This window comes from Myxocyprinus asiaticus, chromosome 35 (genome assembly GCF_019703515.2).
Source record: "Myxocyprinus asiaticus isolate MX2 ecotype Aquarium Trade chromosome 35, UBuf_Myxa_2, whole genome shotgun sequence".
NCBI classification, from domain to species: domain Eukaryota; kingdom Metazoa; phylum Chordata; class Actinopteri; order Cypriniformes; family Catostomidae; genus Myxocyprinus; species Myxocyprinus asiaticus.
Genome location: NC_059378.1, coordinates 31,505,824 through 31,725,121, shown reverse-complemented (window position 1 = coordinate 31,725,121; position 219,298 = coordinate 31,505,824). Strand labels below are relative to the sequence as shown.

The window sequence follows — 219,298 nt, the reverse complement described above, 5'->3', positions numbered from 1 at the left end:
ACAGTCGTAGAGAGCTGTTTCACATGTGTACAGCGTCACATCCGGCGTCACATCCAACATCACATCCAGCGTCACACTCCGGCGAATAGAGCTTAGGAGGAAAGACGGATTAAAAGTATCACTTAAAGTGGTAGCATTCGATGCTGTGAAATGAATGAGCTGCTGTGGCAGCTTCTGTTGAGACAAGATGATTTAGACAGAAGAGCTGTTCTGATGAAGGTGAATGCTTTGCAGCAGAGTTGCAATCCGATGATCAGAGTCACTTGCATGGGTCTGTTTGTGGACAATGGCTGGGGCCGAATGCTGGAAACTCTCAATGCTATGTAGAGTTAAGCAGCTATTTATATACTCTTACTCTGGCTGTGTGATTGGTCAGATTAAATTAACTTGCTTCTCCCGAACTTTGGTAATAAAACACCATTTTGTACATGTGTCAACTCAGTTTTGTAAAGCAATGTACCTTCTTGCAAAGATGAATTCATTCTGAGCAAACAAAAGTCAATTTTGCGCTTGAATAAAGTTTCTTTGAAAGTGAATTTGCACAGATTTCTGACATTTATGTAACTCCACTGTTTTGTGCGTGTGCAAGATCTAATTTGCTCTCTCCTACTATCCACTCTGTGTGCGCTCATAGCCTTGACCGCTTGCTTGTTCAACAAGTTTACAGCATTATAATGTGCAGAATTTCAGCCAATCAGAGATAAGGTGGTACATTTTGATTAGCTGCCTAGACCACAGATCATACTGCTAATCAGAACAGGAGGAAGAGGAGAAGGGGATAGTTTGTTTTCAAGAAAGGAAATGTGTAACACACTATGACCACACGAAAGCAGTTCTTTTGTTGGCTTAACTGTTTTTATTTAACCTTAATGAAATATATTTTTTAGTCTGTACACTACCAATAGGTGTAACGAATGAGGCTGGTATCCCTTCAGTCGACCACCAGAGGGAGCCCTCTCCCGAATACTGACACTATTCCGTTTCTTCTATGATGACTTCCTGTTTGTACTATATAAATAGCCACACTTCTCCATTGTGACTTTGCGAAGTATTGCCAGTTTCACTGCCTTACTAAGCGTTATTCTCATTGCTTGTTTATTGCCTACCTGTTATGACCATTGTGCCTGCTTTACAGATTTACCGATATTGGATTACTGTTTTGCTCTGTTTGCCTGGTTGGACTGATTACCCGTGTAATGACAGCATTGCCTGCTTCAATGATTATATCTCTGTCTTGTGTCTTGTATTTGTTTGCTGATTATAATAAACTTCCTGCATATGGATTCTACCGTCGCCTCCGTGTCGAGTCCCTTACAGAATACCTCGGCAATGAAACCAGCGGAAGTTTCTCTGCTCCATGCTGTGTTCGCTTCCCAGAGCGAACTTCTCAAAGGTTACCAGGAACAAATAAACTATGTAAGAGCTGCAAATGAGAACCTCACACACTATATCCATTCTCTTCCATCACCACAATCCACACCGTTAAGATTCGCTCTTCCTGATAAATTTGATGGCTCACCAGAGAAATGTAAGAGGTTTTTACGTCAATATAAAATATATTTCTCCAACCAACAAGAGTCATTCAGTTAGGAGTCCAAGAAATGTGCGTTTATGATGATATTACTTACCGGACAGGCGTTAGACTGGGCCTCAGCTGTTTGGGAGAGCGATAATCAGATTCAAACGTCTTTCGATTACTTCGCTTCCCAGATACACGAAGTGTTTGAATACCCAGTGGGGGGTAAAAATGTCTCTGTTCAGCTGCTTCATGTATGCCAGGGTTCACATTCTGTAGCTGACTTTGCCATGCACTTCAGGACATTAGCAGCCCAAAGTGGATGGATTGAGATTGCACTCAAGACTGTTCAGAGAGGGACTGAACTACAATCTGCAGGCCGAACTCGCATGTAAGGGTGAGGATGCAACACTTACTGAATTCATTTTGTTGGCAGTAAGGATTGATAATTTACTGCGTAATTCACCACGCTCAAGGATTAGCTCCAAGTCACAACCATCAGTCCAAAGTCAAGTCCAGGCATGCCCCGAAGCTCCTGAAACAATGCAGATCACCTATACCAGAGTTTCTGATGAAGAACGCGATCGTCATCATAAGGAGCGACTGTGTTATTACTGTTGTGAAAGGAATCATCAAAACTCCACATGCCCTCACAAAGGCAAGAAATATCAAGACTCCAGGACTATTGTGAGTACCATGAATATTTAATCTCCCACACAACACAGTTTCACTCCTCCCATTGAGCTTTCCTTTGGTGATACACTGAAATGTGTTTCTGCACTCGTCGACTCAGGGGCTGCCATGAATTTAATTCACCAAGGTCTAGTACAGGAACTCCATATCCCTACAGTACCTTGTATACCCACCATTGACATTACTGCTGTGAATAATGCACCTATAGGCACAGGCATCACTCACCAAACAGTTCCAGTGACATTATGGATTGGATTGTTTCATACAGAGATCACATCTCTTTATATCATCAACTCACCCAAGTATCCTCTCATCCTGGGTCATCCATGGCTGGCTATCCATGATCCCATCATCTCCTGGAACCAGGGTGAGTTAAAACAATGGTCAGATTATTGTCAGTCTAATTATCTTCATGTCACAGTCACCATGCCATGTTTGACTACCATTATTGAAAATCCTTAGAACCAAGCTCAAATCCAGGTCCCCAGGGAATATTTTGAATTCGCCGAGGTATTCAGCAAGGTCAAGGCAACCAAATTACCCCCTCATCGTCCTTGGGACTGTGCTGTTGAATTACTCCCCAACATGGCACCCCCTAGGAGCAAAACCTATCCATTGTCAAGACCTGAAACCATGGCCATGGAGACTTACGTTGAGGAGGCTTTAGCTTCAGGGTTCATTTGTCCTTCCACTTCACCAGCTGCAGCAGACTTCTTCATTGAGAAGATGGAGGGCTCCGTCCATGCATTGACTACTGAGGGTTGAACACAGTAACAATCAAGTACAGGTACCCACTCCCTCTTGTTCCATCTGCCCTAGAACAACTATGTGAAGCATGCATCTACACAAAACTGGATTTGAGAAGTGCATACAACCTGATTCGTATCAGAAAGGGAGACGAGTGGAAAACCGTATTTATCACCACTAGGGGGCACTATGAATACCAGGTGATGCCTTATGGCCTGGCCAACGCACCAGCTGTGTTCCAGTCATTCATCAATGAGATCTTCAGAGACCTCCTCAACAGATGTGTCATCGCCTACATTGACGACATACTCATATACTCCCAAGATAAAGCACAACACATCAAAGACGTTAAATTGGTCCTCTCCCGCCTGCTGAAACACCAACTCTACGTGAAAGCAGAGAAATGTGAGTTCCATGTTACCCATACAACGTTCTTAGGGTATATCATCAGCCATAGAGGTGTTGAGATGGATGACTCCAAGATAAGGCAGTTATGGAGTGGCCAAGACCCAACACTGTTAAGGAGCTACAACGTTTCCTGGGTTTTGCAACTTCTACAGGAGATTTATCCGCAACTACAGTCTCATATCTGCCCCCTTAACGTCTTTGCTCAAAGGAAAACCATCTAAGCTACCATGGAGTGACTCTGCTCAAAAAGCCTTCGACACCCTCAACACAAGTTTCACGACCGCCCCATTCTCAAGCACCCAGATCCTAGCCAACCATTCATTGTGGAAGTGGATGCCTCAGACTGCGCCATAGGGGTGGTTCTCTCTCAACGCCACGGTAACCCTTGAAAACTTTACCCTTGTGCTTTCTTTTCCCGTAAACTGAACTCAGCTGAAAGGAACTATGATGTTGGAAACAAAGAACTACTCTCCATGAAGGCTGCGCTAGAAGTGTGGCGCCACTGGCTTGAAGGTTCTGTCCATCCATTCCAAGTAATCACTGACCATAAGAACCTCGAATACATCAAGGGAGCAAAATGTCTGAATCCACGACAAGCCCGATGGTCACTCTTCTTCAAGGTTCCAATTCACAGTCACCTACCGCCCTGGCAGTAAGAACTGCAAAGCTGATGCTCTCTCCCGTCGTCATGATCCCCTTCACAACATACCTCAAAATGAATCTATACTCCCACCTTCTGTTATCATCGCACCCATAAGCTGGGACATCATGGAAGAGATCCAAAGAGCCCAACAAACAGACCCTGCACCACCTGAATGCTCTCCAACCAAACAGTATGTACCACGCACGCTACGCCAAAGAACAATCCAATGGATCCATACCTCCCTCAACACTGGACACCCTGGCATCCAGAAATGATAAGCTTGGTACGTAACTCATTTTGGTGGCCTTCAATCATTAATGATATCACTGCATACGTTAAAGCATGTCAAGTTTGTGCAAAGTCTAAAACCCCCAGAGAATTGCCAGCCAGCCTGCTACAGCCACTGCCTATCCCTCAGAGACCCTGGTCCCACCTGTCTGTTGACTTCATCACCGATCTGCCAAACTCCAATGGGTATACCACCATATTTGTTATCATTGATCGTTTCTCTAAGTCATCAAATCAAAATCAAATCACATTTATTGTCACACAGCCATATACACTAGTGCAATGGTGTGTGAAATTCTTGGGTGCAGTTCCGATCAATATAGCAGTCGTGACAGTGATGAGACATATACCAATTTACAATAACATCAAATTAACACAACACAATTTAAAGTCTAATATACACATAATTACACACAACAATATACAAATAATAACATACACTGTACAGTATACAATATGCACAATATAGATACACATTATTCAATAAAAATAATTAGTATATATTGTAGTATATATAGAATGTACAGTAGGCTGTATTGTACGGTATTGACATTCAGGCTGTCGGTTGATTGTAAGTTGTTAAGAGAGAATATATATAATAATAATATAATTTATGACAGTCCGGTGTGAGATATAAGAGTAGGAGAAATAAAGTGCAGTGCTGATGTATTTTGATCATGGGAGATCAAGAGTTCAAAAGTCTGATTGCTTGGGGGAAGAAGCTATCATGGAGTTGGCTGGTGTGGGTCCTGATGCTGCGATATCGCCTGCCTGATGGTAGCAGTGAGAACAGCCCATGGCTCGGGTGGCTGGAGTCTCTGATCCTCTGAGCTTTTTTCACAGACTAATCCCCATGAAAGGTCTACCCACTGCCATGGAAACCGCTAACATTCTGTTCCACCAAGTTTTCAGGATCTACCACACTGGTATCCCTTTAGCTGACCACCAGAGGGAGCCGTCTCCCGAATACTGACACTATACCATTTCTTCTATGGTGACTTCCTGTTTGTACTATATTTATAGCTATTTAGCCATGCTTCTCCATTGTGACTTTGCGAAGTATTGCCAGTTTCACTGCCTTACCAAGCGTTATTCTCATTGCCTGTTTATTGCCTACCTGTTATGACCATTGTGCCAGTTTTACGGATTTACCGATATTGAATTACTGTTTTGCTCTGTTTGCCTGGTTAGACTGATTACCTGTGTAATGACAACATTGCCTGCTTCAACGATTACTTGTCTGTCTTGTGTCTTGGATTTGTTTGCTGATTATAATAAACTTCCTGCATATGGATTCTACCTTTGCTTCCATGTTGAGTCCCTTACAATAGGCTTACTAGCTACTATTTGTCTAGCTCTCTTAGTTTGGTCTATATTAGTATTTAGTACTATTGGCTAGTATTTGGTTATCTAGGTTACCATGTTACACTTATGTAGCTACTAGTTTGGCCATGTTAGCTACCACTTTTATCTGAAATTATATTAATATAATCTCTCCCATGTGTAAAACTAAACTTGTAAAACGTAATAGTGTAGCTCTGGGGGAACTTCATTTGATTTCTGTCTATCCCAAAGGATATTCTGAGAGATCAGTTTATTACAATAAATGTGACCAGATTACAGTCTACCATAGATCTGCAACAACTGAATCTTCTTTTTGTTATTATTACATGAAATATTATTTTCTTTAACAAACATGTTATTTTGTCCACCTTCTTTAGTGTGTCCTCTGCCATTTTTTCGTCAGACTTGTGTATTATAAGTATTATGAATATTATAAATATTGCCTAAATTATCATTCTATTCTTGATAATAATTTCGAAACGGAAGAAAAAGGAAAAGAGGCTAATTATGTCTCCTGTCATAGTTTGGTGTAAATTAAATGCACAGTATATTGAACATCAATTGTTTGAGACTGCAAAAAGTAAAAAAAAAAAAAATAAATAAATAAATAGAAAGAACACCTTAGCATTGCATGGTCCCAGGCTCAGTAGCGGTTTTAACCATCAGGCAAACTACGCAATTGCCCCCGCCCCAGTAGGAAAGCTCTACAAAAAATGTGCAGACATGTGTGCATGTTGTTCTGGGTACACGCACGAATACTCTGTTGTCAGCGCTCTTGGAGCGGTTCATGTTAGAAGCCGCTGGTGTTGGGACAGCTGAGTTTTTTTAAGTAGGGTTTGGGTTTGTAATTTATGAAAAAATAGGCCGTCCGAAATTGTTTCGCACACTCGCTCTCACTCACAGATACGCGCAAATGGATGAGTCAGGGGCTGTTCACACCGAACGTGTTTTTGCCTGCGTCTGCTCTGTTTTGTCATTGTTTTCCTGTGTAAACGTGCTGGACGAACATCCATACCTGTTTCTTCAGTGTCTCACGGAGGACTGGCACATTTTTAGACACTGTGTCAAGTTAATAAGATTTCAAAAATGCATGCCGAGACACCTGCGTTCTGTATCAGTCGTTGAACTGTGTCTAGATTGTTTTTTTTTTTAAGTCACAAAGACTTAAAGTTCTGAACAAGTTCAGGTTGCAAAGAGGGGACTGTTACAATTATTCCAGATTGTTCTGCAACAAGCAAATTTCAGCGCTTGATAAACATCAATGTTTTTATTCCTTCTGCTGTAGTGTGCTGAGGGGCCGCCATGCTTTATATGTTTATTGTTAGTTATGAATGTTGCCTACAATGCTTACATAAAATACAGCCTCAGGGTCAGAATATTGTCATGACGGCAACGGGCTCTCCCTCACCGTCAGACACTCGCTCTCACTCACCTGCGTTTTAATAACTCATACATGCAGCTCATCTTCACCTCGTTTGGACACGCACTTAAGCCACACTCTCACCCTCAGTCATCGTCTAGCCTTATTGTAGGCATCATGGACTCTCCCTCGGCGCTGACAATGTGATTTTCAAAATCTCTGCAATTCGCCTACCTGTGCTTCGACGCCCTGTTCAGTTTCTCAAGATAAGTGACTTTGTATATACCGAGTGTATGGCATGCCGGCTTTACTAGTATTTGCCCAACTAGTGTGTTGATGAACTGCTAGCTCTTACAAGATTAACAACTAACATGAATTGTCTACGACAGACAAACACTTTTGGACATTGGTTCAGCAATTTCACACCGTAAACCGGACTTCACATTCCTCAATGCCGACCCGCTGTTTACAAACACGCAAGCGGAGCCCTTTGTCTGGGCAGCACGGCCGCGGAAACGCAAAAGGAAAAGGGGAAACAGAGCCGGCGTTCTCATCAGAGTAAGACGCCGTGCAAATCGACCCCCGCTACCCACTATTCTTCTGGCAAATGTTCAGTCTCTGGATAACAAGCTCTGTGAGCTGAAAGCGCGGGTCTCTTTCCAACGAGATACAAGGGACTGCTGCATTATCTGCCTTATGGAAACTTGGATGTCTGCGGAGATTCCAGACTCAGCCATTGAACCCAAGGGGATCTCCGTGCACCGAGCGGACAGAGCGAAAGACCTCTCAGGTAAAACTAGAGGAGGTGGTGTATGTTTTATGATCAACAAATCCTGGTGTGATCAGAGGAACGTTCATTCTATCAATTCTTTCTGCTCTCCTGATCTTGAATTTCTTATGCTTCTGTGTCGACCATTCTGGCTACCGAGGGAATTCACAGCAGTCATTATCACTGCTGTGTACATTCCCCCACAAGCCGACACAGACCGGGCACTCAAGGGACTGTATGGGAGTATAAGTGAGCAGGAAACCACGCACCCTGAGGCCGCGTTCATTGTGACCGGGGACTTTAATAAAGCCAGTTTAAAATCAGTCGCACCAAAATATCACCAGCACATTAGTTACAACACACGAGGGGACCGGGTTTTGGACCATTGCTACTCTCCCTTCCGGGATGGCTACAAATCCCTCCCCCGCCCACCATTTGGCAAATCGGACCACTCTTCCATTCTGCTTCTGCCCGCTTACAGGCAGAAATTGAAACAGGAAGCACCCACCCTCAGAACGATCCAGTGCTGGTCGGACCAATCAGACTCTACGCTACAGGACTGTTTTGATCACACGGACTGGGAGATGTTCCGGTCCGCCTCTGATGACGACATCGAGCTTTACGCTTATAGCGTAATGTGCTTCATCAGAACGTGCGTAGAGGACATGGTTCTGACCAGAACAGTATGGATCTATCCGAATCAGAAACCTTGGATTAATAGCGATGTTCGCGCGGCACTTAATGTGCGGACCTCCGCTTTTAATTCCGGGAATGCGGAGGAGCATAAACAAGCCAGTTATGCCCCCCAAAAAACTATCAGAACCGCAAAACGCCAGTACAGGAGCAAGATTGAAGGACAGTTTAACACCACCAACTCTAGAAGCATGTGGCAGGGAATTAACATCATCACGGACTTTAAAGGGAATAAAAACTCCGCCATGAACACCGCTGCCTCTCTCCCGGATGAGCTAAGTAATTTTTATGCTTGTTTTGAGGGAAATAACACCGCCCTCGTGGAGAGAGCTCTCGCGGCTGAAGCTACAGAGGTTAGTTCACTCTCCGTCTTTGTAGCGGATGTAACCTGATCTTTCCGACGGGTGAATATCCGCAAAGCCGCGGGCCCAGACGGCATTCCGGGTCGCGTCATCAGAGCGTGTGCGAACCAGCTGGCTGGTGTTTTTACGGACATTTTCAACCTTTCCCTCTCTTTGTCTGTAGTCCCCACATGCTTTAAAACATCCACCATTGTGCCTGTTCCAAAACAATCAAAAATAACTTGTTTAAATGACTGGCGTCCTGTTGCTCTGACCCCCATCATCAGCAAATGCTTTGAGAGACTAATCAGAGACTATATCTGCTCTGTGCTGCCTCCATCACTGGACCCATTGCAGTTTGCTTACCGCAACAACTGCTCCACTGATGATGCCATTGCATCTACAATACACACTGCTCTCTCCCACCTGGAAAAAAAGAACACTTATGTGAGAATGCTGTTTATAGACTACAGCTCAGCATTCAACACCATAGTGCCCTCCAAGCTAGATGAGAAACTCCGGGCTCTGGGCTTAAACAGCTTGCTGTGCAGCTGGATCCTGGACTTCCTGTCAAGCAGACGCCAGGTGGTTAGAATAGGCAGCAACATCTCCTCATCACTGACCCTCAACACTGGAGCCCCGCAGGGCTGTGTTCTCAGCCCACTACTGTATTCCTTGTACACACATGACTGTGTGGCAACACATAGCTCCAATGCCATCATTAAGTTTGCTGATGACACGACGGTGGTAGGTCTGATCACTGACAATGATGAAACAGCCTACAGAGAGGAGGTGCACACTCTGACACACTGGTGTCAGGAGCACAACCTCTCCCTCAACGTCAGTAAGACAAAGGAGCTTGTGGTGGACTTCAGGAGAAAAGACAGAGAACACAGTCCCATCACCATCAATGGAGCACCAGTGGAGAGAGTCAGCAGCTTCAAGTTCCTGGGTGTCCACATCACTGAGGAACTCACATGGTCCATCCACATTGAAGTCATTGTGAAGAAGGCTCATCAGCGCCTCTTCTTCCTGAGACGGCTGAGGAAGCTTGGAATGAACCGCCACATCCGCACATGGTTCTACACCTGCATTGTAGAGAGCATCCTGACTGGCTGCATCTCCGCCTGGTACGGCAATAGCACCGCCCACAACCGCAAAGCACTGCAAAGGGTGGTGCGAACTACCAGACACATCATCGGAGGTGAGCTTCCCTCCCTCCAGGAAATATATACAAGGCGGTGTGTGAAAAAAGCTCGGAGGATCATCAGAGACTCCAGCCACCCGAGCCATGGGCTGTTCTCACTGCTACCATCAGTTAGGCGGTATCGCAGCATCAGGACCCACACCAGCCGACTTCATGATAGCTTCTTCCCCCAAGCAATCAGACTTCTGAACTCTTGATCTCCCATGATCAAATACATCAGCACTGCACTTTATTACCCTTACTCTTATATCTCACACCGGACTGTCATAAATTATATTATTATTATATTATATTCTCTCTTAATAACTGACTATCAACCGACAGCTGAATGTCAATACAGTACAATACTGTACATTCTATATATACTATATATACTTTTTTATATATTTTATTTTTTATTTTTATTGAATAATGTGTATCTATATAGTGCATATTGTATACTGTACAGTGTATGTTATTATTTGTATATTGTTGAGTGTAATTATGTGTATATTAGATGTTTAAATTGTGTTGTGTTAATTTGATGTTATTGTAAATAACATGTCTCATCACTGTCACGACTGCTATGTTGATCGGAACTGCACCCAAGAATTTCACACACCATTGCACTTGTGTATACGGCTGTGTGACAATAAAGCGATTTGATTTTTTTTTTTATTTGAAGCCTGAGTGATTCCTACATATTGATATTTATGAATGACTCCTTGCCCGAGTGTTACATCCTGGTTACAATTCACCCCACTGTGTCTATACTGGATATGTGACCTTGTTTACATTGTGTGAACCTCTAGGCTTGTAATTTATACCAACCTTCCTGTTGAAAGAAGTCACCTTTATGCCAGCTTGAAGCTTAAGTTCTCTGTTTTCAGCAAGTGCCGTGTTTCGTGTTTCCTGTTATGGATCTGTGCCTACTATCATTGCCCTGTGTTTGACCTAAGTCTATTGTCAAAGACTTTATTCCTATCCTGTGATTTCCTGTATACACAACTTACCAGTTTCCTTTAAATAAACTCCCGCATTTGGGTTCATCACAACCCCCGCGTTGGTGTCGTTACAAATTAGCTCCAGGTGAAAGTAAACTAGAAGAAAAAAGTTTGTCAAGACAAACTTTGATGTTGGCTTGAGAAAGCCTAGCCTGAAAGTTTGAAGTAGTTGTAAAAGCTTGAAGGTTTTAAGTTTGAAGTAGTTACAAGTTTAAGTTGTAGTTTTCAAAGTTTAAATATTATAAGACCATTCAGTCTATCAGATAGATAGCTCATTTGGTTGCTAGGCAGTTACCAAGGTGATACTTAACTTGACTCCTTGCCATCCTGAGTGAAATAAGTCAACCCGGAAGTCTCTACAATGTTCTGGTGCAGAGATATGTGATTTGTTACTTGGTTGCTAGGATAAGCCCATGTGGTTGCTAGGCAGTTGCCAGTCTGATACCAAGAAGGCTGCTTGCTGTTCTGAGTCATACAAGCCAGCCTCTATGACATTCTGATCCTGAGATGCCCATCTAAGCAAATTTAAATGGAAGTCAGTGGGGTTTGGTTGCTAGGGTGTTCTAAATGGTTGCAAGGGCATGGCTAAGTAGTTTCCATGATGATACTTGAAGACTGATTGCTCACCCAATTCAAACAAGCCAACTCATGTCTGTAGAACATTCTGATCAGGAGATATCCATCTAAGCCATTTTGAATGGCAGTCAATGAGTTTTGGTTGCTAGGGTGCACTAAATGGTTGCTAGGTTGTATGCAGTTGCTAGGGTGTTAAAGTGATGGAGTGAAAGAATAAAAAGAGTGGAGTGATGGAAAGATAGAAAAGAGAGTGATGGAGTGATAGAAAGTATGGGTGGTGGAGTGATAGGAAGTAGATTGAATCCTCTAAAGGAGTTATTACAGGGAAAATTTTTCACACCCTGAATGGGAGTCAATTTAAAATCAGTCCTGTTCGGAAGTCCGATACAGGAATACCGGAAGTCCAATCAGTTAGAAAAGAGACAGCAATCAGATTCAGACCAGTCTGAAGGTCTGTGGCGAGTTTGGTGTTTGTAGCTTGAAAGCTCTAGGAGGAGATACTCTTGGAAATTTTTGGGTCCCAGAATAATAATAATAATAAGCTTAATAATAATAATAATAATAATAATAATAAGCTTATTATTATTATTATTATTATTATTATTATTATTATTATTATTATGTAGATCAGTATGTTGGCTTTGTCAAGCCAACATAATAATAAGTTTAAATAGAATATTACTATGTTGGCTTTCTCAAGCCAACATAATAAGACCGGAATATATTACTGTTGTATACAACAAATCCTCAAAGTTATAAAAATACTGTATCATATTATAATGGCCAACTGGACATCAATAAATAATTGTTGGGTTATAAAATTAATATAACAACTGAATTCCAAAATGTTACTAGGTGAAGTAGTAGGTTTTGCACACCCTGTTCAAAAAAATGTTTGTGTAAATGTTTGTAGGTAAATATTGCTTTTTATTACTGTATTGTGGAAAAACTGGAAAACATGCATTAATTATCTTTAACTAGATTTTTATTTCATTAAACATTTTGAATGTATTTGGCTATAATGGTTGATAGGATGAATTTAAAATTATGATTTAAAATACATTATTTAATTTAAGCAAATATTTTCAAAATGGGGCCCCAGCTTGGTCGGTTGCTTGGAGCCTCAGAAATCGTAAACCTGCCCAGGCTACTATATTTTGAAAAACTTACATTACAGTAAGTTAAGCCTTACAGAATTCCTGGTATATCTATAAACCATGGGGTAAATATCTTTTGTAATGATAAATGCATACAGTTAATAAAGTGTGCACTGAACTTGGAGCATTGTGCCTGTGGGCTCTTCTGCAATATTTACACTGAGATGTTCATGGTTGCTGTAGGTACCTCAACTGTCCAATCACAGAGCGCTTGTAAGCAGCTCCTAATAGCCAATCCTGATTTAGGAGGCGGGACTTGTCGGAATACCGGTGTAAAAGCAAGTGAGCAGTTTAGTTCCGAAGCGCACGCAGAGCGCTTACGAGGAGAGAGAGTGAGATCTTGCACATGCAAAAACTGTATTCATCTTTGCAAGAAGATACATTGCTTAACAAAACTGAGTTCAAGCGCGTGCAAAATAACTTTTTTTTGTGCACACTGTCATTTTGTGCGTAAAAAAAACTTTTTTTGCTCAATATCAGCTTGATTGCTAAAAATATCAACTTTTACAAGAAGTGTTTGATTTTATGTGAAGTGCATTTTTTTTCTTAGGAACTTAATGGATCCAATGAAAAACAAAAGAATGAGTGTCACGTCCATCAAGCTGTCCAATCTGTGTTCACCATTTTCGATGCTTGTTCTGAAACTGAAAGAGGAGCGAGTTAGATTTTACTCTCCCGTCGCTCCGCCTGCACGCGGTAAACTTTAACATACATTCTGTTCTGTTCAAACTGAACTGAGATAAAGGAGGAAACGTGTAAATTGTATTTTATAAAAACTGTACGTATTTACCGGGTGGCCTCTTTAGGGTGGAAGTACACATAGGTGGAGTCGACCTATTATTGGAGAAAACGCACGCCGCGTTTTCTCCAATAATATCAGTTTCAGAACCGCAGCGCCAGACCCGCAGCCACAGGACGGAAGTGTGGGGCGTAGTTATTGACAACGAGATAAGCATGGGAGAGCACAGTGAGTTGTTTGTAATGTTTTTGCCATTATGTGCTGAATAATTATCGTATATATTAAGTTAAGCTTTTATCTTCTAAATACTGAATCTGTGCGTGGCTTTATCATCTTATTGAAGCTTGAATTTGTTGTCATCCTTTATTGTACAGAAATTTCTTTCTGCGCACTGTTCGGTTACTTTTCTGATTACGTGTTGTAAATGGGCCTTGTGATGAAGTTTTGAAGATGTGTATTATTTATGAATATTAATAGTTTATTCCACTTCTGTTATATGCATTGTTTGTGAGTTAATGTTACCTTACCTTTGAGTCTTTTAATCGTATTTGTCAAAGTTGAGAATTGTGTGGTGCCTTTTATTTTTTTTATTTTTTTACTTTTTTATTTTTTTTATCTCTTGTAGAGACATACAACGATTCAGAGAGGAGATTCATTACTTCAGCTGCAACAGTGCAACAAGTGTTGCAGCAATTACCACTGCCCTTTTGCCAGCCTTTGGCGTGTTTAAGCCAGCCAAACTGGTAAAATTAAAAAGTCATCTTCAAAGCCACTTCAAGGCATTTGTCCATGGAGGTATGAATATCTTGAGTTATTTGTTTAAGATATGTAGTCACAATATATCATAGCATAATATTTTACCAGTGTAAAAATATTAATATTGCGTTCAAGCTTTGCCATTCAGAGTGTGCCGTTCAAGAGATTAAGAAGTTTGGTTAATGGTTAATTGCATGATGTTCTGATTTTACATGCTGTGACAGTTGTTACAAGAAAGACCCAAATACTGGTGACTGCTGTGATTTTTGCATGGATTCAGAGCTTCAAACTGTTTGTGCCACACAATGTAACTTTGCATATTAATAAATCTGTTTTTATTATTTGTGTATTTTTGTTGTAGTAAGATTATGCATGGATGCTACTGAAAAACAAGGTTGTTTATAAAGAAGTTAGCTAAAGTTGGGACAAGTGTCAAACCCTTACATTTAACCTCATGCTTCTACTTTTTTGTAGGATGTCCCCAAACAAATTGGTGGTGTGGACTGTGGAGTCTTCATGTTGATGGTGAGACTTTGTTTTGATATAAATAAACCAATGATTGGTGTGCTCTTTAGTAGTTAAAGAAGGAACAAGGAAGCAATTTTTTATTTGACATTTACAGAGAGAATTTTCTTGATTTTTGTTGTTTTTCAGTATGCTCTACATCTTGTTTTGGGAGCACCCTTTGATTTTACATCTGTAAGTAATTACAGTTCAAGTAATTGACCTTGATGATGTTGTAGCAGTTGATATTTCAAGATTTCTCTATAATTTTGTTTTCCAGTGTGACTTTCCAAACATACGAATATGGTGGACTCTTATTCTTCTGCAGAACTTTGGGGTTTTCTCTGAAAGGTAGATACTGGACATTGCCTTCAGCCCACCATTACATTTGCACCCCCTTCTGACCAATTCTAAATTAACCAAGAAATGTATGTTACAGAAGAGAAACCCTTTAAGAGGCCCTTCCAAGTGGAGAACAAGCTACGCTTAGCAGCAGCGAGGTATGCCTCAAATATAGACACACATATATATCAGTGTGTGTGTATATATATATATATATATATATATATATATATATATATATATATATATATATATATATATATAATCTTTGCAAATAATATTAACTAATTTATATTAAAAAATATTAAAATACATTTTTCTTTAACATTCTCTAATGAAGGAGCTCCCAGTAATCCGACACATGACAGAAGCTGTGAAATGTCTCCATTCCAACAGACATCTGCTCAGGTGCCCAGTGGAAGAGCCTCTTTTTCCTCACAATGGATGAAGAGGACAAGGAAAAGGCCCTCAACAATCTCCTGGAACAATCAATAGCTTCCAAAGAGCTCTTCACATTTCATTTTGTGTTCAGGGATGACATGGATTTATTGTCCAAAGAGTGAATTGTTCATTTGAAGAATTTTTATTTAATTATTTGTTGTATAAAGTTTGATTGTTTCTTTTAAAATTATGTTGCTGTTTATATATATATATATACAGGTGCATCTCAATAAATTAGAATGTCGTGGAAAAGTTAATTTATTTCAGTAATTCAACTCAAATTGTGAAACTGGTGTATTAAATAAATTCAATGCACACAGACTGAAGTAGTTTAAGTCTTTGGTTCTTTTAATTGTGATGATTTTGGCTCACATTTAACAAAAACCCACCAATTCACTATCTCAAAAAATTAGAATATGGTGACATGCCAATCAGCTAATCAACTTAAAACACCTGCAAAGGTTTCCTGAGCCTTCAAAATGGTCTCTCAGTTTGGTTCACTAGGCTACACAATCATGGGGAAGACTGCTGATCTGACAGTTGTCCAGAAGACAATCATTGACACCCTTCACAAGGAGGGTAAGCCACAAACATTCATTGCCAAAGAAGCTGGCTGTTCACAGAGTGCTGTATCCAAGCATGTTAACAGAAAGTTGAGTGGAAGGAAAAAGTGTGGAAGAAAAAGATGCACAACCAACCGAGAGAACCGCAGCCTTATGATTGTCAAGCAAAATCGATTCAAGAATTTGGGTGAACTTCACAAGGAATGGACTGAGGCTGGGGTCAAGGCATCAAGAGCCACCACACACAGACATGTCAAGGAATTTGGCTACAGTTGTCGTATTCCTCTTGTTAAGCCACTCCTGAACCACAGACAACGTCAGAGGCATCTTACCTGGGCTAAGGAGAAGAAAAACTGGACTGTTGCCCAGTGGTCCAAAGTCCTCTTTTCAGATGAGAGCAAGTTTTGTATTTCATTTGGAAACCAAGGTCCTAGAGTCTGGAGGAAGGGTGGAGAAGCTCATAGCCCAAGTTGCTTGAAGTCCAGTGTTAAGTTTCCACAGTCTGTGATGATTTGGGGTGCAATGTCATCTGCTGGTGTTGGTCCATTGTGTTTTTTGAAAACCAAAGTCACTGCACCCGTTTACCAAGAAATCTTGGAGCACTTCATGCTTCCTTCTGCTGACCAGCTTTTTAAAGATGCTGATTTCATTTTCCAGCAGGATTTGGCACCTGCCCACACTGCCAAAAGCACCAAAAGTTGGTTAAATGACCATGGTGTTGGTGTGCTTGACTGGCCAGCAAACTCACCAGACCTGAACCCCATAGAGAATCTATGGGGTATTGTCAAGAGGAAAATGAGAAACAAGAGACCAAAAAATGCAGATGAGCTGAAGGCCACTGTCAAAGAAACCTGGGCTTCCATACCACCTCAGCAGTGCCACAAACTGATCACCTCCATGCCACGCCGAATTGAGGCAGTAATTAAAGCAAAAGGAGCCCCTACCAAGTATTGAGTACATATACAGTAAATGAACATACTTTCCAGAAGGCCAACAATTCACTAAAAATGTTTTTTTTATTGGTCTTATGATGTATTCTAATTTTTTGAGATAGTGAATTGGTGGGTTTTTGTTAAATGTGAGCAAAATCATCACAATTAAAAGAACCAAAGACTTAAACTACTTCAGTCTGTGTGCACTGAATTTATTTAATACACAAGTTTCACAATTTGAGTTGAATTACTGAAATAAATGAACTTTTCCACGACATTCTAATTTATTGAGATGCACCTGTGTGTATATATATATATATATATATATATATATATATATATATATATATATATATATTTTATTTTTATTTTTTTTTTAGTTGTATTGTGGTTATATTTTTATTGAAATGTTTTAGTTTGATAAAGAAAAGTGCATGCTGCACATGTCCTTGGCTTTGGAATAAATGTTTATTGTGAATGTTGTGATTAAAGTATATTTCATATTAAATGCCCATAAGTTTCTTTAAGCATTATTTCTAACATCACGAACAGGAAATAATACTCACATAATACAATGAAACGGATAACATTATACAATAATATTACACAAGATTAATGTTTTAAAATGCTTATTGTTCTGTACCTTACTGTATCATTATAACTTATACATGTACGAACTGAAAAGTGGCCTTATTTAAAAGTATGACGCGTCACATGTAATAAAAGACAACTCACTTCCGTTCTGTGGCTGCGGTTCTGAAACTGCTGGTGCTGCGGGTCTGCAGCTGGATATATCTCCGTTTTCTGTTGAAGCCTTGTCTCCGTCAACGCAATTGTCCTTTAGACACATATTTTCATATTTATCTTGATTTATTATTTTACTTTGTTAAGAGATAAGGCTTTTAAAACACGTTGTAACCGTGAGCACCAGCCATTAAAAGCATTATCCTGCTAAAGGTTTGCAAAACTACATTGTGTTTAGTTAAGTATGCAATTATTTCAGTGATTCATAATTTAATGACAGATTTTTTTTTTTTTTTTTAATGTCTGTGAATGTTTGTTATCTGTTTGATTAAATGAATAAAATTTAGAAAAACTCTTGAGAATTCATTACTAACTGACAATTAACACCTCAGTTACTATTAATGGTTTATAATGTGTTTTCGCTTTATAATAATAGTCCAGATAACCTTTAACTCCCAAGGAAACAGATAATAACACCCATTAATAATGCGTTACAATTTCCCTCACTTGAGAATAATGGTAATAATTCTTTCATAACTGTCACAAAGCAACCCCTGGAGATCTGCTCTGGGTAGCGCGAGGGTTCGTTTGTGAGGGAGGGTTATGATGATGGCTCTACCCACAACAGCACTGTCGTGCAAGGTGTAATTTATTTACAGCACCGAAGATATATATATTTATATACAAAAGTCCACGAGTGATGATGTGAAGATATATATGTTAACTTCAAAACCCAAAAATACAAAGTGTCAAAGAAACAACATACTGGAAAATAAAGATGAATATATATATATATATATATATATATATATATATATATACACACACACACACACACACACACACACACACACACACACACAAAGGGTATCTTCAATATACTCGCTTCGGTAGATTGCTCACGGCACCACAATTGCACGTTCGCGTTTGACTTCGTTAACAAAGAAAAAAAATGTTTTTGTATCTGGCCTCCCCTTTTATAGGCCAGACTCTGCCCCTTCTATGGACGTTCCATTTCTTGGATAATTGAAATCATCAATATTCCATCAAACTTTACCTATATACAATAGACACAGGCTTAAACACAAATCCTCATATAAACATAATAAAACACAAAACAAAACAAAAACACAATAACACATATGACTGACACTGTGTCATCATAAGCGTGCGCCGCTCAATCAATCGGTTTCGCCGGCGCCACCAGTCAGTCCGACTACACCAAAACACTGGTGACACACGACAAACAAATCACAGAATACACGACACAAACGTGACAAAATGAGTGTGGTGTACTATGTATGATCGGGATATGACTGCAGCAGGGGATTGTAGTGTGTGAAACTGTCCATGGGTTATCGGGCTGCGTGTGCACCCGCTCCGCCGATAACCAAACCAATTTATAAATTAATTTCCACAAAGAACACACATGAGGCGCATGTTTCTCTTCAGGCGCATTTCTTGATCATGTTCACAATAAAAACATAATTTCTCACATTTTAGACAATGTTTTGATTAGTAATTAATTATTAGTTATTTTTTAATAAGCCATAGTTAGTTAATAGTTCTCAATGAGGCAAATCAAATTCAGTAATTACTGATTACCTAACAGTGAACTTCCTCAATCATCACTTTGCTATTACTTACTGATTAGTTAATTGTGTTTCCATATTAGTTAATAGTAGTAACTAAAGTGTTAATGTAGTACTACTTATTTGTCCAGCATTAATTCCTGCATATTTACCTATTAATGACAGACCATTATTAAAAAGTGTTACCTGATAAAGTTTACCCTCTTTAACTTAATGCTGTTGATCCGAATGTATGAAGCATGCTGTCTGCTGAAATAACGAAAAATAACCACAAAATTAACTGAAATGAGAGAGCATGTTTTACCTGTCAGTCAGATGTGCGTGGAAGTTGCGTTCGTTACTATAGCAACAGTAGGCTACAGGTGTGTGTTCTCTCAGAATTATCATTGATGGTAGAAAGAAAAAGGAACAAACAAAAGTAAGAATAATGAATAAATAAAATAAATTCATGTTTTGTTTTGTTTTTTAAATATTCTAATGGTAGTGTAAAAAAAAAAAAAAAAAAAAAAACCTTAGTCACAAAAGCACTATGTTTGATTCATGTAAAACTTCAATTAGGCCTCATAATGATAGCAAATTATGGCAATATAGAGTGATATATACAACAAATAAATCAATCCTTCCTAATGAGATTTCAATCACTAATGAAAACAATGAATCAGAGAAAAAGAACAAAGATGACAAGTATTTACTATTCAGTGAACAAGTTAATTTAGGAGTCGCTGAGAAAGTGCATGATAATATTTCCATCTTGGATAATCTATCCATGGAGGCATTGTTTGATTGCTTTTCATTAAATGTATTGGTAACACATTGAAATAAGGTGTATCCATTAACATTACACAATGAATTAACATGAAAAATGAACAATACTTTTACAGCATTTGTAATCTTGGTTTATGCTAATCTCTACACATACTAATATAGTTTAATATTTACAATTCGTAATGTAACATCATTAAGAACTAACTTGAACTAACAATGAACAATATGTATAAATTAACATTAACTAAGATGAACAAATGCATTTAAAAATATTCATTGTTATGTCTTTAAACCTAATTTGGAATGTTACATGTTTATGTGTTAATGTATACAACCTTAGCGTAAAGTGTATTGTTAAATCATTATCCCCAACATAAGCTGTGGTTTTAAAATTTGTTGTGGGTTTATTGGGTGGCCTGGATGAATTTGAGACTCCCGGCCTGAAATGATGTCCCAGTTCGGCCCTGATATCAACCATGGTAAATATACCTAATACATAGTTCTCTGAAAAAACATGGTAAAAATATGTAGTTCAGATGTGTCATAAAGTGTAATTGGGGAACATCTAACAATATTTATGTTTATATAATTTTAAAGGTTAATACAGCATCATGTTAGTGAAAGTTCAGTTCCAGAAAATTCATTAAGTTGCTGAATGTATTCACTTTCACAGATTTTATTACTGAAGGCAAGTGCTTGTGTTCTTAGCTTTTTATCTGAAAGCATATTCTTTTATTATTTAGTGTTATTGTTATCATGCCTTTTTTTGCTGCAGTGCAAAGCAGATTTGATTTACGCACTGGAGCAGACTTGACTTAAACATTTTGGCTAATTTCATGTTGCTTTCCACTGTCAAAAACAGTGTAGTACTCTCAGCTCCATTTGAAACATTTTACGTTTAAATCCCTTCCACAGTATTCTACAGATTTTCCATCAAAAACAGCACAGAAAATTTGGAAAAAAGTCAGCAGATTCTTTCTGGGCCTGTAAAAGACCCAAAACAGCAGAACAAGAGAATGAATTTGGGGCAACATCAGCATAGGAGGTGACACAAACTGCTAATTTACCTCTCATGTGTTTTGATAGTCTATTAGTAATTACTATTCCAAATTTGATGTGATGCAATGTTATCAAATAACTTTTGGGGGCTAGGAATAGTTCACCCTAAAATTTAAGTTGTCAGTATTTACTCACCCTCACGTAATTCTAAACTCATCTTTCTTCTTGACATCGCAAAAGATGCGATGTCAAGTTATAACTCAAAAAAGGATCCCCCATTGTGTTTCATTCAGCTGTGCTTGCAGTCTTGCTGTTGTGCTGTTTGGAAGGCATCCTGAACCATTTTTGCACCCATCTGTGCTATTTTTAATTGTTGGTTATTGTTTTGATGCATTTCCGGCGATGTGCGCTGCATTTTAAAAGCGGCAAAAAGCGTGTCTCATTCTGCTGCTGCCACTGACTGGGAGAAACATATGCCCCTCTTTGTGTAAACAAACCTGGAAAATGTGAGATGTGAAGACCAGCATCTCTGCTTTGGCCTGATGAAGCCTGTTGAAGCACCCAACATCACCGTATTCTGTATTTCATTTGAGTATTCCGAAGATTTCAGAATGAATTGCTTGTGAAACAGTCACAATATGATTCAAGCTTGGCAAAGGAACTGTTATTGAAGGATGGGGCAGTTAAAATTGGACTATTGGATGAAAAACTGTAAGTAACCAATTTCATTCATGAATATTTCACATGTCATGACTGTTTGATAGTTTATGCTGTGCTTGTGTGAACAGTTTGATACATTTAGATGAAATGTTTTGGGTGTATTTTATGTGTTAACCCTGAAATGTAGTTATAATGTTGTGTGGAGTTGATTCATTTTCTTCGGATTGCATTTCAAATATGCCTGTATTAGAAGGGCTGCATGATGTTAGCCAATCACAACAGTGGGCATTTACATTGAAGTCTTAAAGGGCCAGGTAGTTTAAAACTGAGCGTTTCAGACAGAAGGCCAGAGACGGGTGGAAAATTATTATGTATGAATAAATTATGACTGTTTGGTGCAAACATGTTTTTACTAACATTCTAAGTGGACCTCAGGGAAGATAATAAATTTATATAAAAAAAGAGTATGTCATGACCCTTTTAAGATTGTTGATTGCCATGTATAATTCTTATTGTTTATATAATTAAAAGGCTCAGACTTATTTCTAGCAAAATGTATCATTTGAGAAATGTAAGCCTGTGTTTTTTGGTATACATACTCCATCATTTATGTGTGTGCTTTCCCATACATGTACATTCATTTCGATAGGAGGACTCCAACCTGAAAGCAGAGAGAGCAATATGCCCTTGGAATTGTGACTTTGTTTCCATCATTGAAAGGCCCATTTTTCAAGAAGGGATTTGTATGACTGATTATCTTTTTACACAATTTGTATTTAAATTCATTTTAATGTTTTTATAAAAGACAATTGATGTCTGACACCGTGCAGAGTAACACATCTTGTCGTGCTGAAAAAAGAATGAGCCTAATTCTCCCCAAGGAGGTCCAAATGTCAAGAGAGTCACTTGCTCAGAGCAGCAGCTTGATGGAGATTCTGCCAGAGAGGCCATCTCACTTCTTGCCCATACAGCAAGTGAAGCAACTTTGTTTGAAAATATGAGGGAAACATTTATCCATCATCAGGAACTAGTTCACAATACAGATACAACAACAGATATTGGTGGATTGGTGAGTAATATTTAAACAAACAGGTGAATGTTGCTTATGCATCGGAAGTGTCTAAATCTTCTTATGTTATTTAAGGTCAGTCAAGACTTCATTCTTCTCTTCTATGTTAAAATGTCCTCCAAGCTCTTGGAGAGGTGGGACAGAAACTTTAAGCCAAGAAGCAAGATGCCTGAATCCAAGACCTGCTGTTCAACACCTCCTGATGTCAGCTGAAGAGAAAACCCCACAGAATGCCATTGATTCTAATAAGCTGAAATTGTCAAAGTTAATATTAAGTCAGACCAGACTCATGATTGTTGTAGTCTTGTCATTCCAGTCTAGAGCACAATATTTTCACTTCTGTCAAAGTAGAGATTGTGTCAGATGTTGTTTTTTGCTTTTAATTTTCTACAGCCTGGAACAGTGATTTGCCCACACTGCTGTTGCCGATTCACGTTCTACCAATTGCTGGACAAAAGTTGGCTTCAAAAGTAGCCTCTGATGCAACTGATAGACTTGTGGTGTTTCATAAAGTAATATGATTGTGCAATAAAGCTGATTTCTATTTTGTCACCCTCAATGTCCGAGCAAAAAACCTGCAACATCTCTTCAAATCTCTTTCATGGATTTTCATCCTTGCAATCAACAGTTTAAGCCTTGAAATTTAATCATAAAGTCAAATTTATAGAATTAATCTTTTATCTTAAGGAGAGAAAACATGTTTAATGATGTCTTGTAGTTTCATTTTGAAAATGGTGAGATATCGATTCACTGTGATTCAATCAAACAGTTCATAGTTTGCTTTGCAAGTCCATGAACAGTTCATAAATCAGTTCACAGTGCAGACAGAGTTCATGATTCATTGAGTCAATAATTCAACAAGCATTTCAAAAATCAGTTCAAGAGTTAATCAAGCAGACAAGCAGTTCATAAATCTGGGAGTCAGAGATTCAAACAAGCAATTCAAAAATCAGTGAGCCAAAGAATCAAACAAGCATTTCCAACCATCAGAAAATTAAGAAAAATCGACATGTTTGTCCCATCCAGTCAGTCATTCAGTCCAGTCAGCTGCTACCATCTGTTGTTTGGAACGCTTGTGAATTTTCCCTCCGATAGGTCAGCAAGCAGATTCCCTCAGACAACATCCGTGCTTTCAAAACTAGTGGAGTTGTTGAACCATTGTTTGTGCGACTGAATATCCAGAATATATTTAAATATCAAGCCATTTTATTTCTCCTTGCCCATCAAGGGACTCCACAGCAAAGCATACAGCACTTTCACAGGGTTTAAACTTCCTGCATCTTTTAAGAACAGAGCTTCCCTAGCCCTTCATTCCAGGGGTTTGTTACAGGTGCTACTAGGTGCAGCCATATTGGATATATATTGAAAAAACATCATGTAGTCGCGTGGCACCATGCGAGGGTCGGACGTGTGAATGGCGAGCTCTGCGCACTTTGCTAGTTTTGAATACTTTTTGTGTCATAAACCGGTGAGATTCTATACACCCTGTTCAGTAACTGTTCTATGAAGACAATATGTCAAAGAATTCAAAATCCTCGGGCTCTGGAGACATTAAAAGACACTTACGTGCTCAAGCTGATACCCCACACAGGGCAGCAGACCAGGGACTCAGTTTGAATGGTGCGGCAGGAGAGATTCAGCGTCAGCTGTCGAGCATGTCGGCAATGCTGGCGAAGGTTGTTGCTGATTTGGAGGATTTTGCTGTAATACGTCGATCGATCACGGCCATGGAGATGAAATTCTCTGAGTTGGTTACAAGAGTGGGGGATGTCGAGAAACGGATCGATTATCTGGAGTCATCGGAGAGGGAATTAGCTGCTAACCCGCTAGCAACCAAGTTAGACTTGGAGCGAGTTTGGGAAAAGTTGGAAGACTTCCGAATTCCGAAACAACATCCGAATTGTTGGCATTCCTGAGAACGAAGAAGGCTGAGATATTGTGAAAATTCTTGACGATCTCTTCCCGAGTCTGCTTGACATAACAGGCCATAAGATGGAAATTGAGCGAGCTCACAGAGTTCCGGCTCAGAGATCCACTGAGGGAGACAGACCCCGATCAATTCTGGCCAAATTTGTGAGATCATCCAATAAAAATCTTGTGTTACGCGAAGCGAGGAGTAAAGGAAGGCATTCTTGGACAAACCACAGCATTTTCTTGTTCCCAGACTTTGCGAATTCGACGAAAGAAGCATGATCGATTCAAGGAATGCAAGAACCTCTTACATCAACGGAAGGTTGCTTTTGCACTGATGTTCCCGGCCAAATTGAGAATAGATTCTAAGTATGGCCGCAAAATATTTACATGCCCACAGCAAGCGATGTCCTTCACAAAGTCAGTGGAATAAGTAAGTTACTGTGTGATACTGTCTATGCAGCCGAGTGGACCTGACTCACTGAACATTCACTTGACTGTCCGAGGAAACTGGGTGCCTTTTTTGTTTCCTTTTGTGCTGGTTCTGCCTAGCGGCTGGAGTTTGTTTTGTGAAGGAACACACCTTCGGAACAGTTATGTGGATGAATATACACATCTTTGTGTTTATCCCGCCTATTGGCAGGAGTTTGTTTTATAGATTATTTTCTGTTGTGTAATTCTGTCTCACAAAATTTGTACAGAAGCACCGGACTTGAGTGGGGCTTTCGTAGGTGTACATGGACTGTTTGAGTTTAGAGGGATGGACGCTGTTTGGCGCTGTCGTGCGTGGGGTTAATGCGCACATTTTTCTTTTTTCTGTTTGTTTGGTACGGGGGGAAGTTCGGGGTTTGATTGTTGCACTAATGTTGGAAGGTGGTCTTTATAATTTTATTTTTGACACACAATCTCTTTTTTCTAATTTGTCAAAATGTCAGATGTTAATATGAGTGGATTGTCTCTCTCTCCATGTAGAATGTGAATGGGTTGGGGCACCCCATAAAAAGAAGGAAGGTTATTTCTTTTCTTAAACATAAGAACATAATATTGTGTTTCTTCATGAAATGCATCTTTCCCCACAGGAAGCTGAAAATTTGGGAATATATGGGGTGGACATGTTTTCTTTAGTGCTGGCTCAAGTAAGAGCAGGGGAGTCATTACATTGATAAGTAAACAGCTACAATTCAAATGTCTCAAACAGATTAATGATAAATTAGGAAGAGTCATTATTGTTTTAGCAGAAATTCAGGGGCAAAGGTTGATTTTGGCTAATATTTACACACCTAACGTTGATTATCAGGGCTTTTTAATAGATCTTGAAGGGATGTTGCAAGCTGCTGGCACCCCTCATGATATAATATTGGGAGGAGACTTTAATCTTTTGATGGACTCAGTCCTTGATCATAGTGAAGCAAAAGTGTGCAAGCCCCCTAGAGCAACACTGACATTTCACAGGATGTGTAAAAAATCTTTTTTTTTCTTTTTTTTTGTCAATATATTTATTATTTTCATATAAACTGTTTACAGAATCAGTTCAGTATACAAGTAAACAATCTTATCAATGAATTCCAAAGTATCTTGTTCAAAAGTACATTCCAGATCTTTTTCCCATTTAAGTCTACTCCCCATACAAGTCAATGAAGTTGGTATACATATAAGACACAAAGCCTTTGGACCCTTTTTTCTCTCTTATAATATTGTCTATTGAGAGTGAGGAGAGAGGCCCTAAATGACCTCCTTGTAAAGTAGTAATATAATGTCTCACCTGTAAATATTTAACAGGAAGATAAAACTTTGTTCTCAATTGTTCAAATGTCATGAGTGTGTCCTCCTCATATAAATCTCCAAACACTTTTCATACCAACATTGTTTTATCCCATCTCAGGAAGAGCCGGATTGCAATGAAATGGAGTATTGTTATATACTGGTTGTAACTATTTAAATTGTTTCTTGATCTCAAACCCCAATTTGCAAGTGTGTCTAATGAATGAGTTATTAACCTTCTTCATAACTTCATAAGTCAGGGTAATGAATAAAGCCTTGTCTAGAGGTATTTCTCCTGCATGATATTTTTCAATTTGTATCCATGCAGGTGGAGATGTACTATTCATCTGCCAAAACCATACCGCTCTCATTTGTGCTGCCCAGAAATAAAGCAAAAAATCTGGGAGTTGTAATCCACCTTTTTTAAATGTCATGTGTAATGTCTTAAGTTTAACCCTCAGAGTTTTATTATTCCAAATACATTTTCTAATCGAGCTATTAAGATTATTAAAAAACTTTTGTGGGATAGAAATCGGAAGAGTTTGAAATAAGTATAAAAATTTAGGAAGAACGTCCATTTTTTTTGCAATTTATCCTGCCAATTAGTGATAACGGTAGTGAGTTCCATCTTTCCAGGTCTCTCATTACCTTTTTAAGTAATGGGGAATAATTCAAAGAATATGCTGCTTCCAACTTCGAAGGAATATTTAGTCCTAAATAAACTATCTTTTCTGAATTCCATGAAAAAGGGATGTTATTTAAGGGCATTTTCTCTGCAGCCACATTCAGTGGCATCATAACACTTTTATTTGTATTAATTTTATATCCAGATATTTCTCTAAAGTTTTCCAATAATTGAGATAAGGTAGGCAGAGATAATTCAGGGTTAGTTAGATATAACATAACATTCGCATACAATGATATTTTGTGTACATAGCCTCCTATCTCTAGCCCATAGATTGATTCGTGTGCCTGTATTGCAATGGCCAGGGGTTCCACCGCTAGTGCAAAAAGTAGTGGAGATAGATGACATCCCTGTCTGGTTCCCCTTGACAAATTAAAGTGCGATGATAAATCGGCGTTAGTATGGACGGTTGCTGACGGACCTCCATACAACATACGAATCATATCAATAAATTTAGGGCTGAAATTCATTTTTTGCAAAATAGCTATCAAATAAGGCCATTCTACTCGGTCGAAAGCTTTTTCTGCATCCAAAGAAAGAGCAATCACCAGAGAATCTTTTTGTTTTGCAGAGTAAATAATATTCATAAGCTTCCGTATGTTATCAAAGGAGGATCTATTTTTAATAAATCCAGTTTGATCCATATGAAATAAACTAGGCAAAACCTGCTCTAACCGTAACGTGATCATTTTAGTGAGAATTTTATAATCAGAATTAAGCAGTGAGATTGGTAAGTATGAGGTACATAGATTAGGGTCTTTGCCAGGTTTCAGCAAAACTGTAATTAAAGCCTGATTTAAAGTCTCTGGTAATTCTTTTTTATGAATTGCCTCCGTATACATCGAAAGCATCGGATTGGCTAATTTTGAAAAAAAAAAGTTTTATAAAAATCCATGGAGAAACTATCCAAACCAGGTGTTCTACCTCCAGCCAGTGCAACAACTGCAAATTGAATCTCTTCTTTCGAAATTTCTTTCTCAAGTTCTTCTCGGTCATTATCACATAAGACTGGGATATCCAATTTGCTTAAAAAGTTTTGGATTTCAGCTACATCTACTCCTTGAGATTTGTACAAGAATTTATAAAAATCTAAGAATTCTTGGTTAATTAATTTAGGGTGTTTAATCCATTTATTGTCTGATGAACATATTGTAGTTATAGTTTTACTAATTTCTTCTTTTCTTATTTGCCACGCTAATACTTTTCCAATCTTATCCCCATGCTCATAATACTTCTGTCGTGATCTGAGAAGTGCATTTTCTGCTTCTTTGGATGTCAAAATATTGTATTCCAATTTTTTGTATTGCAATTGTTGAAACAGCTGAGCATCTTTAGTCTTAAAATGTTCTCTTTCCATTGTTAAAATTTATTTTTCAAGTAATTGTAACCTTTGATATTGTTATTTCTTACTGGAAGAATAATTGATGATTTGGCCCCATAAGAATGCTTTCATAGCCTCCCAAATTATACCCGAAGAAGCTGAATTCCTGTTTGTAATCATAAAGTTAACTATATTATTATTTATGAAGCTCAACGCTTCAGAAGTGTTCAATAAATGGTTGCTAAATCACCAAAGCTTACAATTTGGCAATTTCGAAGAATGTTGCACTGAAATAAGTAAAGGGGCATGATCTGACAATATTCTTGGTAGATAGTCACATAATTCAATCAAATAGTCCTTCGCTTTTGAAACGAAAAATTTTTCAAATCTGGAGTAATTATTATGCCTATGTGAGTAGAAAGAATACTCTTTTTTTGTTTTATTCTTAAATCTCCATATATCGATTAAATTAAAACTTGAAAGTTCGTATTTCAAAGCTATGGCAGCTTCACTTAATACTGACACTTTGGTAGATGACCTGTCTAGTACTATGTCCATGACATTAAAGTCCCCTCCAATTATTAGTTCTGCAATAGGACATGCAAATTTGAAAAATAGACTATGAATAAAATCAGCACCCTCCATTTCAGGACGGTATATATTTACCAAGGTTATTCTTTGCATAGCAATTATTCCTCTTAAAATAATATATCTACCGAATTTGTCTTTATCAACAGATTCCATTTGAAAGGGTATATTTTTGTCAATAAGTATAACCACCCCTCTGGACTGTGATGTGAAGGAAGAAAAGAAAACCTGTCCAGGCCACTGCTTTTTAAGATTTTGATGTTCAGAATCAGTCAAATGTGTTTCTTGTAGCAAAGCGATTCCAATATTATGTTTTCTAAGGTATAGAATTACTTTTTTCCTTTTAAGTCTTTGATTTAACCCATTGACATTCCAAGTAACATACTTATAATTCAGTATACTTGACATTAACTATAGATTAGTCCTTATATTTGCATCTAGGGGCATCTTAAGAAATTATCTCTAAACAGCCCCAAATTAAATAACTAAAATGTGTTCTGTCCACCCCCCCACCACTCCCACCACTTCCTCAAACGAAGTGTGAAACTTTGAACCCCCATGACTGATTGTGCGCCGCAGCATGCAGTCGAACTTGACTTCCTCTTCCTTGTCCAACCTAACTTTAAGTACTGTCAAACCCATCAAATGTTTGACTTATATTATGTACTTTCAAGCAAATATATTATTTACTTTGAACAAACCTAGTTTCAATCCCGGAATTCACACATTTTAGTAAACAATTTAACAATCAAGGTAAGAAGCCGATCGAAGTCCAAAATATGATAAATAAAATCATGTGGATGATGTTGTTGAAGATAAGTCTCTGCTGATGCTTTGGAGTTAAAGGATCTTTGTCCCTCCGGCAGCTGAATCCTCAACGTCGCAGGATGAAGCATAGCATAAGTGATGTCGTTATTACGTAGAATTCTTTTGAGTGCGCTGAATTCTTGTCACTTTCTGAACAAGGTCGATGACATGTCACGAAATATCATGATAGCAGAGTTGCCATAGGTGAGCTTGCCCTTTTCTCTAGCTGCATTGAGGATCTTAAGTGTGTCTCCATACCGAAGAAAACGAATCAGAATAGCCAGTGGCTTGCCATTTTCCGCTGGTCGTCGTTGCAAAGTGCGATGGGCACTTTCAATTTCGTACATCTCATCCTCCTTCCCCAGAATCTTAGTTAGCCATTCCTTCAAAAAATCCACAGGGTTTCTACCTTCCACTCCCTCTGGGAAACCGACAAGACGTAAATTCTGACGTCGAGATTGATTTTCGAGTTCATCAATTTTGTCTTTCAACTGTTTAATTTCGTCGTCAATAGCCAACTTCACATCCGCGACATCTTTGTGAAGGCCCATTACTGCTTCTTCCATCTCTGTTTGCTTTGTTTCTACCACCACCATTCTCCAATTTATTGATTGTAGTTCATTACTCATTTTCTCCAAGGATTCTGCGAACTTACTCAGGCGTCCGTCGATTAACTCCTGAATTCTGAGAAATCCCTTTTCCATTTCTGCATGGAACCTTGGCAGAGGGTCCGATAATGGCAATCTCATATCTTGAGCATCTTCTTTCTTATTGTCTGTTTTCTTTGGATTCAGCATATTTATCAAAATGTTCGAAGTGCAACAGAGTTATTATTTTAAAGAAAGTACTTTCGTCATGTTAAACGACTTTAGGGAGGATCATTTAGATTAAATTATCCGGGAGCTCCGTGTACCACATCTCACTCTAGCACCGCCATAACCGGAAGTCAGGATGTGTAAAAATCTTGGTCTTACAGATATTTGGAGACTTTTGAACCCATCTGGTAGGGACTATAAATTTTTTTCATCAGTCCATAAGATTTATTCTAGAATAGATTTATATATATATATATATATATATATATATATATATATATATATAAGTCTCTCGTTTCATCTGTTGTGGGTTACTCAATTGGAAACATCTTAGTCTTAGATCACACCCTGGTGAGTTTAGAGGTGTTGCCACATATGGAGAAAAAGAAATCATATAATTGCTGCTTTAATGTATCCCTTTCACAAAATCCTGAATTCCAACAAATGTTAAAGGCTGAAATCAATGTTTATATGGAGACCAACTGGTCCTCAGTATCCTCTGAGGGCATGGCTTGGGAGGCACTTAAAGCGGTTTTTAGGGGTCAGATCATACAGTATGCCTCATTCATCAAAAAATCCAAAGCACGAGAACTCGTGGAGTTGGAAGGGAATATTAAAATTGCAGAGGCAGAGCTGAAGTGCCAAATGTAATCTGATGGCCTCAGAGAATTAACCCAATTGAAATACAGATATAATACTATTTTGTCACAGAAGGTGGAGTTTTGGCTATTCAGGGCAAGACAGTCATACTTTGAGTCGGGGGACAAAGCAGGGAAGCTTTTGGCTAGATATATAAAGCAGAGAGAGTCTTTTTCTACTATTCCATCAGTGAAATCTGCTGGTGGTGAAATATTTACCTCAGCCATTGATATTAATAATGCTTTTAAAGAATTCTATTTTGATTTTTATAGTTCCATATCTTCATCTACTGATGAAGATATTAGAGATTTTGTGGAACCATTAGAACTCCCTAAACTATTGACTGAGCAAAAAAAATTCTTTTGATTCTGAGATCACCTTGGAGGAGCTTGGCGAGGTAATTAAGGCCTTGCCTACAGGCAAGACTCCGGGGCCAGATTGCTTTGCTGCTGAATTTTTTAGATCTTATGCTACAGAACTGGCTCCACTTTTGTTAGAAGTTTATACGGAATCATTAATGAATGGAAGGCTTCCACCAACCATGACACAACCCAGGATCAGTCTGATACTTAAAAAGGACAAAGATCCAAGCGAGTGTAAGATTTACCGTCTAATTTCCCTGATCCAGCTAGAATACTGCCAAAAATTCTGGCTAACCGATTCATTAAAGTTATGACACCTCTTATACATATAGATCAGGTGGGGTTTATTCAGGGCTGCAGCTCTACTGATAACATTAGGCATTTCATCAATATACATATAGATATATCAATATCTTTTTAAGATTTTGGAAATATACGGGTTCAGGAATACTGTGGCTGTGTTCACATTCTCTTAGGTGAGGTGTTTGTTTAGGTAGACATATGAACCTTTATTTTTGCTCTCCTGTTTGGTAACAATAGAAGCACAGAAATTACACACTTCTTCTTTAAAATTATTTTAAACAAATAACTTTTAATTAGTAAACTAATTTACAATGACAGCACACTTATTATTTAGAAACACTGTTATCACTTGTTAGTTATCACTGACATACATTCGTTACTCTGTGTCTTGGTCTGGATCTCCGTCTTGGCCTGTTGTCTAAAATAAGACCACAGTCTCAAGTCTTTAATTAAAAAGATTTTCCTTAGTTCATTGTATTATGAAAACATACTATAACTTTCAGAACTCAAAAGCTTCCTCTCCATTCCAAAAAGAGCATTTATTGAAACTAAGCTGTAAAATGACAACTTTGAAGTCAGACAGATGGATACATTTGTACACACAAAGACCCACATTTACACATCAGTGATGCTTACTTGCTATTAAGAAGAATTATTATTACTTGCTACTCAGAACCACAGAAATCGAAACCAAACTATCAGCAAAATGTCCTGTCATGGCTGGTTAGTACAAGAACTCTGATTAACATGGAAGAGATACCTTTTATCTCTTATTGCATCTGGTTAGGACAAGTCATTGATTGAACTTGTTGGGGTTTACAGTTTATTGTTGACATTCATTATATGTCTTTGGTCATTTTTCACCCTAAAGTAGACTTTACTCTGAAATATGAAGGGGAGATAGAGGCTTGTTGTCACTCATTTTATTCCAACATGCAAATATGAAGCATAAAACAATTCATGAAACAACAAAAATGGAAAATGTAACACAAAAATATCTAACAATTGTTTGGCCAAGAAATACTGTGATTGATATATTGTATAAATTTATCACATTTAAAACACATGTGACAAGACCCGACCCAACATTTATGTAATATACCCATGTCCTGAGAACAGAGTTCAATCTTTCAGTTCAAATCTACCTTCATTACATACAGTAGTTGACTCTTGCCTGCATGTATATCACTGTGGTTTTGTTGTGTTAACTTCTTTACCCAACAGCTATAGCAAAAATATGCTGATATTGACATTTTAGTTTGGAGGACAAAAATTATTCTAATATTATTTTGAAATAGGTGTTTGCAACCAGCAAAACCACTGGACTTTTGACTCAAAACCATATATTTACTGAAATATGTGACAACTGCCCCATATATACAGCTTTTTTCAAATTAGTTCCTAATTGGGTTTACAGTATGGATGATGATTAGAAGCATTGAAATTGGATCTAAAAAAAATCAGGAACAGCACAATAACACAACACAACATGCATAAATCAGTTATGCATGCCATTCTTTAATGATGAAACATTTTAAAATAAAGTCATGATTTTATATCCTCATAAGTCTTGTCACTCCATTTATCCCATAGTGTGGATGAAGGTCTTGTGCACCTCTCTGTAAGCATTTCGCAGGAGAACATATGGAAAACACATTTCCAGCATGTCTTGACTCAAGAATGGTGACTCCTTAGATATCTAAAACACAAAGAGCATAAAACTGGCAAGATTTGTATGAAGCATGTTTCGTAGGGCTGTCAAGTGATCCAGAATTTTTATTTTTTGTGTGTAAATGGCTTACTTATATGTTATCTCTGCATATATAAAAGTGTTATATGAGTATTTTAACATAAAAAAAAAAAAAAAAAATGACATCAACTTTAATTCTAAAGCCTTTGCTGAAAAATAACATCAAAGTGCCCCAAACCACTCTAAAACCAGCTAAGAGACCAGCTTGACTATGCTGGGGGACCAGCTGAGACCAGCAAAACATCTGAGGATGGTTTAAGCTTTTTTTTTTTTTTTTGTCATTGAACAAGCCTGTCACTGGCCTGCAGCGATCCATATTGAACTAAGTTGTCAGCATCTCCGAGATAGACATAGGGACGGTTCCTATGTTCCGTCAGACTCGCATCTTAGGCCACAGCATTGCGTGCCGCAGTTGTTTTCAGGGTCACACATCATGAGCACATTTTTAAGACAGTGTCAGTGTTTTTTAGTTCTTTGTACAGCTGTCTTTGTACGTCCAAATAAACGTTAAATAGACAGCCCTAATTTTTATATTTTGAGACAGCCATAATACATCTTCTGAAATACATATAGACTCAGTTCTTTACCATGTGTAGAAGGAGATAAACTGAATCTCTGTTCTTAATTTCCACTCGCTCCACATTCTGACCAAGCTGCAGTAAGACAGAGGATGCCACCTACAAGAAGGAAGACATTTGATATTCAAGAAATGTTTGCTGTGAATTTAATTTCAATGTATGGTTAAAATATCTAGGGTGAGCACAGGTAAAGTGGGACACTTTCTGATAATTCGTCATTGCTGTTAATTTTAAAATATAATCCAAATGGCTACATTAATGTCATCCCATACTAGATTAATTTCTCTAATGACATATAATGATAGATTTTTTGCATTAAACACTGTGAAATCCAATGAAGCAATTGTGTATCACCAAATCTAGTTAAATAAAAATCTCTAGTTTAATGCAATTGACCCTTCGTTTAGCTCCACCTCCTTGGTCAGACAAATTTTACAGAACATCCCATAGAAATGAATTGGAGATTTCCATAAACAGCATGATATTCAGAAAAGTGTGCTTATAAAGTGGTAAAAATCTAATAGAATTGTTTTTTTGTTTTTTTACATGGGCTGGGATTAAGTGAGACATTGTAAAGTATGTTTTATCTGAAAAAAATTAAAATACAGAGTAAAGTGATAAGAAAAACTGTGAGGATTGGGAATCATAATCGAAGCATACTTAAGTCTGAGACTATCAAGAGTCTTGCTCTGTATATTGGACAATATTGCTTACGTCAAGTGCATTAATTGCTTGGCAGTGAAGCAGGTGTACATTTATACATTAATTGTGTGATTCCACTTGCAATGACCTTATTTGGGTTTCCTTTTGCTCTGTCACTGCCCCTCGGGTTAGGGGAGTTTGCGCACTCTACTTCTTCCCAGTCAGCAGGAGTTTTCTCAGCGAAAGGTCACAAAAATTTAAGTGGTGATTCAAAGTTTAATATTTTCTGTAACTGAGGAATTGCATCTATGATGATGTACATCATGATATACATATATGCATTCTGGTAATAATTTTTTTCACCTTTAATCGGTTTATTATAATTTGTCATTTGATATATCTTTATCCCTTCTCAGCATCGTGCATTGCTGCCATGCTCTGTGCATTTGCTGCAAAAGAGTCCTCAAATACATGTTTATTTGTTTGACCAGATTAATAAATGAGGACTTGATGGCAAGGATTTCTGAGTTTCAGAGAGTTTATTTCCAAAACAATGCAGATAACAGCAGGTTTAATTGCTCTTCATAAGAACTGTGAATGATTGTGTTTGAATGCATTCTAAGTATTGCGGAATCTATTGTATGCAAAAATATAAACTTCACCTAACTTAATTTAATCTAACTTACATTTTTTAAATTACAATATGATCTTAAAACAGGCACTTTTTATTCCATATGTTGCAAACTAATATATATATATATATATATATATATATATATATATATATATATATATATATACACACACACACATACACACACACATGTATGTCTAGGATGGGCAGGAACTTGCCAGTCAAAGTTGTTCAAAAAAAATTGTCGGAAAATGCTTACTTTTAAAAAATACCACTGGGTGTGGGGTAAGGTCTGGGTTAAGGTCTGGGCCACTCGAAAAGGTGGATTTTCTTCTTTTTTTTTAAGCCATTCTGTAGTGGATTTACTTTGATGTTTAGGGTCATTGTCATGGTGCATCACCCAAATACTGAGCTTCAGCTTGTGCACAGCCACCCTTCATCAGTCCACAACACGTTTTTCCAGTAGCATTGTGGAGAGTCAAGGTTGTCTTGGACAAACTTCAGGCGCACAGCAATGTTTTTGTTGGAAATGTCTTTCTTCGTAGTGTCCTGCCATGGAAACCATGCCTTTTTAATGTTTTCTATATAGTAGACTTATGAACAGAGATGTTAACCAGGTCCAATGATTCCTTCAAGTCTTTAGCTGTCACTCTAGGGTTCTTTTTTTTTTTTTACCTCACTGAGCACTCTGCGGTGTGCCCTTTGAGTTATCTTGGCTGGATGGCCACTTCTAGGAGAGTAGCCACAGTTCTAAATTGTCTCCATTTATAGACAATTAGTTTAACTGTGGAGAGATGAATATCTAAGCTCTTTGAGATAAATTTGCAACCCTTTCCAACTTTATGCAAAGCAAAAATTCTTGTTCTAAGATATCTTTTTGCGAGGCATGGTCATCATCAGCAGATGCTTCTTGTGAATAGCAAACTGAGTGCTTTTCATAAGTCAAAGTAGCTATGACCCACACCTCCAATCTCGCTTCATTAATTGGATGCCAGGTTTGCCAACTCCTGACTCTAATTAGCATTACTTGATGCCATCAGTCTAGAGGTTCACATACTTTTTCCAACCTACACTGTGAATCTTTGAATGATGTATTCAATATGTACAATAACAATACAATAATTTGTGTGTTACTAGTTAAAACAGATTGTGTTTTTTCATATTGTAACTTAGATGAAGATCAAACCAGGTTTAAAGACAAATTTATACATAAATACAGGTAATTCCAAATGGTTCACATATGTTTTCGTGCCACTGTATATTGGAATTAACACTGACCAAGATTAATAAATGCTGTGAAAGTATTGTTCCTTGTTAGTTAATGTTAACTTATGTTGTTAACAGTGTTAACAGATGGAACCTTACTGTAAAAGTGTTACCAATTCATGTTTTTTTTACACCAGATGCAATTAAGTTGTAAACCAAAATACAATTCTGTGCATTTTAGATTAATTTTATCATATTCAATAATTAAATATATTTTTTTTACACACATTGCTGTAGGCATAAAGTGTTGCTTTTTTTTTATAGTGGTTGTCCCCTGATACAAATGGATTACTTACATCTCAAATAGCATATGTGTTGTAAATAAATGGAGTGCGCCCTTTATTTTTCTAAAAAAGAAACTGAAAAGATTTCTTTTTCTCTGGTGGGGTTTACAACATTAGCTTCAAAGTGCCCAATTCATGATTCTTTTGTCTCACACATCTGAACTGGGGTAGGGTATATTTTTTAAGGTGTGAATCTTCCCATCCTCCAGCAGGATAACATTCATACAAGGAATGTTTATCTGATACAAATGCTTTGGCTTACATTAGCAATGGAATATGGAATCATGTAAATTTAACATACTGTATCTGTCTACATTTTCAGTATTACTGCCTATATAGTACATATTATTTGACCCAACAAATTATTATTATTATTTTTTTAATAAACCACTATTTTGGTTGCAATAAAACCAGTTGTTACACATGAAGCGCAGGTGTGCGGTGTGAATTCCAGACTTTATTTGGCTAAAAATCCGCCATACGCTTTCGTAGACATGTAATTAATATGGCATGCTATTCATCACGATTTGTAAAATTCATCCTCTGCTGCGCTACTGTTTTTATTTTATTTTATAATGCACTGCTTTGACTGCACTGATTGGAGTGTTTTTGAAGCTTCAGACATCAATCTGCACGAGCTCATAGATACTGTGACATCATATATCAGTTTCTGTGAGGATATGTGCATTCCTACTAGAACTTATTTAACACAGCAATGACAAACCATGGTTTACATCAAAACTCAGACAGCTTCGTCAGGCCAAAGAGGATGCTTACAGAAGTGGGCATAAAATCTTGTACAATCAGGCCAGATACACACCGACAAAAGAGATTAGAGCGGCTAAAAGAAGCTACTCTGAGAAGCTGAAAAATACGTTTTCAGCTAACGACCCTGCATCTGTGTGGAGAGGCTGAAAGATATTACTAACTACAAGACACCATCCCCCAACACTGTAGGGAATCAACAACTGGCTGACGACCTGAATGTGTTTCACTGTAGACTTGAAAAGCCCAGTCTCACTCCCCACACCCGCTCTGACCTTCACATCACACAAACATCAACACCTCCTGCAACTACCCTCCTCCCCCCTCCTGCTACTCAACCTGCACTTAAGATCTGTGAAGAGGATGTGTGCCATGTCTTCCGGAAACAAAAGACAAGGAAAGCACAGGGCCCAGATGGTGTTTCACCCACTTGTCTAAAATCCTGTGCTGGCCCCCATCTTCACACATATCTGGAGCAGTGTGAAGTTCCATGCTGCTTCAAACGCTACACCATCATCCCTGTCCCAAAGAAACCCCAAATAACAGGACTTAATGACTACAGACACGTCACTCTGATGTCTGTGGTCATGAAGTCATTTGAGAGACTGGTGTTGGCCCATCTGAAGGACATCACTGGACCCTTTCTGGATCCCCTCCAATTTGCATATTGATCAAACAGGTCTGTGGATGATGCAGTCAACATGGGATTGCATCATATCCTGCAACATCTGGACAGACCAGGGACATATGCATGGATCCTTTTAGTGGAATTCAGTTCGGTTTTCAACACCATCATCCCAGCTATTCTCTGGACTAAATTAAACCAACTCTCTGTTCCCACCTCTATCTGTCAGTGGAGCACCAGCTTTCTGACAGATAGGCAGTAGTTAGTGAAACTGGGGAAATTCACTTCCAGCTCCTGTACAATCAGCACTGGTGCCCCCCAGGGATGTGTGCTCTCCCCACTACACTTCTCCCTGTACACAAACAACTGCACTGCCAAGGACCCTTCTGTCAAGCTCCTGAGGTTTGCAGACGACACTACTCTCATCGGCCTTATCCAGGATGACGATCAATCTGCATACAGAAGGGAGGTTGAACAGCTGGCTGTCTGGTGCAGTCAAAACAATCTGGAGCTGAACACACTCAAAACAGTGAAGATGATAGTGGACTTTAGGAGGAACACCCCAACTTTGACCCCACTCACCATTCTGAACAGCACTGTGGCAGCAGTGGAGTCATTCAGGTTCCTGGGCTCTACCATCTCACAGGACCTGAAGTGGGAGACCCACATTGACTCCACTGTGAGAAAGGTCCAGCAGAGGTTGTACTTACTTTGCCATTTGAGGAAGTTCAACCTGCCACAGGCACTGCCGATATAGTTCTACTCAGCAGTCACTGAGTCTATCCTCTGCACTTCAATAACTTTCTGGTTTGGTTCAGCTAGAAGACTACAAAGGACAGTTTGGACTGCTGAGTGGATTATTGGTTTCCCCCTGCCCTCCCTTCAAGAACTGTACACTTCCAGAGTGAGAAAAAGGGCTGGAAAAATCACTCTGGACCCCACTCACCCAGCCCACTACCTTTTTGAACTGTTGCCTTCTTGCTGGGTGCTACAGAGCACTGAGCACCAGAACCATCAAGCACAAGAACAGTTTTATCCCCTCAGGCTATCCATCTCATGAACAGTTAAAACTGCCCCACTGAGCAATAATTATGTGCAATACACAGCTTAGTCTATTTATATTTATCCAACATATCCTACCTATCCTGACATTACTTGCACTATCTGTATAAAACAGATTTGTATTTGTACATATATATATATATATACACATACACACACACACACACACACACAGTTGAAGTCAGAAGTTTACATACACTTAGGTTAAAGTAATTAAAACTAATTTTTTAACCACTCCACAGATTTCATATTAGCAAACTATAGATTTGTCGTTTAGGACATCTACTTTGTGCATGACAAGTAATTTTTCCAACAATTGTTTACTGACAGATTGTTTCACTTTTAATTGACTATATCACAATTTCAGTGGGACAGAAGTTTACATACACTAAGTTAACTGTGCCTTCAAGCAGCTTGGAAAATTTCAGAAAATTATGTCAAGCCTAATTTAGCTTCTGATAGGCTAATTGGAGTCAACTGGAGGTGTACCTGTGGATGTATTTTAAGGCCTTTATCAAAAGAAATCAGCCAAGACCTCAGAAAAAAAAAATTGTCGACCTCCACAAGTCTGGTTCATCCTTGGGAGCAATTTCCAAATGCCTGAAGGTACCACGTTCATCTGTACAAACAATAGTATGCAAGTATAAACACCATGGGACCACGCAGCCATCACACCGCTCAGGAAGGAGACACATTCTGTCTCCTAGAGATGAACGTAGTTTGGTGCAAAAAGTGCAAATCAATCCCAGAACAACAGCAAAGGACCTTGTGAAGATGCTGGAGAAAATAGGTAGACAAGTATCTATATCCAGAGTATAATGAGTCCTATATCGACATAACCCTAAAGGCTGCTTAGCAAGGAAGAAGCCACTGCTCCAAAACCACCATAAAAAAAGCCAGACTACAGTTTGCAAGTGCACATGGGGACAAAGATCTTACTTTTTGGAGAAATGTCCTCTGGTCTGATGAAACTGAACTGTTTGGCCATAATGACCATTGTTATGTTTGAAGGAAAAAGGGTGAGGCTTGCAAGCTGAAGAACACCATCTCAACCGTGAAACATGGGGGTGGCAGCATCATGTTGGGGGGGTGCTTTGCTGCAGGAGGGACTGGTGCACTTCACAAAACAGATGGCATCATGAGGAAGGAAAATTATGTGAATATATTGAAGCAACATTTCAAGACATCAGCCAGGAAGTTATAGCTCGGTCGCAAATGGGTCTTCCAAATGGACAATTACCCCAAGCATACCTCCAAAGTTGTGGAAAAATGGCTTAAGGACAACAAAGTCAAGGTATAATTTGTGGGCAGAACTGAAAAAGCGTGAGCGAGCAAGGAGGCCTACAAACCTGACTCAGTTACACCAGTTCTGTCTGAAGGAATGGGCCAAAATTCCAGCAACTTAATGTTAGAAGCTTGTGGAAGGCTACCCAAAACATCTGACCCAAGTTAAACAATTTAAAGGCAATGATACCAAATACTAACAAAGTGAATGTAAACTTCTGACCCACTGGGAATGTGATGAAAGAAATAAAAGCTGAAATAAATCATTCTCTCTACTATTATTCTGACATTTCACATTCTTAAAATAAAGTAGTGATTCTAACTGACCTAAGACAGGAAATATTTTCTACGATTAAGTTTAAATGTATTTGGCTAAGATGTATGTAATCTTCTGACTTCAACTGTATATATATAGTCTTATTGTGTATTTCTATATACAGTATATACTTATATTTTCAATTCGCTTATCATTTTTATTCTATTTTTATTTTTAAATGTTTTATTATTATCTCTGTCTTGTTGTATTGTTTGTGCACTGGAAGCTTCTGTCACCAAGACAAATTCCTTGTATGTGTAAGCATCCTTGGCAATAAAGCTCATTCTGATTGAGCTTTTTGAAATTGTATTTTGATGTGTGTAAAGTTGTCTGTCTGTCAATTTGGGAAGGTACAAAATAAGTACACTTCAATTTTAACTGCTTTTTACAAAGAAACAGTGGGTTAATGCTTCACTTGATTTGGACAGAGCCTGATTTGTGAAAACTTTCACAATCACATTTGGTGGCATTTGATTGCGTTGTACTCCCCAACCCCCAACACCTTACGTAGGCATATAATATCATACAGGCTGTGTCAATGGATGTTCAACGTTTGGAGCTATTTGCATTATAAAATAAAAAGTCACAATGTCAAAAACGACCAATTGTGGAGTGGAGGATTATGTCATCTTAATTTACAAATTGTGAAGAATAACATGCAATATTATTTACATGTCTACAACAGCACACGGCAAATTTATAGCCAAAAGATGCCTTAATTTCACATTTCATTTCCAAGTTTTTTCAGCCTATACGCACAAAGTGAGGGAAAAGACATAATGCAGAAAAATGCACACATAAAAGAAAAAGGCTCTTTTTTGGTAACATATTCATCGTGTTTGTTTAGCTGGTAAACATCCAATTCATTTTTGTAAAAAATTACCAATTTCATATTTTTATTGTTGTTCTCTGTGATCCATCAGTATAATTCTATTTATTAAAGGTGCACTCAGCAACTTTTGTCTTTGTGTTATCTTGGACATATACTGACACCTAGAGCTTGGATGCAGCATAATTTTAATCAATGGTTTTCAGTTTCAGATGCCATTGCAAAAATGTTGTATTCGCAATCAGCCATGATTATTCGCCCCAAAATCAAAATAAATAAATAATTTCTTTGATGGAGAAAAAGTTTAACGTAAAAATATTATCTTTCTCCTTAGATAACGGTGTCATTGTTTTGGCAGTAGATAGTGCATAAGACAAGGAGTGATGCTTTTTTTTTTTCTTCCTAGTTGTTGTTTTGAGTAGCATAAAGCCACGTTTAAGATTGTCCTTTGAACTTAAACCGGAGCATAATAAAAAGAGTGCTATGAAATGTGCGTAATCATATGTCAGTAATGAGAACACGCATGCCAAGCATATTTAAATACGATGAATAACTGAATAATTAGTGTTTTATCGGCATGTGTGCAGTACTCTCACAATAAAACTGAATTTGGCTTGTCCACATTTAACTTGATTTGCCGCTGCCCGCTGCATTGCGGTTCGGTGAAAGGTTCACAGATCCCCAGGCCAAGCATAAGCCGAGCATCGGCTTCGGCATGAGAACAGCACTTAAAAATAAGTAGCCTATATCTGTCCGAGAAGAACTTTAGAGAATGTCATACATTTATAATAATAATCAGTAATATGAAGTCAACAATAGATCAGCAGCAGAGGTAACACTTTATTTTGATGGTCCCAAATAGATATTTAACTGACTATAAGTGACTTATCAATTGGCTTGCTATAGCTAGTAAACAGTGTTTCAACAAACATTCAGTAGACTTTCAATAGCCTGTATAACAGCAGCAAAATAACAGCTTATCGACTGACTTGCTATAGGTAGTAAACAGTGTTTCAACAAACATTCAGTAGACTTTCAGTAGCCTGTATATAGATCTCAATTAATGACCTACTTACATTATTGTACTGTACACTAAACACTGTTTACTAGCTATAGCAAGCCAGTTGATAAGTCACTTATAGTCAGTTAAATATCTGTTTGGGACCATCAAAAAGTGTTACTGCAGCAGATTTCAAAATGGGCAATGCTGCAGTTTTAATAATATTTAAGCATTATATACCTAATCTAATAACGTTTATGTCAATAAAAGTCAGTATAAATTGATATATATGATTTACAGCGATTTTGAACTATTGGCAAAATAAGTTTTAACCTGTTCTATATGCCTGTATAACTATGTCGGACATGTAACAGGTTGATGAATACACATCCTCACATGATTAACAATGTGGCATATAAAAATAAATACTACCATGAGACTTGCCAACGCAGAATTATTGGTCTACTACATAAATAGTCAATAATAATAGGCTATTTTACTTCATATCATATTCAAACTTAATTATAGCCGATTTAGATTGAAAAGTTCCTTACTGCATTCAAAATAAATGCAAAAGCATACCTTTAGAAACATTACATTATTTCCATTCGCATTTCCTTTGCTGTGCTGGTGGAGGTGGGGTCTGTCCCGTTAGATTGTTCATGTTGATCTTGTTCAAATGCTGTAAAATCATCGTTAGATCTTTATTTGCCTCGTATTTGTAACAGTGGTTATTTTTTGGAAATTCAAAACAGCCACATGTGATCGCAGCATTTTTAGGCCATTTTCATCTCAAATGGAGTGAGAAGGAGGCTCGAGGAAGGGGGCGGGGTCCGGCGGCCTGGAAGGAGGCTCTAGGTAGGGGGCAGGGTCCGGCAGCCAGGGACGAGGCTCAAGGAAGGGGGTGGGGTCTGGAGGCTGAGGAGGAGGTTCCAAGAAGGGTGCGGGGGAGGTGGCTGCAGGAAGGGAGCAGGGTCCGGCTGGTCTGGAGATGGTATGAGGTCAGGCATCCTCAGGACAGGGACGTGACTGGGTAGACCAGGAGTGGGGTCTGGACAGGCTGAGCAGCTGAACTATGGTGCAGGTAACCAACAGGGACCGGATGGGATGGACCTTGACCACTGAGCTAGGGTCAGACTTGACAATGGCAGCCAGAGAATGGACAAGGTCAGAAATGGCAGCAGCCGCTGAGGACAGGGTCAGGACGGGCGGCGGCCACTGGGAAGGGTATGAGGTCTGAGGCGGTTGCTGGGCAAGGGTCAGGATGAGTGGTGGCGGCTGCTGGAAACTGGACAGACAGGACGATGGCCTCCATGGCCATGAGTGCTTGCGGCGGCAGGGGAATGGTCTCCATTGCCATTGGCAGGGGTATGGCCTCTGTGGCAGTTGGCAGTGGCAGGGGAACGGCCTCAGCGGCCGTTGGCAGCGGAACGGCCTTTGTGGCAATTGGCAGTGGCAGGGGAATGGCCTCCGTGACCCTGAGTGCTGGCAGCAGGTGAGCTGCAGTGGCGTGGGACCCCTCCAGGGGAGATGCAGTGGCGTCAGGCTTAGGAACCCTTCTCCTCCTCCTATACTTGCGGGCAGTAGGAGACACTGCTGCGGACTCTGACCCCACCTGGCATTCAACAGCAGGTGCGGTCACCTCCTGGTGGACAGCGGCAAGGACGGGCACCTCCTGACAGCGGTCCTCCTTTTCTGTGACTCTTGGGGCGTGGAGAACCCAAGGGAAGGTGGGGCATGGACAAAGAGGAGGTGTTATCCGATGTGGAGGTCCTTCCCCTGAGCAAGACCTCCATCTCTCTTAGCCAGCAAACGTGGCTCACCACGCCCCAATAGGGCCACAAAAAAGTGGACTCATCCAGTCCGGCGAGAAACAAATGTTTCAGCTGTGTATCCCCTAAGCACAGCTCCTGGGTGGCCTTGAGGAGAGCCACCGCATACTTCCAAATGGGCCACCTGCTCTGTTGGCAGCTCAAAGACCCAACATCCAGAGCTGTGCCTTGGGAAACAGGTTCCTGCTGGACGGAAGCTGGGTAAAGGAACAGACCCATATATTTGGCTGAAGACTGCTGGGTTCAAGAACTGGCTGGATTTTTCTGTCAGGGATTTGTCAGGAAGAACCCAAATGCAGACTGCCAAAGTCTTCAAAAATCTTTTATTTAGACAAAAACACAAAAAAGGATGCAAAACTGAATGCAAAAAATCCTGGACAGAGGTCAGATGGGCTTTAAACCAAAAAATACCATGTGAAGGAAGCAACAGAACTAGAACCAAAAAACTAAACAAACTAGAGAAACAAAAAAAAGTGAGAAAACAAGAACTAACCAGACCAACAGGGAAACATGACCGAACAGGTGGGACAACATGAGGAAGAATCCAGCACAGGACAGAGCACACAAGGGAAATATAAAGAGGGAGAAATCAGGCAGGAAAACGAGAGGGGCAGGTGGAGCAAATTAACAGAAGATCAGAAACAGGCGGGAAAGAGGAACACATGGACTCAAAATAACAGAAAAGAAACGACAGTACATACGTGTCAGGATCCTGCCAGTAAATAAGAAACCAGACAGAAGGCAGGATCCTGACAATTAAATAGATAGATAGATATTATTTTATCTATCTATCTATCTATCTATCTATATATATATATATATATATATATATATTGGTATAGTCTGGAATAGATTTAGGGAGAGTATTCATCTTAATTATATCAATCTTTCCAGCCAAGGAGATGGGAAGCCTGGACCAGTTTTTAAGGGCTGTCTTTGTGTGGTCTAAGAGAGTAGCAAAGTTAAGTTTGAACAGCTCAGAAATATTTATCGACACCACATTTGATACGAGATATGAGAAACTGTCTGGTGCTAACTTAAATGGGTAAGCAGAAAAGGAGCAATGTGTTTCGGCTTGATTTTCCACTACACTGTCGAAAGCTTTTTCAGCATCTAGAGATATTATGACCTCTGGTATATGCTGATTTGTGTCAGGGGGGTATATAATATCAAACACTGTGCAAATGTTAAAAAAAGAAAAGCAATTCTTTATGAATCAGGTCTGGTCAGGCATAACGATAGAGGGTAAAATGTTCTCCAACCATCAGGCTAAGATTTTTGCCAATAGCTTACAATCCACATCAAGTAAAGACACAGGACAAAATTATCCACAGGTAAGAGGGTCTTTCCCCTTCTTAAGTAGAACTGAAATTGCTCCTTCATAAAATGTGTTTGGAAGCCGGCCAGTAAGGGATGATTCATCAAATACAGCTAGAAAAGAGGCATCAGCTTTTCCCTAAACACAAAATTCCACCATAAATTCATTGGGCCCTGGGGCTTTTGAGTTTTGCATACTTGAAAGAATCTTTTAAGTTAAGGGGACTCTCTAGTTCTACTTGGTTATCTACATGAATTTAGGGCATTGTAATGGAGTCAAAAAAGGAGCCAAGCTCAGTTGAATCGTGCCTAAATTCTGATGAATATAGGGAAGTTTAAAATTGTTTAAAAACTGTATTGATTTCAAATTCATCTTTTGTGACTACACCATCATTCTTACGGATGGATGTTATTAGATTAGAGAGTGAAGACTGTCTTATTTGTTGTGCAATAATTGTTCCGGCCTTGTCTGAATGTCCATATAATTAGAATGAGACTGAAGGAGAAGTCGCTCCATTTGTTCATTTGATATTAGGTCAGTCTCTGTTTGCAGAGTTCTCTCCTTGAATATTTCAGATTTATTTTGAATCGAGTTGTTTCATCTGACTGATTAGGTTGTTTAAGCACTGGTTTCTTGTTTTTCTCTCCCAAGAAAAAATTAAATTATTTCCCCCCTCCCACTTTTAAGGTAGCTTTACTAATATCTAGTGTCATTTAGTGACAGAAATAAATCAATGTTATTATTAATGGAATTCATAAAGGATAGACTAGAAAGAGCGGTTATATTAAAGAACCATGTTCTCAAAGTAAGTGTCTTAGGGAAAGCTTCAACACTACAAGGCTGTGATCTGAAAATATGAATCGTTCGTATTTACAGTCTACAGTCTAGAAGTCTAAAGTCGATTGTCTATTAAAAAGTAATCGATTCGAGAGTTTGTATGATGTACTAAAAAAAAAAAAAACAAGAAAATTGTTTGAAATTAGGATGCAAGAAACGCCAAGGGTCAGAGAACTAATATGACTGCAAAAATTTATTAATAGCCATAGCAGATTTAGTTATCTTATAGGGTGTTTTTGACGACCAGTCCAGAGTGGGATGTAACACACAATTAAAGTCTCCTCCTAGAATGAATTTGTGTGTATTCAGATTAGGTAGATTGATCAGGAAAGATTTTATAAATGACACATCGTCCCAGTTGGGAGCATAGATATTGGCTGGTGTTATAAGAACATTATATAATGAGCCAGACACAATAACAAATATCCTCCTTTTATTAGCTTGGACCCCACTCATAATAAATGGTGTACTCTTGCTAATGAGAATCGCTGCCACTTTAGATTTAAATAAAAATATGTGAGTGGTATAACTGCCCAACCCCATGATTTGCGTAATTTAAAATGGTCAGATAACACTGGATAATACTGGCCTTGTCGGAAAAGTAATGCAGACTGATGATCATTGCCCTGGGCCGGTCTCCGGTGCGGGGTTTCGGAACTGGAACGTAGCAAGCACGATCCCGCACTACTGATTGAAGATCCAGCAAATCATCACATAGCACCTCTGTGAAAAACTCTGACATGAAGTCAATCACATGAAGCCTGCCATTCTCTGCACCCTCAGGTGTATCAGTTATACTTAAATTTTGGTGACGACTCCAATTTTCCAGATCCTGTTTTTGCTTTCTAATCTGATCTTGCAGACTAGAAATTGTAGATTCCATTGCTTCTGAGTTGTGCTGAGAGCTGAGTGATGTTTCCATATCTGCCACAGTGATAGACAATGTAGCCTGATTGGCTTAAATGGAGCAGAATTTCCCCATGACTTCTTGTTGTAGGGTATCAATTCCGGTCTTAGTATCTGTCTGTCATCGATGATCAGTCCTATTTTAGAGCGAAAACTCACCATCTCCGTTTTGATGGTATCTGTCATCTGATTTCGAGAGGATGCCAATTCAGCTTCAACCAGCTGAAAAAGTGCACTGTCCTCCGGTGTCAGAGAAGTGTCCACACGGTTTCAAGTGGTACTAACATTAGTGGTGTCTTCCATGCTAGCTTGCTTCAGGCTGGGGCTATCAAGGCAAATCTGCTTTGCCATTGATTTCTTAGTGAATTCACTCATCATTTTCAAATGAATCAAAAGTCAAAGGAGGTAGAAAGTGTTAAAGATAAAACTATCCCACTTTTAATATGTTTTGAGCATGTCTTAAATTAAAATGAAATCATGTGAGAGCGTATTAAACTTGAGACTACTCCATTGTTTTGCTGTCTGGAAGTCCAGCTGAAGAATTTCTTACCTACTATTGCTGAAGTCAATCCCACAATGCAGTGTCTTGCTTCTTGCATGCATACAATGGACAAATATGCTGTTTACGTAGTCAGCTCACTAGGTGATGAGAAACAGCCAATTTAATCTGTTTTTGTCATCTGTACACTATAAAGGTGGCATAGACACTGAAGTGGTATATATATCACGAAAAGATGTATTTACACAGACTGTTTAATGCTGCTCGGAGGTGGCAAGAATGCATTTACACAGCAATTACAATTGCATAAATAATGTTATGAGATTAATATTTTAAATCTAATATTATGAATATAGAAATATGAAATATATTAAAATCTGAAATGATACTAAAGCAATATGACAAGCAAGAGCGCTGAATGTCTGTTTAATAAAGTTTGTTCATGGAGGAGGGAATGGAGGAAGAGGGAAGCGACGGATCCAACTCAAAAAGGTATTTTATTTTCACAATTAAAGAAAATGTCACACTCGACACTGCGGGCTGCACGGACACACTCTCCCTCTATGGGGTTTTGGGCAGCCTTTTATCTGCCCACCTCTCACTGTGAACATAGAAATCACAATTAGCAGCAATTAATCTCAGGTGAAAACCTTTAAAGCCCACCACAAAGTGCAGCTTTTACCTGCGTGAAAGCTTGTTGGCACGGCTCCTTCCACTGGACCAGGTCTGGAGCTCCTTTTTTAGTGAGATCAGTCAGCGGGCTGGTGACATCTGTATAATTAGGCACAAACCTTTGATAATAGCCAGCCAGCCCCAGGAACTGTCTCAACTCCTTTTTGGTCTTGGGTCTTGGACATGTCACAATCACTGCGGTTTTATCAATTTGGGGTCGCACTTGCCCATGACCCAAGTGGAACCCCAGATATTGTACCTCCACCCATCCAATTGCGCACTTCTTCGGGTTTGCTGTAAGCCCCGCTCACCACAGCGACCTCAGAACTGCCCTCAGATGCTGCATGTGCCGCTGCCAATCACTACTAAAGATAATGATATCATCCAAGTAGGCAGCGGCATACGCAGCATGCGGTCTGAGGATCCTGTCCATTAGACGAAGAAACATAGCCGGGGCCCCAAACAAACCGAACGAGTCACAAATTGGTATAACACAAACAGTATGGAGAAGGCCATTTTTTCATGGGACATTGGTGTCAAGGGGGTCTGCCAATATCCCTTTGTCAAATCCAGTGTTGAATAAAAGTGAGCTGCACCCAACCGATCGAGCAGTACGTCAATACGAGGCATTGGATAAGCATCAAATTTCGACCATTTCAGAACCACTGGGCTGGCCCAATCACTGTGTAATTATTCTATTACCACCATATCAAGCATGGCCTTTAATTCTTCCTGTACTACCTGTTTCTTGTGTTCGGATAAGCGATATGGACGACTATGTACCACTACCCCAGGGGTTGTCTCGATGTGGTGTTTTATGAGATTAGTGCGGCCGGGGAGAGGTGAGAATATGTCAGAGAAATTATTTTGCAACCTGGCAACCTCCGTACGTTGTGACGGTGAGAGGTGGTCTCCACAAGGGTGAAGTGATTGGCTTTTAGATTCACCTCCAGTCTGAACTCCTCCCTCTCCAGAACTACAGTCGCCAAGGAAACTGGTACCGCATCTCTCCATGGTTTTAGTAGGTTGAGATGGTAAATCTGACGTGCCCTGCCCCTATCCGTACACACCACCTCATAATCAACTTCCCCAACTCACCATGTGACTTCAAAGGGCCCTTGCCACTTTGCAAGTAATTTTGAGCTCGATATGGGCAGTAATTCAAGTATTTTATCTCCCTGTGCAAACTCCCATAGCCGAGCTCCCCTGTTATACAGCCGGCACTGACGTTCTTGCGCCTGAAGCAAATTCTCCTGTGATAGTTGCCCCAGCATGTGGAGTTTTGCTCTCAGGTCAAGAACGTATTGAATTTCATTTTTGCTTTGTGAAGGTACTCCTCCCAATTTTCCTTCATGACATCTAACATGCCATGGGGCTTATGCCCATATAACAATTAAAATGGGGAAAACCCTGTAAAGGCTTGCGGGACCTCTCGCACTGCAAATAACAGAGGTTCGAGCCACTTATCCCAGTTCCAAGCATCTTTGTGCACAAACTTATGAATCATATTCTTTAAGGTTTTATTAAATCGTTCGACCAAGCCGTCTGTTTGGGGATGGTACATGCTTGTCCGAATCTATTTAATACCCAATAATTCGTACAGCTCGTGTAGTGAACATGACATAAAAGTTGTGCCCTGATCAGTGAGGATTTCTTTCGGAATCCCCACTCGGGAGATAATTTTGAAGAGTGCCATTGCAACACTACGTGCTGAGATGTTGCGCAGCGGCACTGCTTCCGGATATCGCATTCCACTAGGACTAACACAAAGCGATGTCTGCGTGCAGTCCATTCTAATGAGGTGAGGACTAACCACCGCCTCAATATTATGCTTTTGTCCCCTGAATATTACGGTGACAGTCACTACAAGATAATCATGAATATCCCGTGCACACACCTCACCTTTACTTGATTATCTGAATCCAAGACCCGTTTTGAACCAAGCACTGATGGATGGAGGTTTGATTAAAACCAGAATCCACCAAGGCTTGGTATGTACCCCCCTCAATACTCACGGTATTTTGTACATCCCTGCTCGATCAGATGCGGTCTGTGGGGTGTCAGGGATCAAGGCCCCCACCTCCATTACCGGGCACTGCTCGCAGCCATGACCCGGCTCCCCGCAACTCCAGCCCAAGCCAAGCCCCAAGCCAAGCCCCAAGCCTTCACCTGGGATGAAGAGTGGAGAAAGACAGGGTTAGGTGGAGAAGTAGACCTAACCTAAGCCCGAGAGGCTGGTCTTGGGGGATTGTTTCCCCATTTCTGGGGAAATGGAACAGGACCGGGGGGGTTGGAGAGAACAAGGGAGGTGACATTAGTGGAAGAAAAGGCAGGGAGCGCCTGTGCCTGGATACGCTGCCAGATGGCCCTCCACCAGCTGGACCACTTCATCCAGCGATGCCGATCAGTGGCACTGGACCCACTTGGCCGTCCCCTTCGGCAACCGGAAGACGAACTGCTCCAGCACCACCAAGTTGATGACATCATCGGCGCTGTCCTCCTTGGCCAGCACTCACTGGCGACAGGCGTCGTGGAGCTGCTGGGTGAAGGCAAACGAGCGGCCAACCTCACTCAGCATTAAGGAGTGGAAATGCTGGCAATGTTCTTCTGGGCTATGGCTGACCCATTGCAAGATGGTCTTCTTAAGCACTGTGTAACCCAGGAGGTTGGCGACCGGAAGCTGTTGTGCCACGATCTGGGCAGTGGTAGCAGATGCACCACCCACTGGCCCTGTGGCCAGTTCATCGCTTCGGTGGTATGCTCGAAGAGCTCCAGATATGCTTCTGGGTCATCTTGGGGGCCCATGTTGGTAAGCAACACTTGGGGGTGCACTGTTGCCGAGGTTTCGGCGGCCGCCCCCTCCTGGGAAACCAAGCTCTGCAGCACCCGCCGATCTTCTTCCTGGGCCCGAAGGAGCACCTCAAAGCGCTGCTGCTGCTCTTCTGAGTTACAGTACATGAGGGCCTGGCATTGGCCTTGGTGGATGCTGGCGAGGGACCGGAAGACTTCTTCCAGTGGTGACGACTCCATGGCAGTGTATCCTCTTCCTCTAAATCCCGCGTTTCGGCACCAGTGTAATAAGGTTCATTCATGGAGGAGGGAAAGGAGGAAGCGGGAGGCAATGAATCCAACTCAAAAAGGTATTTTATTTTCACAATTAAAGAAAATGTCACACTCGACACTTGGGCAGCCTTTTATCTCCCCGCATCTCACTGTGAACATAGAAATAACAATAGCAGCAATTCATCTCAGATGAAAACCCTTACCGCTTCCTCTCTCCCCAGACGAACGCTCAGCCACGCCCTCGCCCCCACAGTCTGTATATCAGCACTGCTGTGATTAGGCTGTAGGCAAAAGGCTGCAGGTAATCACAGCCATGCTGATATACAGACAATACAGCATGATTACAAGTGTGATATTGCTTTTATACAACAGTTCAACCAACAAGTATATAAATAAGACAAAAACGCACTTGTGTGTTGAACTACTTTCCTATGCCACGGATCAGGATCTGCCATTGAGATCTGTCCGAAAGATGTGCCCAAGCCTCCGTTACTAATTTTAAAGCGTCATTTTAGAATAGTAACAACGGCTTGGGCTGTTTATAACAAGTTATTGCAGTTACAAGGATGTGTGTGTGTGTGCGTGTGTATGAGAGAGAAAGATATTGAGTGTGTGATTATCTGTGTCTGTCGTGACTCTTAAGCAGTGATGAAAAGTAATGCTGAAGCCTACTGTTGAAGTTTAACTCTATTCCTCAGATGTAGTGTGGTAGTGATCAAGGAGTGATGCTGCCTATCAGACATGCTATATCACGTTCAAGTGTTTTGTTGTTGGAGAGAAAACATGGAGAATGGCAGATTCATTCTTGTATATATCTTGGGGAACTTTTGACACCGAAACAGAAACTGTACTGCCCTCCGCCAAAGTTTACGTCTCCTCACAACTCGGAAACCTGTGTATCAGGTAGGCATCCTGGGCATGTGTGATAACACAATCGTCTCGACTCTCAGATGTGACTGGCAGCAATGCTGAACCTGTTGCTTTACCTGTATTTCTCAGATATAGTTTTGTAGTAATACGAGTGTTCATGGAGTGAGAGTCAATGCCAGATGACTTCAATGAAACTTATGCACTGACTGACAATGCAGTCTCTCAAAGTCAATGAACCTCGCACATAACACATACAAGACAGTCTTTTGTCGCCACCTGCTGGCTTAAATCTTTAATGTCACAGTGATGAATGCAAATTCCTACATCTATCTGCTCTTACACTTTATTATAAAAAAATAAATAAAACAACTGAACACAAGCTTAGCGATACAAACAGTGCAGCATCCCAGTTCTGATGGTCTGGGATATCGGCACACTTGGAATGCCTCTCTGCAAGTCAATCATCGAGGACCAGAACAAACTGTTTTATAATTATGAATAAGCAAATATAAATGATTAAATACAGTATATGTTCTATCATGACAATAAAACTGAAGCAGCATCAGAAATGCCTTTGATACTAGAAGCTGAGGTGGGTCAGAGCAGGCAAGATTTAGTCTGACTTTTATGCAGCATTGCATCTTTACACAGAATTTTGAGCAGGCTGTGAAAGACACCTTTATGTGAGTCGCTGTCTCTCACCTTCAGGAACTCTTGCAGATGAATCTGGATGTTTTTCCTCTGGACAGTGAGCATAGCTGCAGCAAGTTGGTTTACCGCAGTGGCCAAACAGTGGATGTTGTTTTGATGACCTATTGAATACAAGTCAAATTTAGTCCAGTTTCAAAATATTATTTCCACAAAAAAAAAAAAAAAGTTTTTAATTTAAGCTGAAGGTAGGTCCACTTGAAAAGCCAGAAAGCAGGAACACTTTAACCATATGTGTGTGTGTGTGTATATATATATATATATATATATATATATATATATATATATATATATATATATACACACACACACACACACACACACACATACTGTATATACAGTATATACTGTATATATCAGTAAGGCGAGTAGACCGTATGGTGTGCATTACCAATATCACGGAATGAGTAATGTTATATCATGGTAACAGTATACTGTATATCATCTAGAGAATTAGATACTTTACAAATTAAAGATACTTTCTCACCTGATTGTGTTTATTTGAAAGATAAAATTATTCATAACAAATTATAAGTCTGTTATCAGTGCAAAAACAGCTTCATATTGTGTTAAAATTTAGTTAAAAACAAAACATGGAAAACAAATATGCTATAAATCTGATCATATGAGCCATGTTTGAAGCCATGTAAAAATAGGCAACACATTTACACCTGTAGCAGATTGACTGCACATCATTTAAACTCTATAATAATGTGCCAAACTGCCTGAGCTGAGCGTCACAACGCTTAAAATCTAAATTGCTCCCGATATATTAAATAATGCTAGAAGTGCCCATCTGTGACACAGTTTGCTGAGTACAATATTGTGTTCTGTTTGGAGTCAGATTCATTGTGGTAAAAATGGTATATCAGAAATTTACCAACTGAAATTATTTTACTATTGCATTATACCGTCATTCCGCCCAGCCTTGGTCCTTATGCTGACTTTACATGCCATTGGAATTAGCCTTATTCCCACTTCTGAAGTTGTAATTACAAGTGTGTCACATTTCGAGTGCTTTGTTGTCAGGCGAAAATAGGAAACGTGGAGGACGCCATGTTAATTTTAGCACATTTCTTTGGGGACTCTAATTTTCACACCATTAATGTTAATGGAATTAAACATGTTGGTCATGATAATGGAATTTGGGTAAAATACATGCTATTTTCAATGCTACTGAAACATCAAGCAATAACAAGCTGCTCCTCCCAACTTGGAAACTCGGGTATCAAAATTAACTCAAAATTTCCCAATCATAATTATGATGCGTGAAGCCTCCACATGCGCTTATGTCTCCGTGGTAACGCGCTCAACAAGCTACGTGATAAGATGCGCGGACTGACTCTCTCAGACGCGGAGGCAACTGAGATTCGTCCTTCACCACCCGGACTGAGGCAAGTCACTACGCCACCACAAGGACTTAGAGCGCATTGGGAATTGGACATTCCAAATTGGGGAGAAAAGGGGATAAAACATTTTTTTAAAAAGTGCTAATGAAGGTTGCTCATATTCACAGTGTTTTTTTTCATTAACGAAAACTAAATGAAACATTTTCATTAACTAAAATAAAGTAAAAACTAACAAGGTAAACTAAAGTAACTAAAGTAAAATACTTTTTCATAACTCCAAAACTAACTAAAAATAAAAAAAATATTTTAGTTTTAGAAACATAGTATATTATAAAATGTGAAAATTTTCAATCCGCCTTCATTAGACATGAAAATGATACAAGATAACGCTAACACAAGACTGCTCTTAGAACTGTAACGACGTTAAGCATATTTGAATGATATCAGTAAATGCTTTAGATTTGGCAGCCCATAAAATACTAAAAATAAAAATAAAAACTAAAATGACACTAATAAAAAATCTAAATAATATTAAACTAAAACTAACAGTTAAAAAGTGCAAACTAATGAAAACATAACTAAATTGGAATGACCAATTGAAAATAAAATAGAAATAAAAACTAAATTTAAAATTTAAAACTATAATAATCTTACATGATCATGCATCTCACCTTTACACCTGCTGGAGGTTATTCTACAGGTCAGTCTACAAAAAAGGTGCCATTTGAGTCTAGGACTTAACCCCGAGTCCAGTCGAGTCCCTTTTCAAAAAAATATACATTGAAAGCTTTGACTTATGACAAACATTTTTGACTGACATATTAGAGTCCTTGACTTTCATCATGCATTTCAGTCTGCTGCGTAGAATCAAAGCAAGTAATGGCCCGTTCACAAATAAATCATTCTACTGAGTCGGTTCTTTTCAGCGAATTGGCCAAACAGGTTAGCAAAAAGGTCTAAATCGATTGGCTGTTCAGTCCGATTAGTTCGACCTGCTATCTCACTTTATAATTTGCAGCAGTTTCTCACTCATTAAAACAGCATCGGTATATTTTAGAAAACGGAAAACAAACAAATAACTGGATAAAGTGGATATTTACCTACAGTCAACAAAAGACTGTTTTTTTTTTTTTTTTTAGAGGTAACTTTGAGAAACTTCCAGTGGTGCTGTGTCTCGTTAATAAGATGCTGTTCACACCAAACACGTTGTTGCATCCATCCATTCTGTTTTTCAGTTGTTTTTCTATGTAAACTTGCTACATGGATGTCTTTGACTGTTGCACTACGTATCGCTGTGTTTTTGGCGTCTCATGCAGGAGCGCCACCGTTTTTTGTAAGTTCTTTTGTCAAGTTAAAAAGAACATCAACTGTTAAAAATGTGTCTCGAGACAACTGTTATACTTTTCATTGCACTGCGTTGGTCTGAACGGCCCCTCTTTTAGAAATGCTTTAGCCATTAGTTACATGAATGCTACACATACTGAAGAAATTGTAAAAACACTTCTCTCAATGTCATCAGAATTGAATGGTTTTTGTGCGTACCCCGAGATTGAATCTTGCAGGCAAAAGAAGGCAGAAATGCTTCCTTGACTTACAATTGATTAAATATAGTAGTGCAATTAAGGAAATTGTTAACAAATTGAATGTAAATGTTTATATTCACTTTCTGCATAAACATTGTCATATTTAATACATTATTGTTTGGTTGTTAGGCCCATTTTAGTTATAGTACAGTAATACTGCATTCTGTAAAGCAGAAATGTTTACTTGACTTGAATGGAATATAATAATATGCAGAAGCTGGTAGTTTGTATTTCCAAGTTAAGCCACATAGGCACTTTGAAGCTTTAATTTGATTTTTTCACTGGCAGTATGTAAACACTGATGTAATTGTAATACCAAATTGTTCACTTAACCTAGGATGTGCCATTTATTTAATTTGTATTCTCAACTGGTAATATTGTTTAACCAACAAAGCTTAAGAAAATAATAAATTAGGTTTGTTTGATATATGAGCCTAGAGCCAATAGTTCTTTAAACTATACATTTAATACATTCATAAAAAACTCTTGTCTTGGACTCAACTTTTACTGGTCTCTGTCTCGACTCGGACTCGGCCCTCTCCGGTCTTGGTCTTGACTCGGACTCGACCCTCTTCTGGTCTAGGTCTTGGCTCGAACTCAACCTACTCTGGTCTTGGACTGGACTTGGACTCAGATGAGCTGGTCTCGACTACAATACTGATAAATTGCAATGTTATCGTGAAATCCAGCCTTAGGCTTGAAACTATTCAAATTTATTTCTATTCAAAAACTGAGGATAAAGTATAAAAAGATCTGTTCAATTAACTATTCTACCATGACTACAAATGCTATTCCTTTAAGTTAATTTAATTTACAGTTATTTTAATACTGAGCAGCAAGTGTACAATGGATATAAAGTGGCAAGATAAGTTTATGAACCCTTTGGAATTACTGGTTTTCTGCAATAATTGGCCCTAAAATGTGATCTCATTTCATCAAAGTCACAAGTATAGAAAAACACAATGTCCTTAAGCTAACAACACACAAACAATAATAATCTTCCCCATCTATATTGAACACATCCCATTAAACATTCACAGTGCTGTGGAAAAAGTGAACCCTTAGATTTAATAAATGGTCGATCCTCCTTTGGCAGCAGTGACCTCAACCAAGCGTTTCCGGTAGCTGCGGATCAGACCTGCACAACGTTCAGAAGGAATTTTGGACCATTCTTCCTTACAGAACTGCTTCAGCTCAGCCATATTCTTAGTATGTCTGGTGTGAATGGCTCTCTTGAGGTCATTCCACAACATCTCTATTGGGTTATGATCTGGGCTCTGACTGGGCCATTTTAAAAGGTGGATTTTCATTTTTTGAAGCCATTCTGTAGTGGATTTACTTCGATGTTTAGGGTCATTGTCCTGCTACATCACTCAACTTCTACTGAGCTTCAGCAGGTGCACAGCCATTAACCTGTAGGATATCTTGATAAACTTTGGAATTTTTTGCTCGATGATGGCAAGCGGTCCAGGCCCTGAAGCAGCAAAGCAGCCCCAAATCATGATGCTCCCTGCACAGTACTATTTTTCATGTTGGTATGCAGCACCCTTTTTATGCCATACTTAGTGCTGCATGTTCCCCCCAAACAATTTAACCTTAGTTTCATCTGTCCACAAAACATTTTCCCAGTAGTGTTTTGGAGTGTCAAGGTGGTCTTTGACAGACAGACATTGTAAAAAGCCTATAAATGGTTCTTAAAGTGTTTTTGTTTTGTTCACCTCTTGCATATGACCAGAGAACATGAACTAGTAATATAATACCTGGCTAGGTAAATGTTAAGTTCAGCAAAGGACATATTCACTGCGGTTTCTTAATGGATTAGCTGATATTTTCTCTGCACTGCCCTCTGTTGTTTGGAGAAGAGTGCAACTGCAATGTTTGTCAAGTATTAATGCTTTGGGCCGTCGAGAGCTGCACATGCAAGATGTGCTATGGTACCAGGCGAAAGTATAGCCAAGGCTGTAGGATAGAGCAGAGCAGAGAAGTTTGGCTTCTACGCACCCAACACTGCACAAATGTATTTTCTCAGGCACTTCAGACTAAACAGATGTACAACTTAAGGAATTTCAGTAGCTATAGTTGCTAGGGTGTTCCATCTGGTTGCTAGGGTATAGCTAGGCACTTGGTAGCATGTTACAGAGAGATTACCAGCCAGAATCAAAATAACCTGATTCCACATCTCTACGGCATTCTGCTGCTGCGATATGAGTGATGCTATATGGTTGCTAGTGTGTTCCATCTGGTTGCTAGGACGTGGCTAGGTAATTGGTAGTGTGTTACGGAAAGGCCGCCGCACCGAGTCAAAAGAACCCACTTCCACGTCTCTGCGATATTCCGCTGCTGATATATGACTTTTGCTGCACAGTTGCTAGGGTATTTCATCTGGTTCCTAGGGCATAGCTAGGCACTTGGTAGCATTACGGAAAGGCTGCTGGCCCAAGTCAAAAGAACCCACTTTCATGTCTCTACGGCGTTCTGCTGCTGTGATATGAGTGCTATATGATTGCTAGGGTGTTCCATCTGGTTGCTAGTGTGTAGCTAGGTAGTTCGTAGGGTGTTACAGAATGGCTGGCAGCCATCCTGAGTCAAAAACCCCACTTCCACATCTCTGCTGATGAGATATGAGTGTTACTATATGGTTGCTAGGGTGTTTTATCTGCTTGAATCCTCTAAAGCAGTGTTTCCCAACCCTGTTCCTGGAGGCCCCCCGACACTACACATTTTGGATATCTACCTAATCAAACACACCTGATTCAACTCATCAGCTCGTTAGTGGAGACTCCAAGACCTGAACTGGATGTGTCAGAAAAGGGAGATATACAAAATATGCAGTGTTGGGGGGCCTCCAGGAACAGGGTTGGGAACCACTGCTGTAAAGGATTTATTACAGGAAAACATTTTCACACCTTTGAATGGAAGTCAATCGGAAATTGGGCCTGTTCGGATGTCCGCTACGGGAATTCCATAATTCCGATCATTTAGAAAATATATAGCAACCCGAGTCAGACCAGCCTGAAGGTATGTTCCGAGTTTGGAGTCTGTAGCTTGAAAGCTCTAGGAGTTACGAGTTTCTTTTTTTGGTCTCAGCATAATAATAATAACTAGATAAGTACATTTCCTGAAGAAAATGTGAGTGGAGCTTGCAGTGGCAAAACTTAGGCACCAAAGGCATCAGTACACTGCGCCAAGTAAAACGAGCCCACCCGCATGTCTGCAAGATGTTCAGGTGCAGAGATAGGGGTGTTGTTCTAGGGTTGCTAGGGTGATCTATCTGGTTGCTAGGCAGTTGCCAGAGTTATACTAACAAGGCTCCTTGATAGCCTGAGTCAAATGAGCCAACCCGGGAGACTCTATAATGTTCTGGTGCAGAGATATGTGTTTTGCTACTCTGTTTCTAGGGTGACCCCATCTGGTTGCTAGGCAGTTACCAGGGTGATACTAAATAAGGCTTCTTGCTGGCCTGAGTAAAATCAGACAAACCTGAAGTCTCTATAACATTCTGATTCGCAGATATCCTTCTTAACCATTTTGAATGGAAGTCTATGAGTTTGGGTAGCTATGGAGCACTAAATGGTTGCTAGGGTGTGGCTAAGTATTTTCCAGCATGATATGCAAGGCTACTTGCTATTCTGAGTAAAATAAGCCAAAGTTGAACTCTCTACGATGATCTGGTGCAAAGATATGGGCTTCGCAATTCATTTTCTAGGGTGACTTCATCTGGTTGCTAGGCAGTTGCCAGTGTGATACTAACAAGGCTACTTGCCAGCCTGAGTCAAATGAGCCATGCCAGAAGTCTCTACAATGTTCTGATGCAGAGATATGTGTTTTGCTACTTGGTTGCTAGGGTGACCCCATCTGGTTGATGGGCAGTTGCCAGTGTGATACTAACAAGGTTCCTTGCCAGCCTGAGTCAAATGAGCCAACCCGGAAGTCTCAACAATGTTCTAGTGCAGAGATGTGTTTTGCTGCTCAGTTACTAGGGTGACCCCATTTGGTTGCTAGGCAGTTGGCAGCATCATACTAACAAAGCTCCTTGCTAGCCTGAGTCAAATGAGCCAACCTGGAAGTCTCTACGATAATCTAGTGCAAAGATATGTTATTTGCAATACGGTTAACAGGGTAAACCCTTTTGGATGCTAGGCAATTGCCAGGGTGGTACTAAAAAGGCTTCTTGCTGGCCTGAGTGAAATGAGACAAACCATAAGTCTCTATGACATTCTGATTCGTAAATATCCTTCTTAACCATTTTGAATGGAATTCAATAGGGTTTTGGTTGCTAGGGTGCTCTAAATGGTTGCTAGGGCATAAGTAGTTTCCATGATGATACATGAAGACTGCTTGCTAAGGCAATTAAAAACAAGCAAACTCTCATGTCTCTAGGACATTATGATCCGAATATATCCCTCTCAGCCATTTTGAATGGTAGTCAATGGGCTGATTGCTAGGGCATGGCTAAGTAGTTTTCATGATGATACTTATAGACTGCTTGCTAAGCCAATTCAAACAAGCCAACTCTCGTGTCTCTAGGACATTGTGATCCGAAGATACCCCTCTCAGCCATTTTGAATGGAAGTCAATGGGCTGGTTGCTAGGGTGGTCTAAATGGTTGCTAGGGTGTGGCTTGGCAGTTGATACTTAAAGAGTGCTTTCTAGCTCAAGTAAAACGAGTCCACCCACATGTCTTTATGACTTTCTGATCCAGAGATATGATCTGACAAATTTCTTGTCAATGTTAAGTCAATATGATATTTTGGGGCAGTATTTTACCCCCCCTTAAAAAAGTCATAGCACACATCCTCAATAAGCGGTCCATTTGACACCTCAATTGTGGGTCTACAACAAATGGTGCGGTTAGTTGCCAAAGTTTTGTCCGAAAGAATAATAAGTATGAGATGATAATAATAGTTATGCCTAGTGGTTTGCAAGCACCATTAATAATAAGTTTAAATAGCTTTTTCAAGCCAACCTAACAACTCAATCGAAATATAGCGATAAACAACAGTCATTAACTAAATATTTCGCTTAAAAAAAAAAAGAAGGTAAAGTCCCTTTAAGGCTGCATGGGGCTCAATTGAACCAGTGAATAATTTATGTGAACTAGTTAAATGACATGAACCATCCCAAAGAACAAACTCACTAAAATTAATCGGCGTTCCCAACACTAAAAAACAAGGGAATCATTTATTTTAAACGGTTCATTTACATCAGGGGGTTTTAAAGTCTTAAACAGTAAGCCCCCAACACCTCTGACAAAATGTACAAGACTGTAAATCATTCAAATACAAAAATGTAATGGAAAACAGCAAATTAATGGTTCATTTTAGTGTTAAATGGTAACATACTGTCAGAAGAAGAGTTTTTACTTGTCAAATCTAAAACCTGTATATTATTATTAATAATATTATAGATGTTTAAAGTCTATTCTAACCAACCCTAGGTAATACAGTAGTGGCCAAAAATATTGGCACCTTTGGTAAATATGAGCAAAGAAGGCTTTGAAAAAAAATCTGCATTGTTTATCCTTTTGATCTTTTGTTCAAAACATTCCCAAAAATCTAACCTTTAATTGAAGTAAAACAATTGAAAGAGGGGAAATATCTCATTATTAAATATTTTTCTCCAAAACAAGTTGGCCACAATTATTGACACCCCTAGAAATTCTTATGAGTAAAATATATCTGAAGTATATTCCCAATCATATTCGAATTATTTATCAAAAGGTTGTTGAGCTTCACAAAATGGGAAGTGGCTATAAGAAAATAGCCAAAGCATTGAAAATACCCATTTCCACCATCAGGGCAATAATTAAGATGTTCTAATCAACTGGAGATGTTAAGAATTGGCCTGGAAAAGTACGTATGTCTATATTGTGTCCACGCACAGTGAGGAGGATGGTTCAAGTGGTCAAAGAATCTCCAAGGATCACAGCTGGAGAATTGCAGAAATTAGTTGGGTCTTAGGGTCAGAAAGTCTAAAAAAAAATAAAAAATAAATAATCAGACATCACCTACATTAGCACAAGTTGTTTAGGAGGGTTTCAAGAAAAAAGCCTCTGCTCTCATCCAACAACAAACTTCAGTTTGCCAGACACTACTGGAACTTCAAATGCGACCAGGTTCTATGGTCAGATGAAAAAAAAAAAAAAAAAAAAAAAAGAGCTTTTTGGCAGCAAACACCAGAGATGGGTTTGGCGTACACAGAGATGAAGTGCCCAATGCCCACGGTTAAATGTGGTGCTGCATCTTGAATGTTGTGGGGCTTTTTTCTGCCAGAGGTCCTGGACATCTTATTCGGATACATGGCATTATGGAAGCTTACAATGGGCCCTGGTTGGATCTTCCAGCAGGACAATGATCCAAAACAAACATCAAAATCAACACAAAAATGGTTCACTGACCACAAAATCAAGGTTCTGTCATGGCCATCCCAGTCCCCTGGCCTGAACCCCTTAGAAAATTTGTGGTATGAACTAAAGAGGAGAGTCCACCAACATAGACCTCTGAATTTGAAGGATCTGTGGAAATTCTGTATGGACGAATGGTCTCAGATCCCTTGCCAGGTGTTCTCCAACCTCATTAGGCATTATAAGACTCAGAACTGTTATCTTGGCAAAGGGAGGTTGCAAAAAGTATTGAATAAAAGGGTGCCAATAATTACAGCCAATGCGTTTTGGAGAAAAATATTTATTTAATAATGAGATATTTCCCCGTTTCAATTGTTTTACTTCAATTAAAGGTTAGATTTTTGTGAATGTTTGAATGAAAGATCAAAAGGCTAAAAAAATTTTTTTACAGCCTTCTTTGCATATATTTACCAAGTGTGCCAATATTTTTGGCCACTACTATACATTTAACAAATGTTATGAGAAGGATGTTTAGGCTACTTACTGTGCTCACTTCATGATGTACAATTCAATTTATTAACACTTAAACACGTTATACTGTATAGTAACTGATACAATGTTTAAAATCTTACAAAAATTTATTTTAAAAGAATCACCGTATCAAACTGAAAAAGGCAAATGTTTCATAAAACGACCCCTACATTCAATGATCAAATGTTCTTTGTACTGTAGAAAGTTTGTTTAATCAGATGTTTTTAGGACACATTTGCATTGCCCTTGTGCAAAAAAATGATATTTAAACAAGGAAGGACTCCTGTTCTTCTGCCCAATATTACCTCCATGTTCTCGGCTGTAGAAGGAGTTTGGATCCAGACATAGGGTGGGTAAAGACACAGCTATATAGACCAGTAGCAGGCAGGTGATTTTGAACTCCTCCTCGATGGATGAGTTGTCTGGCAAGGTGAGTAACATGTAATCAGTGTTGGGGAAGCTACTTTAAAACTGTAGCTTGTGGGTCAGAAAATGGAACCAAAACTCATGATCTACAGTAGTTCAACTACAGTCAAAGTACTCTTTTGACAAAATTAGATAGCTATACTACACGCTACTAAGAAAATGTAGCAAACTAAATTGTAGCTGTCAGAGAGCGATATCTTTTAAAACAGATTACATCATTTACAATTTAATGAGAGCAGTATTTGTCTGACTCAAAACCAATGAGGGTTTTTGAATGAATTAATCTCCATTAAGGGGACAGCATTACAATTGAACAGATCAATTTACACAGAATACTAATGCTAAAAAGAAAAAAAATATATACATATATATATACAGGTGCATCTCAATAAATTAGAATGTCGTGGAAAAGTTCATTTATTTCAGTAATTCAACTCAAATTGTGAAACTCGTGTATTAAATAAATTCAATGCACACAGACTGAAGTAGTTTAAGTCTTTGGTTCTTTTAATTGTGATGATTTTGGCTCACATTTAACAAAAACCCACCAATTCACTATCTCAAAAAATTAGAATACATCATAAGACCAATAAAAAAACCATTTTTAGTGAATTGTTGGCCTTCTGGAAAGTATGTTCATTTACTGTATATGTACTCAATACTTGGTAGGGGCTCCTTTTTGCTTTAATTACTGCCTCAATTCAGCGTGGCATGGAGGTGATCAGTTTGTGGCACTGCTGAGGTGGTATGGAAGCCCAGGTTTCTTTGACAGTGGCCTTCAGCTCATCTGCATTTTTTGGTCTCTTGTTTCTCATTTTCCTCTTGACAATACCCCATAGATTCTCTATGGGGTTCAGGTCTGGTGAGTTTGCTGGCCAGTCAAGCACACCTACACCATGGTCATTTAACCAACTTTTGGTGCTTTTGGCAGTGTGGGCAGGTGCCAAATCCTGCTGGAAAATGAAATCAGCATCTTTAAAAAGCTGGTCAGCAGAAGGAAGCATGAAGTGCTCCAAAATTTCTTGGTAAATGGGTGCAGTGACTTTGGTTTTCAAAAAACACAATGGACCAACACCAGCAGATGACATTGTACCTCAAATCATCACAGACTGTGGAAACTTAACACTGGACTTCAAGCAACTTGGGCTATGAGCTTCTCCACCCTTCCTCCAGACTCTAGGACCTTGGTTTCCAAATGAAATACAAAACTTGCTCTCATCTGAAAAGAGGACTTTGGACCACTGGGCAACAGTCCAGTTCTTCTTCTCCTTAGCCCAGGTAAGACGCCTCTGACGTTGTCTGTGGTTCAGGAGTGGCTTAACAAGAGGAATACGACAACTGTAGTGTCTGTGTGTGGTGGCTCTTGATGCCTTGACCCCAGCCTCAGTCCATTCCTTGTGAAGTTCACCCAAATTCTTGAATCGATTTTGCTGGACAATCATAAGGCTGCGGTTCTCTCGGTTGGTTGTGCATCTTTTTCTTCCACACTTTTTCCTTCCACTCAACTTTCTGTTAACATGCTTGGATACAGCACTCTGTGAACAGCCAGCTTCTTTGGCAATGAATGTTTGTGGCTTACCCTCCTTGTGAAGGGTGTCAGTGATTGTCTTCTGGACAACTGTCAGATCAGCGGTCTTCCCCATGAATGTGTAGCCTAGTGAACCAAACTGAGAGACCATTTTGAAGGCTCAGGAAACCTTTGCAGGTGTTTTGAGTTGATTAGCTGATTGGCATGTCACCATATTCTAATTTTTTGAGATAGTGAATTGGTGGGTTTTTGTTAAATGTGAGCCAAAATCATCACAATTAAAAGAACCAAAGACTTAAACTACTTCAGTCTGTGTGCATTGAATTTATTTAATACACGAGTTTCACAATTTGAGTTGAATTACTGAAATAAATGAACTTTTCCACGACATTCTAATTTATTGAGATGCACCTGTATATATATATATATATATATATATATATATATATATATATATATATATATATATATATATATATATATATATATAAAAAACTGAGCCAAAAACAGTGATAACCATCAATGTTTAATTAAATTCTTACTTAAATACTGCTATTAAATGCTGCACAGGGATTTCTGTGAATTGTTTCTTTTAGAACCAATCAATTTTCATTAAACGTCCAAGTGAACCGATTTACTCAAATAAATAAATCAACCAACACTACATATGAGAGAAGACACACAATGTGCCATAAAAAACAATTTAATATTTTCTCGCTACACTGCGTCTCGTTGAAAATTAGCTTGTTACTAGAAAAGCTACATAATTTTGAAAACAGTTGAACTACTGTCACGCTACTGAAAAAATGTAGCTTTGCTACTTTTAGTAACTTATTCCCAAGAACATATTATAGTGAGAAACAAGAAATAAATTAACATGAAACATTATTGTTTTAGACAATGGCAACATTTATCAGGTCCTCACCTGTCTGCATGTTAGCTATTGCTGAAACCAGCGCAGGGTCGATTTCACATGGCAAACCAGCTGCGGAGGCCATTTCATATACACTGAGAGTCACCTACATGATCAAAGATGAAAAGACAATAAAAAAAAAAGAGAAATATATTAGAAAAGTCTAAATATGTTTTAACACATATGAACATAACAGGCAGAGATTAAGTAACTCCTGTGAAAACAATTATGGCAGCAAAATTATTTGTGTATATTAGGTTGCTGCACAGCCAAATAGTAGACAAAGCAGCAGCCGCTGGTGAGGGTTCAGACAGGACGGTGGTCACTGGATGGTAGTCAGTGTGGGTACAGGTTGCTGGATATGGGTCAGTGTGGGTGCAGAATGTTGGACAGGGGTCAGACTGGATGACGGCCAATGGCGTGGAGACTGACTGGACAGGTTTGACGAAGGCCACAAGCGACTGGACAGGTTGAGTGGTGACCATAGAGGACTGGACGTGGTCAGACTGAGCTGTGGCCACTGGAGACTGGACAGACTGGGTGGTGGCCTCTGGTGAGGGATCAGAGCAAGTGACAGCCGCTGGCAACTGGACAGGCTAGTCGATGGCCACGGGGAACTGGACAGGCTCGTCGACGGCAACAGGTGAAGGGATATTAGTGGTCACCCAGAGAACAGCAGCGGGCTCGGACCCCTCTAGGGGCGGTGCAGCGGGCTCGGAAATAGGGACCCGTTTCCTCCTCCTCCTCTTGCCGATGGCAGGAACAGCAGCAGCGGGCTCCTCCACCTCTTGCCGGCCCGCAGCGGATTTGGGTGCAGCAGCCCGTCTTCTCTTCCTCCAAGCGGTAGGACGAGCAGCCACCCTGTCCACTGCCGGTGAGGGAGTATCGTTGTCCTCGGGCTGGGATGAAGGAAGTCCTCCGAGGCAAAGGCAGAGATAAACTCAACCCACTTCATGGCCAACTTGATGGTAGTGGCAAGACTTCACCCTTCACCCATCTCTGGGATACAAGATCGGAACGGGCTTATTCAGACCAGCTCTAAAGAATTGCATAAGGCTGGCCTGACTGTAACCCAGACCCGAGGACAGTACCAATAACTCCAATGCATTCCCCCTGACAGAGTCCTCCTGCTGAAGTTCAAAGAGCTTCCTGGACTGCTTAGCTCTATGCTGTGCAGGAGGATGTGAAAAAAAAAGAAAAACTAATTCCTGCTGGGTCCATGGCTGGTCAGATTCCTGCTAAATCCGTGACAGAACAATAAGGACCCAAATGCAGGCGTGAGTGAAAAATAAATGATTTGATTAAACAACAGAAAACTCACATGGGGGAGAGGAAACAAACAAACCAAACCATAAAAATATATAAACAGGAACTGACCGGAAACAGGAATACAACAGGAACAAACAAACCAACACATAAACTTACAAAACGTTCTGACAAATACAAGAGGGAAGATGGCACAATATAAAGAGGTAAAGCACACGAGGAACAGGTGAAGGCAGTTAACATGACAAGCACTAGACAAGAGGGTGAGGCCAGACACAGCCAGTTGCTCATACACATGACATACACACACCGATAGAAAACAGACAGGGGACACAGAGCAAACAGAGCAGGATCATGACACTGTTTTAGTCAATAAACATCTAAATGAAGATGTGCACAACACAAGATTAAGAAGCAGACTTTATTTGCGACATTATAAACATTTACACAGCAGGTTGATGTGGAAAATACAGTTTTTTTTAAATTATTATTCCAAAGAGCTTGACAACAAGTAAAACACAACAGTAGTTTAAGCTCAACCATTTTCCACAAAGTGTGCTCGCCTTCTGTGTGTCCTCAGTCATTCCGAGTTTGAGTCCACCTTTTCACAATCATACTACTCAAGCAATAATTATATAAAAATAGACTTAAAATATTTAAAAGGTGGATATAAATTGTCTTAAGTCTAATGTGATCTAACTTAAAGTGGATGTGGTGTCACTGCTTGATAGGAGCGGATGAGGAAAGGTCAGGCAGCACAGAGAAGTGTTTGCATTAAATAGGTTCAGGATCCAGCAGCTGCTACAGCCCCGAGGTCTGGTGGCTTTCTCCAGCGGCTCAGTACCTCAAGCACCAGTAGAAAGCAAGGTAAATGGCAGTCAAGACACATGCTCGGTAAGAGGAATGAAGAAAAGCATCTGGAAAATGAATGAAGAAAAGCAATTGCCAAATGCTTTTTTAAAATGCACTTTAAAAGCATGTAAATGGACCCACACACAACCGTGGACACACTCTTGATCTGCTCATTAGTAAGGGTCTAAATATTTCATCCACTGTTATTAAGGACATAGGACTATCTGACCATTTCTGTATTTTCTTTGATATATTCATTTCCTGCCACTGAAGTTAGATCTGTCTGTCAAAAAGAGGTACATAACTGCCAATGCCGGTGTGCTTATAGGCTATGACACCAAGTATAGAATCTGTTGACGTGGCAAGTGTAAAGCTCAGGAAAGTGGAACTAAGCACAGACTAGACAGACTTTCTTCTCAAACATTATAAACAGCAATTTAAACAACACCCGCACATTGTTTTTGCTACTGTAGTGAGACTAACTAACCCCCCAACACAAGTTCCCTGTGAAATGCTCTCTGACAGCAAATTCAACAAGTTTGCATCTTTTTTCATGAAGAAAAGTAATGATGTCAGGCAGGACAGGGTCAGGACAGGGACTGGGTCAGGCAGCGGAGACGCTGTAGGAGGAATCTCTGGGGGAGCGGGCGGAGCCGCTGCAGAAATAGTCTCTGGGGGCGGAGCCGCTGGGGAAATAGTCTCTGGAGGTGGAGCCGTGGGAGGCTCGAGACAAAGAGTCCTGGATGAATGGGAAACGACCTCCGTGGTCGCAAACATGGGAAGAGACTCGGGAACGACCTCTGTGGTCGTGGGCATGGGTGGAGACTCGGGAATGATCTCCGTGGTCGTGAACATGGGCAGATACTAACGACCTCCATGGTCTTCAATAGATCACTGGAGCAGTGTGAAGTTCCCTGCTGCTTCAAATGCTCCACCATCATTCCGGACCCCAACAAACCCAAAATCATAGGACTTAATGACTACAGAACTTTCGATCTCACATCTGTGGTCATGAAGTCATTTGAGAGACTGGTTTTAGCCTACTTGAAGGACATCACTGGACCCCCGCTAGACCCCCTTCAGTTTGCCTATCAAGCAGGTCTGTGGATGATGATGTCAACATGGGACTGCATGTGGTCAACAGCTTTCTGACAGATAGGCAGCAGTTAGTGAGACTGGGTTATATCACATCCGGGACCCTCACTATTAGCACTGGTGCTCCTCAGGGATGCATGCTCTCTCCACTGCTCTTCTCCCTGTACACAAATGACTGCACCCCTCTGTCAAGCTCCTGAAATTTGCAGACGACACCATGGTTATTGGCCTCATCCGCGACGAGTCTGCTTACAGATGGGAGGTTGAGCAGCTGGCTGTGTGGTGTGGTCACAACAACCTTGAGCTGAACACACTCAAAACAATGGAGATGATAGTGGAATTCTGAAGAAATTCCCCCCGCACTGGGTCAGGCAGCGGAGCCGCTGTAGGAGGAGTTTCTGGGGGAGCGGGCGGAGCCGCTGCAGAAATAGTCTCTGGGGGCGGAGCCACTGGGGAAATAGTCTCTGGAGGTGGAGCCGCTGGGGAAATAAGTCTCTGGAGGCGGAGCCGTGGGAAGCTCGAGACAAAGAGTCCTGGATGAATGGGAAACTACCTCCGTGGTTGCGAACATGGGAAGAGACTCGGGAACGACCTCTGTGGTTGTGGGCATGGGCGGAGACTCGGGAATGACCTCCGTGTTCGTGAACATGGGCAGAGACTTGGGAACGACCTCTGTGGTCGTGGGCATGGGCGGAGATTCGGGAACGACCTCCGTGGTTGTGAACATGGGCAGAGACTCAGGAACGACCTCCGTGGTCGTGGGCATGGGCGGAGATTTTGGAACGACCTCCGTGGTCGTTGGCAGAGACTTGGGAACGACCTCTGTGGTCGTGGGCATGGGCACAGACTCGGGAACGACCTCCATGGTTGTGAACATGGGCAGAGACTCAGGAATGACCTCTGGGGTCTTGGGTATGGGCGGAGACTCGGGAACGACCTCCGTGGTCGTGTACATGGGAAAAGACTTGGGAATAGCAACTTTTCTTCTCTTCCTCCTCCTCTGGATGGCCGAAGTTAGCAACGTTGGCTCTGGGACAGGCGAGGCTGGCAACGCTGGCTCTGGGACGGACGAGGCTGGCAACGCTGGCTCTGGGACGGACGAGGCTGGCAACGCTGGCTCTGGGACGGACGAAGCTGGCAACGCTGGCTCTGGGACGGACGAAGCTGGCAACTCGTTGGCTGTGGCAGGCGTGGGCACTGGCTTGTTGACCATGGCAGGCGTGGGCGCAGACAATTTTTGAGGTCGGGTCTTCATGGACCTACGCACCAACATCAGTGGCAGATCATACAACTTGGAGACAGGGGCCGTGGAAGGCTTCGAGACAGGGGCCGTGGAAGGCTTCGAGACAGGGGCCGTGGAAGGCTTCGAGACAGGGGCCGTGGAAGGCTTCGAGACAGGGGCCGTGGAAGGCTTCGAGACAGGGGCCGTGGAAGGCTTCGAGACAGGGGCCGTGGAAGGCTTCGAGACAGGGGCCGTGGAAGGCTTTGACAAGGGAGCCGAAGAGGAAGGTTTTGGCCCGGGGTTCCCGCCATAATCCACTCTGTAATGGGAACCGCAAAGTTCCAGAGCCTTCTCCACATATTCACAGAGCATCCAGTGAGGATCAGCCGGAGGCATCAGTTCCCTCAGTGCACTATTCAGACCGGCCCGGAAGAAAACCACCAGAGAGCGGTCTGGATAGTGCACTTCATTTGCCAGCTCTAAAAACTCATGGACATGATCCTCAACTGGACGATCCCCTTGTTGAAGGAGTAGAATTCTGACAGCCACTAGATCCATTCCTTGGTCAGTCTTTCTGTGAGGAGGCAGGCGAGGAATGCAGCTTTTAATGGAAACCAAAGATAAACAAAGTACTCAGAATAAAAACAAAACAAAACAAGGGAAACCAGGCACAGAACGTGACAACACATGTGAAGACTGACAAAGAAACCAGGGGAAACAAGGGCTTAAATACAAATGGGCAAACGAGGAACACCTGGGGAAAACAATCAGGTGAAAACCAATCATGAAAAGAAACTACAAAGGACTTCAAAATTAACAGGAAACAGGAACGGGGAACTAAACTAGAATTTCAAAATAAAAGTATAAGCAAAAACACGGAATACGTGACAGGCGCTGTGGATGGCTGCTTCGGTGTGGAGCTCTCTAGCATTTTTGTTACTTTTGTTTGTCATGTATTTTGTCATTCTTTCCCGATCAGTTTCACCAGGGATGAACTGCTGAATATTCGGCAGAGCATACCTGATAATTTTTTGCCGGTGTTAGATTATTATGACATTTTATTTGACATTTTAGTTGGAGGTGCAGCAATGTTCTACAAGTGCTCAAAGAGACGCAAGTGAGGGAAGCGTGCTGGCGCGCTTGTGAAGCTTCGTCAATGCGGCTTTAGGACTCCGCTGCCGAGTATTCATCTGGCGAATATCTGCTCCCTCGCCAACAAAGCAGACAAACTGCTTCTGCTCACTCAAACAAATAAGGACTTTTCTAACTCCGCTGCTCTGTGCTTCACGGAAACCTGGCTGAATGAAGCCATCCTGGACAGCGTGCTACATCTGCTGGGCTTCTGGCTGTTCAGGGCGGATCGCGTTGCGGAATCATCAGGGAAAATGAGAGGCGGTAGAACATGCTTTTACATCAACGGAAGTTGGTGTACAGATGTAACAGTGTTGAAGAAAATGTGCAATTTAGAAGCACGCTTCATCAACTGTAACCCTTTATACTCGTCATGGGGGTTTTCCTCGTATATTCTGGTGAGTGTGTACATCCCACCACAAGCATGCGTGAATGCAGCACTGCAACAGCTGGCTGATCACATCACAGACATGGAGCAACAACACCCGGACTCTCTTATCATTATTCTGGGAGATTTTAATAAAGCTAATCTCACCCATGAACTGCCAAAATACCAATAACACATCACATGCCCCACCAGAGAAAGAAATATACTGGACCACTGCTACACCACTGTAAAGGATGCATATCGCTCTGTCCCACATGCAGCTTTAGGACTCTCTGATCACTGTCAAATTCATTTTTTCCTGTCCTACAAGCAGAAACTAAAATCAGATAAGCCTGTAGTAAGGACACAGTTGTCGACTGGTCCCCAGCTGCTCATCTGCCCCCTGGTGGACGACAGCCGCTCCTCCATCCCCTGGCAGACGGCAGCGGTTCCTCCTCCTCCCAGCGGATGGCAGCGAGTACTCTGTCCCCTGGGAGATGGCAACGGCTCCTCCATTTCCTGGCAGACAGAAGTGGTTCCTCCGGCTCCTGGCAGATGGCAGTGATTAATCTTTCTCCTGCCAGACGGCAGCGGCTCCTCCGCTTCCCGGTGGACAGCAGTTGCGAGGACTCCACGACAGCGCATCATCCTTCCTGGGCTTCGGCACCAGTGTAACAATTCAAGGAATGCATGGTAAAGTAGGAAGCTGGGACTGGCTTGACAACACATAGACATTTATTGTACAAACACTATACACTTTTCAGTGTCACATCACACACTGCTTTTCAGCAGTCACTTCACACTAACACATCGAAAAACACACAGCTTCAGGCATCTCCTCCCCCTAAATTCTCTTGCCACCCCTCACTAGAACGTGAGACAGGTGTGGCACACAGATGGAACTTATTTACCACTTATCTTCCCGGCCTCACTCTGCCCAAACGGCACTCTGCCCCGCCCTGCTCGCCACAGGAGTGTTTTTGAAGCTGCAGCCACAGACCTGGATGAGCTCACAGATAATGTGACATCATATATCAGTTTCTGTGAGAATATGTGCATCCCTACTAGGACATTTTAATCATTCAATTACGATAAACCATGGTTTACTGGAAACTCAGACAGCTTTGTCATGCCAAAGAGGATGCTTACAGAAAAGGGGATAAAATATTGTACAACCAGGCCAGAAACACACTATCCAAGGGAATCAGAGTGGCTAAAAGCTGCCCTGAAAAGTTGAAAAAACTGTTTTCAGCCAATGATCCTGCATCTGTGTGGAAAGCCCTGAAAAGCATTACCAAGACACCCCCCCCCCCCCGTAGAGAATCAACATATGGCTGATGAACAATGTTTTACTGCAGGTTTTAAAAGCCCAGTCTCAAAGCCCTCCCAAGCTCTGATCTTCACTTCACACACACACCAACACCTTCTGGAACCCCCCTCCTCAACCTGCATTTATGGTCTGTGAGGAGGATGTGTGCTGGGTCTTGCGGAAACAAAAAACTAAGAAAGCTTCAGGCCCAGATGGTGTCTCACCTGCCTGTCTGAAAGTCTGCACTGACAACTGGCTCCATCTTCACACAGATCTTCAATAGATCACTGGAGCAGTGTGAAGTTCCCTGCTGCTTCAAATGTTCCACCATCATTCCAGTCCCCAACAAACCCAAAATCACAGGACTTAATGACTACAGAACTTTCAATCTCACATCTGTGGTCATGAAGTCATTTGAGAGACTGGTTTTGGCCTACCTGAAGGACATCACTGGACCCCCGCTATAAACCCCTTCAGTTTGCTTACCGAGCAAATAGGTCTGTGGATGATGATGTCAACATGGGACTGCATTATATCCTGCAACACCTTGACAGACCTGGGACTTATGCAAGGATCATGTTTGTGGACTTCAGTTCAACCTTCAATACCATCATGCCTGATTTTCTCTCAACCAAACTGACCCAGCTCTCTGTACAAACCACAATCGGTCGGTGGATCAACAGCTTTCTGACAGATAGGCAGCAGTTAGTGAGACTGGGGAAAATCACATCTGGGACCCTCACTATTAGCCCTGTACTCCTCAGGGATGCATGCTCTCTCCACTGCTCTTCTCCCTGTACACCAATGACTGCACTGCAAAGGACCCCTCTGTCAAGCTCCTGAAATTCGCAGAGGACACCATGGTTATTGGCCTCATCCGCGACGAGTCTGCATACAGACGGGAGGTTGAACATCTGGCTGTGTGGTGTGGTCACAACAACCTTGAGCTGAACACGCTCAAAACAATGGAGATGATAGTGGACTTCTGGAGAAATCCCCCCACACCACCACCATCCTGAACAGCACTGTGGCAGCAGTGGAGTCATTCAGGTTCCTGGGCTCTTCCATCTCTCAGGACCTGAAGTGGGACACCCACATAGACTCCACTGTGAAGAAAGGTTGTATTTCCTTCACCAGCTGAGGAAGTTCAACCTGCCACTGGAGCTACTGCTGTCATTGAGCCTGTCCATCTATAACTGTCTAGTTTGGTTCAGCCACAAAATCAGTCAGAAGTAAACTACACAGTCAGGACTGCTGAGAGGATTATTAGTGCCCCCCTGCCCACCCTCCAAGACCTGTACATCTCCAGAGTGAGGAAACGTGCAGGTAGAATCACTCTGGACCCCACACACCTTGCCTACTCCCTTTCTGAACTGTTGCCCTCTGGCTGGCGCTACAGTGCACTCAGCACCAGGACAACCAGGCACAAGAACAGATTTTACCCTCAGGCTATTTACCACATGAACAATTAAACTGCCTTGAAGACTTCCATAGTTCAATAATGTATAAATATGTCATGTACATATGTAAATTCACTCATATTTAATTCAATAACTGTACATACTCCTACTCTGCACATATACAGTCAGAAGTCAGAAGTTTACATACACTTAGGTTGAAGTCATTAAAACTCATTTTTAACCACTCCACAGGACATCTACTTTGTGCATGACATGAGTTATTTTTCCAACAACTGTTTACAGACAGATTGTTTCACTTTTAATTGACTATATCACAATTCCAGTGGGTCAGAAGTTCACATACACTAAGTTAACTGTGCCTTTAAGCAGCTTGGAAAATTCCAGAAAATTATGTCAAGCCACTAGACAATTAGCTTCTGATAGGAGGTGCACTGAATTGGAGGGGTACCTGTGGATGTATTTTGAGGCCTACCTTCAAACTCAGTGCCTCTTTGCTTGACATCATGGGAAAATCTAAAGAAATCAGCCAAGAAAATTTGTGGACCTCCACAAGTCTGGTTCATCCTTGGGAGCAATTTCCAAATGCCTGAAGGTACCACGTTCATCTGTACAAACAATAGTATGCAAGTATAAACACCATGGGACCACACAGCCATCATACCACTCAGGAAGGAGATGCATTCTGTCTCCAAGAGATGAACTTAGTTTGGTGAGGAAAGTGAAAATCAATCCCAGAACTAGAGCAAAGGACCTTGTGAAGATGCTGGAGGAAATAGGTAGACAAGTATCTATATCCACAGTAAAACGAGTCCTATATCGACATAACCTGAAAGGTTGCTCAGCAAGGAAGAAGCCACTGCTCCAAAACCGCCATAAAAAAGCCAGACATTTGCAAGTGCACAAGGGGACAAAGATCGTACTTTTTGGAAAAATTTCATCTAGTCTGATGAAAGAAAATTTTTACTGTTTGGCCATAATGACCATTGTTATGTTTGGAGGAAAAAGGGTGAAGCTTGCAAGCCAAAGAACACCCCAACCATGAAGCATGGTGGTGGTAGCATCATGTTGTGGGGGTGCTTTGCTGCAGGACAGACTGGTGGACTTCACAAAATAGATGGCATCATGAGGAAGGAAAATTATGTGGATATATTGAAGCAACATATCAAGACATCAGCCAGGAAGTTAAAGCTCGGTCACAAATTGGTCTTCCAAATGGACAATGACCCCAAGCATACCTCTAAAGTTGTGGAAAAATGGCTTAAGGACAACAAAGTCAATGTATTGGAGTGGCCATCACAAAGCCCTGACCTCAATCCGATAGAAAATTTGTGGGCAGAACTGAAAAAGCATGTGCGAGCAAGGAGGCCTACAATCCTGACTCAGTTACACCAGTTCTGTCTGGAGGAATGGGCCAAAATTCCAGCAACTTATTGTGAGAAGCTTGAGGAAGGCTACCCAAAATGTTTGACCCAAGTTAAACAATTTAAAGGCAATGCTACCAAATACTAACAAAGTGTATGTAAACTTCTGACCCACTGGGAATGTGATGAAAGAAATAAAAGCTGAAATAAATCACTCTCTATTATTATTCTGATATTTCACATTCTTAAAATAAAGTAGTGATCCTAACTGACCAAAGACAGGGAATGTTTTCTACGATTAAATGTCAGGAATTGTGAAAAACTAAGTTTAAATGTATTTGGCTAAGGTGTATGTAAACTTCTGTCTTTAACTGTATTACCACGTGCACATGTACATATGCCATTCAATGTAACATGTCCTATTTTTTTGTATGTCTATTTATACTTTTACCTGGTTTTATATTCTGTGTCTCACTGTAATATTCTGTGTGCACTTGCTTGTTTCTCCTATCACCAAAATAAAATTCCTTGTGTATGTGAGCACACTTGGCAATAAAACTCATTCTGATTCTGAAATAAACTTGCCTTGCCATGCCTAATTGGTTAGCATGCTAACCAATGCTTTCGTGTGTGAACTCTAAACTTGTCAAGTCTCTTTGGCATTGAGTGGCCCAGTGGTTAAAGCAATGGACTACGGCTCAACAGGTTATGAGATCGAGTCCAGAAAAAAATGGTTTTATAAATTGTACTTCTGTTGACCTCGGAGTCTTCATGTTGTGCTTATTACAATGCAGACTGTGAAAAAATAAATAAGCTGTAATAATATTTTCTTAGCAATCGTTATGTACTCTTCTAGTGTTGGGTTCGAGACCACCTTAGTTCAGTCCGAGTATTTAAACAATCGAGTCCAAATCAAGTCAGAGTCCAAAAGGGGCCGAGTCAGACTCAAGACCGAGTCCCTAACAGGCCGAATCAGAGTTGAGTCCGAATGAATCTGCTCATGAATCTGAATTCAAATTGTAACCGTAAACTCAACATCAATATTTTAAGCTTATTTTAACTTTCACAATTAAGAAAAGACAATTGTCAATATAAATGTAACAAAAACACCTCTATATTTTATGATTAGTTTCCAGCTGAACAAACTTCAAAGTGGTTTCAGAATGAAAGCATATGCTTTAGGTGTATGAAGACAAAACTGTTCTTCAACACACTTCTTATTGCGTACTGTTGACATTTCAGTTATTTGTTGCTTTTTTCCCTCCACTCAAACATAGATTAAAGAAAGTGAAAGCTGTTTTAGTCATTAAAACCAAAGTTATTGTTTCAAATTTTAATTTTGTTTTTTATTTGTACTTCATTTTCAATTTAGTTTTATCTAAAATGATCCCTATCTAAAGAAATAATATATACTGAGATTTATTTTTTGTCTCTATCTGCTGACTGGTTTGGGAAAATAATGAGTCAACACAGTAGTAATTAGCACTCGCTGAGAAGTTACATCTCACGACTTGACTACAAATGCTACATCCGAAAACACTGGTAAAGTCCGCTGCTAATATTAGGGCCATTTAACACAGACATGATTGTTAATTCATGGAAAAAGTTGGGCAGTTCTATGCACTGCTTGTACACCTTGTGCAGCAGCGAGTCCTCCAAACCCCTGGCGGACGGAACGGCTCCTCCCCTTCCTGGCGGATGGCAGCAGTTCCTCCGACTCCCGGCAGCTGGCAGCTGGCAGCGACTCCTCTGTCCCCCCTGCGGATGGCCGCGGCTCTTCCCTGGCGGACGGCAGCGGCGAGGACTCCACGACAGTGCATCCCTCCTCCTTCCTGGGTTTTGGCACCAGTGTAACGGGTTCACGATGGGAAAAGAGGCGGCGGGAACCGGCAGTACAGTCAACATAACTTTAATGACGTAACTGAACTTAAACCAACATAAAACAAACATAAACACACACACACAGCGGCCGCGTGTGTCTCTCTCTCTCTCTCGAACTGGCGCCTCCAGATCATCTTTATCCCCCTCCCGGCTGATTAGCCCAATTCAGGGCCAGACATATGTCCTTACGGCCCGGCCCCACTCTCCTCCTCATCACAAAGCTATTTGACAACAGATACTCACATACTTTATATTGTACAAGACAAAATGGTAACTGAAATTAAACAAGTGATCCGGTTCAAAAGTTTACATTCCCTTGGTTCTAAAAGGATTAGTTCACTCAAATTCTGTCATTGTTTACTCACCCCTGTGTTGTTATAACTCCATATGATTTTCTTTCTTTTCTTAACACAAAGGGAGAAATTGTGAACAAAATTGTGCTCAGTGATGTCACACAATGGCAGTTTATGGTGACCACTTCTTTAAGCTTCAAAAGGACACAAAAGTATAATTCAGAAGTCTAACAAATTATTGTATGCGACTCATGTCTTGTTCTGAAGGAATACAAAAAAGTTTGGTGAGAAACAAACTGAAATCTGATGTATTATTAAGTGAAACTCTTCACCAACCAATGATCTGTGCAGGTTCATGAGACAGACTGCACGCGAGCTTTAGAGCTACTGGCATGAGGGTAAACCCTTAAATATGGTGTGTTGCTTTCTCTATGATAAATTACTGTTTGTGTAATAATTGTTCATGAGTCCCTGCTTTGTCCTGAGCTGTGAAGCTGCCCAATTTTCTTAAGAAAAATACTGTCCATTCTTTGGTTTCCCAGCATCTTCTGCAAGTTTGAATTCTTCCCAACAGTGGCTAAATGATACAGACATCCAGCTTTTGACACTTAGGACAATTGATGGACACATTCACAACTATTACAAAATGTGCAAACATTCACTGATGCTCAAGACGACAACACAAGATCCAAGAACCAAGGGGATGCAAACTTTTGAATAGGATGATTTGTGTAAAGTACACTACATGTACTTGTATGTAGCTTTTGAAGTGTAGTACTACATAAAATATATAATATTTTATCTCTTATATTTGCATACATTCTGAAAGGGGTGTGAAAACGTATAGGCCTAAAACAAAAGGGGTATGCAAACTTCTGCAATATATAGTTTGTGAAAATGAATATTTTATTTTATATTTTGTTTTTATACAAAATGTTATATATATTGGGTGAGAATTAGTGCTTTCATTTGAACATGCCAATGTGCTAACATCACTTCAGTGGCTTCATGAACTCGGTCCTGTCATGAACACACATTGGAGAGCGACCGGAAGTAAACAATTATAGTGATAAGGACTTACATAGTGATCTGTTTCTCACCCAAAGCGATTGTATCGATTTAGAAGACATTAATTTAACCACTGGTGTCGTATGGATTACTTTTACTATGACTGTCTGTGCTTTTTGGAGCTTTAAAGTGCTGATCACCATTCACTTTTATTGTATGGACCTACAGAGCTGAGATAGTTTTCTAAAAATATTTGATTGTGTTCTGCAGATGAAAGTCACACATCTGAGATGGCATGAGGGTGAGTAAATGATGAGAAAATTTTAATTTTTGGGTGAACTATCCCTTTAACATTGTGCCTCAGATGTACTAGAGCTCTTTGCATTGTGCTTTACGAATACCAGCAGGGCTTGGACCCAATCATTGCTGCTTGCAGCTATATTTATTATTAGTATTATAATTATTAACCTTATTGATCTACTGACACACAAATCATGGCTAGTATTAAAAGTGATTGATTGCTCTTTGAAATCATTTGCTGGTGGAATCCCCAAAATGCAGTTTAGACTTTGTGGTGAGATTATACATGGTTCTCAGACATCTCAATGCAATGACCCTTTTCCTCAGCAAATTGCGCAAGCACTCCCACCTATGGCATGAAAATGTCGCTAAGAACTAAAGTTTTCACGAAAATTGGATGAGATGCATCACACATTTGTTGCGCGTTGTGCTGTGCCAAACGCAGTCACAAAAATAGAGCACTGTGTCCTGTAAGATAATTGTTGGTCTTCTGTTTGGTTTTGTACATGGCATTTGGTCTTATACTTTGATGTGATTTTATGGATTAAAATGTGTCTTCACAAACCCTTTAAAATACTTAATGTTATGAAAGAAAGTTTTTTTTTTCTCTCTCCGTCGCCCCTTACCTGAACTAAACCCTTCTCTGCTTGACCTTCACTGAGCCCCACCGATCACTGTGAGTATCATGTTTATTTTCAGTTATAAAACACTCTCCATTGACATTTTATTTCCACGTTTAAAATATTTTGAGTTAACATTTATTAAAATAAAGTGTATGTCTTCACTGACATGAAATGTGGATAGAAGAGTGGGATTGAAAAAAAAAATGTTTGGAACTCTAGTCATTTGCAGTTAAAGCAAACTTCAAACGCTACATCTCATGCCACTTCTTTGACTAAATACAGTGGTTTTCTATAGTTTTGTCTGGTTCCCTCTGATTTGGAGTGCAGTTAGTCAGACTGTGTATGCAGTCAGTGCTATTTACATTTAGTGCACATAGTCTCTCCTTAAACATATTAATCACATATACATAAGCTCCTTATCTCTCACACTGCCTGAACCAGGGCTTTTTCTTTTCAGTCACATTATTTAAAAGCAAACGACATGCACGGACACAAAGTTTATTGTTGTTTATTAGTGCATTTTGAATGTTTCCAGTAGCAGTAGCAAACTACTTTTCGCTAGAATAAGCTGTGATGCATTCAGATTCAGCCTGAAATAGTATAATTATAGTGCTATCTAGCAGTTTAGAGCAGCAAGTGGACAGCTAAATTGAGTACCATCTGTATCAAAGTTCATGTCCAATCTCTGGAATACATAAAACATAAAACACAGGAATGCATGATATTATGTTAAGAAAAGCAATAAGAATTCATTTCAACTTTTTAACTTATAATGTTACCTTTTACCAACTGTGTTTCTGACATTCACTGGACATTCAGTTATTTTTAATAGTCTAACAAATATGTATGTATAAGTCTAATATATTGTGTTTGATCGGCCGCTGATTATTTCCAGTGGTGCTGAAATGCTACTTTGATCATATTTGCTGCATCGTTACTCTCTTTTTACTTCATGTTTGCTGAAAACTGCGGTTGCAGTAAGCTTTTTAATCTTCATTTTAAAATAGTTATAATTAATCATTTTATTAAACTTCGCTAGGTATTATCCTTCACTAGTCAGTAGGTATCTGATCCTGAATTCTCTCTTGTTTAGGGCCCCTAGCTGCAAGAACATAAATTTGGCACCAATAGCATACAGCCCATTTATTCTACCTACCAACTTCTTATAATTAAGCTGTCTTCATTTATATTGCTTGTGCTTTACGCGCATGATTTCGCCAACCTACTTATGCCTCAGAATTAGTGTATGCTTGCATGAAAATACCAAACGTCCTTGGTCATGCCCACTGACTTTGTGTGCATGACATTACATAGCAAGTAGCACTCTTGGCATTGCAAATCATGCTTAAAACATCAAGCACCAAGCCCTTGTCGATCTGCAGCTGGAGAAGGAACAGTGTTTCCAACTCCTGCTCCAAGCCCAAGTGGAGGACCGACAGGCATTCTGGAGCCTGATCAGACATGAGGGGTTGCTGTTGCGGCCTCGGAGCCCACCTCCGAGGTGTGGGAATGGACGCCTGATCAGTGGGTGTCAATTTTGTTGCCACAACTCTCCGGGGAAGCGCAGCTTGCGGGTCAACAGCTTCCCCCAGCCAATCTCCTTGTCTATGCCAACCTATCATGCAGCGGGTCAGCCGGAGCCCCAAACAGAGCCGCCAGCATTTCTGCTCCCTGAAGCTGGGAAAACACGGCCGCCCGTTCGCGCAGCAGCTCCGGAACGCCTGCCGGAAGTGGTTGCTGGCAGGGGAATCCCGCGGTGCTCAGGAAATTGTGGACCAGGTGGTTCTGCAGCAGTTAATCTCCCAACTGCCCCATGGTATGTCCGAATGGGTCCAGTGCCACCATCCGGCATCGCTGGAGGAAGCGGTCCAGCTGGCCAAAAATTTCATGATAGTGTTTCTGGGAGGCAGTGAACCGAAGTCTCTCTCTCTCTGTTTTCTCTCTCCCCTATCCCCAAACCTGCCCCTGCCCATCCTCTTTCCATCCCATCCCTGCCCCCAGGAAACTGGGCAGTCCTCTGCCCAGGTTTCTTCCCCGGATAGGGGGTCTTCCCCCCTGCTTGTGTCTCCTGCTAACCCTGTCTCTCTCCGCTATCCCTCCCAGGTTGCCGAGCCCGGTCCCACAAGTATAGTAAGGGGGCCTGAGCATTTCCAGGACCGATGTCCAGTAATGGAGGTGGGCACTCTGGTCCGGATTCCCGACGCTTCACAGGCCGCCCCCGATCGAGCTGGGGCGTATCGGATACCGGTCAGTACCCAGGGGGATACATATCAAGCTTTGGTGGATTCTGCTCCCAAACCTCTATTCACCAATGCTTGGTACAAGACGGGGCATTAGGAACAAATAATTGGGTGAAGGTGCGGTGTGTGCATGGGGATATTTACATGTATCCGGTGGTTACCATAGAGATACTATTCAAGGGGAGAAAGCATAGAGTAGAGGCCGCGGTTAATTCCCATCTAGCACATCCACTGATTCTGGGGACAAACTGGCCTGATTCTAAGAATTTATTAAAGGGAAATATGTGGATGGGTCCTGTGAAATAATGTCTCGGTGTGTGACATGCGATGCTATGGCGGGAGAGGCGGTGCCAGGGCCGTCTATGTCTGCTCTGTGCCAAGACGACGCAAGGGAGGGAGGCCCCGCCCTGAGCTGTTTCTCATTACAGTGATGGTGGAGAGAGCTCTTAAAAGCAGCCAAACACACCAGAGAAGGGAGAACGAGTTGAGTGTGCAGAGTTGGCGTCTGTTTATCTATTGAGTGTCTGATCTATTTGAGTGTTATTGAGAACTTGCAGGTTTGAGTTCAGAATTGTGATGCACTATGAGAAAAAAAAATCTGTTGTGTTTTCTGCAAGTGAATAAATAAAGAGTGCTGTTGCATAAAACTAAAGTATGTCATCCACACAAATTACACAGAGAAAAAAAGTTAACCTAAAAAATTTGCTTCATGTGGTAACATCTAAATTAACTGGTTTGATTGATGTCAAAAATATAATTTAACATGTCTGACTAAACCTGACTACATAAGGTTATGCAAAGGGCTGGATTAACCATGTGGGCAATTGGGCACATGCCCAGGGGAACCATGTCCAAGGGGGCACCACGCGAAGGCAATTTTTTAATTGCCTTAGGTCCATTAAAATCCGGCAAGCTCACCATACAGTGCAGAGCATTGAATTTTTAATTTAATGGTTATTAAAGATCTTTAGGATCATTAATTGGGTCTAAATAATTGTCCAGACGTATAGACAGGTACATCAACAGCACTATTACGTGGTACCTGTTACATTTCTCAGAGCTGGTCAGGATAGGTCAATCACAATCGATTTTATTACCGGATGAAGATTTTAAAGAATTATTTTTATAGATACTGCTAGGGCAGATTTCAATCCACAGATATGAATCCATGCAATTATTGTGCAATTAAGTATTTAAAAAAATACTTATGCAATTAAACACAATTAAACATTTTTATTGACAGCACTACAAAAAAAGAAACTTCAAATATAAACTTAAATAACAGCATTTTAACTTGTCACATGGCTCCTGTGCTTTGAAATGACAGTATATTTTACTTATAGTCCCTTATTCCTACAGAGAGATACAAGCTATCTGAAGACATGTTAGTCCAATAGTGGTAATACATTACAAAACTGCTTTACCTTGATGTCAGTGTCAGGGTAGATAAAGTCCTTCAAGCATTTGATTGGTCTCATTAGAAATGGGCAGTGCTTGTCCATGATCTACAGAGGAAAATTATCAGTACAGTTATGTCCTGTGATCCCTCCGAAACTGGACTAAAACCCAACAGTATAATATAATATGTAGTAAAAAACTAAAATACGTGCACTGTGTATATACCATACTACTTTGTAAAATAACAATTACAGAAGGGGAAAGAGTGTTTTACTGCTTAAAAGTAACTAACAAATATTTATTGACATTTTTATCTCTGATGTTATATTTACATTGTTAGATACAATTTCTACATATAGATTTGTACAAAAAAATATTTGAAATGTGATGATTTTGTGTGTTGTCCATCATCATTAATGAATATAAGTAGAGCCATTCACCTTCTGCAGAGCATCTTGAACCATGTTCCTAAACGACAGAATCACACCAATAATGGTCATTCTCTTCAACACATTCTCACTGCCTGATGGAAAACATTTGACAAATCAACATTTCATTACATTCACAGTGAAACACACAGTGGAATAAGAAGAGTAGAATTCTGAATAAGAAAAACACATTCAAAAGTAGTCCTCTTAACAATTCCACTAAATATTCTTTTAGTACTTTTGAGGAAAAAATATTTGGAAATAATATAGGCAGGTGTAGAACAGACACATAAATGGGCAACATTTATTTATGCTGAATTTATTAATTAATATTATTAAAAAAGGTTGTATTGAAAAAAAGTACATTTTATTTGGTCAATTTCATTTGATTATTTTCATTAAAATGAATTTCATTTGAAGATATATGTGGGAAAAAGTGTAATCAATGTATCTATGTGCATCTATGAGGTCAGGCAGCTCCGGAGCAGGAGCGAACTCTGAAGGCTCCAACAAAGGGGAATTATATGGGGAAGACCACAAAAGTTTAGGGACAAGAGCGGAACCAAGCTATCAAGCTGGGCAGACAGGGGAGTGAGGCCTGGTGGGGAGCATACAGGGGAGTGAGGCTTTGCAGGGAAGACAGGGGAGTGAGGTCCAAGAGAACAGCCAGTGAAGAGAGGGACTGGTTGGCAGCAGCCACTGGGGACAGGGATTGATTGGTGTCTACAACTGAGGAAAAGACTGGGTTGGGTTAACCGTGGCTGCAGGGGAAAGGGCTGGAAAGGAGGTGGACTGGGACCTTAGAGGATGGAGGGGCCTCCAAGAAGGGAGCTGAAGCGAAGGCGGGTGCCTCCAAGGAAGCTGCAGTGAGGCCGGGCATGTCCAAGGAAACTGCAAATTATAGGATGACTGCCCCCAGAGAAGCAGCAGTGTCAAGGGCAGGGGCCTCCAAGCGAGCTGCAGCGAGGGTGGGAACCTCGAAGGTAGCTAAATTCTTGAGGGCGAACGCCTCCAGAGAAGCTGCAGCAACGACCTCCAGTTGAGTTGAGGTCCTTTCCCTTAGATTGACCTTCATCTCTCTGAGCCAGCATACGTGGTCCACAAATCCCCAATAGGGCCAATAAAAAAATAATCTCACCCAGGTCCTCCAAGCTAAACTGCTCGTCAAGTCCAGCAAGAAATTATACACTCACCGGCCACTTTATTAGGTACACCCGTACATCTACTTATTCATGCAATTATCTAATCAGCCAATCGTGTGGCAGCAGTGTAATGTATAAAATCAGGCAGATATGGGTCAGGAGCTTCAGTTAATTTTCACATCAACCATCACAATGGGGAAAAAATGTGATCTCAGTTATTTCGACCATGGCATGCTTGTTGGTGCCAGACGGGCTGGTTTGAATATTTCTGTAACTGCTGATCTCCTATTATTTTCACAAGCAACAGTTTCTAGAGTGTATAGAGAATGGTGCAAAAAACAAAAAACAACTAGTGAGCGGCAGTTCTGTTGACAAAAACGCCTTGTTAATGAGAAAGGTCAACAGAGAATGGCCAGACTGGTTTGAGCTGACAGAAAGGCTACAGTAACTCAGATAAACCCTCTGTACAACTGTAGCGAGCAGAACAGCATCTCAGAATGCACAACACATCAAACTTTGAGGCGGATGGGCTACAACAGCAGGAGACCATGTTGGGTTCTACTTCTATCAACCAAGAACAGAAAATTGAGGCTGCAGTGGGCCTACAATTTGTGTACCTCAGCAGAAATCCAGATTTGTCAGACCAGGTGATGTTTTTCCAATCGTCTACTGTCCAGTTATGGTGAGCCAGTGCCCACTGCAGCCTCAGTTTCCTGTTCTAAGCTGACAGTAGTGGTACCTGGAGGGGTCTTCTGCTGCTGTAGCCCATCCACCTCAATGTTCGAGATGTTGTATGTTCAGAAATGCTTTTCTGCATAGCACTTTTGTAACGCGTTTATTTGGGTTACTGTCACCTTCCTGTCGGCTTGCACCACTTTGGCCATTCTCCTCTGACCTCTGTCATTAACAAGCCGTTTTCGCCCACAGAACTGCCACTCGCTGGATGTCTTTTTGTTTTTCGCACCATTCACTTTACACAGAGCAGGGGTTGGGAACCTATGGCTCGCGAGCCACAAGTGGCTCTCGGGGTGTCTCACCATTCACCAACACATGATCATTTAAAACTTTCTAGAGATCATTTTCCAGCAGAATGTGTGGGTGTGATTGCAAAGCTTGAAGTCAGTGACACTGTTTTGATTTCCTTTCTCCCGAATTTGTCAGACAGCCTACTCCTGGTGAACAAGGTTTGAAATGAACACCTGCCAAATGCAGATTTTTCATGCAGAATATTTTGCTAATGTATCAGTCACTGTTGAGGGCGAACTGTAAGACTTCTCAGAGTGATATATTACAAGAAATTAGACACAAAGACACGCGTTTGACGAAACATGATTATATTTTGAAGAACAGATGAAAAAAAGCCACCAGTGTGTGTCTGATTTGATATGTGCGCGCAGTGAGCTCTGTTGTTCACGAGTGCAATGAAAGCGCTTCTCCTGGACACGCACATTCATAGAGTTCTGGGCCTCGTTTCTCAATAACTATTGATCTTAGCTGTTAAGAGCATTTTCTACGAGTGATTTTATGAGCGTTCTTTATTTTTTATGTGCACCCAGGGTGTGATATAGTACCCACCACCCGCAAAATGCGATGAGGCTCAATCCAGTTCGCGAGCTTCTCGTCCAAATGTATTTCATGCGCGAGTAATTTTGCTCATCTACCCGCAACAGGTGAGTGACCTGTAAGACGTCTCGGAGTGACACATGACAAGAAATGCTGTTAGTCAGAAAGACGCTCGCTTGAAGAAACACACTTTATTATATTTTTAAGAACAGACAATATGTCAGTGCTCATGTCTGATTCGCTGTTTGTTCAGAGGCATGCAACAGGTCACTGTCTCGTGGAACAAGCGCATGTAAAGAGTTATCACTCCATTTTCTCTGTTTTATTCAACTGAAAACTGTTTGGAAGAATAATGTAATCTATGAGAATGCTGCAAATGATCTCCGATCATCTCGTGAGGAACTGTGAGTTTTGCTTTATTTCCACAGAGCAGTTTGCTCTTACACATTGTGAAAGTAACTCTGCAGGTTCAGTAATATATACAGGTATCTTTGTATTAAAGAAACAAAGACGAAAGTGATTAAATCATAAAGTAATACAAGACATGTTCACCTTGAACCTAAAATTTAGTTCTATTTTATTTTCTTTAGGCAGCATTAACTGTATTACCAAAACACAATACAAACACAAATTCAATAAGAACACACATTTGGCAGCATATTTTTGGAACACAAGGGAATTTATTAGCCTTATTTATTATGATGATTATTATAATTATCTTTACATTTATAATTGTCTTTTGTTCTTAATCTGTAGGCTATTAGTAATTTTTCACCTGGTGTGGTTGATGGATGCTTGCATGATAGCAAGTTGGAGACTGTAAATGTTTGGATTTGGGAAGGTGGTTAAATAAGATTTTTTAATCACTTTGTTATTTTAATTGCTTTTTTAGTTTCGTTTAAAGTGCACTTTGAATTTCAAAATGTCTTTTGTTTAAGTTTTTCATGTTTCAATAAATTAATTTAATTTTTAAAGCAAAATCAATAAAGCAAAAATATTCACCGACCTTGGGGGTTGACCATATAATCGGATATCGCAATATTTTAAATGTGTTATCATTAAAATATTTTTTACATATTGCCCAGCCCAAAAGGGAAGTTACATTTTTCATGAACAATTGTAAAATGAAGTAATTTTCCGCACAAACACGTGTACTCAATTCCATATTGCAACATGTTACCTATTAATTTTTGCATATTTGTTTGTTTTTGAGTAGTCTATGGGCAATATAAACATTTTATTTTATTGAAAAACTTTGTTTTTGAAAATAGTAAATTAATCGTTTGTGGTATGGCTCTTTCAAAAAAATGCATCAACCAAAAATAAGAAAATTGGCTCCTTAGTGAAAAAAGGTTCCCGACCCCTGCTCTAGAGACTGTTGTGTGTGAAAATCCCAGGGGATCAGCAGTTAGAGAAATACACAAACCTGGCACTAACAATCATGCCACGATCTAAATCACTGAGATACAATTTTTTCCCCATTCTGATGGCTGATGTGAACATTAACTGAAGCTCCTGACCCATATATGCATGATTTTATACATTACACTGCTGCCACACGATTGACTGATTAGATAAATGCATAAATAATAGATGTACAGGTGTAACTAATAAAGTGGCCAGTGAGTGTATATTTCGTGAGGATCTCACCAAAGCACAGCCTCTGGGCCTCACTGAAGAGAGCCTGCGCGTACTCCCCAGTGGGTTGGCCGCCCTTGGAAATGTGACAAATGTGGTTAACGGTAATACAATAATTGAGAATTGTAAATCATTGAATAATGATTGTCAGTTAATCAAACAAATAATCATTACCTCTGTTATTCATCAAATAATGATTATCAATTATCCAAATTATAACCATTACCTTCAAGTTTTTCCCTTTAGATAATCATTCACTCACGTTTACCCATCAAGCCGTTGTTGCCCCGTCTCTATTATAATCAATGCCTGAATTATCACTTGTTGTATTATGACCTTGTGGATATGCAAATTAGATGGCCGTACTTCAGTGTGGCACATTCAATTTCATTGGTTGCTACATGAATGAGATGAGCGCTCGATTAGATTTCATTATTTTGCAAAGACAACAGATGTCACTGTTGCCTGGTCTTGTCAGTCTTGAACATATGTGAGAGCACGAATACCTCCCAAGTATTTGAATTCAGTGTGCTTAGAAAAAGGACATGTCTTCCAATCAGTGCTCGAATTGTGGGGGGGCTGGGGGGATCCAGGCCCCCCCCCCCCCCCGCCCCATAAGGCATTAGGGATCCCCCATAAGAAGTAAAAAATAGACTTGGGGGGTCCCCAACATACTTATATTTTAGTAAAAATAATAACGACAAATCTGTTTAAAATTCATGCAGTGGACACGGTAAATTTCGTGAATTAATTATTTACAATAGGCTAGTTGTCATGTCTCTTTAAAATGTAAACGCCCCGCCCCACATCTAAAGGCCGCTAAGCGCATGCCATCGTTGACATGACTGCTTGCTTGGCGCTGCTCCGGTGAAGCTAACTTTAGCTAAAAAACTGAGAATAATAAACCTCCACTCACAGTCAGGAAGAGAAAGCTTCTTACTGACTTTTTTTGAGGGGTAATTTTCTCTCTATATATATCTTTCTACTATATCTATCCACTCCATGTCGGGGCTTTTGTATTCTTTGCATAAATTGGAAACATTTAGGCTTACTCATTTTTCATTATTAATAGGCCTGGTTCTACGGTTGTGCTAGAGATCGTGATGAAGATGAGTGACAACTTTTTAGTTATTATAAAGGGAGCACTCGTTGTGTGCTTTCTATGCTATATATAATCCATTCAGAATTTGTATAAAACTGGTTTTTCATGCTGCTAATAGGAGGACCAACGGCCACGTACACGCATGCAAAGTTTCGGGAATTACATCCGCATATAAATGTGGGATTCACTCTTGAAATAGCAATGATTGACATATTGATAACCATAGCATTGTTTGTTCCTGAATAAAGCAGCCTTTTTGACTGAAATGGTTGAATAGTCTGCTGACTGACACACTCATAACAGTCCCTTGCCGCCACCTACTGACATAACAATGTAACTGCACTGAAATAGTTGAAAAATCCCCACCAACACTAACACACAGACTGACAGGCTGTCTCGTCACAATTTATATTTTTAATATCTAATAAACTAGTTTCATGTATTTAAACAAGTCTTTTGGAACAAACATTATTATCACAAAGTGTCACATCAATCATCCAGTTGTTTTTAGGGTAGTAAATACTACATTGGTAAATAATGCTAGAATTATTCTGTTGGATGTACACTACTGTTCAAAAGTTCAAAAGTCTCTTCTGCTCACCAAGACTGCATTGATTTGATCCAAAATACAGTAAAAACAGTTTTACAATTGTTAATTTTACAGTTTTATTTTACAATTTAAAATAATAATAATAATAATAATAATACAAAAGTAAAATGTAATTTATTCCTCTGATAAAAGCTGAATTTTCAGCATAACTACTGCAGTCTTCAGTGTCACATGATCCTTCAGATATCATTCTGATATGCTGATTTGATGCTCAAGAAACATTTCTGATTATTATCAATGCTGAAAACAGTTGTGTACAATTTGTTTTTCAGGATTCTTTGATGAATAGAAAGTTCAAAAGAACAACCTTTATCTGAAATAGAAATCTTTTGTAACATTATGGACTACCGTTCAAAAGTTTGGGATTAGTAAGAATTAATTTATTTATTTTATTGGGAAAGAAATGAAAGAAATTAATACTTTTATTCAGCAAGGATGCATTAAATTGATCAAAAGTGACAGTAAAGACATTTATAATGTTTGCCCAGTTGTCCTGCGCTCTTTGAATAAAGCTCCCGCACCTGGGTTCATACCTAATCTCCTCTCTATAGTATCATTACAGCCTGATAGTATTTTGCCATCTTTTGCTACTGTTTAAGTAATAAAAAAAGGTCCTTAAATAGGTCCTTTTGAAGTTACTGACTGCTCCTTTATCACTGCTTTCTGAGACATTATTAAATAATTATTCCTGTGCCACTGCTGAAACTGACAGTGATACCATCCAGTGAGTCTGGAAGGCATCTGATTATTTTCTACTGTTTTTGAGACATTTAAATGTATTTTGAAGTCACATGCTTTTACGGGTCTTCAAGTGCCTTATATGTAGCCCCCTGGTATATTTGCCATAGTTGCCCTTTTGGGTCTGCTGCTCTGTCACCCTCTAAATCCAGTATTACTTGGAGCAAGCCATTTAAAAGAAGAATAGTAGCTTATCTCTCTTTGTTATATAACATTGGACTGAAAATGTATTTTTTTTTTTATTCTTTATCAACACAAAAGCCTATTCTTTTATGTAAGCCTGTTTTTAATAAATAGTATATAGTTATGCATATTATGATCAAATAAATATATTGTATATTTTGTATAAATTGTATATTGTGAGACTACCCCCCCACCCCCACCCACCACCAAAAAAAAAAAAAAAAACATAAGACTTGATTCAATTCGAGCACTGCTTCAAACAGAATAGTGCAGCTGCTGCACCAAACGAGATGAAACGAACTCCTCCAAGTGTGTAGAAATGCATTATTAGATTTCTCGGGTGTTTGTTCAGTGTTTGCTCACATCATGTTCACATTTACAATCATGTTTACTGCATGTACCGTTATAGCATTCAACAGCCCGCAAACCAATGAAACTGAATGTGCCACACCGAAGTAAGCCCATCTAATTTGCATAGCCACAAGGTGATAATACAACGAGTGGTAATTCAGTGGTTGATTATAATAGAGATGGGACAACAGCTTGATGGTTAAACGTGAGTGAATAATTATCTAAAGGGAAAATCTTGAGGGTACTGGTTATTCTTTGGATATTGCGAGTAAATTTTATGTGCTCCTGTTCTCTCTTATCACTGTGTGATCTCTACATGTAAGCTAATCATCGTCAGATCATTTTCACAAGATAAACATCAACAGGTTCCTCAGAACAGATGGAAACCGCAGGTTGAATTCAGAGTTTCTAGAGGCGCTCTCTTCTTCTCACATAATAACAATTTAAACTAAATATTTCATGTCCAATTATGTATTTATTTGGTAAGTAGTCATGTAATAAGTGGGAAAATGTACTGTACAATCAAGACTGTTATTTTTGCAAATTAAACTCTTTTAGTTTAATACCCTCTGCTCTGCGCCTGCGTCCTGATCACGATGAGCAGATAACTGTATAATATCCCTTACTCAATTTTTTTTTTTTTAAGTATTTTATGCATGCATTTTCTTTTTGATATTATTGTTGTCTTGCTGTTTGTTTTGCTAAACAAGTATTTTTCTTTTGCACTGTCTTGTTTTGACATCCATTCTCAAGCTCTGAATTAATTTGCCTGTATTGCATGCACTGTCACATGCATTGCTCATGGCACAGTCAGGGCAGGGGGCTTGTGGTTTGCATGTGTGGTTAGTTTGCTTATGTTTTGCTTTGCTCAGTATTATTTTATGAAATTGCTGCATGTTTTGTCTTTCTTTTAGGTTTGTGCTTTTCTTGTAGTTTGCTATAACAAAACCTATACCTATTTTTAGACGCTATTTTACTTTTTTTCCTGTACAACTGGTCATGAAGATTGGCACACCATTTTGAATTAATTTGTTCCATAGCTGTCTATTATTGTGTTATGATCCATTTCAGATAAACTTTTCAGATCCATGTCGGCCAGACAGTCTCTTTCTGTCTTAGTGGGCTGCAAAATGGACCAGACTTCATGCCGTAGTCAATGGTCTAGCTACACGAGACTACAAGGTACCTGTCAGTTTCTTTTGAAGTTCACTCATTGCCTCAGGATTCTCAAAGTTAGCTCTCATTTGCACTAGGACATCCATGTTGTCAATTACAAGTTTCTGAAAAAACAAAACAAACAAAAAAACATTTTCAATCAATTATTTCTAAATGTGTTATTTAACATTGTCTGTACAGTATTTACTAAATTAGGCATTTTTATCCTATCTTACTACTATAACATCATGTCAAAAATAATTTCTTAATTTTAAAAGATGTCTTACCTTTAGTTCTCCAACTTGGGATATGATGTGCCACATGAGGTTCTCATTTAAAAACTTCAATCCATAAGGGCCAATCAGTTCAGCCAAAGAGCTCAACTCTACAGAAAAATATGCCACAGTCAAATCCCAAATTGATTTGGCCAAAATCATCTAAAATTCTAAATACAAAAAAGTGTTGGCTTGTAGGCAAACACACAAGGGGCCTGATGTATAAACACACAAAATGGGCATTGAAATGTGCATATGCACACATTAGGATTTAAAGAAAATAAACTTGGTGTATATACTGTATGTGTGCACAATCCACAAAATGAACTGAACTGACTGATTCCAAACTCCGTTTTTCATTCAATACACCACATTTAGAATAAAAAGTTAAGCTCTCAACTCATCCATTCATCATCCAGTTGATGTATTATTATATTCATTTTACATAAATAATTTAAAAAAGGCAATAAAATATAAGCTGTAAAAAGAAAATACTGGTAATTGATGCTGTTTTTGGAAGACTTTCCATGACATCATTACAGAGGGAGCATGCTTTTTAATGGCTGTGAGCATTCTTGGCTCGTAGTATTTAGTTTCCCAAAGGACGTGTGCTAGGAATTTTGTTCTATTAGCCAACAGACATCACGTGCTGAGATAAAAGCAGCATTCAGATTAAAATCTGTGATGCACACTTGACTAAAACAGCAGTGGCACCTCCAAAGGGGACCCCCATCCATCATGATAAAAATAACAGTTTATATTTAACATAAAATAATATATTTAATGTCTACATATGAATATTAGGTTGAGTTTGCCAGTTTTCCTTATTCAAGTTGAAGAAAGGGCAGTCCAGAGACCCAATGTTCACTTTGCAGGATCTCTCTCACAGTCATTCCTTAAGAGACATCACCAGCAGGGATAGAGGCAAAGTTGATGTGCCTCCACTGGCTAGGTTCTGAACATTCATGTATTTTTGCAATACGGTTTGTGAAAAATGTCTGAAAACTACAATGTTTGTTGTTGATGTATTGAAGCATGATTGTGCTGTCCGTCCAGAAGAAAGTCTTAGCGACAGGAATTTCTAAGCAGCACTTGATATCTTGGTACAGCTCTATAGCTACAACAGCTGTTACTAATTTCAGTCATGGTGTGCAAGTTGGCTTGATAGGTGCAAGTCTGGCCTTTGATATTACCAGCCTGCAGGTGTTGTTGTACTGACCAAGGAAATAGCACCATAGGCCTGTTCTGAAGCATCAGAGATGTGGTACAGCTGGATCGCTGACATGGTCTAAGATATCTTGGTATGGTCAGCATTGATAGCAAAAGGTAAATCAGCCAGCCATCTGTGCCACTGTGCTGCTATGTCTTCTGGTACCTCCTCATCCCAGTCAACCTTCAGATGTCACAACTTTTTTTAAATTACTTTGGCTTTGAGCATGAAGGGGCTAGCAAACCCTAAAGGATCACAGAAGGAACTGGTAGTGCTCAGCACTCCTCTCTTAGTTGCAGGTTTGTCAATTGCTTTTACATCGAATGTGAAGCAATCTCTTTCCACATCCCACAGGACACCCAGAGTTCATTCGTATCCTCTTGATTGAGGTTAACCTCATGCAATGACTTGGCCCAGCTTGTTTAGATTTCATCACCTCTTTAGAATTGCTAAGCCACTTGGTCAATCTGAAGCATCCACAGATGAGCAACTCAGAGTTCAGAAGCAAGTGCTATGGTGAATTCTTCTGTTGGCACAGACTTCAGACAATCATCCACATAGAAATTTAACTTCAATGTCTCCACAGCATCATCATAGAAGTTGACACAGTTATCTTCTGCCACACATTGCAAGGCAAAGCTGGCAGCAGTGGGTTAGACTCCAAACACCTACAAAGAGGTGAGCAGTCATGAGGTAATGTTTGGGTGGCTTGTGAGGGTCATTACGTTCCCACCAAAAGAACCAAAGCACACCTCTTTCTTGAGGTGGCATCCTTACTTGGTAAAACATGCCTTCAATGTTGGCATTTCGAGCAATGGGTTCTTGTCTGAACTTGATAAGAACTGCCAACAGCTTGTTGTTGGTAAGGTCTTTGCCTTCATGTATGCAGCCATTTAGTGAAGTACCTTGGTACCGTGCAGCACAGTCAAAGACAATTTGAATCTTGCCTGGCTTATGTGGATGCAACACCAGGTGATGTGGCAGGTACCATATGCATCCATCCTCTAAGTTAATGTCAAAAACTTCCTCTGCATAATCCTTTTGCAGGGAGTCACATGTGCCATCAATGTACCTTTGCCGCAGGATCAGGTCCTTCATTAGCCACTTTCCCAGCAGGTCCAGCCAATGTTTAGCCATTGCATAGTTGCTTGGTAGTTGAGGTGGCCGTTCCTTGAATGGGATAGGTAGTTTGTAGTGACCATCCACTTTGACTGTTTGTTTATTCCAGAAATCCACAATTTGCTTGTCAACTATTGACAGAGTATCATTATTGATGTGAAATGGATTGTCAAGCTTGGTTGAAGAGAGTTGCCAGCTTGTATGAAATTGGCTGAGATTGTGATTGAAGAGACTGTGATTGAAGTTGTGGAGTCATCAGCTACCAGTCCATGGACTATCCACCCTAGGCCATTTAGGATCACATAGGTTTAGTCTAACTCATCACACCTCATCTCACGAGGGGCGAGTATGTCAGGCTGGTCAAGTCAAATCACCAGGTGAACCTCATCAGCCAGATCGATATCAGGTAATCTAATTTCTTTTGTGATTTCTTGTAGGTGTGGCCTTTCATGAAACCGTTCAGGAAGAGTTTCTTGTGTTAAGCAAAGGTCCGGCGCTCTTTTACAGACAGGGCACTGAAGGATTGACACTGGTTAAGAAAGTGTTCATCAGTGCACTTTGGACACTTAAAGCTTGATTGCATCTTCGCTTTGGAAGGTGAAGTAGACTCATTAGTAGTTGACATTGTCGCAAAAGTCTGCCTCTTCTTACTGAAGCTAGACTAAGTAGTTGATTCGGAGCTTGCTGGAGAATTCCAACTGACCTGGCTGAGATGATTTCCAAAGATGGGAACTTCCCTCTTTGCAACTGCTGACTACGTTGTCCAACTTTGTTAAATGTCCAGACTTGATGATTTCATAGTTTATTGTCAGCCACTTTTTAATGTCTTTATGTAGCTTCTCCATAATTTGTAGCACATTATGTCCACCATTTAGCTCTTCCTCGCACTTCATGGCCTTTAAAATATCCCTGGAGCTGCAGAGAATGTCTGCAAAGCTTTGTAACTGCTTTTTGTCTTTGATGTCCTTGTACTTCCAGCACCTTGTAAACCCATGCTTGTGATATTGCATATAGGTTATGAAAACATCTCTTTGGAATAACCATTGCTTCAGCATAGCCCAGACTAGAGTCGGGATTGTGCAAGCAATGTGAAATGGCATCTCTAGCTTGGCCAACAATGTACTGATTCAGTCGCATGAGTTTCTCTTGATCTGGCACTGTCTCTTTATCGATCACAGAGGAGAAAATCCTCATGAACTGCCAATACTTCAAAGGGTCTCCATCGAACTTGATCATTTCAAAAGGTGGAAGGTGCATGGAGATGATGTGTGACTGATATTGATGCCTCGACAGCTCTAATACAGTAGCTGTCATATAGAGTCCTCATTCACTGCTGAGAGCTATGGCCGCAAGTTAAAACATGGGTTACATGAGATAGGTGCAGAAATGTCTTTAATAATAGTTGCCAACTCGCCTATCGACTGCTCTCCACCACCTTAGCTTCTTTGGGTTTCAGCAAGTTAAAGTTCATTAGCTCTTCCCTTTCAAACTCAGCATGATGAAGTTGGAGTTTAAACTCTTACCTTTCCTTCTTTCTGAGTTCGTAAAAACCTTTGACACTGGAGGCTTAACAGCTTCATCGAGCATTGGCTCTTCATCGGAGATTGAGCACTTCTGATGATTCCATGTTAGAATTCTCCATGGGCGGCTTCAAGTCCTCAATCTAGCTTAATGCTGTATGCTTCAGGCCTTGAACATCATGAAGGACTGATGTTTAGATGCCCTTGATATCATCAGTTTTCATCTTTTAATGCTTTGTGTTACCTCACGAAACCTAACCACTGCTTCATCAAGTGCAACAAGTTTCATTTCCATGATAACAATGATAACATTAAGCAGATAGGTGTTGTTTTGATTGTTTATTTCCCTAGTGTTGAACTCACCGTGTACACACGTCTTGTTGTTTGGGTGTGTATGTGCGTACATGCATGTGGTCAGACATGCTGGGGATAGTTCGTTCTAACTTACAGTGATCTTAAACATTGCAGCCAATCAGTGAGTCACATTTAAAACAAAATGGCTCACTTTCACTTCTGTATTGACTTGTAAATACGCAGATCACTTGACCTATACAAAACAATGCACCTTAGAGTGACAGCACCCAACCGTGTCTTAATAAAAGTGTTTTGTAATAAATGCAAATGCCCTGGCTTGTGACTTAAAGTTAGTAAATTGAGCTCATCTGCATATTACTCTTTGTTGTCAGGGTTATGTATCTAAATATTTGGTACTTATTGCATTTGGATGGACTAAAGTCAACACAGTTTTCAATATCTCATTAAGACTGGCCTTTTGACCTTCTACGCACACAGCTGCAAGTCGTGAGTCACGAGCGTTCTTCATGTGTGCAAATACGCATGAGTGCTGGAAAACATCTGCAAGCAAGCGTGAGTACCCAGCTGAGTCTGTATTTGGAATTACTGATACTGGCTCATCGAAAATGTTGCAACTTACACTTTTAAGATAATTTTAACTAATGTTGTATGTTATTTTACAATGAAGTAACGCTTGTTTCTCAACCCAGCATGCAAATTGGCCGCTATTAACCTTTTGGCATGTCCGATCAAACTGGAGGAATAACATTAGGCTGGGTTCCAACCGGTGTGATCTGCATTCGCGCTGCTGTTTATCAGCAGAGAGGGACTGAAGCAGTTGCTATAGTGAAACAGCTTCTCAAATTATCTTTTCAACATCACAATATCTTTTTTATGTTACAAACATACAAATAATCACAAAATAAAACTTCAAAGCCATTACCGTCTGCACTGACCGTTTTGAATTCTAATGTCAAACAAAGAATGAATAAACTACTTAGTCCACATTAGCTTTCTCCCATTCTGTCCATCACTCATTCTCAACACTTCCAGGGGCAACAAGTGGAAGGGCTAGGTTTTACAGAACCATCCATGCTTGATGAACTCAGAATCCCATGCAGCATTGCAGTATAAATACCACCATGTTGTTTATTTAGGACTATTTAAGTTTTAAACTGCAGGGTCAAACATGTTTTCTTATGAAATCTATATGATTAATCACAACAAATCATCTCTCTATTGCTATCAGTTATGCTTATCAAAGAAGGTCAACATAATGTTAAATTGTATTATCAATCATGTAAATTTAGGCCTATCACGTTGCATAAGCAGACTACGGAGGCTACCTATTGTTTTAATTGTGATTTTTTTTTCAACCTTCGGAAATAGTGATCTCCTAAAATACAACGGTAGCACATTATTTTAGGGATCAGAAATTAGACAGTTATTCATGACTAATAATTACACTTGTAAATGACTAGTGATGGATTGGTTTGGCATTATAAAGTATTTATTAAGCCTTTATTGGCTGAATTCTTATTCTTGCTTTCTTGCCCCTTTACATTTGCTTTTGTCATAATGAATTTATTAGCTAAAAACAAAACATATCAGTAGCTAGTATGCCACAAATTACATCCTTTATAGGTTCTCAGTACTCTGTGTGAATGTGAGGCTTATACTGTAAGTATAAAATACATGTAGAATGCATATAGCATTTCAACAAAGTAGGGAAGGTTAGGGTTAGGTTTAGGGGTTGGTGTAGGGTGCCTGTGGGACTCTAAATAAACACAATTAACTTGCTGCAGTGATGTCCCCTTACTGTATGGTAGTATTGATCAGGGGTGCAAATAGCATCTAACACTATTTGCACTTTATGCAAAGAAGATGCTTTTAGTTGCTTTTTACACTAAGCAACACTATACTTTTAAGCTGCATATTCACACAGTGTAATGAGAACCTATAAAAGATGTATTTTGCACCTTACTAGCTATTGGTATATTTTGTTTTTACCTAATAAGTTCATTGTTAGGAAAAACAAATGTAAACAGGCTATTAGGCAAGGATAAGAAATCAGTGAACAAAGGCCTAATAAATACCTTATAATTCTAAACAGGTCCGTTACTAGTCCATTACAAGTCCAATTATTAGACAACAATTACTGTCTAATTTCTGATCCCTAAAATAAAGTGTCACCAATACGACTATAAAGCATTAAATGTTTTTATTAAACTGTGAAACATGCAAGAAAAATACATTTAAGTAGCACATTATGGACTAATGATTGGTCTGAGGCTCTTGTTAATTTACAACTGTTTTCACATGCTACTAGATGACTATGCTTTTGGGAAACGTGCCATAAAGATTAAGTACTAGCAAATAACGCTCTACTTAGTGCTTTGGGAAACCCCGCTACTGTAAAAAGACTATCATTACCATTATATTTTAGTATCGACTTGGTACTTGTACTGATACTTTTGACATCTCTACCAGATGATAAAACATTGGGGCTTTACAAAAAACATTCAGGGCTTAAGCCCAGGAAGCCCAATCCTAGTGCTGCCAATGCTTCTTGTGTTAAATGTTATAAGGGTTCCCTTTCAAGTTGGTCAGTTCAATGCTGCGACAGTTGCTGATGCTATGGGAACTCCTCCCTGTAGTGACTATCTCTGAAGCTCGTATGGAATCACAGCAAGCATAGAAACCAGAGCACAGCGCCATATCATCAGAATTTTTTTCTTTAGGGTCACGATTACATCTTTTATGCTCTGCAAGCCTGACTCATCACTTTGTCACCTTGAACTGCAATGTTCCCATAGCATCAGCATCAGATGCAGCGACTCGTTCCCTCCTTTTAGGGAACCAAGGTTACAGTCGTAACCCATATATTTTTTTTCTCATTACTATACTAGTAAACATCTTACTGTATATATATCTGATAAATACATATATATGAATGCTGGTAGTTTAGAAATATGCAGTAAATTAATAAAAATGTGTTCTATAAAATATATTCATAATTGTCATCTTACCACAAATGTCAGAGTATTCCTCAGCACGAAAGCTCTGCTCGTTCTCAATATTCTGGTTTATAAAACACTGAATGGTGGGACAGTGGACTATGAGAGCACTGCTGGCCTGACGCAAGAGACCCTCCAGAAACCTGTCAGAATATAAGACCAGAAACCTATTTAAACCAAAGACCGGAAATACTGAATTTTTAAACCAGAGACCTGAAATATATTTAAACCAGAGACCAGAAACCCATTTAAAACAGAGAGCAGAAACCCTTATAAACCAGAGATAAACCTTATAAACATAGTTCTTACTCAGATTCAGCCACTGCTCTACATAAAAAAATTACTATGCATGTTTTGTTGCTACAGTATGCCATTTTCTCCATCAAAATCATATTTCCACTTTGACAACAATATTATGCATTTGTGGACCACTGTTCTATTAAAAACACTATAGTCAACACCATTTATTGCTACCTACATAGAATGTTCATTCCCTTATGAGGTTCCCCCTTGGTGAGGATGCTGCCTTAAACTCCATGCATACTGTATGGTTTTGGTCACGATTGTGCAGTTTGAGAAAATGTTGGCAAAATATTGCTTGGGATTGGGTCCCTATTTAATTTTATCAATGAACATGTCAAAACATGACATGATTGATTGCTTAGTCAATCAAACCAAATTTATGAAATGTATATTGTACACACTGACATAAAAGACCGTATATGTCATAGAGTCTGCCTTGGAATTTACCCAATATCTCAACGGGGTCATGTCATACAATCTGACAAGCAACAATCGTAAAGCATAGACAAAAAACATTACAGAAACAGTCCCTCTGCAACTGCCAACTTCTTATTACTTGCCCAGGGGCCGTATGTATAAAGCCACTTAGAGGAAAATTTTTGTCTTAAGTGTGTCGAAATTCTAAAAATTACGTAATTTGACTCTTACAGACTTAATACATGTGATTCATAAAGGTTCTTAAGTGTTAACACTTGGTCTCAGCTCCTAAATTGTTTAAGAGTGCTGGAGAGGTATCCTAACCTAGTTAGGAGTAGCACAATGTATTCCACTGAGACAACAAACTCAGCAAACAAAGATACAATGTGTTGGACTTGGAAAGTGGAATTTGGGCAAATGTGTTTTTGTAGTTGAGCGAAATGAAATCTATCAATATAATTTTTTAATTGCAGCACATTTTTTCATTTAATGAATACATTGAAACTCCTTGTTGTGAATTAAGCATTTGAAAAATGTGATGGGCTTCATGCCTAAGCTTTCAGAGGGTTGCAACAACTAATTAATAAAATCTAAATTTCACTCAAATTCTAAAAATCAGTGATGAAAATAATCAACAATGAATTCAATTATGATTAGTTGAATATCTTTGTGCTAGCACTGCAACCTCCATCAGTGACGCCACTTTACAGTAGAGAAAGCCTGTTTCTATGGGAAAAAAATTAATTTGAAAAATGGTACAGAGTTGCATCTCAAAAGAGCCCAACCCAAACACTATATAAAACTCTTAATAAGCTCATATTTTTGTGTGGGGTGTCAGATACTTTGACAGATTTCTGAGAGCTTGAAAGATGTTTAAGCCCAGCTCATAATTTATATTTTACTGATTTATTTTTATTTGTAAATATTATCAATTCAAAGTCATTCAAGTTTCAATTGCCATTTTGCAAGACAACTGTCCAAAACAGCAAGCAAGTTATAACTTCAAATAGGCCAAAAATAAATAAATACATGAATAAAATAAAAGTAGGCTTACTTCATGGAGTGAAGTAACCAAACGGAGTGCCACAATAAAATATTGTTATAACGTTGAACGTCAAATTCATCACTAAATTGAACTGTGTTTAATGGAAATCTTATATGTAACTGTAATGGAATTAACAGTTTGGTTTATTATCATTTCATTTCATGATTTATATTGTACTTCTAACCCTAACCCTAAATAACCCTAACCTAACCCTTCTTCTAATTATATTTATATTGCAAGATTTTGCCTTTTTTTTTTTTTTTTTTTTGTAGCCTTCAGTTTGCACATTGTTTGAGGACAACATTCGGCAAGATATGGAATAATGTTTTTAAATAAAGGAAATAAAATGTGGCTTTCTCGTTTGATCAATCAAAGAATGAATCAACAGAAAATAACCTATTATCAAAATATTGTTTTATGTGTTGTTTTAAATCATGAGTGATTTACTGATGTCATACATGACCAGGGGCCATGTGTATAGCCTTAAGTGCCTTAAATTCTAAGAATGATGCAATTTTACTCTTAGTTCTAGACTTAAGAATAAGTGAAATTCATAAAGGTTCATAAGTGTTTAGACTTGGTCTCAGCTCCTAAATTGTTAAGAGTGCTGGAGAGTCATCCTAAACTAGTTAGGAGTAGCACAATAACTGTGTTCAGTGGCGACAACACACTCTACAACAAAGAAAGAATGTGTTTGACTTATGACAGTGGAATTTGGGCAAATGTGTTTTGTAGTTGAGCAAAATGAAATCCATCAGTATCATTTTTTTAATGGCTTTTTTTTTTGTTTTCATTTATTGAATACATTGAAACTCATTGTTATGAATTAAACATTTGAAAACTTTCCATTTTGCAAAATAACGTCGGGAATGACAAAGCGAGTCATTATTACTTCAAATAGGCCAAAAAATAAAAATAAAATAAAAATAAAAAAGGCTTACTTCATGGAGTGTGCGCCAATGCCTCTCATCCTAGTGCTATGGTAAAATATTGTGTTTACCTGAAATCTTACATGTAGCTGTAATGGGATTACAACAATTTGTTTTATTATCATTTCATTCCATGATTTAAATAGTCCTTGTGGAGAAATTTTGTTTTTATAATGTGAAAAGCATATGTAATTTATATTGCAAGACTTTGCATTTTAATTTTTTCATTGTTTAAGGACAACATTTGGCAAGATATGGAACAATGTTTTAAAATACAAGAAATTAAATTTGGCTTTATCATTTGATTAATCAAATCATTAATCAACAGAAATAACCAATTTCAAAATATTGTTTTATAATGCGTTGTATTAATTCATGAATAAATGAATGGTGCCCTTACAGGCTCACTATTATCTGATTCAGTGTTTAAGGGTGGCCATTTTTGGGTCGACATCATTGTAGTCCTTGTTTCACAACACTTAAGTGTCACATTAGTCAGCACTTTAGAATCAGTCTTAGACTTTGCTGAAAGTTGCTTTTAGCATCTTTATAAAAAGCTCCTATTCTCACGCAAGTCCTACTCTTTGCTAAGAATTTCTCGACACTTAAGTCAAAGCTTAAGGCTATTCTTAAGAGCATTTCTGAGAAGTTTTATACACACGGCCCCAGATTTTTAAGTGTTAAACTGAGTACAAATTCCACATATTGTCTCAATCAATATGATGTCATAAAACTGCAAGCATAATAATGGTTCACTTGAAATTGCATGTCAGCTATATATTTTTAACAAAAAATATTCATCACATGGGAATCTAAAAATAAAATGTTATGCTTGTAGTGCTTGTGCCATTTTACTTTTAGCCAAAGCCACTTACAGTGCATTCAAGGTATACAATTAATCAATTTCAGAGTTCCTTAGGAATCAAACCCATAACCTTGGCGATGCTAGCCCCATTTGAGTCACAGGAACCACCCAAATAACAAGGTCATGAGGTCTTACCAGTTTGTATAGAGTGTTGTGATGGTCTGAGCTCCATATGAGTCCAGCGGTTGCGTCTGCTGCAGCAGCACACTCTTCACCAGCCGTGATACATCAATGTTGATGTAGCAGCCAAGACTGTGCAGAGTGGTGACATATGCTTGAATCCCAGCCAGTAGATCAGAGGGTCTGGCAATATCCTGATTGCTCTGGTTATAACTGGCCATTTGAACAATCACCCTGGAAATATTTATCCGTTAGGCTTAGGTAATGCTGACTGAACAAATTAGTGCTACAGGTAATGCTTAATGAGCGGGCCAATTTTTTTAAACATGAACATTTTAGTCATTAAAATTGACTTAATTGGTCTAAACTAAAGGAAGCCTCAAAAGACCTCACAAAAAGTTCATGGGCCTAATTCATGTATCCACGTTAGGTGCTGTGTGTTACAACCTTAAGCTGTGCCTTATCCAATTTTTTGTGAGCGTTAAAGTGTAATTTTGTGCCAGGGTAACACAACTGGACATGGGTGGGAATGCTTGTTCTATCAGCTTGTGTTATTTGGGTGTGTGTGCCTCACATCTGTGCCACTACATGTTGCATGTATGCATTTTTTTTTTTTTTTTTTTGTGTTCCGGTCGGAAGGTTATTTCCTATCAAAACCACAGGTAACCGGAAAATTTAAATGCTACTGAATGAAAGGTGAGTAGGTGGCTTTGCATCTGTTTGAATGCATTCGAACCGATAAGCGTTTACACTTTGAGCCCAATGTGGTCACATACCTGTATATATACTACTCTACCATTTATTTAAAAGTTTTGAGGTACTGCCCTTCAGCATTATTTTATCAAAATTCATCATTTCAGGCATAATTCATCATATTTCAGGAGCAATTAACCAATTATGATCAATTGCCCTTCAATTCAGTCTAACAGACTCAGTCGGCATACTCTGGTGAGCATGATCAATGGCCACTTAAAATATGAAACCGTATTTTGTATTATTTTCATTAAAAATACATTTTTGTCTTCATGACAATGGGATTATTTATTTGCATACACTATTGTGATAAACTCGCAGCATCACGAGTCTCTGTGTCAATGTGAAACTGTGCCTGTCACAAAAACTTGGTCACATTTTTATATTGTTATACTGTATATATTTTCGGATTCTGGAGATAAAAAAATGTGTATGCATCCTAGATAAACTTCAGAAGGTAATATTTCTTTGTGAGAAGATGTGAGTTGCGACAATTTTTAATTAGACGATTTGAAGGTCATTTGATTTACTCACATCTCTCACAACAGAGAGCAACATTCAAACTTTTATTCTTATAAATGTTAATTAAACCACGTATTATGCAGCAGTTCCTCAAAGTTACCCGCCAAATATCGACTCCAGTAACTTTGGTATGTATTTTCTTCCTCAATAAACCACATCCTTAACATCAACAGTGTAAGCTTAGACTGTTGAGCTGCGCCCCACAGTTTGAAAACTGCTGATTAAGAGAATTGATATGCCATTTATGCAGTGCACTTTGATCAGTTTCCAGGTCATGGGCTGAAGGACAGAGGAGCAAAGAAATGAAAAAGCATCATTTTGAGTATTGAGAAGCACCCCTAGACTTTAAAATGTATGGGCCGGGGGGCCTGGGTAGCTCAGCAAGTAAAGACGCTGACTAACACACCTGGAGTCGCAAGTTCGAATCCAGGGCGTGCTGAGTGACTCCAGTCAAGCTTCCTAAGCAACCAATTGGCCCGGTTGCTAGGGTGGGTAGAGTTACGTTGGGTTAACCTTCTCGTGGTCGCTATAATGTGGTTCTCGCTCTCGTGGGGAACGTGGTGAGCTGTACGTGGATACCACGGAGAATAGCGTGAGCCTCCACATGCGCTACGTCTCTGCGGTAACGCGCTCAACAAGCCACGTGATAAGATGCGCGGAGGCAACTGAGATTCGTCCCCTGCCACCTGGGTTGAGGCAAGTCACGACACCACCACTAGGACTTAGAGCGCATTGGGAATTGGGCATTCCAAATTGGGGAGAAAAGGGGAGAAAATAAAAAAAATGCATGGGCCACCACTGCCTGCAACTGACTAGCAAGGTTCATGGCTGTAAAGTAACTAAAGACTATTGGCTATTACAAAAAAGTGGAAGGTCACTTAAATATGTCCCTCCCATAAACTTCCTGTTTCAAAGGGACATAAAATCACAGGACATAAAACTGCACTTGACAAGGCATTTTATGTGGTCTTTAAGGCAGGATGTGAGAATGAGATGAATTTTCAACAAACTCCAACAATCTAGACCTATGCACAAACTGTATACTTTAATAGTAAATAGCTGAAAAGCGATCAATACTTGGTAAGTCTGATCTCCAGCTGTGAAAGCAGGAACTCTGATGGTATGATGATGTGTTTGAACACTGTGAAGTCAGTGCAACTACTGTAGGAGGCACACAGCTCTGTGAGTGTCTGGTGCATCTTATCCAGACTGAAAGAGAACAGAGACAAAACTACAGCTTAGTGCTGAACTAGAGAAAAACATAATTCTAACACCAGTGAATATTTCTCGCAAAAAGTTTAATTTTGAGTCAGCTTGTATATAGGCACAGACCTTAAAATACTGGCAACAAAAAAAGCTGTTGAACATTTCCATTTAATACGTTGACCCAGTAGAGGGGCATGGTGTCACAAAAGATGGCCAGGGCCGTCATTAGGGGGCAGTTTTTGTAGCATAAAAATAAGTTCATACAAATTACATATCCACTTCATATGCGAGAACCCAGATCAATAAACTCAAAACTACCCTGTACCATCTTGACTGTGATGAATTAAGCCAGGTTCAAGCATATGGTAAGACAGTTGTTTCCATGTGGGGCTTGATGTCACAATGGGAACCTGCCATTAATCACCCTATTTGTGGCTTTTCAGCTAAATTTTAACAGTTAAAATTATTAAACAGAAAACGATTAATAAAAATAACATTCAAAATTAACAAATTATTGTTTTGAAAACACATAATTAATACATTGTATAAATGTATAAAATGTAAAACATATGAGGCAACTGTGACAACCTGCCCCGACCTGACATTTATGAAATATACCCTTGTCCTGAGAACACAGTTCAACCTTTCAGTTACAATCTATTTTCATTAGGCTATATACTTGCCATGTAAAAATGGTTAACATGAAAACTGTTGCGTTAAGTTTAAATGGTTTTGTTGAACTTGGAATTATGTCAATGTTTTTGATCCAACTGACTTACAATGTATGGACAAAACACCTCATACATCATTCAAAATATCTTGGTTTGTGTTCCGCATAATAAATAGAAAGTCATAGAAGGTTGAAATGGCATGAGGGTGAGTAAATTATGAGAGAATTATATTTTTTGGGGTAAACGATTCCTCTAATAACTTTTAGCGACTTGACAAGGTTACATGCAATTTCTATGTTTTGCAGTATTTCTACACTATCTTCATGTTGAGAAGACAAACTTTTGTACATATTGGTGAAAGCTTTGCCTTTAGTTCAGTACTTTTAGTTCAGTACTTTTTTTAGACTGGGCAGTTCCCATCAAACAGCACTTCAGTTCTACTAAATAACAAGCTATATATGTGCTGGTTTGGAAAACAGGCGTTACTTCATCGTAAAATAACATGCAGTGTTAGTCAAGCTGATCTTAAGTGAGCTTAACATTATTTGGAAACCGAGCCCTGGTTGGATTGTTCTCATACTGGTGTTGTGACTTGTTACATACTTCGTGATGATGGCTCTGTCCTTCCTGTGGCTCTCTGTTCCTGGTTTGTCTTTGGGCACGTCTCCTTTCTTTGCTACGGGTTTCTTCAGCTTTTTATTGCGTGCTGTACTGATGGTCTCAGCACTGTGTTTGGCCAATAACTAAAATACAACAACACCACAATGCTGAGAAATGCTACACATTGTTTCTGATTTTTATCTCAATGAAGCAGCACACTGTAAAAAATCATTGGGTATTTGTTTTGTTTTTCAATAAATATCTAAACATATTTAAAACCAGATAAATTCACCTCATAAGTCATTTTTATTTGCAGCGCTTTTCACAACACACATCGTTTAAAGCGGCTTTACAGAAAATCATGCTGTAACAGAGTAAGGAAGCTGTAATATCTGTAATGTCTTAAAGTCATCATTGTGCGGTTTAAATGAATGTAGATTATGCCTTAAATTATTTGTTTTTAGGCCCCCAGTGAGCAAGCCAAAGGCAACTGTGGGAAGGAACACAAAAGTCCACAAGATGTTAGTTTATGGAGAAAAATAACCTAGGAAGAAACCAGGCTCACCTGAGGGGCCAGTTCCCCTCTGGCTAAACAGCATAAATATATTGCCAGTATTAGTTATCTATATGTAATACAAGTCATGGTTTAATATAGTAAACTGAGTAGATGTTGGTTCAGTAAGGGTTAAATACATTTCTGGTACCTTCTCATGTAGGTTACACTGTTCAGCACAGATCTCCAACACAACTGTACAAGCCTGACGAGCGATTTCCTCCAGGAATGTCACACACAGCTTCAAACTCTGCTTCTCCAGTTCGTCAGTCTATTAATGCACACGAACACACACAGGAAGTAGGCATAAGTTAATCAGCACTGAAACTTGTAACGATAATGGCAATGACAGGCAGATGATGATGATGAAGTGTTGAACCCAAGTGCAGTGTTTATTTACATCGATGTGAGATCCAGAAACCGTGAACAGAAAACAAACATGGACATGACTACCAAACAACATTACATAAACAAAACGTGGTGACTTGACGTGGCTACATGGCATGACATGGTAACATGGTACGGCAGGATCCTGACTTGGCCATATTAGGTGTGGATGCTGACTCGTTGGCCGTGGCAGGCGTGAGTGCTGGCTCGTGGAGCGGAGGCGGGCCTGGGCCATGGAGCGGAGGCGGGCCTGGACCTGGCGTGGCTGTGACATGGCATGGCGCCGATTCAGGATCCAGGGCAGAAGGTGGTGCAAACTCTATGACCATGACGTGGGACCCTGGCTCGGCGACCATGACGTGGGACGCTGGCTCGTGGAACGTGGCAGACTTTGTGGGAGTGCTGAGTCCCTCATCAGCCACTCCCACAGTGAAAGGTGAACCGCTCAGCAACAGGGCATAGTCCATGAACTGAGCCAGAGTCCATTGGATTTTGCCTCCAGGCATCATGGAGCTGACCGGCTCATTTAGCCCAAAACTGAAAAAGCTGACTTGACTTCCAAAAAACATTACATACACACAATACCTGACCCAAGTCAATGGCAAACATGAGGGCTTAAATACACAGACATGGGTAACAAGTAAACAAGACAACCAATCACAAGACTGAACTAATAATAAGACAATGAACCAATGAAAACAAGACACATGAACAGGATATCACATGACCAGGAACACATGAGGAAACAGGAAATCACATGACATTAAACCACATGACCTGAACAGGAACTAAACTTAAAAATAAAAGACATGAAAACAAGAACAAAACACATAAATGTGACAAAACTACAGAAACACATGCATTAGTTTTACGTTTTCCATTTATATTTCTATCCATGTTTTGAACCTACTTTTTAGACTGTTGGTCACAGTGCTAATATTGTTAATGAAACTGAATAAAAAACGTCAACAGTAATTCAACCTGTCTTCATTAAACATGAAAATGCCACAAGATAGCAATAACACTAGGTGTCCATGAGAAATTTAACATTGTTAAAACTTTAAATTATATCCGTTAATGCCATGGTACTCAACAGGAAGCCTGCTTGATTTTGTCATTAAATAAAATATAGTCAGTGTGTATGAATTTTTGTGTGAATTTCCAAGAGCAATTGCAGTATTTCTCAGCATATCAGGATTATAGGATTGCCTGAGGAGTAGATGTGTGTGCGGCTCACTCGCAATAACTTTTCTATATTTACTTTTCAAACCTCAATGTTCTTAGCTTTTTAGGTAGCATTTGTTTGACAAACCTTTGTGCTTCTAAAATTAGACGATATGTCCAAAAAGAAGGGCAAACAGGTTGAAAAGGATAGTGTAGGCACTTAACCACCTGGTGCTATCGTCACGCTAGCCGAAATTTGCACACTTCATGATGAACTCAGAGCATCTCTTGCAGCAGACTTTGAAGTATCTTTCAAAATTTTGGCAACTAAGCTGGACAACATTCAATCTGCAGCAGCAGATCATGATCAATACTTTGTGTCTCTCGAGTTTAACGCTACAGAGGTTGGTCAGCATCTTGAGCAACTTGAGGCCACATGTTCTGTGCTACAGAAGGATAACAAGTGGTTGGAGGTTAAAGTTTTAGACCTTGATGGTTGTAGCTGATGCCAGAGCGGTGTTGTCAGCCCTCAGGTTCTATCTTCAGTGGCTAAGTTGGATAGAGCTCACCGTAGCCTTGCACCCAAACCTGCCCTGGGGCAGAGACCATGGTCTGGCATTCTGCGATTTCATCGCTTCCAAGGGAAGGATTTGGTCTTCAGCAAATCTCACAGAAAGGGTGATCTAATGTACCAAAGCTAAAGGTTCTGTATCTACGAGGATTATAGCCCTGATGTTCTAAAGCTGCGTGTCAAGTATAAAGACGCTATGACTGAAATTTACAAACAGAGATTTAAGCCTGCTCTCCTCTACCCAGGTAGTCAATCAATAATGTTTATTTCTATAGCACATTTAAAAACAACACGTTGACCAAAGTGCTTTACACAGGAGAAATAAAAAATAAAGCATCATGCAAACACACACAATAACTACAAGAATAAATATAGTTCAGTTAGGTCAACTCTCGGAGATTTTTATTGATTATAATGACAGTGAAGTAAGCTTAGTCTTGGTGGACTTGATCTGCTTTACGCATGCTGCTGCTGCTTGACATGAGTCAATATGCTGCTGAGACAGAAAAGACATGCTGCTGCTACTGTACCAACACCACGATAAAGTCCCCGTAAAGCAGATCTAGACATGTGGTGCTGGGGAGGTTGAGGGATAACACTACACATACTGCGCTGCTGTAGCCATTTCCCGGTGTATTGGGCGAGGTGAGTAGCAGCTTTATATATTTTGACACAAGGGAAAAGCTTTGACTGGGTTCGTAGGACGATGTGCACCTGTAGAGTTTCCTAACTGAACTTGTCAATTCAGTTAGGACAACTCTCTGAGATAGATTAAAGATTTTTATTGATTATAATGACAGTGAAGTAAGCTTAGTCTCGGCAGACTAGATCTGCTTTACAAATGCTGCTGCTGCTGCCTGACATGAGTCAATATGCTGCTGCTGTTGGCACAAAAACATGATGCTGCTGAGACAGAAGAGACAAGCTGCTACTACTGTACCAACATCAAGATAAATTTCCCCAACAGTTATATTAAAGACAGATAATACGGCAAACAAGCAAGGTCTCACCTGTGCCCTCTCCCCCAAGCAGATCAGACTGACAGACGTGGGCTGCAGTGAGGTGGATTTCAGTCACGAGTAGCTCACCATGTATCCCTAAATGTGTTCTCAATGGGTTTATCTAGTGACCCTGAAAAACTGTGTATGAGTGACTATAACTAAATTACTAAGTTAACTATGAGCAACATGTGCCCTGTAGAGTTTCCTAAATGAACTTAATTGTCATTTCAGTTAAGACAACTCGATTTAGCTTAAAGATTTAAGCTGATGCAAGATAGTGGAGTAGGCTTGGTCTTGTCGACTGATCTGCTTAACGCCTGCTGCTGCTTGACATAGTCAATATACTGCTGCTGTGATTTATAAAACTGTCCTCCAGTGCATCTGCTGTGACTGTAATTTAAACTTAAATATTAAGGCATGCATTAAAAAGCTCATGCTGGGGATTAATAGTACAGGAAACTCACGAGTAAAGGGTAATTGACTTTACTTTAAATGACTTTACCTGTTTTGCCTGACTGCAAAGTATTGCTGCTGCATAAACCACTGACAGCTGGGATGCTGAAGCCAGAATAGACGCTGAGTGAAGTCTTTGTGAAGTCGCAGCGATCCGATGGGAAAGCCGGGCAGCAGCATGGTCACCCAGCAAACACAGAACGTTCCCGTAACGTTAACATTTGGTTCCTTTTTGTTTTTGGTTTTTTTTTTAAACCAATTCCTAACATTCTAGGAACGTTCTTTAGGTTCTATTTTTTGAATGTTCCCAGAACATTGCAGCGAGGTTTTTGTGTGACAATAATAAGAACCTACACAGAACGCTCCCTAATGGTTATTTTTAGGTTTTATTTTTATAACCATAAAGTCATCTTCCCAGAACGTTGCAGGAAGGTTTTTTTGTGACAACCTAAAAAGAACTTATACAGAACATTCTCTAATGGTTATTTTTAAGTTTTATTTTTTAACCATAAACTAACATTTTATTAAGCACGCGTTTTATTCGGGCATCTGCCAAATAGCTTTTTTGCGCCCTTGAATGGCACTGTGAGAAGAGGATGCAACTCAAAAGGTCGTTCCTTTTTGTCCCTCACGAAGGGCCATTCCACAAGACTGCTAGCGAAGGGTACATTCATACAGTAATGCCATGTTCCCTTCAGAGTGCCCAGATCAAGAGCTCTGTCCTTCAGAGTGAATAGGGCATAGGGAGGATCACTTTCGATTGGAAATCTCCCTTGCTCTATTTAAATCTGCTGAATTTAAAAATTAACAGTCATTCCGGTAGAGTAACTCACATTTGTCGATTCCTCAATAAATAATTGCGTCTAGATGTGAGATTCAATAAATGTTACTGATTTGATAAAGACTTAACTCATATAAACTAAAAGAACATGAAGAGTGTAACCGAGATGTTTTTTGAGTATTGACTACAAATGAAGAGAAGCAGGCATATCTGCTAAAATGTACACATCAGTGGTAAGAAATGACTCATATGTAAGCCCTTTAAGGTTAATTAAATGTTTATTCAATTTTTAATATCTGTCAATACATTTCTGATTTTAAAAACCCTCGACTGTGTTGAAGTCATTGGTTATTTGGAATAATTTACTTCAATATCTGCATATTAGCCTAATGTCCGGTGTTGAGGTAATGCAAAAATGCTCAGTTTTCAGTATGAAAATATCCGTTCTGGGATCCAAAAGCTAACTTTCCCAGAACATTCTGGGAACCAAGAATTGTTAGCTGGGCATTCGAAGAAGCTTATATTATATAATAGGATATACTGTACATTCCACTGTCTATCTATAATGACCTTAAGATTTCCTTAGTAAAACTCTCTCTTTGCAGGTTTGTGAATAGGTTTTAAGCAAAAACTCTTAGCTAGGAACTCTTGGTAAGATAAAAATCTTTGTGAATACGGGCCCTCAATTGTAAACCATAAAACAGGCTTTTGACACACTTGGGTACCTATTTGCACTTGTTTACTAACCAGGTTTCCTGTTTTGCTAGTTTCCTTTCCATTTTTTTTTTCTGGCAATAAAGCCAGCAAATGGTTAACTAACTCCTTATTCATAATGTATTGGCTGATTATTTAACCGAACAAATGTAAAAGAACTTCATTATTTACTTTGACCACAAGGCTAAAATTTTCTGTTAGTGTTTTTTTTTTTTCTTGCAGAACCGTCCAGAATGTGATTATCAAAAAGAAAACGTAGCTTTTACTAAAAGATCTATTATGTGCATAGTCTGTCTGACTTTTATTCGTTATTTTGCTGCCCTGCTGTCTTTTACTTTTGTTCCTCCTTCCTCCATTTTTTGTATTGACAATTGACAACTGACTAATGTCTCAAGGGCATGAAGTTAGATTCTATTACCGTATTTTTTTTTTACACATTTGTTCTGTCTTGAGATGTCTGAGGATGGCAGTAATTTAGGTTAAAAAAAGTTCATGAGGTTATGTAACCAAGTGATGTGAAAATTATAGGAGTTAGGAAACTTGCTGGTTCAAATGGTAAAGTGCCTCCTAGTGCTGGTATTTTTGTGGTTTTGGGGTGGGATTGTCTTTTCTTTTCTTTTTTGGCCTCTAACTATCCTCATGTCATTTTTGGATGCAAACTTTTTCAATGTCCTTTTTGTCCTTCTGTGTTACAAGCATGGGTGCCGGTTGTCGGGGGTTGTCACTTTGGAGCCCTGTCATATTCATAACCAGTGGCGAATTCTCAGGGCCAGCAAAGATGATCCAGAGAAATGGGATGCACCTGAGCTAAATTTCAAGTGTTATAGCAAAGGGTCTGAATACTTATGTCAATGTGATTTTTCAGTTTTTTATTTTTTTAATAAATTTGCAAAGTTATCAAAAATCTGGTTTTGCTTTCTCATTATGGGGTATGGAGTGTAGATTGATATGAAAAAAAAAGTATAATTTAAAGCATTTTAGCATAAGGCTGCAACATAACAAAATGTGAAAAAATGAAGGGGTCTGAATACTTTCTGAATGCATTGTAAACCAAACATACTACACAGGTCGAAGTCTGAGTTTGACTCCTGTGTGACAAAGTTTATGCTAGTATTTTGATGTTTGAAATAAATGACAGGTAACAAAATAACTCTGTATTTTCTTTATAACACAATCAGATTTGACTTTTGTTTGACTGAGCATTGTCATGTTTCACAGTATATTGCAGTGGCTAATTCTCAGGGCCAGCAAAGCCAATGACTGCTGGCCTAACATGTCAAATAAATAAATATTTTTCATCCTTTCATTCTCAATCACCTTTTTGCCTATGTATTTTTAATCGCTTTCCACTCTTAATTAATCTACAAACAAATAGAGAAAAATGAAAAGTTTATCCAGTCAGAATTTATTCCTTGATGCTTACAAGCGAAGCCTGACAACTGTTTCACAAATCACATGCCCAAAGCCGAGCTCGTTAGCAGAAGCAGCGCGTGAGATTGAGCTCCACCCCCTGAAGCATAAATGCTAGCACTGCAGCACTGTTTATCAGTTGGGTTGCTTGGAGACATCTCTAATGAAAGTCAAACCCCTGCTAAGCTAACGGGAGCGTTGCAGTTTTGTTTCTTAAACGTCATCTTCTGAATATCGGGGAATGGAATGCATTTATGGTCGGAGATATCAAGTATGAATATCCCACATCCAACTTGAATGGAACAAAGCATAACCATGTACCCTGACGAAATGAAATTTATTGCAAGCAACATTTAAATTGCAAATATTATTAGATAGATTTTTCCAGGTATTATAGACCTCCTTGGTAGATTCATATGAAAAATTATGATTTATGAATGTCTGTTCGGGAGATGTCGATTTCACAAAACAGTCATGCTGCAGTTAAAATTAGGCTTGCTTGAGCATTAAGTGTTGTTTCAAGTTCTGGCTTTCGTGCGTGGATGTGTTTTTAAAATGTCAATTGGTATTATTAGTTAGCTGTGACATCATGTATGATGCCCAAAGGCATAGGGTGTCTTATTCATTATGAAACTGTGTTTTCTTAAATGGCATGAATCACACTGAAGGCCTAGACTTTTAATGTACGGCCCGCCACTGTTCATAACACAACCCTTTATCTAAACAACGCAACAGCACCTAATGTGCACTTAGATTTATCAGCTGGAATGTTAAGGTGCTGAATTCACCTGTTAAGCGTAACAAAGTTCTCATGTGAGAGAACTTTGTGAAACCCATCTCAGGCCATCAGACAATCTTAAAATCCACAGAGGCTGGGTAGGCCAGCTTTAGCTCCACTTTTCCTTCTAAAGGCACGGGTATACTTAGTTTTTCCACTATCCGGATCGGATCGTGCCAGGTCGACTGTGTTGCCTTTTTTGACCGCGAGCGAATATTAATGTTTTGTGATATTCTATTAGTATAGTCAACGACTGGGTGCATGCACAGACAGTGCGCACAGATGACGACTGTGCATGCGTCGAAAAAATCTGGGCCGTGTGCGGACAGTCCACAGACAGTCCATGCAGACTGTGCTGATGACGAAATTTGCGTCATGCATACTGTGCGTGGAGCGATCAGCAACATGGAAAAACGAAGTATACTTAGTATACTGGCCTTAAGTCTCAGGGTGTATCTATTCTTATTCAAAAGCCAGTACCATTTTCTGTCTCTGAGGTCATCTCAGACTATAATGGGCACTATATTATTCTGACAGGCCAGATTAATGGAGTTCGAATGATCCTGCCCAATGTATACAGTCCTTTTTGGGATAATGAGGCTCTTTTTTTAAAAGCCACTACAATTTAGGAGTCGTGAAAGGCCTTTTGTAGAGGAGAAATCTCTTACACAGCCTATCATAGAAAAATCGCAACTGTGAGGAGCTCTGATTTATTAAGAACTTTGTCAGAGCTTCAGTCCAGCTGTGTAAGCTCACCAATCCGAGATCTCTTCAATAAGCTTCTTACAACCAAGGCCTATTTTGATCTGCTGGCAATGAATCAAGCACTTTAAGCATTACAAATGTCTCTTCATAATTATTATGAATTTCGGTCTTTTTTTTTGTTTTTGCACCAAACATACCTTTTCAAAAAATTGACAAAATGTTCAATCTTGGTTTTATTAGACTATAAAACATTTTGCCACATGGTCTGGGGTGATTGGATATATGTTTTGGCAAAATTTGTCAAGGTGGTCTTTGGCAAACTTCAGGCATGCAGCAATGATTTTGTTGGAAAGCAGCGGCTTCCTTCATGTTGTCCTGCCATGGACACTATGCCAGTTTAATGTTTTCCATACAATAGACTCATTAACAGTGATGTTTAGCAGTTCCAATGATTCCTTCAAGTCTTTAGCTGTCACTCTAGGGTTCTTTTTTTACCTCATTGTGTATTCTGCGGTGTGCCCTTTGAGTCATCTTGGATAGACAGCCACTTCTAGGGAAAGTTGCCACAGTACTAAATCGTCTCCATTACTAGGCCATTTGTCTAACAGATTTATATTTAAGCTCTTCGAGATGACTTTGTAACCCTTTCCAGCTTTATGCAAAGCAAAAAAAATTGATCATAGATCTTCTTTTTTTGTGAGGCATGGTCCACGTCAGCAGACGCTTCTTGTCAATAGCAAACTCAAAATGTTTGAATGCTTTTTATAAGTCAAAGTAGCTCTAACCCACACCTCCAATCTCACCCTCCAACAGAAGGCATGGCCCCCACAGAGCCCCCCACTGAACATCAAGTCAGTTTGGGATTACATGAATAGACTTAAGCAATTAAATAGATAGAAGATCTGTGGTGAATTCTCCAAGAAGCTTGGAACATCCTGTCTGCCAACAAACAAGAAAAACTGTGTCCAGGTGTACATAGGAAAATAGGTGCTGTTTTGAAGGCAAATGTATATTATGGATGTATGTTATCTGTGATGTTTGTGTGTATTTTTTTTTTTTAACATGAGGTTCCAAGAAGAATTTCTCAGTGATAGGACAAAATAAAGTATCATCTAATCTAATCTATTCAGTACAATTGTTACACTGCAGTCTGACTGCAATAGGTGTTATTCAGGACCAGCCACTATAATTCATATGTTCTGAACCTGCCCTTTCTTAATTTTGGGGCTCAGTCTTTGACTGTCTTTCAGCCATTACCTCCGCAAATGTCCCACCCTCACTCGTTGGTCTGTTTGGGGTTCAACCCATTGGCCACTCACTGCCCCCTTAGTTCACAGATTTTGTTGCATTTTTAACATTGCCCCTTGATTAGAAAATGTATGAGATTTTGATGCCACTTGATTTTAATAAATAGTAATACAAAATTATACAAAATTAATTAAAAAAAATTATTACAAAACGCATTATATTATTGGTTGCTTGATAACAGTGTAAGGCAATTTGTGTTCCATAACCTTTTAATACACCACACGCCACTGGTGTGGATGTACTTACCTCCTCTGGGCACAGCAGGTGTAGACACTCACTGAAGTGAGAACAGATGAGCGGAAATGCCATGAGGTGTCGCTGCATCGACACGTCCTCACTGCACTGAGAAAACAGCTTCTCAAACACACGTGCATGGAAACTGAAAGATCACAAACACACAAAGGCAGGAGAAATATTACATGCTGCTTTGAGAGTACATACCGCAGCATGGGTCTACACACACACAAATATTTATATTCGAACAAAATGCAAACTCAATCTAAGGATAAGTCAACTTGTAAGGATGTCTGTACAGATCCTCCTTACAGCTAGACCACAAGGGTTTTTTGTGTAATGATAAACACTCTGGAACGTAGGTACAATATTCCCTCAAAAAAAAGAAATTCACTGACATTGAAGTGCGTATGCTCTACACTACTTCTGGCTCTACTAATGAAGAAAAGCAGGAAGTTTAGCACTTGTTGCACAATGCACCAAAGTCAAATTAAGATGATCGAGTAGTGAGTAAAAAATTGTAATATATCACAGTTTTGAATCACTATACATTATACATAAAGAACTGCTATATTATCGTATTGTGACCCAGATATCAATAAAATATAAAATAGCCAGGTCCCTGCTGATTCCCACCCCTAGTGTATTCACAGATGCTTAAAACTGACAAAAAACAAATCACTGATTTCCTTATACACCATGCTGTCATCGGCTTTTATTAGGACCTGCTAAGGTAAAAAAAAAAAAAAAAGCATTTAATGACATGATAGTTGTTAGTTGCAGCCCTAAATCATAAATTTGCCACATATAGTACAGACTCACCACAGAATAGAGAGATCTGCTGTTTCATAGAGAAGTTCATTTACACTGTCCATCATTCTGGTGTGAAACTGTGTCATGTTCATGATCTTGGCAAGGTCAGGATAGTCCTTCAGTGCCAGAGGAGCTTTGCCAATACTGGTGTATGCCTGAAAAATAGTCATTAAAAATTGAATGTTTGTATGTAACTTTGAAGGAGTATAGGAACTGAATCTAATGTTGGCGTCTTACTAGCTGATTTTACTTTAATTCTTTCTTTTTTTTTTTTTTTTGCCTTTTGCCTTTTGGTTTATTGAACTTTGTTGAAACAGTACCTGCAGTCTTAACCAGTCCAGTCTAAATGGTTTGAAGTCAAATTCTTCTCTGCTGTCCACTGTTTTAAAAAAGATCACCAAAGAATAATTAGAAAGCCAAATAAATCAGTAAATAAAATCATCAATCATAAATTCAAACATAATTAAGGATCTAGATCTGTGTCTCTTAACTGATTTTGCTTCAGGACCCAGATTTTACATGGAGTTTCCAAACAAAGTTTGTGAGGAGCATTTTCATTTAATCTGTCCAATCACAACACTAGATTAAGCATATATAAACAACTGCTTACCACACTGCTGCAAAAATTCTTCTGGCATTTGGCCCCGCCCACTTACCCGCAATACCTCAATACTCCACTTGAAGCATTTGCCCTCATCAGATAAAGCTCCACCTTCTCAGTTAATTGTCATTTAACAGAAGCTGCCGCAGCAGCTCACTATTTTTAATCTTTTGTGGCTATGGCAACTGCCACTTAAATTGTTGTTTTCTGTAAAAGTATGTTCAAAACATTTTATCCCGACGCACTTTAGAGTTTCAACCTGGTCCTCCCACACAGGTTTTTCCTCTTTTAGCATTTGAGATTACCTCACTATGCAGCTCCTTTAATCACACAGCAAGCAGTCAGTGATTATTATATATTTTAAAGTGGGATTCTGAATTAATGGAGCTGAGATTATATTTTACGAGGCTTCAACATAGAAACTAAATGCTGTATGTTAAACAAGTAGTTCATCAATCAGGTGGTTGTAACCGAGCACACCTCACAGAGCTCCGAGTAAACATGCTTCATCTAGCACCGGATGATTTTGCCTGTTAATTGTCAAAGTTTTATATACTGTATATTTTGTTGCTCGCATTACCATTTCACAAGCTGTAAATCCCAGCATTCAAGTTCAAAATTAATTAATTAAAAAAAAATGAGGCAAGTATGAAACTCATCATATCATGTTTTCTCAGTTCAAATGTATTTTCTAAAACTTTTTACCATGCCCATCACAGCATACAAAGCATTCACTATTACTAATGACAGGTGCTGTTAACCACTATATGAGCTCTCATGCAGTCACGCATGCATATTTTTCCCCACAGTTCTGTCTCGGACAAGTAGTCAAGTTTATCTTTTGATCAACTGTCACCAACATGTTGACACTGCTGTTTTTTTTTTATATATATGACCAGTAAATACCATAATGGTACTATAGTTGGGCTCCCCTGCTTAGTCTTTGTTTTCTCAAGGCTCCTTCCTTTTCACAGACGCTATTAATATAGAAGACTGAACATCCTTTACTATGCTGTTTAAACAACTCCACTGCCCCAGCAGTGCTTTCACTCCCTGCTCCCGCAGAAGAAGCATCTTGACTATTTTGTCTGATATGCTTGCTGTTATATAGGGGACTAATGAGATTTTACAGTGTTTTTTGCACATTGCTTACGTTGTTGCACATTACAAACACAGAAAATTCTCAATAGGTGTCTGCAGGTGTTTTTACTGCTCTCCACAGGTGCATTTACAGGTATTTTTCCTACTTCTAGGATACTAGTATACTAGTTATTTTTTGCCCTTTGCCACACTTTTGCAAGTTATATTGTGCAGTTATATGTTTATGCCCCACACAGTTAACATTATTTAACAACATTACTATAGTTAGCATGAACTATTGAACCTAATGTTAGTTACAACATATACTACTACATTTTTAAAATCAAAAGTTGTATTAGTTAAAATTAGCTAATGCACTGTGAACTAACATTAACTAACAATGAACAATTGTTATTTTATTAACTAACATTACAATTAATAAAAGCTATAAAAATATATTGTTCATTGTTTGTTCATGATACCTAATGCATTAACTAATGTTAACGAATGGAACCTTTTTACAAACCTTTTTTCGCCCGGTAGAGTGAACGCGTGCGCGTCTTAGCTGCCGTTGATCTCCGGTTAATTTTCGATTTACCAGTTGATTTTTTTATCTATCAGCTATTTTTCAATCTAAGTGAACAATATTCAACTGTGAATAGTTGTATGGGACCTGGGAAATCGTCACGTTATTATTCCTGGACTCTTTGGCTTGCCAATTTATCTGTGTTAACCTGCTAGTTTACCTGCTAGCTGCTGTTTTTATCTAAGAGTCTCCGATCAAAAACTATGTGGATCCACAGGCTGCTCACATGGATTATGCTCACCTGGATTATGTTCTGTTACACATGTCGTCCAGTGGCATCATTGTGTCACTACTCGGCGGCAGAACTTTTCCAGCAACGAGACTGTTTCTTTCCACCACCTCTGACCTTGCATCTTCACCTAGATGTTTTCCGCCAAGCACGTCGGAAATACATACATCTTGGGTCTCGACGAAACTACAATATCAGCTACTCAGGTTCCGTGAAATCATTTTGGTCATCATATGCTACCGCGGTAAATTTAGTTTGACGTTCGACATTCGTTAGATATTCGGTTTCGCTTACCCGCGGTCCCTTCAGTCGACAATCTTACAAAGATGTCATTAGCACACTTGGTTTAAAGGGAGTACAACTATACTATATGGGCATAAGAATTGGATTTGGAACAGTAAACGCTTGGTGTGGCTGCAAAATTATGCCTGAAATGCTCCGATGCGCTTTGACTGCTTAGCAGATGTAAGGGACCGTCTGAAAACTCCACCCACTACGCTAAAACATAGGAGATGTCCACTCATTAGTTCAATTGACGTGCAAGTTATACATGGGAAAGAAAAAAAAACAAACAAACAGTAAAATACATTTTCACATTCAGAATGTTCTAATAACTTCCCAGAGGATACATGGACTTACTACAGGTGCGATTATTACAGTATGATCAATTACATAAGTACAGTAATCAATAAATTTAGAAAAATATTCACTAAAATTCACCAAAATGATATTTTCTCATTCTAAAAGTTGTAGTAACTTCTCAGAGGATAGATTGACTTACTAAAGGTGAGATTATTACAATATCATCAATTATATAAGTACAGTATTCAATTATTTTAGAAATAAATTAAACAAAATTCACCAAAATTATATTTTCTCATTCTAAAGGCTGTAGTAACTTCCTGGAGGATAGATGGACTTACTACAGGTGAGATTATTACAGTATCATCAATTACGTAAGTACAGTAATAAATTATTTTAGAAAAATATTCACTAAAATAAACCAAAATTATATTTTATCATTCTAAAGGCTGTAGTAACTTCCCAGAGAATAGATGGACTTACTACAGGTGCAATTATTACAGTATTATCAATTATATAAGTACAGTAATCAATTATTTTAGAAAAATATTCACAAAAATTCACCGAAATTATATTTGATCATTCTAAAGGTTATAGTAACTTCCCAGAGGATAGACGGACTTCATCCAGGTGCGATTATTACAGTATTTATAATATGAGTACAATCATGAATATATATAATTATATCCACCTCCACCCACATAATTATTGTGCTAGTGTCTTCTTTTCCCCTATGAATTTATACTCTGCCAGTTATTTAGCTTTTTGCTAGATTATCATGTGTTAGATCACCTGCTTTCTGTCTGTTCCTGCTACTTGTTCAGGGAGTTTTGTATGTTCCATGTGTGTCTCTAAATTAAGGCTTTTTTCATCTGGTTTTCTGCCTCCCTGTCTGTTGCGACCAATGCTACTTTACATTTTTCTTGCCCTGATTTAATGAAATTGTCCTCTGATTGTACTTTCACTATAAATTCAGTTCTGTTCTCCCTGCTCTACCCATGAATGGCTGGGCAGTGAGAGCCTAGAAAAGAAGCATGCAATGAAATTATTACTTCAAATGAAAGTAAAATTGATACACTTGATGCAAATGGTCCTGACTGAAACAACCATCGATTAAAACCATTGTATCCCTTAAAATCTCCAACGTAACTCAAAGCCAATTAATTAGCAACAACTTATTCAGTTATTTACTGAAATAAAATGAAAAACACTGCAAATTTACTTGCCTGTCACATTCTTTAAAGAAGATCCCAAATTAATTTAAAATAGTCTTACAGAAGGAATAATAAATATAGAATAATAGCAATACACTTTTTTGGTGGAAAATGTTTTATGAATTTGTTATACATTTTGTTAATGGAAATGTAGTGAATATACCTAAGTTTAGAAAACATAAGCATTAACATAACAACATGGGGATCATTATGAAAGAGTTTTTGAAAAAATAAATACCACAGATATCCTACTTATTTGTTACCGGGAATTATCACAGTAATATTATTGTCATTTTTTAATGTGTTTTAAACATTTTCCACCATGTTTATTAGTCCTGTCTCTTCATTGGTCTATGTTTATGAGTCTTGTTATCAGTTCTGTTTTATCATTGTTTCTTGTTTCATTGCCTTGTTATCATGTTCATTAGTTTAGTCTCGTCATTGTTTGTCTCTGTCATGTGGTTACCCATGTTCATTTATTTAAGCCCTCATGTTTGCCATTGTCTTTTGTCAAGTATTGTTTTGGTGTAATGTTGTCAAGTCATTTATGTTTGTTTCGTTTTGGATTTCACGTTGTTAATAAATACTGCACTTGGGTTCACTCGTCATCGTTTGTTCCTGTCTTCAGCCTGTCTCAACGTTACAATTACTTTTATATCAGGTCTTATCTCACTTCATATAAATTGAAATATCTGATGAAACATCCAGTTGGAGAAATACTCATACAAACACAGTTTCCTTGCATTAAGTTTTGCAGTCGAAACTTCAACTGGATGTTGCATTGAAAATGGAGAAGACTCCGATTACAAAAAGCTGGTGGATGACTTTGTCTTGTATTGTAGGAAACAACTGCAGCTGAATATCACAAACATAAAAAAGCTGGTGGTGGACTTTGAAAGAACCCCTGAGTCTGACTATCATTGAGGCACAGGATGCAACAGTACATCAGAACAGATGACTAAATATATGTAAAGGAAATTATCAGAAAGGACACCAGATTTGATATACATTTACTGAAGTCAGATGTTAAAGCATCCTCTCCACAACAGTGATTTTATGAGCACCGTGTTCAAGGAAGCAATATTGGAGATCTCTCTTGCCATCAGCAATCAGACTTTATTATGCCATCTCTCCTGTTAAGCCTATATAATAGGAAGCAGATACAGTATTAAAAGAAATGTTTAGAATTGTTTCTAAAATAATTGATTACTATATTTATATAATAGAACACACTGTAATAATCTCACCTGTTGTAAATCCGTATATCCTCTGAAAGGTTACTACAACATTTAAAATGAGAAAATATCATTTTGGTGAATTTTAGTGAATATTTTTCTAAAATAATTGATTACTGTACTTATATAATTGATCATACTGTAATAATCTCACCTGTAGTAAGTCCATCTATCCTCTAGGAAGTTACTACAGCCTTTAGAATGTTAAAATATCATTTTGGTGAATTTTAGTGATTTCTTTTTCTAAATAATTGATTACTGTACTTATATATTTGACCATACTGTAATAATCTCACATGTAGTAAGTTTGTCTATCCTCTGGGAAGTTACTACACCCTTTAGAATGTTAAAATTTAATTTTGGTCAATTTTAGTGATTGTTTTTTTTACTGAATATTTTTCTAAAATAATTGATTACTGTACTTATATAATTGATCATACTGTAATAATCTCACCTGTAGTAAGTCCACCTATCCTCTAGGAAGTTACAACACCCTTTAGTAGGTTAAAATATAATTTTGGTTATTTTTAGTGATTTTTTCTAAAATAATTGATTACTGTATTTATATAATTGATCATACTGTAATAATCTCACCTGTAGTAAGTCCATCTATCCCCTGGAAAGTTACTACACCCTTTAGAATGTTAAAATATCATTTTGGCGAATTTTAGTGATTTTTTTCCCTAAAATAATTCATTACTGTACATATATAATTGATCATACTGTAATAATCTCATCTGTAGTAAATCCATCTATCCTCTAGGAAGTTATTACAGCCTTTAGAATGTTAAAATATAATTTTGGTGAATTTTAGTCATTGTTTTCTAAATAATTGATTACTGTACTTATATAATTGATCATACTGTAATAATCTCACATGTAGTAAGTTTGTCTATCCTCTGGGAAGTTATTACACCCTTTAGAATGTTAAAATATCATTTTGGCGAATTTTAGTGATTGTTTTCTAAATAATTGATAACTGTACTTATGTAATTGATCATACTGTAATAATCTCACCTGCAGTAAGTGCATCAACCCTCTAGGAAGTTATTACACCCTTTAGAATGTTAAAATATCATTTTGGTGAATTTTAGTGATTTGTTTTTTCAAAAATAATTGATTACTGTACTTATGTAATTGATCATACTGTAATAATCTCACCTTTAGTAAATCCATCTATCCTCTAGGAAGTTACTACAGCCTTTAGAATGAGATCATATAATTTAGGTGAATTTTACTAAATATTTTTCTAAAATAATTGATTACTATACTCATATAATTGATGATACTGCAATAATCGCACCTGTAGTAAGTCCATCTATCCTCTAGGAAGTTACTACAGCCTTTAGAATGAGAAAATATCATTTTGGTGAATTTTGGTTAATTTATTTCTAAAATAATTGAATACTGTACTTATATAATTGATGATACTGTAATAATCTCACCTGTAGTTAGTCCATCTATCCTCTGGGAAGTTACTACAGCTTTTAGAATGAGAAAATATAATTTTGGTGAATTTTACTGAATATTTTTCTAAAATAATTCATTACTGTACTTATGTATTTGATGATAATGTAATAATCTCACCTGTAGTCTGTCTATCCTCTGGGAAGTTACTACAGCCTTTAGAATGTTAAAATATCATTTTGGTGAATTTTAGTGAATAGTTTTCTAAAATAATTGATTACTGTACTTATGTATTTGATGATAATGTAATAATCAAACTAACTTTACCGCGGTCATATAACCTGTCCTTCAAGGAAACATCGCCGGTCTGTTGTCTCCTAATGTAATAGCTTCTGGGAATGTGACGTCAGCAACGCAATGCATGTTGGGACTTTAGGACACGGAAGCTGTGGTGGATACTGTGTTGTATTGGAAACAGACGGTATAGTTTGTATTATACAGATAAAAATACGTAACAATGGTGAATGCTTGTTGTGTAATTAACTGCCATAATCGCACTCATGACCGGCATGGAACCCGTATTTCAAATGGAGTGCGATTGGTCTTCATTCGGTCCATTATTGTTTTTGTTTTTTTTCTGTTTATTATCACTGTGTACTAATATCTGATAACTGATGAGTGTGTCCTAAAACATGGCGGCAACTACCCAGAATGCACTATGATTTGTTTACTGTCTTTGGTGTTTTGCTGTAACACAAATCACTAATTATTAAGCAGATGCATGAAGACGCTGTGCCGTTATGGTTAAAAATGTAATTGCTGTGATTAGTGGTAATGTGACCAACATTAATCTGATTTAAATTGGGATCCTCACAGAATAGCGCTGAGATGAGTGACTGATGAGATATTGAGAGCTCCCGGAGAGGGCGCATGTTTGATTGACACCACGAGTGAGCATATTGAAGGGAGTGAAGCTTAAAGTGTTCATGATTGCTCAAACAGTCTCTATCGCTCAACACAACATCTGATTGTCACGACTCATGTTACATCACATACACTCAGATTTGTATATGCATGTTTATTTGTTCATATTCTCCCCTGGAGTGAGTCTCATCTCCTATCATTACATGCATCGCACATCCCCATACATCTGAATGTCTCGCATCAGAGAGTCAGGCCAGGGTAATGGAGACTTGGGTTTTGGGATGTGTTCCCAGGCTTTGGTTCCCGGATCTGCTGGATACTCCCCCATGGTAAATTCCCTTAGGGAGGGAACTGCTCTCGTAAGCTCGAGGCATGATCTGGCATCCCCAAACGGAGCTGTGGAAATTTCATGTTTTGCCCCTGAACGGGACTCGTCTGACACACTTGGGCTGTTGCAGCCAGTGCTCGACCCCATATTACAGGCCAGGGCCCCCTCAACGAGGGGTGATAATTTTGTTGCCACAAAAAGTGGCAACGTTTTGCTGACTGGTTTTCCTCCTGTGATGAGGACACAGCACCCTGGGTCACCCTGCAAGCTTTCTCTATTTCTCCCTTTGAGTTGGATGAGGCTAAAAGACTGCGCATGCAGACCGCCTTATGAGGGTATGACACGTGTACAATCACTGAGCACTTTATTAGGAACACCTATACACCTACTTGTTCATGCGATTATCTTATCAGCCAATCATGTGGCAGCAGTGAAATGCATAAAAGTATGCAGATACAGGTCAGGAGCTTCAGTTAAGGTTCACATCAACCATCAGAATGGCAAAAAAAATTTATCTCAGTGATTTTGACCGTGGCGCAATTGTTGGTGCCAGACGGGCTGGTTTGAGTATTTCTGTAACTGCTGATCTCCTGGGATTTGCACACACAACAGTCTCTAGAGTTTACTCAGAATGGTGCCAAAAACATCCAGTGAACAGCAGTTCTGCGAATGGAAACTCAGATAACCATTCAGTACACTTGTAGTGAGCAGAATAGCATCTCAAAGTGCACAACTCATCGAACCTTGAGGCGGATGCGCTACAACAGCAGAAGACCACGACATAGCGTTCCTAATAAAGTGCTCAGTGAGTGTACATTAACCGAACGAGTCAATTCAGGCTATCTGAACATCTTTTTATCTGCTTTGAACGCCATTTAAAGACCGGTCTAATGACCACGTCATCTTCTCTCTTCCACTATATCCGTGAAGAGTTGTTATTTTCATTGGTTCACTACTCTCTTGGCTAGTAGCACTATATTACGTTCCCCGTCTATGGCCGTTTTATCTCTTCCCTTACCACTCTATCTGAAGTAATTTTCTGAACAGTGTTTCACTACCCGGAATGGTTAGTGTCATTAACCTAGTTTCCATCCACTTTTCGTGCTATTTTATTATCGACAAAGTGAAAATGCATAAAACAAAGTTTGGGAAATTTGCCATCTTCTGCCTGTTTCCATTCAAATGGCCTTTTATCGATAAAAATGGTGTGCGTGATGACGTCATGCCTAAAAAAAACCTTAATAAACCTTAATAATCCAAAAATAAGTTTTGGTTTATTGTAAAAGAAATCTGCCTTAAGCAGTTTCCATAGAGAAATGTGTGTTTATTGCTAATTGTGTACCTTCTGCCTCCCAGATGTCCCTAAGCTTCCTCCAAAGTTTTGGTAAAATGGGGAGAGTATTCAATTCAATGAAATTAGACAGCTTACTATCATTTTAATTTCACAAATAAATGCAATCAGTAGAGGAGGAATTGCAATCAAAAGGGAACTTTTCCCCTTATGATAGGACTGTAATATTGGTCCTGATGTTGCACCTGTCGCAGGTTGCCACCGGTTCCGACCCAAAAGCGAATCATCATGGCCCTCTTCAAGCTGGCAACCTGCACCAAGTAGTGGGGGAAACTTTCGGTCTTAGTCTAAGGACCATCCATGGATGTGTATATGCTGTGTGCACAGCTATTAAAGATAAACTGATGTGGTGTAATATCAGGGTTTACATATGATACATTCCTGATATTCAATAGGCTATTTTGAACAATCATCTAATCTAAAGCATTGCCATCACAACTGCATCATGTCCCGCATATTTTTCAGCAACTTTTAATGACCAACTGAACTTGATTATCATCTAAAATTAATTTTAGCGTCATTATGCAATATACTTTTCTGAAGCTCAGCAAATGTGATCCGAGGTAAAGAGGGTTAGATTTAAAATATTTAAAAGTTTTAAATGTTCAAAAGCTCATTTTCTGAAAGTGAACTCTGCATTGGACAAATAGTACTGATAGTTTATAGTATTGAAAAAAGTGTAGAACATTCTGAGAATGTCATTCAGCCGACATTTTTCATCTACAGAACAGGGTAAGGCTAATTTAAGTTTGTGTAAAGAAAAGGCAAGTATATAGGCCTAACAATATTCTTTTTTCATTTGGTAATTAATTATTGACTGGTTATTTATTTAATTTAATACAGGGAATTTTGCTGGCATTTTTTCAAAAGTAAGCTAAACAATCATTTTATAGAATGGGCTATATGTTAGTGTTCCAAAAAAGCACACTGATGCTTTTCTTCTAGTATTGTGTATTTATTTTTAATTTAAAACATCTTTGTGCACAGAAATTATATGTTTGTTTTTGTATTTTGGGCTAATTCCATGACTGCTGTCTATTATTTTGAATGGTGTGGAAAAGCAGCTTTAATAGCCTAAATAAATGGATGGCTACCACGATTAAATTAATCACAGTGGCCATTAATTTGTTCTCCATGCACTTGTCGATGTGCATGATAAGAGATATTTGTGTTGGCACTCCTGAAAGTGTCATGTTTGCAGCATCGGATCTGTGCAGGTATGCCGTTAAGATCAATCCATAATCACATACAATAAATTGGCTTTCAAGGATATATACCTTGTCGTCATGATTAACACAGGCTAATGATTAGGGTAAATTCTGTCTTGTGACACTACATTTTTGCTTTAATGCCAATTTTCTCGACAAAAAGTGTTTCCAAACCAGTTTTTCGCGACATTTGAAGTATCGACATATAGTTTATGCGCTAGAGTTAAATGGAAAAATATTATGTCGACACTCATGAAATGTTAGCGATAATTTGTGTTTCCATCAGCTTTATTTTGCGCTAAAACGTTTTTCGCAAAAAAATCCTTGGATGGAAACTTTTTTCCTGTTTTAAAATATGATAGGGAGGTTATATCAGTGCTTTAGCAAACGGAATTTTCCCCCATTCATCCATTATGCTGGTCGTTAGCTGTGCAATTGTATGAGGCCTACGTTGCCGTATTGTGTGCTTCATAATGCGCCGCACATTCTCAGCCAATCTAGCATCCACACTCTGCTTACACAGCCATGTACTTGTAATCCGGGCAGTATGTGGTTTGATGTTGTCCTGCTGGAAATTGCAGGGACGTCCCTGGAAAAGATGGCATCTGGATGGCAGCATATGTTGCTCCAAAATTTTTACTTATCTTTCTGCAATAATGGTGCCCTCACAGATGTGCAAGTTACCCATGCCATGGGCACTGACATACCCCTATACCATGACAGACACTGGCTTTTGGACCTGACACTGATAACAGCTTGGATTGTCCTTTTCCTCTTTGGCCTGGAGAACACGGCGGCTGTTTTTTCCCAAAAACTTTTTGAAATTTGGACTCGTCAGACCACAAAACATGATTCAACTGTTCTACTTTCCATCTCAGATGAGACAGAGCCCAGAGAAGTTGGCGGCACTTATGGACAGTGTTGATGAATGGCTTCTGCTTTGCAGAGTAAAGCCTTAACTTGCATCTGTGGATGAAGTTAATGGTGTTAACTGACAAAGGTTCACCAAAGTATACCTGAGTCCATGTCATGATATCCATTACAGACGCATGACGATTTTAAGATGTTTGAGGGATCGGAGATCACGTGCATTAAGAAGTAGTGTTTGGCCTTGCCCTTTATGCACTAAGATTTGACAGGATTTCTTGATTCTTTTAACTATATTGTGCACTTTAGAAGGTGAAATGCCTAAAAATACTTACAATTTGTCTTTGAGGAACATTGTTCTTAAATCGCTGGATTATTTGCTGACGCATCTGTTTGCAAATTGGCGAGCCTAGACCCATCCTTGCTCTTGAAGGACTAGGTGTTTTTTTTTTTTTTTTTTTGGAGGCTCCTTATATACTATAACACAACTGCCTCACCTGTTTAACATCACCATTTTCACATCACCTTGTTATTTCAACTCATCAGATTGTTATTAGTCCTATATTGCCCCTGTCTCAACTTTTTTGTAATGTGTTGCAGGCATCAATTTCAGAAAAAAAAAAAATAATTATATCTTCAAAAGGCAGTGCTGTTGTGTAAAACATTACGTTTTTGTTTGAGTACAAGTCAAAGTACATTACAAATCACTCCGTTTTGTTTTTATTGGCATTTTGAATACTGCCTGAACATTTTTGGAATTGGGGTTGTAGTTGGTTATATGGTTTGTTGCACTTTATTATTTGCAAATTCGAGCTAAACCCCTCTGTCACAGGACAGAACATAGTCTAATAGACACAATTTCAGTTGTAATTGACAGAATGTGTAGTTACTGCATTTGGTCTTTGCAGGGCAGTACAGGTCATCTATAAAATGGAAAGAGCACTTACAGTGTTTGAGACTCATTGCAGACAGAGTTGAGACAAATGAAGACATCAGAACAGATTCTTCCTCTGGACAGACGAGCATACCCTGAAATTGAGGAAACACTCAAACTGCCTATATGCCTTCTGAAAAAATGTGAGAGAAAACTGTATAGAAAAAGAATCCATGATCGAGTACCTGAATGGTATCATTGAGCGCTAGAGCATCATACTGTGACAGGTACTGAAGATGATAACGCTGTATGACATAACTGTGTTGAGTCAAAAGCGCTCGCAGCTTCTCCATGTAGTACAGGAGCTCTGCAATCCTTCTGCACAACAAATACATGTAACATATGAACAAAATGTCCATTATTATGATGCTGCATTTCCCAAACCAATCTGGGGAATTTAATTTTTCAATTTGAATATTTGTAAGTTTACAAAATCACCAGTGCTTCTCTTTTCACGTATAGATTATGAGCATCACAGTGACAGTAAGTCATATTGCCACTCCTAATTCCTGCTAAATTTAATGCTAACTTGAATGATTATTTTTTTCCCTCTGTTTTTACAAACTAATGGACAAATAATGGACACAAAGCTTAATTTGTATTGAACCTAGATTATTCCTTTACAATTTAAGTGTGTAATTTCTGCACCAGTATCATCACTATATGGAACTGCAAAAATAGTGAGTGTTTCCAAATGAGTTTTCCCAAACACTCCACCCATATTTGATTGGTCAGACAAACAGATAGTCCCGCCCCAAACTCAAACCATTAGCTGAGCAAATATTGCCATGCAGGGCTCGTCATGATGCTCAAACAAACAATGATTTGTTTTGCTTATTGTGTGTGCAAGACACCACTGGAAATGAATAGCGATCGATCAAATGCTATGCAAAAAAAAAAAAGACTGACGGATATCAGAAACATGGTTATCAAATGTTAACTGCTCATAAATATATTACATTAATTTGCTTTTATAAACATATTGCGCATGGATCGGCACCTATGACAGTATGCAATACATTAGAAGACAGTAGTAATATAGACCATTTGTGTCTTGCGCTATTTTGTGTATTTCTTCTTGAATGTCTATGACACACTCTTTACACATGGAAAAGGTGGTGCTTGTCAGAACTAATTGGATGTAGGCTCCATTAAATCAGATTTAATAGAGTATTTACAGGTGCATCTCAATAAATTAGAATGTCGTGGAAAAGTTCATTTATTTCAGTAATTCAACTCAAATTGTGAAACTCGTGTATTAAATAAATTCAGTGCACACAGACTGAAGTAGTTTAAGTCTTTGGTTCTTTCAATTGTACATTGGACATACTTTCCAGAAGGCCAACAATTCACTAAAAATGTTTTTTTTATTGGTCTTATGATGTATTCTAATTTTTTGAGATAGTGAATTGGTGGGTTTTTGTTAAATGTGAGCCAAAATCATCACAATTAAAAGAACCAAAGACTTAAACTACTTCAGTCTGTGTGCATTGAATTTATTTAATACACGAGTTTCACAATTTGAGTTGAATTACTGAAATAAATGAACTTTTCTATGACATTTTAATTTATTGAGATGCACCTGTACAATATCATTGTCTATAATTGTATATAACTGTTAAATTTATAAATTATAGAGAACTAATTTATCATATTGATCTACTAAAAAACAACTCCATCACTAATTTTAACTGTAGTAGGGACTAATTTTATGTTCCATTGTAATTCTAGAGTTTGGACATGTACTTTGATAGCACCTGCTGAATGAAATCCTCAAAATGCAAATGCAAGGATTGAGTTTAGACATTGCACTGAGAAAAAAGAACGAGACTTGACGTTGTAAGCGTAATGCCAAATTTTCCTAAAAATAGCAACTTAAGGTCCCTGTTGTGTGTGTGTCTGTGCTCTTTTTCCATTGTTTTTCTATGTTAACATGTGCTAGACGAACATTTTTGATTGGTGAGCCACATACAGCTGTTTTTTTATTTATTTTTTTATTTTTATTTTACGCTGTCATGAAAATTGAATAAGATTAGCAGCACATAGCCCTGTGCCTTAAGTCAAGGTAACACTAAACTTTAACTATGCAAATTTACATTGGACCCTGAAATGAACTATGATGTTATGCTCTAAGGCTTTTCTTTTTATTACATAATAAATCACAAATAACAAATAATATTGCATTCATAATGTTAAAATATAGCATTTTCTCCACTTTCACGTAACAATAAAAAAATGCAACTTTGTTTTCTTTGTATTGAGCCCAGAGGTCAATTTGTGATGTTTCAATCTATTGGATACACGCTGTCATGATTCACTGTTGTTTTACCTTGTGTTTAGCCTCTGTCTTCTGTTTTCCCCGGACTACATTTCCCATAATTCACTGCCCTCATCACTGCCAGCTGTTTCCAATTGTTGTCACCTGTTTTCCATTACCTCGTAATTACCTTGTGTATATAATGCCCTGATTTCTACCCAGTCGTTGTCAGTTGTTATGTGTTTTGCTCCTGTGTTATGTACGTTTGTTTTAGTTCCCTCTTCCTAGTCTTTCCGTGTTCCAGTGTTTACCCTGTTTTTGGTATTTGATTTATTTGTTATTCAAGTTGCTGCATCTAGATCCCGCTCTCTTGACTTCCCTCAATCGTGACAGAACAACTGATCATATAAAATGGATCTAGCAGCTTACTTTATTCAATTGAGCCAGGTGGATTTACCCATCAAGGAATACTCCCAACTTTTCTGCACCATTGCCAGCTACACAGGATTTGCTGATTCCCACCTGAAATCCATTTATCGGATAGGACTCACAGCTCAGCGGTGGAGGGAATTGCCGGAGACAGGAGACGACACTTGGGAGGAATATGCGAAGTTAACTTTAGAAACTCTTGCTTCAGAGGATCCTCCTCTCCCTACCCTGATCCCGGCTTCCAAGCCTTCCACGCCTGAGTATGCTCCACGCCATAACACAGCTACACCGGAATCTGCACCACACCATGTCACAGCCAAGTCTGAGTCTGCTCCACGCCATGTCACAGCCACGCCTTAGTCTGCTCCACGCCATGTCACAGCCACGCCTGAGTCTGCACCACGCTACGTCACAGCCACGCCTGAGTCTGCTCCACGCTACGTCACAGCCACGCCTGAGTCTGCTCCACGCTACGTCACAGCCACGCCTGAGTCTGCTCCACGCTACGTCACAGCCACGCCTGAGTCTGCTCCACGCTACGTCACAGCCACGCCTGAGTCTGCTCCACGCTACGTCACAGCCACGCCTGAGTCTGCTCCACGCTACGTCACAGCCACTCCTGAGTCTGCTCCACGCTACGTCACAGCCACGCCTGAGTCTGCTCCACGCTACGTCACAGCCACGCCTGAGTCTGCTCCACGCTACGTCACAGCCACGCCTGAGTCTGCTCCACGCTACGTCACAGCCACGCCTGAGTCTGCTCCACGCTACGTCACAGCCACGCCTGAGTCTGCTCCACGCTACGTCACAGCCACGCCTGAGTCTGCTCCACGCTACGTCACAGCCACGCCTGAGTCTGCTCCACGCTACGTCACAGCCACGCCTGAGTCTGCTCCACGCTACGTCACAGCCACGCCTGAGTCTGCTCCACGCTACGTCACAGCCACGCCTGAGTCTGCTCCACGCTACGTCACAGCCACGCCTGAGTCTGCTCCACGCTACGTCACAGCCACGCCTGAGTCTGCTCCACGCTACGTCACAGCCACGCCTGAATCTGCTCCACGCCTTGTCACAGCCACGCCTGAATCTGCTCTACACCATGTCACAGCCATACCTGAGTCTGCTCCACGCTATGTTCCCGAGTCTCTGCCCGTGTTCATGACCACAGAGGTCGTTCCTGAGTCTCTGCCAGTGTTCACGACCACAGAGGTCGTTCCCGAGTCTCTGCCAGTGTTCACGACCACAGAGGTCATTCCCGAGTCTCTGCCAGTGTTCACGACCACAGAGGCCGTTCCCGAGTCTCTGCCAGTGTTCATGACCACAGAGGTTGTTCCCGAGTCTCTGCCCATGTTCACGACCATTGAGGTCGGTTCCCAGTCATCCAGGACTCTTAGCCTCGAGCCTTCCATGGCTTCGCCCCTCGAGCCTCCCACGGCTCCGCCTTCCATGGCTTCGCCCCTCTAGCTTCCCACGGCTCCGCCTTCCACGGCTTCGCCCCCGAGCCTCCCACGGCTCCGCCTTCCACGGCTTCACCCCTCGAGTCTCCCATGGCTCCGCCTTCCACGGCTTCATCCCTCGAGCCTCCCACGGCTCTGCCTTCCACGGTTCCACCCCTCAAGCCTCCCATGGCTCCGTCCTCAGAGTCTTCCACGGCTCCATCCTCAGAGTCTTCCATGGCTCCAGTCCCAAGTCTGCGGCCACCTCCCAGGCCTCTTGAACTAGTCCCTAGTCCGCGGCCGCCTCCCAGGCCTCCTGGCTGTCTGCCTGATCTGCTCTGGGCCTTCTGGCCATCAGGCTGATCTGCTCTGGTCTCCTTGGTCTCCTGGCCATCCGCCTGATCTGCTCTGGTCTCCTGGCCATCCGCCTGATCTGCTCTGGTCTCCTGGCCATCCGCCTGATCTGCTCTGGTCTCCTGGCCATCCGCCTGATCTGCTCTGGTCTCCTGGCCATCTGCCTGATCTGCTCTGGTCTCCTGGATCCCCTGGCCATCCGCCTGATCTGCTCTGGTCTCCTTGGTCTCCTGGCCATCTGCTCTGGTCTCCTGGGTCTCTTGGCCATCCGTCTAATCTGCTCTGGTCTCCTGACCGTCCGCATATTCTGCTCTGGTCTCCTTGGTCTCCAGGCCGTCCACTTGATCTGCTCTGGCCTCTTTGGTCTCCAGCTCCATCTTTGCCCTGCCTCCTTTCCAGCCTTCCTTGGGCATCAGGAGCTGGCCATTAGAGGGAGGTTCTGTCATGATTTACTGTTGTTTTGCCTTGTGTTTAGCCTCTGTCTTCTGTTTTCCATTACCTCGTGTATCCTTCTGTGTATAATGCCCTGATTTCTACCCAGTCATTGTCAGTTGTTATGTGTTTTGCTCCTGTGTTATGTACATTTGTTTTAGTTCTCTGTTCCTAGTATTTCCGTGTTCCAGTGTTTACCCTGTTTTTGGCATTTGATTTATTTGTTATTAAAGTTGCTGCATCTAGATCCCGCTCTCGTGACTTCCCTCAATCGTGACAGAACAACTGATCATATAAAATGGATCTAGCAGCTTACTTGATTCAATTGCCTTCTCGTCATATGAATTTTCAGGTCAGAATCAAACTTTGTAATACAACATTTCTATGCATGAGCTTGCATTTCTGGTCTCATCATGAAGTGTAGTGTGACTGCAGATTAACACGGGTATGAAAATAGAGCCCATAGAAATAGTTTAAACACCATAACCATTTTCACCACAAATGACAAAAAAGCAGGAATTGTTTTTCCTATTTTTTGTCAAATGCTGGGCTAGACTTTTACCAAGACATAGAAAAAGTTAAACAAAAGCCTAAAGATCTTACACTGTACATATACAGTAAATGGAAGTAGTCTAGTGTGACCGCAGTTTAACAGGTATAAAAATAGAGCCCATAGACTTCCATGTACATTAATTTTTCCTTTGTTCTTACAAACTGAGGGAAAAGTCAGCATTTTATTTTTATTTTATTTTTTTGGTAATTGGCAGCATTTTACAAATGTTAATGGCTATTGAACCCAGAATTTTCCAGGCCCCATTAAATCAACACTGAAGTTTTGAGGCTTTTGGTTCATGTCCATTAGCTTTGAGGTCATCAATATGCTAGTATACTAGTAAACATTGACAAAGTACACCTTAAACAGATATACACATTTAAAGTGTAAAGCATTTCTCTTCTAAGAAAATGTGGCAAAAATATTAATGACATTATCTAGCACTACAGAGATTTTTGCCAAACTAAATACTCTCTAGAATGAGAAAATACCAGTGCCCAGTTGCATAAAACACCTTTAGTTGTTCCCTTAAGTATAACACTTAAGCTGTGCCCCAAACGACACACTATACACTATGCACTTATAAAATATACTATGCACTCAGCCATGTAGTGTATGAATTTTCAAAGTGTAGTATCATCCCAAATGGAACACTTAACGTTTTTTTTACTACATAGAAGCAATCGGCATGTAACAGTTGACGGAAGTGACGTTTCAAATGCACGTGAAGTGTTGCTGCTAGCTTTAGCGCGTTAGCCAACCTCAGTTCAACACTTGTAAATTAAACAACTTACATAGTCACACAGCTTGGGGTGATGGTAAAGCATTCAACTAATTTGTAAGGTGCTGTATCCACTGAAGTTTCGCCAGTTGCTACATTCTCCATTATTTAATCTTACACTACAAAATGGCTTAGAATAATGCAGAAGTGTGCGGTTTGGGACGCACCTTTAAAGTGTGATTTTTCCCTTGAAAGTGTAGCATATAATCCCTTAAACTCTTCTCTTATCTAAGGGAAACCGTTAAGGGATTTACTACAGTAAGCCAGGTTTTACCATAATACTGTTCTACTGTTACCAAGGATATTGTCACGAACTCAAGGACTCCTCCTGCTCACCACCAGAGGTCCCTCTTGCCCGAGTTCTGAGGGCACCTCGAACTACACTTCCCAGCACGCCTGCCTGGACTGATTACATTTACACCTGTTCCCTATTTCATAGACTATTTAAGCGCTGTTCTAACAATAGTCATTGTGAAGTCTTGTTTTACTCCTGCTAACATTTCTGAGCGTTTACCACTGTTTATACTGCCTGCCTGTGTTCGACTTCTGCCTGTTACCCACCTTTTGATACACTTCTGCCTGCCTTGTTTACTCATTGTTTACCTGGACTCTTACTGTGATTGTTTGCTGCCTGCCCTGACCATTGCCTGTTTATTACTACGTCTCTTATCTGCCTACGCTGTTCCATTACTGGTGATTTACCCTGCCTGTCTGTTTATGAGTTGCACATTTACTATTAAACCACATATGGATCTTAACCTCTGTTCTCCGGAGTCTGGGTTACAGATATGACATGTCCCTACCAACTTTCAGAAGATCGGAAATGTCCCGACCAACATTTGGGCAATTTTACCACATAGAAAATATTTTAACTTTATACTTTGTTCAAGTTTCTCAGTGTCATTATTAATGTGTAAATTATTTTCCGACCGAGGGAAGCGTTATCACATGACAACTGTAGTTTTCTCAGCACCTTTCAAGCTGCACCAATCACAGTCATTTGTGATTACTAACTAATTCCTGGAGACAAACACGGGCAGATTTCCATTTGTATGAAGTACAGTCCTCGAAATTAATAGATCCAAACACTTTTTTGCATTCAAATATATCCAGTGTAAGTAAAAAAACGTTTGACCAATTAATGAAGGATTCTGCTTTTACGGCTGGTAAGCACCCTCCTGTGGAAGACACCTTTGAATTTGAATGACTGTGCCAGGTAAGGGGTGGATGGTGGTGCAAGATGTTTAGATGTTGTATAACTTTACAGAGAACTGATTGCCATCCCAAACTAAGAATATTAGTGGTGGTCAGTTATGCTGTAAGATATATAGCCTATATACTGTATATATTCATGATATATATTGCACATGAACTTGCGGCATGATTTTAATGCATCCATTTATACAGTTTATAAATATGCAGAGAGCAGAAACACACTTCTGCGTGTGTTCCTATTAGATCGCCCACCAGCTTGTTGCCGATTTCCCATATTGTGTGACGGTCAAATATGTACTCCTGCAATAGTTTTTATATCATCAAAAAATCTCCTTGACTCACTGTAATCTTCAATTGGTTCTACAAACTAAGCCATCTTGTTTTTTAGAAATCTTGTAACTCTTAATGTACACTTAAGGTGAAGTTTTCCCAACCTTAAGGTTTCCTTAGGAAAATAGCACTTAAAGGGCTTTATGCAACACTTAACGTGTTTTAAGGGTGTTCTTAAGTAAAGGAAAAAATACTTAAGGGAAACCATAAGGAATTATGAAGTTTTACTAATAAAATCCCTCCAGTAACACTCAACGGTTATTTTCTGCAACACCTAGGTTCAGGTTAAATTAAGGGAAACTTTTGGGTGATCTTAAGGGAAAATTACACTTTAAGCAACCGGGCACTGCCCCTAATATGACACTTACGAATCAGCATAATCCTCAGGTGTCTTGGTCTTTGGGATGTTCTCTGCATGACGCACGAGCCAGAGCACTTCATCACGTGAGAACGACAGCGCCATGAACACATATAACACCTTCAAGAGACACATATTATGATTCACAGGGAGTGTCACAGCTATGTCATTCCTGTTACGCAATAAATTTTTTGTCCCCATCATATATGTCTAAACATAATGGATAAAATATTAGACTCTCTCTCTCTCTTGCTCTATATTATATATATAGAATGATTCATTCACATAAAAGATTTGTTCAAAAAGGCTGATTTGTTCACAAACGAAACATCACTACATTTTTGTCATGTCCCCAGGTACTATGCACTAATTTAACATGAAAAACTGCATATTTATAAATAAATCTTGAAAGAGATCTTCATTTTTCCTTTCTCTATTTTTTTTTTTTATTTATTTTTTTTTTTTTAAAGAAAATATGTTTTCTTGGAAATATTATTTTCCTCTATGTATTCAATATCACTTTCCATTCTGTTAGTCTTTTAAAAGTAAAATTCCATAAACTAATAAAAGCCATTTAATTAATAGCATCATCCTCTAAGAAGTGTCAACTTTTATTGGTAAAACAACACCACAAACTTAAATAAGTATTAGCAGTGGATTTGAGGAATTTTGTGATGTTATGTGGTATTAGGTGGCTTCTCACACTTTAAACTCATTTTATTTTTATGTTACTGATTAAAAAAATCAAGTTATAATTGAAAACATTTAAGTGCCTGATTTTGATCAAAGTATATTTCTAAAAATCTACAATAAGCTTTTATAGCAATACTTTCCTAAATTACAAAACATACCTACAATTTTAAGTTACAGAGTTCAAAAGATACTGCATAACAGGGATAACTCTCATAAGAATATACAGTTAATGGCACAGGGTTATTGAGCAATATTTCCGCTCAATCATTTTACTGCCATTTAAAAATGTGAATAAATGGCAATGATAGAGTCATAGAAACCTTGGGTCCAAGCAGTGCAGGTTCATCCTCCAAAATTTTGGTAAGTTCTTTCAGGGCATTTCTTAGGAAACTACGCTTCTCTCTTCGCAATGCCCCACTGAAATAACAGTGACATGGGTGAACATTAGTGTGCAGTTGGTTCTAGGGGCACTGTAGAAAGGTTGATACACTTTAAATTGAATTTGACCTATCACTTTCATACTTAAGGCACTCACCAGTTAACAATGGCAAACTCTTTGCATTCTTTGATGTCAGCAATGCGCTTGCCGCATCTGTGAATATGAAAAAATAGTGTTACACTGTTTACATTGAAGTCTATTATCATAAATTATTACACATATTAATTTATTAAAGGTGTACTGGTTACAATTTATAATAAGGGTACATGAATAATCATGAATTAATACCTTAATTAATACTTTAGCATGAATTAATGATGAGGATGTATGACGTCAAGAAACTGACTAATCAAGAACAAATGAAGAGCTATCCTTACCTAAACTGGAGTCATATGGATTCAAGCATGAATAATGGCCACTTTTAAATATTTTGTAACTTTTGCTGTCAGCAGCTTTGCCACAAAAATCATTGGCTATTGCAGGATTATTCTGCCATTATTTACCTAGATCGTCCTTATCTAACATAGAAAAACACACTAATAATTGCAACCAGTAATTTCATCTCAACCCATTTTGCGTGATTCTCCGTCCCTTTCCTTCATACTCACCCTACCACTCAACTCACTCATCATCCAGTCCAAAGAAATAGGAAGAGTTTTAGGACTGCGAATGAAGACCCAATAACTGGAGACTGACAATTAACAGGTCTGTTTATTGAACTGCAGGTGGGTAAATGAACTGGAGCAGGGCTTGAACAGATGTGTAGGCAGCAGCCCAGTGGGGAAATGGTGGAATGGAGGATGATGGTGAAATGACTGGCATCATGAATCCACCCAAAAAGTCATGGACCAGACATAGATCAGGAGGAATGGAAGGCCAAAGGAAGGGGACTGGAGCAACAGAAGAGGTAAGTAGGTAAGAGAACCAATCCCAACAGTAGGGGTCCAGTCACTGGGCAGACGAGCACTGGAGATGATGACAGGTACAAAGAACCAGGCTGGGCAGATGTCTGGAGCAGAGAACAAAGAAGTCTGGGATGGAGACAAACACACAGGATAGACAGGACAGGACCAGCAAACAGATTGGCAGAAAACAAGGACCAACCAACCAAACCAGTGTAAAACAACTGGCAACTGTTTTAGTATATTCAAAAGCAAACGGCCACGACTGCACACAAGGAACAATCTGGCACAGGACTGAAGACATGAGAAGGTCATAAAGGGAGAAGGATGTCAAACAGGTGCTGCTGATGAAGTGTATGTCCGTGACTAATCAGCCCCTGCTGGGAAATCCCCCAGAACGATCACTCTAAATCCCTGACAGTACCCCTCCCCTCAGGAGCACCTCCAGGCAAGGGAGAAACAACAACCCCAATTCCAAAAAGTTGAAACAGTATGCAAAATGCGAATAAAACCAGAAAGCAGTGATATGTAAATTATATTAACCTTGTGCTACATTGAAAGCACTACAACGCCACGATTGTTTGATTATTTGATGTTTAAATTTGTTTTTTGTTTTAAATATGCACACATTTTAAATCACATGATTGCAACATGCTCCAAAAAAGTTGGAACAGTTGAGTGTTTACCACTGTGTAACATCAACATTTCTTCTAATAACACTTATTAAGCATTTGGGCACTGAAGACACAAGTTTGTTAAATTTAGCATTTATCCATCATGCATGTCTTCAGCTGCACAATTGTATGGTGCTGTATTTTGCACTTCATAATGCGCTACACATTCTCAATTGGAGACAGGTCAGGACTGCAGGTAGGCCAATCTAGCACCTGCATTCTCTGCTTACGCAGCTTTGTAATCCGGCCAGTATGTGGTTTGCCATTGTCCTACTGGAAATGCAGGGATGTCTGGGTGGCAGCATATATTGTTCCAAAATTTGTACATATCTTTCTGCATAAAGTTACCCATGCCATGGGCACTGATACACCCCCACACCATAAAAGACACTGACTTTTGGACCTGATATGGATAACAGCTTGGATGGTCCTTTTCCTCTTTGGCCCAGAGAAAATTATGGATTTGAAACGTGGACTTGTCGGACCACAAAACAAAATTATCTACTTCCCATTTCAGATGAGACCGAGCCCAGAGAAGTCTGCAGCGCTTCTGGATATTGTGTATGTATGGCTTCTGCTTTGCATAGTAAAGCATTAACTTGCATCTGTTGATGCAACGGCAAATGGTGTTGCCGTACAAAGGTTTACCGAAGTATGTCATGATATCCATTACAGACACATGACGGTTTTTAAGACAGTGACGTCTGAGGGATCGGAGATTACGTACATTCAGAAGTGATTTTCGTATCGAGATTTTACTGGATTGCTTGAAACTATTAACTATATTGTATACTGTAGAGGGTGAAATGACCAAAATCCTTCCAATTTGTTTTTGGGGAGCATTGTTCTTAAAGTGCTGGATTATTTGCTGACACTTCTGTTGGCTAATTGGCACAGCTCAACCCATCCTTGCTCTTGAAGGACTAGGCTTTTTTTGTAGGCTCCTTATATAATATAACATGATTGCCTTGCCTGTTTAACATCACCTGTTTCACATCAACTTGTTATTTCTACTTGCCAGATTGTTATTAGTCCTAAATGGGCCATGTTTCTACTTTTTTGGAATGTGTTGCAGGCATATATTTCAGAAAATATGTATATCTTCAAAAAGCAATGCTGTTGATTAGGTAAAACATGAAGTACCTTGTCTTTTGTAGTGATAATTACATGGCCACTCAATGTATGTATTATGAATGTCAGATTACCCCTCTTACCATTTATGAATCTGAGCACCAGCTAAAGAATTTCACCTTAACAGTATAAGAATGATTCAAATGGTCCATTCAATAAATAAGATATATGAAAATTGGAGGGAGTGGGTCATCTAATTTGAAGGACTTTTGAGATTCTACCTAACTTTTAGAGCCCCTACTGTTTTATCAACACAAGGAAGACACAGTTGAAATAAATTAATTTTATTTACAACAAAATAAACAAGAAAAACTAAATGGTACTAATATGCTAAAAGATACTATGAATGGATAAGAAAAACTGCACTGGATGGAAAGATACAAATGGTTGAGTTGGATCTAGCTATGGCAGAATGTAGTAAGGATGAACTGCTGTTCCACTGTAAACTAATAAGATGAAGACCTTATCTCTAATCAAACAAATAATTCAAGATTATTTGCTAGACATCTGATGTCAGTTACGCAATACCCAAAGAACATTAGAACCTCATAAACTGATAGTATACACTAATGTCAAGATCTCTGGAAAGAAGTTTGGATAGTGATATGTACAATCTGCTTGCTCGTTTAAGTGATGAGCTCGGTGATGGAGATGTCTTCCACTGGTTTTGCTGGGGTTCTTTGCAGTGGAGAAGGAGCTGGATTCTGTTTCAACAGCCTTGAACATGAAGAACTGGGGAATGCTGATCTCCTGGAGCACCGTGAGGATCCTTGCAATCTGGAACATGTAGACGTGGCACTGATTCCGGCACAGAATTTCCCCACAGAATATGGAAACTTGGATAAAAGTTTTTCTTGCGAGAGCTTTACCTTGTTGCTGGGTGTATCTGTTTTTTCTCCCTGGTATGGGGACACAGAACTCGGCGCTGCTGTTGTCTCTTGGAGTGAGACTTGGTTCTTGGTCGATATGTTGCTGTCTCTTACCTGACGGCCGGGGACTCAGAGCATTGGATCTATCTGTTGCTCCCTCTCCGAGAGGGAGACCAGAATGTTGGAGTGTTATTCTGTTAGTGGCTCTTTTCTCTTGGGAGCGGAGACTCAGAACCTTGATATTTCATGTTCTGTTAGTGTCTCTCCGGAAGGTCTCTGAAAGAACTTGATCTTGCTGTTTTGTCCCCTTCCTCTGTGGACTGGAGACACAGAACTTGGTCGAGTGTTATTCTGTTATTGTCTCCTTACTTGTGAACTGGAAACTTCAAATAAATGTGTGGCTGTTGAAAAGTACTTTTATAGCTGTGTCCTGATTGGCTGTTAAGATCATAGATGGCGCACACAGTGTGGAACTCGTTTGCAGAGTCTAAAATTCACAGTTAGAAAAGTGTCTTTAAGGTTTTACCTATGAATTGCTCACTTTCCAAATCACTTCCAAAATACTCTTGGCATTGTGCTGAACATTAAGTTTCCAAATATGGCGCTGAAAGGTGAACTAACCCCAATGCATTCATTTATAAATTAACAGCTATATTTGTGTGAACTTTTGTCACAAATTGATGTTGTTAAGCTTATAACATTCTCTGAATTGATATGGAGTGGATGTGATTCATTTTTGTGTGAATTATACTGTAGGAGTTAAACTCTGTATGGGAAGATTTGTTCTTTGTACACTCTTTGATTTGGCCACATGGCCAATGATGTAAGACTGCTCTGCAGGGCACTTTGTTTTCCAAAAAGGTTGACTGGAAATAGTCTTTTCAGTCTTATCTGATGGCAAAAGGCATTTGCTTATGTAAGGTCTGATCACATCAAGGTGAAGTTCCATCCCCTGTAGTGTGCCTTGGTAACACTTTATAATAATTCATTCATAAATCATTAAAAACATTATATAATGCTTAACAGATCTTAACATCTATAAACTATTTTTAAACATTTTACACAATGATGAACAGATCATTTGTTAATGTACATTTAAAAGCTTACAGATGTCATTAAACTTTTTTATTCACAACACACACTATTCATATTTACAAATTATTAATGTCCAGCTAATTAGTAACCAACATCTGTAAAAGCAACACATATACTGTGTAATTGTTAATGTATGCAAGCATGCTTTTACTATTTACACATCTTTGCAAATCATTTATTAATGTTTATAAAGGTTTACTAATGATTTTTTAGTATCATGATGGGCACTGGACTTTGAGCTACAGTAACAAAGTTTGTGTAAATGGGGGTTTGTTAAATTACGTTGTACTTGTTACAGATATTAGTTCTTGATACAGAAATTGATTCTTGATACAGACATTAATAACACATAACAACAATAATAACAAGACTTACTTTGGGAGCAAAACGTTTTCAAATTTTCAAGAGAGATAGAATTTTTTTTTCATTTGTCAAAGAAATGTAAAAAAAAAATAACCGTGTTACCTTAGTAATCAACTAAAAATATATAGGTCTCTACCTTGTGTAAAAGCAAATAAGAAGCATTTTACTCTTGTAAGAGTCTTGTTCCCCCTGGTCGACGGTTAAACGTTGACGGTCCACAGGTTGGACAGCAAGGGGGAACAACTACGGATTTCTTCCCAGTGTTCACATTAAACACTTATCATTGCGCTAGACTCCTCTTAATGTTTCCTTTTTTTCCTATGCTCTGGCGGTGGATCATTCACTTCTGTTCGATCAGAGTCAGTGAAATGGCTGCTTTTATCCATGAAGCAATATTTTCAAAATCAGAAAAAATATACCTATTCGATTATTACAAGTGATGGTTCACTGCTTGCGTGTCGTGAAATTTTGTCAAAAAACTAGCGCAATGGTCGAATTCCCGGTGAAGTACTACACTACCCACAATCCTCCTGAAGTAAGGTCCTTCATGGATCCACTAATCAGAGATCACAGAATGATCGCCCGCTCCAAGGCACCAAATTAAACTGCTGTTGATTCATTTTAAATGACAGTTTCTGTCAATAGGCGTTCATTCCTTAAACTTTTAGTGTAATACCGGTTTATTGCAAGACCTGCTGAACCTGCTCGAAAGATCCAGAAAACAACATGTATTTGTTAGTCATAATCTGTATTGGTAAATATTTTTCATGAAAAAAACATTGAAAGATTGATGTGTATATACACTGGCAGTCAAAAGTTTGGAATAACGTACAGATTTTGCTGTTTCGGAAGGACATTGGTACTTTAATTCACCAAAGTGGCATTCAACTGATCACAAAGTATAGTCAGGGCATTACTGATGTAAAAAAACAGCACTATCACTATTTGCAAAAAGTAATTTTTGATCAAATCTAGACAGGCCTCATTTCCAGCAGCTATCACTCCAACACCTTATTCTTGAGTAATCATGCTAAATTGCTAATTTGGTACTAGAAAATCACTTGCCATTACACCAAACATAGTTGAAAGCTATTTGGTTCATTGTTTGAGTTGCCACAGTATGCAATAGACTGGCATGTCTTAAGGTCAATATTAGGTCAAAAAGGGCGAAAAAGAAACAGCTTTCTCTAGAAACTCGTCAGTCAATCATTGTTTTGAGGAATGAAGGCTATACAATGCTTGAAACTGCCAAAGAAACTGAAGATTTCATACAAAGGTGTACACTACAGTCTTCAAAAACAAAGGGCAACTGGCTCTAACAAGGACAGAAAGAGATGTGGCAGGCCAGATGTACAACTGAACAAGAGGATAAGTACATCAGAGTCTCTAGTTTGAGAAATAGATGCCTCACATGTCCTCAGCTGACAGCTTCATTGAATTCTACCTGCTCAACACCAGTTTCATGTACAAGAGTAAAGAGATGGGGTGTAGGCCTTATGGGAAGAATTGCAAAGAAAAAGCCACTTTTGAAACAGAAACAGAAAAGGAAAAGGTTAGAGTGGGCAAAGAAACACAGACATTGGACAACAGATAACTGGAAAAGATCTTAACCCCATTGAGCATTTGTGGGATCAGCTAGACTGACAGCCACATCTGTGGCAAGTGCTACAGGAAGCGTGGGGTGAAATGTCACCTGAGTATCTGGACAAACTGACAGCTAGAATGCCAAGGATCTGCAAAGCTGTCATTGCTGCATGTGGAGGATTTTTTGATGAGAACTCTTTGAAGTAGCTTAAGAAGTTCTGAACATTTTCTTTCAAATTGTATTAGTAATTTTTCACATTATTAATGTCCTGACTATACATTGTGATCAGTTGAATACCACTTTGGTGAATAAAAGTACCAATTTCTTTCCATAAGTTCAAAATCTGTACATTATTCCAAACTTTTGGCCACCAGTGTATATATTATTATTATTGTTATTATTATTATTACTACTATTATTGTGATATGGCACAATTGAGTCCTGTTCTTTTTCTTTTCTTTTTTTAAATCACAAATCTGTTATTAAGGCAATAAACTGTTTTTCTATCAGTGTAGGCTGTTCCTGTTATTATGTGTTATTGTTGATGTCTGTATCAAGCATACAGCTAAATTGAACAAACACTCCTTACACAAACTTTGTTTCAGTAGTTCAAAGTTGAATGCCCATGAAGGTACTAAATAAACATTTAGAAACATTTACAATGTATGAATAGTTTCAACTTTAGATTGGGTACTACAAAAATATGAACAAATGATTAATACATGATTTGTAAAGATGTGTAAATAGTAAGAGCATACTCACATTAATTAACAAATGGTAAATGTGTGGCTTTTACAGATGTTGGTGTCACAGTCCTGTCACTCTGTCAGTCTGGGTTTTGGTCTGACAGGACTGTGGCATTATTGTCCCATGTCTGTCTTGGGTTTCGGTTGTATTCCCTACTGTGCGCTCTTCGGTCTGTCTTGTTTTTTGTCTGGAGTATGGTGTCTGAGTCCTGACTTTCTGTCTGGTTCGGTATGTCTGTTATTCACATGGGTTCATCGCGCTTATGTCATCTTGGCAGCATGCACTCGCGTCAATAGTTTATGTCTGTCTCTCACGAACACGGGTGCGCCTCGCGTTGTGCTCGCGTTGCGCTGCGCACCCGGGTTGCAACCTGTCTTCACGTTGTGATGAGGTTCGGTCACTTCGGTCTGAGATATCGGGTTTGTGTGTGGCCGGACTCTCGCACAGGTGTCCTGTCTTGTTCTAGTCGCCTGTTGCGTGCATCATGTGGCGTTTGCCTCGCAATGTACGCTCAGGTTTTGTTTAGTGTGAGAATGCGGGGCATCGCTTTGTTTGGTGTTGCTACGCATTCTCTCTTCTTGTTTGTTGGTTATATTGTCTTATTGTCTTGGTGATGTGCGCTCATGCCATTTGGGTGTTCTGTTGTCTTGTGAGAGCACGTGGCTTTGTTTTGTTTCTGTATCACCGCATGTCTCTCTGTCTTAAATCATACCTCCTTGTTTGCCCATTATTAATTTATTAGTCACACCATCCCTGTGTTGTTAACCCGTTTTATTTATCTCCTCATGTTTGCTGTCCAGTGCCAGTTCGTCTTGTTTCCAGTCTTGTTTGTTCCCCTACCTCAGTCCTGTTTGTCCGTCCTGTTTCGTCCCAGCTCGGTCCGGTCGGTCCTTTGACCCGTTCTCCTCTGCCCCAGCCTGGATTGTCTGTTTCCCTTACGGGGTAGTTTATGTTTGTTTTTCTCCCTTGTGGGAGTTTATGTTGGATTTAGTCTTTGTTTTTGTTTAAATAAACCCCCTTATTTTTTAACTCTGCTTTTGGGTCTTGCCTCTGCATTTTCTGACAGTTGGTTACTAATCAGCTGGACATTAATTAATAATTTGTAAACATGAAGTGTGTGAAGTGGTGAAAAATACTAATAATTTCTGAAAACATTTGTAAATGTAAAAATTCACATGAGCTTATTTATAAATAATTTATGAAAAAGTGTAAATACATTTGTAAGCATTCAAAGGTGCATTAACAAATGATCTGTTCATCATTTTGCAACATTTGTTAAAATCATTTATAGATGTTGGGGGCCTGGGTAGCTCAGCAAGTAATGATGCTGACTACAACACCTGGAGTCAGGGCATGCTGAGTGACTCCAGTCAGGCTTCCTAAGCAACCAATTGGCCCGGTTGCTAGGTTGGGTAGAGTCACGTTGGGTTAACCTCCACATGGTCGCTATAATGTAGTTCTCGCTCTCAGTGGGGTGCGTGGTGAATTGTGCGTGGATGCCACGGAGAATAGCGTGAGCCTCCACATGCGCTACGTCTCCGGGGTAATGCACTCAACAAGTCACGTGATAAGATGCACGGATTGACTGTCTCAGACGTGGAGGCAGCTGAGATTCATCCTCCACCACCTGGATTGAGGCGAGTCACTACGCCACCACGAGGGCTTAGCACCCATTGCGAAATTGGGGAGAAAAGGGGAGAAAAAAAATAAAAAAAATAATTTATAGATGTTTAAAAGTGCAAAGCCATATAGGAATAACATCTATACCAAAATATCAATAACAAAAAATTTGAATTTACATTACATAATGCTTAACAGATCATTAGTTAATGTTAGTTAAATTCATTAGTAAACATTAACAGGCACATTATCTCATATCCTAACTAAATATACGTTAACTAATGATCTGTTAAGCATTATAAAATGTTTGTAAATGAATTATTAATGAAAGTTATTATAAAGTTTTAACAAATGCCTTTGTCTTCTTGCTGTCCACTACACTTATACTGTTTTTGTTTGAATGCAAGTCAAAGTACATTTACAAATCACTCATTTTTGTTTCTAATGGCCTTTTGCATACTGTCCCAACTTTTTCACAATTGGGGTTGTATTTGTATGTGAAACATGGAAAAGGGGATGGATGCGTTTGAGAGATCTAGGAAGAACAAGGCGGACAGCGACAGGGCTGAGGACCTTGACAATGAGAAAAAGTTCCATATATTTAGAGGCCAGCTTGTGAGAAGTAGCCTTAAGAGGAATTACCTTGGTGGACAACCAAACGTTTTGACCCATGAAATATCTAGGAGGTTTAGAATGATAGCATTCAGCCCAGGCCTTAACGTACTCAACCCATGTCAGCCGCTGGGCTTAGGAGGAAGGGTTCTGGGAAGCCAGGTAGAGAAACACTCTTTCCAGGTCTTGGTTCGCCCGCTCAGTCTGGCTGTTAGATTGGGGGTGAAACCCTGAAGTGAGACTAACAGTTGCCCCCAGCTGTCTGCAAAACTCCCTCTAAAAGTGAGACACAAACTGAGGCCCCCTATCGGAGACCACATCCACTAGAAGATCGTGAATAGGGAAGGCGTGGTCAACGACAGCAGTAGCCATCTCTCTGGCTGAGGGAAGCTTGGGCAGAGGGATAAATGTGTGGCCTACGAGAATCTGTACACTACTGTTAAAACAGTGTTGCCCTGGGATGGGGGAAGCCCAAAATCTAAATCCAACGTGATATGGGACCAAGGTCTCGAAGGCATAGAGAATGGCAGGAGTAATCCAGCTGGGGGCTGGCTAGAAGTTTTAATCTGCACACAGACTGAGCAAGCCAACACAAATCAGCGAATGTCTCGTGTCATGGCTGACCACCACAACTATTGTCGAACCAGAGCGAGAGTAGTTTTGCTCCAAGGTGACAGGCGACATTAGAGGAATGACCCCCTCTGGAACCACACAGCCGGAAGCACCCTCCTGACCCGTGACTCAACTTCCCATAACACGGCACCCACCAATTTGCCAGTCGGGACAATAGTTTCCAGGGGAGTTAGGACAACTAGGCCCATCAAATAGTGCATCGGGCTTGACGTTCTTAGACCCTGGGCAATACGAGATGGTAAAATCCAATTCGCTCAAAGAAGAGCAGAGTGCCTGCTGCAAATTTTGCAGTTTAGCAGACAGAATATACTCAAGGTTCTTATGATTGATCCAGACTACAAAAAACTACCCGTACTCCCTCGGCTGAGATGATAAACCCCATAAACTGACCTGACTGCACATGGAAGGCACACTTCTATGCCTTGATGAAAAGCCAGTCTTCCAGAAACCGCTGCAGATGGGATAAATGTGTTTCTGGACAGATTGGGAAATCAAAATATCGACCAGGTACACAAATACAAAGTGAATAACCATATCTCGTAGCACATCATTGACAAGTGCCTAGAAAAAGACTGGGGCATTGGAAAGCCCAAAGTGCATGACCAAGTGTTCAAGGATCCCTGTGGGGATGTTAAATGCCATCTTCTACTCATCCCCCTCCCGAATACGCACCAGGTGGTAGGTGTTGCAAAGGTCCAACTTCATAAAGACATATGCCCCCTGCAGTAATTTAAAGCCCGAAGACTTCAGCGCTATGGGATATTGGTTCTCAATTGTGATGTCATTCAGCCCCCGATTGTCAATGCAGAGACAAAGCGACCCTTCCTTCTTCCCCACAAAAAAGAACTCCACACCAACTGGTAAGGAGGAAGGACAAATCAGGCTGGCAGCTAGAGACTCCCAAATGTACTTCTCCATAGCCTTTCTCTCTGGTGGGGAAAGGGAGTACAAACACCCCTCATACCTGGCAACAGGTCGATAGCGCAGTCATATGGACTGTGAGGAGGGAGAGATGCACCCCGGGACTTGCTGAAGACTGCCCTCAGGTCATGATATACCACATGAACCAGACAGATCGACCTGGTGATGGGTGATGAGGGTGGTCAGCTAGGACATGAGTCTGACGAAACAGTTGACAGAGATTCAACCGATTATCCATTCTGATGGCAAGAGCAACCTAATTGTCCAATCGCAGTGGGAGATCCAGGGAATAGATCTCATCTTTGATCTATTCAGTTAGACCATGCAAACACTGGTCCCATTGTGCACCCTTATTCCAGTCATGGAGTACTCTGAGACGGAACACTCCCCCTGCTGAATCTCTTTCAGTAAGCCTGCCCACTCTCGACCATGAATGGACGGTCAAACAGGAAAGTAGAGCAACAGGGATGTTGGACATCCCATACCGCAGTTGCCCAATCCTGGGCCCGACCAGTGAGTAGACTGATTACATAGGCAACCTTGATGTTTGAAGTAAGAAGACCAGAGAACACTGGGACAAGAAGGCTCGGCAGGTCTTAGGATCACTGGAGTAGGACGCAGAAGGATTCAGATGGGGCTAAGAAAACAATGGACTGGAACAGGCGGCAGTGGGGTCTGCAGTCATGGTGGGGAGGATGGACTCTGATGGACATCTGAGCTGTTGTTGCCAGGAGGAAAACTCCCCAATCTGTGATGACATGGACTTCAAGTCTTTTCTGGAAGAGGAGAGTTGCTCGTCATGCTGACCAAGAAGGGCTCCTTGCTGGGCAAGTGCAGTCCGGAATCCAGTGTCCTCTGCTGGGTCCATCTTGGCCAGATTGTTCTATCAGGACTGCGATTGAAGACCCAATAGCAGAAGAGTGACAAATTAACAGGTCTGTTTATTGAACAGTGGGAGGGTAAATCTAACTGGAGCAGGACTTTTATAGATGTGTAGGTGGCAGAAGTCTGGGAGCCAATGGCCTGGTGTGGAAATGGTGGAATGAAGGATGATGGAGAAATAACTGGAATCAGAAATTCACCCACAAAGCCACAGACCAGGAGGAATGGAGGGACACTGGTACGGGACTGGAGCAATAGAAGAGGTAAGCAGGTAAAAGAACCAATCCCTCCAGACAAACACTGGAGATGATGACAGGGACAAAGGCAAACACACCAACGGATAGCTCCGGGACCAGGGTGGGCAGGCGTCTGGGACAGAGACTGGCAGGACAGGACCAGCAAACAGACTGGCAGAAAACAAGGATCAACTGGCAACTTTTTTAGTATGCTCTGGAGCAAACAGCTATGACTGCACACAAGGAACAATATGGCACAGGACTGAAGACATGAGGAGGTTATATTGGGAGAGTAATTAACTGAATGCAGAACAGGTGCTGCTGATGAATTGTGTAGATGTGACAAATCAGCCCTTGCGTAGAAACCACGGTTCATAGCCAGAACATGGCACTAGTAAACAAACAGATTAGACATGAGGGAACACACAGACAAAGAAAGAGGCAAAACCAGAGTGATCAGCCCGGATGTTTGGTGTTGCTGGAATACTTTCATGGTGGTGAGTTTCATCAAAACTCAAAATCAAAACTCAAAATGACAATATTTATTTATTATTATTATTATTATTGTTAACATTAATAATTTATTTTGCCTATTTTTCCATGGACATTTGTGGATGAAAACATTCAATCATTTGTTGCGTGAACTTCATCCAAAGCAAGAGCAAACAGTTTGCTACATTTCAGCCCAGAACGAAAGGTTTTTTTCTGACGGGGCACTCATTAGCGGCGCACTCTAGGTGTTTGCTGTGGTCTTGTCTAGAAGGTCCTCATGTCTAGAATATTATTATATTTAACTAGAAATTGAGGACTAAAAATAAATCTTTACATGTATTTATTATTATTATTATTTTTTAGATGGGAAAATATGTATCTTATTTTCTTTAACATAATCTGTTAATGCATAAATTTAATATTTAATGTATTATTGAAATTCATTATTGAAAAGCATGGCTGATGCTCATAGGGTCATTCAACTTGACATGTTAAATATAAAATGCCTTGTGTCTTAATAGGACTTTTCCTGGGAAATATTAAAGAACAGATTCCGATTCCTGGTGTTTGTCAATCATTAATAATTCAAGTTCAATCAAAAACAATGGACGTATAACTGCTGCACTTGCAAGAATAAGGCCTGGAACTTCACAGCTTTAATAAGGATGCAAGGAAACAATGACTAGTACATTCTACAGTAAGTTTATCCTCATTTTCTACTGAAGAAAGTAAGTCATTTATGTTTGGAATGATTTGTGGCTGAGTAAACAATAGCAGAACTTTCATTTTTGGGTGAACTATTCCTTAACTGTTAACTTTTACAGTTGGAGGTTAGCAACTGCTTGATTCAAATGTAGATATTACAATTAAATGGTTTCTGGCTTTTACCAAGATTAGAAACATTAATTATGTTTTATTTCATGTTAATTTTATTAATGTTTTTTTTCAAAAATACTAACTTGTGAAGCATTTCTAAACACATCTGGATGGAAGATGGACACTTTCAGTATTGTTTTAAAGGTGATGTCATGACTTCAGAGGGGCACATCATTACTAACTCATTATAAACTACTTGAACACTTATCATGAACCAATGACTTGTTAATGCAGTCATGTCATGACTGTACTTGGTGTGGCACATCATTACTAACTCATTGTGAACTACTCAAACTATCATCAACTGGTGAATTGTCATGTCAATATTATGCATTAACTTTACATAGGCACAAATTTATACACTTAATATAAACTTCACATGTACTACAATTAGTATTCATCCCAATTAAAACGTTTAGCATCATTTGGTGGCTTGTCATGAAGTGATGGGAGCAGAGATGCAATCATGGCTTGCATCTGGATGAAGAGTGAACTGAGTGGTAGGGTGAGTATGAAGGGAAAGGGACAGAGAATCACGCAGAATGGGTTGAGATCAAATAATTGCTGGTAATTACTCGTGCGTTTTTCTACATTTGATAAGGACGATACATGTAAATAATAGTGGAATAATCCTGCGTCATCCAATGATGTTTGTGGCGAAACTGCAGATAGCAAAAGTTATAATGTTTTTTAAATTATTGCAATATTAAATTATGTACTTTTAAAATCAAAGGTTGAAGTACTTATCATTCTTTCTTATAAAGCCTGTTTGATTTAGTTTTCTCCCAAACATGCACTAACATATAATTAAGGTGGCCGTTATTCATGCATCAATCCATAGGACTCCAATCGTAGTTAAGATAAGCTCTTCTTTCTGTTCTCTTGATTATTCCATGCCTTAACTCATTACTAATTCAAGCTTTTAAGTATTAATTAAGGTATTTCATGATTATTCATGTTACCTTATTATAAAGTGTTACCGGTGTACTCAGTATTTTTTTATTTTTTTGCTGATGTTACACTGGCATACATACATGTGTACATACATACCAGTTTTTATACAGACTATTATTAATATGGACTATTCTCAGTCAGACATGATTAATTTATTCTGCGGGTTAAAGTGTCCAATAACATGGGTTTGAATGGATTTCAGTCTCTTCGTATGGATTTGACAGACAATAAACTACCTAAAGTACTACTGTGGCCCATGCCAGTCGAACACAAATTGATGGTCAAACATCTGCCTGCATCTCTTTTGTCTCTTAAAATGGAATTCACAGACAATAAACTATCGCCAATTAAAGCCTGCCAACCAGCTCAACAGCAAAAGACACTTCACCGACCACTGACTATATACCCCTACAGTCCATTTTTTGAAGAATTTAACATAAAGCCACAAAACTGCCTTCCCCAGCTGAGTCTGGTAACTCTTAAGGGGCCTCATTCATGAAACACTAGCAGAACGTTTTTGTGTAAATAGTTCGTAAAGCCGCACAAACCTAAATTTTTCATATTCATGAAAGTTTTCACATTTCAGAATGTTTGTTGGTACGAACAAACGTACACCTGCTTCTGACCACATGTAAATCATGTGCAAAAGGCATCCGAATGTTTTGTGCTCTTTTAGGTAAACTGCCATGACTACATTTTGATTGAAGTGAAATAAAATGAAACAATTAACTAATGAAAAAATGTACTAATAATTGATTGAGTGAAAGTAATCATAATAAATGGCATACATTAGTAAAAAAAAAAAAAAAAAAAAGCGGGTGTTATTTTGTTTTCTTTTTTTAAACATGTTCAATTAAATTCATGTGTCTTTGATGCTTGTATTTATTTCTTCAAATTATAGTTAATTATCTTGATATTAAATGGTAAATTTTTTACACTCAAGCTTCTTGTCAAACTGTTTATTCTTGACCTCCTGGTCAATTTAAGAAAGAACCTCAGAAGACAACAAGAACATGCAATGACAACAGTCCCTTTCACACACACAGTCTTTTCCAGAAAATCAACTGCAATCTTTGTTTAAAGATCATGTGTGGATACGACCCGTTGAAAAATACTGGTAAATCGGCTCTGGCAATTTTCCACAAAAGAAATCAAATTTAATTATCTGGTGAAAATCTTGACCGGTTGTTGCTCTCCTGTGCAGGTTCATGAAAGTGCATGAGAGCAGTAGTACACAGCCCTCGTGAGATGAGGCGATCATCACCGGAACACCATAGCGATATTCACAACAGAGAACAAAGCTGCACACAAACCAGTAAACCGAAGTTACAAAACATGTCTGAAGAGTTTGAAGTGGAAGAGGAGATGCATTTCTGTTCCCAGGTTTATTTATATGAACCGGAGTACTCGGAAATCGAACTTCACTGGTATGTGTGCAGCTGTGTTGTGTTCTCTATTGTGAATATCGCTGCGGTGTTACGGTTGTAGCAACAACAAAGCAAATTTTCACTTGAACACCCTATCTCGCTAACAGGGGCTGGGTGAACTGCTGCTCTCGTGCTCTCTCCTGGGTGTGTTCATGAAAGCAACGGCCAGTCAAGATTTTCACTTAATGAATTAGATTTTGGTTCGTTTTGCTCCAAACCTTATCATATGCTTTCAGAACAAGGCACGAGTCGCATGAAGCTTGAAGAGATGGTCACTATCCACAACAATGAGCAGGAGATTTTCCCAAATTTCTTCCTTTGTGTTCCAAAAAAGAAGGTAATAAGGGTACAGAACAACACAAGGGTGACTAAATAATGAATTAAATTTCATTTTTTGGTGAACTATCCTAGATTTTCTATAAAGCTATTCACTGGGGACATTAAGGCATGACCTTCTGTAAAGATGCTTTAAAATGATGTGTTTTGTGTAATGCGCTATACAAATACATTAACTTGACTTTGTTACCAAGATAAAATTAGTAGTATTCAGCTGATAATGTGATCTCATCATGTCTGTCCACATGAGGCAACCCACTCCGTGTAGAAGCTTTTATTCGGCTTTTGATATGACTAGAATCTCATGTGACTGTACATCATTTTAAACAGAGTTTTCAAATGTACAATTCATTTATTTGTGGAAAATTTTGTAATGAGGAAAAAATAAAATACTGAGAATCATTACTTTACTAAGAGACATTTCTGTCAGGTACACTGTATGTATTGTATAATGTGCATGTGTTACCCTTTGTGACCATCAAAGATGTCTTCTGAGACCTTGTGTATGTTCAACACCTCATCTCTGATGACCGTGATGTACAGACCATTACGAAGAGCCATCTTCCATAAATTCTGAGAGGCAGTGTTTGTATGTAGACTGCTATGGCACAACAGGAAGCCAACTGACAATCATAAGACAATAATTACATTACAAATATAGCGTATGTTGACATTTCTGTTCTCTAAACATTTATAACAAAATAACACACCCACATTAGCTCCTCACTTAAGGCAGGTAACAATGGAAACATCTTTTTGCATACATCAGCAAGACCTTAGCAACTATTTAAAGGCATTTTGACATGAGAGTGAGTAAATAATGAAAGAATTTTCATTTTTGCATGAACTATTCATTTAAATGAATTGAAATAAAATTATTGTCTCTTTGTGTGGCACATTTAAGCTCTTGTAATTGAACTTTGCAATCTAACAGATACTCCAGTGATGAAATTATAAATTGCATGAAGATTGTGTGCTGGTCAATCAGAGATACTCACAAAGAATCCAGCGTTCCATCACCTCCATAGACAGATACTCACAAGCCATCTATAAACAACATTCACAGCCAGTCCTTAACACAAACAGCCATTTACAGTACAGTATAACATCAAAATAAAGTAATTTTTTATGCAGCTGAGTCAGTTATTTTCATATAACTTTATCTTTCCCCCCTAGCTTAATCAGTATATCTATGTATCTATATAGGGAAGACTGGGGCTAGTTGTCACACAGGGGTGCATTTCCTAAAAGCATCGTTAGCCAACTATAATATACCTCACAAGTTCCATTGTTACCACTATAGTTAAAACATTTGGTGTTTTCTGAAACCATAGTTCCAACAAAAATTTGCAAACAGCATCGCAAAGTTGTGTGGTTCGAACTCTCCACCTGTGGTTAGATGCATAGTTTCTTGTTAGTTTATGGAGTCAACATCATTTGAGTTCACTAAGGCTTCTATATCTTTCATTCTAAATACTGTATATATCTTTAAGATTTAAAACCTCATTTACATCCACTTAAACTGCTTATTCCAGGGTTTTTGCAGAAACATCATGCACATCATGCATATATATCGTGTGTGTGTGTGTGTGTGTGTGTATATATATATATATATATATATATATATATATATATATATATATATATATATACTGTATAGATGTTTCATTCTGTAAGACTTAAAGGGGTCATGAAATGCTCTTTTTTATATAGTTTTATTATCTTCCCTATTGATCTTTTTTTTTGCATTTAAACAGTCATAATTTAGTAATAAATTATAATTTTCCACCCTGTTTTTAGCCCTCTGTCTGAAATGCTCGCATAAGCACCCCCTTAAAACTTCGATGTAAATGCCCACTATTATGATTGGACATCCAGCAGCCTCTCGAATAGAGCCATTTTTTAAACTCAATCAGAAGAGAATAAACCAGCTCAACAACATTATAGATCTAAATGTCAGGGTTTACACATAACACACATCGAACACATTGCATCTGGATATATCACATTGCATCTGGATATATTAAACTGTTCTTCCCTATCTGTCACTCACTTGACATTGTGTCAATGTAGTGACACTAGGGGTCACTCTTGGGAGCCCGAGACACCTCTGGTCTTTGATAAAAGGCCAATGAAAATTGGCGAGTGGTATTTGCATGCCACTCCCCCGGACATACGGGTATAAAAGGAGCTGGCGTGCAACCACTCATTCAGATTTTCTCTTCGGAGATGAACGGTCGATGTTTACTGAGCTGACTGTTCATTCACCTCTGCTGGATCTGACAGCGCATTTCAGCGGCTTCTCCCTCCTCTGCACTGGTACACTGCAGAGAACGCCCCTGGGCGCTTTGGCAGAAAAAAGAGAGTATATTTTTCTAAAAGCGTATATTTCTCTAAAAGAGCGGCACACACGAACGTCTTTTTAAAGACGCATCTTTTTAAAGATGCCTTTCCGTTTGTGTGTTATTCCTGGTTGCGGTCGTAACCTCTCAACTTCAGATAGCCACGATCGCTGTCTTTTGTGTGTGGTGCGACCCACGCAGCGACAGCGTTCGTGGATGGATCATGTACTCACTGCGAGAACATGACCATGGCAACGTTGCGGTCACGGCTTGCTTTCGTAAGGCTTGCAGCGGCTCCCCGCCTTGGTCCTTCTACCTACGGGTATGAGGCCAGCGCGGCTAGCACTGGGGGCGATTTGGGGACCCCAATGGGACCACCTCCGCTGGGTATTTCCCCACGGACCTCCCATTCCCCAGCATGCTCGTCTGCCCCGACTGTGCTTCCGGACGAGTCCGCCGGCTCGTCTCACGGCGAGTTCGACCTCTTGTTCGGAGCCCGCGAAGCTGATGAGCTCTTGAGCCCAGCATCGGAGAGCGGGCTTGTCCAGTCGGACGCAGAAGCCTCAGCTGAGCTCCCCCCCTCGGGGACGGTCACCCAGTCACAGGCTGATGCGGAAATGACGGACATGCTTTCCCGGGTTGCCGCGAGTGTCGTGCTAGAGTGGAACCCTCCGCTCTCTCCTGAACCCTCACGGCTCGATGATTGGTTCCTGGGCTTGCAGCGCCGCTCAAAGCAACCACGCCCTGCTCCAGTACCTTTCTTCCCGGAAGTGCATGAGGAGCTGACAAAATCATGGGAGGCACCTTTTACTGCCCGGTCCCAATCTTTCAGCTCCCCCGCCCTCACTACCCTCGATGGCGGGGCGGCCAGGGGCTATTCGGCGATTCTTCCGGTGGATAAGGCGCTCGCGGTGCACCTATACCCGCAGAGCACCGCCACCTGGGGCGGACGCCCAAAGCTCCCGTCCAAGGCCTGTAGGTTCACGTCGTCCCTGACAGCCAAAGCCTACAGTGCTGCTGGACAAGCCGCCTCTGCCCTGCACGCCATGGCTCTTCTGCAGGTCCACCATGCCAAGGCGCTAAAAGAACTGCACGAGGGTAGTTACGACCCAGATCTGATGCAGGAACTGTGCTCGGCGACCAACCTCGCTCTCCGGGCGACGAAGGTGACGGCGCGGTCTCTCGGGCGGGCGATGTCCACCTTAGTGGCCCAGGAGCGCCACCTTTGGCTCAACCTGGTCGAGATGGGTGAGGCCGACAAGGCACAGTTCCTTACTGCCCCTATCTCCCAGGTTGGCCTATTCGGCGACACCGTCGAGGACTTTGCCCAGCAGTTCTCGGCGGTGAAACAGCAGGCAGAGGCTATCTGGCATATCCTGCCCTGGCACGGCTCAAGATCCCACACAAGATCGTTGCCAAGGGTGTCCCTTTGGCCTGGCCCCGGCGTGGAGCCCACCGCAGGAAGCAGATGCCACCCGTCTCACGGCCGACCGCCAAGAACCCACGGAGACGGGTGGCATCTGCTTCCTGCGGTGGGCTCCACGCCGGGGCCGGGCCAAAGGGACGCCCTTGGCAATAAGCAGGCAGGGTGCGGGATCTTGAGTACCCCTGAGACGGGCGACCCAGCAACGACAAAACCCACCTTGGAGCTGGTAAACAGACCACTCCATTCCCCGGTGGAGGGCCGGGAGGAGAATCTTTTGGTGCCTTTTCATTTAATTTCGCAGCATGTCCAAGTGGCTGCGGTACCCAACAGTTCAGCAAAAGAGCGGTTTCCTCATTCCCTGGGTCATATAAACATTGTGCACGGCCGTCATCACGACCAAGGTCCACCTTTTTATCCTTGCAGGATTGGCGCTCCAGCTGCGGTCTGCCCGCCACTGTGTGCCCAGCTGTGGCACAGATCTACCCCCGATGTGACAGTCTCCACGGTTTGCGAGGACAGACCCCTTCCTCCCCCATCCCAGGCTGTTCCGGGGTGGTCACAAGGAGCCAGGTAAGTGCTTCGATGTCCCTAGACTCAGCACGGCCACGACATGGTGTGGCACCTCAAGCTCCGCCCCGCCGTGTGGCCCCACCTGCCTGCCGGTACCCCACCTGGCACATCAACTGCCTCGAGTTGCTGGCAATTCTGCTCACCCTGTGGAGGTTTCAGCCGTTGATCCAGGGTAAGCACGTGTTAGTTCGGACAGACAACACGGCAATGGTAGCATATGTCAACCGTCAAGATGGTCTGCGCTCCCGTTGTATGTCACAACTCACCCGCTGTCTCCTCCTCTGGAGTCAGCATCACCTCAAGTCACTGCGAGCCACTCACATCTTGGACGACCTCAATACTGGAGCAGACGCGCTGTCACAGCAGGTTACCCTCAGGGGAGAGTGGAGACTCCACCCTCAGGTGGTCCAGCTGATCTGGAGTCGATTCAGACAGGCACAGGTAGACCTGTTCGCCTCCCAAGAATCCTCCCACTGCCCGCTCTGGTACGCCCTGACCAAGGCACCTCTCGGTATAGACGCGCTGGCACACAGCTGGCCCCCTGGACTGCGCAAATATACGTTTCCCCCAGTAAGCCTACTTGCACAGACCCTGTGCAAGGTCAGGGAGGATGGGGAGCACCCTACTGGCCCACCCAGACGTGGTTCTCGGACCTCACGCTCCTTGCCACAGCCCCACCCCCCCGGCGAATTCCCCTGAGGATGGACCTAAGCGGTCTTCCACCCATGGTGGTAGACACGATCACTCAGGCTAGGGCCCCCTCTATGAGGCGTCTGTATGCCTTTAAGTGCCATCTGTTCGCTAAGTGGTGGTCTTCCCGTCCCAGAGATGCGCAGTCGGATCGGTGCTTTCCTTCCTGCAGGAGAGGTTGGAAGGGTGGCTGTCCCCTTCCACCTTGAAGGTGTACGTAGCCGCTATAGCAGCACACCACGACACAGTGGACAGTAAGTCCTTAGGGAAGCACGACCTGATCATCAGGTTCCTGAGAGGCGCTAGGAGGCTGAACCCCTCCAGACCACACCTCGTTCCCTCATGGGACCTCTCTGTAGTCCTTCAGGGTCTACGGAGAGTCCCCTTTGAGCCTTTGCAGTCAGCTGAGCTTAAGGAACTCTCCTTGAAGACTGCCCTCCTGACTGCGCTCACTTCCATCTCTGTCAGCGAAATGTGCCTGGAGTTAGGTCCGGGCTACTCTCACGCGATCCTGAGACCCCAGCCGGGCTATGTGCCCAAGTTTCCCGCGACCCCTTTTAGGGACCAGGTGGTGAACCTGTGAGCGCTTCCCCAGGAGGAGGCAGACCCAGCCTTGACGTTGCTGTGTCCGGTGCATGCTTTACGCATCTATTTGGATCGCACGCAGAGCTTTAGAATCTCTGAGCAGCTCTTCGTCTGCTTTGGCGGACAGCAGATAGGAAGTGCTGTCTCCAAGCAGAGGATCTCCCACTGGCTCATTGACACCATAACTATGGCATATCACGCCCAGGACGTGCCGCCCACGGTAGGGCTATGAGCCCATTCTACCAGGGGTGTAGAGGGCTCCTGGGCCCTGGCCCAGGTAAGTGATTTAACACACCTAGGTTTCTGTCAGAATACACTTATGTGGCCATGTAAACACATGCAACATTCTTATAGGTTTTTGAAGAGTACGCATGTTTGTATGTGCTCAAATGCCGGCGGGGGATCCCCGGAGTATGATGTAAGAAGGAAAAATGTACCGAGCTGCATGTATATGGGGTAAAGAGAATGCCGATTTCACAGTGTATAAAAACATGAATGCCATTTCCGTGTCTTAAGCAGCTTTCTTGAAATAAACGTCTTTCTGGTGTCCAGCTAAACGTGCTAGAATTTGACATACATTCAAATTTCGCAGATATTATTACTCTACTCACTGCGTAAAATAATTAACGACAGCTCTATATTGTTGAGCCAACATGGTTCGAACAACGGATATGCCACAGTAATGGATGGAGCATGTGCAAGGCTGGGGTAGGCTTGGTCTCCCCCTGGACACAGGCATGTTGTGTGTATTAAGGAATATAAGTATTGATGGAGAATTTCAATTGCAGCTTAGGGATGATGCTGCATGTAACTGCTGGTATAAGATAATTTTCCCCACCACAAGTCCAAACCTTACTAGCGAGAAGGTATAAGCGGACTCTAGATCAGTAGCTGCGGCTGAATTAATCTAACATTGCTTGAGTGGCTGCAGCCAATTGCTGCATGCATACGCAAGGAGAATGTCTTCATTTCTGAAATAATTATAAAAATTCTTAATAAATTTTAAATTAAGTAGTGTAATTCTTGGATTTAAACTTATTTATTTGATTATGGACGCATCGAAAACGAGTTTATACAAGTTTGTAACACTCCCTTTTAATTATACATCCATTCACATTTAAATTAATAAGAGTCCCAATAAAACTCGAAGCGAGACAGCACTGTATGACTTTGGTGAAAATTTCATCAGAAACATTCTTTGAACTTGTGAAGAAGACTCTCTTTACTAGATTTTACCTTATCTTTCAAAACTTTGATTCATCATTGCATAACATTGTTGGTGCGAACCGCATCATTCACCCTCCGTCTATGGACATAGTTACTACGGTTTTGGGAAACAGTCATGATTAGCTAGTGAATTTCTCCAATGTTGCATCATACTATGCTAGTTAAACAGTGAGTTATGGCATTGTACGGGAAACGCAACCCTGGATAGTTGTCACGAGGGGTTTATCTCAGTAACTATGAAATTTGAGTCTCCAATACATCCTCAGATCTTTTTTTTGGCATCTTGCCATCTATTCCTTGGCACTCTTCGAGAACCATTTGGTCTATCTTGATAACTTTTTATCGTGAGAGTCCATAGATGTCCTTAGATGAGTCACGACAAATTTCATGCAAATTGGACTTATGGCCTAAGAGGAGCTCGAAAATGTAGGTTTTCAAAGAAATTTTCAATTTCGGACTGGCAGTATGGCCGACCGTAGCAAAGGGGCAGTTCTGCAGACGGAAACGCCTTGTTGATGAGAGAGGTCAACAGTAAATGGCCAGACTGGTTCGAACTGACAAAGTCTCCAGTAACTGGCACTGCTTTGGCGGCACGATGGGGACCTACACAATATTAGGCAGGTGGTTTTAATGTTGTGGCTGATCAGTGTGCATATACATGTGAAAGTGTATGTTTTATTTTATATTACGTTTACAACTGTTTTAATCATATTTAAGCCTTTAAAAAATGTGGGGTGACAAATACATTTTAAAAAGTACAAATGTAATTTTCTTTAATGTCATGAACTTGTATGTGAAATAATACGAGCTGTCACTGTTTGAAATTTCATGTTATTTACACATTTTAACACAAATTATTAAGTAAAAATAAAGCAGAAGTACACGTAAGCTACAATATAATGCTTGTATCATGAAGTGCAGTGTGTCAGCTGTCTGAATGTGATCATCCAGGTCCAATTTACCTACGTTGTTCTCGGAAAAACTAACATTGAAAAGTGACAGATAAACTCCTCACTAGCATTTTCACATAGTAGAGGGGTGGTGTAGACTCACACCATTAACTCTTGGTGAAAAATACTTTCTGTGCTCCCACACGTGATCCATTTTGATCGACTCTTTTCAGTAACTTCAATGCAAACCAGAGAAATAGGCTCAATAGGCTCAACACCGAAACTATCCGCACACTGCCACGTTTGGGATGCTTCACCTCGCAACTCACGTTGCAGTGTGTTTACTGTAATCTTTTAACATGGGCACCGAAATGAAAACGTGCTGCTCATGTCTCGCTCATGCCTGCTCACGGAGTATACAGTATGTGAATCTGGCCTAATAGACCTTTTTCACGCAGTGTTACAGGCTAGTTCCGGTCTGCTCTGTTGAGTGTTTGTTGGGAATAGAAACTTCTGGTGTAAACTTTATCAATCGTAGTATCAATAGTCAGTGTCTGTTCACTGAAGTGTATTTTTTTTTTTTTTTCTGGGTAATAATGGTGGAAATGTTCCAAAGCTTTTGTGTAGCAAAGACACAAATTTACAGAAATACAGAAAATTACACCACAAAACACAATGAATGAACAGAATAATCAATATTAGCCTAATATTAACGTTGTTCTCCTGATATTTCTATTTTATTTCATCTCCATGTATGTATTCAGACCAACTTAAATCACTGTTTTAAATATCTTAAATGTCCAGTTATAGCTTCCAATTTGAGTGGAATGATTGGATAAGTGTTCACGGGTGATGAATACAACAAAATAAATTCCAGATATGTTTAAGTTTGGGGGCCCTCATCTGACATGAATGCAATATAAACAAGTTTAAAAAACAACAACAGAAAAGATGGAAACGTTTCCTTATGTTTGGTCATTAGTAATAAATCATAGTACTTCAAGTTGCTTCTCTCTTTATTGCATGTTAAATGCTCTTAAAATACAAACCAGCAATTGCATTAAATGTCAAAAACAAACGGGAAATAAACATGCTACAAAATGCATCATCAATTAAAACAAAATGTTAAAAGTAAAATTATCTTTAAAAACGTTATTTTCGGACTCAAGTTCGCTACCTTTATTCCTCAGAGAATAACTTGAACAATGTGCAGCTCCTCATTTTTCTTAATGGATTGTAACACTTTACCTGAGAAACGTCTTGCTAACCACATCAGATACTTTCACAGGTATGAACTTTCTTCCTTGAAACCACAAATGTGTGCTTTCATACAGTCGATTAACATAAAATCTTTGTTTCATCATTCCTGGGAAATCATTGGAATCCGAGGTAGGGTTGTTTAGATTAAGTATTTCTGAGGAATCGTTCAAGCAACAATCATTCCATCCTGTAGTTGCTGCTATTGATAAAGGCTATACTGGAAGTTTCTATACGCAACAAACGCTCAATGGTGTGGACTGGAAATAGCCTCCATGAACAAGGTCTGTAGCCCAGACTATGTGACCGTCTATGTGTCAACGTCATAGGACTTTGAGCGGAGAAAAAAGTCAGCTGTCGGTGCGGTCAGAATGCTTTGCGCAACAGGCCACCATGTTGCTACACCCCTGCATGTTACCAGTTAAGCCTGATTGGATTGGTCGAAACCAATCCTGTAACCCAATCCTGTGTTTGTTCAACTAGCTTCATGGTACAGGCCCCAGGACAGGATCCTGACTTGTTGGCCACAGCAATGGTTTAATATTTGTGTATGGTTCAAATGTTTTTGTTTTGCTGTTTACATTTTTTGAAAGCCAATAACAGGCTGCTTAATTGCAGGTTCCTTTAACACAACTTACCCCATATAGTGTAACAAAATGCCCCGTCACATAAGATCAGTTTTTGTTCACTGAAGTGTATCTTTTTTTTTTTTTCTGGGTAATAATGGTGGAAATGTTCCAAAGCTTTTGTGTAGCCAAGACACAAATTTACAGAAATACAGAAAATTTATTTTAAATACAGAAATACAGAAATTTACTTTCAAAAATAAACCTGCCCTGTGAAATATAATATAAAGAATATAATATAATAAGTATACTGAAATATTGTTATCATAGTGGTGTTTACAGTCAGATCTAGTGTGAACACAGATGCAGGAGCTGCAGTGGAGGCAGTACATACAGTTTCACAGCACGCAGGACTGAGCATGGCTGCAGGAGATGCCAAGAGTGACAGGAGTTGAGCACTGCGCCACTGTTCTGCTGTCAGGTTCCTCCGGGGATACACCAGGTGCAGTGAGAGCAGAGCTTCTGTCACAGACTGACCAACAGTAAAGAGACACAGACATTCAAATGAAGTGTAGCCCATTTGTGTTATAGGTCTTAAATTAATTATTAATGGCAATATTTTAGCTTTCATTTTTGTTCGCTTTCAGTGTTTAATAACATGTTATATTCCTCTTTAAAGACCCAGTGTTCCCACATATTTTCAGGGTCCCCACATATTTTGACCAGTCAATTTCCATAACTTTTCTAAGACCTTTCCAGTCATTTGTGATTACTGGATAAGGGTTTTAAAAAAATAACTTTGATTAAGAGCAATTTTTTAATGAATCATTTAGACTGATTTGTGAACCAGTTCATCCAATTAATTTAAAATAATCAACAAAAGAATAATTCTCTCTAACAAATCAGACATCACTTTTGTAGGTTTTACTGTACAAAAATTCTACACAACAATATCTAGTTAATTTAATTTTTTGGGCAGAGCATAAATAAATCTACATTTACTAAAGAAATTGGCATGACTTTTACAATTTGATTAATTTCCACACATGTAAAAAGCAAAATAATAATAATAATAATAATTAAAAGAGCTTTGTGGCTTCTAGTTTATGTACATTAGCTTTGAAGTCATCTGTTTGTTAGTGTAAAGGTCGACACAATTCACTTTTTTTCCAATTCACCAAAAGAAAATTGAGAACCACTGGTTTAACAGGTCTGCCGTTATGAAGATGAAACTTAATAACAAATTTCCTTATAAATCTTAATAAAGCTGTTTAAGTATGTGACATTTATGCTTTATTTAAACCACATATGTAATCACATTTAGAGAATTGATATATCCTTCATGATGGTGGACTTTGATCATGTCACAGACTGGAGGAGCCAAAGCACCCAAAATGTACAGGTGACGCACCTTGGTGTGAGGACCAAACTCCTCTGAGAGTTTCTTCCAGGGATGATCGTACTCTAAGAACATCTGTCCAAGTCGAGGGTATGCAGGATCACTGCACACACACACACACATACACACACACACACACACAAACACATGTTGGTGCGGCTATCCTTATGAGGACTCTCCATAGACATAATGATTTTTATACTATACAAGCTACAGATTCTTTCCCCTAAACCTAACCATCACAAAAAAACGTTCTGCATTTTTAAATTTTCAAAAAAACATCATTTAGTTTGTTTTTTAAGCGATTTGAATTATGGGGACACTAGAAATGTCCTCATAAACCACATTTATAGCATAATACCCTTGTAATTACCAGTTTGTAACCTAAAGAAATGTCCTCATAAACCACCCAAACCCGCCCACACACACATACACAATAAAATAAATTAAATAAATAAACATTTATGGTCTTATATTCTGCCTCCTTTAATCCTAGGATTCAGCTTTTTGCCTTTATGGTTTTATGGATCATTGAATCGGAACAGCAGAATATATATATATATATATATATATATATATATATATATATATACTACCAGTCAAAAGTTTTGAAACACTCATTCTTTATTATATTTTTTTTCACATTTCAGAATAATAGTAAAGTCATCAAAACTATGGAATAATATAAATGGAACTATGGGAATTATGTTGTGACTAAACAAAATCCAAAATAAATCAAATATATATATAAATATATTTTAGAATCTTCAAAGTAGTCACCCTTGCCTAGAATTTTCAGACATTTACTCTTGACATTTTCACAACCAACTTCTTGAGGTATCACCCTGGGATGCTTTTTAAACAGTATTGAAGGAGTTCCCATCTATGTTGGGCACTTATTGGCTGCTTTTCTTTATTATTTGGTCCAATTCATCAATTTCAAAAACGTTTTTTTTTTTTTAATTAAATTTTAGTTTTATAATGAAATAAATTAATATGGTGGCACAATTATATTTTTGTCTACAAAACTAATTTCAAACATTTAAGCATACACCTTCAGATCAAAAGATTTTTAAGATCGTGAGAAACATTTCAGTCAACTGTTTCAAAACTTTTGACCGGTAGTGTGTATATATATATATATATATATATATATATATATATATATATATATATATATATATATATATCCTTGTGTGACCCCATGTCCACATGCTTGGGCGTTGTATTTTGGCTTTGCTATACGCAACACATAATTTAAATGAATCAAAACTGACTGAATACTGTTCACATGACTCTAGACTATCATTTAAAGGGTTAACTTCTGCCGCACTGAGTCTACGTGACACAACAACATGCCATCGATTTCCTTGAAGTGCTCCTATGGACACAGCGCCAACAAAAGTGCCTCTGGAAAGAAATATCTTTATGTTTTGTCATTGAAACCTGTTTGGTTGTAAACAGTAGCATCTCTAGTTTCGTTTGATATGCCTCTTTCCACATGTCAGCACGCTGATAAACTTCATGTCTACATATGTGGACACTGGCACAGCATTTCCTCAAAAGTAGAAACAATATGTTAATTATTTTAAATAACTTTCAGCCGTAACACATCTGTGGATCATTTAGCTTCATTTTAATATACATTTTGTTATGTTTAAATTTGTTATCTTTGTGCAATATGATTCTATTCATTAACATTAATAAATGCATTCCTATATATTTACTGTGCATTTTCACATTGAAAATAAATGGGTTCTTCCAAAATCTGAAAAATTTTGCTTTCAGAGGCTTTATATGGAGTTAGGATGAAAATAAGGTGCATTTTGAACTGTTCTGAGACCAGCGCAGACAGCCAGCATGCTGGAGGTTAAGTCACTGACTAAATAGTGAGCAAGGGAGCATCCTATGGCTTTCTATGTAGCTAAGTGCATTCAATCCTTAAATACAACCAAAAGTTCAGTTTCAGGCTGCAGATGATGTTTGGACCACTCAACATGTTTGGCAGACATGGGACAATGGTAATCAGTACATAGATTTAGAACTGTATAATGCTACATTTTATTTTAACGTGGTTGGCAGTGATTGGATGATGCTGGACATTCCTATTACTCCCCAACCCTGTATATATATATATATATATATATATATATATATATATATATATATATATATATATATATATATATATACACACACACACACACACACACACAGGGTTGGGGAGTAAAGGAATACATGTAATGGGATTACATATTTAAAATACAAAATATAAGTAACTGTATTCCACTACAGTTACAATTTAAATAATTGGAAATTAGAATACAGTCACATTCAAAAAGTACTTTGATTACTGAAGAGATTACTTTGCATTTTATTGTCATTTGTGTCTGTAACATCTGAGCGGTCTCCTGCCCACCAGAGGGAGCCCTCACCTGAATTCTGAACCGTCACTTCCTGTTTCCTGCCACATCAGTTCCTGTAATGTCATTTCCTGTTTGCCTAGTATATAAGCCATGCATGCTCATTCCCATATTGCGAAGTATTGCCAGATCATCTGCCTTACCAAGTGTTTATATCATTGCCTTATTGCCTAGTGTTTTGACCTGTTTGTTTTGACTTCTCTTTTGGATCTCCCCTTTTGCCTGTTTGCCTGGTTGGACTGCTTTACCGTGTTTTTGACCTCACTGCCTGTTTTTCTGACACTGTGTTTGGATTTTGATGGACTGTTTGAATAAACATCCGCATATGGATTCTTCCTCGGCTTCCGCCTCCTCATCATTACAGTGTCATTTAATATTTAGTCCTTTCAGATGGAAAACATTTATACATATAAATGATGCGATCCAAAGAGTGTTTGAGCAGCGGTGAAACACTTTCTTATGATGTGTTACATTCATACGAGCAGACAGAGAAGTAAGTTTGAAGTAAGTCTGGAGCAGAAGAAATAGAAATAAACCTTGTGTAAATTGTCAGCTTTATACTAAGCTAAAATGCTATTTTTAGTTATTTTATGTGCACATGTTACCAGGCACGACCATATTTTTTTTATCAAGAATATTCATGTTAGATCATAATTTCTTTTTTTCTAGTAAGACCTTTGATTTTAGGGCACAAATCGTATTCTTGATCATAATTTGTGTATTGTTTTCCTGTAACAATATCTAAAAATCCTTAAAACAAGATCACATTGATTTATCTTGTTTTGCAACAACACTGCATAAGATTGTATTTTTAACATGTGTATTTTGTCTTACTGTACTGGCAGAGTTTTTTCAAAACAAGTGAAAAAATCTACCAGTGCTGAAGAAGTAATCCAAAGTATTTAGATTACGTTTCTGACCTTGAGTAATCTAACGATATACGTTACAAATTACATTTTACAGCATGTATTCGGTAATCTGTAGTGGAATACATTTCAAACGAAACCCTCCCAACCCTGTATATATATATATATATATATATATATATATATGTATGTGTGTGTATATGTATGTATATATATATATATATGTATGTATGTATGTATGTGTATATATATATATGTGTGTGTGTATATGTATATATGTGTGTGTGTATATGTGTATATATATATATATATATATATACAGGTGCATCTCAATAAATTAGAATGTCGTGGAAAAGTTCATTTATTTCAGTAATTCAACTCAAATTGTGAAACTCGTGTATTAAATAAATTCAATGCACACAGACTGAAGTAGTTTAAGTCTTTGGTTCTTTTAATTGTGATGATTTTGGCTCACATTTAACAAAAACCCACTAATTCACTATCTCAAAAAATTAGAATATGGTGACATGCCAATCAGCTAATCAACTCAAAACACCTGCAAAGGTTTCCTGAGCCTTCAAAATGGTCTCTCAGTTTGGCTCACTAGGCAACACAATCATGGGGAAGACTGCTGATCTGACAGTTGTCCAGAAGACAATCATTGACACCCTTCACAAGGAGGGTAAGCCACAAACATTCATTGCCAAAGAAGCTGGCTGTTCACAGAGTGCTGTATCCAAGCATGTTAACAGAAAGTTGAGTGGAAGGAAAAAGTGTGGAAGAAAAAGATGCACAACCAACCGAGAGAACCGCAGCCTTATGAGGATTGTCAAGCAAAATCGATTCAAGAATTTGGGTGAACTTCACAAGGAATGGACTGAGACTGGGGTCAAGGCATCAACCACACACAGACATGTCAAGGAATTTGGCTACAGTTGTCGTATTCCTCTTGTTAAGCCACTCCTGAACCACAGACAACATCAGAGGCGTCTTACCTGGGCTAAGGAGAAGAAAAACTGGACTGTTGCCCAGTGGTCCAAAGTCCTCTTTTCAGATGAGAGCAAGTTTTGCATTTCATTTGGACACCAAGGTCCTAGAGTCTGGATGAAGGGTGGAGAAGCTCATAGCCCAAGTTGCTTGAAGTCCAGTGTTAAGTTTCCACAGTCTGTGATGATTTGGGGTGCAATATCATCTGCTGGTGTTGGTCCATTGTGTTTTTTGAAAACCAAAGTCACTGCACCCGTTTACCAAGAAATTTTGGAGCACTTCATGCTTCCTTCTGCTGACCAGCTTTTTAAAGATGCTGATTTCATTTTCCAGCAGGATTTGGCACCTGCCCACACTGCCAAAAGCACCAAAAGTTGGTTAAATGACCATGGTGTTGGTGTGCTTGACTGGCCAGCAAACTCACCAGACCTGAACCCCATAGAGAATCTATGGGGTATTGTCAAGAGGAAAATGAGAAACAAGAGACCAAAAAATGCAGATGAGCTGAAGGCCACTGTCAAAGAAACCTGGGCTTCCATCCCACCTCAGCAGTGCCACAAACTGATCACCTCCATGCCACGCCGAATTGAGGCAGTAATTAAAGCAACAGGAGCCCCTACCAAGTATTGAGTACATATACAGTAAATGAACATACTTTCCAGAAGGCCAACAATTCACTAAAAATGTTTTTTTTTATTGGTCTTATGATGTATTCTAATTTTTTGAGATAGTGAATTGGTGGGTTTTTGTTAAATGTGAGCCAAAATCATCACAATTAAAAGAACCAAAGACTTAAACTACTTCAGTCTGTGTGCATTGAATGTATTTAATACACGAGTTTCACAATTTGAGTTGAATTACTGAAATGAATGAACTTTTCCACGACATTCTAATTTATTGAGATGCACCTGTATATATATATATACACATACATATATATATATATGTATGTGTGTATATGTATATATGTGTGTGTGTGTGTGTGTATGTATATGTATATATATATATAATGAATATGTACAGATTTTTCTGCAAGGAACAGTCTGTCAAAGTGTCTCATCTGTTTTTCTTTTAAATATCAATTTTGTATATCTATTGTATATATATTTTTAGAAGATTATGAGTAAATGTGTGACATTTGTAATTTTTATATTTATGGAAGTTGTTTCCATAAGTTGTTGAAATTTTGTTTTTCAAAATGTCATCACATTACCTGTTTCCTTTGGACAGTTCATATGCACAGTTATACATTCCCACAATAGCTTTCTTGTCATCAATACGAGACAGCATGTATATGACTGAGGCGTAAGTGATGATAAGATCCAGGTAGTTCTTGGTGAGGTCAAAATTCACAGCCTGAAAGAGTTCATGTACACAGATGAACAAACATAGAATACTCTTCTGCCTTCTTTTTAATTCCTATCTTGTCTTCAAGTGTAATACTTACAATGTTAAAGAAGCACTGGCATGCGTCTATTGTGTTGAGCAACTCATAAACATGATCCTGAAGACAAAAAAAAAGTATAACGATAAAAATGTTTTATCCCATTACTTCCCAATCTATTTTTTATATCCTATTTTTTTATTCTGTCACCCTCATCTTGTTCCAAACCTGTATGACTTTCTTTCTTCTGTGAAAGGAGATGTTTGGTAAAATGGCAGCTTCAGTCACCATTCACTTTCATTGTATGAAAAAAGGCATGGTGAATGTGAATGGTGACCGAGACTAACATGCTGCCTAAGATCTCCTTTTGTGTTCCACAGAAGAAAGAATGGATCTGTAAAAAACATAAAGGGATAGTTCACATACAATGAAAATTATGTCATCATTTACTCAACTTCATGTTTATTATTATTATTATTATTATTATTATTACAGCAGTTTAAAATACATACAGTGATAAAATGCAAAACCTCGTATTTGAGGTTATAGCTCCAGTAATATATATTATATATATATATATATATATATACTTCATTAAAATTACTCCTCACTGATGTCAGGGCATTTATTTTCAACAGTATCATATTTTAATATTTCATCAAAGATGGTCCCATATGCACAGGGGTATTTGGTGGGACTGTGAAAGTGACAAGTGTCCACAGGCTAAAGGATGTCTAAAGGTGCAGCGGTGGTGAATTTTGGTTAGTCTGAGATGGTTTTCATACTGGGCATGTTTGTTGCGGTCCAAATCAGAGTACAGTTGTTCCTGCCAGTGTGAAAGTCCCCTAAGACAAGTTAGAGCCCACACAAATGTGGGTAAATCAGTTCATTAAGACTGAGTGCCAGGAATATTCACAGGTGCATTATGACTTCAGTTCAAGAGCTCATATTTGTGATCTACTCATACTAGTCCAAGACAATATAAAGAGGAGGAGACAGACAGCTTGCTGAGAAATAAATGGGAGAAATCTGAATGCTTAATTTGGCACTGTAGGACAGGAAGTTCAAAAGAGCCAATCACATTTTAGGCATTACGACAGTCCTTACTCTAACATGCTCGGGAAAAAACAAACAAACAAAAATGCTTAAACCAGCCTAGGATGGTTTGATCGTCTCTCAGCCCAGGCAAGCTGGTGTGCCTCTTTTTAGCTGGTCACCGAACCTAACCAGCTGACAAGTACCAAATGATATGATGAGAAAATAGCTGCCCGGGGGCCTTACCAAGTTGGCCACCAATTTAACTGATTTGCTTTGAAAAGGACATTTGGTGACAGTAGTACATATTCTCACCCTGAACTCCATGACATCAATGAAGGACTCATAGTAACTGTGGAGACCATCCACAACAGCAGACTTCTGCTTCTGAATGCTACTCAGATGTTGCTGCAGAAATATTTTGAGATGCAATAAGTCAAAGAATTATTCAGCATTTGTGAACCAACACTAGCCCAATTTCAAACCGATAAGTAATGAATCTTTTGTATACTCACACTGTTTCCCCTGAAGTCAATGTTGGGAAATTTTCTGTTTATGTATTTTATGGCAGACTCCATGCTTTTGTCAGTAAGGTAGAATGGTCTTCGTTTTGAATCTGTACAAATCTGAAATAAGACAAAAGACTGCAAAATCACATAAAAAGTGTAGGGTAATACAGCTAGACCCATTAGAGAGAACAGTATGAATAATAAATACCAGGAGTCAAAATTGAGTTTCAATCATTTGAGAGAGAGTTTACTGAAGACAAAGTTCTCCACATTTCCAAAGGCAGAAGACAGAAACTGAAAATGAGCTGAGGATCTAACCTCGAACTAACTTAGATTACTGAAACAACAGTAATTAAAGGCATATGCAAATTAATTGACCTCATCTTTACAGGTTTACGGGCTTCTGACAGGTTAACAATATAGATATTTATGGAAACTATCCAAACCTGGTGAACTGTTGCTTTACATAAAAGCTGTTATTTAGAGACATAACGTTGATTATTCTGAATCACTAAGTCTCAGATGGTCAGCAGATAAGGATGAAGGGTAAATAATAGATTCAGAGTGCTCTTCTTTTCTGAGATACACTTGGAGCTCAGTTTTTCTGGCTAAGTCACATGACTTTCAAAACTCCAAACAAAACCACAGTAAAGATAGTTTGAAATTCAGACTTCGTGACATCACCCTCTGCTCCACAATCGGTTGTTAAACATTGTGACTCTTTATTTTACAGTATAATGCAAATATCTCCATATGTTGATCACCTAGAAGAATGAAAGCACTCTCATCTTGACCAGTCTGATTTATTAATTTTTTGTCTGTCAACCCTTGTGATGTATTTATATATATAAAAAGCGCTTCACTTTTAACGGCTATTTCCATTAAACATGCAGCCTGGTTTCATGAAAATCCACTTGTTTTAGATAGAGCCTGATTTGTGAAAACATCCACAATCACATTTGGTTGTGTTTGATTGCGTCTTACTGCTTTATCCCCATTGCCTTGTGTAATAATATCGTATACAGTAGATTGTGTCAATGCATAATGGTCAAAGCCATTAGAGAAATCAGCTTATAATTAAAAACTGATCATCTAGATGGGTCACACTAGACTTAAATAGACCATCCTGATCTGTGAAATCTTCACAGAAACCTTTTTGCAATTTAACCCTTGTTTGAGTGCTTGAGTCAATAGTTTACCTGAAAAATCAGTGTTACAGGCCTTGAGAGGTCATATTTTTGAAGCACATGATAATTATGATAGAAAACTCTAGTCTCAGACAAAACTGGATTTGTGAAAACTTTCACAGATTTATTTTACTCCGTTTGATGACTTCATACATATTGGCAGGTTGAAAGATGTAGTAATTGTGCAAAATGCTGTATTTTACAAATGCATTGCTGTATCGTTACGAAACTTTGCATGTGTCATCAGCACCATGCCCTGAAGGTGCCTGAGACATTTGGGTCTGGGGACTTGCTGAGTGCAATGATACCACATTTGCAATGGTTTGCCCTATGGCCTGTTGCCATTTTGAATTTGGTGCAAACTACTTTAACAAATTGCTTCTAGGCCATTCATCCAATCGGAATCAAACCACCACCAGAAGAATCGTGGTAAGCAAGTTCTATAATATTCTAAGGAACATGGCAAAATTTAGATTCTAAGTACCAAAAACAAGCTGACGATTGTAAAAGTTGTCTCCGCTTTTAAGAAAATTGATATAACTCTTAAATTGAATGAGATATTTTCACCAAATTTGACACACTTATATCAGGGCTCAAATTTGAAAACACACAGAAAAAGTTGTGGGGCTTGGCCACTTGGTGGCGCTATAACAGGAAACAACATGAAAGTGGCTCTAACTACGGAACCCATGGTCTGATTGACTTCAAAAATTGCATGCAGTGTCTTTGTTGGAGTTGCTATCATTGACCATGAGGACAGTTGTGTATCTTGAGGAACATGGCTGCCATTGGCTGGCAAATTATCCAATTCAGCTGTTAGACAAGGTTAACAAAGGCTGATCGGAATGAAACGCGGTGGACATATTTGTCTCTTTGCCTGAGAGGTTTTTTCAAAATTTGACAATTAAATCGGCCACCGGGTGGCGCTGTTACATTTTACATGCGTGTAAATGGTTTTGTATAGTGCAGAGTTTTACAAAAACACAAGTAATTCATATCTTATGATAGGTGTCCTCATTCTGAACAACTTTGCCTCAAGAACCATTGGTATCAGTCAAATCGTCCATTAAATATTTTAGTTACGCAACAAAACCTACTTTTGCGATCTAGCCCTAGGCCATTCCTCAGGCCTTCACCAAATGTGGCCTACATCATCATTACACCATGCTGGCAAAAAGTTATCAAAAGCTTTTTGATAGACCAAACCATTCTTTATAACGCAACAACTAATTTTATGCCAAGATGCCAAAAAGGATATGAGGCTGTATCTTTTCAAGACTTTGGTGAATCGACATGAAACTTTATATGTGCCATTATAACCATGCCTTGACATGATTTATTGGTCAAAAGTGAAATACAATTTTATTACATTATAAGTAATTCTGTTCATGGTTTTTAAACCACTTTGAATATATCATTAAAGCGATGATTTTCAGCAGTCACATTTTTTGCCATTGGTGTGCTTGGCCCCGCAAGTGCTGCTTGCAGCTATATTTCTTCTTCTTCTTCTTCTTCTTCTTCTGGCTGGGAGTCTGTGGCTCTCTAACTCCAACGCTCTAGCGCCACCAACTGTTAAAAATGTAACTTATGTTTATGTTTATAACTTTTGGGCCATAAGGCCTAGAATACAAATCTTTTTTCTCTGATTCCTTGGGTCATAGCGAATCTATTGAAATACCATTAAAATTTTGCTCCGCCCTTTCGTTTTCCCACTTTTTTTATTTTCTGAAAAACCTACTTTTTCAAACTCCTCCTAGATCGTATGTCCAATTTATGCGAAATTTGTTGTGTGTTATCTAGAGACACTGGGAACAAAAATGTAAATAAAGATTTTTGATAGACCAAACCACTTTCGAATACCGCTTCAACGAATTTGACGGCAAGCATGCCAAAATGGACGTGAGGCTGTATCTTCGCAACGCTTTGGCGTATTGACACGAAACTTGGTATATATCATAGCCATCATGACTTGAGGGTACCTGCACAGTTTCTGCACACCTAGTGGTCAGGAGATATAAAAAAAATTGCTATTTTTGCCTATATCATTTGAAAAGTTGGCCTTAAATTATGAGGCTGGTCTCTTTAGATTCCTTGGGGAATAACAAGTCAAATGATACCCAATTTTCCAATATTGGCCATATTGGGCATCAGCCATTTCAAATTATGTCATAAATTGCTGTATATAATTATTATTATGTGTCACTGGGGCCATGTCCTGAAGGTACTCAAAATGTTTTGTAAAAGCACCACCTAGTGGTCAAAAGATATAATAAAACGCTTAGAACTTTGGATTACTTTGGCCTGTTTTTATGGGACTTGTTTTGTTCGCTTCCTTGGGTCATGTCGAGCATGGTGCAACCACACTTTCCATGGTCCACTATACTTTCTATCCGCTGTTATGAATTTAATTGAAAACCTACTTTTTCAAACTCCTCCTAGGCTGTACGTCCGATTCGCACAAAATATTGCCTTTCTCACCTAGGGACCCTGCTGACAAAAAGTTATAAAAATCTTTTCGATAGACAAGACGGTTATTAAATAACACATTTATGAATTTGACCGAGAGGTGGCAAAAAATGATCTGAGGCTGTTCCTCACCACCATGCTTTGAGGGTACCTAAGAAGTGATGCATAAATCTGGAAAATTGCTTTTTGGAACATTTCTTTTCAGTACTTCAGGCTAAAATTACAACACTAATACCAAAATTTATATTTTACCCTATGATCTTGTCCTGAGATTCAATATGAAGTTTCAGGATGGTGTCATCTAGTGGTCAGAAGTTATCATAAATGGTTCTATGTACAAACTGCCTTTATACTGCTTGATCTAAAAGGATGATTTTGGCCTCATTGGATGAGCCGGCTATGCTTGCTAAGCTGCTAATTCTGCTGCTTAAGTGCTCAGCCTAGTAATTGCTGCTTGCAGCTATATTTACTTTTATGTCTTATATCCTTATTTTTTCCCAATGCCAATATTCATGAAGCCATCAAAATGAGCAAAATCAATCTGTAAAAGTTTTCACAAATCCAGTTTTGTCTGAAACTCTCACAATTATCATAAGTTTCAAGAATATGACCTCTCAAGGCCTGTAACACTGATTTTACAGGTAAACTGTTGACTCAAAAACTTAAACAAGTGTTAGATTTTAAAAAGCGTTCTGTGAAACATTTCACAGATCATGAAGGTCTATTTAAGCCTAGTGTGAACTGTCTAGATGGTAAGTTTTTAATTAGCTGATTTATCTAATGGTTTTGACCGTTATCCATTGAGACAGTCTATATGATGTTATTAAACAAGGCAATGGGGATAAAGCAGTAAGACGCAAATCAAATGCGAATTGTGAAAGTTTTCACAGATCAGGCTCTATCTAAAACAAGTTAATTTTCATGAAACCAGACTACATATGTAATAGAAATAGCCATTAAATGTGAACAGTGCTTATTTTTCATCTTACCGACTCGTGGACATAACAAGGGTTGACACAAAAAACTGCTGTGAAAAAAATTCACAAATTACACTGGTCAAGATAAGAGTGGTTTCTGACACATGGCGAACTCCAGATTTAAACCCTGGTGTCAATGGATAGGCAAATAACCCACTAAACCACCAATCAATTAAGTCTTTGTTTGGACTCTAAAAAGAGACATCTGATACAAAAAACTGCACACAAAAAAGTCTTTACTTGAAAAAGAAGTCTTCCAGACACAAACACAGCTTCACAAGTCCATAAAATAAAAGTAAAAAAAAAAAAAAAAAAAAAAAAAATCCTAAATCTTAAAAAATAAAGTTTTCTCATCTGAGCAAAACAGAAAAAACAGCAGCAAAAAGAGCTACTTAGCACTAGAGAAGGAAAATTTTCAGTCTTCAAGGTGTTCAACTTGGAGATATTTGCATTATAAATAAAGAGTCACAATGTTAAAACGACCGATTGTGGAGCGGAGGATGATGTCACATGAATTCACAAATCACGAAGAAGAATAATATTAAACATTATTTACATGTCTACGACAACGCACAGCAGAATTATTGCCAATCAAAGTCTGAATTTCAAACCGCAAACTATCTTTACTGCGGTCGTGGACCTCTGGAGGATTATAAACTGCTGAACTCTTCCAATGGATGAAGCTGGTGGCACGGCACTCCCACTTTTAGCCCACATCTCAACTGAACTTCCGCTGAAATATGTGCTTCTAGTGGCTTTCAATAAAAGTATATTCCTGAGAAGAGAAGAGATGCGGGCTCAAGCCGGCGGCAATCACCCTCATATTCTCCTTCCTCTGTATCCCATCCTTGCTAGATAGGGAGGAGAGGGGATATGCGTCAACTTCCCAAAAGCAATTGATCTCAATGAGCGACGTGTGCCTGGCAGGGATAATCGTCAGCATTACAGCCCCCTCCTCACCACAATCTCCAACAAATATCATTGTATCAAACGCGCCAGCTCGCAGATCTTCACGGCCGTACTGGACAGGCAAGCCGCTTTTAGATGAAGAAGAGGAGAGACGCTGAACCGGCGACAAATCCTCCTCAAATCTCCGTAGTCCCCTATTCGTATGGGATTTGTTTTATATGGGGGCATGGGGTAATGTAATAATAACTAGAGCTTCTCAGTAATTTTAATCCCGTGTGAATTGGTCAAGTCAGTCATTTTTTTCGGACTTTTTATGGACTGCACATTCCCGTGTCGGAAAAACAATTACACCGTTTTTTACCTATTATAAAACGCCCTGTAAAAATAACCCATGGTAATATTAAACCCATGCGAATTGACATGTTGGTAAAAAAAGCCTGTAAATCTGCACTTTCCAGCCCTTGAACCCTTTAAATATCTCTGTTTCTTAAATTCTCCGAGTGTCTGAAGTAGATGTTGTCAAGAGAAGATACCAGAAAATGTAAGATGAGCTTCACAACTTCAGATAACGCTGGCTGTTATGTTTGGACTGATGCATGTTTTTCTCAAGCATTTTATGCTGTCGACTTTTTATTTACCCATGTAAAAAAAATAAAAAATAAAAAGAAAGAAACGAGTGGGTTTTCTTTTGGTTAGGAAAATTAGAAGGAACACGTCATTTTTTTTAGGATTTGAGCAGAGTGAGTGCGGGAATTGTACTGAGCCCTGTGTTTCTCAACATATACAGGTGCATCTCAATAAATTAGAATGTCGTGGAAAAGTTCATTTATTTCAGTAATTCAACTCAAATTGTGAAACTTGTGTATTAAATAAATTCAATGCACACAGACTGAAGTAGTTTAAGTCTTTGGTTCTTTTAATTGTGATGATTTTGGCTCACATTTAACAAAAACCCACCAATTCACTATCTCAAAAAATTAGAATATGGTGACATGCCAATCAGCTAATCAACTCAAAACACCTGCAAAGGTTTCCTGAGCCTTCAAAATGGTCTCTCAGTTTGGTTCACTAGTCTACACAATCATGGGGAAGACTGCTGATCTGACAGTTGTCCAGAAGACAATCATTGACACCCTTCACAAGGAGGGTAAGCCACAAACATTCATTGCCAAAGAAGCTGGCTGTTCACAGAGTGCTGTATCCAAGCATGTTAACAGAAAGTTGAGTGGAAGGAAAAAGTGTTGAAGAAAAAGATGCACAACCAACCAAGAGAACCGCAGCCTTATGAGGATTGTCAAGCAAAATCGATTCAAGAATTTGGGTGAACTTCACAAGGAATGGACTGAGGCTGGGGTCAAGGCATCAAGAGCCACCACACACAGAAATGTCAAGGAATTTGGCTACAGTTGTCGTATTCCTCTTGTTAAGCCACTCCTGAACCACAGACAACGTCAGAGGCGTCTTACCTGGGCTAAGGAGAAGAAAAACTGGACTGTTGCCCAGTGTTCCAAAGTCCTCTTTTCAGATGAGAGCAAGTTTTGTATTTCATTTGGAAACCAAGTTCCTAGAGTCTGGAGCAAGGGTGGAGAAGCTCATAGCCCAAGTTGCTTGAAGTCCAGTGTTAAGTTTCCACAGTCTGTGATGATTTGGTGTGTAATGTCATCTGCTGGTGTTGGTCCATTGTGTTTTTTGAAAACCAAAGTCACTGCACCCGTTTACCAAGAAATTTTGGAGCACTTCATGCTTCCTTCTGCTGACCAGCTTTTTAAAGATGCTGATTTCATTTTCCAGCAGGATTTGGCACTTGCCCACACTGCCAAAAGCACCAAAAGTTGGTTAAATGACCATGGTGTTGGTGTGCTTGACTGGCCAGCAAACTCACCAGACCTGAACCCCATAGAGAATCTATGGGGTATTGTCAAGAGGAAAATGAGAAACAAGAGACCAAAAAATGCAGATGAGCTGAAGGCCACTGTCAAAGAAACCTGGGCTTCCATACCACCTCAGCAGTGCCACAAACTGATCACCTCCATGCCACGCCGAATTGAGGCAGTAATTAAAGCAAAATGAGCCCCTACCAAGTATTGAGTACATATACAGTAAATGAACATACTTTCCAGAAGGCCAACAATTCACTAAAAATGTTTTTTTTTATTGGTCTTATGATGTATTCTAATTTTTTGAGATAGTGAATTGGTGGGTTTTTGTTAAATGTGAGCCAAAATCATCACAATTAAAAGAACCAAAGACTTAACTACCTCAGTCTGTGTGTATTGAATTTATTTAATACACGAGTTTCACAATTTGAGTTGAATTACTGAAATAAATGAACTTTTCCACGACATTCTAATTTATTGAGATGCACCTGTATTCCAGAGGGACAAATAAAATTACACAATGTGAAGGCATTGTCCATATTTTTAATTCAAGAGTGTAATATAAGATTGAAGTCCTGTTATTGTCATCAGTTCTGTTGTATTTAGACAGACATTACGATCAATTTCTAATAATCACAGACACAGTGAATGCTCATGTTTAATATTTCCTGCCTAATTAATCAACACAGTATACATTTTGTTATAGGTCAGCATTGCTGGGTAGTAACGGATTACATGTCATATGGATTATGTAATCAGGTTACAAAAAACCAAGTACTAAGGAATAGGTGATGGACTATTACTAAGTATTAAGAGTTAAAAGTAAGTGTCATAGTTTGAGCTGTTAGCTTTGACCTAGCAGTGTCATTGCTGTTGATTTCAGGTTCAGTACTGTTTGTTCATGTAATGTTTCTATTGTTTTATGCACTTAAAATGAACTAGATACTGTATGGTTTTTAAAAAATATATATATTATTTCTTACTACCTCACCAATGGTGTACAGCTCACACATTGAACTTAATTGCTTCAAAGGATCTAGTGGATGCCATCTCTAAGGGTCTTGCCTGCAGGGTACACAATAGTTCAACTGCAAAATGTGCAGCAATATAAAAACAAAACCCATTGCTATACCGTCCACTGCATGAAACTTGCAATAAATCTTGACACAGTTGTTCCTTGTGTGACTGCTGTTTTAAAATATTCTGCTGTTTTAGAAAATTCTTGCTGTTTAAAAAATAATATCATGCACCTCAGCTTTGGAATAGGTGATGGACTATCAGTAAGCAGTAAGGATTAAAAGTGTTTCAGTGTTTTTAGGTAAAAGCTTTGACCTAGGCAACGCTGTTTTTGTTGATTTTTTTATCATTAATTTTCATTCATTTTATGATAGTTTTATGTTGATTTTATGGTCATTAATATTTGTAATGCTGCTATTGTTTTATGCACTTAAAATTAACTTGATGTCTCAGTGTTTTGAATTATAAACTTTGGCCATGCACTGTCATTGCTTTTAGATATAATGTTTATTTCATTCATGTAATGTTTAATGCACTTTTTTTAAAATGTCTTAAGGAGCTCTTTTTGTGAGGCTCTTTTTGTTAGTTATAAAGAATGAAATATGTTTTCTTCCTCTTTTGAACTTTTATGTTAAAATGATTATCCTACTTAAATTCATGTGACATAAAATAAAATAGAATTAGGTTAGATTACACCAAAAATGTAATCTATGAGATTACATTACTGATTGTATTTTTTGTCATGTAAATTGTAATTAGTACCTTATTACAATTCACAAGTAATCCGTCCAGCACTGTAGGTCGATTACATGTGACAGCAGTGTGTAAATGCTGTAGACACACCCATCTCTGCGATTTTTACAGACATTGCATATCCCGTACGAATCGATGGCAAATATTACAGATGTCCGCAGTAATAATTACTTTACAGACATATGTCCGGAAAACTAATCCTGTTCGAATAGTCCCGTCCTCACGCGTGACACTCCTCCCTTCTGTGGTGTAAAATGAAGTTAACAAATATGTCACAAGCCTTTTTCACTTGTGTTCTAAGTATGCCTACCCTGCATGTGCCCCATAGTAAATTTTTTATACTGCTATGAAAAAAGGCTATGATAAAATGCATCCTCGTAAACAATTTCTCTCTTAGTGTAGTGTAAGTATGGTAAGATAACATAAAATAAACATGTTGTTGAAAAGACTGTTTTAGTAGCAGTTTTTGTTAACTGTGAATATAATGACAAGCGCATAGCCAGGGTGTGTTCCATTCAGAAGTGATCATCCCCATGCTCCATTTCCTTCGAAGACTTTACCAGCAACTGTGAAAGCTCTGTAGGGCTAAAAGTTGTGGGATGGGGCTCAAAAAAAAGGGTAATTCGCAACGCACTTTAAGTCAATTTTATTGAAAATTCTGTTTCAAGCGATCTTATAGCATGACTATCATAATTGTTCTCCCTTCAAATTGCCCTTCGGAGGGTGATTTATCCTATTTGGAACGTATGGCCAGTCTCTCTCTGTACTGGTGTGGAAGCATATTTTAATCACTTTAGTCTGATTACGTCAACATTCAAACTATGTAAGGAGACATTTTTTGACAAATATTTATGTAGATAAATCACTACTCAGTCGCCATGATTTTGAAACTCTTGAAAGCTGGTCTGGTATAAATTGGGTATAAAACACAGTCTGCATATTGATGTGGAATGTTGTTGTGATGAAGTCATAACCAGCCACTTCAAAACTGGTTCTAGCGCTGGTGCACTCATGTGCCATCTGCAGCGAAAGTCAATCACGCATCTGCCCATAGTAAGATATGCCTACCAGTCGTTTGTCTTTATTCTACATTTTAACACTCTTTTATACACCCATCTTTGCAGTGTATCAGTGTCATCATAAATTACAATAACAGAGTGTAATCGGTGCATATTATGACCACGTATAGCGTGTTAGCACATTATTTAAATTTACTTCTAAATGCCTCCCACAGCGGTGTGGTGGGTCTCTGAATGTTCGCTAACAGTATGTCGTTGCTCAGCTGTTTCGAACTTCATTTAACCTGTGATAAAAGAACTAAGAAGAACTTCTATGTAAGTGAGTTGTGGCCTTTAATCTCATGGAAGCTCCAGAACAGCTAAAATCGCTTTCAGCTCCTTTAATACATTATTCACTCGCACAGAAAAGCGCCTGGTTGAGTGAGATGCTCAGGATGTGCGAGTTATGTTGAAATGCTAGTAATTTTGGCAGTCAGTAACATTTAAAACATGACCATTCACCCTTTTCTCTTTATGTTGTAAGTAGCTGACAAAGTTTAACATATAAATAGTATATATGTAATCCCTAAATATGAAAAACAGACAAGATAACTGACATGGTAACAATGTTACAGTTCAAACAGACAAGCTGTTTTCCGAAAATAAATTATGTTTTACACACATTTGCACATAAATATGTCTAGATTGTGTCAAATGTTTTTGTATTTGTAAACACATGAGTTAATACATATATATTGTTTGTTTTCCACTTCTCTTAAGAGTCTCTTCCAGTCTGTCGTATTCAGTCGACCATTACTGTAGCTAAGAATGCACACACGTGCAATTCAAATGTTGCCGCTTTCGAAGTATGATGTGGGTGCTCTATTTATAGTTATCAAGTTACTGTTGACTTCTGAGTCTTCTTGTTGTGCTTACTACTATGTAGGCTGGACTACATTGCATAATTCCTGCTTCAAATCCACTTGGCTATAACAAAATTTTCTCAGCAATCATTTTGTACTATCAGCTTGGACAGTCTCTGGCATCACTAAGATGTGTCAGCTGAATGACCCAGTGGTTAAACTATTGGACTGATGCTCAAAAGGTTGTGAGTTTGAGTCTAGCAAAAAGTGGTTTTAAAATTTTTAATTCTGTTGGAATTTACTTCTCCATCATTATAATGTAGGGAACAGTATGTCTATTTGTAATGGAATTAGCTGCATTATAATAAAGATAAATGACAAATAATTAGATTATTTGTCTGAATAAAATTCTCCACGATTCAAATTGTAATACAACGTCTCGTTGTATCCGCTCACAATTCCTATTGTAAGGAATTAGCTTTAATAAGGGAATTATGATTAATTCACTTATTGGAGTAATATTATTCTCATGGCTTATTGAAAATAATATCACACATATTTTAGGTATAGCTTTTAGGGCTGGATCTTTGAAGAAATCAAGTGATGAGATTATTTATCAAAATATACCACAGTCAAATGATCTTTGAATACAAACAAGACTTTATTGCTAATCTAAACATAACAACTAATCTAACACATACAAACATGAAGCAGGTTGGTGAGTAAAGTGACAGAATGTGAAAGAAATGATCAATACAGAGAAAATGAACTTTATGGAGTCAGTGCCTTAAGAACCATTTCTTTGAGTATAAATCAATTTGCAACTGGATTACCCAAAGTATTTAAATAATACACCAGTACTTTCAGCAAAAGTCTGGAGATGTACTTGCGTTTCGTTGCATTTCCTTGCGTTTCCTTGCGTTGCTTGGTTCTTGGGCTCTTTGTAAAAAGTTCTGGGGGTTCCGTCAATGTTTTGGACTCTGTTAAGTTCGTGGATAGTTGTTGTCTGTTGCGTCAATGGATGATGAGGCGGGGTCTCCTTCCGCAAGGAGGACTTGCAACTCCCATCACGTGTGTGAACCGTAGACCAGAGAGTGAGGGGCTTCCTCTGAGCTTTACTCCGAGCCTTCTTGGACTTCTACATGGTACAGAACTTGAGGGATGCCGGGGCAAGGCTGCAAGCCACAAGGGCAAGAGCATGGAGGATGCAGAGCTGTAGAGGAAGTGAAGAGTGAAGAAAAGAGCCAAAGAAGAGAGAAGACCAAAAAACTTCTTCCTTGGTACCAGAGCCTTGAGTGTAGACTGGCCGCACCCCAAAGAGGCTCTAAGACAATCAGAGGCTGCTTTTCAGAGGCACATGATCAAGAGTGTCCTCTCCTCAAGATAACTAATTTATGGCCTTTGTTCCAAGGTTTGTCAGTTTCCTGCTCAAAAACTGAACATTTTAATCATGAATTTCATAAGAAAACTATAACTGCAAATAACCCGAAAATATTTCACACCATCATTCTGGAATTTAAGAGACAATCAATTACATACCAAACACTTGTACATTCTTATTAAATAAAATGGTTTCTTCAGAAGCATGAAGTTTAATTTCTTCATTTTATTGGCCAGATGGGGTACATCTCGTTTAGCTGGGCCAGACAAGACTTTAGGGAGCCATTTTGTCAGCTCTTAGTTTTATGGCTCTAAGGAATTTCTGGTGCTCTAGGCCATCTTGGTGAAATTCTGTTATAATTCTTAATTTCCTTTTGTCTTCAGTCACTACATTTCTGTACTTCATGTTGTGCTTACAACAATGTAGTCTGTACTTCACTCCATAATTCCTGCTTCAATTCAAACTTCTTAAGGCCAATTCACACTACCCCAACAAATGCCAATGAATGCCAGTAAACACATTTATTGGGTTCTGTTGGGTCAGTGTGATCACCCTGTTAGTGTTCGTTTGGCATCTGTTTTCACCGATTCAACTTATCCAACCAGTGTTTGTCGGGTCTTGAAATGTTTGAGCAATCTGGTATGGTTTTCCAACAAACTCCAACAAACTCTGACATAATCTGACTTTATGACAATGAGGTAAGCGTCCCTGTCATCTCACAGAAAATGAATGCGCAGCCACACCTGCATTGATAGGGAGTCAATCACGATTAATCAAATTTTTGTAGCAAACTTGTTAAAACATTCCGTTACTTTCTAAAGAAAACAAAATAATATGTTAGTATTGAGTTCAGCAGATTGAGTGGATGAAACGTGTGAGGAAACATGTACAAATAAGCATGACATGGACAGAGATTAATTTGTGCTGAAGTGCTCTTTTCACTCGCATGAGAGATCCTTTATTTCTCAAACAGTGTCAAATCACACAGAAATTGCAAACAATAAACTAAATGCAGATAAGCAATATTAACTTATATCTGCAATAATATAAAATATTAACTTTCCCCACATTATATTATGGCCTGGGTAGCTCAGCGAGTAAAGACGCTGACTACCACCCCTGGAGTCACAAGTTTGAATCTAGGGTATGCTGTGTTACTCCAGCCAGGTCTCCTAAGCAACCAAATTGGCCTGGTTGCTAGGGAGGGTAGAGTCACATAGGGTAACCTCCTCGTGGTTGCTATAATGTGTAGTTCTTGCTCTTGGTGGGGTGTGTGGTGAATTGTGCATGGATGCCGCAGAGAATAGCGTGAAGCCTCTACACGCACTACATCTCCATGGTAACATGCTCAACTAGCCACATGATAAGGTGTGTGGATTGACGGTCCCAGATGCGGAGGCAACTGAGATTTGTCCTCCACCACCCAGAATGAGGCGAGTCACTACGCCACCACAAGGACTTAGAGCACATTGGGAATTGGGCATTACAAATTGGGGAGAAAATAAAATAAAAAAATAAAAAACTTTCCCCACATTTTGTGGACAAACCTCATATGTAATTATTATTTTTTGCTGCTGGATTGCTGTCCTCCAACAGAACTCTCAGAATGAATAAGTTCCCAGAAAACACTAAATGTTTTCAAAACATAGTTGTGTTTAATAGGCTATAGCCAAATGTCTCTATATACTAAACATGTTTAATTAATCGCACCTAATATTTCTATATTAAATCGCACATGTTTGGCTTCATTCACAACCTCTTCTTTGTCAGTCATATAACGAATAACGACATGCAAAGACAAAAATTTGTCTGTGTTTTTTGGATCAGTGTGAACACAACACTTATGTTTCTCAACATTCTAAATATAACAGTCAACTTTAGAATGTTGGAAGTGTTGGTGTCTGTTGGCATTTGTTGGGACAGTGTGAACTGGCCTCATGAGAGGGGTTCATGAAAAGTGCCCGTAGTAAATTCGGGACCTCTAGGACAAACTCCATAGCACCACTTCCAGTTCAAAAATTAACTTTTCTTTTGTGTGTATCTTTTAAACCATTTGTTCTAGAGACACCATTCTTTTTTGTCTGATTACTCTCCTCTTGTCATGAAATATTCTCCAGACCAAGCTGCACAGAAATGATAATACAGAGTTTGGATTTTTGCCTATTTTAATAAATTACGGTATCATAAATTTAACAAGGTCAATGTGAAAATGGATTTGAGGCTGTATCTCAGCAATGCTTTGTCCTATCGAAACAAATAAATCAGGACCATGATCTGAGGGTACATGCAAAGTTTGGAGATTGCGCCACCTATGGATCAAAAGATGTGTAAAAACGGCTATTTTTGCCCTTAACTTTTGAACTGTATGTCCTAATCATGAGGTTGTGTCTTTGGACTCCTTTGGTCATGATTTCAACTATAACAATTTTTCCCATATCAGCAATACTGTCTCTCTGCCATATTTAAAAGTGATATATCTTTTAAAAGCATTGTCAGATTTAAAAGAAAATTAGAAAGCACCATCTACATCATGTCCTGAGGATACCTGAGCAGTTTTGAGACAGCGCCACCTAGTTCAAAAGATAATCGACACTTGTGTGCTGGCTCTAACCTTGAAATGTCTCTTTGCCATCAGTTTGACATGTCAACTGAGTGGTACTGTGTAAGAATGTCTGGTCAAAGTTCTGAGGTTATGGGTTCAAATCCCCACCTCAACAAAACATGCAATTAAAATTTCTGTCATTACCGAGATCTTTGTATGATGCTTACTAAATGGTTGCTGGGCTTTTCTCCAATCAAATTTTTATTTTCATTTTGTTGTAAAGTTACATTAATACGAAGTTGATATGGTGACTTCAATGATTGGTTGTGATGCATAGAACCATACATAGGAAAATGATAAAATTTGGCACACTGATAGGGGTAGTCATGAAAAGTTCCTATACCAAATTTTGGATCTTTAGGACATACTGTATAGCACCACCACTAGTTAAAAAATGCACTTTTCTTTTGCATGTATCTTTTGAACCCTTTGTCCTAGAGACAGAATTCTGAAGTCTGATTACTCTCCTCCTGATGATTCACACGGACTCCTTTAATTAAATCTCCGCCCATTACAGTGGCCGCTATCTTGGATTATGTCATTCAATGTTTTTTCACTACTGCTCCTTCAAACTTTGCCTGATTTGCACAAATATTTTTTCAAAATAATCTCCACACTGAACCGCATAGAATAAAAAAATACTGAATTTGTATTTTTTACTTTGTTGAAAAGTTACATTAACACAAAGTTATCGAGGTCAACGTAAAACTGGATGCAAGGCTGTATCTCAGCAATGCTGTGGCCTACCGAAACGAAACTTGGTATGCTTCATCAGGACCATGGTTTGAGGCTACTTGCAAAGTTTGGAGAGTGCGCCACCTATGGGTCAAAAGATGTGAAAATTGATATTTATGCCTGTAACTTTTGAACTGTATGTCCTAAAATCATGAGGTTGGTGTATATGGATTCTATGGCAGCCCATAGAACCGTACATAGGAAAATGATTCAATTTGTCATACTGATAGGGGTGGGTGTTGGTTGATTCTGTGGGTCATGAGGATTTCAACCATACCAATTTTTCCCATATTGGCCATACTGTCTCTCCTCCATATTTAATTTTATTAAAAAGTTATATATCTTTTAAAAGCATTGTCAGATTTAAAAGAAAATTGGAATGCATCATCTAAATCATGTCCTGAGGATACCTGAACAGTTTTGAGACAGCGCCACCTATAGTTCAAAAGATAATGCACACTAGTGTACTAACTCTAACCTTGTGATGTCTCTTTGGTATCAGTCAGACATATCAACTGAGTGGCACTGTGTGAGAACTTCTGGTCAAAGTTCTGAAGTTGTGAGTTTGTGTCCCCACCTTGACAAATGCAGTTAAAATTTAATTTTTTACAGAGATATTTGAATTGTGCTTTCTGAAGTGTTGCTGGGCTCTTCCCCAATCACATTTTGATTTTCCTCTTTGTTGAAAAGTTACATGAAGACAAAGTTGATTATGCTTGGCTGTGATTCCTCTAAGCTTGGTATGTCCCTTTGTTGAATGGACACCATCCTATGGTGTTTTGAATAATCATGAGGAGAGTATATATATCTTTTGAATGCATTGTCCGATTGAAAAGAAAACTGGTATGCATCTTATGACCTGATATGTCCTGAGGATACCCGAGCAGTTTGGAGACAGTGCCACCTAAATTTAAAAAGATAACCCATACTTGTTTACCGACTTCAAACCTAAAAGCTTGTCTCTAAAAAAATGTTTTGTTAAAAATGTATTTATATTATTTAATGCATTGTTGAATTTAAAATAAAATTGTTATGCATCATCAACAAGTCCTCAGGATACCTGAACTGTTTGGAGACAGTGCCACCTAAATTTAAATAGTTAAATTGTGTACTGACTTTAAAATCTGCATTTCTCTTTGTCAGTGGCACAGTGTGTAAGGTTCTTGGGTTTGGCTTGGGTTGTGGGTTTAATCCCCACTTCAGCAAGTCATGCATTTAAAACTTCTGTAGTGCTGGAGATTTTTGTATTGTGCTCACTGAATAGTTGCAGGGCTTTTCCCCAAACAATTGTGATTATCATCTTTATTGAAACATTACATGAATACGAAGTTGATTTTAATGACTGCTACATTTGTCTGTGTTGCTCTAAGCTTGGTATGGCCCTTTGGTGACTGACAAAGTTGTGGCTCTGTGGTCCAGTGGTTTGTTCCAGTAGTTTGAATCTATCCTGGGGCAACTTGTCATGTGGTGTGTGTGCTTGCTTTGTATATCATATGTGTTCTTTGTGTTGTGCAGAGGTTGCCATATTTGTTTGACCCAGTAGTTGCTGCTGCTTTCTTATTGTTCTTCTTCTTTCTCCTCCCTAATGGGAGTTAAAGGCAGAACTATGAAGCACACATAGGAAAATTATAATGTTTGGCACGCTGATAGGGGTTGTTATGAATAGCCCCCAGAACAGGTTTGGGGTCTCTAGGCCAAACTCTGTAGCAACACAACCAGAACAAAACAAATAACTTTCCTTTTGCTTCTAACATTTGAGCTGTTTGGTCTAGAAGCAAAATTATAACTTCTGATTACTGTCCTCATGGTGATTTTAATGCACCACTTACATTACAACTCCACATATTACAGTGGCCACCATGTTGTATTGCAGCGTTTATATTTTTTTTCACTTCTCCTCCTATAAAAAATGTCTCTGATGATCTTCGGTCCAAGCCGCAGAAAAATTACTGAACAGATTATTAATTTTTATCTTTGTTGAAAAGTTAAGCCAATAAGAAGTTGATTGGAGTGAACGCTGTTATTTGCTGTGCTGACTCTCAGCTTAGTATGTCCCTTTGGTGGTGGTCCTGTAGCAGTGTGGTGCAGTTGAAAGTGCGCAGAAATGTGAAGTGGCACGGAACAGGTTCGGTCCTGCCCTGGGGAAATTTACGAAATGGTGTTGGTTTGCTTTGCATGTCTTTTTTGGTCAGTATGTTCTTTGTGTCCTGCTTAGTGTGGTGCAATGCCTGCCATTTCGGTGTTTGGCCCCGTAGTTGCTGCTTGCAGCTATCGTTATCTTTATATTTATCATTGTTATTATTATTATTATTATTATTTTATTATATTGCAGTATACAATAGAAATACTGTATGCAATACTAATATTTTTCCATATGTAGCATTGCAATACAGTCTCAAGCCTTTATTTTGTCAGAAAACCTAAGGAAGACTGTGTGTTTGTAGTTGAGTTGACAACAGATTTGTGCTCCTCCCTCCAAAATGCTCTCATCTCCAAAACCACAGTGAATTGGGGTTACTTTAGATTTGTTAGAAACTTGTAATGGCCAAACTTATTTGGAATTATGAAAATGTGCATTTGAAGTAAATCTGGAGAGCTTTAAGGTCAGAACACATTAGCAAACCACACTAACCGAACCACACTTAAAACACATCTGTTCTGTCAGTAACACATAATCAGAGCATGAGATGACATTTGTGTGCATCGAGCACAGAACCGCTCTGAGACTGCTGAAATACTGTACAATGAGCCTCATTCGTGTTCCGAGTATGTGTAAAAACTACAGAATACACTAAAGATCAGAGCGGCGCATGTATTAGACATATAGTGCTTCTTATTTCTAAAATTGTGCATCCTTGTTTCCTTTCTTTGCAGCCTAGCTCCTCCCTTGTAGGATGCCAGGAAAGGATGCCAGAAAAGGAAACGAGGAGGAATCGAAGCAAGAATTTGTCAAATGGAATGTCCTTGCTCACTCAAGCTTTACTTCAGAGCGCCGTCTTTGTGCATTTCCTCGGATCGCTTGCCATTATGTTGTTAAAACTTGATTAATTAATATATTCATAATAAATCCTAATAATTCAAAATGTACTGTTGAAGTATGTGAGAGTAATGTTTTATTTAAACCACAAATGTGAAACATGAATTAAAACTGTTGTGCCAGATGTGAAGGGGGAGGATAAATTATGTGTGTGCCGGGTGTTTCAACAAAAAAGTCTAAACAAGATCCACATGTTTATCCTCGCTCAAGCTTCCTCAACATGTTTCCTCTTTTCTTGTTCTCTGAACATTTAGGGAATTGATACATCCATCATAATGGCGGACACTGATCAGCTTCTGGGTCATGAGCTTGAGGACGGAGGTGTGAGGAAACAAGGAATCATCAATTAGGGTATTGAGAAGCACCCATAAACTTCTGCGACTACATATTTTAGAGCATGCTCGAAAGTGAACAGTGATTGGTCAGTGGTGAACTTCTGAAGAGAATGTGATGGCTCGGTCTAGGTGAAAATGGACTTCGAAAGAGCTTGTGATCATCCGTAGACACAGCCTATAATGAAAACGAACAACAATTTGAATATTTACCTGGCTTATAATTTCTGCTTGCTAGCTCACTAATTGCAGACGGTTATGCTTTAATAACCGCGAGAGGCAGAAACTGTGATCGTGATTAAAATACTATTAATTGTGTGACCTTACTGGCTGGTCAGTGTATGCTTGTTACACAACTATAAATAAAGTAAAAAGGTCGCTCAGTCATTTTTTGCTTATGTTACGCTGGCGGATGGTAGTCGACTTGGACACAGTAGTAACGTGGATGCTGCATCATGCAAAAACAATACTTTTTGGTTACTGATGCCAGTAACCAAAAACTGTAGACATGCATTATTTGCAGTGAGCTAGTGCAGAGCAAAAAATAATAACTCCTAAACCGTCCTAAAACAGTATTTTTACTTTTGATACTTAAGCATAATTAAAAGTAAGTACTTTTGTATGTTTACTCAAGCAAAAATTAAAAAACACTACTTACACTTTTACGGGAGTAATATTTCATCAGGGTATCTCCTAAATCCTGAAGAATTTCAGTCTGGATTTAGGTCCTATCATAGTGCACAGACTGCACATCAGAGTTACAAATGACTTGCTCTTATCATCTGATCGTGGCTGCATTTCTCTTCTAGTGCTTTTATATCTTAGTGCTGCATTCGACACCATAGATCATGACATTCTCTTGGATAGGCTTGAGAATTATGTTGGCATTTGTGGACAGGCATTAGCATGGCTTAGGTCCTATTTATCTGACCGCTGCTTCTTTGTCTGTGTAAATGAGGAATTGTCAGATCAGTTTTAGGGCCTCTGCTTTTCTCTTTATATATGCTAAACCTGGGAGACATTATCAGGAACCGTGGAATTAGTTTTTACTGTTATGCCAACAATACACAACTTTATATTTCTTTGAAACCCAACGAAATTTCACAATTCTCCAAGTTAGCCAGAGTGTATCAATGATATCAAAGATTGGATGGCTAAAAATTTCATTCTACTCAATTCCGACAAAACAGAGGTACTAATTATAAAACCAAAAACCTCTAAAAATAATCTGCTAAAATATAATTTGATTCTCGATGGATGCACTTTTTTGTCGTTTTCTACAGTAAAAAACTTGGGTGTTATATTTAAAGGCAATCTGTCCTTTGAAAATCACATTTCCAATGTTTGTAGAACAGCATTTTTCCACCTATTGCTAAATTACGACAAATGCTTTCTGTTTCTAATGCCAAAACACTAATTAGTGCGTTCATGACCTCAAGACTAGATTATTGCAATGCATTACTGGGAGGATGTCCTGCAGGTTTAATAAATAAACTTCAATTGGTTCAAAATTCAGCAGCTAAAGTGCTGACTAGAATAAAAAAAAATATGACCATATCAGCCCAATTTTATCATCACTATATTGGCTACCTGTTAAATTTCATATTCATTAAATTCTGTTAATACTTACAAAGCTTTAAATGGTCTAGCTCCACAGTACTTAAGTGACCTTCTATCACGCATCATGTTCACTACAATCACAAAATTCTAGCCTGCTAATATTACCTAGACAATCAAAATTCACAAAAGGAGGTAGATCCTTTTCTTATTTGGCTCCTAAACTATGGAATAGTCTTCCTAGCATTGTTCAGGACTCAGACACACTCTCTCAGTTTAAGTCTAGACTAAAGACTCATCTATTCAGCCAGACATACACCAAATTTATCCATCAACTCATAGTTATGCTGCATTTGTCAGGTTTACCAGAACCGCAAACACTTCTCATATTCTATAATTCTGCTTTAAAGTGAATGGCATCTATGCTAATATTATAACATTTTTTCCCTGTCTCAAACTTGGGATACATATGCTGAGATTACCAGAGCCTGCCAGATCCAGCTCTGATCCTGCCTGAAGTTCGACTCCCACTGATATGTGTTGCTGAGTGATGATGACTAACGGCAGCCCATGCCAGCCAGATATCACTTCAGTCTACTACGATAGACTTCACAGAGGATGAACTGATGATAACTCCAACCTTAAGACATGGGATACTTCTCTGGCCACTGCCTGAACTGTGGACTTAGGATGGACTGCACCGAAATGAACTGCCACAAGCTGCCAGTCAAACTGCGAAGCACCTCACTGACCTCTGTCTGCATCACCTTGGTTAAAAGATGGACTACACTCTTAAAATGGAATACATAGACCATAATTTAATTGCCAACTAAAGCCTTCATCAACCAAATAACAAAGGACAATGCATTCTGTGTACACTTACGCAGTGAATTCAGGATGGGCTTCAAAGACTTTAGTCATTAATCTTAAACCATGACTTGCACTACACATAAATAACTAATATTGGCATTTTAGTCATGCTGTTTAGCCAGAGAGGAACTGGCCCCCCACAGTGAGCCTGGTTTCCTCCCAGGTTATTTTTCTCCATTAACCAACATCTTATGGAGTTTTGTGTTCCTTGCCACAGTCACCTTTAGCTTGCTCACTGGGGGTCTAAATACAAATATTATTTATTTATTTATTTATTTTAAGGCACAATTTTCAATTACATTTTTATCAAACCACACAATGATGACTCTAAGACATTACAGATATTAGAGCTTCGTTTTCTGTTAAAACATAATTTCTGTAAAGCTGCTTTAAAAAGTGCTATACAAATAAATAAAAATCACAAATAAAAATGATGAAATTAAATGTATCTGTACTTTTACTCAAGTACTTCGTCCACCACTGCCCCGCAGTGAGTCTATATGTAACACTATGTTCTCAGACAGAGAGGAAATGAGGAAATGCTTAACTGTGTGAGAGAGATGTGGTTTACAGAGAGGGCTGACAGAGCCTGTTCGTTTCCTGTATAAACTTCCTCTTTATCTTCAAAATTCAGACAGAACATACTTTCTTCTTAAAAATGTGACAAAATTCAGAAAAAAATAATAAAAAGTACATAAATAAAAAGAATAAATAAAAATACTTCAAATCCTCTTTATAACCATAAATAAACACAGACCTAAAGCTGATCAATATATACATTTAAAAAATGCAGCATGAAATTTGTGCATTTTTTTATTCTACTTTACATAGAATGTTACAAAAAAAGCAAAGAAACTAATTCGGCTTCAATCGATTGAAAATGAATTACATATTGATTGCATTTTAAAAAAGAAAACATTTTAGCCTTCCCTACATTACACTTTTTCACCAGTTTGTGAATATTTCAACAACATTTTCTTCTTACCTTTTTAATATGGTTCATTCTGACTAGCACTCCTTGACCCCTGTCATTGAGTATAACTAGTTTCTCAGCCAGTTTTAATTGGTAAGCCATGACTCCTGTCCAAATGATCTGATCCACAATGAAACGTTTCAACAGTGTGGTCTTTAGACATCAAGCAGAAATGAAATCAACACTGACACAATTTTGTAGAGAGGGTGGGGCCTCACCATTTCCGCTCTTTATACTTATGACATGCATCTTAATGACTTAGCATGCCATTATTAAGTTTTGGCACAAATCAGTCCTTCAGGTATACTTTATTTTATTTTATTTTATTTTTCTGCATTCACTCAAGGGATAAATAGACTAATGCTTATCAAGCAAAGACAGACCATAAAGAAACCTCAAGTGTGCCATTCATCCTAGTTAAGTCAGTAACAAATAATAATAGTTAGGAAAAGTATTATAAAGTGAAAACACTATGATAATATGGTTTGAGGAAATAAAAATATACACATACACACACTGAACACTTTATTAGGATTTATTAGGAACACAATGGTCCTAATAAAGAGCTTGATGTGGTCTTCTGCTGTTGTAGCCCACCCACCTCAAAGTTTGACTTGCAATACAATTGTACAGAGTGGTTATCTGAGTTACCATAGCCTTTTTTGCTCAAACCAGTCTGGCCATTCTCCGTTGACCTCACTCATCAACAAGACATTTCCGTCCGCAGAACTGCTGCTCACTGGATGTTTTTTTGGTACAATTCTGAGTAAACTCTAGAGACTGTTGTGCATGAAAATCCCAGGAAATCAGCAGTTACAGAAATACTCAAACCAATAGCCATGCCACGGTCAAAATCACTGAGATCATGTTTTTTCCTCATTCTGCTGGTTGATGTGAATATTAACTGAAGCTCCTGATTTTATTCATTGCACTGCTGCCACACGATTGGCTGATTAGATAATAACATGAATAAGTAGGTGTACAGGTGTTCCTAATAAAGTGCTCAGTGAGTGTGTACTGTATATTGTGTATATATACAGTATATTGGCCTACATCATTTGCAACTCTTTATGCAATTAGTAGCATAGCCTAAAATTAATTCTCACTTTAAAGAATCTAAGTAGACAGTTTTTTAGGCTATTATTTCTATTTTCAAATATTTTTTTAATATTCAAAAGCTGGTTGATTTGTATTAAGGCTTATAAACTGTAACCTTGGTTCACTGGAAGTAGGGAACAAGATGCTGCGTCAGTGGCTGATGCTATGGGAACTTCTCCCAGGAGTGAAAATCTCAGAAGCCCATATGGAATCACGGCAACGTTATTGGCAGATGCCGCTTGGCACTCTGCCCATCATGCTAAAAACAGGCATCGAAGTGACCTGCGTTATGCCGTAACTCGTTCCCGGCTTGCGACAGTGGGGAAAGGGTGAGGGCTGCCCATGGAAACACAGTGGTGGTTTTTCAGGCCTTCTCGAGGCTCTGAAAATTGCATACGCCCTTAAACATGGCAATCTTCTGGCACATTGCTAACAACAGTAAAAACAGCCACCAAAGTGACCTGAGTTATGTCACAAACTTGAGGGCAACATTGAAGACACAGATATGTTTTCCCCCCAGCTTCTGGAAGAAACACTGTATGTCTTAAATCACTGTGCGTGTATCGAATCTCGACATGGCAGTCTTCTGGCATGTTGTTAACAACAGCACAGACAGGCAATAAAATTACCTGTCTCATGCTACAAACTAATTCCAGCAAGATGACATCGTGAAGAAACCACTGTGCATGCCTTAAATCTCTGTGTTGTGACATGGAAGTCTTCAGAAATGCTGCCAACTAGGGATGTGCCCGAAGCCAAATACCTTATTCGGAAAGGCACGTGTAATGACGTCAAAATGGCTAACAAATTCTTTTGAATTATAGAAAAAATATTTGTTAACTGATTATCCAACATCAAACACAGGGATATAGCCTTTTAAATTAACATCTAAAATGACAATGGAATGGTGAGTCTGTAAAGACAATATGACTAAAGTATAAACTTTAAGAATAAAAATGCGCACGGTGTGATTTCAAGTTCAGATCAGATGGCTGCGTTGCAGTCTCCATTTATTATGTGCATCTCAGAAATCGAAGCTTGTCAAGAGAAATTAACTATGATATTATATCATACACATTTTCCACTTCTTGAATTGTCTGTTAATGTTTCACACGATTCACACGTAACGATTCCCATGAATTCATCCATAAACCAACCTGAGCGCAATGTTGAATTCCTGACCTGAAGTGCTGATTTCACAGCGGAGCTCATCTGTTCGTCTTTTAACTTTGGCCACGTGTATATCCACATCTGCTAAATCTGCACATGTAATTTAACTAAATAATGGTGTCCTCCACATTATGTTTAAATTTGTGTGCACAAAATCAGCCTCTAGTGTAGCTTCCTGAAAGACTCACTGTGCTTTCTCCTGTTTGTGGGCTGTATAGATTAATTCTCATTTCTTTTAATGTTTGTATTTTTATTTAATGTTCACTGCAAAATGTGTGCTTGATATTTTTCAGTTGCTTACCTCGTGCCTCCATAAATTTGTTATACATGCACGGCAATTTCAGCAAATATTAAAGTCAGAAATATGAGGGGTATCCACAGTTAACAACATATTACACAGTTAATGTAGCCTACATATTCAGCTACATCTGGTAAGAAAAATAAAAGATAATAATAATTGTTATTATTATTAGTAATATTATTATTTTCTGAAAAGACCTTTACAAGGCATATTTTTTATAGATGTTATAATGGACTTCAAGTTTTATTTTCGGTCACATTCGTTGTGCTTTAATGCATTTTCTTTTTCAAGTTTTGTACTGCTGTTGTATTTCTCCAAGGTACTTTACACCTGTCAGTAATCTTTCTGACCTTTACAGGAGCAATGCCATCAATATAATTTGTAAATTTTGAGTTAAAGTTAATTGAGGAGAACATCAACACAGTCTGCAGTTGTACTTGGTGTTATAGATATAGCCTTCATAAATTGCAAACTAGTATTCTCATTTATGTACCTCTTTTTGACAATTAACTTCCGTGGCAGGACAAATCAATATTTCAAAGAAAATACAGAATTGGTCTAATAGCGGTATACATCCTAATAAGAGCGGAAGAAATGTTCAGACCCTTACTAATGAGCAGATCAAGATTGTGTCCACGGTTGTGTGTGGGTCCATCTACACGCTGAGTCAGATAAAAAGTGTTTAAAACTGTTGTGAGTTTTTTGCAGTGCTGTGTTCAGGATTATCTATATGAATGCTGAAATTTCCCAGCAATAATAAAACAGTCAAATTCAGAGGAAGTTGCTGATAACAGTTCTGTAAAATCATCAACAAAGGCTGGAGTATATTGAGTATTTTGGAGGCCTATAAATAATTATAAATAGAATGTGTGGAGCACCTTTTAGTACAATACTTAGATATTCAAACACCAGGTAATCGCCAAGTGATGCTTGCATTGAAAGAAATCTTTAAATATCGCAGCTAATCCTCCACCTCTGCTAACAGCTCTGCAGACACTCATAAAAGTAAAGTTTGGAGGGGCTGATTCACTGAGGACTGTTGCACTGCAGCTGCTATCTAACCAAGTTTCATTTAGAAACATAAATTCCAGGTTGTTTGTGGTGATGAGGTCATTGACTAAAAATTATTTGCTGTTAAGTGAGTGGATGTTTAAAAGTGCTAACTTGACAGTATCTGTTTTTGGCCCCACAGCAATCTTGGATTGATGTTTAATAGGCAATAGATTAGATATGTTTGCCATACATCTTGAGATGGCCTTAGTCTTTCTATCACTAAACATAACAGATATAGAAAAAGCTACAAGCACATCAGGTTCCCACTTGTTCTGTAAACATTTGTGAATGTTGTTTCTACCATAGCAGGAACCTGATACATATCACTAAGAGCTGATATCAGTTGTTTGTTGTTCACCAAGAGCAGAAGGACGATGTGTGCCCTGGCATTGTGGCAGTAGCCGGAGAGCTCTCTCTGATGGAGGGGGAGCTGGGCCTATATGCTTTGGTGTTAGAGGGGCCTGCTGTTTTTGGTTGGTATCTGGGGACTCGCAGCAATGGATTGGGAGAGCTTCCTTTCAGCATAAACTAGTTCCTCCATTTTCTCAGAGAAGCTCAGAAGTGGGGATGTTGGTGAGAGGAAGAAAGTGTGGGGTGAGAGGGGCTGTTGCTCTGGTGTTTCTGGAGGTTGAAGTATGCTATCTTGGCTCTCTTGGCTTTTTTTTTCCAGGAAATCGTCCTTAGGTCCTGTATCTTGGAGCAGTTCTAATTCGTTACATTCCAACTGTAGTATGCTCTGTGTGTGGGGCTCATCCTGGATTGTCCCTGAGCAGTGAATGTTGTGGCTGTGCTGTGTTATTGTGGGATTTGTCAATTAAGTGTCCATCCAGGTGCTGAAGTGCGATCCTGTGGTCATCTTGACACTGCGGTGGTGTTTGTGTGCCATTGAGAAATAGAAATTGTCCTTTAGTACTTTTGCACCAAGTTTGTTTGGGTGGAGGCCATCTGATTTGAACAGTTCTCTTTGACTCCAAAAAAGATTGAAGTTATCAGTGTAGTTCAGTCCCCTCATGTGGCAGGTTTTGTGCAGCCAAGTGTTTAGACTGAGCAACCGAGAAAACATATTTGTTCCTTGGGCTGGGAGCGGTCCCATGATGGATGACTGAACTTTAAATCTCCCAAGTGTTTGAAAGATTTTATTGAAATCCCTCTTAAGAAGTTCTGAGTGTTCCTTCCGAATATCATTTTTCCTCACATGTATAATAACCCGATTTACAGACTTATGATTCATCAGAATGTGCCGAAGTTCCTTATTCACATCAGAAGCCATTGCTCGAGGAAGGCAGCAAGTAGTGGTAGCCCTGTTACCAATGTTTCTGATAATGGAGTCACCCACTATCAGAGTGCTGGACTTGGCTGTCATATCAGCAGAACACCGCTGCCTGCTCAACCTTGAGCACCTTTCAGCTGCAATGTTAGCTGCTGACTGATGTGATCTTTGTCCGATCACATTCTGGGTTTCTTCGTCCACATTCATTAGCGGTTCAAATCTATTTTCAAGACGTATCGGGGGTGGAAGAATACCAATATTGGCTACTCAGATCATAGCCGTATCTGGGGTGGATGATGCTAATGCCGCAATATGTGATACTCCTGACAGTCTGATGCCTCGAGCACCTTTTGGTCTAGCTCCATTTATGCAGTCGGTTTGTGCTCTCACTTTCACCACTTACTTTTGGCACCTGTACTGCTGGTTTATCTAGGCTCAGAGTAGCCTGTCGAGGGAAGTTAGATTCACAGGACTTACCGGCTGTAGGCTGAGGGGGTCCACGGTGACACTCTTTTACCGGCATTTTCTTCCTCATCTGTCTGTGTGAAGGCAGCTGTGTGTCCCATTTCAAGAATATAAACTGCCGGTAGTAGGAGGCTGGTACACCGCTTTGACAGAAAATCCACTTTTTGTAGCAATATTTCAGTCCCAATAGTCTCTTGTTTTAGTGTGGGTGCCGAACTAGGTCATTTGAGCACTGTGCTGAACTGCTGATATGAAAATAAAAAAGTTAAACTGCAAAAGCAAGGTAGCAAAGCACGGAGCAGTAAGCAAAAGCACCCGAACAGTAGCGAAGCAGGAAGCAGAAAGGATACATTTATCATTGGAAACACAACAGAATAATGAAGCAATGAGTCTGGCTTGCAAAGCAAGAGAGATGTATTTGCGACCCTGAAGAAGAAAAATGTTGACAGTGCTATGCTCTGGTTTATATGCCTGCAATGATATGTGAAAAAGGGGTGGAGTGTCAAACGCCATCTGCCAATAAGATTAACATTCCATACAGGCTTCAGAGATCGTTTAGAGCTAGGGACCAGTCAGGTAGCGGGGAGTAAGAATATGGTGGGAAGTCAGATTTCAGTACAACACGGTGCAACAGCGTGGAAGAGTGGACTGAACAGAGCACATTTGATCTTAACAATTTCATTTACAAACTTTAAAAATACCACTTGGCGGAGTCACGTGATGCCATGCGAGGTTTGGACGTGTGAACGGCGAGCTCTGTGCACTTTTCTAGTTTTAACATTATTAATGACATAAACTGGAGAGATTCAATACACTCTGTTCCATAACTGTTCTAGGAGGACAATATGTCAAAGAATTCAAAATCCTCGGGCTTTGGAGACATTAAAAGACACTTATGTGCTCAAGCTGACACCCCCTGAGAAGGCCCTGAGCCAGGGAGTCGATTTGGTCGGAGAAATTAGGGAAATTCGGTGAGAGATGTTGAACATGTTGGCAATGCTGACGAAGGTCATTGCTGACTTGGAAGATCTTGCTGTAATATGTTGATCGATCACTGCCATGGAGACGAAATTCTTTGAGGTGGTTACAAGAGTGGGGGATGTCGAGAAATGGATCGATTATCTGGAGTCATCGGAGAGGGAATTATCTGCTAATCCACAAGCGACAAAGGTGGATTTGGAGTGTGTCTGGGAGAAGTTGGAGGACATGGAGAACCGTAGCCGGCAGAATAATGTTCGAATCGTCGGAATTCCTGAGGCCAAAGAGGGTCAGGATATGTTGAAATTCCTGGATGGGCTCTTTCCGAATCTGCTTGACATAACAGGCCATAAGCTGGAAATTGAGCGAGCTCATAGGTTTCCGGCTCAGTGATCCGCTGAGGGAGACAGGCCCCCGATTAATTCTGGCCAAATTTCTGAGATCATCCGATAAAGATCTTGTGTTACGTGAGGCAAGGAGGAAGGCTTTTTTGGAAGAACCACAGTTTTTTCTTTTCCCAGACTTTGTGAATTCAACAAGGGAGAAATGTAATCGATTCAAGGAATGCAAGAAACTCTTACAAGACATTCTTTATGTTTATTCTTCCTATTGGCTGGTGTTTGTTTTATAGATTATTTTCTGTTGTGTAATTCTGTCTCACAAAATTTGTACAGAAGCACCGGACTTGAGCAATCTGACGGCAGAGTTGTTGCGGGGGCTCTTGTATTACTCTTGTCTTACTTTTTTATATCTCAGTCCCTCATTTCATCTGTTGTTGACTGCTCAATTGGGAACATTTTATTCACAGATCATGCCCTGGTGAGTTTAGAGATGTTGCCACATATGGAGAAAAGGAAATCATATAGTTGGCGCTTTAATGTCTCCCTTTTGCAAAATTCTGAATTCCAACAAATGTTAAAGGCTGAAATCAATGTTTATATGGAAACCAACTGGTCCTTAGTATCCTCTGTGGGCATGGCTTGGGAGGCACTTAAGGTGGTTCTTAGGGGCCGGATCATACAGTATGCCTCATTCACCAAAAAATTCAAAGCAAGAGAACTCGTGGAGTTGGAAGGGAATATTAAAAGTGCCGAGGCAGAGCTGAAGTGCTGAATGTCATCTGATGGCCTCAGAGAATTGACCCGATTTAAATACAGATTTAATACTATTTTGTCAAGAAAGGTGGAGTTTTGGCTATTTAGGGCAAGACAGTCATACTTTGAATCGGTGGACAAGGCAGGAAAACCTCTGTCTAGATATATAAAACAGAAAGAGTCTTTTTCTACCATTCCCTCAGTGAAATCTGCTGGTGGTGAAATATTTACCTCAGCCATTGATATTAATAATGCTTTTAAAGAATTCTATCTTGATCTCTATAGTTCCACGTCTTCGTCTACTGATGAGGATATTAGAAACTTTGTGGAACCATTAGAACTTCCTAAACTGACGGCTGAGCAAATACATTCTCTTGATTCTGAGATAACCTTGGAGGAGCTTGGCAAAATAATTAAGGCCTTGCCTACAGACAAGTCTCTGGGGCCAGATGGCTTTGCCGCTGAGTTTTTTTAGATCTTATGCTACAGAATTGGCTCCACTTTTGCTAGAAGTTTATACTGAATCAGCCAAACGTGATGCAAGCCCAGATCAGTCTGATAATTAAAAAGGACAAAAATCCAAGTGAGTGTAAGAGTTTCCGTCCAATTTCCCTGATCCAGCTAGACGTTAAAATATTGTCAATAATTTTGGCTAAACGATTAAGTAAAGTTATGACATCTCTTATATATATAGATCAGGTGGGGTTTATTTGGGCCGTAGCTCTTCTGATAACATTAGGCGTTTCATCAATATCATATGGTCAGTGGCGAATGACCAGACTCTGGTTGCTGGCATCTCACTTGACGCCACAAAGGCATTTGATATGGTAGAATGGGATCCTTTTTTAAGATTTTGGAAATGTACGGGTTCGGGAATACTTTTACTGGTTGGATTAAGTTACTTTATAGACACCCGGTAACGGAGGTACAAACGAATGGATTAAATTCAGATTATTTTACTCTGGATAGGGGCACGCGGCAGGGTTGCCCTCTTTCCACATTATTGTTCTGTCTTGCTCTGGAACCATTAGCAGCCGCAATAAGAAAGGAGGATGATTTTCCAGTGGTGGTTGCGGGAGGTGTGGCGCATAAACTTTTGCTTTGCACAAATTATATTTTATTATTCGTCTCCAACCCTACTAGATCTATGCCTTGCCTCCACAGAATTATTAATTCCTTTTCTAAGTTCTCAGGATACAGAGTTAATTGGTCTAAATCCAAAGCTTTGGCTCTGACAGCATACTGTCCGGTAATGGCTTTTAGCCAGGTGCCTTCCAGTGGCCCAAACAGGGCATTAAGTATTTGGGTATTTTATTCCCAACAAATTTGTGTGATTTAGTTAGAGTTAATTTTGACCCTTTAATAAAAAGTTTTTCAAGCAATGTGGGCAGGTGGGCTTCATTACATTTATCTATGATTGTGAAAGTTAATGGTATTAAAATGAACTGTATTCCAAAATTTAACTACCTGCTACAATCTCTCCCTGTAGATGTCCCCCTCTCTTATTTCAAGCAATTTGATAGCATAGTGAAGTCCTTCATTTGGAATGGTAAGCATCTTAGATTACATTTTAATAAGTTACACAGGCTGATTGACAAAGGTGGGCTAGGCCCACCCAAGATTTTGTTTTATTATTATGCATTCGGTCTCAGCCATTTGGCTCATTGGTCGCTTCCACCTGAGGGAGCCCCTCCCTGGTTTAGTATTGAACAGGAAGTTCTTGCCCCTATTTCGCCCCTATTTCGGTATGAACAAAAGTGTCCAGAGTGTATAATTCAGACATTTATTTAAATGTTGCCTCAAGCATATGGCTGAACCCTAAATTATGTATTAATAAGTCCCCTTTCTGCTGGTCAGAGTGGATTGTGAGGGGGGTTTCTACACTCTGTGACCTATATGAGAGTGGAGTGTTGAGATCTTTTGAAAATTTGGTTCAACATTTTGGGATTCCCAGATCTCAGTTCTTTAGGTATTTACAACTGCGCCACCTGCTCTGTATTGTTTTTGGGAGTAGCACACACCCCCCAAAATTGGCAGATACTCTAGGAGAGGTGATTACTACTTTTGGAAAAGGTCATGAGGCATCAGTGTATTACTCCCTGCTAATTCAGAGTCTGGGGGATAGAGCTTTAACTTCTATCAAGAGACTATGGGAGGAAGATTTAAACTTGGTACTGGAGGAGGGAGAGTGTGCTAGGATTCTAAAAAACATCAAGTCTGCATCTAGAGATGCAAGGGTGCGCCTTATGCAATTCAAGATTTTACATTGATTCTATTGGACCCCCTCTAGATTGTATAGGCTTGGTCTTAAAGACACACCCATTTGTTGATTCTGTGTATATATGTTTTGTTTTTCTGTGTTTAATATGTGAATCAATTAAAAAAAATGTTAATCAAAAAACAAAACAAAAAAACAAAAACAAAAGGGATGTGACTCATTTCAGGGAATTACAGAAACAAGTCAAAAAATAACATGCACTTGCTAAGCTTAGCTATAAGGACAAAGTTGAGTATATGATCAGTACTGGTAATTCACGCCCTGCATGGGCAAGTGTAAAATCAGTGATGGGGATGCAGTCTAAGAAATGTCCACTTTCCCTAGATGGCAAGGTTGACTTTGACCTTTCTAATGAACTGAGCATTTTTTATAATTGTTTTAATGGTCATGATTTTAGTGAGGTACTGTCAGTTTTCAAAAATGATGTTCCTCAACAGAATATTGTTGAACATGTTGATAAGGGCAAGGTCCTGAAACTTTTCTGGGGCGCAAAAGAAAGGAAAAGTCCTGGTCCTGATGGTATTGGAGGTTGTATTCTTAAAAATTGTGCCGAACAGTTGGCAGATATATTCTGTTTTATCTTTAACTTGTAACTCCAGCTACATAGGGTTCCTTGTCTTCGGAAAGATTCCATCATCATACCGGTGCCAAAAAATAATGTTCTAAAGTCACTCAATGACTACAGGCCTGTAGCGTTTACCTCCCTTATTATGAAATCTTTTGAGAAGATTGTGAAGGATGCTCTTCTAAATACAGTGCAGGCAAATTTGGACTCGTTCCAATTTGCCTACAGGCCAGGCAGGGGTGTTGACGCTGCAACGGGCACCCTATTATACATGATTCAATCACACCTTGAGGGTGCAAAGACTTTTGTACAATTAGTTTTTGTTGATTTCTCCTCAGCTTTTAATTGTATCCAGCCTCATATTTTAGCAGATAGGCTAGGCAGTATCCACACCATTGATCCTGGCCTGATATGTTGGCTTATGGATTTTTAAACTGGAAGGTTGCAATGTGTGAAGGTAAATGGTGTCTTATCAGATGTTATTTTCTCCTCCACCAGATTGACCCCAGGGGTGAGTCCTCTTGACTCTTTCATTTGTGCTATACACTAACGAGTGCCAAAGCCAATATGTGAGGCATCATATCATTAAATTTGCCGATGATTCGGTGATCGTGTCTCTCTGCAGTAGTGATGAACCTGATCATGGCCCTGTAGTGGAAGAATTCACAGACTGGTGTAAGTTGTCCTTTTTGGACATTAATGTATCTAAATCTAAAGAGATGACAATAGATTTTAGGAGGAACCCAACGGTTATATCCCCTGTAGTGTTTAATGATCAGGCTGTTGAGTTTGTGCAGCAGTACAAATATCTTGGCACTGTCATTGATGACAAGTTAACCTTCGAGTATCAGATGGATGCTGTGTGTAGAAAAGCCCATCAACATATGTACTTTTATCATAAGCTTTGAAGTTTTAATGTTGATAATACTTTTATGAAAATATTTTATTCCTGTTTTATTGAATCTGTCCTTACGTTTTCTTTTGTCAGCTGGTACGGGTCACTTAACCTTAAAAATAGAAACAGATTGCAGTGTATCATTAAAGTGTGCAACAAAATTGTAGGCACAACCTTGAATGACTTAACTCATCTGTACAAGGTCAGGGTTTTAAAGAAGGCCCAGTCAATTTTGGCTGATTCTAGCCACCCCCTGTCCAAGGAGTTTAAGTTGCTTCCGTCTGGCTGCAGATATAATCTGCCAACATGTAGGACAAATAGACTTAAAAACTCATTTGTTCCAGCTGCCATTGGCTTTTTCTTGTGATTAACGTATATTGATTCACACAACAAACAAAGCAAAACATATACATACAGAATTAACCCCTACTACCACCCCTCCCAATCTCAACTCCACTCCGACCCTCAATAAACACCCCTGTGGTCACACATGAACACATACACACACAAAAAACAAAACAAAAAAATATATAATAATCACACACATCAATAACTACACCTCTCTTTCCACTGCCCCACCCCGAGAGCCCTCCAGGAACGCCAGATATTTGCCTCATTTCCCAACAAACAAATCCAAATTCCCCAATCTTCTAGATGACTCTTCTTCGAAAGCTGCCACCCTCCCCATCTCCGAGCACCACTCCTGAAATGGGGGCACTCCAGCTGTCACGCATAAAACTCTGAACCTTCAACCAAAATTCTTGGATCTTAACACACCACCAAAAAACATGGGTTGTGTCTCCATATTCTGATTGGCATCACCAGCAGGTGGGTGTGCCTTTAAGACCAAGCCTATAAAATCTAGAGGGGGTCCAATAGAATCAATGTAAAATCTTGAATTGCATAAGGTGCACCCTTGCATCTCTAGATGCAGACTTGATGTTTTTTAGAATCCTAGCCCACACTCCCTCCTCCAATACCAAGTTTAAATCTTTCTCCCATAATCTCTTGATAAAGTTAAAGCTCCATCCCCCAGACTCTGAATTAGCAGGGAGTAATACACTAATGACTCATGACCTTTTCCAAAAGCAGTAATCACCATTCCCATAGTATTTGCCGCTTTAGGGGGTGTATGCTACTCCCAAAAATAGTACAGAGCAGGTGGTGCAGCTGTAAATACCTAAAGAACTGAGATCTGGAAATCCCAAAATGTTGAACCAAATCTTCAAAGGATCTCAACACTCCACTCTCATATAGGTCACCGAGTGTATTAACCTCCCTCACAATCCACTCTGACCAGCAAAAAGGGGACTTATTAACACATAATTTTCAGCCATAAGTTCAGCCATATGCTTGAGGCAACATTTAAATAAATGTCCGAATTAAACACTCTGGACACTTTTGTCCAAACCGAGTGCAAATGCGAGATAACGGGGTGTAACTTCTCCGATTAGTTTGACAGAAAGGCTTTGTAATGGCGAAATAGGGGCAAGAACTTCCTGTTCAATGCAAAACCAGGGAGGAGCTCTCTCAGGTGGAAGTGACCAATGAGCCAAATGTCTGAGACCGAATTCATAATAATAAAACAAAATCTTGGGTAGGCCTAGCCCACCTTTGTCAATTGGCCTATGTAACTTATTCAAATGTAATCTGGGATGTTTACCATTCCAAATGAAGGACTTCGCTATGCTATCAAATTGCTTGAAATAAGAGAGGGGGACATCTATAGGGAGAGACTGTAGTAGGTAGTTGAATTTTGGAATACAATTCATTTTAATAACATCAACCTTCCCAATCATAGATAAATGTAATAAAGCCCACCTGCCCACATCGCTCGAAAACCTTTTTATTAAAGGGTCAAAATTAACTCCAACTAAATCACACAAATTTGCTGGGAGTAAAATACCAAATACTTACCCTGATTAGGCCACTGGAAGGCGCCCGGCTGAAAAGCCGTTACCGGGCAGTACGCTGTCAGAGCCAGAGCTTTGGATTTAGACCAATTAACTCTGTATCCAGAGAACTTAGAAAAGGAATTAATAATTCTGTGGAGGCAAGGCATAGATCTAGTAGGGTCAGAGACAAATAATAAAATATCATCCACGTAAAGCAAAAGTTTATGCACCACACCTCTCGCCACCACCCCTGGAAAATCATCCTCCTTACTTATCACGGCTGCTAATGGTTCAAGGTCAAGACAGAACAATAATTTGGAAAGAGGGCAACCCTGCTGGGTGCCCCTATCCAAAGTAAAATAATCTGAAATTAATCCTTTCGTATATACCGCCGCTACCGGGTGTCTATAAAGTAACTTAATCCAACCAATAAAAGATTCCCGAACCCGTACATTTCCAGAATCTTAAAAAGGTAATCCCATTCTACCATATCAAATGCCTTTTCGGCATCAAGTGAGATGGTAGCGACCGGAGTCTGATCATTCGCCACTGACCACATGATATTGATGAAACGCCTAATGTTATCAGAAGAGCTACGGCCCCACCTGATCTATATGTATAAGAGATGTCATAACTTTACTTAATCTGTTAGCCAAAATTGGACAGTAACTCTTACACTCTCTTGGATCTTTGTCCTTTTTAAGAATCAGACTGATCTGGGCGTCATGGTTGGCAGAAGCTTTCCATTCTTTAATGAGTCAGTATAAACTTCTAGCAAGAGTGGAGCAAGTTCTGTAGCCTAATATCTAAAAAACTCAGTGGCAAAGCCATCTGGCCCCGGATCCTTGCCTGTAGGCAAGGCCTTAATTACCTCGCCGAGCTCCTCCAAGGTTATCTCAGAATCAAGAGAAATTTTTTGCTCAGCCGTCAGTTTGGGAAGTTCTAATGGTTCCACAAAGTTTCTAATATCCTCATCAGTAGATGAAGATATGGAACTATAGAGATCAAGATAGAATTCTTTAAAAGCATTATTAATATCAATGGCTCTGCTGGTGGTAAAAATTTCACCACCAGCAGAGGGAATGGTAGAAAAAAACTCTATCTAGCCAGAGTTTTCCTGCCTTGTCCCCCGACTCTGTCGGTTTGACTGTCTTGCCCTGAATAGCCAAAACTCCACCTTCTGCGACAAAATAGTATTATATCTGTATTTCAATTGGGTCAATTCTCTGAGGCCATCAGACGACATTCGGCACTTCAGCTCTGCCTCGGCACTTTTAATATTCCCTTCCAACTCCACGAGTTCTCGTGCTTTGGATTTTTTGGTGAATTAGGCATACTGTAGGCCCCTAAGAACCGCTTTAAGTGCCTCCCAAGCCATGCTCACAGAGGATAATGAGGACCAGTTGGTCTCCATATAAACACTGATTTAAGCCTTTAACATTTGTTGGAATTCAGGATTTTGCAAAAGGGATACATTAAAGTGCCAACTACATGATTTCCATTTCTCCATATGTGGCAACACCTCTAAACTCACCAGGGCGTGATCTGAGACTAAAATGTTTCCAATTGAGCAATCAACAACAGATGAAATGAGTGACTTTATACATATATATTCTAGAATAAATCTTATGGACTGATGAAAAAATGTATAGTCCCTATCAAATGGGTTCAAATGTCTCCAAATATCTGTAAGACCAAGATTTTTACACATCCTGTGAAGTGTCAGTGTTGCTCTAGGGGGCTTCACTATGCAGTGCTTCACTATGATCAAGGACTGGGTCCATCAAAAGATTAAAGTCTCCTCCCAATATTATATCATGAGGGGTGCCAGCAGCTTGCAACATCCCTTCCAGATCTATAAAAAAGCCCTGATCATCAACGTTAGGTGTGTAAATATTAGCCATAATAAGACTTTGTCCCTGAATTTCTGCTAAAACAATAATGACTCTTCCTAATTTATCTTTAATCTGTTTGAGACATTTAAATTGTAGATGCTTACTTATCAGTGTAATAACTCCCCTGCTCTTACTTGAGCCAGCACTAAAGAAAACATGTCTACCCCATATCTTCCCAAATTTTTCAGCTTCCTGCAGGGAAAGATGCATTTCCTGAAGAAACACTATATCATATTTCTTACACTTAAGAAGAGAAATAACCTTCCTTCTTTTTATGGGGTGCCCCAACCCATTCACATTCCACATGGAGAGAGACAATCCGCTCATATTAACATTTTACATTTTGACATATGAGAAAAAATAGATTGTGTGTCAGAAACAAAATTATAAAGACCACATTCCAACATTAGTGCAACAATCAAACCCCGAACTTCCCCCCGTACCAAACAAATAGAAAAAAGAAAAACGCGTATGACAGCGCCAACTGGCATCCATCCCTCTAAACTCAAACAGTCCATGTACGCCTACGAGAGCACCTGCGACAACTTTGCTGTTGGATTGCTCAAGTTTCTATACAAATTTTGTGAGACAGTGTTACACAACAACAGATAATCTATAAAACAAACTCCAGCCAATATGCGGAATAAACACAAAGAACGTGTAGATTCATCCACATAACTGTCCCGAAGGTGTGTTATTCCACAAAACAAACTTCAGCCACTAGGCGGAACCAGCACAAAAAATTAAATAAAAAGTTTCCTCAGACAGTCAAAATAATGTTCAGTGAGCCGGCCCATTTGGCTGCTACATAAGTGCAACAAATGACCTAACACTCCAATGTCTTGCAAGAAATACTCCACAAAAAAATCTCCAGCCAGTAGGAGGCATAAGCAGAAAGAACATGCAGATTCATCCACTCAACAGGCCTGAAGGTGTGTTACTACACAAAACAAACTCCAGCCACTAGGCGGAACCAGCACAAAATTAAACAAAAAAGGTTAGCTCAGTTCCTCTAACAATCAAGTGAATGTTCAGTGAGTTGGTCTATTCGGCTACAATGTGAGTACCACAAAATAACGTTCGAACGTTATTCTGCCAGTTGTGGTTCTCCAAGTCCTCCTATTTCTCCCAGACACGCTTCAAATTCACCTTGGTCACTAGTGGACTAGCAGCTAGTTCCCTATCCGATGACTCCAGATAATTGATCCATTTCTCGACATCCCCCACTGAATTTTGTGAATTTTGTCTCCATGGCAGTGATCGATCAACATATTACAAGATCCTCCAAGTCAGTAACGACCTTCTTCAACATTGCCGACATGTTCAACAATTCTCAACGAATTTCACTCACTTCTCCGGCCAAATCGCTTGGGGCCTCAGGGGCGTCAGCTTGAGCACATAAGTGTCTTTTAATGTCTCCAGAGCCCGAGAATTTTGAATTCTTTGATATATTGTCTTCCTAGAACAGTTATGAACAGGATGTATCGAATCTCACCGGTTTATGACATAAGAAGTATTAAAACAAAGTGCGCAGAGCTCGCCATTCACACGTCCGCACCTTGCATAGCGTCACCTGCCACTGGCTTTTTTAATAATTCAATGCGAGTTTTTGTTTATGTTGTATTTATTGTCCATTTTTTAATGTTGTCTGATGGTTGTGTGTTTACTGCTGACTGTACAACAAATTGCCCCTCGGGGACAATAAAGATATCCTTGTCCTTGATCGGTGTGTGTGTGTGTGTGTGTGTGTATATATATATATATACATATATACAGGGTTGGGAGGGTTACTTTTGAAATGTATTCCACTACAGATTACAGAATACATGCTGTAAAATGTAATTTGTAACATATTCTGTTAGATTACTCAAGTTCAGTAACATATTCTTGTTGTAGGGCCTTGGCCCACTCAAAATGACAGCAGAGACCACATGGCCCTTTGTTCTATAATCTAAGGAGAGACATTGAACTCAGTTTCCCAGGATCCTTCACAATTTCACAACTGGATATGAAGTCCCGCCAATGGACCCAGTCTCAAACGCCATTGGTCGAAAACGGCCTACGACCGATGACGTCATCTTGTCAATAAAACAGATGTAGTTCGGCCTCTCTGTGCTAAGCTCCAGCTGGCTGTTAAGCGACATCTGTATTGTGCAGTACTGAAGGAGTTTTCTCTCTTTTTTGGACTAAGATCAAAGAGACCACGTTTTTCTAACCTCACCATCTGGCCACGATAGAGTAAGATTAACTTAGCTTTTGTTGGCACAGCCATTTCCGAATATGATAACTGGTAAATTTTATTAACTCATACGGAGGTAATAAGTATGCTTACTACTCGGTATTCCGTTGAACCGGAACCGGAACCTTTTTTATTTTGTATTTCCATTTATGGGAGACAAGTCACATACACATGACATGAGCAGTATGAGAGCACATCTATTACAAATGTCAACACCCCCACTTGCTCTCATACTGTACAATACTGTATACCATTATAACAACATAACACATGAATACAGTTTTGCATTTCTCTTGTGTTGGATTTACATACCAAACATGAAACTCTGGAATTTTTCTAATTTAAACTTTGTCACTGGTTTAGTCATGACATCAGCCACCATTTCTTAAGTGGGACAATATTCAATTGTCACTTTGCCATCATTGAGTGCTGATCGAATGAAATGATATCTTATATCAACATGTTTACATCTTTGATGACACACTGGGTTCTTTGATAGAGCAATGGCACCTTGGTTATCCTCAAAATTTGTACTGGGATATATAGACAGTAATTTTCCATGTCGTTCAACTACTGTACAAGATACATGCTTTCCGGTGTGGTTGCAGCCAGTGCCATATTCTCTGCTTCACATGTAGACAAAGCAACTGTGGACTGTTTCTTTGACTTTCAGGAAATCAGAGGACCATTTTGAGTAAAACTAAAACAGTATCCTGTCGTACTCCGCCTGTCATTTAGATCTGACGCCCAATCAGCATCACTATATGCTACAAGTTTAAGTTTTCCATCACTTTTCTTGTAACATAATTCATGATCAATTGTACCTTTTAAGTACCTCATCACATTTAATTATAGACCAGTGTTGTTCATTTGGTTCAGACAAGTATTGAGATAGTTTGCTGACAACCCAACTTAGATCAGGTCTAGTACATGTCATCAGATAGATCAAACTACCTACAGCCTCACGATAACTTTTAGGATCAACAGGATCACCATCACTGTTGTAATCTAGCTTTTGCTCACATGGTGTCGAACTGGGTTTACAGTCTGACATATTGAATCTCTCTAGTACCTTTGAAATGTACCTTTTCTGATTCATTTTTACAACTCCTTCATTTTGATGAAAATCAATTCCTAGGAAATATTTGAGTTTTCCCAGATCCTTCATTTTGAATCTTGCTGTCAGCATCTTTTTCACGTAATCCAGTAGATCATTGTTACTGGCAGCAATAATCAGATCATCAACCCAGATTATTACAATCACTCTCTCTCTTTCAGTTTGTTTACTGTACACACAGTGATCAGCTGAATTCTGAACAAAATCATTCTCACTGAGGTAATCATGTAACATTTTGTTTCCAGTTCCAGTTTGCTGTTGGGGAGAAAGTCTCTTTGTAATCTACACCCATCACTTGGCTATAGCCTTTTGCTACATATCTGGCCTTGTATGTCTCAGTCTCATCTGCATTATTTTTGACAGCATAGACCCATCTACCCCCCACTGCATGTTTACCCTCTGGTAGCATAGTTAGGGTAAATGTGTCATTTTCCTTAAGGGAATCCATTTCCTCTTTCATGGCCTTAGCCCACATCTGTGACTCAATTGAACTCATAGCTTCCTTGAATGTTTGTGGTACATCACACACTTTGTAACAGTAGTCAACATTGGTTAGAATCTGGTCATCACATTCGACATCAGAAACATAATCAGTCAAATACTGGGGCGCTCTCCTATTTCTCTTAGGGTAACGTGTATTGTGATCACCTCCCTTTGTCTGAGCACTACCCTGATTCCTAGTTTCAGTTTGAGGTTTATGAGTTTTTTCTGGGGTCCGATCAGTCACATTCTCTTTTGACTGGGAGGATACATATCTTTTCCCATGAAAATCATCATCCGGCATTGAAATGTCAGTCTGTGTCTGGTGTTCGGTAACACACTTTGTGTCAAATCTCACAAGCCTGTGCTTTAGAACTTACCCTGTGTCTGGATAATAGACCAGGTATGCAGGACTGTTTTTGTCATACCCTACAAAGATTCCTTTTTCACATCGTGCATCCAATTTCTTTTTGTCATGTTTGTATGCATAACATACTGAACCAAATACCCTCATTTTAGAAAGATCAGGTTTTCTCCCTGTCAGTGCATAGTATGGGGTTTGCCGTATTCCACCATTGTAGCACCTGTTGCGAATTACTGCAGCAGTCATTACAGCATAGGTCCACAACATCTTAGGTAGATTTCTCTCTAGAAGCATACATCTTGCCATTTCAAACAGGGTTCTCCAATTTTTCTCAGCAGTCCCATTTGGTGCTGAGGTCTCATGTCTAATACGATTCTTGCTTAGTAGTGACTGAAACTCTTTTGCCATAAATTCTGTGCCGTTATCTGATCTAACACACTTTATAGTCCCATAAGGGGCTGTATCAGCAATGAACTTCTCAGTAGCTTTTACAGTGTCACTCTTAGCTTTTAGAAAGTACACAAACACTGCACCTGAGTGGTCATCAGTAAATGCCAAAGCATACTTGAAACCATCTTTAGCCTCTGGGTCAATAGGACCAGCTAGATCCGTGTGCACTAGTTCAAGTACAGCCTTAGCTCGTGTATCAGGTTCTCTGTTTCTACTCTGAACAAATTTACCTTGTGTGCATGTTCACAGTTTAGGTTAGATTTATCAATCTTACCCTTGATTGTCATTCCCTCAACTACATCCTGCAATTTGGAAACATCATCATAATTACAGTGACCGAGGATTTCGTGCCAGGTTTGAATGTCATATCATCCGTTACAACTATCATTGTCTTCATTGACAGTGTTTTAGATAGTACAGTCTATTGTACTCTTGTATGTTAAACTTCATACCATTCTTGTGAATGAGTTCGTCCTGTCCTTGCTGAAAGTTGATCGATGCTCCATTTGTCGTTGCTGCTTTAACACAGAAGTTGTTCTGTGGATACGACGGGATGTATAACGCACTCCTCAGCATCGTCTTCACCTGATGTCCTTCGGTGTTAATCAGGCACACCTCTGCATCACCTCTTCTCAGCGCCACTCCACTCGATCTGTTCCCGTCTGCCAACTCAATGTAGTGTTTCTCTGGCTGGAATTTGTCGTCAACCTTTTTTAATTTTCCAATGTCCGTAATAATGTGCGATGTCGCACCTGTGTCAACTATCAGTCCCTTTCGCTGTACTTCGTAGAACTGGCAGTCACTTGCTTTAAAGACAAACATGTGTTTGTCATTGTCCTCTTTATCAGTGGCTTGTTTAACATTGTCTCTCTTTTTGCGTCTGCAATTTTTATCTTTGTGTGTTGAGCTTTTGCAGTAACTACTCCACAGTCTTTTGCGATTTTGGTTCAGGCAAGCATGGGCTTTATGCCCCTTTTGACCGCAGTTATAGCACGTAATGTCCGAGTCGGTGATTCGTTCTCTCCCCCTCCATTCCGGGGCTGAGGCACTCGCTTTCATCACGTTATCATCACTCGCGCTGGTGTGAAACTTTTCCGTACTTCAAAACTCCTCAGCTTGGTTTTGATATCTGCAAACGTTATGTTTACATCACTTTGTGTGATATGGATGGCGAACGGTTTAAATGAGTCTGGCAAACCTTTCAAAATCATCGAATTAACAGTCCATCACTGAGACTCTCTTCGGCATTTCTCAGTGCTGTGATTGCGGTTTCTGCTCGAATAATATAATACATGACGCTCTCATTTGCCATTTTCTGCAGCAACGTTAACTCTGTGTACAGGCTAATTATTCGCGGTTTTCCTTTACCAGCATAATAGCCCCTCAAAATCTGTTGAGCTTTCCTACCGTTGTCCGCTGCATCTCTCATTACAAGAGACAAACTTTTGTCATCCAGATATTGAATTAGCTCAGCATATGCTTCCTCGTTTTTATCGCAGCATCTTCTTCCTCACTGTCACGTGCGGGGGGACTCTGATAAAATCATGTCCTTCAGCCCTAGCAAATGCAGGTGGCCTAAAAACTTTGTCTCCCAAAGTTCGTAGTTCTTTTCATCTCCGTCGAAACACAGTCTGTTCCATCGGTTACCTGCTTCTCTTCTGGGCCCATAACCTGTTGGCTTAGTCATTTCCGAATATGATAACCGGTAAATTTTATTAACTCATCAGATGCAATAAATGCTTACTACTTGGTATTCCGTTGAACCGGAATCGGAACCTTTTTTATTTTGTATTTCCATTTATGGAAGACAGGTCACATACACATGACGTGAGCAGTATGATGGCACACCAATTACAAATGTCAACAGCTTTCTTCAAGTTTTCTAGTTTACTTATAATAACCAGTTCAGTTTCACTGCAAGACAACAGTGAATTTAATTTGAAAAACGGAAAGGCGACCAGTTTCCCTTCTC

General features: G+C 39.3%; 1 protein-coding gene across 2 annotated transcripts; it reads right to left on the bottom strand.

Annotated features, from left to right (window-relative positions):
* Nucleotides 1-32,543: 32,543 nt before the first annotated feature.
* On the bottom strand, nucleotides 32,544-197,896 carry nckap1l (NCK associated protein 1 like). Of its 2 annotated transcripts, XM_051672271.1 has the most exons (32): nucleotides 197,732-197,880; nucleotides 187,123-187,445; nucleotides 175,192-175,302; nucleotides 174,992-175,084; nucleotides 173,705-173,761; nucleotides 173,471-173,613; nucleotides 167,994-168,084; nucleotides 166,977-167,114; nucleotides 158,028-158,076; nucleotides 157,496-157,652; nucleotides 140,771-140,827; nucleotides 140,556-140,652; nucleotides 139,553-139,662; nucleotides 131,583-131,715; nucleotides 131,411-131,492; nucleotides 119,172-119,230; nucleotides 118,861-119,006; nucleotides 118,051-118,183; nucleotides 108,684-108,803; nucleotides 107,983-108,122; nucleotides 106,580-106,711; nucleotides 104,243-104,461; nucleotides 100,561-100,691; nucleotides 93,401-93,498; nucleotides 93,145-93,238; nucleotides 84,644-84,726; nucleotides 84,230-84,310; nucleotides 66,449-66,542; nucleotides 63,875-63,991; nucleotides 53,758-53,867; nucleotides 34,361-34,450; nucleotides 32,544-33,722 (listed from the first exon to the last, which is right to left on the bottom strand). In XM_051672271.1, exons 2-32 carry the CDS (start codon nucleotides 187,132-187,134, stop codon nucleotides 33,606-33,608), a joined length of 3,294 nt encoding a protein of 1,097 aa, XP_051528231.1. In that variant the 5' UTR covers nucleotides 187,135-187,445; nucleotides 197,732-197,880; the 3' UTR covers nucleotides 32,544-33,605. The 2 variants fall into 2 exon arrangements, with proteins under 2 accessions (XP_051528231.1, XP_051528230.1); XM_051672270.1 differs by lacking the exon at nucleotides 187,123-187,445 and having other exon boundaries at nucleotides 197,732-197,896.
* Nucleotides 197,897-219,298: the final 21,402 nt, after the last annotated feature.

What these genes read in the sequence shown, in the direction of transcription:
- nckap1l (XM_051672270.1), bottom strand. Translation starts at nt 197,821, where the DNA reads ATGGCTTACCAATTAAAACTGGCTGAGAAACTAGTTATACTCAATGAC. An exon ending in TGGACTGGTTAAGACTGCAG is followed by an intron (nt 119,007 to 119,171) that starts GTACTGTTTCAA and finishes ACTATTTTTCAG; the next exon opens with GCATACACCAGTATTGGCAA. An exon ending in GGAATACTCTGACATTTGTG is followed by an intron (nt 93,499 to 100,560) that starts GTAAGATGACAA and finishes ATTTTTCTGTAG; the next exon opens with AGTTGAGCTCTTTGGCTGAA.